This window comes from Equus asinus, chromosome 7 (genome assembly GCF_041296235.1).
Source record: "Equus asinus isolate D_3611 breed Donkey chromosome 7, EquAss-T2T_v2, whole genome shotgun sequence".
In the NCBI taxonomy this organism is placed as follows: Eukaryota; Metazoa; Chordata; class Mammalia; order Perissodactyla; family Equidae; genus Equus; species Equus asinus.
In genome coordinates this window covers 78,878,531-79,129,917 of record NC_091796.1, presented here as the reverse complement: position 1 = coordinate 79,129,917, position 251,387 = coordinate 78,878,531, and the positions used below count along the sequence as shown (strand labels likewise).

The window sequence follows — 251,387 nt, the reverse complement described above, 5'->3', positions numbered from 1 at the left end:
CTCTGAAAACTTGACGCACTCTGAAAACACTGACAAATACAGAGAATCACAGTACCTGAAGGAGAAACCACTGTTGGAGCCAGTATCAGGCAGGAATACTTAAAGGGTAATTGACTAATTACTGAAGACCAAGCACGACTAGAGAGTTAAAAACTCCTGGAGACCAGGCAGGGGTACACTTTTGTGAAGTTTACTTCCTCGAGCCCCGCCAGATTCTCACAGTGAATATCAGAGAAAAACTCTCTGCTTCCATCAGGAGGAGGAGAAAGCAAACACTTTGAAATATGCCCCCCAAATTCTGTTCTTAACAAAAGTGTGGCCTCAAAGGAAACTATTTTACTAGAGCCCAATGACATTGGGTCTTAACAGTCTAACCAACTGCAGTAAGGGAAATATCCAACTCCGGTTCCCTTTAGTCTTCCTGTTTCACTGAAATGGGGGAGGGGTGTGGAAGGAAGACAGAAGCAGTTGTGAAGGTCACTCCCAGGGGCCCATGATCACTAAAAGACTGAGACCTAATCAAAAAACTATAGGATGTTCCTCTCCCCCTCCATATTACCACCATATCACTAAAGGCCTATTCACTAGAGTTTTATGCAGTGCAACTGGGTATCATGTCCAACTTTCCACAACAACAAAAAAAACAAGGCATAGTCAAAGAGAAAAAGCCTAGTCTGAAGAGACAAAGCAAGCATCAGAATCAGATTCATATGTGCCAGCGATGTTGGAATTATCAGACTGAGAATTTAAAATAACTGATTAATATGCTAGGAACTCTAATGGAAAAAGTGTACAACATGCAGGAACAGATGGGTAATATAAGCAGAGAGATGGAAGTTCTAAGAATTAACAGGAAATTCTAGAAATAAAAAATTCTGTAACAGAAATGAACAGTGTCTTTGATGGGGTCAGCAATAGGGTAGATGTGACTGAAGAAGAAAACTGAAGAATAGAGAGGGAGGGAAAGGTACAAAGACATATACCATGCTAACACTAATCAGAACAAAGCTGGAGTAACTGTTTCAGGCAAAGCAGACTTCAGAGCAAGGAAAATTATCAGGGATAAAGAGGGAGCATTATGAAGTGATAAAGGGGCCAATTCTCCAAGAAGACATCATAATCTCTAGTGTGTTTGCACCTAATGACAGAGCAGCAAAATACATGAAGCAGAAACTGACAGACTATCAAAGAGAGAGAGATGTATCCACTATTATGGTTGGAAACTTCAACAGCTGTTTATCAGAAACAGACAGATCCAGCAGGGAGAAAATCAGTGAGTTGATTCAACATAGTTGAAATCAACAACACCATCAATCAACTGGTCTAATTGACATCTACAGAATACTTCGTCAAACAACAGCAGAATACACTCTTCTCCAACTCAGACAGAACATTTCCCAAGACAACATGAAACACACATTAACAAATTTAGAAGAATAGAAATCGTAAAGTATACTCTCAGACCACAATGGAATTAAACTAGAAATCAATAACAGGTAGTTGGAAAATCCCAAATACTTGGAGATTAATCAACACAATTCTAACACATGTGTCAAAGAAGTCTAAAAAGAAGTGAAAAATAATTTCAATGAAGTTGAAAGTACAACTTATCAAAATTTGTTAAATGCAGTGAAAGCAATTTTTTGAGGGAAATTTATAGCATTGAATGTGTATATTAGAAAAAGAAAATTCTAAAATTATTAATCTAAGCTTCTACTTTGGGAAAATAGAAAAAAGGACAAATTAAATCCAAAGTAAGCATAAGAAAGTAAATAATAAAAATTAGAGCAGAAATCTATAGGGAAAATCAAACAAAACCAAAAGCTGATTCTTTAAAAAAGATCAATAATATTGACAAACGTTTAGCCAGACTAAGAAAAAACGAGAGAAAAGACACAAATTACTAATATCAGAAATGAAAAGGAACATCACTACTGACCTCATAGACATTAAAAGGATAATACAGGAATATTATGAACAACTCTATGTGCACAGATTTGATAACCCAGGTGAAATGGATAAATTCCTTGAAAGATAATCTGCCAAAACTCACACAAGAAGAATTAGATAATCATTGAATAAGCTCGTCTATTAAAGAAAATGAATCACAATCAATAACCTTCCAAAACAGAAAGCACCAAGAACAGATGGGTTCACTGGTGAATTCTACCAAACATTTAAGGAAGAACTTACACCAATTCTCTACAATCTCTTTCAGAAAATAGAAGCAGAAGAAATACTTTCTAACTCATTCTGAGGCCAGCATTACCCTAATAGCAAAAGCAGACAAAGACATTACAAGAAAGGAAAACCATAGATCACTGTCTCGTTAAGATAGATATAAAAATCCTGAACGAAACATTAGCAAATCAAATCCAACAATGTATAAAAGGAATTATACACCACAACCAAGTGGGATTTATCCCAAGTATTCAAGGTTGGTTGAACATTCAAAAATCAATTAATGTAATCCATCACATCAAAAAGCTAAAGAAGAAAAATCATATGATCATATAAGTTCATACAGAAAAAGCATTTAGTGAAATCCAACACCCATTCATGATAAAAATCTCAACAAACTAGGAATGGAGGGAAACTTCCTCAACTTGATAAAGAACATCTACAAAAAATCTACAGCTGACATGCTTAATGGTGAGAAACTGGATACTTTCTCAGTAAGATCAGGAACAATACACAATGTCTCCTCTTAACCACTCCTATTTAACATCATTTGGAAAGTCCTAGCTAATGCAATAAGACAAGAAAGGTAAAGCCAGACTAGAAAGGAAGCAATAAATGTGTTTGTTCACATGTGACATAGAAAATCTTGAAGAATCAACACAAATACTCCTGGAACGAGTAAGTAATTATAGCAAGGTTGGAGGATACAAGGTTAATATACAAAAGTCAATTGCTTTCCTATATACCACAATGAATAACTGGAATTTGAAATTAAAAGCACAATTTAATTTATTAGCATAAAAAACCTTTTGGTATAAATCTAACAAAATATGTACAAGATCTAAATGAGGAAAACTACAAACCTCTGATGAAAGAAATCAAGGAAGATCTAAATAAATGGAGTGATATGCCATGTTCATGGATAGGAAGGCTCAATATTAAGATGCCAGTTCTTCCTAGTTTTGTCTATAGATTCAATGTAATCCCAATTAAAATCCTAGCAAGCTATTTTGTGAATGTCAACAAACTTATTCTAAAGTTTTATGGAAAGAATTAAAGGAAGATATGATAACAATGATTCATCAAATAGAGAACATTGATAAAGACGGAGAAATTACAAAAAAGAAACAAATGGAAATTCTGCAGTTGAAAAGCACAATGGCCCAAATGAAAAATTCACTAGAGAGGTACAACAGTAGTCTTCAGTACAGAAGGAAGACTTGAATAACATGAAGATGAATAGAGATTAAGCAATCTGAAACACAGAAAGAAAAAATAATGAAAAAGCTGAAAAGAGCCTCAGAGAAATGTCAGACACCATTAAGTGCACCAAATATGCTCACCAAGAGCAAGAGAAGGAAAGGAGAGACAGAAAGGAGTGTAAAGATATCCAAAGAAAGAATAAAAACTTCCAAAAATTGATGTAAAACATTAATCTAAATATCCAAGAAGCTCAACAAACTTGTAGCATAAATGCAAGGAGATTCACATTGAGACACATCATAGTCAAAATGTTGAAATTGAAAGAGAAAATCTCAAAAGCAGCAAGAGAAAATACACTAAGATTGACAGATAATTTCTCATCAGAAACAAGTCCAGAAGGCTGTAGGATGAAATATTCAGGTGCTGAAAGAAAAAAATAGTCAACCAAGAAACCTATATCCAGGAAAAGTATCTTTAAAAAATGAAGGTGAAATGGCTATTTCCAGATAAACAGAAGCTGAGAGAATTCTTTGCTAGCAGATCTGCCTTATAAGAAATATTGAAGAAATCTCTTCAGGCTAAAAGGAAGTAGTAAGATAGTAATTTCAATCCACAAGAAAAGACAAATAGTGCTGATAAAAGCAATTAAATAGGTAATTACTTTTTTTTAAGTATAATTACAATTTCTTTTCCTTTCTTCTCTTAATTCATTTAAGAGCAAATAAAACACTTTCTATAAAATGTACTTTGAAGTCTTAACATATAGAAATGTAATATATTAGACAATAATAGAACAAAAGGAGGAGGTGGAAAAGAAACTTTATTGGAGCAAGGAAATGACACTCAATGGAAATTAAATCCATAGGAAGCAATGAAGAGAACCAAACATGGTAAATAGGGTTAATATAAAAAGTTTATAAGTAAGTTTTTAAAAAACTTATCTTCTTTAAAACACATCAGATAGCATAAAGCAATAATTATAACACTTTTCTTGGGCTTGTGACATGCATAGATGTAATTTATATAAGAATAATACCACAAAAAAGAGGATCAAGCTAAATGTAAGGAAAATTTGTATATCTTATTGAAATTAAGTTAGTATAAATCTGAAGTAGATTCTGGTAAATTAATATATATTCTAAGCCCTAGAGTAACCCTTAAGAAAATCACTCGAAAATATAGTTGAAAATTATAAAAGGAATAAAATGTTATACTAGAAAATACCCTCTTGATACAAAAGAAGGCAGTTATGGAGGAATAGAGAGAGAAAAATATGTAAAACATATAGAAAACAAATAGTAAAAATGGCAGAAGGAAGTCCTACTTATCAGTTTCCATTAAACATAAAAGAATTAAACTCTCCAATTAAAAGGCAGAGATTGACAGAATGAATAAAAAACATGATCCAACTATATGCTGTTTACAAGAGGCTCACTTTAGATTCAAAGACACAATAAGTTGAAAATATAAAAATGGAAAAACGCACACCATGTAAATAGGGAACAGAGAGCTGCATTGGCTATCTAATATCAGGAAAAGTGTACTTTGAGGCAAAAATTATTACTAGAGACAAAGAGGAACATTCTATAATGATAAATGGTCAGATGTAACAATTATAAAACATATGTACAACTTAAACACAGCCCAATAATATAGGAAGAAAAAATTTAGAAAAAGACAATTCTATGATAATAGTTGGAGACTTCAATACCCACTTTCAAAAACTGATAGAACAACTAGGCAGAAGATCATCAAGTAAACAGAAGACTTAAAAACATTGTAAGCCAACTAGACCTGAAAAACATCTATGGATCGCTCAACCCAACAATAGCGAATACACAGTCTTCTCAAGGGCACATGGAATGTTCTCCAAGATAGACCCTATGCTAGGCCATAAAACAAGCCCTCAATAAATTCAGAAGGATTTCAGTCATACAACATGTTGTGGAATTAAATTAGAAGTCAACTATAGAGGGAAATTTTTGAAATTTACAAATATGTGAAAATTAAATGCAATTAACTGTCCAACTGGTCAGAGAAGAAATCACAAGGTAAATTAGATATACTTTGAAATGAATTAAAATGAAGACACAACATATCAAAACTATGGGAGGCATCTAAGTAGTACTTAGATGGAAATGTATATTAAAGAAAGAAAAGATCTCAAATTAGTAACCTGAAATTCTACCTTAATACACTTGAAAAAGAAGAGCAAACAAAAACCTAAAGTAAAGTAAGCAGAAGAAAGTAAACAATAAAGATAAGAACAGAAGTAAACAAAAGATAACAGAAAAATAGAGAAATCAATGAAACCAAACTTGATTTGTTTAAAAGATCGACAAAATTGACAAGGCTTTAGCTAGATTGACCAAGATAAAAAAAGAAAGAAGACTCAAATTATTAAAATCAGAAATGAAAGAGGGGACATTACCAGCAAACTTACAGAAATGAAAAAGAAAAAAAAGGACTATAAGGGAATGCTTTGAACAATTTTTTGCTGATAAATTAGATAATTTAGATTAAATAACAAATTCCTATAAAGACACAAACTATCAAAATTGATTAAAGAAGGAATATAAATCTGAATAGACCTGTAACAGGTAAAGAAATTAAATTAGTATTTTTTTGAAGTCCATGCCCAGATGGCTTTGTTCAAAAGACTTTATTCAAAAGACTTAATACCAATTCTTCATGAACTTTTCCAGAAAAACATAAGAGGGTAGAATACTTACTAACTCACTCTGTGAGGCTATTATTATCCTGATACAAAAACCAGACAAAGATATCACAAGAAATTTACAGACCATAACTTTTATGAATGTAGATGCAAAAATCCTCAACAAAATACTAGCAAACCAAATCCAGTAGTATATAGAAAGGATTATACATCATGATCAAGTGAGATTTATCTCAGGAATGCAGGATTGGTTTAACATTCAAAAATTATGTAATACACTATATCAGTAGAATTAAGGACCAAAACCATGTGATCATATCAAGATGCAGAGAAACATCTGACAAAATTCAACACCTCTTCATGATAAAAACACTCAGCAAACTAAGAATAGAAAGAAACATCTTCTACCTAATAAAAGGAATCTACCACAAACAAAAAAACCACTTCTCAATAGCTAACATCATATTTAATAGGCAAACAACGAGTGCTTTCCCCCTAAGATCAGAAAGACAAGAATGTCTGCTCTCACCATCGCTATTTAACGTTGAACTGGAGGTTTTAGCCAGGATGATTAGGAGGGGGAAAAAGGAAATAAGAAGCATCCAGATTAGAAAGGAAGAAGTAAAACTATGTCTCTTTGCAGATGACATAATCTTGTCTATAGAACATTCTAAGGAATCCACTAAAAGCTATTATAACTAATAAATGAATTCAGCACTCATAGGAGTTCTAGATACTTAAGAATTGGATGAGCCTCAAGGGCAGAGAATGTTTCTTTTAAGTATCCTGCCCCATCTCTTCTCCTCTCTCCTCTCTTCACCAGAACACCAAACACAATGCTTCTGAGCTGACCTGAAGTGAAGTAGGTCCTTTTCCTGGTCTTTCCAAGCTGCTAGTAAGGAGTGAATATATCAATTTAAGACATTGATATCTTTTGTCTTTGAGAATCCATGGGAGCGTTTCAATTTACAATGCAGTTGACTGGCTGTGTTCTATCATTGTCTTTGAGTTCCCCACCCTAAAGAAAACTCAGCTTTCTGACACAAAGTATTAATAATCAATGTAAAATTTACTGAAGATTCCATAGAGAAGAGAAGGTTTACACTGCACACCACACAACGAGTAACTCAGGAAATCCCCTTACTAAATTTCTCTTCCCCACAAAGCCCATCACGAGCACCCCATCCTCTCCTCACTTGGCCATTTCCCTATGTAGGGCCCAGCCTGGATGGCTCTTCTGTTGCTCCTAACCCATACCCTCCCAGCTCTTTCCCTCTCCCTCCCTCCCTCCCTCAAACTCATTACTTTTACACACAGCAAATTAACTTTTCCCCAGCTCCTGCAAACTGGCACGTCCCTCCCCAGATCCTCTGCAAATAAGTTCATTTCTGTCACAGGGAACTAGTGAGGAATATTACATTCCATAAATTAAATATACATGTATTGGGAAAATTATTTTGCTACTTCGTGCCTCAGTTTCCTGGGAATAATAACAACAGCAGTGACATCATAGAGTTGATGTGAATTAACTACATAAAGTTCTTAGAATGAGTGGTGCAGATGAAGCACTGGACAGATGTTAGTTGTTATTATCAAATAGAAAGGGATTATTAGTACCAACAAAAGTTCTTGTCAAAATGTCACATCTAAAATAATATTTTAATAACACTGCTCAGCCACCTATTAAATTAATAGCAGTTAATCTTTTTTTTAAGATTGGCACCTCAGCTAACATCTGTTGCCAAACTTCCCTTTTTTTCCTTCTTCTCTCCGAAGCTCCCCAGTACATAGTTATATATTCTAGTTGCGGGTCCCTCTGACTCTGCTATGTGGGACGCCACCTCAGCATGGCCTGATGAGCAGTGCCATGTCCGTACCCAGGGTCTGAACTGGCAAAACTCCAGGTCACTGAAGCAGAGCGCATCAACTTAACCACTCGGCCATGGGGCTGGCCCCACTTAGTAATTGATCTTGTGAGGAAAGATCTATCTAAATGATCTTATATGTCTGTTCTGCAATTAGCAAAATTCAGTGGGAAAACTTGCAAGCTGATAGAACTGAAGTGGAATCTTGGATCTGTCAGTTTGTCAGACTACAAACTGTGTAGTCTCACACAAATTACGTAGCCTACTTGAGTCTCGGTTACCTCATCTGTGAATTGGAGTTTTTCGTTCTCTGTGTCAATTATCCCAGGTGAGGTATGCAAGGAACTCAGCAAAGAAGATAGGTGATAAATGAATGGCGAGTATTATTACTGATTAGTGGATGAAAAAGAATCTGCTTACAGATGATAGACATTCTGTCCTAAATCATTTCTTCAAATAATTCAGTTAAAAATATTTCTGTGGTTTCTTTCCTGCTTTTTGACCCTTAAACAATGTTTAACCTGCTGGATGCATCACCAAATGATGGAAGGTAAGTGGACAAAAGATTTCTGAAATGGGATTTTCAATTTCCTCTAGATTGTGAGAGAGGAGACCAGACTCTGACGACAACAGGGTTGAGAGGCATAACTCTGGTGTGTGATGCTCCCAACGGAAATCATCCTGGTATGGGAAAGCCTTGGAGTCACTGCCTCACACCACCAGAGGGCAGGCTAAGACCACAGAACACTGAGTTTTGGGGCGCTGCCTCTTGGATGAAGTCCAGCTCTGGTATAGGGGTGCTCTCTCCCATAATCATGATTCCTGACTTCCCTCTCTGAGTTTTCATTTTAGATACTGTGAGGCCAGGAGATTCCAGGCTAGGTGACTGCATCCTCTTTGTGCAGAGCTGCCTTCCCAAGGAGTGTAGCTCTGTGGCCTGCCCTCAGTGTAAGCTGCCAGTCTATCATATCCTCAGGGAGCACGTTTACTACAGTGCACCGAAGGGACAACATCCTTGCATATTGCATTTCCCTTGACCTGGGGAGTCTCTTTTGGGCAAGTCAAAGTCTTCCTCAGGCATTGGGAGAACAAAGTAAGAAACTTCAAACCCTACAGTGGTGTGAGAAGATGCCCAGCTTTCAGAAGTCCCGGCACTTTGCCAGCAAAGATGCAGCAGTGAGGTTCTTCAAGGCTTGTTTGGTGATTTTTATGGGAGGGGGCCTGGGTGAGCAAACTAATTATATTGGAGTATGACCCTCTTTAAACACACAGGAAAAGAATCTTGACCAAACCCTTGTAAAGTTGTCTATGCCTAACCAGTTCATTGGACTTTACAGTATTGTGAAGGCCCCAAGGGCAGCCTTCTTTCCCCTACCTGCTGGCTTCCCCTTCTCTCCCCATCAAGGAAGGGCAAGAAGCCACCACAGTTGTCACCCCTTTTCCCTTCTTCCTTTGCTATGCTCTCTTAATTGCTTTTACCATGAGCTTTCTCTGAAATTCTGGTGTGTGAGACCAGAAAGGCCTATACAGATGGCTAAGTGCCATACCATCCCATGGGCCCAGGCAACAGTTCCTGATGCAGCCCCAGAAAATACTGTCTCCTACATACAATTCACTGGGGAAAAAAAAAAAAAAACTTAGGCTCTTCATCAATTTCCTCCAGCTAATAACCTCAGCTTTTCCTACAACTGATACAGGGCCTACATCTATTAACAGGGGCTTTTCCTACAGGGCCTACTTTATTAAAGCGTCAGAAAATTAGGGAATGTGAAATTAAGAAAGAAGCTTAAAGATCACCTACCTTCGACTAAGACCCTTATTTTACAGAAGGGGAAGATAAGGCCAGAGAAGAAAGGTGACTTGCCCAAGGTCACATAGCTGGTTAGTAAAAGATTCTAGACTGAAATCCAGTTACCCTGCCTACCAGTTGAAGACAGTCCTGTTCACCCTCAGTTTAAAGTGTTGGGTGGGAACCGTTATTTTTTCCCAAAGGTGATAAAGTCTGCATGTCCCTATTTGTGAATGTGGGGTGAGGAGACAAGCCCCTAGGAGCAAGTACAATGTTTTCAGCATTTAGAATGGTACTACATGAATACATACTAAAAAACATTTATTAAATGAATGGATGGACATGTGTGAACAGGAGGATGGAGAGTGGCCATGTGCACAATATTACCCATGGCTCAACAAAAGCAGACAAGTCAGGGGCACATGGGTGTTAGGGAGTGTGTTTGTCTCCTGGGTATGAAGCCTGCGTGAGGTAGAGTGTGTCTATGCATAAGCCGTGTCTCTAAGTACCAGGTATGCTGAGAGTCCAGTCTGTGAGCCCAGGATTGGACTTAACCTCTTTGGGCTCCATTCCTTTATCTTGCGTAACATTAAGTAACTAATGTAGATCTCCAGGAATTGTCCCAGACCTATGTCAGACCACAGGCCTCAAGGAGGGAATGAATTTCACAGGAAGGTTATTTTGTCTTGTGGTCTTATAACACTGCGCTCTTTTTTTGGGAGGGGAGAGGCGGGTGGGGAGGCGGTCTTCCTGGAACATGTAATGGGTAGAAACCCAGCATTCCCACCTCTTAGCCTCCAACACATCTGGCTCCACTCCAAAATCTCAAGTCCCACTTCTCCCTCTCCTCTGTTCATGAGAAATGAGAACTTGGAAAAGAGAGAATTTTGAACTGCTTGTAGATGGTGAAACAATCTTAAAATAACCAGTGGGCTGTCTAAATTTTTACTACCTAGCTGGCCACTGATTTCATTTTATATCCCTTCCATATCCAGTGAAATCAGTGTCCTGTAACCATTTATTCTTCTTTTATCTGTTATGGGAAAATGTTCCTAAAACACAAAGGAGCTGGTTTCTTAAATTACATTTCATACTGCCATCCCCAGACCACCCACCACTTATGAATATATCTGTCCCAAAGTTCTAGTCTTGCGACATCAGGTAGATGATGAGATGGGAGAGGAGACTGGAAGAAGAGGACCAACAGAGAGCAGCTCCTGTCTTTTGGAGACAAGGTTCCTGGCACTTGACAGATCAGGTAAAGGAGAGTTGTGGCTCTGAAGGTTTGCCGAGTGGGTTCTGCCACTGCCTCCAGTGTCTGGAGCAGGCTTGACCTCCCCAGCTGGGGCTGTGACCCCAGCACAAGCAGCTATATTACCATGGCTGGAGGTCGTCCTTGCTACTGAGTCAAATTGTAATATGTTTCTCTGGAAATGAAAATTAACCTGAGCTTAATTCCTATCTCTATAAAAATAAACACCAGATGAATGAAAAGGTGAGATACCCTAACTCACCATGATATACAGTCAATTTTGTGCAGGGAATGGGCTCATTTAAGTTCTCTTTGATCTCATCAACAAATGGATATCACATTTAAATTCAGGTTCCAGCCTCTTTGCTCTAATCAGTTTTATGATATGTTGCAATGCACAAAAATGTACCTGGGTGCTAGGGGTTAGGTTTCTGATAGGCTCAGCGGTTACAGTGGGAAAATAGGATCTATAAAGAAAAATATTAGGAATGGAAACATTTAGTCTGAGACTGGTCAGGATAAGGATGACATAAATATGCCCCCAAATATGGGAATTTTGCAAAGCAACCGCTGATCAGTTTTTGTTTGTTTGTATCACCTTGTAAGCCTAAGGAAAGACACAAAGTGCTTTACTGACAGCAAAACATGACAGATCCTGGACGGAATAAAATGTTAGGATGTCAGCAGTCAGGCAGCTCAGGGGGTTTCTATCATGGACAAATTCTAGCAGAGAAGAGATGGTAAGGATTAATGAATGTGACAGTTTTTTATTGAGTTACTACCATGAGCCAGGCAACAATTTCCCATTTGTAATACATCAATGTTAATAAAAGAAAAAGAGCCCTGCCCTCATGGACCTTATATTCTAGCATCTGGATATAGATATTATGTAATAAACATGTAAGTAGGTAAATTCTGTGGTATGTTATAGGAAAAAAAATAGAGAAAGATGATGGAATTTGGGAGTTTGTAGGGGAAGAGACAGCCGTTACAATTTTAAATAGTGTACTCCAGATAGGCCTCAAGGGGAGGTTGACATTTGAGTAAGCACCTGAAGGAAGTAAGGCAGTTAGCCACGTGCATATCTAGGGTAAGTGGGCTCCAGGCAGAGGAAACAGCCAGTGCAAAGACCCTGAGATAGGAGTGTGATTGGAGGAACATAGGAGGCAAGCAGGATTGAAGCCAAGTGATTCAGGGGGAGGGTAACAGGAGGAAAAGGGAGTGGGGAGGGGCAGACCATAGGCTTTCTGGGCCATTTTAAAGCCTTTGGATTTTCTCTGAAGGGCGTGGTGAGCTACTGGAAGGTTTGGGGCAGAAGAATGACATGATCTGATTTACACACAACAGTCTCTCCGGCTGCTGGGTTGAGGCATACATCTGACCTGAGCCAAAGCTTCCTTCAGAGGTTCTTACATCTCACAGCTAGAAAAACAAGCAGATGAAACACGGAGATGCAGCACAGGGCAGCAAAAGGTAGTTTAAGGCAGCTAGAGAGTTAGTTATGAAGAGGATTGTTTTGAACAATCCTGTGTTGAAATTCCAGAGATATTTCCCAAGATGTACTAAGCCTTTTAGCAGTGGCTGTCCATTTTTGTGCCCTAGAGAATGTGCTTACTCTAAGTGTGCCACTCCAAGACTTTGGAGTCATCATTCATTCAATGAACATTTATTAAGCACTTGCCATACACTAGGGACTTTTCTAGATGTCAGGTCAAACAGTAACACTCTCTCCTCTTTTCATGTTGCTTATATTCTTATATATAGACAAGGCACTGACTTTACACATAAAAAATAGTAGACTATGGGGCCAGCCCCATGGCGCAGCAGTTAAGTGTGCACGTTCCGCTTTGGCAGCTGGGGGTTCACTGGTTCAGATCCTGGGTGTGGACATAGCACTGCTGACAAGCCATGCTGTGGTAGGCGTCCCATATATAAAAAAGTAGAGGAAGATGGGGACGGGTGTGAGCTCGGGGCCAGTCTTCCTCAGCAAAAAGAGGAGGATTGGCAGCAGTTAGCTCAGGGCTGATCTTCCTCAAAAAAAAAACTAAAAAAAATTAAAAATAAATAATAGACCATGATAAGTGCTTTGTGATATATATGAGTCAAAGGTTCTGAGGCGGGATTAACTTTCATTGCCTGCAGAGTAAGGGGGCTTCATGAACCCCATTTCCTTGGAGCTGGCTTTTGAAGTTGTAGAAGTTCATGGAATACTCAGGGAATGGTGCCTCCTCCACAAAGGAATATGGAGTGAATAGGGGATGTGGCAGGAGCGCAGATGAAAGTTATGTTTCAAAAGGCATGAAATTCCTTGCTAAGAAAATCAGAATGAACACTGTAGGCAAAACCAGGAGAATCCCATCATCATTTGTATCTTTTAGGTAACTTTCAGCTGTTTCAAAGATAGGTTTGAAAATCACAGTGAAGTTTCTTTCCTTCTCTCCGCCAGCCCCCCACCACCCCATTTTTGACCCTGTAGTTCTGTAGACATGGGTGTTACTGGAGAAGCCTAAAGGCAAGAGACCAAGAGTTTCTTCTCTGGAGACCACCTAGGGACTACTTTAATAGGTGGATGATAAGAGTTTAAACCAGCAAGGTTTCCATGGCAATAGAGGGGCAAGGACAGATGGAAAGATTTCAGGGATATCATGGGAAAGGTTACTCTACGTCACCTGCACACTATACTATTATCTCATGTCAGATAGTGTGACAGGCGAGGCTTCTCTGACTCATCCTGGTAAATGGCACGTGCGGGGCTGTTTCCTAAGCTACCATGTAATCTAGGCGCACGTTTATTTGTGTGCCCATTAGGTTGCCAGCTTCTTTAAAGCAGGGTTATTTTTTCATCTCTGTGTTCCTCGAGCCTTCTAATGACCCGCCAAAAGGTGTGCCAGATGGTTGCTGAATGAGTGGAAAATAGACATTCATAAATTAAGATCACAGGCTATCTGGCAGTAAAAGCACTAGCATTAAAGGTTCAATGATAGCAAGACAGTACGCTGATTACCATTCCACTTTTCGCAGCACTTCTTTTTTTAAAAAAATTTTTATTAAGCTGGCAAACTCCCCATCCCACAAATAGCCATAGAGGCTGAAGTACTAGCTTCAAAATAACTTTTTTTCCTAGATCATTTTATCGGGCGGCAATGTGCAAGGGAGTGTTCTAAAAAGACGTTAGTCAAGATGTAGAACATGGGAAATCCCGTTTCCCCCATCAAATTGACGAGGAAGCGGAACCCAATTCAAGTCCCCAGATCCCAACTGCACGCCGGCGCGGCGGAACCAAACCGTTGACGCTGCGGTTTCTGGGCGCTCGCGCGAGTAAGCAAGCACGGACCGATTGCTTTTGCCTGGTGGAGGCCCTTTAGGAGAGGACCGTGAACTCGCAGGCTGCGGAAAGGCAGAGTCTAGGACGTCCTGGTCTGTCCCGGAGCTTGAACCGCTCAGGTCGGGGAGGCCGTACTGGGCGCGTTTGGCGACTCGTCCGAGCGGGTCGGAGAGTTCACTCATGTTTGCACACGCGGTGATGCGCGCCCTGCGCAAGGACAAGACCCTTCGCTGCGGAGTCGCCGTGTTAGTGCTGGATTGGTGAGAGGCAGGAGGCTTGAGGAAGCATCGGCGGCATTCCGGAAGGGGTGGGGCCTCCTGCTGGGCCGCAGAGAAGTAGCGGGAATGTGTAGTAGGGGAGGCCGGGGTCAGGGGCCGTGGCCCTGAGGGGGCAGTCGATGGCTGGGGAGTTATTAGACAGTCCTTCTGCTCACGGGTGAGAGACTTGCAGGCCTCACAAAGTTAACGTCCATCAGAGCCAGACTGTAACCCAAGTCTGGATGATTGCAAAGCCTGCATTCTGCTACTTAGTACAGCGTGACGCCTCTCGGGATCGCTGGGACTGAATGCAATTACTGCGTAATCATACCATTTGGGGCATCCCCATGCATCAGTTTCCTAGTTTGTGAAATGGGCTTAATCCGAATTTCACATGGTTGTGAGGATATACAAAGTGTTTAGCACAGTGTCTGCCATGTGGACTCCCAGAGTGGTAGCTGTGTTATCCTTTGTATTTTTCCAGCTCCTTGTATGTACCCTTAGTGTGTTACTACTCACATGATATTCGGTTGTTTCTTTATGTGCTTGTACCCCTTTCTACACTGAGTGCCCTGAGAATGCGGGTTGACATTGGTATAACCATGGAAGGATTAGGCCTTGGAATCAGACCCGACTTGAAATCCGGACAACTCCCTTTGTTTGCTCTGTGGCTTTGGGCCAGTTGTTTGCTTTTGTAATCCTCAGTCTTGTCCATAAACAGCATAATTTGGATAAGCTTTAGAACAGGCGGTAGGCCTTCCAATCTGAGTGAAGTCCAATGATACTAATGAGGCCAAGGACAAAGGCGACTTCGTTTTAAACACAAAACAGTTTGGGAAAGGTTATAAGGCTTATCTCTGGTGGCCTGTCAGACACACTAATTGACCTATTGGCACAGTTGGAGTCAGGCAGACAAAATATTGGATTCAATGCTCTTAAACTAACAGAACTGCTGGAATGAATGCAAGTAATAGGTCCTCTTTCCCATGTAAGAAGGTTATGTAAAGAATGTCATGTTTTTACATAGATTCCATAATTACTATGACACCTTCAAGGCAGATTATTTCCTCTGATAAATAGTAGGAATCTGTGTGGAACAACATACAGAAGAGGATTTTAAGGTACTGGGTATACACTAATAATTTTATCCTTTCCTTCCTTGATAAACCTCTTGAAAAAAATAATGAATTTGCTGTGTCAGCTTCTTCTCTACTATTCCCTCAATTGCCCCTGCTGATGGCAACAGTGACCCACTACTTTCTAAATCCAATGCTTTCTCATCTTTATCCGCCCTGACTGTTCTGTACTACTAGTGCTGACTTCCTGCTTTCCAAAAACCCTGTTGTCTTACCTAAAGCCAGTGTGCTTCCATTTTTTTTGCTAGCTTGCAGCTCATTCTCATTTTCCGTCATGGTTTTCTTTGGTCTGTCCATTAATCTGTATTTTTCAGCACTCCATTCTAGCACTGCTAATTCCACATGTCCAGAACCAAACTTGATTTCTTTTCCAAGCTTTGTTCTTCACTCTTCACCTCCTTCAGCCACCGGTACCAGAGTTCATCACGGTCTTATTCAGTCTGTCTCTCTGTCCTCTCATCTATTTATTTTCCCTACTACCTTGGTTTGGTCCTCAGTCATGCCTTATGTTTCTACTCACATTCTCATGTTTCCTACTCAATGGGCAGGAAATTTGAATGGCTGGGGACTAGGATTATCTTGAGGCTTCTTCGTGCACAGATTTACTCCCTAGGCTGGCATGATTTTTGTGGCACCTACTCATGGTCCCTCTCTGCTTCTCATAGCATGGTCCTGAGTCCCCAAAGGAGCATTCTGAAAGAGAGTATCTGGAGACTGAGTTCCAAGGGAACCAGGTGGGAACTTCTTTATTTTTAATCTAGACCTGGAAGTAACCAAGGTTCAGTTCTGCTGCATTCTGTTAGTTACATGCAAACCACTCAGGCCAGCTGAACCCAGATTCAAGGGGAGAGAAATTAAGACCCCATTGTTTGATGGCAGAATGACAAGGTCACCTAGCATAAGAGAAAATGGGATGAGAGAGACCTTCAGAAAATACTGTCAAATATATATAATATATGTGTACATAGATATTTGTGTGTGTACTTGTGTGTATACACAGAGAGAGAGAGTTGTTTTTTTCCCCCAGAGAACAATAATATTAGTCAATTAGTCTGACCTTTTTTTTTCCTGCTTTTTTGCAGGAATCAAGGTTTTGCCCCCATCGGTGCCACTTCCGTCTCCCCTCCCCATTATTTTTGTGGTAGCTGCACATGGCTACTATACGCAAAAACGTATCCTTAGACTAGGTAACCACTGTGCAGGCAAAAGGGCATTTGCCATAAATACTTGGAATGGCCATTCTACCCAGCTCTTCACCTGAGTAAGTGAAGCTTTATAAAGAGGAAGGTGGTCTGGCTTCTCAGCCTTCATCACTAATCAAAAATAAAGAACAGGTTTTCCTTCTCCCTGTAATTTGGATGATACATGTAATCTCAATTTATTGAGGTTTCCCTAGAGCCCTTTAGCAGATTACCAATCCTTTTCATAGTGCCCTCTTTCCTGAATTCCAACTAATAACTTTTTCACCACTCCCATGTTGCTTTTCGCCATTGGAGGAATGTTCCTATCACATACTTGAAATTATATTAATAGGTAGGTAGGTGCAATTTTGAATGTAACACAAGGACTTTGGAATTGCTGTCGTGGTCTCCTAATGTGACCTCTAGGACCAGAGAAGGTGCTTCGTATTCTAGTTAACCTCTGTTTGCTATGATGTAGTTAGGTTAAGAGAAAGTTTCCACAGAAGTGAAATTCCTAATTTTGTCCACCTCCAAGATAACCCCACTTTCCACTGGCAGTTATGGCGCTAGACATGCATGTGTCCCTCAGTATCCTCTCAGCACATAGTGCTTCCCAAACTCTGTGTTCTGCTTTCACATTTTTTGGTAATATCTGTGTACACCTTTACTATCTGTATCAGTTTCCTATCGCCATGGTGACAAATTACCACAAACCTAGTGGCTTAAAACAGTACAGATTTAGTATTTTGCAGTTATGGAGGTCAGAAATCTGACATGGGTCACAGGGCTAAAATCAGGGTGTTGTCGTGGCTGCATTCTTTTCTGGGGGCTCTTGGGGAGAATCCATTTTTTTGCCTTTTCTGGCTCCTAGAGGCCAACCATATTCATTGGCTTGTGGCCCCTTCCTCCATCTGCAAAGCCAGAAATAGAGGTTTAAGTCCTTTCGCATCACTCTGACCATTTCTTCTGCCTCCCTTTTCCACTTGTAAGGACCCTGGTGATTACATTGAGACCACTGGATAATCCAGGGTAATGTTCCTATTTTAAGGTCAGCTGTTAGCTACCATAATTCCATCTGCAACCATAATTCCTTTTTGCCACGTAAAATAACATATTCACAGTTTCCAGTGATTAGAACATGGACATCTTTGGCAGAGCCATTATCCTGCCTACCACAAGGAGATTTTTATTATTTTGGAGAAGTCCTATCTGAATATGATACCAAGATGATAGGGAAAAGGTGTAAATATCTCAAAAATAACAATCATCATCATAATCTTCCATTAAAACTGACATCTCTAATATGTTTGAAAAGTAAGTGATAAACTTGTACATATATATATCAACTCACTAAAATACTTAACGATATAAAACCATCTACAGGTTACCACTTAAAGTTTTTTCAACCTTAATAATATCCAAAGAAATATGAATCAGCGAGATCTTAAACAATATTCTCTACCTGTTGGATTGGCAAAGATTTAAACAGTTAATAAGGTAAAGAGTTAGTGAAAATGTGCAGAAATATGTATGCTGTTGGTGTTAATGAATTTCATAAATTTATCAAAATTTAAAATGGGTATCCCTTTGACCTAATATTTCTATGTCTGCAAAGTAAATATTCAGATGTTCTTTACAATATTATTTGTAATTTGGAAGAAAAGGAAAAAGGAGATAATCTATATGTCTAAAAGAAGCTTTGGTATATATAAATTATGATATATCTATATGGTAGGCTAACACCTGTCCCTTTAAAAATGTATGGATGGAGGACTTCTAGTTCTGGCCAAGATGGAGTATCCCCCCGCCCCCCCGCCCCTCCCCCCCCCCAGTCTTCCCTTACAACTAAAATACCCTGGGTATAACACAACAAACAAATATAGGAAGACTCTGAAAAGTGGAAGGAAGATTGCAGACGGCCTAGGGACCTCATAAAACTCCATTAAGAAATGAGACAAAGTAGTTACCTGGCTTCTGGATAATAGATATTTTCCTCATTTCTTAATGCATATGAATCTTTTGGTAAATAGCAAAGTGTATTTTTTTTTTTAAAAAAAGTCCTTAATGGCAAAGTCAGATCATCCTAAGCCTCTACAGGGTTACTCCTTACTTCTGGAGTTGATGCATTTGTCAACAGCTGAAAATGAGATAGTCCCTGGGGAGTCCCATGCTTCTGAAGAAACGTTCTTATTATAAAAACTGTACTTATGTAAGTAAGTGAGAAATGTAATCATTTTTATTAACAAGTCTCTAGTTATACTTGACAGAGGTTTGGGGATACTTGGCTCATATAGCAGCTACTGAAGGAATCCTTTTGAAAAGCAGTAGAATTTAAATAGATCGGAGGACGATGACAGGGAAGTAATATGGGGGTTTTGGAAAAGAAAAATATGTGGGATGGATCATAGTCCTGTCAAGCAGGGCATGCCAGGGCAAGGAAAGAAGGAAGTCACAGTAGACTCTGTCTTACTGGGTCATTTTAATCACTTGTGTCATCTGCTTAATCCTTGGAAATAGAATTATTCACTTCATTTTTTTTAGTCTTAGTTCTCTCTCCTCTGTCTGCATTTCAACATGTCTATCTTTGATTATGCTGATATGCTCCTCTGTGATGTCCACTCGAGCATTCAGGGAATCCATATTTTGCTTTATCTGTTCCATTGTGTCTTTCATCTCTAATATTCTGATTGATTCTTCTTTATAGTTTCAATCTCTTTTGTGAAGTAGCTCCTGAACTCATTGAATTGTTTCTCTATATTCTCTTTTACCTTGTTGAGTTTTCTATGATAGCTATTTTGAATTCATTGTCATTTAGATTACATATTTCTGTGTCCTCAGGACTGAGTTCTGGGTGCTTCTTGTCATCTCTCTGGTCTGGAGATTTGATGTAGTGTCTGATGTTGCTAGTGGTGGGTTGGGTCTTTTGCATTCTGATATTATTTGGTTGCAGTTACTGCCTACCGCCATTGGGAGGGGGTCAAGAGCCACGTATTCTGAGCCCTCTGCCTTTGGCTGACATCCCAGGCAGTGGAGCAGCCTTGGGGTGGGTGGGGGCAGGGGTGCTATCTCCTGCGTGCTCTCGGGGTTTTCTTGCTCTGCTCTCGCTATCTGGTCTCCTGGTTTGTTGGTTTGATGAGGTTACCCCCAGACAAAAGTTTTCACCCTGTTAGAGGGCCTCTCTCTAGACTGCAAGGGCCCTAGGGAGTCCTTGATGATCCCGCAAATGAACATCCCCTCCCCCCGTTCCTTCCCTCATGGTGCCACTGGGGTCATGGATCACAGTCTTTAGGGGAGGGAGTGAAGTTCTCACTTACCCCATTCCAGCTCCTCCAAGGGGGGCTCTAGCCTCTCTGCTCACCATCGTATGGTTTCATGTTTCTCTGCTATTTTTTTTTTTTTTTGAGGAAGATTAGCCCTGAGCTAACATCTGCTGCCAAGCCTTCTCTTTTTGCTGAGGAAGACTGGCCCTGAGCTAACGTCCCTGTCCATCTTCCTCTGTTTTATATGTGGGATGCCTACCACAGCATGGCTTGCCAAGCGGTTCCACGTCCACAACCAGGATCTGAACTGGTGAACCCCAGGCCACCTAAGCAGAACATGCGAACTTAACTGCTGTGCCACTGGGCTGGCCCCTCTCTGCCATTTTTGTGTGTGTTAGGATGTCCTCTGTTGGAGTATGGATGCCCCTTTTTGTTGTATGTTGGAGGGGAGAGAGTCCTGGGCAAGTTCACTCTGCCATGATGCTGACCGACTATGTAATTATTCACTTTTGAAATGACTCTGGGAATCAAGAAACCTCTTATAGTTCTACAGGATTTCTACTTCAATTTTTGAAATACTGAAAATAGACTGAATTCCTTTATCAATTCCTTCACATAAGCAGCTTTCTCTAAAATTTATCATAACTTTGTCCTGCCGTCCTTTCCTCAGCTTTCCCCACTCTTCTCTATTTCCACCCCTTTTCCTATTTGTCTTCCTGTTTAGCAGTACCAGTACCTCTGCTTTGTCAAGGAGCAGATCTAGCATCAGTGCCCAGGATCTAGCATTGGTGGTATCAGTGACACAAGCTGCAGTGTCTGGGCCTTTCAGCAGCAGTGATCATGTCTACTCTGAACCATGTGTGGAGCCAGGTCATAGTTACTATGGTTGGCTCACTGGCCTTCCCAGATTCTGTGAGCAACTTAAACTACTCAGAATCAGTTGTATACTTGAAAACAAGAGCCTAGACTGATATAACCGTTTATAAAGCATCTACTAGGTGAGAAGATCTGGTGCTGCAGAAATGAGCAGGATGCAGTTCTTTCCCTTAGTGAATTCACAGTGGAGTTGGGGAAAATGGTCAACTAAACAAGTAACTATAAGACTTCCACTATCAATAGCAATAAACTAGATAATTCAGATCAAACTCTGAGAAAAGTAGAAATCTAGACAAAATTTATTTATAATAAAAAATCTACTTGAAGGCATAAAAGATAGAGAATAATTGTCAGGTTGAGAACAGAGAGAAGAAAGGAATCCAGAGAGTTAAGCATGAAATTTGATGATGTTTTTCCCCTAGGAGTGTTTGTGTCTGCTATAGGCTGAATGTTTGTATCTCTCCAAAATTCAGGTTGAAACCTAATCCCCATTGTGGTGGTATTTGGAGGTGGGGCCTTTGGGAGATGATTAGGTAGGTCATGAGGGTGGAGCCCTCATGAATGGCATTAGTGCCCTTATAAAAGAGGCCCCAGAGTTCTTGCTCACCCCTTCTGCCATGTGAGGTTATAGCCAGAAGACTCTGAATCACGAAGCGGGCTCCCACCAAACACTGATTCTGTCGGCACCATCATCTTGGATTTCCCAGTCTCCAGAACTGTGAGAAATAAATTAGTGTTGTGTATAAGCCACCCAGTATATGGTATTCTGTTGTAGCAGCCCAAATGGAGTAAGTCAGTTTCCAATTTTGGAAGAGGTAGCTGAGATGCTGAGAGATCAAGCAGCATTTGTGACATTGTTGCAGGTATAAAGATAAAAACGTTAAAACCCAGGACCCACTGCAAAGAGAACCTCGTAAACTATCATGGCTTTGGATTGGAAGGCCAGAGATCTGCACTGACTGACATAGGAACTTCAGCCCAGAATCCATTCACCTTGAAAACAGGTTGACAGTTCCTTAAAACGTTAAACGTAGAATTGCCATATGACCCAGCAGTTCGTATACTCAAGAGAAATTAAAACATATATCCACACAAAAACTTGTACACCGATCTTCATAGCAGCATTGTTTATAATAACCAAAACTGGAAATAATCCAAATGTTTATCAACTGATGAAGAAACAGAAGTGGTATATCCATACATTGGAATATTATTCAGCAATAAAAAAGAATGAAGTACTGACACATGTTACAACATGGATGAACCTTGAAAATATTATGCTAAATGAAAGAGTCCAGTCACAAAAGATCACCTATTATATGATTGTTTTTGTGTGAAATGTCTAGAAAAAGCAAATCTATGGAGACCAAAGGTAGATTAGGGGTTACTTAGAATTGGGCAGGGAATGGGGAGTAAGTACTAATTGGTACAGGGTTTGTTTTTGGAGTGATGAAAATGTTCTAAACTTAGATTGTGGTGAAGGTCGCACAACTCTATGAATAAAAACTCTTAAATTGTACACTTTAAATGGGTGACTTTATAGTATATGAATCATGTCTCAGAAACACTTTTTAAAAATGATTATCTCAATCCCCAAATATGGATCAAGGTATTTTGGATTACTATTGCCTCTAGGCACTGCCAGAAAAAAAAAAAAGGAAATCCCCTCTGGAGAATGAAAACATCATCTCAGGCCACAAATTAATTCAAAAACTATTTTGCAAGTACAGTGTTCAGTTTTTAAAAAAAAAAAAAAATGACTAGACACACAACGAGACAAGGTGACATAAACAAAAACCAGCAGAAACAACAAACATTAGATCCACAAGGACTCCAGCTAATGGCATTATCAGGTAGAGACTTAGAAAACTATGCTTAAGAGATTTAAGGTGATAAAAGACAAGATTTTTAATTTTGGCAAAGGCTGGAAGCTGTAAAAGACATAGTAAATTTGAAGAAGAACCAAATAGATATTCTAATATGAAAAATATAATAACCAGTGTTTGAAACTCAGTAGCTAAGATGATAAGAAGTGAAACACAACTGAATAGAGAATTACTGAACTGAAAGAAAGGTCTGAAAAAAATATCCAGAATAAACCATGGAGACATGAAAGGATGAAAAATAGTGATGGGAGGGTAAAATACAAAGAGGATGCTGTGAGAAGATCTAACTTACCTATAATTAAAGTTCTAGAAAGCAAGTACAAAATGAATGAAACAGAGGCAACGTGTGAAAAAAATAACAGTTGAGAATTTGCCAAATCTCACAAAAGATATCAAGCTGCAAATTCAAGAAGTGTTACAAATACACGCAGAATAGTAATAGCAATAATAACAATAAGTGCACATCATAGAAAATCTGCTAAAAACCCACGACAAGGGAAATAACCATAAAAGCAGCCGCGGGGAAAATTTTAGGTTGTCTAGCGTACTAATAGTACTAAAAATGGAGGGGAAGTTTCTTATTCCGATGCAAGATAGTCCTTAAGAAAACTACAGCAAACATCAGGCTTAATGGTGAAATGTTGAAATCATTCTCTCTGAGATCAGATCAAGGATTCCCACAGTATTCCACTATTACCACTTATGTTCAACAATGTGGTGGATGTCCTAGCCAATCCAATATGGCAAGAAAATGAAAATCATTGGTGAAAGATGGGAAGAAAATTTAAAATGCTATTATTTGAATATGGTTGGGTGAAAAATCCAAAAAGCTCTACAGATGAGTTATTAGAATTAATAAATGAGTTTAACAAGTTTGCAAGATACAAGATCAATAGACAGAAATCAATGGTATTTCTATATACCGGGGTAAAAAGATTGAAAGAAAAGATACCATTTGTAATAGCATAAAAATACCCAATATTTTACATTGTATAAAAACTATTTAAGAACTCTTCACAGAATAATAAAAAATATTATTGAGGTTAAAAAGTGACCTAAAATAAATGTAATGATATACCATTTTATAGATTAGAGGATTCAAAATCATAAAGATATCATCTCACTCATTGATCTATAAATGTAATGCAATCTCAACAAAATTCCAGCAACTACTTTGTGGAATTTGAGGTTATTCTAAAGTTTATGTTGGAAATTCAAAGGGCCAAGATATGCCAGGACAGTAATTAAGACATATGTGCAGGACCGGCCCCATGACTGAGTGGTTAAGTTCATGTGCTCCACTTCGGCAGCCCAGGGTTTCGCTGGTTCAGATCCTGGGTGCAGACATGGCACCGCTCATCAGGCCACGGTGAGGCGGCGTTCCACATTCCACAACTAGAAGGACCCACAACTAAAATATTCAACTATATACTGGGGGGATCTGAGGAGTGAAAAAAAAAAAGCAGAAAAAAAAAAAAGATTGGCGACAGTTGTTAGCTCAGGTGCCAATCTTTAAAAGAAAAAAATGTATGTGCAAGGATAGACAAAATAAAAAATAATAAGAGATTCCAGGAAAAAAAGACTCATATATATCAATACTTGATTTATGAAAAATATTTAAAAGATATTAGAGAACACTAGATAAAAGATCTTTTAAATATATAGTGCTGGGACAGAGAAATATTTACCTGGCAAAAAACAGAATCTTGATTCCCATCCTGCACCACATAAAATCAATATTCCATTGGCTATACATCTACACATAAAAGATTTTTAAGTTTTAGATAATAAATTTTAGATAATATTAGATAATACATTCAGAGCAGAAAAATAATTTTTAGGTGGGACATAAAAATCATTAATTATAAAGGAAAATATTCATAAATTGGAGAACATTAAAATTAATCTTATGTTCATCAGAAGATAACATTAAGAAAGAGAAAAAACAAGCTTTAAACTGGAAGAAGATATTTGCCACATATAAAATCAATAAGGGGCTTGTGTCCAGAATATAAAATGAGCTTTTTATAAATCAGTAAGTAAAAGGACGAAACCTTCACAAAGGAGGATATCCAAATGTCCAATACAAGTGTGAAAACGTGCTCAGCCTCATTACTCAGAGAAGGAAATGCAAATTAAAACTACAATGAGATCCCACCACATGTCTAGCAAAATGGCTGAAATTTTTTTTTTTTTCAAAGATCGGCATGTGAGCTAACAACTGTTGCCAGTCTTCTTTTTTTTTTCTCTTCTGCTTTTTCTCCCCAAGTTCCTCCAGTATATAGTTGTATATGTTTTTTTTAGTTGTGGGTCCCTCTAGTTGTGGCATGTGGGACGTGCCTCAGCGTGGCCTGATGAGCAGTGCCATGTCCACACCCAGGATCCGAACTGGTGAAACCCTGGGCCGCTGAAGAGGAGTGCAGGAACTTAACCACTCGGCCACAGGCAGGCCTCAAGGGCTGAAATTTTTAAAAAAGCAGAAGAACAATAGCAGGAATTGGCAAGGATGTGGAACAACTAGAAATTTCACACACTGCTCGTGGGATATAAATTGATATAATTAATTTGAAAATAGAAATGTGTGTGTGTGCATCAAAATACACATATAAGATTGTTTGTAGCTGCATAATAGCATAATTCATAGCAGTAAAAAACTAAAATCAACCAAAATATCCACTATCAGTAGAATGAAAAGAATAAATTTATACAATGGAATAACTCTACAACAATGAAAATCAATAAACTACAGCTATATATAATAACATGGATGAATTTCACAAATGTATTATTGAGTGAAAGGAGTCAAATATAAAAAAATATATAGTGAACACTTCTATTTATATAAACGTCAAAAATAAACCACTGCGTTGAGGGATGCATGCTTAGATGGTAAAATTATGAAAAAAAGCAGTTACTGTGTAAGTCACAATAGTGTTTATCTTTTGGGGTAGGTGGGAGATAGTCATTAATTATGGGTTATATGGGAATTGATCTAGGTCACAGTTGGCATATTATGGCCCACAAGCCAAATCTAGCCTGCCTCCTGTTCTTGTCAATAAAGTTTTATTAGAACACATCCATATCCTTTTGTTTACTGTTATCTGTCACTGCTTTTGCTATGACAACTCTGTCGTAGTTGTAACAGACTCCATATGTCTGCAAAGCCTGAAACACTTACAGCTGGCCCTTTACAGAAAAATCTTGCCAATCCTTGCTCTGGGTGATGGTTCCATGAATGGGCTTTGTGATCATTCACTGAGCTTTACAGTTTTGACATGTGCACTTTTGTTTGTATTTAATATATCACACTTTTTTAAAGCTAAAAAGACAAACACTGGAGTGTAACAAGTGCTCTAATGCAAACATTTCCAAATCACTGTGGAAACACAGCAAGGGGCTCAGAACTCTTGAGGTATGAGTGTGAGAAAGAGCCCCAGAGGAAGTGATTTTGAAGCTGAGTCTGGAAGCAAGAATAAGTTGTCACAGTGGCCTGAAATGGGGAAAGACATTAGCAGCACAGGCATGAACATGTGTGAAGACAAGAAGTGTGAGAGAAAAGAGCACAGGTTGGAGAAGAGATGTGGTTGAGTAAGGTGTCGTTCAGGCAGAGTGCTAGGAAGTGAGGCTGAAGAGGCACCTTGACAACAAATGGTAGGGTCTGTCGTGATGACAGGGCTAGAATTGACTTTGTGGAGGTAGTAGTGACTAAAGGGCATCAAGCAGAGATGTGAAAAACTCAAACTCACATTTTATTAACATGATTTTGGCAACAGTATAGAGGGTGAGTAGGAAGAGGACAAGACTGCAGAGGGGAAAAAGTAGCTAGAAGACTGTTGTGTTGCCCAGAAAGAAGCAATTTTAATAGGCCTCTACCCCTGCCAAGGCCATTTAGAAGCCGTTTTTGTGTTCTGCTACGACTGTGTTCACTGGTGCTGTCTTGAACTGTTTATCTCAGTCTCTCCCTCACATCTTGCTCAGTTTGGATCTTAACTCATTCAGCAGCTAATCTTTTACCTTGCCTCGCAGATTTGATGTATGATCTTGTCTTCTCAAATATGACTTTGACTCTTCTCAACAACAAAGCTACCTTTGGGTAACACTCCTCCAGGATTAACCTGGTCACCCAGACCGTCCCATCACCCACCCTCCCTCAGGCAGTATTCCCACCTGGCTTTGGTGGCTAAAATAAGACTATGATACAACAGGTGAGAAATGGTCAGGATGCTAACTGAGGCAAATAGAGACAGAGCAGAATAGAGGTGAGGGAGTTGAGAAAGATTCCCTAGTGGAACTGACTAGATATGGTGACAGATTAGATGTGGCCATGAAGAAGAGGGAGAAACTGAGTGAGGTTCCAAGGTTTCTGAGTTGTGTTGGTCACCAGTATAGTAGAAACAGGAAATGGAGCAGGTTGATCTCATTTTGTTTGTTTAACAGACATCACTGAGCACCATCTGTGCCCTAGGCACTCTGCTAAGATCTGGAAATTCACATGTGAGTCAGAGTGCACAGTCAGCCGAGTCTTCATTTGTGCTTCTCAATAGCCCTTTTGAGTCCAGACAGTCATGGACATTTGACAGACACATGGGCTCCTGAGGCTCTGAAATGTCCTCATAGTAAGTTAATGGTGATTCTGAGCCTCAATTCAAGCCTCTTTGCCTCAGGGCTTTTTCTTCACCCAAGTGAGGTGAGATGGTGATGGGGACAGTGTGTGAGGCCTCAGAGAAGAACATTTCCCCACCCCAGGGGTACTAGCACCAGCCAGAGACTGAAAACACACAAACAAGCTTGTGTTCACTGTAGCTAAGCCGGGTTATAGGGTGGCCAGCAGGCAGCGCCCAGTGGCCAGCTCTCCCATTCCACAGTTGGCCATGCTCCTCCTGGCGTGGTTCATTCAAGCCTTCATTCATGTATTTCCTATGTATTGCTTAGATAGCAACTAAGTGGTGAACGCTAAGCTAGATATCAGAACCACAAAAAAATCAGACACATTCTGTGCCCTCAAGGAGCTCTCAGTTTTGTAGATAATGTCAGATATATAAGCTAGTGAGTGAAACGGAGAGTTAATGGGGCTTTGAAAGACCTAAGGACATGGCATAGGGAGCACAGAGGAGGAAGCAGTCAGTTCTCGGGATTCAATCTTGAAAAGAGACCACGTTACTTTTAGAAAGACAATTGAGCAGATACTTAGAAAAGGTAATGGCTTAGATTAAGCTACACAGCCAAAAAAGTCTGTTGTATTGGGAGAAACTTTCTGAGACCTTGCTATTTGCATGGTTGTATTAGTAAGCAGCTAGCCATGTTGATATATAAGGCAAAGTCAGTATCTATCCTGAAGAAGACATAAGACAAATGAGTATATGCTCCATAGGAGGCTAGGTAAAAATCAGATTAAAAACAAAAACTCACACAAACAGGTTTTATCAAGGAATGACATCATACTTGGGAGTCAAGGGAAGAAAATTTTTCAAGGAGAGAATGTTCATTTGTGTCAAATGCTTGAGACTTTATATGAGAAGAGAATAGAGAACTGATAATACTGAGTTTGGCAACCTGGAGGTCATCGGGGTTTATGAAAGTCATTTCAGAGGAGGAGTGTAGGGATAGAGCCAAATTGGAGTGGAATGAAGAGAGAATGGGAAGTAAGGAAGTGACAACAGCTCATCTGGAAAACTTCTGAAAAATATTTGCAGTTAAGAGAGATAGGGAAATGGGGTGGTACTTGAGAGAAAAGACTAAGTTGGTTAAGGTCATATGATGGAGAACCTTTTTCACATTGGCAGTGGGAACCCCTGAAGAGTTCTGAATCAGAAGATTCACTGAAAGTGTAACCGAAAGTTCGGTCTCTGAATCCGATGCCAATCCAAATAACGAGAACAGAGTCTTGAGTGGAAGAGGAAAGGTTTTTACTATGCCACGCACAGGGAGCAAAGCAAGGGCTCATGCCTCAAAAATTGCTAGCTCCCCGATGAGGAATGGGTAGGGATTTTTATTTGGAGTTTTGGGGAGGGGAGGGGCCGCATGTAGCTTGTGCAGCTCGGTGCTTTTCCACCAGCCTGCGTTTGGCCTTGAGAGGCTGCTTGCAGCCACGGGGGGTCGGGGGGGGGGGCGGGGGGCGGCGGGCCGGATGGTGAGATAGGAGGATGGCAGGTGGGTGGCCTTCGCTGTTGTCTCATCTTCCTGTTTGAGGTGGGTTCGAGCGTGGGGAGTCAAGGAGTTGAGGTCTGGGAAGCCCCTGCTCCTTGATATTCTTGAGACAGCGGCCTTCCTGGCAAACTTCAAGGACACATGATTAGCTAAACTTTAGTGTGCCTCCAACTCCAGGCCACCTGGGCTTTTAACAATTTGTAACTCCCATTTAGTTGTAAAGCTGAAGGAGTCCAAGTTTAAAGAAACAGGTATTTACATGTGAGTGGAGCTAGAGAAGCAGGAAAGGGGGTGGTGGGTTTTAGTTTTAACCCCATATACGCTGGGTTCACTGTGGGGGAACGGATATCAGGGCTGATGTTAAGAGCCTGTAACAAAAGTGTGGGGCTGAAAAGAAGGATGTGTTAGTAGTAACTTGAAGGAAAAGGTGAAGTTGAGAGGCCAGTGAGCAGCTAGTCCAGCAATAAGGGGATAAGGATATGAACCTGGGTGGTGGCCACCAGGATGGAAATTAACAAACAAATGAGGGCCATTGTAGAAGAATAGTGATCTTTGCTGAAAGATTTTCAGCAAAGTGCTCAGATCACTTAGAGTCAAAACTGGAGCTGAAAGGAATCTAGGTAGAATCTTGCTTTACAGAAGAGGAAACTGAGACCTGGAAAGGAAGGAGTTAAAGTACGTATCTTATGTGGAAAGAAGTTATGTTGTGTACACACATAAATTTATATATTTATGCTTTCAGAACGTAAATGTCTCTGAGAATGCCCCAGTTAGGGTCCTGGATAAGATCACCTGAGCAGTTCACTCCTTGGTCTTCAGTAGTCCCATCTGGCAATGGCAGGACCTTAGGCTTTCCTTGTTCATGTCTCTTAGGTGTTCCCAAAAGGGCAAGGCCATGGTACACGTTACCAGAACTTGCCCTCTCCTCTGGAGGACATCAGCTTAGACTGTGGGGCTCAATGGGGTGTCTGCCCTGCATTTCTGTACTATGGTCATCTTGAGTCTGTCGGCTGTCACTCTCTCCTCTGCACATCTACAGTCCTCAGTTGACCAACTCTCCCGACTTTCTTGGTGTGGTGGTGCTGGCTTGCTGTCAACCTCCAAATCTACTTAGAATTTGAGCACTTGCTGTCCATATTGCTGCTCCCCAGAGCTACTCAGCTCCAAATCAGCACTATTTGTAAAGGAACCCTTCCTTTTGTATTCAGCTCTCTTGGAAGGGGAGTTCCTTAGGTGCTTGTGGCACAGCACTTTAATGTTTCTCTCAATCCACTCTTCCCACCAGGTGTACAGATGCTGACTTACAGGAGTGGGGGTTGCTGGGTGAAGACACGTTCAAGGGAAAATTCATTTCCATTGCCGCTCAGGCATCACTGCTGACTCGAACACAGGATGTCTGGTTCTTTCATCACTTATGGAGACCTGCTTTCCCTCCCTATATTTTGGCTACCCCCACCATTGGGTAGGTATGGCTATATCCCATCTCTGAGTATAAACTCCCAATAAAGTTATTTCCCATAGATCTTTGAGCCACGCATAAAACCAAGAATGTGGTTAGGTCTGTGTTATGAATCCTCATTGATTCAATGACAGTTAAAGAAGCTTTGTTGGGAAGACTCCTCTAACTTGACATTAATCTACTGTCTAGGATAGGTTGCTAACCACTCTGGGTTTCATGTTCTTATCTGGTGAGGATGAAAAGAGTAAATATAGATAAAGCCCCTTCTAGGGGCTCATTCAGAGCTGGCATCTCAGCTCTGATCCAAGTAAGGATGTGTGTATGTGTGTAATCACACTTTTATGCCTCATATCAGACATTTACCTACATGCACAGCCACTTCAATTGAAAGATCCTTAAAGAAGTGAAATGGAAGTTTAAGTGAAAATGTTCCCAGAAACTGCCTCTCCTTTTTTCATTTAGTTTTTTCTTCCTGGAGGTCCAGAGTATGAGTGCTGCTTAAAGGAAGATTCTGTATACCTCTTAACCAGGAGAGAGAAAGCAGGGGACACAGGGGAGGGAAAGCTTGCTGAGGAGGAGAGGCCAGGAAACGTTGAGTGCTTATAGCCTAGGATTGATCTGTTTGAGATCTCCATCTGATTTTGGAACTTATCTGCAAGGTTGCTTTCTGCACATGGACACCATGTGGTGGGAGTAATGAGGCCTTTAAAAGGCAGGCTCACATCTGTGGCAGACAGCAAGAGACCCCTATGAGGCAGAGACTGAACAAAAAGCATCAGTATGTAACCAAGGAAACAGCACAAATAGATTCATCTGGGGCTTGTTTAGCAAGGGAAAGATGGATAGAGCCAGAGGTCTAGGTAGAAAGGAGATGTTTATAAAGTGCAGACACTCAGCTTTGTATTTCCTTATTAACTCTCAGAGAGATGAAAATCAAGAAACTCAAAATTGGAGCAATTTGTGTGTGTGTGTGTGTGTGTGTGTGTGTGTGTAGACTTCACTAAATATTGGGGAGATGGAGGAATTTGCATTTCATTTGTGCCAACAACTTACAATTTCAGAGTATACAGTTGTGTTTCTAGAAGTTCCTCAAAGGTTTCCAGTTTGCACTTAGCCTCCTCTCGTTCTCCACTCATCCCACATTTGTAATCTTCATGAATGTACGGTAGTTTAGTTGTTTCTTCAGCTTTAGCTCTACCAACCTGTGCTCTCAGGGTCTCATTTACCCCCAACCTGTTTAGTAAGAATTTTCATAGATACAGGTCCAAATGGTTCTCGTGAATTCTTTAATATTAAAATATATTGAAAGCAATCTGATTAATTATTTTATCATTTGAGCCATCAGTCAGCCTGTGGGTTTTCTGTAAATTCACATTTATACACTTCAGGCTGCAAAAGTAATACGAGAGACTGTGAGCCCCTAAAGAGCAGAGATTGCATCTTTTTCATCCTTCTATCTGCAGTGGTACCTAGTAGGTGGCTCAAAGGTTGATGTACACTTGTCATTCATTGTGTGTCTTTTCATTAGGAATGAAATACTTTCTTCTGGGAGAAGGCTTCAAGTGTGCTGTTGATGTGTAGTTAGTGGGTGTAAAGTTGCAGAATTTCTTTGCTAATTTGATGGTAAAGCAAATGATTCTTTTGGGCTCAGCTAGGTACCAAAGAGACCCAGATGATATTTATTCCACTGCATAACCCCAGGAACTTTTTAAACATCATGACTAATTCTCGTTCTTTTCACTCCACAGGACTTGATATCTAATTTTATGTTATTGTAATAATGTCTTTTGATATTTAGTTTCTTCTGTGAAATAGTAAATAATTTAAATTTTATATCAAATTTAACAAGTTGATCATGGTTATTCCTCTAGTGGGGTATTCCTGGGAGGAGAAAGAATGGGAGGAGTGGTCTCTAAAAGGGAGATGTGACATTCTTTTCTCTGCAGACACATTATTTCAGAAATGGCAGATATCCCTTGTGTTTCCTGTCCAGTTTTGTCTCAAATATTTTTGTAATAAAGAATGTGACTCTATTTTTTGATGTTTGACATCTTTTAAGCCTCATCTCTCCTTCTTCCCTCTCTGCTTCACATATGGACAAGCTGATAAGAAAGCCCACAGGATCTTTCCTTCGTGTCTGGAAGTTCAAACCATGCAGAGGGACTCTTGCTCCAGTCACCCTCCCTGGTTACCATAAAAACCCCAAGCCAGTCTTTTCCTGCTCCTTCAAGCCATTTTTGAGCCTGCCTGGGAGCCACCGTGCTCTCCCCGGAAAGCCTCATTATATGAGTAATAAATAAATCTTTTCATTCCTTCTTGGTATGTGTGTGTACATCCAAACCAGGTTTTGAATAGGGGTCCTTCCTGACCATATAGTGTGTCTGCAAAAATTTTATTAAGTATTTAATGCATACAAAGGAATATGTGTATGTCTTTATATGTTTAAAGTATAAAAGCAGCAATTTAAAAAATTGCTAGACCTATCACCCAACCTAAGAAATAGAACATTGTCAATGTATTTAAAGTGCTTTTCCCTGATTTTATGCCTCACCTTCCATAAACCAGGTCCTACCCCAACTTATCAGGGTGTTGGTTGGATATTGATTGATTGATTGCCACTCCCTTATTTTATTTTATTTTTACATTTTAACCACAGATTTAAGTATTCCTAAATTATATATGGTTTTGTTTCACATGTTTGCTAACTCAATATAGATGAAATCATACTGTATATAATATTTGGGTACTTTTTCTCAATATTATGTATGAAAGTTTTATTCATATTGATTTCTATAGCTGCATGCATTCATTTTCTCTGCTATATTGTATATCCATTGTATGAATATATTACGAGTAATTTATGGATTCTCCTTTCAGGGACTTTTGGATTTTTTCCCTATCTTTTGATCTTACATTAATATTGCTATGAACATTCTATTACATAAGCTCTGGTGAAAATGTGCAAGAGTCTCTCCAGCATGTATGCCTAGGAGTGGAATTTCTGGATTATACAATATTCACAATTTTAACTCAATTTGATGATAAATTGATTTCTGAAGTGGCTGTAAAAATTTACATTTCAATTTCATATCTATTTGGATAAACAGTTTTCCCAAAAAGTTCTTAACCCACTGATGTGTTTTATCACCTCTGTCATAAATCAAGTTTGCATATATATGTGGTCTGAGTTCTCTATTCTGATCCATTTATTAGTCTGTGTTTGTTTCTGTACAAGCACACTTTGGGCTTATGAATATAGCTTAGTTATAAGCCTTGATATCCAATGGAACAAGACTCCCACTGTATTCTTTTGCTCCAGGAAACATTCTGGAGAAATTCTTTTTCTTCAGTCCTAATTATTCCTGGTCATTTGTTCTTCCGTAGAAATTTTAGGAACAGCTTATTCAGCCACCAACCAAAAAAAACAAAACAAAGCAAAAAAGCAAAACTTGTTAGGTCTTTGATTGGAATTTAATTGACTCTATAAATCACTTTGAGGAGAATTGACGTCTTTGCAGTGTTGAGTCTGTTATATATAAACGTAGCATAACTCTCTGTAGAAGTCTTCTTCAGTGTCCTAAAGGACTTTCTTAAAAGAAAAGTATTACAGTTTTCCCCAGAAAGGGCTTGCACATTTTTCGTTAGGTTTATTCCTAGATAACTCATTTTTATATGGTATTGTAAATGTAGTCTTTTTCTAAATTAGGTTTTATATTTAACCTGTTTTGATGGTATATATTCAAGGAAACTGACATGTATATCTTGATTTTGATTCCAAATGCAGTCACCCTACAACACTCTCGTTCCAATAATTTATCTCTAAATTATTTTGACTTTTCTCTGCGTCTCTGAATAATAACAGTTTTGATTCTTTCTTTCCAGTCCTTGTAGCTTTTAACTCTTTTTCTTGCCTTTTACTGGCTAGAGGCTTCAATACAATGCATAGAAATGTCTTGTTCCTGGTTGTGAAAGAGAAGGTCTCACCGTTGCGTGTAGACTTTTTGGAAATACCCTATACTGACTGCTGGTGATCTGGGAGTGCCCCCTGGTCGCCTGACAGTGAAATAGCTGGGACTGGGCATACAGCCTTTCTGCAACTCAGCAGGAGTGGGTAAGCCTGAAGACTCACTTCACATAGGACTGGAGGCTCTCTTTCCTCAACATGCCTGAATCCCATTTCCCTGAGATCATCAGTAAAAACAAAAACATGACCATAGAAAGACTTGAACACAAATGTTCATGACACCATTTTTCACAATAGCCAAAAAATGGAAACAACCTAAATGTCCATCAACTGGTAAATTGAAAAACAAAATATGGTCTTGTCATACAAGGGAATATTATTTGGCAATAAAAAGGAATGGAGTATTGATAAATGCTACAACATGGATGAAGTACAAAACCATTATACTTAGTGAAAAAAGCTAGTCACTAAAGAACACATATTGTATGATTCCATTTATGTTAAATGTCCACAAAAGGCAAATCTACAGAGATGGAAAGTAAATTAGTGGGGCCAGCCCAGTGGAGTAGTGGTTCAATTCACACACTCCACTTTGGCAGCCCAGGGTTCGCAGGTTCAGAACCCTGGGCACAGACCTACACACTGCTCAGCAAGTCATGCTATGGCAGCGTCCCACGTATACAATAGAGGAAGATTGGCACAAATGTTAGCTCAAGGACAATCTTCCTCACCACCAAGAACAACAAAAAGAAAGTAGATTAGTGGTTACCTAGGGCTGGAAATGGAAGTGGTTGTAAATGGATATGAGATTTCTTTTTAGGGTGATGGAATTGTTCTAAAATTAGGTGGTGGTGATGATTGTAACTATAAATATAATAAAATTCTTTGAATTAGACAATTAACATGGGTAGATTTTATGGTATATAAATTATATCTCCGTGAGGCTGTTTTAAAAAAAAAGATCAATAAAAGCAGCTGATGTTCCATGACAATTATCTGACTGGCATCTTGATGTCTAGGTCCTGACTGATTATTCCCTGCATATGAGGCTGCTCTGATGCTTGCATGAAAGGTAGGATAGCAAAGGGGCAGGAGATCATCACAACAAATCACTGAGCAGCTGCTGTCTACCCAGATTGCTTGCTACCTATGTCCTAACTGTATTTTCTGCACTAAAGGCACTCCCACTCTTACACAAAAATAAGTCTTGTAGCAAGGCTACAGTGTACACACCTCCCTCACCCCCAGGACAGAGCCACACCTCCACCCAGCAATGCTCTGAGCCCTGCTCATCTCTGCATGGAATTATGAGAAAAAAGAGAAATTGGGCCTTTTCTTGCCAAAATATTTCAAGTTTCCCCCCTAAAACAAAACACAACAAAACAAAAACCTGTTCCGTATGCCCATATCACAGTCATTGTAGTGTTTGCCGTCACCTGCTTCTTCGAATCCTAGTTCGCTAACAGTTGTCACTGTGATGGGTATTGAATGAATTTTTCTTCCCATCTATTGAGGTGATTATCTGATATTTCTCCTTTAAGATGTTAATGTGGTGAATTACATAAATTAATTTTCCAATATTAATCCAATCCTCCATTCTTGAGACAAACTGAACTTGGTCAATGTAGCAGACACTGTTGGTGCCCGATCCAGATCCCCTAGGATCCTTTTTACCAGTTTGGTGTGCCTGTCCCGCTGCTGCTAACAGCTCACATCCATATCATCCTCAGGAGACCTGCCCGTGTTCAACTGAAATTGCCTCACTAGAAGGTAGTTACTTAGAAGTTATACCCCAGAGTGATCCTAGAGATATCTGGTTGAGACGCCATGTGGGGTCTCTAGAAAGCCCTGGTAGGAGAGTTGCAGTGCAGATATCAACCAGCCATAATCATTGGCCACCACAGTGCTGATGTAATGGGCTTGTGAATGGGGTAGGCATGATGGCAGCAATGAAGGCTGTGTAGGGCACAAAAGCATGGTATCCCTCACCAAAGCTGACCTTGCTGGTGCTGCCACCGTGCCTGTCCACAACAGAGACTGATGCTGAGTCCTTGATAGTGCAGGAATCTTCAAGGAGACCAACTAGCCACATAGTGGCACTTGATTACATAAGACCCCTTCCACCCTGGAAAGGGCAGCAATTCATTTTGACTGAGATTGACATGTTTTGTAAGTGTGGGTTTACCTTTCCTGCCTGCATCAACTTGGTCAGCACCTTGATTCAAGGGCTCACGGAGTATCTGATTCACTGACACGGGACCTCCCACATACTGTCACTTCAGATCATGGGACCCAATTTATGAAAAGAGAGTTTCAGCAGTGGGCACATACCTGTGTGATTCACTAATCCTGCTACGTCCCACATCATCCAAGAGCTGCTAGCCCAAGAGAGCAATGGAATGGCTCTAAGAGACACAGCTGAAGCAACAGCTTGTGGAGATGATACCCTACAAAGATGGAGCACTGTCCTTCCGGATGCAGGATATATATTAAAGCAGAGCTTGGCACACTATGATTCAAAGGCCAAACCTGGCTTGCTGCTGTTTTACAAACAAAATTTTGTGGGAACACAACCACACTCATCATTTATGTATTGTCCACTAACTTTTAAGATTTCCTAGAAATTGCAATCTACCAGAATCCTGGAGAAGATGTAAAAGGATGGAGCAAATCTAATGTGCAAAACAAGTGGATGTGAATGGCTTCCTTCATGGTACATCAGCAGAGCTGAGTAGTGGCAGAGACTGTATGGTCCACAAAGCCTAAAATAATTACCATCTGGCCCTTTACAGAAAAAAATTGTTACTCTTGCCTTAAACCGATAATCGTTGTATGGTTCTGGTTACCGCTGGGAACTGAGGAGTGGGAAGGAGGATGGCCCTGTTCTAGTAACCCACTTGGGAAATTTTTGCTTCCAGTTTCTGAAACTTTAGGCTCTTTAGTTTAAGAACTGGAAGTCCTGGTTTCTAGAAAGGGGACTCTTCTCCTAGTGGACACATCAATACTTCCACTGAACTTAAGGCTGTGGCTACCATTGATCATTTTAGGCTCACTACACCTGCAGACCAGCAAGACGAGAGTTAACATACTTGAAGAGGTAATTGACTTTGATAATCATGAGGAGATAGGGTTGCTGCTATGTAATAGAGGCAGGAAAGAATATATTTACCACTCGTGAGCCACTGAGCTATCTCTTGGTAATCTGAACCCCAGTTTTCATTGTAGATTGGCCAGCTGATTGGCCAGCATTGTAGATAGAGCTCAGCTGTGGTCAGACAACAGCATGCTATCCAAAATCTCAGACCCCTCAGGTGTCACCACCAGGCAAACCTCCTTGACCAGCAGAAGTGCTGGCTGAGCATGAGGGAATATAGAATGGATAGTAAAGAAATAATCAGTATCAGTCCCAACCTCAGGGCCAACTGCAGCCGTGGAGGCTATAGTTTCATCCCACTAACTTTTAAGTTTTCCTAGAAATTGCAGTCTACCAGAATCCGGGAGAAGTTGTAAAAGAATGGAGCGAACCCAATGTGCAAACCAAGTGGACATGAGTGGTACAAGGGGTGGAGCATAGCAGGCAATATTGGTGCTCTGTCTAGATCACCTGGGTTTCCTTTTATTGCTTTGGTGTGCCCACTGTCCTCCAGCTGCTGCATGTGATGCTGTTAATGGATCGCACCTGCAACATTTTCAAGAGGCTTGCCTTTGGTAGATAGGAACATCATCACCAGGAGGTGTCTGGAAGTTATGCACTACTCAGTCCTGTAACAGCCTGTAAAGAGTGACTGCCTAATGCCTGTTTTGGAGGTACTAAAGCCTCCCTCCTTTGCAGTAAGGTGGGAAAAGACTGTGGTGCAGTGTATGCGTCAGAGCTTCTGGAGATTTCAGGCTGAGGCTAGACTCAGCTGAAACCAGTATTTGCTCCTTCCCTTAGCCTCTGCTGTTCCCCCTCATTTCCTTACAGAATTTTTTTAATACGCTTATGAAAATAGACCTTAAAAATGCTGCTGATGTGCTGATCTAAAACCAGTAGCCCAGGGGTATGTTTGATCCAAGATTTCTCATGTAATTATATAATTTTTCCCTTAATAAACTTGATTATATTTTTCCTACTTTTGTAAAGTTTATTCTGTCTTTTTTTCCTAATGTCTAAAGTTGAAATGCTTAGTTCATTAATTTTGAGCCTCTTTTGTGCTTACTTAGGAATATGCAATTATCCATTTTCCTCAAGGTAAGACTTTAGCAGTATCTCACAAGGATTGAATATGACATTTTTTTATCATTCAGTTCTAAGAATTTTCTGATTTCCATTATCACTTTCTTTGACCTACAAATAAAATTTTAAATTTCCAAATGCATGGAAGTATTTCTGCTTGTCTTTTTGTTACTGATTTTTAACTTAATTTTATGGTTGTCAAGTAAGTGTTCTGCATGATATCAATTTTTTGAAATTTATTGAGACTTGTTTTAGGCACTATCATAAATATTTTGTGCTTGAAAAGAATGTATACCTGCAGCTTTTGAGGGCAGTGTTCTATATATATCCTTTCCATTAAGCTTGTTAATTGTGTTGTTCAGATTCTTTATATCCTTTTTGGTCTGTTTAATTTACTATGAGAAATTAGTTAAAATCTTCATCTATGGTGGAGAATTTGTCCATATATTTTGAGACTGTGTTAAAAGTCCAAAAAGTTTAGATTTGTTACATTTTCCTGATGAACTGAGGCTTTTTTCATTATGCAGTGACCGTCTTTATCTTTACAAATGCTTTTGCTTTAAGGTCCATTTTGCAGGATATTAGCATAGCTACAGCAGATTTCTCGGTTTAGTATTTTCCCATGCTTTGACTTTCACACTTTCTCTGTCCCTGTGTTTTAGGTAAGGCACTTATTAAGAGCATAGAGTTGGATTACTTTTAATCCAGTCTGACAATCTTTGACTTCTAATTGGATACTTTAGACAATTTCTATTTTGGGGGATCAGTTTTGTATTTGGTGTAGTAGATTATTTTATCGTCAAAATATTCACTGATCCTTCCTAACAGCTCCTCTTTACAAGGCCCCTTTTCCAGGCCTGTCCTTGTTGAAATATTATACTTCTAACCCCATTAACATCTAAACCCATTAACAGGTTTAGCCACATGATTGATTGATTGATTGATTGATTGATTTTACCAGTTAAAAGTGAGTAGAAGTAAATGTGCTGCTTCTGAGGAGAAGCTTTTAGAGTCACCTTGTTCTAAGTTATCCTCTGCCACAATACCTGCAGTGTTCCAGACTGAAGCTCTTCCTTTGGTCTGGGTCCCAGATTGAATAGCTAAAGCCGAGTGAAGACTGGCATGTATTGTGAGTGAGAAATACACCTTGGATTCTGTAAGTCACTGAGATTTGGGGATGACTTATCAATGCAGGATAACCTTATGAAATCTGATTAATACATTTAAATTTATTTCTACCATATTATTTGCTGCCCTCTATCACTCTTTCTCTGCATTTCTTTTCTTCTCTTGTTGTGCTTTCTTCTTGATTGATTTTTAAGTTTTTTCATTCTTTTTCTCCCTTAATACTTTACATTATATGTTCTTTTAAATTATTTCCCTATATATTTTAACTTCTATGCCAGTATCCAGTAGGATAGGCTATATTATGCACTGGGAATAAACAATTCCAAATTCTCAGTGACTTAGAACAGTAAAGGTTTCCATTCTGCCTCTGCAATGTAGGCTGATGGAGGATCCACCATTTGGGAATACCACCAGTTGTGTAGCAAGATGAGAGAATGGATAGTTTGCATTCGTGCTTAAATGCATCTGCCTTGGATCACTTCTCGTATTTCACTGGACAAAAGTCATACGACCACACTCAAACTCATGGGAGGAGGGAAATGCAATCATCCTGTGTGAGTAGAAGGAGAGGAAAACTTGAAATATTTGTGAGGAGATGTAATGTCTACCACAGTTTGCCCTTCTACTCACCAAATATTTGGGTCATTCTTTTTCTCCCATGCGTATTACACTTACTCTCACCTCAAAGGAAATAACCCAAAAGTCCCAGCTTGTTAGAAAGTTGAGCTCAGAGCTGGGTTTCCTCTACGTTGTGGGGTAGAGTTGTGGGATAGAGTGCACAGCAGTCTCTACAACAGATCTTGATGTGGTTACTTATGATATAAGCCCTTTGAGCTAAAAAGACAAATTGTGTTCATTACGTGCCCCCCATATACAGTGATGAAACAGGCACAGTATAACTAGCAAAGTGCTCCCATTTGGAAAAGAAAACCACTGTGGGGGGCCGGCCCTGTGGCCCAGTGGTAAGTTCACGTGCTCCATTTGGCGGCCAAGGGTTTCTCTGGTTCCGATCCTGGGCGCGGACATGGTACCGCTCATCAAGCCATGCTGAGGTGTCATCCCACATAGCACAACCAGAGGCACTCACGACTAGAATGTACAACTATGTTCTGGGTGGATTTGGGAAGAAGAAGCAGCAAAAGAAACAAAGAAGATTGGCAACAGATGTTAGATCAGGTGTCAATCTTGAAAAAAAGAAAAACGCTGTGATACATAGCAATCACTGGTCCATAGCAAATTCTAGTGTGCCAATGTTGTTAAGGCCCTCCATCTTTGGGGTCGGATGTCACTGGGAAAGATACATACGTTAGCTCTTTACCCTGAGTTATTTTATCAAAATGAAGCAATTTCTTGGATACCACACCCTTAATTGGCTTTTTGCCCTGAAGTCCTTAATCCGTCCGATGCTTTTCACAAAATTATAATGCGCACACCTTTAATTTGACCTCTTCCTTGAAGCTGAATTATAATTAGCATTGTTGCGCAGAGATTTCCTTACATTTGACTTTTACATTCTGGGGTGGTAAGGTAGGGTTTTTTTCCATCTCTGAACCCATGAATTTTTATATTCCCTCTACTCCCTTTTCTTACTGTTTGCAAACATACAAATTCTTTCCTGAACACAGTAAATGGTTAAATGCAGCCAACAATTACCATCACTCAGTAGGAAAGTTTTGTTTTCCAACTTCTTCCCCTAGAGTTGCATATAACTTTATTAGGTATATGATATGTCTCCCAACTTACGGCAGATGACATTTTACCCAATGTTTTGGCGTTACATCTTTCTCACCTTCAATATGCATTTCCCCACTGCTTCCAGTATCAGTGTTTGTTTCTGTTGGGATAAAGTAAGTTATACTGTTATATAAACAACCCCAAATTTTCAGAAAGAACCAAGGTTTCATCCTCGCTGTGGGTTACAGGTTGTTGAATGTTCAAGAGGAATAATACTAGTCACTGGTCACAGTGGCAAAGGAAAGTGAGAATGGATATTCAAACTAGCTCTTAAATACGTCCTCTTGAAAGTGACACATCCATTCATATTTCATTGATCAAAACTAGTTTCATGGACAAGGCTAACTTCCAGTAGGCAAGGAGGTCCCAACCCCCAACATTTCCAAAAGGAGAGGAGAACCATAAATACTGAGTAGTAGCATTAATGTCTGCAACAAAACACAAAGTTAATCAATATCTTTAGCCGCTTCTAAAATAATATAAGGACATCAGAAAACTTTAAATCTAAGTTTCTCCAACTTATATTTCCCAGGCTAGTCATTTAAAAAAAATTTTGTCTCCCAAATTAGATATTATTATTGTTTTCTACAGTCAGTATTTATTTAGATTTATTTATATGTTTACCACTTTATTCCTTCTCTCACATCACATCTTACTAGATTCAATTTCTTCTTTTGTTTTTGTGCGATGTATAGCCTTTAGAATCCTTCAATTGAGAGTTTATTGGTAGTAAATTCTTTATTTTTGTTTGTCTGAAAAGGTTTTATTTAATCCTTTTTCTTTTTAAGTGAGAGTTTATTTTCCTGGGTACTCAATTCTAGGTTTTCTTTTCAGATTTTGAAGGTATGATTCCACTGTCATATGGTCAGTACCATTGTTGTGTTGAATTCAGCTGTTTGTAAAGTTGCCATTACTTCATATCTAATCTGCCTTTCTTTCTAGCTTCTTTTACAATCTTCTTTTCTTTGCTCTTTTGTAATGCACTATATGTCTGGATGTGGAAGTCCTTTAATTTATCCATCTTGGGGCTTGGAAATCTTAAATCTAAAGATTCTTGTCTTTCATCAGTCTAGAAACTTCCAGCCTTCATCTCTAGGAATATTGCCTTTATCAATTCTATTAAAACCCTGATTAGATATACAATATGTCTTCTTACTCTAATGTCCAGGGATTTTCACCTATCTTAGAGTATTTATTCATCGTTTTGCCTCTTACTCTATTTTTGGTCTTTGAGAATTTCCCTGACTTTCTCGATAGCACAACTATATGCATATAAAGAAATTGGGAGGATTAAAAAATTATCTAGATGTTTAAATAATTTTGCAGTGTGAGCTTGGAACTGAACATATAGTCTATCACGCTGTCAAATAAGGAATCCAATTTTCCAATTTTTTTGCTTGCTTTCTTATCGTTTATTTTGCTACTTTTAAACACTGACTTGTATCCCATATATAGAATCTCCATCACTTTCAATTCGAGGCAATTGCCTTGACCTTTTCTTACCTTGTCCATTTTTTTGTTTTTACTCACTATTTGAATCCAGAGTGTGCTCAGATTTTGACCTTTGTCATTGTATCTCATTTTAAACCCAAAATTGACCACTTGGACTTGAACACAAATTTAACCTTCTGAGTTTTTGTATCTTGATATTGCCTAAGAATTTGCCTTTTGCTCACATTGTTGACCTTTCTGCTTTTTTACTGTCATAACTGAGTATTCCACTTGATCAGATCCTACACTGAGCATCCTACTCTGTTATTAGCCACTTGACTTGTGTCTTGGAAAAGCCTGTCCTCACTCAGAAAAGAAGAAAAATCAGGGGAAAAAAGATAACCTAAGTTCCACCTGTGACCACTCTTCTGACAATGATCAAATTTTGGTGTTTAAGCCCAATATACTCTAGGATTTTGTGTTTTACTATTAGCAGTGTTGGCATTAATATTTTGGCCTCTCTTATTATATACCAGGTATTGGTTTATTGACATCACCTTCAACAAGTGTGCTCTACTGCTCCTCATAGGTGGCTTCTTCATAGGTTATTTTTATTCACATAGATCTTCCAGGCTTTAGACTTGCAGTTCATTTCAGTGCTCCATAACGGCATCTGGTTCCTAGGAAACATCCTCCCTTTGTGTGCACATTTTCATCTCCAAATAAAATACTAGGGACAGAGGAATGCATTGCTCTCATTGCCCAGTCTTGTGCTCTATGACACCTCCTGAAGCCAGGAAAGAGTTGAGCTTCATGCAGGTCAAAAACCTCAGTGGAGGAAGTCATGGTGCTCTTATCAGAATATGAAAAAATGGATGCCGGGCAAATGAAAACAGATGTTTTTGTATTGTGGTTTGGACAAAGTCTTGCTACAAAAGTATTTGGTAGAAAGAGTCTTCTCACTCTAAAAGCCTCCACTCCTTGAGCTTTCTAGTCCTATGCCTTTAAATAACTGATTGTATCTTTATTAATCCCCTCCTCTCCTTTGTGGTTTCGACAGACAGCCTGGACCTTGAGTACCTGAAGGGTAGCTATGGCACCTGTTCCCTATAAACCTAGCAGAGTTTCCAAGTCTTTGCAAGCCCAATACCATTTCCTGGGTTCTTCCATTCTGTAGCTTACCACAAGGTACAGGAAGCCTAAGCAATGATGAGTATAAAGAAGAGAAACTAGGTGAAGCAGCAAGTTGATTAGTCCACGCTGACATTCATTCCATTTACATCCTATCGCATGGGGGCAATAGGGAGCAAGAAAGAGGGAGCTACACAGGTGACCTTTTAATATACAATGGGAGCCAATCAGTAACTGTGCCCCAGACCATATCCCAAAATTTGACAAAATGTCAGCAACTCCTCCTCGGGATTGGGATGAGTTGGGGAAGAGGTAGAAACGAGAGTGAAAGAAGGGGATGAAGATTTTCTTTGTATCTCAGTATACATCTTTCCAGTTATTTTTCTAAGCATAGTGTAGGGGATAATGTAATGTCGTTTAGTAATTTTTTTTTTACTGAAGAGTATATTTTCCATGTCCTTAAATATTTGATAGCACATAATTCTTCATCACTGGATAAATTTCCAGTCAGAGGATATACTATAATATATCTAATCAAACCACTATTTTTGGATAATTGAGGTATTTCCAGATATTCTATATTACAAATAATGCTGTAATTAACTTACATAAGGTAATTCTTTACCAAAAATTATAGTTATTTCCTCTGAACAAATTACTATAGATGGAAATTCTGGGTTAAAATTAATATAGACTTTTAAGGATAAATATTGCTAAATTCTCCTCCAAGAAGTGTGTACCAATTTATACTCCACAAACGACATGTTAGTTACTTATTTCTATGTCTTTATCTTGCCAACACTTGGTGACATTTAAATCTTTGCCGAGTCGATTCTCTGTTTATTCATATTTCTTAAATTATAATGAGATTGAATATTTTATTAGAATTATAATATTTAACATTTTATTCACATATTTATTGCTTTTTAAATTTCTTTTTTGAGTTTTCCATGAGTAGCCTTGAAACACTTTTTTTGAGTCATTTTGGTCCTGTTTGGATATGTAGCAGCCCTGTCAACTCCAAGGACAAGAAAGCATTGGTAAAAAAGAAATTTGCATCGTTGTGTCTTTGAAAAAGCACTTCCCTTCCTTACGGTGCATTTCGTTTAAGTTCTCTTTTCCTCCCTCACCTCTTAACCAACCCCCCATCACCTTCCCCCTTACATGGCTGCTCCTATAAAGAGTTTGTGGAAACGTCTACATCAGCTCCATGCAGAGTCTTCACAACAGGAAATTGAGCCCAGCTCTCTGCTACCAAAAGGTGACCACCTGATAAAGCATCCTTTTCTGACCTTCCCCCGTCCCCTGATTTTTTATGCACACCCTTTCATTCAGTTTCCTGTGCAACCCATTCTGATGAATTCACCCGAGAGTCACTTTCACTATCAGTGGATCCATCATATTAAAATAGCACTTCGGAGTTCAGTGAGGCAGTGAGGAGGAAGAGAAGAGAAAGAATAGCAGAAAGAAGAGAGGAGAGTGAGGCAGGACCCTGATGCTTAGGGGGAAAATCTAACTGGACTGCCCTGGAAGCAGACTCCACTTATTTTTGGATCAAACCCAGTGTTCTGTCTAGAGTATTTGACAGCTGGAGTAGATTGTTTTAAAACATCTCTTCCTTTATACAACAAAGTTATTTTTAGGAATAGTCATGAAATGAAATTAATAATAATGGCCAGAAAAAATTTAAGCAGTGAACATTTTCTTTTATTGAACCTCATAATATGTCAGTAAAAACAAATAAATGAAAATAAAAATTCCATTCCAAAAAAGGAAAAGAGAGTGAAAATTTTCTTTTATTGAGCTTTCCATATATAATCATATAATTGAAAAGTTTTAAAGATTGGCACCTGAGCTAACAACTATTGCCAATCTTTTTTTTCTGCTTTTTCTCCCCAAATCCCCCCAGTACGTAGTTGTATATTTTTAGTTGTGGGTCCTTCTAATTGTGGCATGTGGGATTCCGCCTCAGCATGGCCTGACGAGTGGTGCCATGTCCGCCCCCAAGATCCGAGCCAGCGAGACCCTGGGCCACTGAAGCGGAGCACGCGAACTTTAACCACTCGGCCACAAGGCCGGCCCCTGAAAAGTTTTAAAAATGAAAATTAAAAAAATAGGGCAGTACACAAGAGAGAAAAACTAGTAGATTAACACTTTTTAAATACATATATATGTAAAAATATAGTAAAATTTATACCTTCGTGGTGACCTATCATAGTAATGAATAACAACATGACACTTTCTGTTTGAGCCTTAACTTGTGCAGATTTGTCAATGACTTTGTTAAAATTGATCTTCACATAGTCATGTTCAATGAACCGTATAGTCAGATCTGTCAAATAACTTTTTATTAATTTTAACTTCATAAGTTTTGTTAACATGAAGCAAGATAATAAACTAGTTAAGAAAAATTTTGAACAAAAGGATAAGCAGAGATTCATAGGAATCCAATTTCACAGCCAAATCCAAAAATTGCAAAACTGTCCATGTCTTTATTTCTTCAGTATCATTCTAGCAACTTTCAAATATCTCTATAATGTAAAACTTTAAACATCTTATCACATAGAATGACACAATTGAAATTACTCAAGTTTTGTATCATTGGCTTTACAATCACTGTGCTATCATTGTTTATTTGAATCTTTTGTTTAAACACTGGAATATGTGGTATCATAAGAATTGGAGACACAAACAGCAGCCAAAGTTGCTTGAATGATTATGAATCTTAACAGACTGACTTACTCAAAATGAACACATGTGGCTTACTCTGCATGAGTCAGGGCTCTCATTATTAACCTCCATGTAGAATGCAATGTTTATTAAAGAATAAGCAACAAAAATGCTAATTTGAAGGTCACATACATATAACTGAAACTCCACACTAGCGATGGCAATTATTTGAAACCTAATCCAACAAAGAAAGTATTTGAGGAAGAGTACTCATCATTGACTTTGAAATTACCAGTTTATAGTAATAAAAATCAGGCAAACTTTTACTCAGTTGTTTTTTAATTCCCCAGAGATAATGTATCCCTTTATTTTCTGTAGTTGGGACACACCTGTAGCCCTGACGTTGGTACAAAAATTATAAAACATTCTCATAAGCTCAGCACAAAATAATAACACAAAAGAGCTACTATTTAGTGATTGGTCACTTACTATGTTTCAAAGACTATACTTTCCAAATATTATTTCATTAATCCCTACTCTAACCCTATGAGGTTAAGTATCTTGATTATATACATTTTACTAATGAGGCGACTGAAGCATAAAGAGGTTAAGTGACATAGCCAAAATTACACAGTAGCTGGAAAATAATTCAGTTAGTCAGGACTTGAACCCAGATCTGTCTGATGCCAAAGTCTATAGTCTTTTTTATTTTTTAAAGATTGGCACCTGACCTAACAACTGTGGCCAATCTTTTTTTTTTTATTGCTTTTTCTCCCCAGATACCCCCAGTAGATAGTTGTATATTTTCATACATATATATTTTATATATATATATTTGTATAGTTGTGGGTCTTTCTAGTTGTGGCATGTGGGACACCACCTCAACATGGCCTGATGAATGGTGCTATGTCTGTGCCCAGGATCCGAACCAGCAAAACCCTGGGCCACCATAGCAGAGCGCGTGAACTTAACCATTCGGCCTCGGCACTGGCCCCTGAAGTCTATAGTCTTAATAACTGCATGTCTACTAGAAAAGTAACCTATACTATCTGCCACAGCAGTTTCATGTTCATAATAATGAATAGGCTCTTTTGACAACTGGATGGGAGAAGGAGGAAGAAGAACCAGTATGGGGTCAGAAAGGTAGAACTGCAGTACAATGTGAGGAATACCAGACCAGGAGTCACAATACCCTCATCTGATGTGGTAATGATCTGTGAGACTAATAGTATCTGTTAGTATTTTTGCAGGACGTGGTCCACAGTAACAACTGAGTATTTCTTTAAAATATATGTTCCTAGAGCTTACTCCAGACCTTGTGAATTAGAATCTTTTGGGTTGGAGTTAGGAATATGAAATACAGCAAATTTAAGTTTAAAAAAACTGAGTACCTGGGAAAAAGATGTGACAAGATATGGCGAAGAAGGTTTATGTAATGAACTCTTACAAATCAATAAAATAGTCACTAACGTCCCAGTAAAAACAGGCAATTAGATAAATATGAGATACAAATAAGCAAGAAATATAAGAAAAGATGTTCAGACTCATGACTATCCAAGGTATGCCTAAAGTTGGTCAGAGTGTGGAGAAACAGGAACTCTCAAACTGATAGTTGCAGTATAAATTGATAAGTTGCAAACTGGAAAGCCAGTAATTCTACTTCAAAAAAAATAAGGAAGATTTCCATTTTGGACAGTTTGGCCAAATAGATACCTGAAATAACCCTCTTAGACTGAAGTAATTAAAATTATAAATAAAATATATTTTTAAAAATTGTCAACAGTAGATGTGAGGAGATAATTGAGAAGCCATAAAAAAAGAAAAGAAAGCCTTCTGGTTACTGGTCCAGCACGTAAAGAGCTTGGAAGTTGTCACTTTGTCCTTACCACAAGGAAAAAGCTGAACAAACTAAAAAATCAATAACTTTTCTTAGATCCATCAGAGAAGTAACATCACAGAGTAAACTAATGCCCCCAGCATTGAAGAGACAGACAGGTGGATACAGAGAGTCAGAAATTCCTGTGGGAACCAGTGCTTGGGTAGGAAAACCTGAACTGTAATTGATCAATTGCTCAAGGTCATTGTGGACAAGTGTGAGAATTAAAAAACACTCCAGCAAGGGCTAGAGATAGGGACCTCCCACACTTCTGTGAGTGTTACCTCCAGGAGCTCTATCAGATCTTCACAGGGAATATCAGAGAAAAGTCCTGTTGTGCTTTTAAGAGTTGGGGAAAGAAACATTTTCAAATACACCAGAGTATCCTATTCTTAGCAAAACCTTCCCTCAAGAGAAACTATTTTACCAGAGCCTTACCTACTGGGGTTTTATCTGAGCCTAACCAACCTGGAGGAAGGAAAATAGCCATGCTGTCTCATCTAAGTGGTGGGGGTGGGGAATTGAGAAGTGCTTGTAAAGCTCACAACTCAGGGGCCCAGGTTCACTAATCATAGGACTGTTGAACACTTCTCCTTTCCCCAAATCTTACCACTACATTGCTAAAGGCTTACTTACCAGAATTCCTTTTACCAAGTATATCATGTCTGGCTCTCAACAAAAACTACAAGGCATTCTACAAGGCAAAAAAACACAGTTTGAAGAGACAGAGAAAGCATCAGAACTAGATTCAGAGATGGCAGAGATGTTGGAATTATCAGATTAGGAATTTAAAACAACTATGATTAATATACTAAAGATGCCAACAGAAAAAGTAGACAACATGCAAGAACAGATGGATAATGTAGTTAGAAATATAGAGATTCTAATAAAGAATCAAAAAGAAATGTAAGAGATCAAAAACACTGTTACAGAAATGAACAGTGCCTTTAGTGGGCTCATGAGTAGACTGAATATGGTGGAGGAAAAAATCTCTGAGCTTGAGGATATGTCTATAGAAATTTCCAAAACAGAGAAGCAAAGAGAAAAAATGACTGAAAAGAATAGAACAGAATATCCAAGGACAGTGGGACAATTACAAAAGGTGTAACATACAAGTCATGGGAATACCAGGAGAAGAAAGAGAGAAAGGAACAGAAGAAATATTTGAAGTAATAATGACTGAGAATTGCCCAAAATTAATGTCAGACATCAAACTACAGATCCAGGGAGCTCAGAGAACATCAAGTAAAAAAATACACTTAGGCATATCATATTCAAACTGCAGAAAAGCAAAGATAAGAAAATATTTTTAAAAGTCAGAGGAAAAAAACACCTATAGAGGAGCAAAGATAATAATTACGTCAGACTTCTCCTGAGAAACCATGTAAGCAAGAAGAGAGTGGAATGAAATATTTGAAGTGTTGGGTGAGAAAACCACCAACCTAGAATTCTATAGCCTCCAAAATTATCCTTCAAAAGGGAAGAAGAAATAAACTTTGTCCAACAAACAAAAATTGACAGAAATTTGTTGCCAGTAGACTTGCCTTGCAAGAGATGTTAAAAGTTCTTCAGAGAGAAGGAAAATTGTAAAGGCCAGAAACTTTGCTCTACAAAAGGAAAGGAAGAGCATTAGAGAAGGAATAAGTGAAGGTAAAATAAAAACTTTTCTTTTTTCTATTCTTGATCAAACAGATAACCATTTCTTCAAAATAATCATGGCAACAATATATTCAATCATTACAGTTTATGTGTAAGTGAAAAGGATGACAGCAATGATACAAAGGACAGGAGGGAGGAATTAGGAATACTTTGTTCTTATAAGGTACTTACACTACCCATGAAGCAGTATAATGTTATCTGAAAGTGGACTTGTATTAATTGTAAATGTATATTGAAAACCCCAGGGCATCCACTAAAAAAAGTGTAATTAATATGCTAAAAAAGGTGAGAAAATGGAATCATATAAAATGTTCAAATAAAACCACAAATGGCAGAAAAAGAGTGGAACACAAAAATAGGAACAAATAACAAGGGCAATGAATAGAAAACAGTAACAAATGTGGTAGATATTGATACAATTGTATCGATAATAACTTTAAATGTGATTGGTCTAAATACACTAATTAAAAGATGAATCAAAGGCCATGATGACAATCAATCAAACAACGTGACTCAACTTTATGCTGTCTACAAGAAAACAACTTTAAATATAAAGACACATATAGATTAAAAGTAAAGGAATGGAGAAAGATATCCATGCTAACACTAATCAAAAGAAAGCTGGAGTAGCTATATTAATTTCAGACAGAGCAGACTTCAGAGAAAATTATTAGGGATAAAGAGAGTCATTGCATAATGATAAAAGTGTCAATTCTCCAAGAAGACAGAACAATCCCTTATAATGTATGCCCTAACAAAAATGTGTCAAAATATGTGAGGCAAAAACTGTTAAAACTCCAGGGAGAAATATATCAATCTACTATCACAGTTGGAGAATTCATCACCCTTCTATCAGAAGTGGACAGATCCCAGCAGGCAGAAAATCAATGAGGTCATAGTTGAATTCCACAATACCATCAATCAACTGGATATAATTGACATCTATAGACTACTTCATCCAACAACAGCAGAATACACATTCTTCTCAAGCTCACATGGAACCAAGATTGAACACATTGTGGGCCATAAAACACACATTAACAAATTTAAGGCAATAGAAGTCATACAACATCTGCTCTCAGACCACAATGGAATTAAAATAGAAATCAGTAATAGAAAGATAGCTGGAAAATCCCAAAATACTTGGAGATTAAACAACACACTTCTGAATGACACATGGGCCAAAGAAGGAATCCAAAGAGAAATTTAAAATTACTTTGAACCAAATGAAAATGAAAATGCTACTTACCAAAATTTGTGGGTTGCACCAAGGCAGTGCTTAGACATTTATGGCATTGAATGCATATATTAGAAAAGAAGAAAGATCTAATATCAATAATGTAAGCTTACACCTTATGAATCTAGAAAAAGGAGAGCAAATTAAATCCAAAGTAAGCAGAAGAAAAGAAATAATGAAAAGTAAAACAGAAATCAATGAAATTGAAAACAGGAAATAAATAGAGAAAAACAATAAAACCAAAAGTTGATTCTTTGAAAAGATCAGTAAGTTGATAAGCCTCTAGCAGGGCTAATTAAGAAAAAGTGAGAAGAAACCCAAGTTAACATCAGAAATGAAAGACAGGACATCACTGTAGAATTCATGGACATCAAAAGGATAGTAAAGAAATGCTATGAACAATTCTATGCCCATGATTCAATAATCTAGATGAAAAAGACCAATTCCTTGAAAGACACAATCTACCAAAATTCACACCAGAAGAAACAGACAATCTGAATAGGCCAATATCTTTAAAGAAGTTAAATCAATTATTAACCTTCCAAAACAGAAAGCACCAGGCACAGATGGGTTCACTGGTGAATTCTACCAAACATTTAAGGAAGAATTTACAAAAATTCTCTACAATCTCTTCCAGAAAATAGATTTAGAGGTAATACTTCCTAACTCATTCTATCAGACCAGCATTACCACAATACCAAAGCAGACAAAGACATTACAAGAAAGGAAAACTATAGACCAATATATCTCATAAAGATAGATATAAAAATTCTCAAAAAAATGTTAGCAAATTGAATCTAACAATGTATAAAAATAATTATATGCCCCAACCAAGCAGGCTTTATCCCAGGTATACAAGGCTGGTTCAACATTCAAAAATCAATTAGTGTAATCCATCACATCAACAGGCTAAAGAAAAAAATCACATGATCATATTAATAGATGCAAAAAAGCATTTGACAAAGTCCAACATCCATTCATGATAAAAACTCTCAGTGACCTAGGAATGGAGGGAAACATCCTCAACTTGATAAAGAACATCTACAAAAACCTCCAGGTAAGGGCTGGCCTAGTGGCACAGAGGTTAATTTCATGTGCTCTGCCTTGGCAGCCCAGGGTTCATAGATTAGGATCCCGGGCAAGGACCTACACATACCTCATCAAGCCATGCTGTGGCAGCATCCCACATACAAAATAGGGGAAGACTGGAACAGATGTTGTTAGCTCAGGGCAAATCTTCCTCACCAGAAAAAAAAATATTTTAGTTCTCTCTCCTCCTCCACTTGAAGCATTTCTATATTTCTATCCTCTAACTCACTAATTCTTTCCTGCATAACATCAGCTCTATTTTTTTAAGGATTCTAGATTATTTTTTATCTCATTAATTGTGTTCTTCATATCCAGAATTTCTGCTTGGGTTTTTTTTTTTAATAGTTTCAGTCTCCTTGGTGAAGTATTCCTTATTCTCATTAATTTTATTCATGAGCTCACTGAACTGTCTTTCTGAGTTTCTTATAACTTATTGAGTTTCATTATGACAGCTATTTTGAATTCTCTGTCATTTAGATTATAAATTTCTGTGACTTCAGGGTTGGTTTCTGGAGATTTGTCATTCTCCTTCTGCTCTGAATTGTTGCTGTAGTTTTTCGTAGTGTCTGATGAACTAATTTTTTGGTGGCACATTTGTGGTAGTATCAGGTCACAGATGCCACCTGCAACTGCTGGCGGGAAGCAGGATTTATGTTTCTAATCCCACTCCATCTGCTGGAAGTTATGCAGGTATGGTGGACGGTCCCACTGGACAGAAAAGCATTCACAGATGGGCTCAGGGCTCCTGCTGCACCGAGATGCACTCTCACTTATGGGGCCACAGTGGTACTATGGGCACTCATGCCAGCCAGAAAAGTGTTCTCATGTGCATATATCTGCTGCCGCCTCTTCTTACGGTCAAGCCAGCTGCTGTGTTTGGTGGGCTGGTCTTTGTGGGATCCGAGCTTGAGCCCCTCAGGACTGCAGCGGCAGGGAGTACTCTCCCACCAGCTGGGAAAGCGTTCACACCTAGGCCCAGGCTGCCACTGCCCCTTCCCATAGTTGCACCCCACTTTTGTGTTCCCACTTTTGGGGCTGCAGTGGTACTATGGGCAGTTGCACTGGACAGGAAAGCATTTGGGCACGCATACAAGGCTGCTGGGGAAGGGAGGGAAGTGCTCACCTATCTCTACCACTTCCTGGGGAACGAGGCCATCCAGCTGCAAGTGTATAGCTGCATGGGTCCCTCAGGTGTCTTGTGGTGTGTGGGTATTCTCCATTGGTTAATGAGTGTACATTTAGTTGTAGTTCAAAGGGGGAGAGTAAAGGGAACAGCTCACTCCATGTTTCTGATGTCACTCTCCTAAGCTTGACTTCTTTAAAATTAAAAACTTGTGCTCTGTAAAAGACACTGTCAAGAGAATGAGAAGACAAAGCATAGATAGGGAGACAATATTTGCAAAGGAACTATCTGATATCCAAAATATATAAAGAATTCTTAAAACTCAACAATAAGAAAATGAAGAACCCAATTAAAAATTTGACAAAAGACCTGAACAGGCACTTTACCAAAGATGATATAGAGATGATAAATAAGTATATGAACAAATGTTCCAACATCATTATTATTAGGGAATTGCAAATTAAAACAACAATGAGATACCACTACATACCTACTAGAATGGCCAAAACTCGAAACACTGACAACACCACATGCTAGCAAGGATGTGAGGCAACAGGAACTCTTATTCATTGTTGGTGGGAATGCAATATGGTATGGCCACTTTGGAAGACAGTTTCTCAGTTTCTTACAAAACTAAACATTGTCTTCCCATACGATCCAGCAGTCACACACCTTGGCATTTACCCAAAGGAGATGAAAACTTATGTCCACACAAAAGCCTGCACACAAATGTTTACAGCAGCTTTATACATAATTGCCAGAACTTGGAAGCAACCAAAATGTCCTTCAGTAGGTGAATGGATAAATAAACCATGGTACATCCAGACAATGGAATAACAAGTCAGTGCAGAAGTTAGCTGTTAAGTCATGAAAAGACATGGAGGAAACTTAAACACCTATTACTAAGTGAAAAGTCAATCTGAAAAGGCTACATACTGTTTGATTCTGACTATGTGACATCTGAGAAAAGCAAAACTGTGGAGACAGTAAAAAGATCAGTGGTTCCAGGGGCTAGGGAAGAGAGAGGGATGAATGGGTGGAGGGGTGAATGGGTGGAGGGCAGAGGATTTTTAGGGCAGTGAAACTATTCTATATGGTTCTGTAATGTGGATACATGTCATTTGTCAAAACTCATAGAATATACAGTACCAAGAGTGAACCCTAATGTAAACTATGGTCTTTGGATGATAATGATGTGTCAGTGTAGGGTCATTGAGGTAACAAGTATAGTACTCTGGTGCCAGATATTCATAGCGAGAGAGGTCGGAGGTGGGGGTTGGGGGGAGGCGAGGGTACGTAGGAACTCTCTGTACTTTATGCTCAGTTTTACTGTAAACCTAAAACTGCTCTAAAAATATTTTTAAATTTAAAAAGTCTATTTAAAAAAAATTTGGTTAAAGCTTTTCTGAGTTGACAAATGGAAGGATACACAGAGGCCAAAAACAATACTATAGAGGAACTCCAAGAAGTAACAGAGCACCCATGTCTGCTTTCTCTCTAATGGTTTCTCCTGATCCCTGGAGCCTTTGATCCTTAAGAGCTTGATTGCCTGTATTATGCAGGGGAAAAGGAGGTAAAGTCTTGGACCTCAGAAGTCTAACAGAAGACCTATTCTTAAAGCTGGGATGCCAAAGGGAAAATGAGAAACAAATCCACTACAAAAAACAGAAGAGCGGGGAACATTACTTGTTTCAAACGTTCACAAAGGGGAGATGGATAATCTCCCCTGAGAAGTTATCAAAACAGATGTGGCCAAAGTAGGCTTAGGCCAAATTCACACAATCTATGTGACCCCCTAGAAATCTCTAAAAACTTCAATAGAGGATTTAATGTAAAATCATCTAGGTTGGTAGTGCCCTTAGGCAACTGGTAGAAATAAAAGCAAATTTCTTTGCAGGAATGCAACTTCAACCAAATATCAAAGCATTCCCGAAGATTCTAAAGAAAATAAACATCTCCAGGAAAAACAAATTATAGGGCAGAAATAAGGCACCGTAAGTGAGAGCTAAAGAAACAACAGCAGTATCAGGCACAAAAACACTTAAAATATTCAAATTGTCAGACGCAGATTATACAATAAACATGCTTAATGTATTTAAAGAAATTTTTAAAAGCTTAAAATATGTTCAAAGAATTTGAACAGAGACCAAGATTTGGGAAACAATCAGCTAGAACTTCTAGAAATGAAAAATATAATTAGGCTGATAAAACTCAATGAAGCAAGTTACAACAGTTGAGAGAAAATTAGTGTACTGAAAGGTAGATTAAAAGAAATTATCCAGAATGCAAATTATCTCAAAAATGGAAAATGAAAGAAATTTTCAGACAAGGAGGATAGAGTGACAAGTTCTTACAAACATCTATTCAAAGTCTTATACAGAAATAACAGAGAAAATGAGGAAGAGGCAATCTTCAAAGAGATAATGGTAGAGAATTTTCCAGATTTGATGAGAAACGCAAAGCCCAACTCATCACAAACAGAACAAATAAGAGAAAATTTAGGTCCTGGCCCTGCAGCCAAGTGATCAAAGTTCCACGCACTCTGCTTCAGTGGCCTAGGTTCATGGGTTCAGATCCCAGGCACAGACCAACTCCACTCACTAGCCATGCTGTGACAGTGTCCCACATACAAAATAGAGGAAGATTAGCACAAATGTTAGCTCAGGGCCAATCTTCCTCAGGCAAAAAAAAAGAGAATTGGCAACAGATGTTCAGAGTGATTCTTCCTCAGCAAAAAAAGATAAAAGGAAAAGAAAATTTTTATCTTGACAACAAAGGAAAAAGAGAAAATCTTTGATACAAGCAGGGAGAAGCAACTCAAATAAAATATTTGAGCTCATGGGCATATATCAAACATTGCACTCTAAATTCAGAGATTTCAAATTCCTTTCAAGTTCACATGAAACTTGTGTGACAATTAACCATACTACCACATTCTCTAACCACAATATGATTTAGTTAGGTATTTTAAAATATAGTAAAAAGTCTATATATTTAGATATTTTAAAATATATATACATCTAAACAACTCATTAGACAAAGAAGGCATAGTGATGATAAAAATATTTATAAATAAACTAATGATAATATTATGTTCAATAAAGAGTCTGACTCCATATTTGATGTTTGCTGATAACTTTCAGGCCCCACCACTCCTCATTCGCCTTCTGTCCCACTGCTGGGCAAGCTGATAAGAAAGCCTTGATGCTCCCTCCTCTGGTGCTGGTGAAAAGTCCAAGCCACACACGTGTCAGCCTACACGAGGGAACCCTTACCTCAGCCTCACCCCTTAACTACCATAAAATCCCAAGCCAGTTGTCCCTTCCTGCTCTCTCAAGCCATCTTTGGAGCTTCTCGATGCTTGTCGTTCTCCCCTATAAGCCTGATTATGTGAGTAATAAACCTTTTCATACTCTCTTGGTGCATATGTGGTATCATCAGCCTCAACATCCAACCCAAATTTGCATCCCTCCTCTGTGGGGGACTGTACATTACATATCAAAACTTTCTATGTAAGTGCTGCTGGGCTTACAGGGATGTTTAAATATAGTTTTAAATAAGTTCATATACTGGAAAAGAAGAAAGACCAAAATTTAATAAGCTAAGTATCCAATTTAAGAAGTTAGGAAAAGAATTACAGAACAAATTCAAAGAAAGGCAGAATGGTGGAAATTAATAAATGAATATAAAATTGAGAGACTCATCTAAAGTAAAAATTATTCAAAAAGACATAAGATAGGGAACTCTGTAGCAAAAATTACCAAGGAAATAAAGAGAATAAACAAAATAAGAAATAAAAGGATAACTACAGAGATCAAAAAGACAATAAAATGAAAACTTTTTTTTAAAGATTGGCACCTGAGCTAACAACTGTTGCCAATCTTCTTTGTCTTTTTTCTGCCTTCTCTCCCCAAATCTGCCCCCCTCCCCGCCAGTACACAGTTGTACACTTTTTTAGTTGTGGGTCCTTCCAGCCACGGCACGCGAGACACCAACACAGCACGGCCCGACAAGTGGTGCTACATCCACGCCCAGGATCTGAACCAGCGAAACCCCGGGCTGCCCAAGCAGAACGCGCGAACCCAACCACTCAGCCATGGGGCCGGCCCAAAATGAAAACATTTTGACAGCAAATTTGAAAACTTAGATGAACTTAATAAATTCTAGAAAATTTAATTCACCAAAACTGACTGAAGAATAAATAGAAAACCTAAGTAATCCTACAATGATGATAAAACTGAATGAGTAGATAACTTCCAGTTCAGATAAGATGGTGTACACTTGTTTCTCCCTGCCCCTCCCCATTAAGTACAACTACATACCCTGGAAATAACAAAAGAGACAGCCAAAGGAGAGCTCTGAAAGGTTGTAAAAAGAAGGCAAACTGGTTTGGGATCCCAATGCACAGCAGCAGGGTGTTTTACATATACCTCACCTAACAAAAGAAGGCAACCCAGTGTTTCCCAACTCTCAACCTAACAAAAGAAGGTAGCCCAGGTAGGTTCATGGACCACTTCCCATCCACCCTCCTCCTGTATCAAATGGAAAACACCACCAAGCGAGTCTGGCACCACTGGCAAAGAGCCCTGCTAACAATTAGTGGCTAGGAATAGCACTTTTCTGAGCCTGAGATTCACTTCCCCTAGCAAGAGATACTGGGACAGCTGGGCAGTACTGGATCACTGACTCTCATCACAATAAGCATCCCAGGTGGGAAAGCCTCTTAGTCCTTGGAGGCCTGAGACTCCTCCCTCCTACTGAGAGACAGTAGGGTGGCCATGAGCAGGCGAGACACTACCACAACAGCAGCAAGGCATGGCAAGCCTCTTTGTTTCCATGGACCTGAGATTGCCTTTCCTCATCCAGAGACATGGGGTGGCCAGGGTGGAGGGTGCAGGAAGAAGAGATCAGCAAGATGGATCCCACCCCAGCAAGCTTCCCAGCCAGGGAAGCTTCTTTGTCCTTGCAGACCTAAGACTCCCCTCTTCTCAGTAGAGGGACTCTAGATGGCTCAGTTTGCAGAAAGCCATCTGCTCCATCAGGCAGCAACAGCAGGAACAAGTGGGAACCCCAGTGCCATCAGATAAACCAAGTGGACCAAAATAATACTACAAAGGCTCTGAAAATTAAACTGTCATTGGAACTATAGCCTACAAAAATCAGCTAGGACTTGAATGCTAAACCTAAACAAGGTAAATGTCTGCTAAAATAAAGTATTTAAATAGGGCCGAGGGGCCGGCCCAGTGGTGCAGTGGTTAAGTTCGTACATTCCAGTTCAGCAGCCCAGGGTTCACCAGTTTGGATCCCAGGTGCAGACATACACACCGCTTGTCAAGCTGTGCTGTGGCAAGCGTCCTACATATAAAGTGGAGGAAGATGGGCACAGATGTTAGCTCAGGGCTATCTTCCTTGGCAAAGAAGAGAAGGATTGGCAGCAAATGTTAGCTCAGGGCTAATCTTCCTCAAAAAAAAATTAATTAAAAAAAGTAATAAATAGGGCCCAAACTCTCCTAGCATAATAGACAAAATATCTGGGATGTAATAAAAAATCACCCTTCGTACCAAGAACCAAAAAAATCACAACTTGAGTGAGAAAAGACACTCATCTAACACCAACATGGAAATGAATCAGATGTTGGAATTATCTGACAAGGATTTTTAAAGAGGGCATCATAAAATGCTTTAACAATAATTACAAATTCTCTTCAAACAAAAGAAGAAACAGAAATTTTCAGCAAAGAAATAGAGGTTATAAAAAAGAACCAAATTGGGGCCAGCCTGGTGGTGTAGTGGCTGAGTTCGTGTGCTCTACTTCAGCAGCCCAGGGCTCATGGGTTCGGATGACTGGCACAGACCTGCACGCTGTTCATCAAGCCATGCTGTGGTGACATCCCACATGCAAAACAGAGGAAGATTGGCATGGATGTTAGCTCAGGGACAATCTTCCCCAATCAAAAAGAGGAAGATTGGCAACAAACATTAGCTCAGGGCCAACTTCCTCACCAAAAAAACAAGCAAACAGAAAAAAACCAAATTGAAATTATAGAACTGAAAAATGCAATAAGAGAATTATTTTAACTTGCTGGATGGATTCAATAGTGGACCAGAGATGACAGAGGATAGAATCAGTGAACTTTAGAATAAATCAATAGAATTTACCCGGTATGAACAGAGGTAAAATAGACTAAAGAAGAAAAAAAAAGGAATAGAGCCTCAGGGACTCAGGGAACTGTGGGACAGTGCAGACATCCGTATGATCAGTGTCCCAGAAGAATAGGAGAGAGAGTGGGACTGAAAGAGTACAGTCATACATCACTTGATGACGAGGATACATTCTTAGAAATGCATCATTAGGTGATTTTGTTGTTGTGTTAACATCATAGAGTGCACTTAACACCCACCTAGATGGTATAGCCTACTACACACCTAGGCTATATGGTACTAATCCCATGGGACCACCACTGTATGTGCAGTCTATTGTTGATCAAAACATTGTTATGTGGTGCATGACTGTATTCAAAGAAATAATAACTGAAAACATCCCAAATTTGGTGAAAGACACAAACTTACATATTAAGGAAGCTGGTCAAACCTCATACAAAACAAAGCCAAAGAAGTCTGCTCCAACATAATTAAACTTCTGGAAACTAAATAAAACGAAAAAAAAAATCTTGAAAACAGCCAGAGAGAAATGATGCATTACCTATAAAGAACACTAATTCTAATGACAGCAGATTTTTCATAGAAAACATGCAGGCCAGAAGGAAGTGGCACATTTTTCAAGTGGGGAAAGAAAACTGTCAACCATGAATTCTACATCCTCTAAAACTGCCCTTCGGGAATGAAGAGGAAATAAAGATTTTCTAAGGAAAATTGCAAAAATTTGTCTCCAGGAAACTTACCCTTAAAGATTGGCTAAAGCAAATTCTTCACAGAGAAAAGAAATGACTAAAGAAGGAATCTTGGAGCATCAAGAAGGAAGAAAGAACAATAGAAAGAGCAGAAATATGGGTATATGCAATAGTCTATCCTTCTCTTCATGAGTTCTAGAAATTATATTTGATGATTGAAACAAAAATTATAACACCATCTGATACTCAAGACAATGATATTTTAAAGTGTGGAAGGCAAAGGGACCTAAATAGACGTAATGTTTCCAAACTTTAAGTGCTAAAATGTTGATACCGGCAGAACCTAATAAGTCACATAATTTTTTTTTTTTGGAGGAAGATTAGCCCTGAGCTAACATCTGCTGCCAATCCTCCTCTTTTTGCTGAGGAAGACTGGCCCTAAGCTAACATCTGTGCCCATCTTCCTCTACTTTATATGTGGGACGCCTACCACAGCATGGCTTGCCAAGCGGTGCCGTGTCCACCTTGGGATTGGAACCAGCGAACCCCGGGCCGCCAAAGCAGAACTTGCAAACTTAACCGCTGCACCATGGAGCCAGCCCCTAAGTCACATAATTATATTGTAATACTTGGAGCAACCACTATGAAAAGAATACAAAGAGATATACTCAAAAATACTATAAGTAAGATAGAATCCTAAAATATGCTCAAATAACCCACAGAAAGACAAGAAAAGGAAACAAAGGGATGAGAACTAGAGGAAACAAACAGAAACAAATAATAAAGTGGCAGACTTAAGCATTAATAATCATCTTAAATGTAAATGGCCTAAATACACCAGTTAAAGGACAGAGATAAGCAGAGTTGATAAATAAAGATGACTCAAAAATATGCTGTTGACAAGAAACTCACTTCAAATTCAATGAAATAGGTAGGTTGAAAATAAAAAGATTGAAAAAGATGTACCATGCAAACATTGATCAAAAACCAGGAGTGATTACATTAGCATCTGATAAGGTCAATTTCAAAGCAAAGAATAGTACTAGAGACAAAGAGGAATATTACCAATCATAAAGGATCAATTTACTAAGAAGATGTATTAGTTTTCTAGGACTGCTGTAACAAGTACCCCAACTGGGTGGCTTAAAACAATATAAATTTATTATGGCACAGTTCTGGAGGGTAGAAGTCTGAAATTAAGGCAATGGCAAGGCCACGCTCCCTCTGAAACCTGGAGGAGAGAATTCTTCCTTTCCTCTTCTAGCTTCCGGTGTTTGCCAGCAGTCTTTGGAATTCCTTGGCTTGTAATCACATCACTCCAATCACATCACTCACTCCTCTGTATCACATGACTGTCTTCTCCCTGTGTCTGTCTGTGTCCAAATTTTTCTCCTCTTAAAAGGCCCATCCTAATCCAGTATAACCTAACTACATCTATTTCCAAATGAGGTCACATCAGCAGGTACCAGAGGTTAAAATTTCAACATACCTTTTTGGGGGATACAATTCAACCCTTAAGAGAAGATGTAATTATCCTAAATGTGTATGTCCTCAACAAAAGAGCCTTAAATTACATGAAGCAAACACTGATCTAGCTGAAAGGAGAAATAGACAAACCACAATTACAGCTGGGGACTTGGAAACCCGCCTCTCAGCAACTGATAGAACTACTTGACAAAAAAATCAACAAGATCTTATTGATTGGTTGTGTTGAACTCTACCTAGCAATCAAGAAAAGATAATCCCAAACTTAAACCAGTTCTTCCAGAAATTTACAAAAGAGAGAACACGCTCCATTTTATTTTAAGAGTCTGATATAATCATGATACTTAAACCTTAGAAGGAGGGTGCAAGAAAGAAAATTACAGATGATGCTCAATAATGAAAATGGATTTAGAAATCCTAAACAAAATATTAGCATTCTGAATTGAGCAACATATCAAAAAGATAGTACATTATGACCAAGTTGAATTTATTCCATTAATGCAACATTGGTTCAATTTTGAAAATCAATTGCTACAATTCAATACATTAGCAGATTAAAGAATAACTATAACCAGGTCAAATTATACAGTTACTTGGTAAAAATTCAACACCCATTCATGACTTCAAGAAAACACTTGTAGCAAGCTAAAAATAGAAGGAAATTTCCTTCTATAGCAAAAGTAAACCTACCACAAATGTCATACTTACCTCTGAGACAATGAAACATTCTCCTTAAGATTTATTACAAGACACAGATTATCTATTACCACTTCCATTAATCATTGTTCTGGAGTCCCAGGCAAGCACAGGAAGGCAGTGCAAGAAATAAATGCATAAGTATTGGAAAGAAGTAAATAAAACTGTCATAATTCATAAATGTCATGATTTTCTTTGTAGAAAATCCAAAATAATCTACAGACAAATTACCAGACTAAGAGCATTTAGCAAGTTTGTTAGAGAAAATGTAATTACACAATATAATTACATTTTTATTTAACAAGAAACAGTAAAAATAATAAAATAAAAAATAATATTTACAGAAACTTCACAAAATATAAATACCTAGGAAAAGCTAACAAAAGACACACAACACCTTCACTGAGGAAATTATAAACCTTTAATCAATTAAAGCTACCCAAATAAGAGATACATCACGTTCATGGAGGGAAGACAATACCATAAAGACATCAGTTCTCTCCCAAATTGCTGTGTTTATTCAATGCAATTCGAATCCAAATTCTAATAAATGTTTTGCTAATTCTAAAATGTTTATGGGAGACCAAAGGGACAAGAACAGCCAAGACCCTCTTGAAGAAAAGCTTCGAGTTGGGAAGACATACATACCAGATATGAATAGTCTTTATACAGCTCAATGAAGGATGGTGTGCTATTGGTGGAGATGTAGACAGGGTCTAGAAGAATAGAATGAAAGCCTGGAAAGAGACTCACACAACTATTGAAACTTGGTATATAATATTATGAGTTGGCATAGCAGATCCATAGTAGAAAAAGGATAAATTTTTCATTAAATGGGGCTGGGATAATTGGTTATATGGGGGAAAATGAAATTATACCCATACTTCACATTATACACAAAAATTAATATCATGTGGGTTAAGAATCTAAATATCAAAGACATCTCTGTAAAAGTTCTAAAAGACAAAACAGACGAGTACCATTACAAGATTTTCCTCTTACTCTAGGGCCTTTGTAACATGCTGCTCCTTCTGTCCTGAACGGTCTGCTCTGCCCTCTGCCTGCTTAACTGCACCTCACCCTTCAGATTCCAGCTCATGTTTCTTCCTCAGAAAAGCCTTCCTTAATTATCCAGGCTTAATAGGATCTCCCTGTTATAAATGTTCAAAGGTCACTCTACTTTTTTCTTAACTCTTTCTTTGAGGTATAATTTATATAAAATAAAGTGAACAAATCCTAAGTGTACAGGCTGATGGATTTTTACTGGGGTAAATACCTGTTAACCATTACCCAGATCAAGACACTCAACATGTTTCTCCCAAGTTTAAGCTTGTGGTTTGTCCCTATAGTTAAATAAAAGTGGAGGCAGTGAGGGCTGGATGGAAGTGTTGGCTAACGGATGATCTGTTGGCTAACAGATATGCTGGTAGTGTAGGATAGTTCCTTTTTCCTAGAATCCTTGCCAATTGAGAGCTGAATTTAGGTCTATTTAATTCCTTTTAATGTTATCATATGCAATGTGTCAGACCTGCTAGCTGCCTTCCGAATGTCCACCCCCAGAAGATTTGCAGCTCTTTGAGATAGGGGAAATGGGTGGAACCTGAACTGCCTCTAGGGCTGCATTTCCAGTCTTGCAAGGATTTTTTTTAAGGATAATTGCTCTTAATTTCTAAGAAACTGGGTTGTAACTTAAATGACATTATAGGATGACCTACCTGTCCAACTACATCATAAAGGCACAGAGAAATCACTCAAGTTTTCTCCAAGATGGAGTTTCTAGGGTATATTTGCCTTATCAGTTTTTAATGTTCCAGTATCCACAAGCATTTATGGCTTAACTATGGATGCAAGAGATGTCCCCACAAGAGAGTACAAAAGGAGCATCCCTCACAAGATCCAGAAAGTTCACTCCCAAAACAGTCCAAGAAAGCAAAGGCTCCTACTGCACAGGCAGTAGTGCACTAACAAGTGACAAAACTTGAGACAACATAGGCCCCTGATGGACTGGGACCCCTCGTGACCAAAGAGATCACAAAGGCAAGCTCTCAAGACACAGCACTAGACAAAAAGAAGAGAAACCCTCATCTTATGTGCACATTAGCAGTTTTAGCTATGCTTTGGGTCTCTCAGAGCCAGACTAATACCTAGGAAGGAGGTGCCATAGGGTTGGGAATTGTGTGTGCTTTACAGAGTACCTCCTTGTTGCACAGACATTTTCTTGAAGTTGGCAGGGGGACCTGTGTCATCTACCCCGTTCCATGACTAACTCATCCTTTCATGGGAGACTTCTTGAGGTTGTGGGAGCCCTAATGGCTCTTAACTGCCCAACCTGTGCCCACCAAGATTGCAGTACTTTGGCTTCCATGATGCCCTTAGCAACAGCTTCCACCTCATGTGCATAGTCCATAGGTGGGCCCTGCAGCAAAGCCTACTGCAGCCCTCACAGACAACAGGCTCATGGAGTGCCTGCATCGTGCTCTATGGTTTTTCCTTTTTATGACATGACACACACAAAAAAACAGAGACAAGAAAAAATAGTGGCTGTCTCTGGGAGGAGAAGGGTCAGTACAATGAGGACTCAGTAGCTCATACTACTTACTTGTGGCTAAAAGTCACCCAATTCAGGAGAATGCAGCCCAAGGGGCTACAGGTGGGGATCAAATTAGCATTTCCCATTGTTTCAGAATTTAGACATCACTGGTCAAAAGTATATTTATGCTGCAGCTAGAATCAGATCATGAAAATTTCAAGCATCCCTGAAATCAAGACCCTTACAATGAAGACCCAGCCAAGGCTTTCTTCTAATGGCCAATGTAGTTCCCCTGAGGCTGACAGCAGTTTGGTAGGACTCTTAGCAGCAAACAGGCATGCAACCTGAATTTCTGTCTGACTATCTCTTACCGCAAGATAAAGTACAACCATATTTTGGGACATCACCTCCCCTCCCCCCCGCGCCCCTGCAACCTGACAGTTATCAAGACAAGCCCTCAGGACGCAAAACAAGCTTGGTAAGATTGTACAGTTCTCTGTAAACATTTACAGCTTCTGGAAGCTTTTGGTCGAAAGGTGGAGCCCTTGACTCTTTAAAGATTAAAGATTTTTCCTTGTTCCTTGGTTTGCAGGCTCAAAAAGAGCCCAAAATGGCCACTGTAATTTTAAATTATCCCAGGTTATCTTGCCAGCTGTTTACAGTTATCCCCATTTCAGGGGGATTTTCCCAAGTTGGCCACAACAAACAAGGTAATTTCTAAAGAGAGTTTGTTATAATCACCGAGAAACTCAGTCCCCAAACAGTCAGTTTTAACAAATAGAACAGTCAGATATAGACAAACATGAACAGACACCAAAATCCAATACTTCTGGGACCCTAACCCAGGGTACTCTGGGACCCTAACCCAGAGCTCAGGACTCTAACCCAATCCTTTTGAGTGCCCTAGTGGCTGTAACCCCCAACACTTATATACTTTGATTTCAAAAATGGAGTTTCAAATCATCTTCTTGATTTCTACTAAGACTTTAATGGAACCACAGAAAATATAAGACAAAAGATTGCTGATATCTTATTCAAATACAAACCAGACTTTGTTGATCTAGCTACATATTTGGCAAACAGTACAGATTTAAATTTTGGCAAGTTCCATTCAGTGTATAAATGTCTTACCAAAGAAAATGAATATATTGTAACTCCTAAATATCCTGCAGATCTTTTACATAACATTGCCAACAAGAGGTGACTTGCTTACCTGTGAAAGTGAAGATTTCACAATGAAAAATTTTGGTCATTTTTAATTTTCTCAAAATGTACAAAAGCATTTAATGAGATTTTTTATTTTATGGAATGGAAGGAGATAGCCTTATTATACATGTGCCTAGAAGATGGCTATCATCATTGCCAGACATACAAAAGATGTTAAAATGTTGGCCTGCCATAAAATCAAATTTTCAAAGTATGGAATAAGAGGAATATCCTTCTCTAATTTGGAAATGCATTGAAGAGAAAAGGATTACAGTAAAATAGAAATTTATATGCTGTTTCTCTAAAGTTGTTTGATGGTCTTTGAAGAAGCCTAGAAAAGGGTGAACTGACTGCACCTGCATTGTTTGATGACGTTTGCAAGTTGTGACAAAAACTCATACAGTGAAAAAGGATTCAATTTTTGGGAATAAGAATGCATCAGAACTCAAAAAACAAGATGCTGCCAGAAAAATACAATCAACTTACAGGACTTCTTAATTTCTTTACTACATTGTAACTTACTTGGAATCCAACTTCAATTTCACAAGTTCAAATTTCCTCTGTGCTTTAAAACCATTTTCCCTGAGAGAGGTTAAACTTAGGATGGCATCCAACGTGTTTCAGAGTACTTAAAAAAGATGGACATTTAAGACATGGATAGCCTATATGATGAATTCATAGATGCAAAAGACCTGATTAGCAAAGAACTAATCTGTCAAAACAAGCCTATAGAAACAAAGTGAACAGACAGTTTTTTGAGAGTCAGAGACCAATTTCTCCAAGTCTAAAAATCTGCAGCTGGTAGGAAGTAAAATCCTAAATGTCCCACGTTTACATGCTTTGGTTGAGCTGATATTTAGCTTAATGTCATCACATTGATAAGAGCAGCAGGTTAAAGTGAATTTTATGTTCCACTGCTCAGTTTCATTTTATGAAAAAAACAAAGGGTTTTCTAAAGGCTGCAAGCAGTTCAGAGAAGTATCGTTGGAAAAGGAAATGGAGTAAAAATATGGGACAGGAAGAAAAATGTCATTATTTTAATTAAGTATAGGTAATATATGTTCAATTAGTCCTATTGATTTACATGCTCCTTTTAAAAAGTCTTACATGAGTACACCTTAGAATACACAATAAACCAATGCACCTATGGTCAACCAATTTTTGACAAGGATCCCAAGACCGTTCAATGGGGGAAAGAATAGTCTTTTCAACAAATGGTGCTGCGAAAGCTGGATAGCTGCGTGCAAAAGAATGGAGTTGGACCCTTGCTTCATACCATATACAAAAATGAACTCAAAATAGTTCAAGAAACTAAAAGTAAGGACAAAAACTATAAAAGTCTTAGGAGAAAACGTAGAGGTAAATCTTCATGATGTTTGCTTTGGCAAATGATTCATAGATATGACACCAAAAGCATGAGCAACAAAAAAACAATAAATTTGATTTCAACAAAATTAAAAGCTTTTGGGGGCCAGCCCAGTCATGCAGCGGTTAAGTTTGCATGCTCTGCTTTGGCGGCCCAGGGTTCACTGGTTCGAATTCCAGGTGTAGACCTACGTACCACTTATCAAGCCATGCTGCAGCAAGGCTCCCACATATAAAATAGAGGCAGATGGGCATAAATGTCAGCTCAGGGCCAGTCTTCCTCAGCAAAAAGAGGAGGATGGCAGCAGATGTTAGCTCAGGGCTAATCTTCCTCAAAAAAAAGATTTTTAAACTTTTGTGCTTCAAAAGACACCATAAAGAAAGTGAAAAAAGCAACCCACAGAATGATGTGAAATATTTGCAAATCACATATCTGATAAGGGACTTGTATTTAGAATATATAAAGAACTCTTACAACTCAATAATAAAAAGACAACAAAATTTTTAAATGGGCAAAGGATCTGAATAGACATTTTTTCTACAGAAACCATACAAATGGCAAATAGAGCGCTTGAAAAGATGCTCAATATCATGTCATCAAGGAAATGCAAACCAAAACCACAATGAGATACCAGTTCACACCCCTGGGATGGCTAGAATAAAAAAGTCAGATAATAACAAGTGTTGGCAAGGATGTGGAGAAATTAGAACCCTCGTATGTTGCTGGTGGGAATAAAATGGTCCAACTCCTTTGGAAAACAGTCTGGCAGTTCTTTAAAAGGTTAAACAGAGTTACCATATGATCCAGTAATTCCACTCCTAAGTATATCCCCAAGAGAAATTAAAATACATGTCCACACAGAAACTTGTACATGAATGTCTACAGCAGCATTATTTAATAGTCAAAGGTACAAATAACCCAAATGTCCATAAACAGACAAATGGGTGAACAAAATGTGGTCATACCCATACAATGGAATATTACTAATTCCATTAAAAAGGAATGAAATATTGATACATACTACAATATAGATGAACTTTAAAAACATTATACTAACACAAAAGGACAGGTATTATATGACTCTACTTACATGAAATATCTAGAACAGGCAAATTCATAAAGATAGATAGTAGGGGAGAGATTCCTCAGAGCTGTGGGGGATAGAGTTGGAGGTGATAACTAAATGATGTTCTAAGGTTGACTATGGTGATGATTGCACATATCTGTGAATATACTAAAAATCATTGAATCGTCGACCTTAAATGGGTGAATTGTGTAGTGTGTGAATTATATCTGAATAAGACTATTTTTAAAAGAATGCACAATGATGTACAAATTTTAAATAATCTAATACAAAGTTTTAAAAAGAGTTAAATTGCCTGTATCAGAGGACAGAAAGAAACATTGTAAAAATATTTTTATATTTTTCTTATACATATGATTTGTTTAATTGGTCCTACTATTATTACTGATTCTCACTGTCAGTTAGCTCTATTGTTGTTTTGTTTAAACAATAACATTTATGTAACAGAATAGTAAATAACACAAAATAATGTATCATTTCAAATAAATGCCTGTTTTTTCACAGTTTTGTTCAAGTAATAAAACATAATTATAATTATATATTGTATACAATAAATACATACTTATGACATATAATATATATTATATATGTTTATTTGTTTTAGTCTGCTATGGCTCTGTCCCAGGTTGGCACTCTAAAACGTTGGTTACCCCAGTTAACCCCCACATAAACCCTATGAGATAATACTATTGTCCTCATCAATTTATAAATGAGAAAACTGAGGTCCAGAGCCATTAATTAACTTGCTTGAAACCACAACATAATAAATGGTGGAGTTTTTTCCTCCCTCCCATCTAAGGTTCATCTGCTTAGTTATCTGCTCTTTTTAGGATGATTGAACATGAAAATGTCTTCTCTTTAATACGGGGTTCAGAAATTAGTACTCCATAGTAGTATGAGTGTGTGTGTGTGTGTACGTGTGTGTACGTGTGGGTGTTTATGTATGTGTTTTGGCCAGCAGTGTATTTTAAAGTTAGGAATTTCACATAAAAATCCAGATTTCCATTGTCTCTTGAAAATTCAAATGATCTGGAAACTGTGGGCCCACATTCCTCCATAGCAGCTGTTGCTGGCTGGTAGCTGTCTCTTTAGTCAGAACATTCATCTCCAACTTGCCCAGTTCCCCTTTCTCCCTTTCGCTTACATCCTGCCAGCTTCACTCAAGGACATGGCACTTACTTTAATGAGGTAGCAACCGTAATGGTTAAGAACCTGGACTCTGAAGCCAGACTGGGGTTCGAATCCCCTCTCTGCTACTTACTGGCTCTATGACCTTGGACGAGTTATTTAACCTCTCTGTAATAGGTTCCTTCAGTTTGTAAAACTGAGCTAATAATAGAGTCTTCTTTATAGGATTTTTTGAGGATTTAAAGTAACAATTCCAGTAAAACCCTTAGAATACTCTTTGGCATGTAGAAGTGTTTCCTATTATTGCCATTACTACCTGTCACAGTGTAAGCACTTCAGTTGGTATCCTTTGCTGTAGACAAAACTGCATCCCTCCACCCTCAGAGGTGTGGCTCCAGTAAGGCAATGAGATCAGATCACAATAGTCCCACAGCTGTGCTTTCTGGGTTATTCTGTCCTAAGTAATTCCACACTTGGGCATCAGTCATCCAGCCCATGTTGAGCTAAACCATGGCCATCCAATTACTTTTTATAGTCTCTATTCTAAGGGGAAGATCCTGCCTCACATCCTTCCAGCAGTTTTCAGTTTTCCAGCTCCAGATATCCTGCACATAATTAACCAAAAAGGGACAAGCAACACTTAGCAAGGCAGTATTCTCTAAATTCCCACAGGCAAGCCACAGCATTTTTTCCACCTTCACCTTGAACCCCACCCCAACGAAGTTACAGAGTCTCAGAGACGGCTCTGATTCAAACACACTTGAGAAGGCCCATTACCAAATAGAATACTAGCCACTCAATATAAATGATCTGAATTAGGCTAAGGGGGATTCCCCCCAAAAAAGTGAAATCAACTCTCTCTCTTTCAGGACTGAAAAAAAGTTGACAACTTATAAAAGATCCCAAAAGAATCTTAAAAGTCTGACACTAAATAATTATATCTAGATATAAATTTAGATTATAAATATAATATACATACAATTTTAGCAAAATAGATTTTATTCTTGACTATCGTAAAATCTGTTCTTTTCACTTAGCACTATATTACCAATATATTTGATGTCAATGCATTTACTTTTACAATATTATTTTTAGTGGCTTTATGGTATTCAGCTGTGTGAATGTTAACAATTCTCTATACTTGGACATCTGGATTGTTTCCTGATGCTCCCTAAGACAACAATGGTGTGACAGACATCTTTGTAAATTAAATTTGGAGAGCAGCTTTATTTGTTTAAACTGGGAATTTTTCCTGCCTACCTTTGGAAATAACCCAATTGTAAGACAAAAATGTTAAAATATCCTAATTTGAATATTGAATCTACTTCCTGTTAGATCCTAACTGACATGGAAGCTATTACTTATCCATATCTGCCATGTGCCCTGCACTTTATGTTCTTCCTTTAAATCAACCAACAGCCTTTTGTGATGGGTATTATTATTCTCATTTAAGAAATGAGGCTCAGAGAAGTAAAGTAATATGTCCAAGGTCACAGCTAGTTAATAGCAGAAAATTTGAATTCTTGTTGGTCTGACTTCAAAGTTCAGGAACTTTCCTTAACACCATATTCCTGAAGAGATTCCATAATTCAATTTTTGTGTATATCCAACAATATTTTAGATGCTGTGAGGGAGATGACCATTTAAAATTGCCGGTGAATGAATTTCCAAAATGGATAACCACTCACTAAAAATTGATGGAAATTAGAATGTTTAGTTATAAGGTAGCTGAAGTCAAGAGGTATTTCTAATTTCCGTTGGTCCTGAAAACACACAGTTTGTACCATCTGCTCTGAGATGGATGCATGCTCAAGCTAAACTCCATGCTCTTCCTCAGTGCCTGTCCAAAGCTCTTTGAGAGGTTTCTCTATTCATGAGTCCAACCCCCTGTTCTTATATTACTACATAGGTTAACTTTTCTCTGTTATGTGTGGTCAGAAACATAAGAACTAATACCAACATGTTTTAGTCTTAACAGAGAACACATTTAAAGGGTATGCTGCATTCTCTGTACTCAAGGTATTGTGGGATGTAGATTCTGATTGGTTCCTTTTTGCTCATTCTCTGATCTAAATCTGTCCATCTTTTGGGAAGATCAGCTTCCACCACATGGAAGACAAATGCATCCTGTTTGCCCAGCTGGTCAACTCCTGAAATTGAATTTGTTGGTTTGTAGTTTTACAGTTACTACAATGTTGTGGCTGCCCTCAGAAAAGTTGAACCTGTCACTCCTTGGCCACCCTTGCCCTGTACCAGTTAGGACAGGCTTGCTTGGAAGAAAGAGTGCCTTAAACCATAAGAAATTTTCTTGTTTCTTAAGAAGCATTCCCAAAGTAGGCAGTTCCAGAGTTGATTGGCAACTCAAAAATGTCATCAAGGATCCAGTCACTTTACATTCCTCAGCTTCAGCATCCTGAGCAGGCTGGTTTTTCATCCTCATGCTTGTCACCTCACTGTCACAAGATAGCTACCACAGCTCTAGGCGTTAGGTCTTCACGCTACATTCAAAGATGAGGAAAAGGGGGCAAAAGAAAAACACCTTTGCTGTTCATCGGGAAGGAAATACTTTCCAGATTTTCTCATATGCCCATGATGGGAACTGGATCACACAGCCATCTCTACCTGCAATACAGGCTGAAAAGTGAGGATCTATCAAATGGCTTTAAGATTCCCATGACTGGCTTAGACCAGTCACAATTTATGTTTATTCAGCCTTATTATTGCTGCCTTTTTAGTGCTTTTTCTGATCTTTCACTCTTATTGTGACCAAGGCTGAAGAGAGTAGAAATGACAACTGGACAGGCAGCTAACAGTGCCTGGTACTCACATGACGTGTATGTCATAGGATCCTCTGCACTCTGAGAAGGAAGAAGGGACAATGAGGTTACCTAACGTGCTGTGCTTAGGGCGGTCAAGAAGTGGGTTTTGTCTATGCTTGGCTCCTGCCTTAGCCTTGGCCACAATAAGCAAGAAAAAGATAACAAAGACACCAAAATTGTGGGAATACGAAGCTGATTAAATCTTCCAAAGGCTGACCTCATTACAAATACCATTAAGAGGCTCAGCTGGGCCAAAAATAAGGAGGAAACTGAAGTTGTGGTTCCAAGTCAGCAGAGCACAGTTAATCTCTGATAGTATCTTTGCTGCAGATAGCTCCTCTTACCTAAGAATCAGCCAATTTCCCTGGTTAGAAAGGCCCACTTATTAGGGCAAAAAGTCAGGATGTACGTGCCATGATGTGGGCAGTCAAAAGAAAATTTTTAACGCCATTTGTGTGGGTGTGTATGTATATGTTCCTCAGCAATGTATTATGCACTGAAGCAAGTCTGACTGACAGCTACACACCAAATAAAATAATCTGCTCTAAAAACCAGTTTTTAGGTCTCTGAATCTCCCCTCTCCTCTTTGTATGATATCTTACAAATTGGAGAGGAGAGCCAAGAAGCTGCCATGGTTGTAACACGATGGTGAAAACAACCACATGGGATGTAACTTTGGCTTTTGCCAATCCCAACCTCTCTCGGCACATTTCTCTTGGTACCACCAGAACCTAGAGCCCAGTTTGTGGAATGAAAAGGTAGTGTCAGTGGGGAAATGATTAGTAAATAATGCTAAATTTAAAATTAGGATATGAAATTGTAGCTACCAAATGACCTCAGGTATACCCAAATACATTTTGTGAGTAATTATATAAAATTAGAAACCTTAATAATAGTTATCTCCAGGTGGTGATATTTGGGTGGTTTTTCTTTATATTTTTCCGTATGTCTAATTTCCCAACAACAAATATGTATTGCTTTCATAATGAGGTAAATATCTTTTTTTTTCCTCTTTTTTTAATCAGCGTCACAGAGGAAGATGCTGTTACAACAGCTGATGCTGTTCACCATCTCGGGAAAGAGCAAACCTTTCAAGAGCTGTTTTCTTTTCATCAAGAAGTGCACCAGGGAAAGGGAGAATAATGAATAGATCAAGACCAGAAGTTGTGTGATGATTTCTCAGGGAAGAGACTGCCCAGGGTGCTTGGGGCCTGTTGTGTCTGGCTCCCCACTGCTCCTGGCTCTCTGCGGAATTCAGCAGATTAATCACTGTGCTTCATTGCAGACTTTGTTATTTTTAGCTCTGTTGACTTCTATACTATAGGCAAACATGCAAGAGACAAAGTCCCTTGCAGGTGGGCAATCAAGTCCCTGGGGAAGGAAAACAGCCCTCCATTAGGAAGAGGACTACTTACACCAAGAGGAAGGATGATATGGTATCTTAGGTAAAAGTGTTTAGAGAAGAAGAAATCAAGCTAAAGCCTCACGGATTCCAGGCTGCCTGGCTTCACCAGCAGCCAGAGCTGGAGGTCTTCCCTCATTGTCTCTGGCCACTCTCCCTCATCATTCACTGGCCTCTAGCCAAGACAGCTTCTTCTCATTCCTCAAACACAGCTGCTGCTCCTCTGTCCCCAAATCGGCACATGGCTCCCTCCTTCAATTCATTGAAGTCGCTGCTCAAATGTGACCTCTTCCGAGAGACCTCTGAGAATTCAATCTAAATTGCCACCAAGATATCACCACCACAGCCACTCTGTAACCTTTCACCTGGTCTGATATCTTTACCTCACTGATTTTCATCTGAAGTTTTATAAAAATGCATCCTAGTTTACTTGATTGCCCCCCTTCTCCTGCACAACAAGAGCAGGAACTGTCTTATTGACCCATGAATTGTGACACTGAGAACACTGCTGTATGTAGTCAGCTCTCAATAAATAATTATGTCATCAATGAACGAATGAACAAATCATCCCCGCGCCTCATTTTTGAAGAAGAGTTTGTGGCAGCTTCATGCCCCTCACTGAGGTGTGATGACTCTGAGTCTGGTGTTGAGTCTGTTTTCCTTTCGTCCCCCTCCCTCATCACCATGATCACATCCCAACAACACGTCCCTCTCACTCACCTCACTTTCTTTGACTTTTATTTGTGTTTAGTTCATTTCCTTCAGCCTTTCCTCTGGAGATCCCCTTACAGCCTCAGCCTTTTTCTGGGTGTCTCCCTGGTGCCTCCTTTTTTTTTTTTTTTGCCAGCTTTATTGAGATAGGATTGACGAATAAAAATGTATCTACTTAGGTTTACAGCATGATTTTTTTTAAGGTGTATAACATGATTTAATATATGTATACATATTTGTGTGGGCGAATACTTAAGATTTATTCTGTTTGAAAATTTCAAGTATACTATACAGTATTACTAACTATGGACACCATGCTGTATGTTAGATCCCCAGACTTACTCATCTTATAACTGGAAGTTTGTACCCTTTAACCAACAGCTCCCCATTTTCCCCACCCCTCAGCCCCTGGCAACCACTGTTCTACTCTCTGGTTCTATGACTTGGGCTTTTTTAGATTCCACATGTAAGTGAGATCACACAGTATTTGTCTTTCTGTGTCTGGCTTATTTCACTTAGCACAATGTCCTCCAGGTTCATTCACGTTGCCGCAAATGGCAGGACTTCCTTCCCTTGCACTCTTCATCATCACAGAAACCTGTTCTTTCCCATCTGGACCTAGCCTCTGAACCTCAGAAGGTGTAAGTGGTATCCAAGGGCAACAACCTGAAGAGCCTACCATGGCATTCTCATTGCTGCAGAAGCTCCTATGGGGCCTAATTCAATCCTGACACTTGATGCAGTGCTGTGACAACTTTTCCTCCCCCAAACAATGGAACTGGGAGTCCTACCTTAAAACTTCTTGCCAATTCTGGAGCTTTGGCCACCATTTCATGATCCTGAAGATACACGAATGAAGGGAAAAGTCAACATGCTAAGGACAGTTGAACAGAACTTACAGAAAGGTCTTGTATCCTTGATGACATTACTGAGCTGCTGAACCTGAGATCAATCTCCTTTGGACTTCTTCTCATAGTTAAACTGCCGTGGGTTGGACACTCTATTGCTTACAGAGGGAAGAAATCCTAACAGGGCCATGAGATTGAGCAAGGATTTCTTTAAGGATGGAAGATACTTGCACATGTAAATCCCTTTTTCTTTTGCTCTCTAATGATAATTATTATATCATTATTTGCAAACAGATAACTCTTTATCGAATTACCGGTATACGTTTGGGTTTACCTATAATTTCCATCTGTAACAGTTCTAGTAAAATCAGGAACAAAACAAAAATGCCTATTATTTCTTCTGTTATTAAACATTGTTTTACAAGTTTTAGCCAATACAATAAGAAAATAAAATGAAAGAATTACTATAAATCTTGGTAAATACAGGCATACCCCTTTTTGTTGTGCTTCACTTTATTGCACTTCACCGATATTGTGTTTTTCACATATTGAAGGTTTGTGGCAACCCTGCATTGGGCAAGTCTATAGGCAACATCTTTCCAACAACATTTGCTCACTTCTGTCTCTGCATCACGTTTTGGTAATTCTCGCAATATTTCAAACTTTTTCGTTATTATTATATTTGTTATGGGGATCTGTGATCAGTCATCTTTGATGTTACTATTTTAATTGTTTTGGGGCGTCATGAACTGTGCCCATATAAGATGGCAAACATAGTAAATGTTGTGTGCGTTCTGACTGCTCCACCGACTGGCTGTTACCCTTCTCCCTCCCTCTCCTCAGGCCTCCCTCTTCCCTTAGACACAACAATATTGAAATTAGGCCAATTAATAACCCTACAATGACCTCTAAGAGTTCAAGTGAAAGAAAGAGTCGCACATCTCTCACTTTAAATCCAGAGCTAGAAATGATTAAGCTCAGTGAGGAAGGCATGTTGAAAGCTGAGACAGGCTGAAAGCTAGGCCTCTTGCATCAAACAGTTAGTCAAGTTGTGAACACAAAGGAAAAGTTCTTGAAGGAAATTGAAAGTGCTACTCCAGTGAACACACGAATGATGAGAAAGTGAAACAGCCTTATTACTGATGTGGAGAAAGTCTTAGTGGTCTGGATAGAAGATCAAACGAGCCACAACATTCCCTTAAGCCAAAGCCTAATCCACAGCAAGGCCCTCACTCTCTTCAATTCTGTGAAGGCTGAGAGAGGTGAGGACACTGCAGAAGAAAAGTTTGAAGCCAGCAGAGGTTGGCTCATGAGGCTTAAGGAAAGAAGCTGTATCCATGACATAAAAGTGCAGGTGAAGCAGCAGATGCTGGTGTGGAAGCTGCAGCAAGTTCTCCAGAAGATTGAGCTAAGATCATTAAGGAAGGTGGCTACACTAAACAACAGGTTTTCAGGGTAGACGAAACAGCCTTATATTGGAAGAAGATGCCATCTAGGACTGTCATAGCTAGAGAGAAGTCAGCACCTGGCTTCAAAGCTTCAAAGGGCAGGCTGACTCTCTTGTTAGGGGCTAATGCAACTGGTGACTTTAAGTTGAAGCTAGTGCTCATTTACCATTCCAAAACTCCTAGGGCCCTTAATAATTATGCTAAATCTACTCTGCCTGTGCTCTATAAATGGAGCAACAAAGCCTGGATGGAGCATATCTGTTTACAACATGGTTTACTGAATACTTTAAGCCTGCTGGTGAGACCTACTGCTCAGGAAGATTCCTTTCAAAATATTACTGCTTGTTGATAATGCACCTGGTCACCCAAGAGCTTTGATGGAGACGTACAACGAGATTAATGTTGTTTTCATGCTTGTTAACACAACATCCGTTCTGCAGTGCATGGCTTAAGAAGTAACTTCCACTTTTAAGTCTTATTATTTAAGAAACATATTTTGTAAGACTACAGCTGCCATAGATAGTGATTCCTCTGATGGATCTGGCAAAGTAAATTGAAAACCTTCTGGAAGGGATTCACCATCCTAGCTGCCACCAAGAACATTCATGATTCATGGGAAGTGGTCAAAATATCAACATTTGGGGCCGGCCCAGTGGCACAGTGGTTAAGTGAGCACGTTCCACTTCCCAGCAGCCCGGGGTTCACTGGTTCAGATCCCGGGTGCGGACATGGCACTGGTTGGCACGACATGCTGTGATAGGCGTCCCACGTATAAAGTAGAGGAAGATGGACATGGATGTTAGCTCAGGGCCAGCCTTCCTCAGCAAAAAGAGGAGGATTAGCAGTAGTTAGCTCAGGGCTAATTTTCCTAAAAAAAAAACCAAAAAAACCAACATTAACAAGAGTTTGGAAAATGTTCATTCCACCCCTCATGTATGACTTTAAGGGGTTCAAGACTTCAGTGGAGGAAGTAACTGCAGATGTGGTAGAAATAGCAAGAGAACTAAAATTAGAAGTGGAGCTTGAGATGTGAGTGAATTGTTGCAATCTCATGATAAAACTAATACATGAGGAGTTGCTTCTTATGGATGAACAAAAAAAATGGTTTCCTGAGAAGGAATCTACTCCTGGTGAAGATGCTGTAAGGACTGTTGAAATGACAACAAAGGATTTAGAATATGACATAAACTTAGTTGATAAAGTAGTGGCAGGGTTTGAGAGGATTGACACCAATTTTGAAAGAAGTTCTACTGTGCATAAAATGCTGTCAAACAGCATCGAACGCTACAGAGAAATCGATCATGAAAGGAAGACTCAATCAATGCAGCAAACTTCATAGTTGTCTTATTTTTTTATTTTTATTTTTTGAGGAATATTAGCCCTGAGCTAACATCTGTGCCCATCTTCCTCTACTTTATATGCGGGACGCCTGCCACAGCATGTCTTGACAAGCTATCTGTAGGTCCACACCAGGGATCCCAACCAGCAAACCCTGGGCCACCAAGGCAGAGTGCACAAACCCAACCACCATGCCACCAGGCCGGCCCCCATTGTTGTCTTAAGAAATTGCCACAGTCACCTCAACCTTCAGCTACCGCCATCCTGATCAGTCAGCAGCCATCAACATGAAGAGAAGACTCCCCACCAGCAAAAAGATTACAACTCACTGAACGTTCAGATGATAGTATTTTTTTAGCAATAAGTATTTTTTAATTAACGCATGTACATTGTTTTATTTTATTTTATTTTTTTTGAGGAAGATTAGCTCTGAGCTAACTACTGCCAATCCTCCTCTCTTTGCTGAGGAAGATTGGCCCTGAGCTAACATCCATGCCCATCTTCCTCTACTTTATATGTGGGACGCCTACCACAGCATGGCATGCCAAGCAGTGCCATGTCTGCACCTGGGATCTGAACCGGCGAACCTCAGGCCACCGAGAAGCGGAACGTGTGCACTAAACCGCTGCACCACTGGGCTGACCCCACATTGTTTTTTTAGACATAATGCTGTTGCACACTTAGACTACAGTATAGTGTAAACATAACTTTTATATGCACTGGGAAACCAAAAAATTCGTGTAACTCACTTTATTGTGATATTTGTTTTATTGTGGTGGTCTGGAACTGAACCCACACTATCTCTGAGTTATGCCTACAGTAAAATTCTCCTTTTCAGATTAGAAGATTGTTTTCATAGAAAGACTACGAAATTCTACTTTGTCTCAGTTTCCTCATCTATAGCACTGATATAATAGAACCTACCTTATAGAGACATTATGAGGGTTAAATGAGCTAATACACATAAAAGACTTAAAACAATGTCTAGCCCATTATTAGTTCTCCATAAATGTTAGGTTATTGTTACTAAAGTAATTAAATAAGGTGACTGGCTACAAAATTAAAATACAAAAATTAATAGTTTTATTATTAATAAACACAAATTTAAATGTCGGGGAGAGGAAATCCCATTTTTAATAAAAATCCAAACTATAAAATAGCTAGAAATAAAATTCACAAGAAAGGCAAAAGACCTAAATAAAGTAAAGCTATAAAAATCTTATTAAAATGTGAAAAAAGATATCTAAATGGAGTGACAGCTTCCTAAGACAGAATGATATAATGTTATAAAAATATCTACCCTTCCAAAATGAATTTATATACTTAATGAAATTTCAACTAGAATCCTAATTTGGTATTTTTTACACTGGATATGATGATTTTAAAGATCAATGGAGGAATAGGTGAGGGTAGTCAAGTAAATTTTTACAGAAAGATGGAAGGGTTCTTTGGGTTTTCTGAGCACCCAATTTCCAACGTTGGGGGGGAGTTCCCCTGACACAACACCAAACAGTTCTCAGGATACCAGCTGGGTGTCCTACAATTTGACTCAATTCTGACACTACCTACCCTGATACAGGATCAGATCCCACAGGTTAGGGGTCAGTCCTATAAGACTGTCCTCCCTCACCCCACTTCAGACATTAGTCACAAGCCCAGCTTGTTACCTGTGCTTCGGACCAACGTGCTACAAATTGGAGGTTCCACAACCTCCTCCTTGGACTTCAGACGCCAGTCACTAGTCCAGTTTACCTGTTATTTTGATGGGCTCACTATAAAGCAGAGATTCCCACAACCCCTTCCTCGAATTTGATTAATTTGCTAGAGTGGCCCACAGGACTCAGAGAAACATTTTATTTACTATATCACTGGTTTATTGTAAAAGGATATAACCAGGAACAACCAGACGAAAGACACATATAGGGCAAAGTATGGGGAAATGGCACCAAGCTTCCATGCTCTCTCAGAGCATGAAACTCTCTCAGCAACTCTATGTGTTCACCAACCCAGAAGCTCTCTAATCCTGTCCTTTTGGGTTTTTAGGGGGCTTCATCACACAGACATGATTGATTAACCCATTGGCCATTGGCAACTGATTCAACCTCCAGCCCCTCTCCCCTCTCTGGAGTTTGAGGGGGTGGGACTGAAAGTTCCAACCCTCTAATCATGTAACTGGTTCTCCTGGCAACCAGTCCCCATCCTTAAGTGGGGTCCAAAAGTCACCTCATTAACATAACAAAAGACACGTTTATTGTTCTCATGCTTACGAAATTCCAAGGGTTTTAGAAGCTCTGTGTCAGCAATGGGGCCAAAGACCAAATATATATTTCTTATTATAAATCACACTCTCATAGGATGATATTACAATTCGCTACAAATCTAATGTAATAAAAAAAATACAGCATGTGGGGACAGAGGGTATACGAGAACTCTGTACTTTCTGCCCAATTTTGCTGTGAACCTAAAACTGCTCTGAAAAATAAAGCTTACTTATTTAACACAAGTAAATAAATAAGCCAAAAAGCTATGGACTTGCCACAATAATAGACAAATAAGTTGATGAAACAGAATCCAAAATTGGTTCAAGTAAATATGAGTCTTCATATTTGACCAAATGGGAAAGGGTAGTTTAGTAAATTATGCTGATGGTCTTGGCATCTGAAGGAAAATAAGTTAGATCCATGCATCATACCATGTACAAAAACCTAAATGTACAATATAAAATTTTAGAAAATCAGTTTCAGGGGAACATTTGCATAAGCTTCACGAAAAAGAAACAGTAAGCCCCAAAATGGAGTCACTTGTGCTAAGCCCCACCAAGACTTACTATCTAACCTAAACTGCAGTTTCAGCCTCTGCCAGGACTGGAATTTTCATCAGTCTGGAATTTCCTGACCAACACTAGTGAGGTAATCTGCCTGATAAGACCTTTAGCCCTCCCCTGAGGGAAGGTGATCTTGCCTGAAATAATCCACTCTTTTAACTTCCTTGTCCCACCCTACTTCTGCCTATAAAAACCTTCCATTTTGTACACCTCCTCAGAGCTCTTATCTATTTGCTGGGTGGGATGCTGCCCAATTCATGAATCATTGAATAAAACCAATTAGATCTTTTTTTTTTTTTTTTGAGGAAGATTAGCCCTGAGCTAAGATCTGCTGCCAATCCTCTTTTTGCTGAGGAAGGCTGGCCCTGAGCTAACATCCATGCCCATCTTCCTTTACTTTACATGTGGGACGCCTACCACAGCATGGCTTGCCAAGCAGAGCCATGTCCGCACCTGGGATCTGAACCAGCAAACCCCGGGCTGCCAAAGCAGACCATGCGAACTTAACCGCTGAGCCACTGGGCCAGCCCAAAAACCAATTAGATCTTTAAATTTACTCAGTTGAATTTTGTTCTTTAACAGCTTGAAGTGAGGAAGACCTTAGGCAAAACACAAAATCCAGAAGTCATTATGGAAAAAATAGGCATTTTATGCATAAAAGATACCATAAGCAACATTTTAAAAGGCAAATAAATTTTGGGGAAGTATTTGCAACACATGTGGCAAATGAAGGGTTCACATCATGAATTATATTGAGAACTCCTACAAACTGACAGCATTAGAAACAGTAGGAAAATAAGCAAAGGATATAAACAAGAATTTTCAGAGGAGTATACGCAAACAGCCAAAAAACATATTTTTAAAATTCGTTAAATACCTTGGGGTAAAATGAAACACCACATAGGCAAAAATGGAGAAAGTAGTAATATACTGCAATATTTATGTGGTTGGAAAAAATAGAAAAAATTTGAATGTCTATCAACAGGGAATGATTTCATAAATGTGACATATATATACTATAAAATATCATCTATTAAATGTATTTATAATACTACATTTAATAATAAATACATTTAATAATAAATGTATCATGTAATAAATGTATTTTTTAAAATACGTTTTTTATGCATTGATGTAGTTCTAAGTAAAAAGCAAATCACAGAATCACATGGATGTGTGATCCCATTTTTGTAAAGCAAACCCAAACTATTGTCTTCAACAACCTCTATATTTGTATATATGAGCATAAAGAAAGGAACGGAAAGATACTCAGATTTTTTTTTTTTAAGATTTTATTTTTCCTTTATCTCCCCAAAGCCCCCCAGTACATAGTTGTATATTCTTCGTTGTGGGTCCTTCTAGTTGTGGCATGTGGGACGCTGCCTCAGCGTGGTTTGATGAGCAGTGCCATGTCCCGCGCCCAGGATTCGAACCAACGAAACACTGGGCCGCCTGCAGCGGAGCGCGCGAACTTACCACTCGGCCACAGGGCCAGCCCCAAGATACTCAGATTTTAATGTTAGTTACTTCAATAAAGGAGACATAGTGGGGAAGGGGAATTATTAAACTTTTCCTTGTATAAAGCTGTATTATTCAATTTGATTGAGCAAGCATATATTTCTTTTGTATTTAAAAAAATAATTAACTGATTTCCACTTCTAGCTATGGTTTGAAGACAACAGAGAGCTACTAAGGCACTAAGGACCTGAAGGGTCAAAACCCTGAGGAAAGGGAGGCACTGAGAAGTCAGCTGAAAGTCTTGAATGCTTTTCTCCTTGAAGCATCTGTAAATCCACAAACTGTGGTCTACTGAAAAGCCAAACAGAACACAGCAACTAAGAGATTGAGAAATTAAGTAGAATTTTGAACAGTCTAATGCACATGGAGACAAAAAGTTGGAGTTCCTGGCTCACTATGGAAGTGAGCCTTGGGAAATAACAGTGATCATAAACAGACCCGTCCTGACACAGCATGGAAGACAGCCTCAAATAAACTCAAATAAAGACTGGATTAAGAGAATTCATCCTTATCCTAACAGCCTGCCCAAAGGAAAAGTAATTCCTCTGTAAAAAAGTTAACCTTATCCAGAGACTCAAATTAAGTCTACAATTTTTCACACACAGTGTTAGCATTCAGTCAAAAAATGCCAGGCATTCCAGAGACAAGAAAAACTGATATATCTATATAAATAAGACCTAGAAGTAGACCTGCAGGAGATCCAGATGTTGGAGATATCCTATACAGGCTGTAAAATAGCTGTGATTAATAAATAATAAGATGGCAATTTTCAGCAAAAACCTGGAATCTATTAAAAAAGAACAGATGGAAATGAATGAACTGAAAGATACGTCAGAGAGATTTTTAAAAGATAGAAAATCCAGAAAAGAGTATAAGAGAAATATGAGGCATACTGAAAAAGTTTAACATACCTGTAACTGGAGTTCCAAAAGAAGAGGAGAGAGACAATAGGACAGAAGCATTATTTAAAAAGATAATACCAAAAAATTTTCCAAAATTGTTTAAAGACATTAAAATGACACATTCAAGAAGTTATATAAAATCCAATTAAGATAAATCCAATGAGAGCCACACCCAGGCACATCATAGTAAAACTGATGAGAACAAAAGACAGAGAAAATTTAAGGAGCCAGCCCTGTGGCCTAGTGGTTAAGTTCGCGCGCTCTGCTTCGGCAGCCCAGGGTTTCACAGTTCGGATCCTGGGTGCAGACATGGCACTGCTCATCAGGCCATGCTGAGGCAGCATCCCACGTAGCACAACCAGAGGCACTCACAACTAGAATATACAACTATGTACTGGGGGGGAGGGGTTGGGGAAGAAGAAGAAAAAAAAAAAAGACTGGCAACAGTTGTTAGCTCAGGTGCCCATCTTTAAAAAAAAAAAAGAAAAATTTAAGAGCAACAGCGCAAGAAGACCAATTAAGTGCAAAAGAGTAGCGATAAACTGACAACTGACTTCTCAGCTGTCTAATTTATATTGAATTTAATAAAGCAAGGGTACATGTTGCAGTCTGTAGGACAAGGGTCAGCAACTTTTTCTGTAAAAGGCCAGACAGTAAGTATTTCCCACTTCATAGGTCAGAGTGTCTCTGTTGCAACCACTCAACTCTGCTGTTGTAGTGCAACGCAGTCAGACAACAGAGAAACAGGCGTGGCTACGCTCCAATAAAATTTTACTTACAAAAAAAGGATTTGGCCCACAAGCCAGATTTGCTAATCCCTGCTCTAGGATAATCACTAAACAAGGAGTAAAAGAGTATGTAACTATCTCTCCACACTCTCCCTGCGTGTTCTCATGTGTTCCTATGGCCTCAATGACCTCTTACACGCTGACGGTTCCCAAATCTGTGTCTCCAGCCAGACCTGCCTCCTGAGCTTCAGATGCACATCTCCAACTGCCCCTGAGATTTCCCATTGGAACATCGTGCAGGTTCATCATGTCCAAAATGACACCTACCTCCTTGCTCTCCAAACATGTTTTTTCTCTCACGTTTCCCAAGGCAGTGCTGTCAACCCTCTAGTTTCTCAAATCAGACACCTGCAAGTCATGCTGGACTCCTCCCTTTCCCTTGTCCTTTATTCAATCCAGCAAACAAGGTCTGCTTATTCTACCACAGAAATATCTTCTCTCAAATGACTCACAGTCTAGCAACAAAAACTTCATAAACAAATATAGAATTATGTAAAAGATTAAAGGATGTGTTGCTGCATGTTAGTTGAGGGTGCTTTTATCTTTTTAAGAATATCATTAAATATCAAATAAATTAATGTAACTTATGGCTAGAAAAGAAAGTGTATGTGGGTGTCCAGGGAGAGAGGGCTATAAGAGGATGCTATAATACTAACATGATGTTCCTTTTTACTCCGTGACAATCATCACCTACCTGCCTCTGGCAGAAACACAGATTCCAAGAGCAGTCCCTTCCACCAGCCCTTACTGGAGTCTCCCACAGACGTTTAGGGAGGCCCATTTGGGTGGAAGAACATAGCAGGGAGAGATTCTTCAAAGGCATGAATTCAGAGGCTCCTCCTAAAGGGAAACGTTCTCTTCCATAGAAGATGAACAAAGTTCCACCCCTTTGAGTATTCTCAAGATCAGAGTGTACTGGAAGGGAAGGGAGAGGATATGAGGGCTGAACTGAGACACAGGAACCAGGATGAATAGGGAAGCTAATGGCCAAGAATATTCTCTCTATATATATTTTCTGTGTGAAAAGATGAATCTGTGAGAAAGAATTTTGTGAAAAGATTTATGAAAATACAGATCTTTCCAAATCTGTTCCAAAATGGAGGCAAGCTGCTTCCTGATCTTGCACGATTTTTACTTAGAATGTATATAATAATTATTTGACGTTTATATAACACTTTATAATTTTTAATTATGTTCATAGATACGATCTCCTTAGAGACTAGTAATAAGTCTCAAAAGTAGAGATTCTCCAATTTGACAGGTAAGGAATAGAAGCCCATAATTGATTAAGCAATTTACATAGCAGCATATAGTTAGTGTGAGTGCTGGGACCAGAACCCATGACCTCTGACTTCCAGCTCAGGGTCATCTCCGTTACACACTCCTTTCTGTAGAGGAGTTCTTCAGTTTCTGCTATTCTTTATTGCTTGAAAAAAAGAATACCACAGTCTCATGAAAAAGGCCATAAAAATACTAACCAAAAGACGAGCGATATAGCTACGGTAATGTCAGACAAACACTTTAAAAGAAAGAAACGTTACTAGAGATAAAAGGGGAAGATAATAGAAATTCTAAATATGTATGCACCTAATAAGGTAGTTGCAAAAACACCTAAAGCACAAAGTGTCGCACCTAACCCACAAACACAGAGATTTGAACATGTCTCTTAGAAACTAATAGAGCATGCAGATAAAATATAAATAAAAAATAGATTTGAACAATACAAATAACAAACTTAACTGAAATATTGAACACTGTATCCAATAGTTGCAGAATACATATTTTTTCCCCAAAGACATATGGAACATATGACCATATGCTGGGCTATCAAGCAAGTTTCAACACATCTGAGACTTAAATCAAACAGAGAATGTCTTCTAAACACAGTGGAATTAAGTTAGATATCGATAACAAGAAGATAAAAATCTCCAAATGTTAGAAGTTTAGAAGTATACTCCTAAGAAACTCATGGGTTAAAGAAAAAAAAATCACTGGAAATTATAAAATGCTTTTAAGTGAATGATAAATAAAATTACAACCTATAAAATAAAGCTAAAATTGTGCATACAGTGAAATTTACAGCTCTAGAAGCATGAACTTGAAAAGAAGAAAGACTGAAAATCAATAGTAAAGTATCTATCTCAAGAAATTATGGAAAAAACAGTAAGTCAAACCAAAAGAAAAAATAACAACAAGTACTAGACATAATAACAAAAATTAATGAAATAAACGATCATACATTAGATCAAATCAGCAGAGCTAATAGTTGTTTCTTTGAAATGTCTTGAAAAGACTAATAAAATTATAAATCCTAGTAAGACTAATCAAGAAAAGAAAAAAGAAAGTGGTGTAAATTACATATATCAAAAATTTAAATAAAGAAAAATAAAAATTTAAAAATGCAGATCCTTATAGACATTAAAAACATTAAAAGAGTACATTATGAACAACATTATGCCAATAAATTCAACAATGTATATGAAATGGACAAATTCCCTGAAAAACACAACATACTGAAAGAAGAAGAAATAGAAAATCTGAATATATTTTAAATTTAATTTAAATATGTGTGTAGTAGACAGAATAATGGTCTCCCAAAGATGTCCATATTGTAATCCTTGGAGCCTGTGAAAAATGTTACCTTCTATGTCAAAAGGGACTTTGCAGTTAAGATTAAACTAAGGACCTTGATATGGGGAGATTGTTTCGAATTATCCAGGCAGCCCACTCTCATCATGTGGTTCCTTAAAAGCAGAGAACCTTTCCCACCTGTAGTCAGGGGAAGAGGTGACTAAAAGAGAATGGTCAGAAAGATGCAACATTGCTGGCTTTGAAGATGGAAGAAGGGGGCCATGAGCCAAGTGGGTGGCCTCAGGAAGCTAGAGAAGGCAAAGGAAAGAATTCTCCCCTACAGCCTCCAAAAAAACCACAGCCCTTCTTTCTAAGGTTTATTTTGGCTATTTGGGGTCTTTTGTTGTTCCATAGAAATTTGGGGATTCTGTGTTGTATTTCTGTGAAGAATGTCATTGGGATTCTGACTGGAATTGCATTGAGTCTGTGGGTTGTTTGGGTAATAAGGTCATTTTAACCATGTTTACTCTTTCAAACCATGTGCATGGAATATCTTTCCATTTCTTTATGTTTTCTTCAATTTCTTTCAATAATGACTTATAGTTTTCAGGATATAGGCCTTTCACTTCCTTGGTTAAATTTACTCCTAGGTATTTTTTCTTTTTTTTTTTTTGAGATTGTAAATGGGATTGTATTCTTGATTTCTCTTTCTGCTAGTTAGGTATTAGTATATAGAAATGCAACTGATTTTTGTATGTTGATTTTGTACCCTGCAACGTTACTGTATTTGTTATTCATTAAAAGAACAAAGTTGGAGGTATCACACTCCCTGAATTCAAAATATACTACAAAGCTATAGTAAGCAAAACAGCATGGTACTGGTAGAGAAACAGACACACGGATCAATGGAACATAACTGAAAGCCCAGAAATAAAACCACACATCTATGGACAGCTAATCTTCAACAAAGGAGCCAAGAACATACAAAGGAGAAAGGAAAGTCTCTTCAATAAACGGCGTTGGGAAAACTGAACAGCCACATGCAAAAGAATGAAAGTAGACCTTATCTTACACCATACACAAAAATAACTCAAAATGGATTAAAGATTTGAAGATAAAACTTGAAACCAGAAAATTCCTAGAAGAAAGCATAGGCAGTACGCTCTTTGACATCTTAGCAGTTTCTTTTCGAATACCATGCCTACTCAGGCAAGGGAAACAGAAGGAAAGATTAACAAATGGGACTACATCAGACTAAAAAGCTCCTGCATGGCAAAGGAAACCATGAACAAAACAAAAAGACAACCCACCAAATGGGAGAAAACGTTTGCAAATCATATATCCAACAAGGGGTTAATTTCCTAAATAGATAAAGAACTCATACAATTCAACAACAACAAAATGAAGAACCTGATCCAAAAATGAGCAAAGGATATGAACAGACATTTTTCCAAAGACGATATACAGATGGCCGACAGACACAAGAAAAGATGTTCAACAGCACTATTTATTAGGGAAATGCAAATCAAAACTACAATGAAATATTACCTCACGCCTGTCAGAATGGCTATAATTGACAAGATAAGAAACAATAACTGTTGAAGAGGATGTGGAGAAAAGGGAACATTCACACACTGCTGGTGGGAATGCAAACTGGTGCAGCCACGGTGAAAAACAGTATGGAGATTTCTCAAAAAGTTAAAAATAGAAACACTATATGATCCAGCTATTCAGCTACTGGGTATTTATCTAAAGAACATGAAATCAATAATTCAAAGAAGACATGTGCACCCCTATGCTAATCACAGCATATTCACAATAGCCAAGATGTGGAAGCAACCCAAGTGCCCATCAATGCATGAATGGATAAAGAAGATGTGGTATCTATCCACAATGGAATACTACTCAGCCATAAAAAAGGACAAAATCATGCCATTTGTGACAACATGGATGGACCTTGAGGGTATTATGCTAAGCAAAATAAGTCAGAGAAAGACAAATACTGCATGATTTCACTTATTTGTGGAATATAAACAAATACATATATAAGGAGAACAAATTGGTAGTTACCAGAGGGGAAGGGTGTAGCAGAAGGGCAAAAAGGGGTGAAGAAGCACATGTGTATGGTGATGAGTAACAACTAGACTATGGGTGGTGAACACGAGGCAGTCTATACAGAAACTGAAATTTACACAACGTTATAAGCCAATATGACCTAAATAAAATAATTTTCTTAAAAAAGAAAGAAATGCAGCCCTGCCAATACCATTGAGACCCATGTGGACTTCTACCCTACAGAACTACAAGATAATAAATTTGCTTTTAAGCCACAAACTTTGTTGTAATTTGTTACAGCAGCCATAAAAAACTAATACAATTTATTAAAGAAATTGAATACTCTATTGAAAAACCTTCTCACATAAAAAAACTCCAGATTGGCTTTGCCAATGTTACAGAAACTCTTCCAGAAAATAGAGAAAAAGTAATACTTCCCAACTCATTTGATGAGGCCAGAAAACCTTGACACCAAAATCTGACAAGGATATTACAAGCAGAAAATTATAGACCAATCTCTATCATGAATATATGTACAGAAATACTTAACAAATTATAAGTAATACACATAAAAGGATAATACATCACAAACAATAGAACTTGATTTCAGGAATGTAAACTTGGTTTAACTTTAGAAAATTAGTTCATATAATTTACCATTTTAACAGATTAAGAAAAATTTCATACAATCATCTCAAGGGATGCAAAGAAAGCATTTGATAATATTCAACACAGTTTGTGATTTTTAAAAAAATCTTAAGAAACTAGAAATCGAAGGGAACTTCCTTAATATCATATAGATTTTCTACAGAGAACATATAGCAAACATCATATTTAACAGGAAAATATTAAAACATTTCCATTAAGATCAAGAAAGAAAGACATTTCCACTGTGTCCACTTCTATTTATCATTGTATTTGAGATCTTAGCCAGTGCAAAATAAAAGATCTGAAAAGAAGATATTTGCAAACATGGTTATGTATGAGAAAAACAAACAAAATCTACAAATAAACTATTAGAATTAAAGGTAAATTTAGCAATGCCACTGTACACAAAGTCAGTATACAAAAATCAATTGTATTTTTATTTAGCATAAAAAACAATTTAACATAAAATTTATTTAATAACAAAAGGAAAACAATACCATTTACTTGGCATCACAAAGCCTTAATACCTATGAGTAAATCTAAAGAAACATGTGCAAGAGCTATACATTAAAAATTTTTTAATATTAGTGATAGAAATTAAAGATGATCTAAATAAATAAATAACCCACGTTCATGGGTCAAAGACTCAATACTGCAAAGATGTCAATTCTCTGCAAATTGATCTACAGATTCAGTGTAATCTTAATTAAAATCTCAGCAGGGTTTTTTCGTGAAAACTGATGAGCTAATTCTAAAATTTATGTGTAATTGCAAAGGGCCAAGAATAACCAAGATACTCAGGAAGAACAAAGCAAATACACTCATCTTACTAGATATCAAGATTTCTCATAAACTACAGTAATTAAGACAATGTGATGTGAATAAAATAATAGAAAAATAAGCCAATAAAACAGTGAGTCCATAAACAGACCCATACATACACAAACACTTGGTTTATATCAAAGGTGACATTTCAGGTGAAATGATCTCTTTTCAATAAATTGTACTGGGTTATTTACATATCCATAGGGGGAAAAAATGAAATTGTACCCCTACTTCACATTAAATACAAAAATGCGATTTCAGGAGAATTGCAGATCTAAATTTGAATGATTAAAAAAATAAGAAATATCCTGATGACCTTGGATAGACAAAGGAACAGGAATCATAAAGCACTTAGGATAAAGAAAAAAATGATAAATGTACTACATTAAAATTAGGAACTTTTATTCATCAAAAGACACAATTAAGGGGGCTGGCCCTGTGGCCAAGTGGTTAAGTTCGTGCACTCCGCTGCAGGCGGCCCAGTGTTTCGTTGGTTCGAATCCTGGGCACCCACATGGCACTGCTCATCAAACCAAGCTGAGGCAGCATCCCACATGCCACAACTAGAAGGACTCACAATGAAGAATATACAACTGTGTACCTGGGGGCTTTGGGGAGAAAAAGGAAAAAAATAAAATCTTTAAAAAAAGTCACAATTAAGAAAATGAAAAGGCAAGCCACAGATTGGCAGAAGATATTTGCAATGCATGTAACAGAGGACTCATATCCAGAATATGTAAAGAACCCCCATGGGTCAATAAGAAAAAGACAGACAAGCCCACAGAAAAATAAGCAACAAACTTGAACAGATACCTAACAAGAGAGGATATCCCAAAGCCAATACACGTATGAAAAAGTTCTCACTTTAATAGTCACTAGGAAAATGCAAATGAAAACCACAAATTAAAGTTAAATGCACACTCACCAGAATGGCTAAAGTTAAACAGATTAACAATACTAAGTGTTGACAAGAATGTGATGCAACAATGCTGGGGAGGGGGAGGTATAAATTGGGACAAACAACTGAAAACTGTCATTATCAATTAAAGCTGCATATTCACATACCTCATGAGCCAGGGAGTCCATTCCTGAGTATACCCCCAAGAGAAGTGAATACACATGTGAACCAAAGACATGTATGCAAATATCATAGCAGCACTATTCAAAATAATAAAAAGCTGGAAGCAACATGGACGGCAATCAAGAGCAGAAGGAAAAGTTAAATGGTGGCGTGTTCATTCAATGGAAACACTACAGCAGTGAAAAATAACAAAACCACTGGGACACACAATATGGATAAACCTTACACACATAATGTCGAGCAGACACAACAGTACATTTTATGCTTCCATTTATATAAAGTTCAAAGTCACATAAATCTCACACACGGTTTTAGAAATCAGGAGAGTATTTACCTTTGCAGAGGAGGAGTGTGACTGGGCGGGGCACCAGAGGAGTACCTGGGACACCGCTAATACTCATTGTTCTGGGTGCTGATTACACAACGTGTCTTCACTTTGTTAAAATTCTTTGAGCTTATATTTATGACTTGTACACTTGTTTGTATGTGTGTTTTACTTCAACAAATAATTTTATTAGTGAAAAAACAGAAAAATAATTAAGTGACAAATTTTGGAAATACAAGTTATAAGAGGGTTAAAAATTATATAATCCATAGGGAAGAATTATGTCTCACTAAACGATCCTATTATCAAATGTTGCTTATTAAACACTTATCTTCAACTTGATTGTCTGCTCTCACCTCTTCTTAACTGCTATCAGATTGCACAGTCCGGGGCTGTGGAAATGCTGGCACCTGGGGACAGGGGCGTCTGTGACAAGCAGCCCTGTGCCTTGTGTGGAACGCAGAGCTAATGGCAGCAAAGGCAGGCAGGGCTGCTCCTTGGGAAGTGCCCGAGGCCCCATCTTTGGTGAGGCACCGACTTGTGGAGTTCTGGGCATAATGGCAAATAATGGGGCATAACTGAGAAGACACGTGGCCCTTTCTCACTGTTCATCCCACTCGCCGCATCGTGCTGCCAGCCTCTGGAGAAAGAAAAGCATTACCTGCTTCTGTCTGTGTGACCTTAATGGGAGTCACTTCAGCCATCTGAGATCTCTTCTTCTCTAGATAAAGGGACAGTATGCACTCCTCTGGAGGCAGTTTAAAAAAATAATTTTTCCTGAACAGGTCTGACACACTTCTACTTCAGGGCCTTGACACTTGCTGTTCTGAGACTTTCTTCCCTCAGGCATCAGTATGGCTCTCTTCCTCCCTCCTTCGGGCTCTGGCTCAACTGTCACTTTCTCACTGAAGCTTCCAGGACAAATTCTCTGACTTTCTTTAATTAAAAACATCTGACAATTTCTCCTCCTCCCTCAGCAGTCCCCACCCCCTTTCCTTCTCCCCTGCGTTATATTTTCTCCATAGCGCTTATGATGTGCCATGCCCTGTGTATTTTGTTTGTTTATTTTCATCATCTGCTTCTTCCTTTAGAATGTAGGCTCCCTGAAGGCAGGGATTTTATCCTCAGTGTTCACAGCTGTATCCCCAGCACCACAGTATCTGGCGCACAGAATGTGTTCCACAAATATTTACTGAGTGAAATAACACGTGTAAAAGTACATCGCACAGGGTCACAGCAGGCATTCGATAAAAGCCCGTTTCCTTGCTTCCTTTTTGTTAGATTGTAAAGTCTAGGATGTTTCAAGCTTCCAAATAACCCCAGGTAACTCCTTGAAGTTGGAATATAAACAAGGCCTCATAGAAGCAGCCAGAAGACTTGGATTCTGTCTTAGATTGCTAGGGCTGCCAGAAAAAAAAATCCCACAGACTGGGTCGTTTAAACAGCAGAAATTATTTTCTCACAGTCTGGAGGCTAGAAGTCCAAGATCAAGTGTCGGCAGCTGTGGCTTCTTCGGAGGCCTCTCTCCTGGGCTTGCAGAAGGCTGCCTTCTCGCTGTGCCTTCGCGTGGTCTTCCCTCTGTCTACCTGTCTGTGTCCTCTTCTTATAAGGACACTGGTCATTCAATGAGGGCCCACCCTAACGAGCCCATTTTAACTTAATTACCTCTTTGCAGGCACATCCGAGCCTCAGTTTCCTCCCAACTTAAAAATGCAGTTTGTGGTTCTTGCTCCTAATGCTGATGATAAACAGCTCAGTTGCTGGCTTTCTTGTTGTGAAAATCCCCTTGAGTTCTGTCACAACCAGGAACAAAGGAACAGACAATAGCCGAAACTGAAGGCAGATTGTCATCAACTTTACTGTCTTCCAACCCTGTATGCATGCAGTAGAGAAAAAAGTGACACTCTGTCTAGTGCTGAAAGGACAAAGTTGGTTGTAGAACTCACAGTGGGAGAGAAGCAGGGTTAGGAGGGAGAAAGAGAGAGAATTAACATGTTTGGGGGAATTATTCTATACTGGAAACTGTAACCTCACTGAACCCTGACAACAACGCCATAAGATGGATATTACTGTTGTGATTATTATCACTTCCATTTTGCTGGTGAGGACAGGGAGGCTCAGAATGCAGAGTCGGGTTTGGTTATTTCAGTCCACCTGGAACTTAGAGAACCCACACGAGTCGCTCTGCCTGTAGCAATGGCTGAACAGGCTTCGACACCTCCCTCACCTCCCACCTTCCTACCTGGCAATGTCCTGCTGCAGGTGACAAGACGAAGTTGAGGCTCCCGTTGGTTTTTTGGCAGTTCTTCGAAGAAAATTCTGTTTTTACTGCTGCTGTTGTGGTTGTTTTAGCAAATAGGTATGTTCACTGAAAAAATATCAACAGATATAAACAGGCAAAAGAAGAAAATTCTAGAACAAGAAAAACTTACCTATGGGGATAGAAAATAGATCATTGGTTGCTTGAGGGGAGGGGGGTAACTGCAAAGGGGCCTGAGAGAACTTTTGAGGGAGATGAAAATGTTCTGTATCTTGATTGTGGTTGTCATACGTACTTTTGTCAAAACTCATCAACCTGTACGCTTAAAACAGGTGAATTTTATTGCATGTAAATTACACCTCGATGACATTGATTTCAAAAGAAAAATAAGGGGCTGGCCCCATGACCAAGTGGTTAAGTTCGCATGCTCCTCTGCAGGTGGCCCAGTGTTTCGTTGGTTCGAATCCTGGGAGCTGACATGGCACTGCTCATCAAACCACGCTGAGGCAGCGTCCCACATGCCACAACTAGAAGGACCCACAACGAAGAATATACAACTATGTACCGGGAGACTTTGGGGAGAAAAAGGAAAAAAATTAAATCTTTAAAAAAAGAATAAATAAAAAGAAAAATAAATCACCAGTAATCACACCACCCAAAGATAACCATTATTGCCATTTTGGTGTTTTTCTGCTGCCAGGGTGCACACGTGTGTGCTTGCACACACGCACACACAAACACACAGTATCACACTCTATTTTCTGTTTTTTTCTCTTTCTCAATAACATCATGAAAGCCTTTCCGCATCACAATACGGAATGCCGCATCAGCATTTGTATAATGGTAGAATACACCATCATGGCAATGTAACACGATCTTCTCTACCAATTCTCTCTGTTGGAAAATTAAGATGTTTCCAATTCTTCACTATTATAAACACTACCATGAATATCCTTGTAACTAAGTATTTGAGCACATCCTTAATTATTGCCATAGAATAAATTTCTACCAGTAAAGTTACTGGGTCAAAAGAGTTGCACATTTTTTAAAGAATTTGATACATCTTTCAAAATTGCCCTCCCAAAAGGCTACACCAACTTAGGCGCCCACCAGCCCATCTCTGAGTCTTGACTGTAGACTAATCAGCATCATGGATCTCCATGGAAACAAACACAAGGTAAATCTTACCAGTTGACATATCCTGAAATCCCACAACTTTAGAAGTTACTGAAATCTTGCAGGGTCAGTGTCTCAGCCCTAACTTTAGCTGAATTCAAGGCCCATAAGTGTTCACGGATCTGAGATCCCAGGGCTCAGTTAGGAGTACACCCAGGATTCAACCTTAGAACAGAAACCACCACGTGATTTGCTGAAGCCACATTGAGTCAAGGGACCAGGAAAGAACTTAGGCCATCCCAGGCTCAGATACTCTCTAACTTCCATGCCCACTTAATCTCTTCGGAACAAACCTTGTTCCAGAGCAGTTCTTCAACGGGCCTAGCGATCCAGGAAGTCGCACATACTGTTGTGTTTATCAGCAAAACTCCAGTTGGTTCCACCTTATTCCAGTCCTCGGTGTTGCTGCATGCGGCCTTGGAATGGTTATTTAACCTCTTTAAGCCTCAATTTCCTCAACAGAAAAATGGAGTTAGTAATTGTACCTATCTCAGAGAGTTTTATGAGGAATGATGTGAAGTAATACATTCAAGTTCATCAGCAGGGCGCCTGATCCTAGGAAGTGCTGATACTTGCTAAACATCATTCTCGTTTGTCGGCCCCTCATACTTGGCTTCAGGCAGCAGAGGCCTGAGAGGAACAACTTCCCACCTTCTATTCTGTCCCAGAAGCTGTACTGGTGTCTCTAGGAAAGACCAGCCACCATGCTCCTTTTAGATCTGCCTAATGCTATCCATAAACTAGGGAGTGAAACCCCCTTCTTGGGGAGGCCTGCCCACCCCTCATGCCTCCAGGACCAAGCCTGACAAATATAGCAGAAATTACAGGCATCTGATGTAAGGCTACGTGTGTACACTTCGCTTGAGCCAAGCCCCAAACCCTAGTCCTGCTGCTGCATCAAAGGACCATCTCTCTTCCAGGCTCCAGGCCCAGAGTAAGCAGCAATTTGGGAGACAGCCCCCTCTTATTTTTAGCCTTAAAAACCCAAAAGCCAACATACCAGCGCTCACCCAAGCGTCTCTCACAAGCTGTTGTTTGATTTGGGTTGAGAAAATGACAGACTGAGTTCTGCACCAAGAACAGAAGAAAAAAAGAGGGGGGGAAAAGGAGTTTTATTTTCCCTCCACTGCCAACCTCCATCCCCCTCAACTCCTCCCCTAGGCCTGGGTGGACCCTGCCTGGGTAATCGTCCCCTGCTATATTTAAAAACCACAGATGTGTTTGGTGGAGACTTAATTTCGGAATTGCAGGCGGCGTCTCCTGAGGACAAGGGGAAAGCCGGTGCTGCGCGCCCGCCCGCCACGCCGCCCTCCCCGCCTGCTGCCCGGAGCTCCGGACTGCGCGGAATCCAGGTCAGGACGCGCCGCCGTCTTGGAACTGCCGCTGGCCGGGAGGCGCCGGGCGCCAGGCTCCAACGATTGGGTGGGTGGCCGCGGGCTAGGGGTTCCGTCTGCATTCGGTCCTCGGGGGTTCTCTGGACGCGAGGTGCAGGCTTGACTTTCCGCTGCTGGTCGGGAAGCGATCTGAAAATTCCCCCTCGGCGCGCGAGGATAAATATGCGCGGCTTGTCATCCCGTGCAGCGCTCTCTCTCCCAGCTGATAGGGTGACGTTCGGCTGGGAGGCTTGGAGATTGGCTTTTTGATTTGGCTTCTTGCTGCAGCTTAATGGGCAAAGCTCTGGGCTCGCCCAGAAACCAGCCCCTCCGCGCGTCCCCTCCGCGCGCCGCGAGGCCGAGACGTCTCCCGCGGTGACGGCGTGCGAGGCGGAGAGCCGGCGCGCTCCCAGCCCCGGGAAAGCCCCGGCGACGCGACTGCAAGCCGCGGTCCCTCGGAGCCGCCAGGGCGCGCCAGGCTGCTCGCTTTTCTGCCCCTCCCGGCAGGGATCCCCTCGCTCTCCCGGGCTTCATCTCGAGCCTGCGCCCCGGGTCGGGGTTTTCCGGGGGTCTTGGGGGGGGGGTTGCTCTCCTTCTTAAATCGGCGCTGAGGGACCCCTCCCCAGGCCCCCTGCCCTGGCCCCAGCCCTCGCGCTCCAGATGCGCTGCCCCGCAGCTCCCTGAAAGCTGCGAGCCCACGCGCCCCGGCAGGCGGGCGGCGGCGGCCAACTGACATGCCCCGGACGCGGCTGCGGCCGGCGGGCAGCCCGCGGGGGCGATGAGGCGCTGCGGCCGGTGAGGAGCCGGGCGGCGGGGGCATCGCGCACCGTCCTCACCCCCCTCACTTGCCCACTCTGCTCTGGAGACCGAGAGGAAACGGTGAGTAATGGAGTGAGCCTCTTGCCCTTCCCCCTCAACGAGCGGCCGAGGCAGGGGAGGCACAGGTTGGGGGGCTTGGGATGTCCCCAAGAGGGTTCCTGGTTGTGAATAACGACGTTAATTATTTGTCTAGATCATTCATATGAACTGCCTTCCTGTCGGGGGGGGGGGGAGGTTAGTGCCTGAAGAGATTGGGGGAGGGTGCCCCGGAAAGTGCACATTTTGTATGCGGTGCTGGGGGGGTGCGTTCTGGCAGCGAGTGTCTACTGTGGGGCGGGGGCCGAGGGCACCGCGCAGAAAGAGATGCCTGGGCATGTGTGTGCAGTCCGGTCGCGGGTTTTCCGGGTGAGTGGCGGGTGCGCACTGGGAAGCCTGAATGTTGCGTTGCGTGCTGGATGCATGTGTGCATGTGTGTGCTGGCTGTGCCAGGGCGTGTTGTGCTCCTGGGTCTGTGAGTGCCGGCGGAGTTTGGGGCTAGGAGGGGAGCGCGTTACCCGCTCCGCGCGCGCCCGCGTGCACACACGCACGCGCGCACCCCAACCTTGGGACTCCGCCGCCGCCGCGGGTCGGGAACTGTAGCCCCAGAGCACCCGCCCGCGGCGGCCAAGCGGGCGGAGAGAAAGAGGGCTTCTCCCGGCCTGTGCCTTCCAGACTGCGGTGGTCTGGGCGGTCCAGGGCTAGGTAGAGAGAAGTCTGTAACTACTCCCCGCCGCTTGCCCACACCCCCCTCACCGACACCACCCACCCCCCCCTACACACGCACGCACGCACGCACATACACACGGCCGCAGGCCCTCCCTCATTCACAGGCTAGCGCTGCTCCTGCAGACCCTGCCTGACCTGCCCAGGGGACCTGAGCCACTGGGGGAGATGAAGAAAGCGATTTGCTCCGGGGGGAAAAAAACAGTTTTTCGTCTTTATTCATTGTGCTTTATTTTTAACCGTGGAGGGGTAGGGGAACGTTTAAATACAACAGACGCCTTTAATGCAGTGCCATAAATTTACCCGCTTGCTGCCCGCCTCTCTCTCTTCTGGCGATTAAAAAACAAACCCTGAACGTTTGGTGGTTCAGCGTCCTGGGCAGAAGGATGGGAATTGGGGGCAGTTTATCAGAAAGGAAGGCCGCAGTTGGGAGTAGGCTCAGAGCTCCTGGGTGGTCAAGAAGCACCCCAAGCGGAGGGAGTTGTGGATACGTGACAGGAACACATCCGGCCTGCTGGTGGGGCACCGAAAGGGAAGCCTCGGGGCCTCTGGCGACCTGGTGACTTGCAGCCGCGTGTGATTAATCTTCCACAGCTGTTGTGCCCCATCCACTTGAGCTGAGCTCTTGTTTACCTCCATTTTCAAATATAGCTGCTGCGCCACGCTCTTCCTGAAATAGGGGGATCAGTTCACTCTGTATGGGCGCCTGGCCTTCCGCCGCTCCTTTTTGCCGGCCTGGCTGGGTCCAAGTGTGAGGGGAACCTGCCCCTGCCTGCCTTGCGGTTCTGCACATGAGGATGGTTGACGGTCAGAGGTCGGAGTGACTGCTGTGGGCTCATTCCCCAGCCCCTCATTGCAATCTACAGTTGCTATCTGCAGCCGCCCCTGCTCCCCCCATAAGTCCACTCCATAGCCTCCTTTTTCTTTAAATAAAATATAGATTTTGGGTTGAGAAGCAGCAGATGGAACCTGCAGAACTGAACTTGGTTGAAGTGGTTCCTGAACTTCGTGGAGATGGGAAGGCTGTTCACGCAGTTTCCTCCACCTGGAACGCATTATTCCTCCGACACCCCTAAACTCTTGCCCATCCTTGCGCTCCTATCTACCCTTCAGCTCTTACTTCACTGGTCACTTCCTCAAGGAAGCCTTCCAGAACTTCCCTGACTAGGCCAGACCCCCTGATTTTATACAGCCATAACCTGAACCTATTATTTTGAAGTGATTGAAAGATGCACATTAAATTTATTTATGTGATTGAGTAATGCCAGTCACACCTCTAGACAGTAGCTCCATAAAGGGAGGAAAGAGAGCTGGTGTTTATTCACATGGTACCCCTGAGGCCCAGCACCGTGCCTGGCATAGAGTGGGTGTTCAGTAAATGTTGGCTGAATGAATGGATTTGGAGGGATAAGTTAGCCCCTTCTCTGCTCCTGCTCCTCTGATCTCCACTTTGGCATCACTTGCACTGCCCTCCACAGCCTCCTGGTCAGAGAAGGGAGAAGAGGGTCATCAAACTGACCCTGTAAAGAGCATTCCCTTCTCCAGGGCTCCTCCCTGGGCTGGGGCCCTGAAGCTGAGGGAGTGTCCTCTTGCCCCAGCCCTGCTCTGTCCCTGTGCAAGGCAGGCCCTTGTACCGTCTCTGGGCATAGTTGCTGGTATTGTCCACGGGTAGTCATTGTGGGCATTGTTCCTCAGCCTGCATGGGCCAGTCATTGCCCACAATCTGGATTTGGGGAATGTGTCACTCGTCCTGGCTGCTCCTCAGGCTGCCAAGGTTGAATAAGAAGAGAGGATAACTTCCTTTTTACTCAAGCCTGGTTGCTTTACCTAGAGGTTCAAGTATTTGGTGGGATTCAGAAATGCATTAGACTCCAAAAGAAAAAGCATTCATTTATTCGTTCAGTCAGTTATTTATTTGAGAAGTATTCAGCAACAACCTACTCTGCCAGGTATTTGCTAGGTACAGAGGCAAATAAAATAGAATGGTCTCTTTCCTCATAAATATACATTCATTCCAGCAAGGATAACCAACTAGTGAACCGGCAGGTATCATATATAGTGATCCTCTCAGTGGAAGGTACATCCTGGGTGCAATGGAAGCGTATAGGAAGATCTCCTCTCTATGGGGGCTTAAGGAGGACTCCTAGGGACAGCTAGTCCCAAAAAGAAGCGGTGGTGGGAATTGGCTTTAGTGAAAGCAGGGAGGGGAGGGGTGGGGTAGAAAGTCTTATGAGTGAAGGGGTCAGTATGCAAAGGCCTAAAGAGGATAAGAGCTCTTCCAATGACTGAAGACAGACGGAGAAATTTGGGGAGACAGAGGAGCTTGGAGAAGCCACAGGGGCAAACTTGGAAGGGCTTGTGCTTCATGCTAACGATTTCCACCGAGTTTCCCATGGGGGCTTAGGAAGGTATTAAGTACTGAAGTGTGTGGTCAGATTTGCATTTTCGATAGTATGTTGAAACTGGAATGCAGGGAGAGAGAGGGAGCCAGAGAGTGAATAAAAGCTAATTCCAGAATCAAGAGTATTTGGATATGGTATAGAGAGTCATGTCTACTAAGAAAACAGTTCTGTTTCATCCTGGATATAACACGGAGTGGGCCAAGTAGCATTTACTGCCTTGATATTTGGAATGACAAGTAGTGCTTTGCTGGTTTTATGTAGGAACTCTGGGTCATGTGGGGACTGCATGCGGAAGTGGGACTGGAAACTGTAATCCTGCGCTGGCCTCCATGTGGTAATTTCCAAATCATTTGAGAGGAGAGGACCTCAAAGTCATGCACTGCTATGTTCGTCCTAGAGAATGAGGCCAAATGGTGTGAGCTTGGTCACCATTTTTCCTTTGCACCGTCATCTTCCTACTTTGTTCCTCACCCTTACCTGTCACTAGTCACAGAGTAAAAAAGATCTTGCTTCCCCTGCTGCACAGTGCCCAGGAGCGACCCCTGCCCTGCCTTCATCAACTTGCTCTGGAGTCTTTCTCCTTCAGTGTTCAGTCCTCTCCCTCCAACTGTAAACATGCTCAACAAACCTCCTCCTAAAAAGAATATCACTTGTCCAGTTCCTTCCCCTGTCATTCTCTCTTCCCATCTTGCTTTCAACAAACTCTTGAAATTTTAGAGTAATCATGTCTCTCTCTTTCCTCATCACTCAGCCACCAAGAACTTCTCATTCTCCAAAATATAACAACTTATTCCTGATACCTATCCATCTCTTTCTCTCTCCCTCTCCACCCTAATCAGGTAAGACTGACCATTAGCTCCTTAAAACCTTCCCCTCTTGCCTTCTATCGCACTGAACTCTCCAGGTCCGGTAAATTCTATAGGTGGTCCCTCTTCCTCTTCCTCTCCAAGATTCTCTCTTGTTCCCAGTTTTCCCTTCTCTGCTGTCCCTCAGCAGTCTCCCTCAGTGGTTTGTGCTGTCACTCCAGGGTGTATGGTTCCAAGCATACAACCTTAGCTCTCGAAGCCCAGAGTCTCATTTCCAGCCACTTGTACAACATCTCCAACAGGAGTTCCATCAGCTCCTCAAATTGAATTTTTACTAAACTGACATCATCTTTGTCCTCAGGAGTGGCTCCTCCTGACTTGCCACTTTCTAGTGATGGCGACAGCCAACTTCTAGTCACCCTGGCTCAGAATCCCTGAGTTTATCTTTGACTTCTGTCTCTTGTTGCCCGAGTATTGCTGGTGTCTGTTAAATCCGTTACCCTTTTCTCTATCCCCACCACCCCTACCTAAGTACAGATTTGGTGACCTCTTATATAATAATAATTATTATTGTTATAACAGCCGACAGTTATGTGTTTACCATCTGTCATCTGCCCTGTTGCAGAGTGCTTTGCATTGATTTTCCCATGTCCTCAGCATACCTGTATAATGTGGTTACTATTATACTATAAAAAAGAGCTTCCTAACTTCTTCCCAACTTCAACTTCCCCCTCCTTCAGTTATTTTAATGAATATTACAAGATTTCCCTCCTGAAACACCCTTATAAGCTTGTCATTTTCCTACCCAAGAAACCTTGAGGAGCCTCCCGTTTTTTGCATCAGTCCAACTCCCTGTATTCCAGGCCCTCCGTGGCCTGGCTCACTGCTCCGTGTCTTGTCTTACTTTTTACAATTCCCATGAGGGCACCTGAGTAAACTTGTCCTTTCCTCTCCTGTGCCTTTGTTCACGGTTTACCTTTCACCGAGAATCCTACCTGTTCTTCAACATTCAGTTCAAATGCCTCTTCCTGATGAGAAGGCTTCGTGGAGAAGCAGACCCTTCCTCTGAATTTTGATAACACAGCATTGGTTTTTCATGAGCCCTTATACTTATTGAAATGCAGTGGGTTTTTTTTTTTTAATTTTTTGCATATGGCTTAGCTCCCCAACTGCTGGATCAAGTGCTTTTTCTCTCTCCCATGCCGTGTGGCATGATTCCTGAAACACAGTGGGTATTCAATGAAAGAAGAAGGAGTGAATAAGTGAATAACCTACTTCACTTTCGAGGCAGGTGAAACACAGTCAAGAAAGGGGGTCTGTACCATTTATCATAAAATAAGCCAGTGGTGGAGTCATAAAATCAAGCCAGGAGCAGCAACGTGGCATAACAGAAGAAGCATTGAATTGGTGGTAAGAGGTTATATTTTAGTTTTTATCATTTCTGGCAACCACAGGCAAGACCCACTTCTGCTCTCTCAGCCTCAGATTCCTTATCTATCAAAACAGGTTATGTTGGATGTGCTGGCTTTTAAGCTACCTCCTTCACCTGACAATTCTGTATTCTGTGAATCTTGTACCACAACCTATAGATTGCCTCCTGCTAAGAATGTGCTGATAGTATCTTTCATTTCGGAATGTTCCAGTGCAATTTGAAGCCCCCAGTTTGTCTGTTTTCACGTTGGGTCTGTAGAGGTCAACATGGCCAGCCAAGTTGGTTATCTGGATGTCTGGCCCACAAGGCACTCTCAGCTGATAAGTGCCCTGATGGCCCTAGGTTGGCACTCCTATGTGGAGTCACCACCCTTGAAACACTCCAGGGCATTCACTGAATCACTTGTAGCGCTCCAGGCCCCCCAGTGCTGCAGCCAGTCCTGTCTCAACTCCTGTGCTTCTGCCATTCCGCGTCCATCCAGGAAGGATGCGTTTAGAGCCATGTACACTCTGCTGAGAGTCTTGTGGAACCACTCTGCTCAGTGTGCTTTCCAGAGGTTCTGCCCACCCTCTCTACCATACCAGTGTACTCTCTCCCCCAGGAGACTGGAAGAATCATCTTGAGCCTGTGCCTTCCAGCCCCTCAGAAGGAACTAATGAGTGAGTCAACTTTGAGAGGAATTATTAGAGGAGTGGGGAGCGAGCACAGCTGCAAGGACTAGATCTTCTGGGAGTCCTAGGAGTCTGCTCCTGGGACTGTGTTGTGAAAGGAGGGCCCAGAGCACCCCTAGAGTTGATTGCCCAAGAGAATCCTCCAGCCATGTCTCAGAGAGATGACTTTGACTGCTTGCCAGAGTCCATTTGTTCTTCATTCAGCATTGATATGATTTAATTTCATATTTCAACATTTAAAAATTAAGAGAAATTAAATGGTATTAAAATAAATCAGGCTCCTAGAGAATGAGCTGAGGAGAAGGTACATAAAGACAGCTAATCGCCAGCTTCCCCTTGATGGGTAGGCAACAAGGCAGAGGGAGATCAGCCCTCTCTCCCTGGGTCACTCCTTCTTCACAACAAGAATTAAATGAGATCATGTGAGTGAGAAGGCCTTTGTAAACTGTTGTCCCATAGTATCATTTAGTATCTGTTGAATGAATGATGCACCAAAAATGTTGGTTATCATCATACCACACACTGTGGAGGAAAAGTAAGGTGCCGTGAGAGGGCTATGATGGAGAGAAGGAATTGGGTTTAGAAACAGCCTCACAACTCAACTGCCATCCAAATACTAGTGGTCCTGTTGGTTCTTTTGAGTGAACTAAATTGCCTGCTCTCTGAGGTCATTGGCTTTAGTCATTTGCCTCTCTACCCCTAGGCTTCCCAGGAAGCTTGAAGTCTCCCCTCACAGGGGCATCTTTCCAAAATCACTTAATCCTGCAGATTTGGAATTGATCTACTTAACAAATACCAACACTCACACGACCAGGCTCCAGTCAAGGCTCTGAGAACACCATGATGAACAAAAACGACAAGTTTCCTGCTGCCATGGAGTTTACGATAAACCAGTGAACAAACGAAAACAGTGACGATTTCAGCAAGTGATATGTATATGCTGTAAAAAAAAAGGAAAAGTGATGTGACAGAGAGTGCTTGGGGGCAGGCATAGGATCACCTTTAGATGAGGTGAGTGGGGAAGGCATCTGAGACCTGAATGAAATGAAAAGTGATCTATGGGGATCTTTAGGTTAAGGGTATTCCAAGAAGAGGGAACAGTAAATGCAAAGGTCCTAGGGCGGGTGCATCCTTGGTGTGTTCTAGAAACTTCAGAGAACTCCACCTTAGCTGGAGTGGAGGGCAGAGGCAGCAAAACAAAGTGGTGGGAGTTAAGGACAGTAAGTTAGAAGTCAGTAGGGGGAGAAGGGTTCCGCAGGAAGAGAAGGTTGCAAAGAATGGCATGATCTGTCTGATTTATATTTTTAAAAGACATTTTTGGCTATTTTTTGGAGATTAGACTGTAAGAGATGAGGAAAGATGGGCAGCTATTGCAGGAGGCCAAGCAAGAGATTCAGTATTGGATCTCCAGTAGCTAGAACAGAGTCTGACATGTATTTGGTGCTCAATGAATTTGAGAACACGTCCAGGCAGAAATGATCTTCAAAGAACCTACAGCTGTGATAGGCATATAGTAAGTGCTTGACAAATACTTTTTTCATGAATCAATGAGCAGAATCAGGCTTTCTCATAGTCTCTCTAGGCTTTGAGCTCATCTCAATATTTTGGATCTTTTAAGAATACTGTCTTTTTCCTGCTAGCACTATTTTGCGTAGGGGCAGTGCGTTCTATGAGTTTATTTTCTTCTATGTGAAACTGCATTTTCGTTTGAAATAGACATGAGAAATCCAACCCACCACCTTCATGATGCTCTCAGTCAGAGTTCATAATTCCCCAGAACTCTTTGCTCACATTTAGATACCGATCTTGTGTACTTTTCTATGTCCTCCTCCACAGCAGGGACCAGACCTGCTTCATCACTGCATCTCCAGAGCTTATCAGTCTGGACTATTGAATCGACAAATGGTTATTACCTTGACTAGACTGAGGAGCACTCTGCGGTGCTTTGGTTGAATTCCAGGACCTCCTGCTCCCTTCCTGGAGGGCACAGAACTCTCGTTGGCCTCATTTGTCTCACAGTTACAGGACGTCCCTAAAGCTAAACAGGTATCTAAGTTCGATGGTTTTGTGTTGATTCCTTCAGCTTCCAGTTCCTTGGGCCTGGAGATCCCTGAATCAGGAGGAACTTGGCAGGGCCAGTGGGATGAAGAATGTGCCTTATGTGGTTTGGTCCTTGCTACCCTTCTTTATTCCTCTTTCACCATCATCTTCTGTTTCTAAGTGGTCCCAACATGTATTGATTCTCCTTTTGAAAGAGCTCTTAAATCCACACCTTCCTCAGCAGGCCTCTTCTCACTGCCTCTGTTCAGGTTCTGATCATGTCTTAGCCAAATGCCGAGAGACTCTCCAAACTCATCTTTCTATCTCTAGTCTTGTCCTGATTTCGTTCACCAGTTTCCACATCGTCATCACTCTAGGTTTCCTATCCAAAGGAAAACCAGTGATCTTGTCCCTCCTATAATTAAAAAACTTTCAGTGGTCCCTTATTGCCTCCAATATCATGCCCCAGTTCCTTAGCTAGGTGTCCAAGGCCTTTTATAAATTATTCCTCACTTACCTCTGCAGCTTCTCTCAAGTGCCCTGTCCTTCAGCCACAGTGTTTACCCTTCTTTAAACAGACGCTGCTTATTCAGGCTGCCATGCTCTTCAGCACGGGCTTTGTCTTACGTTTGTGTGAGACACATTGGCTTCCACTCAGTTAACTCCTTTTCATTCCTCAAATCCTAGATCTGCAGTTGTCTGGTTCATGAAGCTGGCCCTGATGATCCCAGGCAGTATGAGACCTGCCTTCTTCTGTGCTCTCTTGGCACATCGCTCATGCTTCCAAATATAGTACTAATTTTGTTGTAATTGTTTGATTTTCTGTCACCGTTCTCCAGTGAAGTGTGTGCTTCTCAAGGGGGATTATATCTTGTTCATATGACTCAAATTTGAAAAAGCTTGCTCACAGCATCCCTGACAGATGGGATGCTCCATTTGAACACTGCCAAGAGTGGGAGAAATCACTCCATATTATGCCTTCTATTTTTGTACATTTATTTGTGTATCTATTCATTCAGTAAATATACGCTGAGCACCTACTCTTTGTCAGACACTGATATAGGTGCTAGGGACACGGAAAGACCAAACAGATAGAAATCCCTACCCTCTAAGAACTTTTATTCTGATATTTTTGAGTGGGAAAAAAAATGAGTTGGGTACAAACAGAGTAACTTTTTCACCATAATTCAGTGAAAGTCAATCTGTTACGCATGGATGGGGTTTCATACAAATGCACACATCATGAATGAATGAGTGAATGAATGCATGAACAAATGAACAAACAAACAAAGAGGCCATGAGGAAGAGTGTGGACAGGTCAGCCTAAGCTATCATCACTGAAAAGGAAAATAACTGGAAATATGTCTTGCTGCAAATGGATGAGTAGCGTCATTTTTCTGTGAAGATAAGGGAATCCTGGATCTTTTATATTTCCTTAGTAAAAGTGTAAAACCAAGCAGACAGCAGGTTTAGGGAGAGACAAAGGGAAAATCTACTTATGTGGAATAGGGAGTTGATGCTGACCATCCTTGGCAAGGTATGAAAGTAAGTGAGAGTCCAGGAGGGTGGGCTGTTTCTCCAGTGCATAGAAAGGCTTTGTGGTACCCATTTGTGAGTCAATTCATGATACACCAAGAGTCCTTCTCCTGGTCCAAAGAAAGTCCCTAATGAATGGAATCCCTGAGATGCAAGTATCATAGTCAGACTATGTTCTTTGTCTTCTATCCCAGGATTCTCAACCTTGGCTATACCTCAGAATCAACTAAGGAAATTTTAAAGATTTTATTTTTCCTTTTTCTCCCCAAAGCCCCTGGTACATAGTTGTATATTTTTAGTTCTGGGTCCTTCTAGTTGTAGCATATGGGATGCCACCCCAGCATGGCCTGATGAGTAGTGCCATGTCCGCGCTCAGGATTCGAACCAGCAAAACCCCAGGCCGCTGAAGCGGAGCACGCAAACTTAACCACTCGGCCATGGGGCCGGGCCCTCAACTAAGGAAATTTTAAAAACCTAAATATCTAGGCTCCACTTGCAGAGAATCCAAAACTTAGGTCTGGAGTAGGATCCAGGTGTCTGTTTTTTAGAGCTCCAAAGTTATTTTAATGCACAGCCCTCTCTAGTCCTAGTTCCATTACTGCCTCCAACTTAGGGGATGACTTAAATACGGATGTGGATCCAGCAGTGGGAGAAACAGAACTTAAATTGGCAAAGCCCTTCCTCTTCCTATCTCTCTGGCCCATTCTCATTGTTTGTGACTCCCCAGAGCCGTCAAGGACTTGCAGAGGGAAAAATCTGCTAGCTTCCACAGAGTCTGGTAAACCTTAGAATCACAGAATCAAGAAACCTTTGAATCATAGAATTTTAGAGGCAGAGAGGAGATCAGAGGTCAAGTCCAACCTCTTAGCCCTATCAATAGAGTTTCACTGAGTGTGACCACTCATTGTTCTAAAAAATAAAAGTAAACAAATAAAGTTTCCCTGTGTTGAATTGAAACCCCTCAGGGAGTTTCCATAAGAGTGTAGAAGATGGACATGTAAACAAATAAGCCCAGGTCAATGGGTCAAGTGCTTCAGTGGTGATGAAGGTGTTAGAGGAACACAGGGGAGGAGGTGACTCATTTTGAAGGGAGGAGAAGGCATTGTCACGTGAGGCTTCCTAGAGGAGGTGGAGATTTCTGGGGCTCTAGGTGCTGGACCTAAGGGCTCCATATTCCTCCCTACTCTTCCACCATCCCTTTCATCCCCTGGGGTTGAAAAGCAGATTTTGGCATTTGACATATCAAGTTTCATGGCCCAGCTGTGCCACATCCCTGGCTAGTGGACCTCGGGTGAATTACTAATCTTTCACCCCAAGTCCCCTCTTTTCTAAAACAGATAACAACACCTGTCTCATTGTGGGGTCCTTGGGTTTTAAAAAGCAGCTGTAAAAGTATCTAATGCAATGCTGGCCGTAGAGCAGGTACTCAATGAAGAGATATGATTGGTGGTGGTGTCATTTTTTTTATGTCCTTGGTTTATATAAAGCATGAGGAGAGTGAGTCCAGTGCCCTGAACTCTCCAGTGGGCTTCCAATTCTTGTGTGGTAGTGCCTGGGAGAATGTCAGCAGGGTTCCATGAAGTTGTATGGTTTGGATGTCATTAAGGGTTTGAGGGGCTTCAGGGAAGGCAAAATATGACAATTGCATGAGATTCGAGAAGCAAGAACAGTAAAATACCATATCACATACTCCTGCAAGATTCTCTATATCATGAAGCCACGCTGCATTGTAGCCACTGCCCACGTGGTTTGAGGCAGCTGTACAGGGACCAATCTGAGAGCTTAGAGCAGAACTCGAAAAAGATGTTACTTCCCATGACATCATTGTAGTCAACTATTCCCGTATTTACTTGTTTCTTTCTTCCCTCATCAGAAGACAAACTCGATAAGGTTGAGGATGTGGTGTGGCTTGTTCATGACTGTGCTCCCAATCACTAGCACAGTGCTTGGCCCAAAACGGGTATTCAAAGAGCAGTTCTTCAAAAAGTGGACTTGATCCAAGGTGCTTTTGGTAAATCCAGAAGGTAGGCTCTCCTTGACTTCTTCCTGGGCCTCCTTTTCCTACCACCTTCCCTTAGCTTACTCTGGTATCCTCTGAGGTCAACTTGGGAGCCTAGATTCCCTGCTAGGCTCTCAAACTGCTCTGGGCCAACCTAACTTAAATGTGTCCCTTTGCTTCTTTGCCTTTCGAGAGACAGAACTGCCTGTAATCAAGGCATCTTTGTCTCTCATAGACTATGGAGATCATCCAACCCAACGTGAATTTTCTGGATGGGGAAGCTAGTGCCCTGAAAGGTTCAACTGACTCTTCAAAATCTCACAGCTCACTGAGGTACAGCTGGGAAGAAAGTTCTTGCCTCTTGCTTTCAAATTGGGGGCTCTTGCCCTGATCCAGGCTGCCTTGGAGTACACAGAGCCTCCAAGCTTGTGGTGAAGGCTACACATCCAGAAACACTTACCTTGCCCTCCCTGGGCCCTTGTTCAGGAGTCCCCAAACCCAGGGTACACCCCAAGCACAGTGGTTAACACCGTGTGCTCTGGAGTCATGCTGCCAGAACTCAAATGCTTATTTTTCTTTTGACTAAATGTGATCTTTATGAGCTGAAATTTGCTTATCTGTAAAATGGGCACAATGATAATAGTACCTCCTTTACTATGAAGATTCAAAAAGATAATACTGCATGGAAAATAGCATCGTTATGTTTTCCCCCTTGGATCCAGTTCCACTTGTGACAATCAAACTACCTAAGCAGCGGAGGGCACATCTTTCCTACTCTTGAGAGTGCGGGGAATTGAGTTCCTGTGTTCTGGGGGAGCATTGCCACAGAGAGGACTCTGCCCTGGCTCTCACCCCCTGCAGGCAGAGGAAGCACAGGAGACGGTGCAGTGTTCTTGGACTCGGGCGACGTGTCGGATCCAGTGCAGCCTGGCTGCACCTGAAACTTTAATGTAAATTGGCTGTGATGCCTGTGCAGGGGCCCAGATTTAGAAGCAGAGCAGGACGACTCTACTCAGCCTGGTGACAGGCCTGGAGCAGTGTTCCCGTTGGAGAAAGTAGAGGGCGTAGCAGGAGGGAGAATTTGCTCAGTCTGGCCTGGTGGCACTGTTTTATTAATGATCTGGAAGAGCAGAGGAACAGTAACTTTAATTAAATTTGCCAGTGATATTAAAAGATGTCAGGAGCTACTGCTGAGGACACAGACACCTTGCAGATGGCCCTGGGGGCGTTAGGAAAATAATCCAGGAAAGAAATGAGAGGCTGTGGGCTAAGCCAGGGCATCAGTTCAGCTGAGGAAGAGGAATGGGACAGAGGGTCATCATATGCAGAATATACCCTAGGCCCACCTCTTTGTCTGTGGCTCTTCTGTTTCTAGTAGATTTCTAACTGATCGTCCTGCTCTCATCTTGTCCGTCTTACAGCCGTCCTAAACCTTTTAGCCAAATTGGTTTCTCTGAAATACAAATCAGACCGTGTCATTCTCCTGTTTGAAATCCTATCATTGGCTTTTCACTGCCCTTAGGATAAAATCCCGTCTTCTCAGCCTGGCATGTAAGACTTGCTGTGCATTGAGTCCTCCCTATGTGTCCAGGCTTCTGGACATTCGTCTTCTGCCCCTCCTGCCTCACACTGATCTCCTTGTAATCCCATGCAAACTGAGGGCTTTTCCATGTCTCCGTGTCTTTGCTGGGGCTGTTCTCTTTGACTTGAATGCCCTTCCCACTTTCTTTTCTTTTTTTTTTTTTTTTTGACTAAAGCTCACTCATGCTTAAAGACTCATTTCAGGGATCACCTCCTTTAGAATGCCTTCCTGAATCCCCAAGCTGGCTCATTGCCTTCCTCGTGTTCCCACAACCTTCTGCCCTCACCTTCACTTATTATAGTAAAAGTTCCTATATGTGCAGCTATTCACCTCTGCTAGATTGTACTTCTAGGGCAAACCCTGTGTTTTATTTTTCATTTTGCCCACCAGCATCTAGCACCAGGCCTGGCAACTCACAGGCTTTTGCTAATGTTTTTCAAACTGGACTGATGGGAAGGAGCATCTTTGAGAGGAGACTGCATCAGGCAGGACTCCCTCAGTAAGCCTGGGGACTAGGCAACTCTACCAAATGGCTAGTCTCTCCTGTGACGGTGTGTGGGGCAGTCATATTGCTTCTAAATCCACAGGAGACTGGAAGCTGACTGAGGGGCATGGGTGTTCTACCACAAAGTGGGACATCTTAGTAAAACAGAGTGGTTAAAACCATAAATTTTTTGTCTTCTTTGTGAATTCCGGCTCTGCTACTTCCTTGCTTTATACTTGGAGTGAATGACTTTAACTAAGACTCAGTTTCCCAAAATGTAAAATAGGGATAAAAATAGTACTAATCTCATGGGGTTGTTATGAAGATTAAATGTGGAAGTACTTAACATTATGCACACAGCAAGCACTTATAACTGTTAATTACTATTATTGATATCTTTATTATTTGGGGTGGTTCTGAGGGTCTCGGGCTGAGTCATGTTCCTCAGTATGCTTTAGGACTGATTAAGAGTCTTCTAGAATCACGTAAGATCATTTGGATCTCTAAGGGGCTGGAGTGGATCCCCAGGAGGTTGAACTCTGTCTCAGTTGGTGTCTAGGACTGGGGCAATGGCACAAAAAATGACCACTAGCTTGATCACCAGAGGTGTCCCCAGTCTCTAACATCTCAGGCAGAAACCATTTCCTGGCAGGGCTGGAAAGAACAACTGGGACTTCCCACTTCATTCTCCACCTTCAATTCCAAAAACTTGGTGCAGGCCTTTACTAGCCACCTTCTTGCCTTATTTTCTTTCATCTTTTCTTCAGTTCATTTGTTTTCTAAGGGAACAGTCTTTCTAAACTGGCCTCTGATTCTGACCATGTGGTAGCAGATTCCCCATAAAAACATGTTGCCACAAGTGTTGGCGAGACTGAGGAGAACAAAGACCATGATCCTCCTTGATTCTCCTGGTGGGTAAAATAAGTAGGAGTCCTTGTCCCCCATTAATCAGGATAACTCTGCTACCGCAATATTCCATGTTCTTTGACTGCACAAGGCCAGCTCTCTTCCCTAACCTGTGGATAGCTCACCCCTTTGGGGTTGGCTAGCCCACACAGCTGACACCTCTTGTCACCATGTTGGCTCTTGATCAAAGAGCTGCTCCAGCTGTGCCCACATTCTGTCTCCTCCTGCATGAGGCTTATCAGAATCCACAACGTGTCGAGTTTTCAGAGGTCAAGGCAAAATGCCAAGATCCTTCTCTGTCTGCATTTCTCCAGGGTGGGTGAGTGCCAAACCTGTGAATGGGGTCACTGTGTACATCACAGACTATGAGAGCTTTTCCAGGCTTTGCGTATAGATGCTGGACATCTGCACCACCCCGCTCTTCCACAGTCAGCCCTGTAACCGTTTCTCTTCCGAGGGAGGCCAAAGCCCCAAGCACTTGCTGTGATGACCCCCAGCAGTTGGATGAAAAAGGAGTGTGGACCTCAGCACTTGGCTGCCATTCTGGGGAATATGAAACCAAGTTAATCCACAGAACCCTTTGGGAGGAAGGTCTTCATGATTACAGTACACACCAGGGCATAACGTGTCCCAAAGGGAATTTCTCTTTGAGTACAAGCCTTGGGAATTTAAAGAGGTCCTACATAGCCTCTAAAAATCTAATCAGGATTTGTCTATGAGATCTATGTATTTTTTTTCCCAAAACAAAAGTCTATAATTCAGATCATAATATGGCTTTAAAGAAGGCCGATGTCTGAGTGTATTAGTCTGCTCAGGCTGCCGTAACAAAACACCAGAGACTGAGTGGCTTAAACAATAGAAATTTATTTCTCACAGTTCTGGAGGCTGGGATGTCTAAGATCAAGGTGCTGGCCAATTTGGTTTCCAGTGAGAGCTCTCTTCCTAGCTTGCAGATGGCTGTTTTTCTGCTGTGTCCTCACAGGTGGAGAGAGATCTCTCTTTCTCTTCCTCTTCTTATGAGGCCACCGATCCTATCAGATTAGGACACTACCCTTATGACTTCATTAAACCTTAATTACCTCCTAAGAGCCCTATCTCCCCATACAGTCACACTGGGGCTTCGAGCTTCAACAGCTTCAACATAAGAATTTTGGGGGCATGCAGTTCAGTCCATAGCACTGAGGAAGCTTCCTTATTCCAAAAACATACATTTAATGAGCACCTACTAACTGACTACTTAGGACGCCATGATAAACAGAATAGACATAGTCTGTGCCTGTATGTCATTCATAGTTTAATGGGTGGGTTAGACATTAATCATATAATCTTATAAATACACATGTAATTTCAAAGTTTTATAAATGCCATGAAGGAAAAGTAAAGAGTCTGTTAAGAGAACATAACAAAGGGAGTGGACCATTTTTAGGGGTGAGGGAAAGTTTTTCTGAGAAAGTGATACTTAAGCTGAGATCTAAAGCCTTGTTAACAGTGGGGATACAAAGAAGAAACAGGCATTTCAGGCATGCATGGATGATGTCATGCGCAAAGCTCCAGAGGTGGAAAATGACCTGGGGTCATCCAGGACCTGATATGAAGACCATTGTTGCTGAAATGTAGTAAGAGAGAGAGTGGTAGGAGATGAAGGGGGAAGAGGAGGATGAAGGCGAGGCTTTGTAGGTCATAGTAAGCATTCTCATCTTTATATTAAGAGCTTCAACTAGGGAAGTGATAGCGTAGGTTTGGGTTTTTAAAAAAAGATGACTGTGTCTCTGTGAGGAAATAGAAAAGAGAACAGCAAGAGTTGAAGGGGCAAGTTTAGTTAGGAGGTTACTGCAGTAGATTCATCAGGTGTGGAGTCGTGGTGGCTTGGGCTATGATGGAGGGAGAGTTGATAGGATTTAGGGCTGGCTTAGATAAGGAACAGGAGGGAGAGGAAGGCTGGCAGACTAACACCCATTTTCTAACTTGAGGAACTGTGTAGATGGAGTGCTGTTTTCTGAGATGGGAAATAGTGGAGAAGGAAGAACAGATATGGAGGACCAGGACTTTAAATCCTGTAACTCTTGTACGGATGCAAATCAGCATTCCTCTGTTACTAAAAGCACCTCACATGGTTGTAGCAGAGGTGGAAAAATGGGCAAGTAGCTTTTTTTTCCCCAGCTATTGCTTGGCTATTTACATTTTCATTTCATCTGAATGAGGCAATGAATAGAAAGATGAGTCTGTTAATTACAGTTGAGTTTCTTCCTATTCTTCTGAATTTGTGCTCACCTTTTAGTGGTTTGAGGCTAGCAGATGAGGCTGCATTTCACCCCCAAATCTTGTCTACAGTTTAAAAAAAATTCTGAGAACAACTTGCATGGTTATTAATAGTGATTTCTACCACTTGGCCCTTTCAGTGTTTGGGTTTGAAATTTGAGCAGCTGACGATCTTCATCTTCCTGTAACTGGATGCCTAAACTGTTTCATAAGCATGTTTTGCTGCAGCGCTAAGGGCTGCCATGGACTGGGTCTTGGGCACAGCTTACAGAGCCTCAGTTTAGCCACCCTGCAGGTAGCATTCACTGAAGAATCAACTCTCATGACTTCCCAAGCAATCTCAAAATTACAGCTTGCCTTCAGTGTTGCATTTTGGGAAGGAATTTTTCATAAGCGGGCTCAATTGCACACGAAGCAAGGTGTTCTATTTTGGGGGATTAGCCCATGATAAAAGTTCAATTCAGTATGCACTCTTGCAAACCTGTGTTATGCAAGATTCTTGAGTATGATGACAGTGGGGTAAAGAAGGCTGAAAACCCTAGGAACAGTATAAGTAGTGATGAAGATTCATGTCATACTTGGCCTATGTTAAGTTGATTCTTGAGAACTCTCACAGATAGTGGGATTAGGAGACAGGACTAGAAGGGTATCACTTATGTTTCCATTACCAATATTCCCAGCTATTTTAAGCTATGTTTCAACTCAGTCTCCACCAGATGGTCCTGAGGACAGAGCAGCTATTCATGCCTCCCATTGACATCTATTTTTCCAAGTGAGAGACCGCCCCATATGTTAGTATAATATGTCACTCGAGGTGAAACATCAGTTTGTATTGGTGGGAACCTGCCATTTGCTGTCCCCGTTTTCCTCATGCCTTTTCCTTCCTCTCTGGTCTTTTCTAGGTCTCTGGCCTGTCAGGAGGACCATTGGTGCTGCAGTGGAAGCCGGGGGCTAAGGCTCGTGCATGGCGTGGTTAAGGTTACAGCCTCTCACCTCTGCCTTCCTCCATTTTGGGCTGATTACTTTTGTGCTCTTCTTGAATGGTCTTCGGGCAGAGGCTGGTGGCTCAGGGGATGTGCCCAGCACAGGGCAGAACAATGAGTCCTGTTCAGGGTCATCGGACTGCAAAGAGGGTGTCATCCTACCAATCTGGTACCCAGAGAACCCTTCCCTTGGGGACAAGATTGCCAGGGTCATTGTCTACTTTGTGGCCCTGATATACATGTTCCTTGGGGTGTCCATCATTGCTGACCGCTTCATGGCATCTATTGAAGTCATCACTTCTCAAGAGAGAGAGGTGACTATCAAAAAACCCAATGGAGAGACCAGCACAACCACGATTCGGGTTTGGAACGAAACTGTCTCCAACCTGACCCTTATGGCCCTGGGTTCCTCTGCTCCTGAGATCCTCCTCTCTTTAATTGAGGTGTGTGGTCATGGGTTCATTGCTGGTGATCTGGGACCTTCCACCATTGTAGGTAGTGCAGCCTTCAACATGTTCATCATCATTGGCATCTGCGTCTATGTGATCCCCGATGGAGAGACTCGCAAGATCAAGCACCTACGAGTCTTCTTTGTCACTGCTGCTTGGAGCATCTTTGCCTACATCTGGCTCTATATGATCCTGGCAGTCTTCTCTCCTGGTGTGGTCCAGGTTTGGGAAGGCCTCCTCACTCTCTTCTTCTTTCCAGTGTGTGTCCTTCTGGCCTGGGTGGCAGATAAGCGACTGCTCTTCTACAAATACATGCACAAAAAGTACCGCACAGATAAACACCGAGGAATTATCATAGAGACAGAGGGTGACCACCCCAAGGGCATCGAGATGGATGGTAAAATGATGAATTCCCACTTCCTGGATGGGAACCTGGTGCCCATGGAAGGGAAGGAGGTGGATGAGTCCCGCAGGGAGATGATCCGGATTCTAAAGGATCTGAAGCAAAAATACCCAGAAAAGGACTTAGATCAGCTGGTAGAGATGGCCAATTACTATGCTCTTTCCCATCAACAGAAGAGCCGTGCCTTCTACCGGATCCAAGCCACCCGTATGATGACTGGCGCAGGCAACATCCTCAAGAAACATGCAGCAGAACAAGCCAAAAAGGCCTCCAGCATGAGCGAGGTGCACACCGATGAGCCTGAGGACTTTGTTTCCAAGGTCTTCTTTGATCCGTGCTCTTATCAGTGCCTGGAGAACTGTGGGGCTGTACTCCTGACAGTGGTGAGGAAAGGGGGGGACACGTCCAAGACCATGTATGTGGACTACAAAACAGAGGATGGTTCTGCCAATGCTGGGGCTGACTATGAGTTCACGGAGGGCACTGTGGTTCTGAAGCCAGGAGAGACCCAGAAGGAGTTCTCTGTGGGCATCATTGATGATGACATTTTTGAAGAGGATGAACACTTCTTTGTGAGGTTGAGCAATGTCCGCATAGAGGAGGAGCAGCCCGAGGAGGGGATGCCTCCAGCAGTACTCAATAGTCTTCCCTTGCCTCGGGCTGTCCTGGTGTCCCCTTGTGTGGCCACAGTCACTATCTTGGATGATGACCATGCAGGCATCTTCACTTTTGAATGTGACACTATTCATGTCAGTGAGAGCATTGGTGTCATGGAGGTCAAGGTTCTGCGGACATCAGGTGCCCGGGGCACAGTCATCGTCCCCTTTAGGACAGTAGAAGGGACAGCCAAGGGTGGTGGTGAGGATTTTGAAGACACATATGGGGACTTGGAGTTCAAGAATGATGAAACTGTGTAAGTAACCTTTCCACAGTCTATCCCCTCCATCCCTTCTATCCTTCGGTACCACTCTTTAAAACTTTTCCTTATGTTTGTGTTAATGTTAAACTTTGGTTCCATCACAGGTATGCAGGATCAGCAGACACTACTGGCAGATTCTGCTTCCAAACTCTCCTTCAATTTTCTCACTTTAAATTGTTTCTGGGCAAGGAATCCTGTGGCAGGATCTCAGGACCTAGAACATTTTGTCCACTGAGACTCAAAATGGTGGCTGGTGGAGGTGCAGGGTGACAGAAGTTTTGATATGAGATTTTGGAGAATTCTTGTGACTAAGCAAGAGCTTGGAGACTGCTTGAGTCACTCCTCCCTCCTCTCCTCATGCCCTGGGCTTATATGAGCTTTGAAGCCAATCCTTTCCATTCTGAGAGAGTGATAACCCAATCAGGACATCCTCGAGAAAGCAGGTGGCATTGGCTTTTGTTCCCAGTACCATATTGCAGTTGTATTGTATAACCAGATTTCAGGCACCTCTTTTTCAATTTGGAAATTGAAAAATTGATTGAAACTTGGCACTCTCTTTAAATGCCCATAGGCTATTTTATGGTTCAAGGCTTGCCCAGTTAAGGTGAGATATGTGACTATGGCTTGGGTACTGGAAGTATCTTGGAGAAGCAGAGCTCCCAGAGCAGCAGCCACCTCTCTTTAGTCACAGGTCTAATCTCCAAAATCTGGCTAAGCAGGGAAGGAGAAGCCTCTTAGGAATTGTGGGAGGAAATACATCTTCTGTATGGTCATCTCTTTTCACAGTCCAGAATTTTCCTGAAATACTTCTCAGGTCGCTGCCTCATTTAGTCCTTTAGACACTGTGGGTATTGCCTTTCTATTACCTTTATCATTCTAGGGACTCTCCCCATTGAGTCTTCTTGTACTGGATGTTCTGTCCTTTTCTCAGATGGATAGCTTTGGAGAAGAAAGCAGAAGGACTTTCCCCAGGATTTGCAGCTTATGAGAGGGCAGACTGTCCAGGGTGGCCAAGAAGGATGGGAATGAGAAAGGGGAGCCTTGTCTCTGAATTCCTGCTCATGTCCACAAGCAATAAGCAGTAGCAGGAGAAGGTGTGGAGAGCAACAGGGGTGTATAGGAATGGGGGTGGGGTGTCAAACTACTCCCAGGAACATGCTCAAAACACTTGCAGTGGGAAATGAAAACATACAACTTCTAGAAGAGTGAAGGAAGGAACTCATGGAAAAGGGGGTCCATAGAACTGAGGGAGAGTTGTGACAAGTGCTTCTTCCAAGATTAGCCATGGACAGAGCTCAAAAGGGGTTGGGTTCTGTTGACAACAGAGCTTAGTGAGTCATACACGGGACTCTGCTCTTGTCCTTCCTCAATCCCTTCCTAATAATGTGACTTTGGGCAAGTCATTTAGTCTTAGCTCAAGAACTAAACTGCCTCATTGGTAAAGTGGGAATAACAATATTTTCCTTGCCTAGAGGCAAGGTTGGATCTTTTTGCAGTTCCTCCAAGCTCTAGGATTTTCTGAATGATAGACATAGGCCCTCAATGTAGGTCATATTTGCACTAGCCAAAGATGGAACAGAGGATATTGTCTCCTGAAGTGTAATAGCCATTGACAAATTGATTTATTGGAGCTGTTTAGTCATTTTTCTGGGAAGGATAACCATTTGTTAGCATAAGTAAAAACCTGTGCCTTCCAGAGAATACTATCCATTTATATGTGCTCTGGGGAGAGTATCTGTACATATCAATGAAGGACAGGCCCTTACTGGGAAGACAAACTCTGTGAAATTTCACGTATGTTTGTGGTCGTGTTGGTTATTGTCAGGCATTAAATGGCATGCTAGTTTTTGCTTACCATGAAGATTTCTAGCCTAAACTCATAAAATGTTGGAGCCAGAAATGACCTTAGGATATCTGCTAGAGTAGCGTTTCTCAAATTTTAATGTGCTATGACATAACATTAATTTGACAGACTCATGGTTCCTCTGATTCAGTACCTGTCTCTCAGAGGCACTGAAGGGTAGTCTTTGAGAAATTAGAGGCTTTCGTCCCAATTTCTTCGTCCCATTAATAATCAGTTGTGCACCTAGGATCTCTGAATTTGACTAAACCTTTCTCAAACCCATTTGCATTTTCAACTTGTATATTATCTTGGTGTAAATGAGCCTCCTGAATTATCACTTGTGGGTGATATTGGTTCTAAACGTATATCAACTTCCACAAGTTTGAGATTATGGTCCAGGTATTCTAGGGTTTGCTGAACACGTATATATTTCCATCTATTCTTTTGCATTATTTTTTAGATTTCAGTGGACTTTAGACTACCCTTTTGTTCTTCTTCATCGGAGAAGAATGAGTCCAAAACCTGCTAGTCTCTCCTCGCATCCCAGCCCTACACTTGCTATTTTAATTGTGATTTCACCCCTGGAAGCAGTATGATGTAGCAGGGCTCTAAGTACTCTGGGTTAGGATTCTGGCTCGACTACTGATTTAACCATGTAGTTTGGGGAAATTTTATTGACTTAAGAGATTACTTCCTCATTGGTAAAATGGGGATAATAATATCTCTCTTGCAGGGCTATTATGATGATTCAAGATGTTGTGCACAATGTTCTTTGTACATGGTATGTGCTTAGTAAATGAGGCCATTAATAGGACTATCGAAGAATTAACAATATTCTTCCGAAGACATGGTTGAGGTGACCAGGTTACTGGAATTTCTATGGGACCCTAATTAATAAGGTTTTATTAATTTATTAATAACCAGCACGTTTTTTGCTTACCATGAAGACTTCTAGCCTAAACTCATAAAATATTGGAGAGAGAAATGACTTTAGGCTGTCTTCTAGAGTAGTGTGTCTCGAATTTTAGTGTGCTATAAACCATCCAGGGATTTTGATAAAATACAAATTATGATTCAGAAGGTCTAGAGTCGGGCTTGAGATTCTGCATTTTGAATAAGCTCCCGGTCCCAGGATCAGGTCCAACTTCAGGACCTGGTCCCAACCTAGAGTTGAAAGGCTCTCAAGCTCTTGACAAACCATGAGACCTGGGAAGGAAAGTGGCTTTTCAAATGACTTGCTTAAGTGAATCATGAATGCTGGCTTTCCAGTTCCAAATTTCAACTCCAACTTAGCTAGAACCCAGCTCTTACCCTAAGACCCTGCTAATTACCATACTAATCTGGAAACTGAAATCGAAACCTTGTGTGATGCCTAGAACAGTTCTGCTTTCTAATCCTTCTCTCTGAGTAGCTTCATTTACCTACCAAGCCTGGTGTGTTGTAAATTCTGCTCTCACCGTATTCCTCTAAATCAAATCAGGTTGAAGCCAGGCCTATGCTCTATCAATAATATTGGGTCCTTGAATTCGCTCTTTTGGATTTACGCTTGACTTCTTCAAAGGTGTGCTTAGCACTAAGGTAGTATAGAAAAGCATGAACTTCGGAGTCTGACAGACAGATGTGAATCCATCACTCACCAGCTGTGTAACTTTGAACAAAGTCACTTCTCCTGAGTCCCAGATGTTTTCTTAGAATGATAGGAATAATGATATCTATCCTGCAGGGATGTGATAAGTACCACATACAAATATGAAGCAAATGCACCTTTAACACAGTGCCTGCTCATAGAAGATGGTCAGTCATTCAACAAACATTTATTAAGTACCTGCTACCTACTAGGTACGTTACTAGGTACTGGAGATAAAGAAATGAGTGAGACAAGCTGTCATTTTAGCTCTCAAGGATCTTATTCTCCAGAGGAAAGAATACAACATATGCAGACAAATCAAAACACATAGGAGAAGTGGTATGGCTGAGATAAGTTCAATAAAAGAGGTTTGAAAGCTCTTTGCTGTGTCTGTGATGCCACTAAAGTTTTTTAAGTAACCTTTGGTAAGGATGTAGTAGTGAAGTAGATGAAGTGGGTGGGGGTAGGTACATGATTACTTTAAACCCACGTTACGATAAACTCTTTTGATGTTCGAGAGGGATGCTATTGACATCTTCATGCTCTAGGAGAATCCTCTGCTTTGTGACTACCACTTACAGGACACGATGAGAATTATGGCCTTTGAGCCTGCTGCAGATGTTAACAAAACCTCACAGAGATATGGGTGCTGCCAGCATGGTAATGTCAGTCACTAAACTCGTGACTGGCTCCTGTAACCCAGGCTCATGACACATCTCTGCAAAATAGCAGATTATTGCAGCCCATGGACCTTTGGGGTCTCTGGGAAGAGAAAGCTGCAGATGTCAAATATGCAGATGCCAAGATCTACTGTCATTAAATAGCAAAGGCCGCCTTCAAAGAAGAATGGAATATTGGCTGTGCCACACATTTTCCAGCAAAATTAGGACGTTAAAGCTGGAAGGAATCTGATCTCCCATTTTTACAAATTATGAAGCTGAGATTCAGAAAGGGAAAGTGACTTGTCCAAGATCACAGAGCTGGATATGATAGAAAGTTAGGCTTGGAAAAGACTTTTTAGAGGGTACTGATTTAATGCCCCCTTCCTGGTTTGGACATTTCCCTTTCATTTTTATCCAGCAGAAAAATGTTAACTTTGGAAAGAACATTGAAATTCTTGGGTGAAAGATGCTCCAGAAGTGCAACTCCGGGAATATTATGTGACTATAATGTCTTAATTAAGAATAGTAATAATAAATTGTGGACTATTTTTAATCTCTCAGTTCACTTTGAGACTGTTCAGGAAGGAAAATTTTGAGCCCATAGAAATTTTTTTAAAAAATCCTTTATCTTAATGATCTCTTGCTGACAAAAGGTGACAAGCATAGGCTGGGACATCTTTTAGGTAATGCTAGCACACTGCAGACTAGACCTTGTTCCATGAAATAATGAAATTTTTTCAAAATGATGCAGGCCATTCTCTTCCAGGGGTGCTTTCTCTGTAAAGTTTCAACCCCAAGGAATCTTTCCATCAAAATCTATAAAAATCTGGAGTGAGGGGCTGGCCCAGTGGCGTAGTGGTTAAGTTCATGCACTCTGCTTTGGCTGCCCAGGGTTCATCAGTTCAGATCCCAGGCGCAGACCTACACACTGCTCATCAAGCCATGCTGTGGCAGACATCCCACATGTTATAAAATAGCGGAAGATGAGCGCAGATGTTAGCTCAAGGCCAGTCTTCCTCAACAAAAAGTGGAGGATTGGCAGCAGATGTTAGCTCAGGGCTAATCTTCCTAAAAAATAGAAAAAAGAAAAAACTAAAACTAAAAAAAAAATCTGGAGTGATCCAGGACACAGTTTGCACGTTCTCTAATTTAAGTAAAACACAGTAGGCTTTTTTAGTTTTCCTTGGCTCAGCAAGGTGTTAGGATAGTCTCTTTCCAGCCACTAAGGGAGATTATTTGTCTTGAGAATGTCCTTTCTGTGATTGAGAAAACTCACAAGCTGCAAGCTTCTTGAGAGGGGGTGTGGGGTGGAGGGAGTGATAATTGCCCCTTAGCTGGCATCCCTCCCTTTCTTTTTTCTTCCACCTTCAGTGCCTGCCTCCAGTAACAAGATCTCTCCCCAGCTTTAGGTAAACAGTCAGTCACCAGGTCTATGGCTTCATGGACCACAGTGGAAGCTGTGCACTTGTCTCAGATTTGTCCCGAAGAAGGGAATCCATATTTAATTATTGAATGGGGGTACTTAGCAGTACAGTGGAACATTTCAAGTAGGATTGTTCCCTCTTCTGCATCCAAAGGAGTAATTAAAGCCTATGTGGCCTTTTTAGCAGAAGCTTTGGATACTGTGCCCAGAAAGGCCCCACGTCCTGAAAATTTTTTTCTTTTCTCCTTAATTAGTGAAATTGTCAAAGATTATGTCAAAGAAGGACATATTCCAACCCTAGGATCCGTAAAGCACCCCAAGTCTGCTTAAACCTTACATGTCTGCAAAAATCTCCAGGACAGCGAGAGCCATGCTGGTGAATTTGGTTCAGGGTCTAAGGGTGCAGTATCCTCTGGCCACACTGGATCAGGCAACACCCCTCTGCCTTACTTGGTCAAGGACCATTTGCGGCAGAGCATCCAGAGTGCCGGCCCTGGTCTTCTCACCTTGGTCTGCCCTCCGGTATGAGAAAGCTCAGTGGTGCAGGGTTGGAGATTCCCACCTGGGAGAATGTCAGGTTGGTTTGAGGAGAAAGGCATACTGTGATTGGAGATGATCACATGACTGGCCAAGTAGAAACAAAACAGTCTTATCCTCAAAGTAGGCTCTCCTGTGCACTGCTTGGAATGATGCTAGTTGGGGCTTCAGGTGATGATAATAAAAGGATGCCAATGGAGATCCTGCCAAGGACCTTGCTTATTTTATCTCAACTTTTCTGGCTTTTAAGGTCAAAGTTTCCTCATTCACTCACAAGAATGATGGAAAGGGATACTTGGGCAAAGCAAAGTGGGTAAGTGGGAACTCTTCCTTGTTGCCCAATCTTTCATGAACATCCCAGATGTATTTGGATGGTGCATGAGCACTCATTCCTTCTCTACCCTTTGGCTGTGCCCTGTCAACTCAGTGAGGAAGATAGTAGAGATTAGAGCTGTGGTCTTCAGTTATTCAAGGTGTTATTTTCTTGTTGTTTTTTACAATAGAAACTAAGTGGTGCTTGCAGGACCCATCGGAAATCCTGGGATAGAGTCAGTCGTGTATAATTGATTGTTGGAGAAAGGGAACTCCTTGATCTACAAATAGAGCAAAGTCCCCATATTTAAATTCTGCCCAGTCCAGGAGCATTTTTCAGGAATCAGATACTTTGAGGATTTTGCTAAATGACCATGAAGGAAAACACTAGGTAAATATTCTCAGGTGACATGAAAGTTATCATTCATAGAAATAATATTCACACCTGTGCTGCCTACCAGGTACTCAAGTAGGAGATTACCTGGATACGGAGAGAAGTTGAAGTTGAAAGTGAAACTTATTCATTACGGAAAAATTTGTTTTTCTGAAAACTGAGTCACCACTAGGTATGTGTATATATTTAAGCTCAGCCGTCAATGTGGCACCATCCTTACCTCTCGAGCTAAGGATCAGCATGCCTGGACACTGCCTGGTTAATCTGGCCTGCCTGAGCACAGTTCACTTATCACTGGATGGCTAGGGCTCATGAAGAATCGGTTATTTATGATACAGACAACACTCTGTTGTAGGTTCTTTAGTTGGTACTTTCAAAGTGAGTGACATCTTGATGGTAACTCAATACTCAGAATATGGCTGCAAAACAAATTGTGGATTATGGATGACTAATACTGCTGTTGCTTCCTGGTAGTCCATATTTTTCCAGAGCTCTAGGTCTTGATTTGTCTACCTTTTGGTTTTCTCCTTGTGTATCCCGTGTGCTTTCTCCTCGTGCCCTCCACTACCACCTGATCCTCTCTTTCCGAGCCGTGTGATGTAGGATATACTCTGCTACCATCACAGGGCTAGCCATGGCCCTGGCTGCAGTCTTCATATGTGTTCATTTTATTTCCCTGCTCATACCTTACTCCCTGCTTGTATACTCTTTTCTTACACTTGCTCTGTCTTCTAAACATCCTCTGCTGCAGCATTTCTTTCTCTACTGTGGATGCTCCAGGCACTGAAGATGCTAGTGCTGTGGTTTCCACTCCTGCTTGCCCTCAGTGCCTTCCTCCTCGTCTCCTCTAGTCCTGTCTCCTCTTTTATTCTTTTTTTTAAATTTTTTTCCTTTTTCTCCCCAAAGCCCCCCAGTACAAAGTTGTATATTCTTCGTTGTGGGTCCTTCTAGTTGTGGCATGTGGGATGCTGCCTCAGCGTGGTTTGATGAGCAGTGCCATGTCCGTGCCCGGGATTCGAACCAACGAAACGCTGGGCCGCCTGCAGCAGAGCGCACGAACTTAACCACTCGGCCACGGGGCCAGCCCCTCCTCTTTTATTCTTATCCTATTCCCTATATCCCCCTCCTTCACACTGTTGGCATCTGTACTTGGGTTGCCTTCTGTCTACTGTCTGATCTATGGTTTCTGTGAATGATCCAGAAGGAGCTGTGAGTATCCCTTAAGAAAGCCTGTCACTTGGACAGAAAGAACTAGCATCACTGTAATACCAAGAAGACTGATATCTCCCAGGAAACAAACCACTCACTGTGGTGCTCTTTTCTCCTTCACTACAAAATGTTTGCCTGACTGTGTGTTAAGACAAGAAGGTAGGATTGTAAGGATCCAGCATAGACTGGAACTGGTATCAGAAAGCCATCAGAGGCTGAGGGAGCCCTAGGGACCACCTTGTCTTTCTGATGCTTTCCCTCTGGGCCACGTGGTCTCTGTCTCCTGGCGCCTCTGCTTCTCTCTGTGGCCTCCTCCGGTATTGCTTCTAACAGTCCTATCTCACAGGTCTTTTCTCCATATGTGCTTTCAGCTCCTACCTAGAAAGATCTTTCTATTCTTCTAGCTTGAATTCTCAAGAGAGTGAATCTGATTGTTTCCTTCCCACCCGCCCCCCAACTTCACCATGTCAGAGGCCACTGGCCAGATATGGGTTGGTTGCCCTATGTTGAGCCAAGCTCCTTCCCACCCCCAACCCAACAGTAAATCTGCCATAACTGGATGGTGGTGTGGAAAAATGAAGTTGCCTTGGGGATTCCATGGTAAGCTACCTGCTTAGGTAAATGGTGGGCAATGTCATTTAGAAGGATGTCCCAGGTGAGACAGTCATCTGTCACCTCCAAACTGACACAGTATATAAGGTTTACAGGGCCTCAGAGAAAGCACTGATTTTATAGTAATCTGTGCTGGGGCGGTAGGCTGGAGAATGGGAAAAATAGCCACCTCTGGAGCCCCCAGCCCTTTCAAATTCATCAAGCTGACCACAGACTCAGTAGCCAAGATGAAACTGGCCTCTGCCCAGGTCCACAGAAAACATTCCTTGTGGGTGATACTCAGTGGCAAAAATCTCAAGGCTATCAGGGTCATTTCTCTCTCTTCACCCTCTTCTGGTCTGTCCTTTCCAAGAGACTAGCGTCAGAAGATAATCTGCTATCATTTTCCGGAGCACTATTTGGTTACTGAGTCACTTTCAAAACCTCCCTCTTGGATTGGGTTTCCAGAGCAGCCTGTGTTCCAGACCAAGACAGAAAGCTTTCCTGCCACTCATGCTTGCCAGGGACAGAAGGACAGCCTTTCCCACCCCACCTCTCCACTGCTGGACAGCTGGTCAGCTGTACTTAACCGGAGCCAGCAGGCACCCCTCTTTATCTTTGGAGCTGTGACTTGATGCCTTTCCAGGAAACTCCCCAGATGCCAGAGTATTCTCAACTCCAAGTGGCACAGTGTGTGACTCTGTCAGGTGCCCATGTCACAGGGCACAGGGCTGGGGTGTAAAATAGGACTCCTTTTGTGTCAGCTCCAGTCAGTTAGTAGTGGCCGTCCAGGGGACCATCTTGGAAAGGATTTTTGAGGCTATATCTGGGCTCAACTGTGAATGTGAGAATAGGCAAAATATCTACCACTCTAGTCCTGGGATGGAAAGAACTTCATAAGATAAAGAAACTAGGAGTCTCCGTTTCACTGAGGTACATTAGCATGAAGTTGCCACTATCCGCCCAATATGGGCCACCCTTAATGGAAAAAACCCTTGAATCACTCTCTCCTTCATCCTACATAACACAGAACCTTCTGCTATTCCCTGGATGACTCCACAGGGATATGAATTCTCATTGGACACAAGAAGCAGATAATTTCCTTATCAGACCAGAATCTTCCAGAACCCCTGCTAACCTAGTGGATTTCATAAACTAGACCAGTAGTTCCCAGACAGCTTCCTAACAGTCCATTTTAATGATCTGCCCCTCCTCATGGGACCCATGTTTTAGAAGATTATTAGCTGAAAATTAATTAAATCTCCATTTTTTCCATGAAATATAGCAAAAGATAACTACTGTTACTACAATGAGTTAATTCCAGCCAAAGGAGAGGGAAATGGCATTTTAATTAACCCATGTGGACTGTTGGAAGAATATGTACTTTCTATTTTGGGGGTTGGGAGAGAATAGAATAAACACAGCCAAGAGCCGACTTTAAAAGGAACTAATTGATGTAAAATGCTTTGAAAATATTAGGCACTAATTGTTTAAAGTTGTTTTGATGAGGGTGACCCCATGGAGAGATCAGAAGGCTCTGGAGAATATATCAGAATACAGGGCACAGCGTTCATTACCTGATCTTCACCGTTCCTCAGACCTCAGGGAAAGATTACTATTGTTGTTATTTTCCTTACATAATAAAACTTCTAATGTTTATGTGAAAACATTAAAAAAGTATAAGGATTTTGTCATACCTTTAGGGTTAATATCATCACTTCAGATCAGGCAACATAGTCTAAGAAATATTAAGTAATTTACCCTAGAACACAGGGCTTTTAAGGGTAAGTATCAAAATCTAGATGCTCTGATTCTAAATCACGTATTCTTTCTACTATGTTACATATTTTAGCATCAGAATAAGGTTATGAAGCTGAAAGCAGCAGACTTTCTTCTCCTCATATGGAAGAAGCTAAGAGCACGTCCCACATCTCTTACTTAATGGCAAGAGTTGGCTTCTTCCCTTTTCAGTCAGGGGTAACTGGGCCTAGGGAATCTGGCAAGGGCCACATAAATTCCTTAGTTCCCAGCTCAGAAATCTGGATCCGTCACCCTTGACTGCTGCCTCAGACCCACCCTTGCCCAAGCTGGTGCACAGATTCTTTTTTGTGTCACTTCACCATCAGGAACTACCAACAGATGATGCTCTGGCCTGCTGCCTGGAAAATAGGGCAAGGCTGGCTCAGGACCAAGTGTTCAGATGCAGGGGGCCTCCTTTGATGCTGTGTCCATGGTGTCTAAGGACATCCAGGACCAAGGGTTAGAGGGGTGATGATAAGAGAGAGCAGGTGGGTCTCCGCTGCATCCCTTGGAGGGCCTATGAGAGCCCTCCAAATCAATGAGGTCGGGAGCAGCAGGAGAGCAGGGGGCAGGGTGGAGGTGGGTATCGGTCACTCAGGGTACAGTCAGCAGACATTTGTTGAGCTCTTGCTGTGGGCTGAGCACAGCAAGAAAAGGCACAGTTCCTGTCCTCAGGGCGTTCCCAGTCTGGCGAGGAAGAGAAGTGTGTGTGTGAGAGTTGCTATAGAAGAGGGACCACTGAGGGCTGTGGCCACACAGAGGCACTGCCTCCTGCCTTTTGTGGGGATTCAGTTTGGAGTCATTAAAGGCGACTGGCACACCCCCTCCTCCAATCAACTCAGAAGGACTTGTTAAGAAGAGTGGCTAATTGGCTTTGGCTTGTGGGGTACACACAGATCTAAAAAGAAGTTGGCTTCAGGAGTAGATGGTCCCCGGGCAAGCCATGTCCTCAGACCAGAGGAGCACCTGAGTCTTCTTCCCCATGTCTATCAGAATGCCTCACAATCAAAGGGACATGAAAAATGTCTATTGAATGAATGAAGGAAGAAGCAGAATGAATTCCTGGTACGTCCTCTGGCAACCACCTCCAGCTTTCAGCAAGCCCAGGGGGACATGGGACTAGAACATGCCTCTCTGGCATGAGGACTAGGGAGCGCCCACTATCCCTCACTCTCCATGCCTTGCTCCTCTCCTCTCCCAGTTTCAGCAAGCTCCACAGAGTCCCAGGATGGGCTCGGGCATCCCTGAGCTCCTCCACAGCCTGACCCTTACCCAGCACCAGCTCCTCAAAGGGTCTGCCCCTGGGCTGCTCGGCTACCTCTGAGCATGGGCTGCCTTTGATGCTCAGGAGACACCCTGTAATTCAATTAGGAGCTCCCTCCTGGGAGCATGTAATTATGTCCTATCTGGGCCTTGTAATGACAGCCCCCTGCCACTGCGCAGGGAGCTGCCCTGCTCAGCTGCCCAGAACCTTTCACTGGGAGGGAACTAATCTGCTTAGCCCAGATTGGATGCAGTTCTGCACAGCGCTTCCCCAAAGGGCTCAGAAATCTATCCCCACTAGCAGAAAGGGCCACCTTGGAGGAACCTGAGGCTTCACTTTGTCCTGCTTTTCTCTTTGCTCTGAGCCCCTCTGCCCAGGATTGTTCTTGGCAGAGCGGGAAGCTGAGAGAGCTCCATTCTCATCTCATGGCCAGAGCCCTTGGGTGTCCCCAAGCCCTCCTGGGGGTTAGAAGGGAGATGAAAGGAGACTGAAGGCATTTGCCTGTTTCCATGTTAGCTTGTGGGGAGGGGGTGTAAGATGGATTGAGTTACCTGGCATTTTACCTGATGATTCAAATGTTGCATTTTGAGCAGAAGGGTGCCTGCTCTGTTTTGAGCCTTGGGGGACGTTGCCTTAGTTCTCTGCTTCACTCTCTTTGCTCCTTGGGCTTGATTTCTATGAGATGTCTTAGATGCTGGGGCGTGCCTCAGTTTGACTTGGACACTGCTCAGAGTGGCGTCTCTTCTCTGCCTCACCACCTGCATTGAGGTTTACTTGAGCCATCCTCTTGAGGAACCGAAATCCTTTCCTTCCTGTTAGGTTACGTGGAATCTGCCAAAAATGCTGTTGGCAAGCGGTACTGGGTTGAATATTGAACAGAGCACCCCCCCGCCACCACAAATTCATGTCCACCCAGAACCTCAGAATGTGACCTTATTTGGAAATAAAGACTTTACAGATATAATTAGTTATGGTAATTTTATACTCAGTTGAGGTGGGTGCTAGATCCTATGACTCTCATCCTTATAAGAAGGCCATATGAAGACACACAGAGAAGGCCATGTGATGACAGAGATGAAGATGCAGAATGATGCAGCTACAAGCCAAGGGATGACAAGTTTTGCCAGGAAACACCAGAAGCTAGGAGAGAAGCATGGAATAGATTCTCCCTCAGTACTTCTGACACCTTGACTTCAGACTACTAGCTTCCAGACCTGTGAAAGAATAAATTTCTATTGTTTGAAGCCACCAAGTTTGTGGTAATGTTACAATAGCTACAAGAAGTGAATACCCACGCCCTGCCTGATGCCTTCTCCAGACTTCAGTAAGTGAGGGAGGGACCTCACACTGACGGTCAATGGACTGGTGGAGAAAAGAGCGCTGCCTGTGGGGTTAACTGTCCTCAGGACGCTGACCCACAGCTCCCAAGGCAGAAGGAGGCTAGAGCTCATTTAATAGCTTGGTGATATTTGTACTGTAATCGTAAACCTTTCAATTCCTGTTTGCAAGTTAGATGAGGTCCAAAAAAATAAAATGGCTACTTTCTCTAAGCCACGTACCCAAATCAGTTTAGTTCCTTTGTTACAGCTATTATAATCGCCTCCTCTTCTATCTTCCAATCTCCCTAGCCCTGGTCCAGGGATGGTTCTTTTTTTTATTTTTTATTTTATTTATTTATTTTTAATTGCAGTAACATTGGATTATAACATTACATAGCTTTCAGATGTACATCATAATATATTTTGAATTCTGTGTAGATTACATCATGTTCACCACCCAAAAACTAATTATAGTCCATCCCCTCACATGTGAGCCTACTCACCCCTTTCATTGATGGTTCTTAAACAACGCCCAGAGGCTCCAGCTGATGCTCCTTGAACGGCATGCCCATTTCTCCTTTTTTACCCTTCCAATGGCTAAACTCTGGACCATTGAAAACAACGCTCAGAGTCTTTTGTCTTGTGACCAGAGAGGCAAAAGAAGGGCCCATTCTCCAGATCCTCTCTCCCTTTGGTATTCCATGGCGACTTGTACCTGATCCTGAGATGCAGGTAAGTTTTACCCGCTTCCCTCCTCAAAGCAAGGCAGGCCTGGCAACCTAAGGGCAAGCGAGCCATGGCTGTCTGTGATGGAAGAAGGGCGGCACTGATAAGTGAGTAGGGGGCACTGAGTGAGGGTTGGGAAGCTGGAAAACAGAATTTTGCTATATCACTTGCACAATGAAATCGCCAATAACAGAAGTGTGAGAGCAACATTGCAGGTAGAAGCGCAAATACGCATAGCGGGGTAACAGAGCAGGGTGATTGAATGAATGGACCAAGTGTCACACAGACCAAGTTGGAGTCCCAGCTCAGCTACTTATTGGGGATGTGATCTGGGGACAGTTACCTAACCTTCCACTTTACTCATCCCTATAATGTGGACAATAATAGTACCTACCTCGTGGGTTGTTGCGAGGATTGAATATGACTATAACACATTTAACATAGTGCCTAGTCTAAATTACTTATCAGGCAGATCGTGTGCTAGTTATAAGTTGAGTAATTAATTAATAGAATCTTGGCCATGTCGTAGACATTCTGACCTTTGTGGACCGGCATTTTGCTCACGTTCCCCCATGAGTAACTGTATTTCCTCCCTGAGCCCAAGGTGAGCTTTCAGAAAGAGACAGTTGACCTAAAGATAGAAAGTCAAAGAGTCTTGTCTGAAGGAAGGTGGAGGGAAATATTATTATCCAGGCTTTCTTTGACGATGTCAGGGAACATGACAGACTGCTCTCCAAGGAGAGAGCAGCCCCAGGCCAGGGCAGAAGGTGACCTTGGGGTTGAATCCTCTGCAGCCTGATGTGGACTTTATTGGACTAGATTGGGAGATGAAGGGAAAGAAAGAAGGCATATGGAGAGAGAAGGAGAGTAAAAGAAGAGAGAGGAAGAAAGGCTGGGAGGAGGATGGGCAAAGTCTGTCTTGTCTTGAGGATAATTACTTGTGAAGTCACTTGCAAGTGGGACTCCGGGGCTGGGACAACTACAATAATTATAGTACAGGCTCCCAAGGGCTCTTGGGCATGTCTCTGAGCAGCATGCAGGTAGTACTGAGGCCTCTCTCACTCCACGCGCCTCCCAGGCCCCATGATACACCCTCCACCCCAGAACCTGGTGCTGATCAGGAAGCTTGAACAGAACAATTCCTGTTTCAGAGTGGAGTCCCATCTTTGGGCTCCTGTGATGAAAACCAGAAGCCGGAACCCTGCTCTTTTTTTTTTTTTTCAAAGATTTTATTTTTCCTTTTTCTCCCCAAAGCCCCCCGGTACATAGTTGCATATTTTTTTTTAGTTGTGGGTCCTTCTAGCTGTGGCATGCCGGGCGCCACCCCAGCATGGCCAGATGAGCGATGCCATGTCCACAGTCAGGATCCAAACAGGCGAAACCCTGGGCCACCAAAGCGGAGCTTGAGAACTCAACCACTTGGCCACAGGGCTGGCCCCCGGAACTCTGCTCTTGATGTTCAAGAGATCCGGAGCAAGAGAAGAAACACTCCCATGGTGCTGTCCATGGTGTTAGCCATTCCCGCATGCCACCCAGAAGAGAAAGTTCAGAGATCAAAGAATTAAATATCTTCCAGCCTGACTCTGGTTTTCCCAATCAGGGCCACATACATTTTCTTTTTATCTTTGTATTTGAAGATGACTCACCCTTACCTTCATCTTATGTAAGCAAGGCAGTTTTCCGTCATCTAATGAAGTGCCAAGTGATAATATTGCCATTAATTTAGTACTTAGCATGTGCCAGGTACTATACCAGATGTATGGCATATATTATTTATTATCCTTATACTAATCCTGCAATGTTATAACCTCATCCCAGCCCTGACCTCTCTGCCTTGTGCTTCCCCTTTCACAACACAGGATATCACTAAATCCAAGTTAGAGATTTGAAGATTAGGCTTGGGTTTCATAGGTGTTCATCCTTCCCACAGTTGTGCAGAGCCCTTAACTAAAATTTCCTATGGGTGGCGCATGAATGTGATCACTGACATTACTCTTCCTGGCTCTGAGCACCTAGTTCTTTGATTCCTGCCTCGACAGTGTCCTCATTCACACGTCTCTCACTCAAGAAGTCCTTCCCTGCAGAACTGCTGGCTTTGTCCCTGCTTCTGGTCTCTTTCCTGGCACTTCCTAACCACTGGTTACACCCTGTGCTCACATATACTGGTTGAATCATATGTAATTACCATTTGTGTATGTCAAAAACAGTCAGGTTGGCAGTTTCATGTGGTTTATCCAGCACTAGGCACCCAGAGTTCTTAGCTTGTCCCTGTGTGAATGCTGCTGTCCCCAATTCCCACTACTTATTCCTGAGAAAGAGGAAATGAAATACCTGTCCCCTGCCATCCTTCATCTCCCAACACAGAGAGGGTCCCCACTTTGTAATGGTTATTACTACCACTTATGGCTAAAGAGACTCCCTTTGTGTTAGGGAGTGTTAGGGAGCCATTCTATCTGAGTGTCTTTCCCATCCCCTTCCGCCAACACCCTCCTCCCATGCCAAGCAATCAAGCAAGTGAACAAAAACCAAACCGAGTGTGGTATTATGTCATGTAAAGGACAAGAGCATCAGGTTTGGAGGCAAGTGGACCTGTGTTTGAAGTCTGACTCTGTCACTCCTTGGCTGTGTGTATTAGTTTTCTATTGCTGCATAACTCATTACCACAAACAACGCTGATTTATTCTCTCTCATTTTCCATGCATGAAGAGTCTGGGCACAGCTCAGCTACAGTCAAGGTGTCAGCTAGGGCTGCTGTCTTACCTGAGGCTTGGGGGTCCTTTTCCAAGTTCAGGTCACTGTCAGCAGAATTAATTTCCTTGCAGCTGTAGAGCTCACGGCTGGCTTCTTCAAGGCCAGCAGGAGGGAGATCCTCACCTCTTTCGGAGGGCTCACCTAATAAGGTCAGGCCCACCAAGCACAATTTTCCTTAAAGTCAAAGCTTAAAAGTCGACTGATTAGGGACCCTAATTATATCTGCGAAATCCCTTCACCTTTTCCATGTAACATAATCATGGCATACAACTATTACCGTGTTCACAGGTCTCACTCACACTTGAGGGAGGGGATGATACAGGGCATGCACAGGGTGAGGGGAAAGAATCTTGGAGCTACATCAAAATTCTGCCTACCATGCTATGTGACCTCAAGCCAATTGCCTAATATCTCTAGGATTCAATTTCCTTGCCTGGAAAAAAGGACAATAAAACCAGCCACATAGAGGTTTTTTGAAGACTAAATGAGATATAATATGTTGAAAAGAGCGGCAGATGGTAGACAAAGGTACGAAAAATTCTTACCTACCCTTCCTTCTGTTGTTCATCTATCCTGCAGCCTCTGTGATTTGAAATACTATAAAAACCATTCCAAGTAGTCCAAAGTATGCCAAAAATAGTCACTTCTCATTATTTGCAGTAATTATGTCCCATAAAATCACTGTAAACACTGAATTAGTGAATACTGAAGCATTGCTCATGGGCAAAATCCAGAGTTAGGCTCCTGTGAGCCTCTGGTCATATCATTTCCATCAACTGAAGAAACCTTGTACTAAGTGTGTTTCTATTTAGAAATGCCTTATTTAATACACACTGTTGATTCATTAATGTTAAACTCACGGGAAATAGCACTGAATAAAGCTCATCTCACACATGTATTTTCTCCCTAAGGTGCATCATGTCCTTCTTGCCCTTAGGAACACGAGCCCACACTTCAGCACTATGCTTGGGGACCATTTTAAACAGGAAACTCACCAACAAAAAGAAAACACCGAAATGTGAGAAACGTGGCACTCAATAGACAGCAGAAAGGCACTTGTTTACAGTATGAGATGAAATAAGAAGGCAGAGCGTCACCCTGGTCGACCTCAGCTGGGAACGTGTAGTCAGGTGACCCAAATTTTAAAAACATATAAAAATTTACATAAAACAGATGTTAATTTTTCCCTCAAATCTTTCTCTAGTGTTTTTTCAATGACCAGATCGAGGAGCTAGAGCCAAGGAGATCAAGGGTCAGGAGCAAGGGCCCTACCCCTTTGCCCTATCAAGGGCCTCTAGAGAGCATTCATCCCCTCAATACATTTCTCAGCTCTTCTAAGACACCATTAAAAGAGATAAACTGAGTCACTACTGATAAAAAATAATCCATTTGCCTGTCACTCTGTACTAAGAGGCAAAATCTGCTGGGGGAGCCTTTTGAAGACAAAGACTAGCCCGCCTGGCCTCATTGCAGACCCAGGTTCCTGCCGGAGGTCGTTTGGCTTGAACTTCCCAGCCATGGCATTGTGGACATTACAGATCTGCTGCCTGGAGTGGGGAGAGCTCCATAGCAGCCATTATACTTCTAAGAACAATGAAGGGGTGATGCCCAAGTGGGTAGAGCTGGGTCAGCCAGTGGGTCTGCCAAACAAGATGCCTTTTCCTTTCTCCTCTCTGGGATGAAATATCACAACCAGCCCTGGCTGGTGGTGACTTTGAGACACACTTATAGTGTTCCAAAGGATACCTTATACTGAGCCTCTGATTCCCATGCTGGGACACGCTGTCTTCCAGCTCTGCCTGCCTGCCTTCCTTTCTTTTACTCATCTGCTTTACAACCAGCTTTGCTGAGCACCTGTCTTTGAGCCTCCCTATTAGTGACATAGGGAATCTTTCCATTCTTCCTACTCTGCTTACTGCAGCTCATTAGAACTCAGTAACAATAGCTGTGTATGCTGAGCAGTAACAGCTATGGGGCCAGAAATAGAGCTGGAGATTCGGTTTTGGGTGACAGGGTGGTGGAACAGATTCCTGGGGCAGGTGAGCTCATTTCTTCCTTTTGTCCCCCTACTCTCCCCATACTTCACACTTTTACTGCACCAAAGGAAAGCAGAAAACAATGATGGTTTGGCAATGTGGCTTGCCCTGCTTTGGGTACCAAGACTGCCATTCACCGTGAACACTTCTGTGTCATTGATCGGCAAAAAAGAGGAGGACCCTGGTAGCTGATACAGCAGGGCAGCATCTCTACTGAGGGGGCCAGTGCATTGATTTTCTTCATTAAGAAATTAAATAGCAGACCTGATTCTGTATTTAGAAATCACACTTGGGTGCAAGTGTGGGTGTGCAAGCACCAACCAACCCAGCTGGCACCACTGTCTTTTCTCTGCAGTCACTTGTTGAATCTAATAATGGAGATGTATGAAATCCATGGTGATTTGAACGGAAGGTTTAGGCACTTTGTGTAAAATTGATATGTGAGGGATTTGGAGGTGGATGAGGGATTCTTCCCCAATACTTCCCACTTAATTTTGGAGCCAAATAATCAAGCATTTATAAAAAGCAAAAAAAGAAATTGAAATGGGGTTTAATCTGAGAATATCCATGCTTCAGATGAACCACATCTTATAAGAAGAATTATGCTTTTTCATTTCATGCCTGGTCAGCAAATATAATTCGTGGGTACCTAGTATGTTTGGGGTATGGGCCTAAAAGGGGTTACCAAGTGTCTTCATTTAACAGAGTCCTGCTGAGCTCCTGAACTGTGCCAGCGCTATGCCTGGTGCTGTCATGTGAAGAGTAATGTCAGAGAGGATCAGGTCTCAAAGAGCTTACAGTTTGTCAGGAGATGTTGAACAAATGAGCAACAAAATGATGTACTATCTTAGAGAAAGTCCCTAAATTCTTGGAGTTTACGGTCTTGTTAGGAGGGTAAAACATAAACCTAAGAACAATAAAAAAACAACCACTGAAGACAGTAACAGAAGAACACAATTGACAACTGAGTTATACAGACTGTAATGACCATAAAAACTCACTAAAAGAGATCATTATGAGCTGGAGACAATCCAGGAGACTTCTTTTTGGAGATAGGTTTCAAGCCAAATCTTAAAAGGTGAATTGCTTTTGTTTTTTGCTGCGTATAAAAACTCTTTGTGTCAAATGGAGGTGAATGGAAGGAGAGGCTGTGGCAACAGGAGAAAGATTTCTCTAAAGATTTTTCTGATATCAGAATCCAGCTCTTCAGATCTGAATGTATTCTTTCACCCAACGTTGTTTGAGACCATTCTCTGTGTCAAGTGCTTTGTCACATAGCAGGCATATGGGGATGATCCAGACACAGCCCCAGTCCCCGTGCAGCTCTCAGTCCGGTGGGGGAAACAGCTCTAGAAACACATGGTGACAATACAGTGAGATAAGTACTACATGAGGCGATGATCATGGTGTCACGGGAACTCACAAGAAGCAATGACTAACCCTCAAGGAGGGACAAGGAGGGAGGGTGTAGGTGCAGGGAGAGGCTTCTCCAAGGACAAGTAAGCAACTGGGTGCTGTGAGACGTGTACACAGAAAGCAGCCGTTTACATTTCAGAGCCCAGGTAGGAGGGGATAGAGCTGCTGGTTCTCTGTGAGGCAGAGGAGGCATGGGATTCTAGCACAGCAGCAGCAAAACCAACAATAATTGGAACTGTTAGAGTTCCAGTCAGCTCTGGGATCTAGAATCCAAACACTCTCCTAGGCGTGAGTTCAGTTCTTTCCCGTGGATGAGTGGTTTTGAGCCTGGCTTCTCATTAGAATTACCTAGGGAGCTTAAAAAGTACTGGGGCCTGGGTCCTACCTCTAGAGATTCTGATTCCAATGGGCTGAAGTGGGGCCTGGGCATCAGTATATTTTAAAAGCATCCCAGCTGATTCTAGTATGTAGCTAGGGTTGCAAACTACTGCTGTAGATTACCTGTCTGCACTCCAGAGGCGCTACCAGGCGCATCACTTCGTGAGTGGACAGGCTTTTTGCAGTAACAAATGGAGAGAGTTCTGTGCCAAAGCTCTGGAACCAAACACACCTGGGTTTAAGACTTGACACCTCCACTTAGTGATCTTGGACAAGTTACTAAACTGCCTGAACTTTCCAAATCCTCAATTTGTAAAATGGGTACTGATAGTACCTCCTCATAGGATTATTATGAGGTTTACATGGAGTAATTCATGGCTCATAAATAAGCACTCACACAGGTCCCTTGGGCTAGGCCCTCAAAATTTAATGTTTCAAACCACAGGGAACTGCCAAACATAAGGGTCCCACTTAATCAAAGATCTGGGACCACTGTTCAGAAGTAAGAACCTGTCTCCAACAGCTCTCATGTGGGTGCCCTGTGAGCTGCAGAGCCCTACGGGGTGACCGGGGTGGGGGATGCCTGGGAACAGAATGAGGCTCTGGAAAACACCTGGCTGTCCATTATATCCGTGCTCAATGATGAAATAATGAAATGAGTGCAGCCCCTAGACCAAAGCTGTGAGGCAAAGGCCATGGGTAAATTTTTCATCCATTGAGGAAAAAACTCTAGAACCGTGACTTCTTTTTTTAGGAGGGCAGAATAATTTAGATTATATTTAATCCAAGCCAATGCATAAGACATAGTCTTGCCCTCTAGACTTGATGGGAAAAAAATCAAATGAGAGAAAGAACAAAAGAACCCCTCACCAAAATACTAACATTCAGATAACTGCTTTTGAAAGAGGTCTCCTGGAGAGTAGGTCTCACTCAGATGAATAGATTTCTACCCAGTCCAGTCATCAGAAGGCAATACTGGACCTAAGTGGGATTCCCAAGAGAAGATCCCATGTCATTCCTGTGTTAGTCTTTGAGAGAAATCAACCAGCCTATACAAGACTAGTTGGGTCCAAGAATGCAGCCTTACACTAATTCTAGCAAAGAATTACCTGAATGTCTTATTTAATACAAATTTGTGAATAGTTGTTTGGAAGTGAAATTGTATTTCAGGGAATCCTGTGGTCAAATGAAGACTCTTTCAGATAAACTATTGATCATCTGCACTGCTGCCATCATCCATCCACCCTACTTTCTCACGAATCTGAATGATCACAGTCAGTCTGAGTTTCTGAAGGACTCTAGCTCCTTTTCTGGTCTCTGCAAGAACGGGGTCCAGAATCTCCCAAGAAAGCCCGGGGCTGATTGTCCAGGAGAGATTAGAAGGCTCTCTGCTCATAGCAGTAACATGAATCAGAAATGTCACCCTACACATCAGATCTGCCTCTTGAGTCGGGTTTTGACTTAGCCCAACTCGGGTTACTAGCCCTTCTGATTTCTCTCTCCAGGCTCACGTAGGGCTGTATTGACCATTAGGTGCTGGGCTGGGCTCTGTGGAGCTGGGTTCTATGGCAAGATTCTTGTCATTGGTGAGAGAGAGTTCACTGGGGACATTGAGATGGATCTACAAACCCTGGGGGTAGCAGCTGGGTGGGCACCTTTTCAGGGAGAAGAATGGATTACAAGGTGAAAGAAAGTCACACTGTGAGGTCAGCCAGGAGAAAGAGAGAGAACTGATCTAAGAAAGGTACTGAGTCCCTGGGGCTCTAAGAGATGGCTCTCTAGGACGGTAACATCCCTAAAATTATAGCATTTAACTTCTGGTGGCATCTGTTAATTGATTTATGATCAATTGAAATAAGGGAGTATTTCCTTGTGCATCATCTGAAGTCTCACCATTCTTCCCACTGAGTCTCAGGAGAGCTTGTTCTGTTGACAAGGGCAGGGGTTAGGGGAGGGCCTGGCGAACTCTTTTGTCCTGTTGAAGAGGTCCACAGATTGAAACAAACAAATGCTACATCTATGACCTGCTGCTTTGGAGTCCTGCTTCTGCTCCCAAACATGGGCCTGACTGAGCTCTAGAGCCCGAGGGTTCAAATCCCCAAACTGTCATTTATTAGCTCCATACACTTTGACAAGCCACTTAACCCATTAGTACTGGAGCACAGGGGTTAAGACTGTGCCATGGAGACAAATTTCAAGGATTTGAATCTTAGATCTTTCATTTTCTAGCCACGTGACTTTAAGTAATCTATTTAACATGTCTGCGGCTCTCTCTCTCTCTCTTTTCTTTTTTTTGAGGAAGATGATTGTCCCTGAGCTAACATCTTTTGCCAATCTTCCTCTTTTTGCTTGAGGAAGATTGTTGTTGAGCTAACATCTGTGCCATTCCTCCTGTATTTTGTATGTGGTATGCCACCACAGCATGGCTTGATGAGTGGTATAGACCCACATCCGGGATCTGAACCTACGTACCCCAGGTCACTGAAACAGAGTGCACGTACTTAACCACTACACCACCAGGTCAGCCCCATGCACCTCTCCTTTTCTGCCTATAAAATGGGCATACTAGATCTTTTGTACTTTGAAGTAAGGTCTAAAAGGGATAATAAATGTTGAATACACTTTGAACAGTGTTTGTGCGTAGGGGAAGCTCTTGATAAGTGTCACCTAAAGCCAACCAACTAACCCACCAACAAACAAAACCTTTTAGCCAGGGTTGATGGAAGGAGTCCATGAGAAAATGTGCTTAAAGCACCTAGTTCCATGCCTGACACAGAGTCAGTGCTCAGTAAATCAGTTACTGTTATTGTCATTACCGTCCTCTTTCTCTTCCACAGAGCTCAGGTTTTCCCAACTGTTTAGCAGAGCAGTATTTCAGCAGAAGCATGGATTTAACTGAGCCCATGCTGTGTGGGGGCTAGATGCTCTAGAGAATACAGAGGAGAGGGAATTTGGTCCCACCCTTAAGTAGCTTATAGTCTCATTAGGGAGAGATGTAGTCAGGTGGAAAGGAAACTGAACATAAGCAAAGCAGTTTGTAGGAAGTGCCAAGCGCTGCAGATAGAGAGTTCAGTGAGATCTTCCTGATGCTGTCGGAGATCAAGGGAGAGGGTGCACTTTGAGCTAGGCCTTCAAGAAAAGAGCTGAAAGAATTAGTAAGTAATGTACACCTACACCACCTGCCAGGCCCTATGCAAAATGGTAGGTACTGTGCCCATTTTATAGAGGTGGAAAGTGAGGCTCAGACTCACTAAATCATTTGCCCAGAATCCCAAGGTGTGAGGTGGCAGCATCATGACACAAATCCATTGCTGTCTTGCCCCTAATCCCTGCTCTAAGTCTCCCATAGCATCTGCCTGCAAGCATGTCTGGAGCTCAGGCCATGGGGAGGAATGGGGGAGGTGATGTCCTGCAAAAATCACAGGCACTGATACCTACTCCTGTGTGACTTTTGGCAGTTATTTTATGTTCTTAACCCTCAGTTTCCTCTCCATTCAGTGAGGATTGTGTATCGCACCTTATATGACTGCTTTAAGCATGCAGTGATATAACGTGTGTGTAACTAGTGCATTAAGCAGTCTGAACTCAGAAGGTGTAAAACGGGACAATTTTATTTTTCTCCACTCATTATCTCAAAAAGCCTTATGTTGAATTGTCCTCCCTCTCTGGGGCGTGTACCTTAAGCTCATACCTGATTGACATCTTGGACAGAATCCACGGTTTCCTGGCAACTTCTGTTGTTAGAATTATTCTGTCCATCTAGTTTAAAGCACCAATCTCGAATCTAATTTGGAACTCCCTCCTCCAATGTGAGCCAGGTTCATGACTCAAGGGGAACTCCAAGCGGGGTCCACTGCGTGACTCCTCCCCCCACCATGGTGGTTGGAGTAGCATTGGGGATGTGTGATCTGCCCCTGGGACACCTCCACCCGGACCCCTCCTAGGCTTCAACTCCTCTCATGTTTTGGGTCAGGAGAAATGTCCGGGATTGTCACTCACTCTGGCTTCCACCCTCTGTTGACATGTTGGTTATTTGAGGGTGGTATTCAGCTCCACCACAGCCCTGCAGTCACTGTGGACTCTCTATGAGAGGGGCAACTATACTTCCCTTGGGCCAGGCCCGTTCCTCCAACCCCTCTCCTGGGAAGCACCACCTTGCTTGATCCAGCAGCTGTCTGGGCAGCCTCACGGCTCCTTCCCACCGTCTAGCCTTTACTTTCTGCTTTGTGGAGCCATGGGAGCCTCTGAGGTCCTCTTTCATACCCTCTGAAACTCAGAGATGCTGGAGGAAGGGGAAGAACATAGAACATTACACTGCTGTCCTTCCTTATCTGGCTGGCTCCATGGGTCCAGCAGGCCTCCCACTGGGCAAGAAGCAGCATGAACCCCTGTGTTCTCATATGCCCCCAAACTCTTGGGATCTCACACTAGCTCTCTTAAGAACTCTCTCAATACTCTGCTCTTCCCATTTTAACCACAGCACCAAAGAGGGTATGCAAATTACTGTCCGGGAATGAAATACCAGTGTCCCCTTCTTGGAGGCACCCCTAATATTTCTGAACAATTTTCTTGGTGCCCCTTCACTTGGCTTGGCAGGGGTGAGAGGAAGCTCCTTTCCTTCATGAAAGGAGAGGGAGAAGCCGAAAATCTCCACACGAGTCAACAACTCCTCCTTCTCTGTTTTATAGACCAGGAAGGGAGTTGCTGGAGGGATGGCTCGGGGAGGGGATGGTTTGGAGATGGGGTGGTCAGAGTCAGTTCAGTTGCCTTTTGTGAAGTCCTGAGGGAGGCGTCTGGCCTCAACTATTGGCTCCTCCCTTTAAGTCTGGGGAGACTTAAGGACTCTTTGCCTCAGCTCTGCTCTCTGAATGCCAATGTTGGGACAGCAGGAAAAGTTCCATCCAACATCCTGTGAAGTATGTAGTGCATACTAGCACGGTGCCTGGCACTGGGCAGGTGTTTTCTAAGTGGTAGCCAGTGGGAAGCTTTTGTATTATTTTCCTCTTTGCTTAACCTCTGAAGTGGCTAAGATCATTTGTTTGTCCCCGCATAACAAGATCAACAGGGCACTGAGACTGCTGCTCTCTGCCCTGTGTCCTTATCCCACCTGGGAGACTGGAAGGCAAAGGCTAGACGTGCTCATTCCACACGTGTTTATTGGAGCCTGCTCTATGAAAAGCACTGCACCTGGCGACAGAGACCATCTTTTCTGAACTCGAAATCAGGCCACGTGGTTGGATAATTTCAAGTATGAGGACCAAAGAAAGAGATGGTGGTTATAAGCAGAGCTCCAAGTCTCCACCTTCCAGGAGCTTATGATCGGCGCAGTGATGGGAGAGTTTTGAACCCGATTCAATCTGCTTGATCTAGATGGTTGTACAGTGGCAGAGCTATGAGCTCAGAGCAGGAAGAAACCACAAAGAGGGGTCTGTCATGTTTGAGCTGCCTTATATGGCTGGTGGAAATCATGCACAATCATTTGTTCATTCTTTCTTTCCTTAAGTCAATAAAGATGTCTGGGTCTCTACTATTCTAGGACTGAAGGTGCAGTCGTGAACAAAGCAGGTAAAAATCCCTGTCCTGTGGGGCTTATACTATAGAGCTTGAAAGCCCCTTTCTCAGTGGCCGTTCTCTTTATTTAAGAAACCGCAGGCTATTCTCCCCCAGTCCTGAGGCCGACTGCTCCACAGTCACACAGGCCATCGGGAAGTTCTGCCAGGCACCCACCCCCTCAAGGGTGGGGGCTGCAGCCGCTGGCAGTGTGAACAGGGCCACCCCCTACCCTGCTGCCTCCCCTCTCCTGAAAGCAAGATATCTGGGAACATCCGCCATCCATTTCCCCTCCCTGAAGAGCAACAGGAAAAGTGCATGGGGGGATGGAGGGCGTGATGGATTGAGGCGCTGTGGAAGTGAATCATTGTCCAGCACAGAGGTGAACCAAAGATCGCATTTTTCCCAGAGAGTCAAATTAACAAGGTGCTGGGAGATTTCCAAATTGGCAGGGAGAAAAAAAAAAAGTTACCACCAGCTCTCAAATTGGACAGACTGGTGGGTGGTTTTGTGGAGCGATTCATTGTACTTGGCATCCAACCCTGGAAAAGGGGTGAAGGCAAGGAGTTTATATTGAAAATTCATCCACCTCTGAGCAGGCGGTACAAATAAGCATCATCATGTTTTCAGAGGCAGCAATCACGCTTGCTCCTGGATACCTACTGCCTCAATAACCACAAAGCTGAATTTCCACAAATTATGAGTTAGGAAATTGTCGCTCATTTTACAAATTGGTTTACCTCTGATTCCTTTTAAGTGGCCACCCACCTCAGTACTTTTAAAATATGACTTGAGTTATAAAATTTTTATAAAGGATTTTCCTGATATTCTCAGCATGAGACAGTAGAAAAAACGTGAGTTTTAAGTCTTAGAGGCCTGATTTCTAATTCTATTTCTGATTCCAACAAAGGCATGCTATCACCCGCATTGATTAGCACTCCGTGCTTCAGAGGGGGTGCTCCTTCCTTCAATAAAGGGAGATACAACAGGATGTGCCTTAAGTGTAGCATTCATTCATTCAAAATGTATTCACTGAGTACCTTTCATGTGTCAAGCACTGTGCGAAATGCCAAGGATGTGTTGGTCAACAAACTCCTTCCAGCCAGTGACCGTGAGCTCAGCCTGAAACAGCAATCCCATTTTAATGGTCCATGACCTTGTGCAGATTATATTCTGCTGGAAGAGTAAAGTAAACAAATAGCTTAAAAAATTAAACAATTTTAGGTTGAAATGGGTGCTGTGAAGAAAAGAAGCAGGTTGCTTTGAATCTGTGTAGGTTGGATGGTCCAGAAAGGCCTCTCTGAAGTGGTGACATTTAAAGCAAAACCAGAAAGATAAGAAGATGCCAATTATGTGAAGAGCATGAAGAACAGTGTTCTTCGGAAACGAACTAGTACAAGCAAAGGCCTTAAAGGCGATATGCACTTACTCTGTTCCAGAACTTGAAGGAAAAAACAGTGTGGATGGAGTAAGGGTGAGATGGCCTAGAAGGAGTTCAGTGAGGTAGGCAGAGACCTCATCCAGCAGGTTCTTGGAAGCCATGTGTATTAGTTCCTAGGGCTGCTGTAATAAAGAACCACAACCAGGTGGCTTTGAACAACCAAAATTTCTTGTCTCACAGTTGTGGAGGCTAGCAGTCTGAAATTAAGGGATCAGCAGAGCCATGATCCCACTGTAGGCGAATCCTTCTTTGCCTCTTGCCGGCTTCCGGTGGGCTGCAGGCATCTTTGGTATCCCTTGACCTGCAGCTGTGTCACTCCGACCTGCCTTCATCATTACAGGGTGTTCTCCCTGTTTGTCTGTCTTCAATTAGCCATCTTCTTATAAGGACACCAGTCATGTTGAATTAGGGGCCCATCCTACACCACTATAACCTCATCTCAACCTAACTAATTGCATCTGCACCAACCCTATTTCCAAATAAGATCACATTCTGAGGTACTGGGGGGTTAGGACTTCAAGATACAAGTTTTTAGTGGGAAACAATTCAACTAATAATACCATGGTAAGGAGTTTGAATTTTATTCTACGTGCAAGTCCTGAGTGGTCTTAAGTAGGTGGATGGCATGATGGTGTTTTAAAGGCTGCTGTATGAGGATGGCCTGATGGTGGTAGTGAAAGGGTGGTGAGGACAGAAGTGAGTGACTAATAAATGACTTGTAAGGGCTGCTGCATGTGAGAGGTGATGATGGCGTGGGCCAAGGCGATGGCAGTGGAGGTGGGAGAAGTGAATGGAGTTTAGGTATTGAAGAACAGGAAGAATGATAAGACATGCCTATGGATTGGATGTGGGATAAGGAAAAGGAAGGACTTGGGGATGGAGTCCAGGTTTTTTACTTTAATTGTGAGGGGATAATGGTACCATTTACTTTTTTCAGGCAAACTTGGAGAGGACCAAGTTTGGGACTGGATGTGGTTTGCACGGGGAATCAAGTAATGGGAAAAATGCAGGGATGAAAATTAGAAAGACCCACCCACTCCCAATCACCACCATCTTGCTTTTGTCTGATATATCATAAATAAAAAGGCATTCTTTTGTCAGAAAGCTCAACCTCCTGTTAAAATACAAACATCCCTGGGAGAGGAAACACAGTCAGCCAGATCACCTTTCCCAAAAGCAGCTGTTGACTGGGAGATGAGACAAAGCAGCAAACAAGACACCAGAGAGAACGTGTTCAGGAAAGAAAGAGCAATGAAGGTCCGAGACAGTGTCCCTGCACCACAGATTTTCCTTAGACTGGCTGCTGGTGTGTGTGCTTAATTTAATTCCATCTCAGTCCTAAAGCAGGACCAGAGCCCAAAAGCAAATAGCTAAAAATGCCAGCAAAATGGAATTAGGCTGTAGCAAGTTCCCTTCATAGGATCCAGCTGGAAGAAAGTAAGATAGAGGGGTGGGTTGGCTTGGGGGACAGTGAAAGAAGTACATAAAACCGAGGAATAGGGCTTAGAATAAAAAGTGGCCTAAAAGCCAGGCTTTTAAAAGAGAACTGTTCTCTGAGCTTGACCCATCATCACCATGGCTTTCTCTTGGCTCAGTCATTTTTGACACCCCATCTTCTTCTCCGTTCCTGGAAATAGTTCTTCTATTGGGAATTTTGCTTCTATCAGAGCTGGCTTTTCATCACAGCATCCCCTTACACGTGTATCTCCATTTCTCTTTTTTCTTTGAATTCCTGTCAGATCAGCTGAATTTGGCCATTTGGGATGAGCACCATCAAGAGCGGCATCTTGGCTTTGGTACCTGGCATAGTGTGACCCACTGGTTTCCACCGTTTGACGTGCCATTGCTCCATCTTGGGTTCTCCCTCCCATGCACGGACTTTGGCAAAAGGCCTGCTCAGTGTCAGCTCCTCTTCAGCCTCAATGCACCTTGCTCTGAATAAGACATTACCACCCAAGAGCATATTAGGGCATTTGCCTAGCCAGAAGGGATCCTTCATTCTCTTGTAGCTTTTTCTGGGTAACAGTGAAGGAAGGGGTGGCCACAGGGTCTACCATCTTTAGACAGACCTCCTCAGAGCCTGACATCAGGACCACTTCTCCAGCCTGTCAAGTGGAGGTTATTCTGCCTGAGCTGGGAGCACAAGAGTTTTAACCATCACTTAATCCTATTTTATTGTTTCTTTTCTCTTCTCCTTCAAGGCCTCATTTTTCTTTTTTTTTTTTTTTGGCTTGAACAAATGGCAAAGGCCATTTATTAATGGTACCAAGCCAACCTTGCCTTGGTTTTATTGCCACACCAGTGGCGAAGGAAGCTCCCTTCTCCTTTGTATAACTTCAAAAGACATCTGTTTGGTTTGGGAGATTGGAGGAGGGGGCTGTAGCTGGACGAAGGAAGGATTTCCTAACTCATATTTTCATGGCTTTTATTGAGTGTCACACTTGGCAGTAAATTAGAATCAGAAGATAGCGGTCAGTGATAAGCAGAGGGGCCAAGGGTGTTGCCAGGGGCAGGCAGCAGAGAGAGCTGAATTGCTGGCTGGCCCCACAAAAGGGGTTTGAAGGTCTCATTCTGTTTTGTGGTGAATCCCCAAATGCCAGAGGATAGGCTGTGATTACTTGAGCTCCTACGTCCACCGTCTCATCTCACCTCCGTTAGGACTGACAAACACCACACGTGTGCTCACAGAGGCCAGGTAGTATTAAGCCACAAAGCAAAGAGCTGAATTTATCTGGTCAGTCTAGATACTCCTCTCTCAATACCACGTTGCCAGGATCATTGCCTTAAAAGGCTGCCCTGAGATGCAACTGGAGAGGGAGACAAAGGGCGTCCTGTTTCCTCCATATTTACCTTCTGAGCTCCTGAGAGCAGCAAGTCAAAGCTGCCAGAGTTCCACTTGCTTGGCCACATTGCACACATACAAGGGTGTTCCTGTGGCTAGAAGTCTGAACAGCTCAATTCTAGTCTCAGCTTGGCGGCAGATTCCCTGTGTGCTTGGCAAACTGGTTTCTTCATCTGTAGAATGAGTTGGCTCTTCCGTAACTGGTTTGGTTTGGTTTTTTTTAGCACCAACGTATTACGATTCTCAATAAATTCAAATAGTATATAGTGCAAGGGGGTGAGACCTTAGATATAACAGCAGCATTTCCTGAATGTGCTACTTTCTCTGATGGAGGGTTTTAATTTCTTAGTTCAGTTTCCTCTTTCCTATTCCAATCCAGCAAGAAGTGATCACCAAAAGAGGAATTCGCCAACAGAAGATAAGCTAATTTTTTCAGTTTGAATTCATTTCAACCAAGCAGATGCTATGGGCAGAGCCAAGGGATCCAGGTTCTAGCTCCAGCTCTGCCATTAACTGTGGATGTGACCTCTGTAAATCAGCTGGGCTGGACTCTGGCTCTTCCTGTGCATCACAAATGGGCAACCTGGGTGATGGCTGATCACTCTTTTCCACCCAGATGAGAATTTGCTCACTTAGGAACTTTCTCATGAGGCTTAATGCCAGGGGACATTCATCCTCTTATTTAAAGACAGCCCTTGACCCCGCCCTCTCCTTCCTTCCCTGTGACCTTGTTTCATCTGCCATCTTGTTTCTATTTCTTCAGTTGTTCTCTTCCTGTGCTTAGCACTTCTGAGCTATCACCGTGATCTTTACTTTCTACTGTCCCTGAACTTCAGCCTGACTTACACACAGACACAGTGACTTCCTAAACAATTACAGACTCTGTCACAGTCTGTAACCAACAATATTCCCTTCATCAAGTGCAATGATCTAGGAAACCCATAATTTCTCCCAATTTCAGCAAGAAAAATCAGCAGCACATAAATGACACAACTTGACATTATTAGGACCAATGTCTGAATTTGTCTTATCTGTCTCTGTCACTTCTATTCTGCCTACTTTTTAGAAAATCTCTCCTATGACCCCCATGTCCTCCTCCAGTTCCATTTATTGAGCACCTACTGTATACCCTGTGGTCTAGCTTTTATTGTATTCACTTTACTGATGAAGAGACAGGCTTGGAGGTTAAGTTATCTACTCCAGGCCACACGGTTGTGTGGAAGCTGAGAGTCTAACTAAGCCCTTTCTGACTCTAAAGCATTGCAGAAGCGCCATCCCCTGCCTTCTCTCCTACGTCATATCAGTGCCTTCCCTCTCCCGCCTCAGAGCCCATCCAGACTTCTCAAACACGTTGCTGTCTCTATGTCCCTGTTTCCCTTCACTCCCTGGCCCTTGGTTGTCTGACTTCTCTGAGATCATCCAAGTCTTCTCTGCTGCATTTCACACTGCTGATCCTGGCCTTCCTGAAGCTCTTTACTCCCGTTCATTCCAGAACAGAGCATTCTCCCGGCTCTCTTCATTCTGTCTCTGTCTCTTTCGTTGGTAGCTTTTTCTCCATCACACTCCATAAATATTGGCATTCTTCAGGGTCTCACCTTTGCTTCCTTGCTGTACAGTCTCCTTGATCTGTTTCATCCACTCAGGTTTTGTTCACAACTTCTGTCCTGACAAGGCTCAAATCCATATCTTTAGCCATATATCCCATTGCCTGCTGGACATCACTACCTAAATGTCTCACAGACATTCCTCACAGTTACATTCCCCATGGAACTGCCTCTTCCTCAATTAGTAGCATCATCCTTCACCTCGTCGCTAGAGCTAGTAACCTGGGATTCTTCAAGCCACCATTGCTTTGCTCTGCATCCAATCAAACCCCACATCCTTCTTCCTAACAACTTTTCCTCATAGACATGTCTCAGGATGGCCTCCAATAATCCATCCACTTCTTTCCACCTGCTATCACTACCCCTACATCAGGGCTTCATCATCTGCATCCTTTTATATTTCAGTAGCTCCGTAAATAGCCTCTGTGTCTTCAGCCTGTCCTGCTCCATGTCCATTCTCCACATGGTCAATAAATTTTGCTCCTGAAACTCCTCAGTGGCTCCTCATCGCTGACAGAACAAGACACAAGCTCCTCATCCTGAAGAACAAGGCCATCTGTGACCTTGTCCATGTCTACTTCACCAACCTCATCTCTTTTCCCTCTGCTTCATGCTTTATGCTTTAGCAGCACACCACAGTCTCTGGTTCCCTGTCCATAACCTGGCAGTTTCTTGTCTCTGTGCCTTTGTGCTAGTCCATTTGCCTGGAAGGCCCTTCTCTCTTTTCTTGCCCAGAAACTCTTCATACCCTATAAAACTCAGCTGTAGGTCACCTCCTCTGGGAAGTCTTCACACACACACACACACACACCCCACCTGACTCAGATGCTTTGGGTATCCTTTCTTGGTCTTCCCTCAAGTACTTTGTACAAACCTCCATCCTCCCACTCACAATGTTCATATGTCTGTCGTCCCTATCAGAGTGTGAGGACAATGACTCATGCACGCTGGGGGCCTGACCCAATGCCTGGAACACCGCAGGCACTAAATAAATGTTTAGAGGATAAATGAGTGGAGGCACCAAGTGCAGAGCAAACCTTTAACTTGGATATCTCGACATAGTTTTCTTTTCTTCTCTCCTCTCCTAACCTTTATTGTCTCATTCTGATTAACAAAAACATGTAAGAAGAGTGGACCATACAATCTTGAGAGCCAGCCTAGAGATGAAGAGTGCTTTAAAACACATTAGAGCACGGGAAAATATGTCCCCTATTTTCCACTCTGTGTGAGTAACATTTCTGGATCTTAGGTTTTCTTAAATTCGAGTATACACAAATGAGACCCTCCTGGGAGACAGCTTTTTCAAAGTAAGATTAGCCAAGGGGCAGAGAATAATAATGATAATAATAATAATAATAATAATAATAATAGAATATAACCTTTATATGTAGTAGGTACATGTGCCAGGCACTGTATCGAGCATGTTACATAGTTAATATAATTTGTTTACTCCTTAGAACAACCAGACGAGTGTGAACCCTTTACTCCCCCATTTTGCAAATGAGGAAACTGAGGTACCAAGAGATTATAAGCTTACCCGAGAGAACATAACCAGTGAGTGACTCAGATAGCTACTCAAATGTTTAGATAGCATTAAGTGCTGATGAGACTGATTCTGCAGGCTGGGTTCTCATGGGCCAATTAGTCTCACTTCATTCAGAGCCACATTGCATCTTGAGAAGAAAGAAAGAGAAAGAGAAGGAAAGAATTGATATTTTTTGAGCACCTATTATGTGTCAAGAACTGCTTTAGGGGTCTTACAAAGATTACCTTACTTGTCACCACAGCCTGACAAAACAGATTTTGTTGGTTTACAGATGGAGAAACTGAGACTCAGAAAGGCCAGGAGACCTGTCTGAGATTGCCTAGTAAGTGGCAGAGCCAGAGGAGAAAGCAGGCCTGTCTGATTGCTGCACAGTCAGGCCTCAAGGCAGACAGGGCTAATACATGGCAACAGAACGGGGGATGCGCTACCCAGTACCGGGAAACACAATTCCGAGTACGAGCCCTGGAGATGGTGGTTAGATTGGCCAGGATAGGCTCGAGTGTACTGCACTATCAAAGAAACCTTCAAATCTCACTAGCTTAATACAGTACAGTTTATCTCTTGTTCTCTAGAATACAAAGCCCAATGTAGGACACATTGCCCTCCTTCACCTCATGGCTACTCCTTCTGGAACAAATGGCCTCCAAGATCATTATAGACAGGTAGAGAGAGAGGAGCCACACAGGCTCTTAACTGCCTTGACCTTGAAATGACACATTTCACTTTCAATTGTAGTCCTTTGGCCCAAACTGATCACGTGGCCCAATGTGACTGCAAGGGAGGCTGGGAAATTTAGTGAAGGGCGTGGGTACTGAGTGAGCACTAGCTCTGCCACTGTGCTTCAGTGGCATCTGCCTCTTAGCTGAAGGGCTGTTAAAGATGTTGCTTCATTAAAAGATGTTGATGATGTGAGCTTGGAGGTCTCCTGACGTGCCTCTTAATCTTTCCAACACAGTTCTCAGAGCTCCTTTCTCCTCTGTGAAAGTGAACCTGTGTGGAAGAGAGACCAGGAAGTTCTCAACAGGGCAAATTAGCAGATGCCCTTTGAACCCTTGTGCCCTCTGGCTCTGGGTCTTGTGAAACTCAACTTTATCCCTTTGCACTCACAGGAGAGAAAGTGAACTGCTATGAAACCCACCTGTGAAATGCACTGCCTTGTCTTCATTGCCCAAGAAGCAGGAAAGAGTAAGGCTGGAGATGGAGCAGGGAAGCGTTGGAAGAGGGTGGAAGTAAGGATGGGGAGACTCCAGTTGCCCTCACTCCACAGCTGAGTCCAGACTGCAGCAGAGAGCAATCCTCTTTTGATTAAGGCATAGTGCCTCTTTCAAAATAATTTACAGCACAAAACCAAGCCTGCTGTGCGGCATTACAATTTGTCATTAAAACTCCATTCCTCTAGCCAGAGTAAATGAGCCATTTACAGCCAGGGCGCCAAGATGGACTGTTGTTATTTTTTCTGCCTTTGTTATTATGAATGTTCCTAGCTCTTCTCAGACAAGCCCCTCGGGACTCCCAGAGGACTTTCCTTGCCATTCGGGTCAGTCAGCCAGGCTTGGAGGGGTTTCCTGGATAGAGGTGACACTCTTGCAGAGGACTGCTGGAGACCAGAGCTGGGTTCCCCCAACATGGATGGTAATCCTGAGAAGTATCCCTTATACCTCATGTGCTATCACACACACACACAGGAGGTTACATGTGCACACACATGTGCATACCCAGGACAAGAGCAAAGACAGGGAACCCAGCACCTCTGCGGTCCCAGCCGTCAGCACTGCTGCACCTCTATTAAGGGTGGGAACACGCAGCTCAGCAGGGGAACTTCAGGTGAGTTGAGTATCATTAAGGAAGGTTCTTAAATCTCCTCTGAATTATGTGCACAGACAGGCTCAGTAGTGACCTTCAAATGCTTTAGGGTGTGAAGCTCTTTCCCATGGCCTTTCAGGTCTTAGAATCCCAGACCCTGATGCTCTTCTGGGTTGTCTGACCCTGATGAAGCAGAGGACAGTCAAAGAAACAAGTTGGGAGCCGGCCGGGTGGCGCAGCGGTTAAGTGCGCACGTTCCGCTTCCCAGTGGCCCAGGGTTCACCGGTTCAAATCCTTGGTGCGGACATGGCACCGCTTGGCAAAAGCCATGCTGTGGTAGGCGTCCCGTGTATAAAGTGGAAGAAGATGGGCACGGATGTGAGCTCAGGGCCAGTCTTCCTCAGCAAAAAGAGGAGGATTGGCAGTAGTTAGCTCAGGGCTAATCTTCCTCAAAAAGAAAAAAAAAGAAAGAAACAAGTTGGTCAAGTATTCATTGAGGGAAAGAGAGTGAGGAGAGTCTGTGTGTGGCTAGAGGAGGAAATACTGCTAATGAGTAAGGAAGAAGTTTGCCCAGAGGTCTGAGGGCAACAGCTTTGTCTTATTTGTCTTTACACCCCACTCTCTCTTCATACAGATACTAACCTGGCAGGTACATAGAAGATGCTTTCTAAACATCTCTTGAGTTGAGTTATGCATAAAAGATTTGATTCTTCCCTCAAGGAGTTTACAGTTTAGTTTCCCAGAAAGCATATGCTCTCCTCTTGTTACCACACAAAGGGCACGATCTGCTCACCGTGAGATAAAAGTCAATCGTCAAGAGGCAAGATGGTGGCAGAGAAAGGGCATTTTATTACAGCTTGGCTGCAAAGGGGAAGATGGCCCAATAATGTCTGAAAGAACCATCTTAAGGGGGCACAGAATCTTGAAGCAGTTATATAGGCCAGTGGGTTACAAGGGAGGGGGTTAGGAATGTTGACCCTCTGGTGTTACAGACTGGAGTGGCCACACCAGATAGACTCTCTGTCTGGGAGTCATCGCATTCCTAAGGAACTCAAAAGAACAAAGTTATCATCTTACTGCAGCTGGGAGGTACCTGCACAAGCAGGGGTCATAAAATCTACAGAGTAGTTAGATCTCCTAGAGGGTGAGTACCCAGCTGGGTTAGTCAGAGGTCGTTCAAAGTTACAATATGATTTCTTTTCTACAATATGGCTTCCCTTAGGTCAACCTCGTGTTGAGCCAGTATCATCACTCTCGCTGCTTTGTGAAGTCTGGCCTATCTTGCAAGGCTGCTGGCCCCAGTTCTTTTCTCTAAGACAGACCACTGACTCAGTGCCAACCTCTCCTTCTCCCTAACAATCAGGTTTACCTGAGTACTTAACTGTCTCCTCTGCTGCCTGTGAACTTCTTGGGTCAGGGAGCTTATCTGATTTAGCCTGGTACCTCCCACAATGTCTAGCCCCGTAGATGGAATAAAACGCTCAATAAATGCATTAAAACATTCATGAAGCTTACTAAATGCTCTGTTTTGTGAGTCACAAAACCCAAAGTTCTCTAAACTTTGTTTTTCTTCTCTGTAAAATTAGGATAATAATAATAATGCCCACATAGGATTCCTGGGAGGATTAAGTGAGATGATATATATAAAGCACTTAGCTCAGGCACCTGACTCGCAGTGATAGTAGTTACAATGTAACGGTGGCTTTTCGGGGAAGTTTTCTCAGCATTATTTACTCCTCCTTTACATCCAGAAGTCCAGATCGGAAGGATCAGATTCCAGAACACGATGTTTTCTGTAGGTACTTCCCTAGTAGTATAAATAAGGTTACTCAGGTTCACCCTATGCTCTGTTGAACTCTCTTCCTCTACTCACGGGCACTGAGTGTGGCCTTTCTAAGCTTGAGAAGGGTCTGGTCTGAGTTGGGTTTGAGTGTAGAGGGGGATTGTATTCAGGTCTACCCTGTATAGGAAAATGTGCCTTCCCAAGGTCTGTCTGGCCTACTGTGGAGGAGTTATGCATGGGTATTTAGGCCCAGAGTCCAGGCCAATAAGAGGAGCCACTGCATCCAGGCAGCTGCCTTCTACTATCACCACCACCACGAGTGTTCCCAAAACTACAACAGAGGCTAAGTAACCTGGTGACAACATTGACAAGTGTCAAGGCACCCTATCTTCAGATTCCCTTGGTGCTCTACATGAGCTTTTAAACTGGTAGGGAAGGAAAACTGTTGTACTGACTCCTATTATGAAAGACAAAAGCTACAGTGGCGGTATAAGGTGTAATGGCAGGGTAGAGAGATTTTAACAGCCTGAGGCCTGGCTCATTGACTGGGAGAAAGAAAACATGTTAAATGAGGCTACCCTATAACCACCTTCTCCAGGTTTTTCATGGTTTTGCTTTTGTACTCCTTCTTCTAACATCTTCATATCACAGTCTTAATAACCAGCATGTCGTCAATTTAACTTTAAACCTTTGAAAGGCACCACTCTGGGAGCGTATGTGGGATGGGAGATGGCTTCATTAAAGAAATGAGTCTTAAAGAAGAAGTAGGCTTTCGTCAAGGTGATATGGAAGGAAGGACATTTCTGGTCAAGAGGAAGAATTGCAGGGTCTGTTGAGGAAGGAGTGAGTAGTGAAATGAGGCTGGTGCAGAGTGTAGAGTGAAAGAACTTCAGACTATGACTGAATTGTCATAGACAGCCTTGACGACAGGCTGAAGACTTTGGACTTTACTCTCTAGGCAGTAAAACACGCATAAAAGCTCATTCTGAGTAAGAGAATGACATGGTACATCTGTGTTCTGGAAGAGTTAGTCTGGCATCAATATGGACGATGGATAAGGGGCAGATGGGGAGAACCCAGAAGGAGGGCCACCGATTAAGGAACTATCACAGTAATGCAGGTGAAGGATGATTGGGGCCTGGGTTGTATCCATTGAAATTGATGGGAATAGATGCGTAAGAAGGCATTCTATGATGAGAACCAATAGATCTGAAAACTGAGTGGCACTATAGAGGGAAAATCAGAGGGTAGGGTTGAAGATGACTGCCCAGTTTCACTCTAGCATGACAAATGGATAGGATTGTCCTTAAATAAGATGGAGAATCCAAAAGTGCAGAACAAGTTTGTAAGGTATTTGGGGATCAGTGAAGAATTCCATTTGCGGCATGTTGTTTTTGAGACAGTAATGGGACACCATGTGAAATGTTTCAAACAAATGGAAATACGGACCTGGCATTCAGGATAGTTTCAAGGCGAGGAACACAGAGGGTCATGAGAGTGGAGGTGAGATTGAAGAAGTGGGGGTAGATAAGATCATCAAAGAGGAGATTTTAGAATGAAAAGACGAGGCCAAAGGCCAACCCTGTGGTGTCCTTTCTCCTCATTGTACCCTTCGGACCTAAGCATAAGCCCTCAGAGTGTCATAATGCCAACACCGCTCAGTGGGTGACCATGGGCAGTCACTTCTCTAGAAGGGCATGATTTCTTCATCTGTAAAATCAGAGGTTGGACAGGATGGTCCATGTTCTATGAAGCCATGTTTGGAGAGAGTGTAACAGAGCAGCTGCTATCAGAGAAGGCCGTATGGAGGCCGAACTAAGCAAAGAAAGTCTAGCACAGGGAAAACATTTTCTGTTGCTGGTCCCATGAAGGCAGGACTCAGCTTAACCCATCGCCGTCATGATCTACTTCAAGTACTACTGATCGCACTCACAGGAAGAGAAACAATTAAGTTTAGAGTTAACCCTTGGGAGATGACCAAAGAACACTTGCTCTGAAGACCTGTCAATAAAGCACTGCAATGCCTCAGTAGGTTCAAAAGTCTGCCTGCTCAGCACATAGTGCCCAGATGTCTAATCTTTACCAAGTCCACATTCACGACGTCCTCTGTGGACCTAGTCTCAGCACTACCTAGACTTTATTTTCAAGGAACAGAACATTTGGTTCTCAATTGTAGGTGTCTGGGATACTGTTCCCCCTCCTCCCCAATCCTGTCTGCCTCCTTCTGGTCTAATTTGCATGTAAATTACTTGGGAATGAATTTGGGAGCCATTATTAGGGGAATAGATGGCAGAAATAGGAGGGGTGGAAGATGTTTCTTGCTACTTCCTGCTGTACTCAGCAATTAGGAGGCATCCTGGGAGCCCCTCCCCATGATCAGGAATTGGTCATGATCTGAATAAACTTGATAGTAGGTTCAGCATGGTACCAGCACTCTAAGGTCAAAGAGACCCAGCTGGAAATGGTGGGAGGAACGTGGATCTTTCCCTTCCCTGGGTGCCACCTGAACACTTTTACTGTCAGGGGCCTGTATTTAGTTCTAAGTTGTTGTGTGTGTGTGTGTGTGTGTGTGTGTGTGTTGGTTTTCTTTCCTCAGTCATAGTCTAAATTCCTTAGGAGAAAATTTTGTTTCTTTGTATTATCCACATGGCCCTTTGCATAGTTCTAAACAGTAATAGGATTCATTAAGTCCTTGATTTTGGCAGCTCCAAATTATCTACAAAGGAGGAGCCTTAGAGGCAACAATCTGGTTGTGAGAAAAGTTTAGAACCTTTTCTTAAAGCGCATTTCACAAATATGAGAAAATGTCAATTGTGCATATCCAAGAATGGGCGGGGCTTAATGACCCCCCCCCAAGTTACCCCTTATCATCAATTGATTGATTGATTGGTTTGAGAAGCATTGTCTCCAATGGCTACAGCAGGCTCAAAAAAAGGGGGAAAAAAGAAACAGAGATACGTTAGACTTTCCATTCTTCTAATTCTGGGAGCATCTGATGAAGGCCTTTAGATCCCCCAGTATAAGGGCTGGATTCTGCTGATAGAGAAACTCTTTAGGAAACGGAAGAGAAAATTGTTGGAATTTGAATGCACCTTAGATATAATACAGTAAAACCACTTTATTTTCTAACAGGTGAAATGGAGACCCAGCAAAGTACAGTGATTTGTTCGTGATCGTACAGCTAAACCAGGACTTCTGAGATCCACTGCCCTTTCCTTAAACCAATGGTTCTCAACCTTGGGGAGCTTTAAAAAACTACTAGTGCTGGATCCTTCCCAGACTAATTAAATCAGAACCTGTGTGGATGAGACCCAGACACCAGTATCCCTAGGGTTGAGAGCCACTACTCTATCCTATGGGGCCTCTGCTTTATTGTAGTTCAAAATGAGTTTGCAAAAATTTGTGGATCAATTTAACAATATATACTAAGTTTTTACTGTGTGTAAGGCACTGTATGAAGTGGCTGTAGGGAAATTAGATTGGGGAAGAAAGGCAAGGTCATGGCCTAGATGAGCTTCATACTAAATGAACAGACAAGAGATAAGAACCAAATGCCACCTTCTTCCACCCCTCCTCCCATCATTTTGACAATGGCAGACATCGCTAACTGACTTGGCTCCCTTTTTCCCTGACCCAAATATGGTCTCATAAGGCTTCCAACCCAGAGCTTTAGGCAGACATCACCCTTTGATATCTTGGCACCTGGGAAGAAATACATTTACTGTTCTTGGACAGGTCATATATATGGCCAGAGTTGAATTACCAAGTAGGAGAATAATAAGAATAAAGACAAGGGTCTTGTCTGTCAGGTAGTGATTTTGAACTTTATTTTGTAGGTAATCAAGAGCTATTGAGTTTTTGGACAAGAGACTGTAAATAAGATTAACCTGGTCACTGTGAAGGTCAAAGAGATTGGAGTTAGTGAGACCACTTGAAAGGCTATTGCATAGTTGAGTCATTAGGATGTATATGAGGCAACCAGGGCCTGAATATGAGGGGTCACGGTGGAAATTGAGGAAAAAAAGAGACAATTTGAGAGACATTGAAAGAAAAGAGTTGACAGGATTTCATGATTGATAGAGTGTGGAGAAGAGAATGAGAGAAGTTAGATGACCACCAGGTTTGGGGACTGGGTTAGTGAGGAAATGGTGATGCTGTTACTGAAAAGAGAGACGCTGCAGGAGTCACTGGATTTAGTGGAGAGATAATCAACTTGGGGTGTCCAGACATTTTATCTTTGGGGAAATTTGTTCTGAAGTGGCTTTGGCATACCTGGGTTGGAATTCCCAGTTCCACCGTTTGTCTACTGACTGAAATAGAAATGGAGTAGGCAAGCCCTTTAATTTGCCTCAGTTGTTTCTTCTCTAAAATGGGAGTGAGCCTATTAATAGTCTTATCACAGGGTTATTTTGAGGATTAAATAAGACTAGTGTGGCAGGGCTTTGTAAATAGTAATAAACCATGAGAAATTGTTTAATGATGGGTTCTTCTGGCTCATTCACATGGATATATGCTGGCCCAGGGGGACCAGAGTCTGGGAGGGAGGCCAGGCCCAGAGACGGAGACTTGAAAATATTCTCTGTGGAAAAGATAATTAAAGTTAGGCAATGTTTAAGACCTCTTAAATAGATGTCAAAAAGAGAGTAGAGATCGCATAAAATGTTGAATAATACTACTCTTAAAATATTTTATTTGATATTTATTTAAATATTTATTTAAAATACCTTTATTTCCATTATTAAACAAAAACAGCTACATAGTCTCCTACCACCAAACACGTTGTTCACATTTTATTGTATTTCTTTCTCCTGTGTTCTTTGTTTTTAGCATAAACAGTTATTTATAAAAGAGAATAAGAAGAGATCGAATAAGACATTTTAAAAAATAGTTGAAATAATCCTAACCATGGAAGATGGTCATAATACATTTTTTTTTTAAGAAGTAGGGATAGAAATCACAGACTCTTACAATTGGGAAAACTATAAAGGTCATTTAGTCTAAACTTTTTTTTTAGGTATGCATTATGCTGCAGGTCCTTGGTTAAATGTTATCCATGCAGTATATCATATAATATTCCCAGTAATCCTATGGGGTAGATAGTATGACTATCCATTTTACAGATGAGGAAACTGAGACTCAAAGGCTTAGTATCCTGACTGAGATCGCAGAGCCAGGCCTGTCTCTGCTCATGCTTTCAATGCTATGCCATCAGAGTCCTCCCCTCTGTCCTTGGGCCAGTAAAGTGGGAGCTCTTCATAAGGGATGGGTGAAGGACAAGGCCCTTGGGGGTGTGTCTGAGTCAGAAACAGCTTGGAGTGGGCTGAGAAATGAGTCTTCTGTGAAACAAAGCAATAGAAGAAACAGGTCAGGAGACAATAATCATCATCAACCTCTGTGTGAATGTGTGGTGTGGGAGGGGAGCCATAAAGGATCCCAAAGTCACACAGAGGAGACTTATGGCTGCTCACTGTCTCGATTAACATACCTGCCTTCCCCCAGCAATCTTCTTTGATATGGCTCTCTTTCTGGTTATCTCTGGCTTCTTCGGACAAGGGGTTCCCAGTCATCCTGTCCTGGTGGGATGGGGATACAGCTGTACCAGTGGAGATGAGGAAACCTCGCCTCTTCAGCGAGTTTGAGTCTTTAAATAGAGAACCCTACTCCATAATCATTTGGAATGAGCCTTAAGCCATAGCCCCTTTTCTTGCCAGCTAGACAGCACTATGTAAAAAGGTGCCCTAGGGCCAGAGGCTGGGGAATCACTCCTAGCCCCTGCAGGAATCAGAAGAGCTGACAGGTTTGCTTTTTCACAAACAGCTTTCCTCTCTCTTTGGAAAGAAAGCCTTCTCCCCAGCTCTGCTGCAAGGCAGCCTCCTGCAGAGCATCTGTAGCATTGCTGAGCTGTTCCCATGGCAACAGAGGAAGGGGCTTTTTGTTTTCCTCAGAAGGTTGAATCCTTTCAACCAGAAGGTGGCTGTTGGCTCTTCTCCACATTCCCCACTCCACCCCCTACCCTTATTTGGCTGTATGGCTAGTTTTGCAGTTATGGAGTTTTAAACAAAATTGAAACAGGTATAATATGTGGAAATTGAGGCTGAAAGGCTTAAGGAGGCAAGTGGTCCAGAGTTTTCTCAGCAATTGCATGTCAAAGCAGTGAATGTTAGACTTGATTGGAGCAAGACTCATCAGAAGCTGTAGGAAAAACAAGAGGCTCCCAGTTACTTCAATAGCATCCACTAAAGAAATCCAGAGGTTTTCAAAGTAAGGCATTTGGGTGGCATTGCACTGGGAAACATTCACCTGGCCCCTCCATGGGTTGTGGAGTGAGGATGCTTTTTCCAATTTCCCTTCCTTTCTGAAGCCATGACTCAAGTGGCCTGGCCTAGAGAGACTGAACCTGATCTCATCTTCAGGTAAGTGACCTCAGATGAGCTATTTAATCTCTCTAGGCCTTAGTTTCACTTGTAAAATGAGGGATTATGAAATAATAGGATCCTTTTGGGGTCTAAAATGCAGCACTTTTGAGTTGCTCGGGGAAAAAAGGAGACTTTTCTGAATTGTTGCCATGTTGCAGAGTCTGGGATGTTCCAGAATGAACACTTTCCTCAGGGTACTTGCCTTGGGAAGTAGTCCTTACCCCTTTCCTCTTCTATTTTACATCAAGGTAAATGAAGCCTGTAAGCGATCATATAGGCAGAGAACTCCACGCGAAGACCTCCTCCATCATGCCTGACTCCTGGAAAGGCAAATCCCCTCTAGACTGTGAGTGTCTTGAAGCCAGAGACCATGCCATAAAGACCGTTGTACCTCCAGCACCCAGCACAGTGCTCAACAAATGTTTGTTGAATGAACGAATTTATAAAATCCCAAATCATTAGTGCTGAAAGGATCCTTTGAGGTCCTTCATTCCCTCATTTTATAGATGTATGGCTTGGCCAAGGTTATACAGCAAGCTAGAGGTGAAGGGGAGACCAGGCCCGGCTGTCTCAACCCCCACTGCTGCCACCCTTCCTGCTCCGTTTCTACTTTTACCATTCTTGCAAGGGATTTTGTAGGAGCGTGCTGCCAGGGCTGAAGTCATTTGGAATCCTCTTACCACTCATCAGGAAAGCTACGTCAGCCCCTAGGGAGGACAGAGCCAGCCTTGACTCTGCCTTTTTGCCCTCTGCTCTTTAATAACAGGATAATGTAGGCCTTCGAGTGTGAGGATTAGTGTAAGTAGACGTGTGGCAAATGCACACCTTTCCCACTTTCAAATGCAGAAGTTGTAGCTAAGAGTCATGCTGGCTAAATACTTCAATTTTCCCTCTCGTTTTCTCAGTATACATCCTACTTTAGTAATAATAGCAATAGCATATTAGTGAGGGTACTTCATGCCTGCTGCTATAACAACCCCCAAATCCCATTGGCTTACACCTTAAAAGTTTATTTCTTACTCATGAAAAGTCTGATGTCCTGGACGGGCAGTTCCCCTCTGAGCTACTACCAGGGATGCAGGCAGCTTCCATCTTGTGGCTCCACCATTTTGGGGCTGATGAGTTGCTCTGGCATAATCCAACCAATAGAGGAGGGCACAATTTGTACCTGTGACTTAACCATCTGGCCCAACAGTGGCACACATCACTTCCACTTTCACTCCTCTGGTGATCATTCAGTCATGTGGCCCTACCTAGATGCAAGGGGGACTGAGCAATGTAGGCCCTGGCCGGTCGGCCAGCTCCTAGCAACAACTCTACACTATGGAAGGGGAGCCTGGATCTTTATTGGTTTCCACCACCCATAGCTAGTATTTATACAACACATCATTTGTCAGGCAATGCGCTAAGTATTTCACTTAATCTTCAGAACAATCACACAAGGTTATTATTATCCTCAAAGTACAGATGAAAAAGCTGCTCATAGAGATGTAACGTAACTAATGCAAAGTTCTGTAAGTAGTTGGGGGCAAATCCAAAATTCAGGCTGTATCTCCAGAGCCCAGGCTCTTAACTGCTACCTTCCACTCTTTTGAGCTTCTGGCCTGAGAAACTACATCAGGCTGTGTGGTCTTCAGCAATTTATGTTTCCCCTCTGCACCTTGGTTTTATCCTCTTTATTGTGAGAACGTTAAACTGGATGAGATCTGAGGTAGCCTGCGAGCTGAGACATCATATACTTGGGATGAACAGATCAGATGTGTGTGTCTTAGTCAACTTGGGCTGCTCTAACAAAATACCACAGAATGGTGCTTAAACAACAGACATGTACTTCTCACGTTTCTGGAGACTGAGAAGTACAAGATCAAGGTGCCACCAGATTTGGTGTCTGGAAAGGATCTGCTTCCCGAGTTGCAGACAGCTGCCTTCTCGCTATTTCCTCATATGGTGGAGAGAGAAAGCTCTGGTGTCTCCTCCTTTTGTTATAAGGGCACTAATCCCATCGTGGGGGCTCTGCCTTCATGACATCATCTAAATCTAATTACCCTCCACTTCCTAATACCATTACATTGGGGGTTAGGGCTTCAACATATGAATTTTGAGGGGGAACATAGTTCGTTCCATAGCAATAGGATGTCCATGGTTGCTTGACCATAGCAAGGCCCTTCTAAAGATTTCATAAATCCCTATTGAAACCTGAAGCCTCACAGTGTCCATGTAGGGGAAAGCAGGTCAAAGTACTCCCATTTCTCTAATAAAGAAATCAATATACAGGAAAAAGGGGTGATTTCTCCCCAAAGACCTTAGAGTGACTTAGGAGTATCTTTGGAAATAGGACTTTTTATCCTGTGCTCTTGTCATTAGAGTGGGGGAAAAAACACTGCTTCCAGGGTCGGCCCAGTGGAGCAGCGGTTAAGTTTGCACGTTCTGCTTCAGGGCCCATGGTTTGCCGGTTCGGATCCCGGGTGCGGACATGGCACTGCTTGGCAAACCATGCTGTGGCAGGCATCCCATATATAAAGTAGAGGAAGATGGGCACGGATGTTAGCTCAGGGCCAGTCTTCCTCAGCAAAAAGAGGAGGATTGGCAGCGGTTAGCTCAGGGCTAATCTTCCTCAAAAAAAAAAAAAACCCCAAACCCTACTTTTGTGCCCAAAACACTGATTTCCTGAAAGCAAAATATGTCACATAGAAACAACTCATTCCCAACCAAAAAATACTTGCACTTAAATGAAAGAATGAAACTGCAGGACTTCAATGAGCAGTGTGTGTAGGGTCCCTGCACTGACACATTCTTGAAGAGCTCGAGATAGATGAATTACCCAGCATTACGTCTCCTTAGGGATTTCATGTGGTGATAGAGTGAGCTCCAAACTCATTCCAGGTCCAAATATCTAAGGAAAGGGTAATCTTTGAATGGCTGTAAACAACAAAGCTATATTTCACTGTGTACGGAGACCAGTTGTGTGTTTGTGTGTGTGTGTGTGCATCTGCATGTGTCTTTTCTACCTATGTCCTCCTGATCCTCTCACCCACAGCATCCTAAGCCCCGACCCAGGTTCATCTTGAGATTCTCAACATAGAGGTAGGAGAGGCTCCAAAGGCCCCTTATAATGTCTTTTGGAGGGTTTTTTGGTAACATGTTAGGCAGGTTGTCAAGGAGCAGAAAGAGCCTGACCTAAAGGATTTCCATTTTATGTGAGGATATATGTGTGCGTGCTCACAGGCATCCCTTCCTGGAATGAATTGTGCCTCTAGAAGCAGGATGATCCCACAAGAAACCATGGAGGAGAAATAAAGACTCCAGCTTAGAACATAGCAGTGGCCAGAGCTGAGAAGACTGAGTTCTAGGCAGAGAAGATTCAAGAGTAGCTTCAGAAGACCCAGAAGTTTACTTGAGTAGGTTCCTCTGGAGTAAATTGTTCCTGTCCATGCTTGTTCCAGAATAAGGTAAGAACGTGAGAAGTCAGAATGTGAATGTAAACAGGGTGGGAAATGTGGAACCTTTGGAGTCTGCCTGTTGTAGCCTGGCCTAGGGAGCATCAGGCAGCTGCTGTGGGAATGACTAACATGCCTTCCCCATGTCTCCTCCATCTCAAAGGGTATGATACTTGGAGAAGTATCTCTTTAATACCTTGTTTTAAAATGTACACAGGATTTGTTTTAATCAGATATGGTAAGACATGCAGATGTGGAAATGACTGTCAGGGAGGAAGAAGTTTTATACTCACAGATCCCTAGAGCCAGGAGGCTTGACAAGTCATACAGAGCTACATGGAAAGCACCAGGATTGGTAACAAGGCTGAGGGAAAACATGGGCAAGAGCCTTTATTGTGGTTTCTATAGGAAGAAATTGGCAAGGCAGAGTAAGCAGGCTTAGGATTGGTTAGTTTGAATAATTTCAGCAGTCCTTAGGGTATAGGGACAGTCTCTAGCTGTCTGATACCTAGTCCTGGGGTGGTTAGGGCAGGTGGATATTGGCCCTGAGTGTGAGAGCCTGATTAAGGAGGTGGTTGAGGGTATGGGCTTTGGACTGGTTGGTTTGTATATGAAAGGCTCACTTGCAGGTGAGTCCTTTACTATCTCGAGAAATTGGCTAGCCCTAGGAGGGGCAATCTCTCCAGGACAAGCAAAGCCCCAGATGTCAGAGAATCAGAAAATAAAGAAAATTTTAGAAAACATGATCCATGCATACCTGTAGGAGACCTAGTCTTTGTCTAATTAAGAACAACCTAAGGGAGTTAATAGGTCAGGTTCCCCAGAAATCAGACTCTGCGATGGAGATTGGCACGAAGGAAGTTTAATGTGGACAGTTCTAAGGCTCCAAACTTGTGGAGGAAGTGAAAGGAGCACAAATGGGTGGAAAAGAAGTTGGACTACGATGCCAGTCACACAAAGACCTCCGTGGAGCCTGGTCCATGGGGAGCTCTGGAGCATGAGGGGCTCTTTAGAGGAGTCTTGATTTGGGGCAAGAGGTCAGGTCAGGCACTGGATGCAGGCCCCCATCCAACCCCAGAAGGAGCATGATCTCTGATCACAGTGAGTGAACTCTCTGTACACAGGGTACTCTAGTGGGGAACCCAGCAGCTGGAGGAAGGGGTGTTTCAGTCCTGAAGAATCTGGTGGCATACCTGGCCAGCCGCTAGAATTGGGATAGAGAGTCAATCTCAGAAGTAGGCTAGGGACCACTGGGCAGGAATACCCTGGAGGACAGGTGTCATTTTTTATTTTAAATCAAGCTATGTGTCTGAAGCTATGTGGTGAGACATCTCAATTTGCTGCTAAGGCGAAGTCACCAAACCAAATTGGCTCATTCACGTTGAAAAGTCTGAGAATCATACTCAGATTTTGTTGATGATTCTGCTCAGATGAAATTTATCTATCAGTATGCTGGTGGTATAGTGGTGCCATTGCTAAAAATTCCATAAGGAGAATCCAACCCAAGGCATTTTCTTTCTCCTGGATTTGTCTTTAAAAGCAGAAGTTCATCTGGTGTACCTTCCGGATCCTACGTGGAAGTGCTACCTTCCTCTTTGAAATGGGGAAGAACCAGCCCAGCCAGTAAGGATGGCTAGAGTGTCCCTTTTGTGAGAGGAGGAAGACTTAGTGGAAATCATTTGTTTTGAGAGCTACCGGTAAAGCACACCATGGCTTTCTTTTACTTTCCAGCCCCCATAGACTACAGACTTACCAGCGTACCTGAGAATCGGGCATGAAGTGGATGATGTGTCTGTCCACCTATAAAGGCCTGGGCCAGCTGATCTTCAAAGAAAGATGACCCGCAATAGGGCTCATAGTCAGCATCCACTGCATTGGGAAGCATCGCACTTTCTAATGTCCACCTGTACTTCCTGCTGGGCTCCACAGCTCCTTTCCATGCATCCTGTATGCACACACACACACAGACACACACAGTGTTCTCAATGCTCACCATTTAGTTGGTATGCACCAAATGTGTGTGGCATCTGATTCTATTCCTGGTCTCTCATTTAAGCATCTCATTTCCTTCTCCTTTCAGGAGGGTCCAGAAGACCCAAATACCATATTTATAATCCCCCAGTTGCCAACACCCAGGCCATGTCAAAGTTCAAGATTCTATGATCCCCTCTCTGACATTTCAGAACTATGCCCCTTTGGGGGGACCCTGCTTTCCTTTCCTCCCATCACCCCCTGGTGCAAAGTGAACACAAGCCTAGGAATTCTTTTGAGAAACTTTCTCCTGACGGTGGAAGGTAACTGACATATGCTTTGTTAAAAGATTAGCAGGAAGGTGGGTCTGAGAAATGCTTTTTCAGATGGCATAGGACCTCTGCTTTTCCTCTTTTAGCCACGAGAAGGGAGATCTTTATAGAATTCTCCAGTGTTAGAGCTGGAATGTGCCTTAGACATCACCTGGTTCGGCTCCCTAATTTTACACATCTGAGGCCTAGAGAGGTTTGGTGACAGTTCAAGAGTTGTTAAGTGAAAGAGCCAGGAGTGAAATACTCAAGCCCATTTGGCCATCAGCCGTGCACACAGCAGTCAAGTCGCACTTACTCTTCATTTGCCACCACCTGTCATTTTCATCTTCCCCCATCGCACCCTGTGCCTCCTCCTGCTGGAGTCCCTAATTGCTGATCTCCCAGCCTCCCCTCTCCTCAGGCACAGGCATAGTAGTAACACTAGCAGCTTGAATTGATCAGTACTTACTTGTGTGCCAAGAATTGTGCCAAGTGCCTCACTTGAATTAATCCCTTTACTCCTTGAAAGAACTTTGTAAAGGAAGAGCCATTCTTGCACCTATTTCGCAGTTGGGAAAACTGAGGCATTGGGATTCAAACCAAAAGGATCCTGCTTTTACCCAGCTCACTTCCCAGGCAAGTAGCCAGCAATCAAAAGGCTGGTATCTGGAGTAATCTGCAAAAGATTGCTTTTTCAGTACTTTATCAGGGGAAGGGGCTCCTTTCTCAAACTTTGGAGAGGGAGATGTGGGGAAAAAGAGATCACACAACCTGAACTTGGTACAAGGAAAGCACATTGGATGCAGAGTTAAGTGCCTTGGTGTCAAGGCCTCACTCCTCTGTCTTGCTGGGTGTATCCTGTATGTCACTTTATTTCATGAGTTCTCGAGTTCTTCATCTGAGAAAAAAAGAGCGGGGGTCTACAAATAAGCAGATCTTTGAGTGACCTTACAGCACAAGCGTTTGCAGAATCTGTGACTCTATGTCCTTCATGTTATCTCCATGTAGGGGATTCCTGGTTATATCTCACAGGGAACCAGACACTCTTTCATCAACCCCGCCTGGAGTCTGCAAAGTCCACTTCGTATAGGCTCTGCCTGGCCATGACGCATAGGGAGAGGCTGAGATAAGGAAGCATCAGCTCTCAGACTCTTTGGAACATCCCCTCATCAACAAATACACACGCACACACGCACACACGCACACACTCCTGCTCAGGTGAGGAATCTGCAGGTCTGAGCTGTCAGTGCATCTGCAGATCCCAGCAAGGATATGGCTCTCCTCTCAGGCAGCACAGCCCCACTGTAGTCCTCTGGGTTTTGCTTGGCATGATAATACATGCAGTTGAGGGCTTATATAATTGCAGAGTCGATGATGATCTCCAGGCCAATTTTAAGTCACAGCTATTTTTAATGGAATTGCCAAAGGATGGTAGGGATGGGGGCAGGGAGAAGAGATGTTTAGAGAATGCTTTTTTAAGCCAATAAATCTCCCAAAATTTTAGCCTTTGCATTTCTGAACCTAGATTTTCAGGGGAGTTGGAGAATGCTAGTTAAATCATAGCAGATCTCTGGGAGAGCTGGGTTCATTTTCTTGCACCTGTGTCTTTCTTTCAGATGCTGTTGCGTACAGTAGAAAGATGACTGGGCTGAGAGTCAAGAGGCCTAAGTCTATTCCCAGCTCTGCTAAAGCCTTTAACATGTCCTTGAGCTAGTAACTTCCCCTATCAGTTTCCTCATCTGTAAAATGAGAAGGTTGAACTAAATGATCCTCATGTCCCTTCCAGCTCTAAAAGCCTGGATGATCCTCAGATGTCAGCGGTGCTAGAGCCCCAGAACTGTGAAATGGTGTGTGGTCCACAAAGGGTCAGGTTCTTCCTATTTAAATCCTTTCCTCCACCATTCTTTGCTTCTCAGTTACCTTTGTTGATACAATCTCACCTGTCCTCCTAGGTATCCAAGAACCGGGGGCTTTATTTTACAAACTTTCTTGGGGAAGAAGGTAAAAAGGCTTCTCTGACTTATGAACACCATCTAGGAAGGACAGAGCCTGAGTTATTGCAGTGCTGGGAGTTCATGAGGCTTGTTATCAAATCTCCAGAGAAGGAAAATTCACCACCACCCAGAAACATCAGAAAAAAAAATATCCCCTCTGCCACAGTCAGGTTAGGCTGTTCAATTCTGATTCGACCTTGAACCTGCTATAACTGAACAAGATAGACAAGTAACCTAATGGAATGCTTTAAAATATATTGCTTCCCTTTGCACAGAGGTGGATTTCTGAGCCGATTTTAAGCAATCCTGGTTCTCTGTGTGCATGTTGATTTAGACTGTGGTTATAGCGCTAACAATTTAGTAATTTGCCTTATTTTCAATCTCCCTTTCCCTTTAGCAGAATCATTTTCTCTGTGTTAAGGGATTAACATTGAGGTAAGAATGGCTAAATAATAGCCTTTTCTGGAATACAAATGACTTTATAGGTAAAGGAACATATAAAGAAGAACTAATTGCAGTTGGCAATACCATATGCCTTCTCTCGTGTGTGCTGGTCAGGCCAGTCATGGCTTTATGAGGTCAGTTCTAGACACTCTATTCCAAGACCATCCCCCTGCCTGAGTCTCCACTGGGCACAAAGGCCAGTGTACTGAGTTGAATCGTGTTCTCCAAAAATTCATGTCCACCTCACAATGTAACCTTATTTAGAAATAGGGTCTTTGCAAAGTTAAGATGAGATCATACTGGAGTAGAGTGGGCCCTAAATCTGATATGACTTATGTCCTTATAAGAAGAGGAGAAGGGACAGACACACACAGACAGACAGGGAAGAAGATCATTTGATGACAGAAGCAGAGATTGGAGTGATGCATCTACAAGCTAGGGAACCCCAAGGACTGTTGGCAGCCACCAGAAGCTGGGAAGGGTCAAGGGAAAATCCTCCCCTAGAGCCTCCAGAGGGAGCATGGCCTTGCCGGCACCTTGATTTCAAACTTCCAGCCTCCAGAACTGTGAGACAATAAATTTCCGTGGTTTCAAGCCACACGATGTGTGGTACTTTATTATGGAAGCCCTAGGAAACTAATACAGCCAGACTGGAGAGGTGTCTAGAAGCCACATGAGAACAAATTGAAAGAACCAGGAAACCCCAGCCTTGGGTTGTCCACTAGCCATTTTCTTCATTCCCACTCCCAGGCTTTGAAATGACATGAAGTTGTGAAACCTGCTGATGGTCTCACTGCAAATCTTTGTCCCTAGTCCCACTCAGTTTACCATGGCTGTGTAGCAAACCTTTCATTCCTTTCTTGTTGGCTGCCTGTCCCATCCCCTCAGTGGCCATTCCAAACCTTTCTCACCATTCTCAAGGCTCCAGACCCACCCACCTGCCTCTCTCTCAATATATGACTTCCTCTGAGACGTTGGTGAGAGCGCTCTTAACTTCTCTCCTCACCTCAGGACTCCTCTGTGCATCCTGTGTCTGAGGGAAGGTGTGCATCTCTTGCTGGCCAAGGAGACTCTCCACCTGTGCTCTTGACCTCAACCCTCTCTGGCAACCTCAGGGGCCTTGCTCCATCAGCTCTTCTCCCCAGCTGCTGGTCTCAAGCTCTCCCTCTCTAGTGGCTCCCTCCCTCCTCGTTCTCATTGCCTTTCTACAAGCAGGCCTAGGTCTCTCTTAATGAAACCAAACCAAACCAACGAGCAAACACACTCCTCAGACCACTAATTGATCTTTCCCTTGACCTTCAGATTTCTTTACTGAGTTGTTAATAGTCACTCTTTCTACTTCAGCAGACTCTTATCAACAGGCCACTGCCCTCACTCCCTAATGTGAAGCCACCAGGGACTTTCCAAGTCAACAAATCCAATGGTCTTTTTTCTATTAACATTAAAGACATCTCAAATATTAATTTTGAAGTATCACACATAGTCTCATACTTAAAAATTTTTTGAGTTTTTGCAACTTGTATTTCCCATGTGTAGTTTTACGTGGTTAACATAATTTGCATGCTCTCTGCAGCATTTATTACTGTTGACCACACTCTTCTTGAAACTCTCAACCTGCTTGGACTCTGGTTTTCCTCCTCTCTCTCCAACTGTTCCTTCTTAGTATCTTTTTCTGTCTTCGTCCTCCACCCGCTTTCTTTGGCCACTTTCTCTCCTCATTCTAAAGCTATCCATGGATAATATCATTACTCCTATAATTTCACTTAACACCTGCATGCCGATGGCTCACAATTTCCTATCCTCAGTCCAGACCTCCTCACTAATCTCCAGACTCTTTTCTCCAACTGCCTGCAAAGCAGCTCTGTCTTGATGTCCAACAGACTCCTCATTCAACATACCTAAAGTTGAACGAAAGCTCTTTCTCCCTGCACCTGGCATCTTCAACCACCCTGCCGTTCTCCTGAGTAACCTAGGAGCCACCATCTTAGGGTTCTCCCTCCTCCATCTTCCACCTCAATCCCACTCCTTCTGGGCCCCTGCTTCTGTCCATGGCATCACTACCTTCTTGGTCCCTCCAAAGTTTTTTTGAGTCTATATTTCATCTTTGTTGCTCCTCAGATCTAATCAGTGGTTGAGTCCTCTGGTTTCAAGCCCCATACTGTCTCTCAAAAGTTACCTTTTTTTACGGGGCCAGCCTGGTGGTGCAGCAGTTAAGTTTGCATGCTCCACTTTGGTGGTCCAGGGTTCGCCGGTTTGGATCCTGGGTGCGGACATGGCACCACTTGGCAAGCCATGCTGTGGCAGGCGTCCCACTTATAAAGTAGAGGAAGATGACCATGGATGTTAGCTCAGGGCCAGTCTTCTTCAGCAAAAAGAGGAGGATTGGCCGCAGATGTTAGCTCAGGGCTACTCTTCCTCAAAAAATAAAACAAAAGTTGCTTTTTTTAAATTCTTAATATCACCAATGAGGCTTTCATTACATTTCATCTGGACCATTGTGCTGTATTACTAACTAGTCCTTATGACTCAGGTTCCTCTTTGAGCCACTGCCAACTTAAATACTGATAGAAAAAAATTTTCCAAAGTACTGCTTGAGGCCTGAGTTGGAGGGAGAATGCCTCCATCCTATTAAAAAAAAAGTTCTTTGTGGCAGAAGATTCAAGCTGGCCTCCAAATCCCCCGCCATGGGATCCCGTGTGTCTGCTACTATTCTCCTGTGCTTACTCTCTGGCTCAGGATTCCCCCACACTCCTGGTGCTTTCCGCCTCTGTGGCTTGGCTCTGAGTGTGAGCCCCTCCATTGTAATGGCCCCATCCCACCCCATCCCTGCGCATCTAGCCCCACCTATCAAAATCCAGGACACACAGCAAAATTTATCCCAAGTCGTCATTGCCGTCATCACCACTGTCACCTTATCTTATGTCTGAATAGTGTTTCACAGTTTCCAAAATGTTTTCACATGCACTTCCTCCACTGAGCCCACAAAAACCTTATAGCTAGGAAGGGTAGATATTTATTATTCCTTTGACAAATGTGGAAACAGATCAGAAAAGGTAAACTGCTAGCTAATATGTCACTGTCTTCGGGCTCCTTTATATTTCTCTTGTTGCCCATCATATTCTGCCTCCTTTTATGATTATTTCTACACTGGTCACATCTTTCATTCTCTGTTGTGAATTACTTATGATAAAAAACAGTAGTAAGAATGATTTACCTTTGTATCACACTTGATGGTTTACAAAATGCTTTCGAGTTAAGCATGGCTCTTAATCCTCAAAATATTCATCAGTTAAGAATGAGTGTGTTAAAATGGGGGTAATCATTTGTCACTTGGGCTAGATTTCCTTATTATAGTTGGAAGAGGACCTCACCCATAGGATGAACACTGCGTTTGTGGATTGTCCCGGCAGCTTGAAAATCTGATCCATGGAAGAGCCAGAGTGACTTAGTCTGGGTGTCCTCATATTGTAAAACTAACACTGGTCAGTGGACTTTAGAAGAAGGGCATTGTGGACTTGATGAAAAAACAACTTTATAATTCTCAGAGCAGCCTCACACTGCAACTGTCACAAGACGTAGTAAGCTCTTTATTTCTGTGTCAGGCTTATTACAGAGACCATTTCTGCATTGAAAAGAAGGAGGGGAGGTGGACAGGTAGGGTAGATTCTTTATTTATTCCTTTATTAAAAAATACTTATTAAGAATCATCTATGTGCCAGTAATTGTGCTAGGTGACGAGAGTGCAGGGATCATGAAACAAAATCCCTCCCCTAGAGGAATTTTCAGCCCACTGAGAAAGACTGGCTTAAGTAATAAATAAATACATAAATTACAATTTGTGAAAAGTGTTATAAAGAGAGTAAAGGATGCTACGATGAAAATAGTGGATGCACTTTGTATTGAGAAGACCCCTTGAAAGCAGCGTTTGAGGTGCAGAAGTTAAACGGGTTGATATTGAGGACAGAACAGTCTAGGCAGGAAACTTCACATGCAGAGGCCCCAAGGTGGAAAACAAATGAAAGAGAAGGAAGGGCAGTGTGGCAGGACAATGGTTAAGGTACAGAGCCAGACAAGGCCTCATAGGCCACCGTAAGTACTTTAGGTTTTCTTCTCAATGCAGTAGGAAACCATGGGAGATTATAAGGTAGTTTTGCATTCTAAAATAATACAATTACCATTTAAAAGCTAATTTATCTAAGGATGGCCACTGCTTAAATAAACTCTGTATACTTGGACTACATCACCATGAGTGACAGCTATTCTAATTCAAAGTGGATCTTCCTGCCAAACACAGTGTAGACAGATATCTGATTCATAAAGGGGGCATTTTTCTCTGGGAGGAACCTGGCGATCTGTCTAGAGAAGTACCTAAGTCTCAGAGGAGACGAGGCAGCAGGGGAAGAAAACCTGTAGTGATAGGGATATTGTAAAGATGAAAAGAAGAAGAGGTTCTGAGTCCTTTTTCCTATTCCACAACCTTCCGCTGGGTCACACAGAGGAGCCCGTCTCCACTGCTTCCCTTCAACGGCTGGAGAGAACTTGGCAGAGAATCTCAGAAATAACTCGGGCTGCTCCTCTAGTTGTTCACTGAATCTTTATTGAGCCTCTGATATGTGCCAGGCTGTTCCAGGCACTGGGGATATGACAATGAACCAGACAGGCAAAGCCCTTGCCATCAGGAAGCATACATAGCAGTGGACATGAGGGGCTAGAAAGCAACCCTTTAGGAACTCGTTGTAAGCACGTGCAAGAGAAGAAAGGCTAAGGGCAAACACATCCATTGATGCCTAAGATCTATCAGAGGCAAGAGAGAGAGCAATTTTAAGACGTGACCTGAATGATGAAAGGAGGTTTTGGGAAAGGAAAATAGAGAGGAAGGACAAGGGAAATCATCTGGGTGGCAAAATTTGTCTGTAATGGTACCTCAATCTCTCTCTAATCCTTTTCCACCCCAGCCCCAAATTTGAAAGGATTGCAGGGAGCTCCTGCTGGAGTTATTTCTGGGATAAGTAAAGGTGCAGAAATGAAGACTTCTGTCTTGAGTTTGCAGACTTCTCCATCTTTCATCTCTTTTGTGTAAATAAGCTTATATAGAACGATGTGCTGTGGCCCTTTGAGCTGCTGTGATAATGTTAGGACTCCACTGAACGGTGTTGGCATGAATTAATCTACTGCAGTATCTCCACAAATCAAGAGGCTGACTTCTACTGGAAATGTCCCAAGGCTTTGTGCACAGGGCAAGCCAAATGTCGTCTCACACTGAGACTGAAAACGCCTTAGGTGCCCTTGCTGATAAGATCTGGTGTATAGATGCATGTCTACAAGCGCTCAGTGGCTGCTGGCCACATTTATTACAACCTCGATGTGAAACGTGCTAGTCTATTCAAGGATTCTGAGAGAATTTATCAGCCACAGTGGATGTGTAAGAAACCTGGCTTCACTGGGACTGACCAGAGATCTTTGCTATTTCTATTCCACCTTTAGTCTGAGGAGGAAGCAGGAAGTTGCTCACCAAGGACTGTCCCTTCTCAGTCATCGGGATGAGGTTATTTGCTTTTCTATAGGAAGAGATATAAAACAATCAGATTAAATCATATTCTGCTGATGTCAGAACAACTGTTCCTGACCTACCTTTTCAGCCTCAGCTCCTACCTACTCTCTGTCACTCTTGTTCCTCCAAACTAAGCTACTTGTGGGATCCTGAATTTGTCATCTTTATTCAATCTGGTCCTTTTATCAGGAATGTCCTTCACCACGGGAGTTTTCTCTCATCTTTTGTGACCCTGCTGATATCTCAATATTTCTGAAAATTCCTCCTGCCCTATTGGAGAGCTTTCTTCTTTGGGGTTCCGTAGGTCAGGTCCTGTGCTTGGCATTGGGGATACAAAGTCAAGTAACCTAGTGACTGTGTCCTCAAGTCCTCACAATCTGGTAGGGAGGCAGACACAAGTAGATATACCATGTGCAACTTCCTGTAACAAGGACATAAAAAGAGACATAGAATAAAGAATTAATTGAATCAAATCTAATCAAATCCAGCTGATCATGGGCCCCACACTGACATCTTCCATCATTGTAAAATTCCCAGTTGGCCCTAGCGATATCGCAAACCCATCCTGGCACTCTTCTAGTCACATTAGCCTCCTTCCTGTAAAGGCAATCACTATTCTCATTACAATCAGCAGCAACCTGACCACCATCATAATCATAACATTACTAAAACAGAGTTAATATGTGAACTTTCCAAATCAGCAATGTATGGGATGATTATTGATATTATAAAGATGATTCTTTGTTTTCTAAAAGCTTATCTAAATACTAAGATTCCTCCTACAATAAAACGAGTTCAATTTACAGATATTGAACATAGTCCTTTGTTTCAAGAATATTTATTTTGTAAAAGAAAATTAAAAATGCATGTGAGGGTATTAGCAGGAAGGAGTTGCAAAATAAATTTTATTTGTCAGATATGAAAGAAGATGCATATGCATTAAGAATGGGAATAGTGATGGTCACCGTCATATTCATAACATTACTATATCTCTTGCAATGTTCCTTCTATGTGGTATTGAGTCACAATTATTGCACAGAGTACCAACTGTTCACTTGCATCAGAGGTTTTCTTCTTGTACTCCAGGTAACCTAATTTTCCTAGAAAAAATTTAGGTATAATCTCTTATCTATCAATTTATACTCAATGGAAACTAGAAACTCACTATTCTGTTACATTGATGTCTATCCCTTTGTCAGTACCACACTGACTTAATTACTGTGGCGTTTTAGTAAGTAGCGTGCATTCCCCAGCTTTGTTCTTCTTATTCAAAGATGATTCTGTCTTTTGCATCTCCATATATATGTTAGAATCAGCTTATCAATTTTTATTTAAAAAACCAGCTGTGATTATAATTGGAAATGTGGTGTTGAATCTATAGGTCAATTCGGGGAGAATTGAAATCTTAATGATATTGAGGCTTCCCATCCATGAACATGATGTCTCTCTCTCCATATGTTTAGATCTTTAATTTCGCTGAGGAATGTTTATAGTTTTCAGTGTAGATGTCTTAAATATATTTTCTTAAATTTATTTCAAAGTATTTTTTGTTTTAAATGCTATGTTAAATATTTTTAAATATTTAAAAAATTTTTATTTTCCAATTGTTTGCTGCGAGGGTATAGAAATAAAATTGAGTTTTGTATATTGGCCTTGTGTTCTGTGACCTTGCTAAATTGACTTAATAGCAACTTATAGTTGCTTTATATTTTTCTGAGGATTTTTAATGTAAACTATCATGTCGTCTACAGATTGTTTTTCTTCTTTCCTATCTTTATGCCTTTTATTTCTTTTTTCTTGTTTTCTTGCACTGATTGGAACTTCTAGTATAATGTTGAAGTTGAACAGGAGTTCTAAGAATGGACACCCTTACTTTGTTCCCAGTCTTCCTCAATATAGTGTCTTCTGTAAGTTTTTCACAGATGCCTTTTATTAAATTGAAGAATTTCCCCTTTATTTCTACTTTCTGATCTTTTTTTTAACCACAAATGGGTTTTGAATTTTGTCAATTTTTTTCCTGTATCTATTCAGATGATAATACGGTTTTGCTTTTTAAAGCTGTTAATATGGCTTAATTACACTGATAAATTTTCAAATGTAAACCAACCTTGCATTACTGGCATAAATTTTACTTGGTCAGTGATGTCTTATCCCTTTTATACACTGATGGATTCAATCTAATAGTATTTCACTAAGGATTTTCTTGTGTCTATTTTCATGATGGATACCAGTCTGCAGTTTTCTTATAAATTTTTTGCAAGAGTTTAGAGTATCAGGGTTATGCAGGCCTCACCAAATCAGTTGAGAAGTACTCTCTCCTTCTTTATTTTCTGAAAGAATTTGTGTAGCATTTGAATTATTTCTTCCTCATATGGTCAATAGAACATACTAGTGAAACCATTTGGACTTACAGTTTCCTTGTGGGAAGGTTTTTGATAAAGAATGCGGTTTCTCTAACACATAGTACCCATATTTTCTATATCATCTTGTGACAGTTTGAAAATTTTATGGAGGTCATAATAATTGTGAAATTTCAGCTATAAAATATTATTTGTCAGTCACCATATATATGTGTCCCTTTACCCCTTATGCCCAGTCCCCAGCTCCCTTCCCCTCTGGTAACCACTAATCTGTTCTCTTTGTCCATGTTTATCTTCCACATACGAGTGAAATCATATGGTGTTTGTCTTTCTCTGTCTGGCTTATTTCGCTTAACCATACCTTCAAGTTCTATCCATGTCGTTGTGAATGGGATGATTTTGTCTTTTTTATGGCTGGGTATTATTCCATTGTATACATATACCACATCTTCTTTATCCATTCATCAGTCGATGGGCACTTGGGTTGCTTCCACGTCTTGACTATTGTGAATAATACTACAGTGAACATAGGGATGCATAAGTCTCTTTGAATTGCTTATTTCAAGTTCTTTGGATGGATACCCAGTAGTGGGATAGCTGGGTCATATGGTATTTCTATTTTCAATTTTTTGAGAAATCTCCATACTGTTTTCCACAGTGGCTGCACCAGTTTGCATTCCCACCAGCAGTGTATGAGTGTTCCCTTTTCTCCACATCTTCTCCAACATTTGCTGTTTTTTGTCTTGGTAGTCATAGCCATTCTAACAGGTGTAAGGTGATATCTCATTGTAGTTTTGATTTGCATTTCCCTAATGATTAGTGATGTTGAACATCTTTTCATGTGCCTCTTGGCCATCTGTATATCTTCATTGGAGAAGTGTCTGTGCATAACCTCTGCCCATTTTTTGATTGGGTTGCTTCTTTTTTTGCTGTTGAGTTGTATGAGTTCTTTATATTTTATGGAGACTAACTCCTTGTCGGATATATGATTGGAAAATATTTTCTCCCACTTGGTGGGCTGTCCTTTTGTTTTGTTCCTGATTTCCTTTGCCTTGCAGAAGCTCTTTAGTCCAATGACATCCCATTTGTTTATTTTTTCTTTTTTTTCCCTTGCCCAGGTAGACACGGTATTCAAAAAGATCCTTCCAAGACTAATGTTGTGACAGTTTTGATGTATTGTGGTTTTCAAGGAATTTGTCCATGTCATCTAAGTTGTTAAATTTATTAGCGTAAAATTGTTCATAATATTCCTATGTTATCCTTTGAATGTCTGTAGGATTTGTAGTGATGTCCCCTCAGTTTTTTCAAGAATTCTTGCTAGGTTTATCAATTTTGTTAATCTTTTTAAAGAACTACCTTTTGGCTTTGTTTATTTTTCCTATTATTTGTCTATTTTACATTATACTGATTTCTATTCTTATCTTTATTATTTTCTTCCTTCTGGTTACTTTGAGTTTAATTTGTTCATCCGTTTCTAGGTTCTTGAGATGGAAGCTTACATCACTGATTTTGAACCTTTCTTCTTTTCTAATAAGTGCATTTAAACTTATAAATTTCCCTTTAAGCATTGCTTTAGCTGTATCTCACAATTTTGATATTGTGTTTTCATTATCATTAAATTCAACATATTCTAATTTTCCTTAGGATTTCTTCTTTGACCAATGGGCTATTTAGAAGTATGCCATTAATTTACAACTGTTTGGGGGCTTTCACATATGTCTTCTTATTATTGATTTCTAATTTAATTCTGCTGTGGTCAGAATGCATACTCTATAAAGTTTCAGCCTTTTGAAATTTATTGAGGATTGATTTCTGGTCTAGAAGATGGTTTATCTTGGTGAGTATATCATACACACTTGAAAAGAAAGTGAATTCTGTAGTTGTTGGGTGTAGAATTCTATAAATGACAATGAGGTGATTCATAATGCTGTTTAGATCACATGTTCTTACTGAATTTTGTTTAATTGCTTCATTAATTACTAAGACAAGAGTGTTAAAAATCTACATCTATGATTGCGGATTTGGCCGTTTCTCTTATTAGTGCTGTCAGTTTTGTTTCAGGTAATTTGAAATTCTGGTATCAAATACATATACATTTATGATTATTGTATCTTCCTGATGAATTGGCTCTTCTGTCATTCATGAAATGTCCTTCTTTATCTCTGGTAATATTCCTTGCCTTGAAGTCTTTGCCTGATATTAATATGGCCACTTTATCCCTCTTATGCTTACTATTTGCATAGTTTATGTTTTTCTATTCTTTTACTGTCAACCTATTTCTGTCTTTGTATTCAAAGTGCATGTCTTGTAGACAGTCTATAGTCTATTGTGTCTTAAATATTTTTACTCCTATCTGACAATTTCTGCCTTTTCATTTAATATGCTTATTAACGTAGTTAGATTTAAGTCTACTATTTTGTTATTTGTCCTGTCTCCCATCTTTTTGTGTTGTTTTTCATTTATTACCTTCTTTTAAGTTAAGATTTTTCATTCTTTGATTTTAATTCCTCTGTTGCTTTTCAAGCTATAATTCTTTTCATTATTTTTTATTGGTTGCTCTAGGCATAACAATATGCATCTTTAACTTATTTTAGTCAACTTAGAGTTAACTTCTACTACTTCATATAAAATGTAAGAACTTTTCAGCAGTCTATGCCCTTTTACACTCTCGCATCCTTTGTGCTATTGTTGTCATATATATTATAGCTACATATATTGTAAAACCGACAATAGAATGTTAGAACTTTTGCTTTAAACACACATATGAGTTATAAAAATGTTATGAGTAGAAAAAAATATGTAGCATTTTGTCCTTGCCTGCATGTTTACCATTTCTGCTGTTTTCCATTCTTATCTGTAGACCTGTCTCCATTTGGTGTTATTTCTTTCAGTCTGAAAAACTTCCTTTAGAATTTCTGGTGCAGGACTGCTGGCAACATATTTGGTTTTCATTTATCTTAAAATGTCATTATTTTGCCTTCACTTTTAAAATATATTTTCATTGGATATAGAAATCTAAGTTGAAAGTTTTTTCCTTTCTCTTGCGTTTCATTGTCGTCTTGCTTTTGTTGTTTATGAAAAGAAGTTATCCATTATTTACTGTTTCTCTGTATATAATGTGTTATTTTTCTTTGGCTACTTTCAAGATTTTTCTCTTTATCTGTGTTATCAGCACTTTGAATATGATGTGCCTAAGTGGTGTTGGTTTTTGTTTTCATCCTACTTGGTGTTCACTGAGTCCACTTACAGAGTTCACTGAGCTCTGTAAGTTAATTTTTTCAGCAAATTTGAGAGATTTTAAACAATTATTTTATGTTTTTTATTTCCTATTCTCTATCTTCTCTTCCTGGGACTCCAGTTACACACAGGTTTTACTGCTTGATGTTGTCCCACAGGTCACTGATGTTCTGCTCTCTTTTTTCAATGTTTTCCTTTCTATTCTTCAGATTGGACAATTAATCTTGATCTATCTTGAAGTTCACTTTTCCTTTCTTGTGCCATTTCCAACCCTGCCATCCAGATCTGTAATTTCTATTAGGTTCTTTTTTTATAGTTTCCATTTCTCTGCTAAGATTCTTCATCTGTTCACTCATTATGATACATTTTCATTTAAGTTCTTAAACATATTTGTAATAACTATTTTCCAGTTCTTGTCAGCTAATTTCAACATCTGGGTTATCTTGGGGTCATTTTCTATTGAGTGACTTTTATCTGTTGGTCACATTTTCCTGTTTCTTCACATGTCTAGCACACATTTATTGTATGCTAGACATTGAGATGAAATATTGTAAACAGTCTCAACAATGTCATCTTCCTTTAAAGGGTATTGAGTTTTGTTCAGAAAACGGTTACATTATTGTAACTTTTGCTCCTGTCAAGCTTGGTCTTATTCTTTGTTAGGATGGGGCTTTTTTAGTTTTAAACTTAGTCCTAGGGCATGACCCTTGCTCTATGATATTGTCCTTACTTCTACCGTGCTTATTCCTAATGCCTGAGGTATTCAGTGAGGTCTCACAACTCTAGTTAGGCTGGAACTGCAGTGTTTCTCAGCATGGCCATATGTCTGTTTTCATCATTCAGCTCTCAGGCCTGTAGAAAGACATCTCTTCTGGGCCTTGTGGAATCTTTCCTGCATTTGTGCAGCCCAACTCTCAGCCAAAGATATTCAGGGAACCTCCATGCAGACTTCTGGGACATCCTCCTACACAATTTCCTCTTCTCAGGTACTCTATCCCGAAAATTTCAGCCACCTCAGCAATGCAGAATCGTAATCTCTGCCTCCTCAGCTCAGCTAAACTACCACTCTGGGCTCTATCTTCCTGCCCCAAGAAAATACAGCAAGAAAGTATCTTCAGGAAGAAAGACTGGACAACTGTAGAGTGATTGTGGATACACTTGAATCATGTTTTTTCTGTCTCTCAAGAATCACAGTCTTAATCTTGATCTCTCAATGATCACGCTGCCTGTTATTTAATACCTGAAGACAGTTTCTTCAAATATTCTTTTCAGTTTTAAGGTTGTTTTCAATGGGAGATCAAGTCTAGTACCAGTTACTCTGTCATGGCCAGAGGCACAAGTTCAACCTGAATCTTGTTTAAAATACACATTGGGCAATATCACTTCCTGCCCAAAACCCTTTGGTAGCTTTCTATTGCTCTTAGGCTATGTTTGTGATCTATAACATCAACTTCAAGGCCCTGAATGACATGGACTCTGCCTATTTCTCTAGTTTCTTTTTGCACCACCTTTCCCCCTTAGACACTACCCTCTTGTCAGTCTTCTCACTTTCCTTGAACTTCTACCCTAGGGTCTTCTCACATGTTGCTCCTTCTACCTTAAAAACACTGCACTCTCTCCTTGCCTTGTTCATTGCTACTTATCCTCAGGTTTCAACTGAAATGTCATTTCCGGAAGATGGCATTCCTGACCCAGCCAGTCTAGGTTACATCCCCTGTTATATGCTCCTGTCTCACCCTGTATTTTTCCTTCAAAGCATTTATTAAAATTGTAATTATGTGGTTATTTGTTTGATGTCTGTCTGCCCCTCTAGAATACACAATCCATCAGCACAGAGATCCTGTCTCTTTTGTTTATTCCATAACCTCAATATTTTTAGTTCCTGGTATCCAATAGGTACTTAATATATACTTGAATAAATGAATCCACCTCTGTGTTTTAGATCTTTTACTCATTTTATCATTGATAATACAGATAATACCTTACATTTGTATAGTCTTTTTACTTTTCAAAGAGGAATTTCCTGCATATCTCCTCTGAGCCTCGCAAAACACTGTAAGGAAGGTTTGTGACTATTATCAGATAAACATTTTGAAACCCAGGAAGCCAGATAATATGCCAAAGCTCATGCTACCAGAGACAGAAACATGGCAAGAACAGTCTCCTGGCCTCTAAGGAGAAATTCTTTCCATAGACCCCTTGGTCTCTTGTTATCTTGGGTGCTTTCTAACCTTATATGGAAACGTGTACAAACATAATCCTCTTTTTGAAACAAGTTTTTAGTTTTTCAGATTGGAATCATGTTGGCTTTTTAGGCCCTTAAAAAATGTCAGGAGCACAGAGGGAAATTCAACGTAGGTTTACAATCATTTTGCTCTTATCAGTGCCCACACTGAGCAGTTTCCCCATTTCCGTTTTTGGCCCCAGGGGCTCTTTGCCATCAGTTACGATTTAAAGTTGCATAGGCCTTTTTGTTGCAAAAATATATCTCAAACATTCTAATGTCCCTTTTTTTCTTTTAAGCCAGTAAAGATGGTGCCAAAAATCAACCATCCATCTGGAAAGACTCTAGTCCTTTGTGTGCTGTTGTCCCTAGGTAGAAGTGAATGTGCTGAGCTTTACACTCTCCATCTAGCTCCTTTCTGTGACCAGCATGGCTATTCACAGGATAACTGGCTGGGAGCACCATCTGAATTTTTAACCACACAAAACTGAATAGCTGATCCAGGTTTAACCTTGACCTCCTCAGCACTACCTTCTGAGCACCACTTTGGCTCAGCAGCTCAGTTATTTATTCCAAGAGATGATTGAATGCAGTGTTAATGTCTGTTTGGGGCTTTTGGACTCATTTATTGATTTAATCTTTTATAAAAGGTAAAGAGGAGAAAAAGGTAGGCCAGAGCAGTTTTGTACTAGTAAAGATTGTCTGATTTCTCACTGCATATTCTTTGCTACTTTTCTGCTGTTCCACAATTCTGAAGACTGTAGGTAAGTCAGCACAGGGTTCTTAGCATGATGACGTTGGCTTTAGTACGTCTTGTGCATACCGAACGGAACCAGTCTTAGAGCACAAGGCTGTAAGATAGTGATTTGGATGATCAGCAAATTCTGGCTTTAGGAGTTCATTGTCAGAGCTTTTGTCAAACTCCTTGTGGCCCAGGATCCTTGTACCCATGGAATGCCTTAGAACTCAGAATTCTAATTCCTGAACCAGCCATGAGGATGTACATCTGATGCTTCATCCAAACTAAGGAGCAGAATGCTTGCAATTGGGGTAATCCTGGAAAAAAATCTAGGTCATTCTTTTGCCATACTTCAAACGCACTTTCTCAATGGTAGTGCTCACTACCATTTATAGAGTATATACGTGACCAACACTGCTAAGCGGGCCATGGGAGGCATGAGCTTTCAGGAACCTCATGCCTCCAGTGGCCACAGAACCACAGGCAGGAGGGATGTGCCTGTCTTGGGAGAAGGAAGCCTGCAGGGCCAAACTGGTCTTCGGTCTGCCTGACCCTTCAAACCTTTCTCCTTCTCACTCTCTTGGTTATAATCAGAACACTATCAGGAACCCTAGAGTCAGCAGGTTTTTATTTTTATGTTTTAATTTATTTTTTTGTCAGCTACCAAGGGTTTGACTGTTTAAGGGACCCCCATGTAAATATTTGTCTCCTGCCTGGAAGAAGCTGAGGTTCCCTTTGTTGAGCTCACACAGTGTCGCTCTTAGAATGCTGCTGACCAGCACAGCTGACCATCCCTAGTAGCTACAGTCCCAGCTGTGGGCTGAACCCCTTCCAGAAAAGGCTGCTGGGCCAAGAAGCTTCCTATGACTCCCCAGTGCCCCCATCTAACCATCATCTCTGTCTCCTCACCACAAGCTTCCCTGCCCACCCCCTTCCCCTGGCACAGACACATTCTTCTGCCTGGCAAAAGGAACCTTGTTTCCATGGAAGCCTCATTAAATCTGCATCTTGCTCAGTTTGGGTTTGATCACGGCTGCCAGAAGTATTTTTAGCCCATGCAGTTGTATAATGAGATAGAGATTGGGGGACAAAAGGGGGGCAGTATGGACAGAAGATAAAAAAAAAAAAAAGAAGAGGCAGGAAGGGAAGGAAACCTCAGGAGGAGAGGGTTTCACCAAAGGGAGGAAGGTGGAACACTCCTCTGGGGCAGCTGGGGCTGCTGCTCCCAGCTAGCTCCATCCTGCTGAAAGCCTCTGCACACTCGCTGTGGCAACTATCCTGTTCACACGTCAGGGGAGCCTCTGATCTCCCTTTCCATGAGCTCAGTTGGCCCCAGTCAAGGTGTCAGTTAAATTTGGGATTGTGACTGACTGACAGTTCTGTTCATGGTTTTCCCCTCCCTGCGGGCGGAGGGGACCAGAAAGGAATAGAGGGCTAGTGCCCTCCGGGGCAGGTGCCCTTGGGGATCAGCAGTGTGTAATGGCCACAGGGTGATAGCAGGGGAGAGAGGGTGTCTTAACACATCGGAGGTTTACACCCATGGCGGTTAGAGAGGGTATACAGTGTGATTGGTGCTGGAACCTGATACCAAGTCCATCCCTTGGCGGCTAAGGTTCTCAGAACTTTCACTTCTACTCTTTGGCCAGACTGTGCCCTCATGCCACCCCTGCACGTAAGAGAACTCTCGATAACTGGGTTGGTTGTTTGCATTGGAGTCATTGGAGTGTGTGTGTGTGTGCATGCACATACATGCACCATGCACATGCCTGTGCATGTCCACGTATAACACCACATAAGGAGAGAAAAACTACAGGCAGAGATAATAGCTAATATTCATCGAGCCCTTACTGTGGCCACATGGTGTTTTAGGCATTGTGCATGTGTTAATTCATTTTTCCTTTCCCTAATTCTATGGACTAGACACTTACCGTCTCCATTCCACAGACAGGGAAACTGAGGCACAGAGAAGTTGAGAAACTTACTCAAGGTCACCCAGCTAATTAGTGGTGGAGCCAGGTTTTGTACCTAAGCTACCTGATTTGAGAATCTGCAGTCCTAAATCAGTAACGTGTCATTGGCCTGTTACACATTTTAAATAACTTTCTGTGCGCAGAACCATTTATAGTAACTCTGTATTGATGAGCTGAAAATAGTCTGCAGACGTGCTGCTGGGATTTCATTCATCCTCAAAGAGGTGGTTTTTTGAAAGGTTTTCTGAGGGTGGTATCCAAATTCATAAAAATCTTTATGATGAAGATTTTCATGAGCTTCATTCTGACTCTCCTGCACTGCCCTTCTTCCCACATTTCCAGCTGATTTTCTTACCTCGTCTCTCCTGAGCCCATTGCTCCCCAACTGCTGATGGGACTGTGCACCTTCAGGTTCTCAGGACAGCCTTTCATTTCCCACGTTTCCCTCCAGTTGCTTCCTGGAGGGGTAACTCTGAGGGCCTTCCTTGAGCTTGGTAAGCTGCTTCCCTTCTTCATCCGCCTGTCCCCTCAATGATTTCTTTTTCAATCCGCCCCTCTTCAAGGCCTTGGTTTTCTCTAACATTCCCAGCTTCCCTCCTCCTGCCTCACAAAACCAAAGTGGAGAAGATGAAACCAAAATCCATTCCGAGCCCCTCCTCCCACAGGCTCTACTCCACGTGCTTTCTGTGCTCTGGTTAGGACATAAAAACCATAGGGGATCTGGACTGAGGATTTATTTACTATACTGTACACCTCAATCTTTACAATATCCCTATGAGCTAAGTACCATAAATGCCCTCTATTTTACAGATGAGTAAACTGAGGCATAGAGAGAGACAGTAATTTTCTCAAGGTCGTATACTAGGAAGTAGTTGGAACGATGATGCAAAACTGGGCAGTCTAACTCCAGAACCTGTGTTCTTAATCACCGCTCTACATTATATCCCACTTGAGAACATCCAAGGAAAAATCTGAGATAGATCAGCTGCCATCTTCTTGTTCAATAAAGCAGAGGCCAACTGTCCAGGAGCCACATTGGCTGGATTGTCCCTTGCAACAGCTTGTGTTTGGTGATGGCCTCTAAAATCCAAGGTCTTGCCTGGGTTCTGTGACAACCGGGCACCACCAGGAACAACCAATGACTGTGATTCCATCAGCGATGTACCCCATCCAAGAGCAAGGTGGGAAGAGTACACATATATTATCCTCGTCACTCTCTTTTGGTTATGACAAGCAGGAACCCACTAAAGCCAGGTTACATTTAAAAAGAAAATTGAATGCAGAAGATATAAGGGTATCTTGCAGAACTGAAGTGAGAGCAAACAGGCCTTCTGAGGTGCTGAAAACAGGAACTGGGAAGTCGCCAGTGCCTCCCTGTCTGTTCCTCTGGAACCCAGTGGTTTCTCACCTGCCTCTCTCTCCATCTCTGCCTCATCTCTCTCCATCTCTTCAGACTATCTTTCATTGCTTCGTCACACTCATGGAAAAGCCTGCATCAGTATTCCCGAGTTTACATAGCCTCATTTCAGGCAGCCATAGTGTCCTCAAGACTCCACATTCCAGGGAGAAAGCTTGGGCCAGGGGACCAGCTGAAGGGCAGGGGAATGGAGAAAAAGACACAGCTGCTGGGCCCATGGGCAACAGGGAGGCCAGGCAGGAAGCTGTTGTCATGGTCCAAGGGACAGTTTAAAAGGTCAAGGCAGAAGTAAGTCACGTCTTTTTCACAGAAGGAGAAACTGAGGCACAGAACGAACCTGTCTGTGAATCCAGAGCTCTGGCCTCTGTGTTCATACTAGGTCCCCCAGACATGGTATCTGATCCCGATGGGACGTGTGGTTTCTCTACTTTGTCCCACAGCCCTCCACACAGCACTGGCTGGCCAGGGGGCCGTAGGACCCTCTTAGGATGCACTCAGTTCAAAAGCTCCAGGAAAAAAGCATCCAAAGTGAGGTTCTGGAAGATCTCAGGCTCTTAATAAGGACACCTGGGTCCTGGGAGCAGCCCTTTGCTAATCTGTTGTGTGGTGTCCTCATGGAGCTAACACCTAGTGCTCCTGGATTTGAATACAGGTCTCCAAAGCTTCCATTCTTTCTACCGTGTGGCAACGTTCATAAACCTCACAACCACCCTGTGAAAGGGGTGCTTTCAGACCCATAGTACAGATGAGCAAATTGGGGCCCAGAGGGTAAGCAGCTCAAGTAGTTCAAGGTCACACAGCTGAGCCGGGATGTGAACACAGCTCTGTCTGATTCCTGAGAGTCACTTGCCATACTCCGCTCTCTGCTTCATTTCCTCGTCTGTCAGATGGGGCGATAATACCCATCTCACATGATTTTGTAGGGGGAGAAACAGATAAAAGAAGAGAAAGTGCTCTGAAAACATAAGCAGCCCCTGCAGAAGGGAGTTATTTTTGTTGCTGTCATGCACTGCCAGCCCCCGGGGCTTTGCTGAACTGTACCCAGCGTGGAGCTCCTCCCGCTAACAACAGGGGGGACAGTCTGTCTTTATCCTGAGCCAGGCTGACAAAGTGAGCCCCACTCCCCCTTGCCACCTTCCCATCCCCGGAAGAAGGAAGAGCATAGCTCAGGCTGTACCTTCCCTTGTTGCCAGGGGAATGCAAAACGTAGAATCTGGTCTCAGCAGTTTGAGGAGATAAGAAGATAGATTCTTTTCCCCAAAAAAAAATATTTTTGAAATATTTTTATTTGTGGATTCAGGTTTGCATGCAAGTTTCTGCCAGAGATAGAAGATACTCCAGTGATGGGGATTGTTTTATAATTGAGGAATGGGAAAGGAAACAACAGTTACTGAGCACCTGCTGTATACTGGGCAGCTATGTGACTATTGGCCATTCTTGCAATATAATACAGGCTTTATTATTCCCATTTTATAGGCTAGGAATATGACCGAGGAAGGTTGTGTTCCATGTGCTAGTTCCCACAGTGGTGGCAGGGCTGGGATTAGAACCCAGGTCTCCAACGCCTCTGTCCTTCTCCCGTTGTCTCCCACTGGAGGGGAAGCCATGGAATGGGTGTCAGACATGTCCCTTCCCAGTCAAACAGACTAGGAACCTGCTGGAAGCTACTCATGCAAAGGTCAGCGAGAAAGAAAGCAGAGTCAGAGCTGGATGGGGCCCCCAGGCAGCTTGCCCATGTTGGCCCACACCGTCTGACCAGCTGTCATCACCAGGTTGTAGATAGGGCTGGCTGGGTTCTGCAGAGGCATCCTGAATGCTGCATAAGCTAGTGGGAACCTGTGAAGGGCCAGTCTGTCAGGTTTCACCAAGGTTCAGCCCAACTCATTGACTGCGGCAGGTACCTTGGGGTGTGTTCCAGGGGAGGGACCAGGTAGGCAGGAGACTCAGCATCTGTTTTCACGGCCAGAAGCTGAGCTGAGAGGCTTTCTGAGCAGTGGCAGGGTGGGAAGTGTCTGGAAGCTTTGTTTGACAATTGAGCCAGGAGGAAAAGAAGGAAAGAAATCAGATATAGGATGTGAGAGGGCTCACCTCAGCTCCTTAAGGAAGGTGCGTTGGGCCAGCTCTTGAAGCAGTGACCCTGCCTTAGGCCATGTGTTTGTCAAAGCAGACCTGTCAGCCCTGCAGCGGCCTCTGTGTTTAGAGAAGGACCTAACATGATTCCCCTAGAAAGCATTTGACAACAACAACGTGCCACCATATGCGTTTTCTCATCTTATCCTCTCAATAGTCCTGTGAGTTATGTGAGGCAAGTCCTTCCACTTGGCAAGTGGGGAAAGCAGGGCCCAGAGAAGTTAAGTTGCTTTTCCAGAACCACGCAGCTGGTCAACAGTGTCCATCTCAGCTGTCTTCTCTCCCACATCCAGTGGCCTGTTCACCATGCAAATAGAAAGCCAACTGGGAAGGGATATAGCTCATCACTGAGTATGTATGCGTGCTGCAGTCTCCCTCGTTTTGTCTTTTGGAGCTGTACCCTAGAAGAGCTAATTATTCTTGGTTAGACAAGAAGTAATTAGCCAACACTTCTGCAGGATGGTTGATCAAATACGGCAGAACAGACTCAGACCCAAATAGATGCTCGGAATGTGTGTTGAGTCACCACTTCAATGTACAGCTCTAAAGTGTGACCCTCATGCGTCTCCCATAGTGTGACATGTGTTCACTCTCACCTCAGTCCCTATTCCATGTCGCAACAACACGACGTCAGGCTTTCTACAGACAACGGCTAAGTTTATGGATCGTCTTTTGAATTCCAAACCCTGAGTGCGTGACTGGAGGTAGAGACATGAAGGGGGCAGTCAGTAGCACACTGCCTATGTTTTGTAAGAAACCCCACTCGTATTCACTTTGGAGAAAGGGGGATTCATTGGATCACATAAAAAACGCATGAGAAAGACAGTCCCAGGGATGCCCACAACCAGGAAGTCATATGCCTCCAAGAGTCTTTCTTTTTTCTCCTTTCATGCCAGCTTTCTTCTCTCAGGCTGGTTCCCTCTGCTGATCTGGGGACATGGCTGCAGGCAGCCGTCAGGTTCACATCTTTAGCTTAAACATTGGAGACAGACTGTCCCTCTTGTGTCAGAGACCTTAGACCATTCACTCTGCCAGCGAGGTAGGTAGGATATGTAAGAAGATGGCAGCTCCCATTTCAACTACGTGGGCGGAATTAGAGGAATGAACATAGCCCAAAGCTGAGGGTTGGAGGAAGGGAGGTGATGCTCAGGTGATAAACAGATACCCAGTCCCTGACCTTAAGGAGCTTTCAGTCTAGTGGAGGACGTGGGCACGGATAAGTAAGTCAGCAGCTGTAACACAGTGCCGTTGAGCCTATGACACAAGATTCCTGAGACCCAGAGGAGGGGCAGCCATGTGGGCCTGGATTAGGGTGAGGAGGGGTATCAGGAATGCATTACAGGGGAGCTGAGGGACACTTGATGACTGGGAATCATCCAGGTATACAAGGGAAGGAGAGCATTCCAGACCGAAACAATCACATTAGCAAAAATCCAGAAGGGTGTGAACTCCTGGGAAAGGCAAGTGGCTCCGCCTTGTTGGAGGCCAGGGTACAAAAGGAAGGGACAAGGCCTGATGGGAAGGGCAGAAGAATGAAAGTTCTTCAAAACTATTTGTGGAGTTCGGATCTCCAGAACCCTGAGAGGATTTGTTTAGAATAGTCAAAGAACAACCTGAACAAAGTGTGGGTGGGAAGTATTGGGTAGCACGTAACCTGGGGAGAAATGTTGGCTTGAAAACTGCATCTGTAACATGAGCGTGTTTTAGAGGATTTTCTTTGGGGATGACAGAAAAATCTCGAATTGTCACAGTAAGTAATGAGTCTCCTTCTCCCTATAAAATCCTAGTAAATGCAACTGTGAGGATGATGGTGAGATGGACAAAATAGATGACAGAGCGGTTTTTAATTCGTGGTTGCTAAGTTGGCGTACCCTCAGGTCATGCTTTTAAACATGATTTTCAAATATTAAAGGTCAGTGAAGTTTGGGGAAAGTGTTGAAGGAGGGAGATTACGTTGCCTCAGGTTAGAAAAGAACATAGGAGATGGTGAGTCAAATGCTCAGAAGCACCAAGCTGCCCCTTAGGGGTCCAGGGAATGTGTACGACTCAGAACTCAGGTCTGTGCAAAGCAATAGGGAACGAGGTAAACACCAGACATTCTGAAGGTTGGAACTGATAGAGGATTTTCAGGCACCAGCCTCAAGAAAATGAAATGAGATCTACTAAAGGCGAATAGAAGTCAAGGGAGTGTAAGATATGAGAGAAAGTGAGAAGCTAGGGTTTTGTGGGCAGGAAGAGAGGAGGGGCAAAAAGAGCAGCTCTTTTAACACAGGAAGCTCCTCCACCCCTCGCCCCCCTCTTGCTAAGAAGTGGGTTTGTTTTAGCTGAAATGACTGTAAGGTAAATTTTTGTTTAAAAGAAAGGAGCTATTTCGTACTGACTTCCATCATAAAATCAGAGCTCTGGTGCCATAAAATAAAACCTCATAATAGAATAAGTAGAAAACGTGGTATCCTACAGAAGGAAAGATGGCAGCCCACTGAATGCCATGCTGGGCATGATTGTACACAAGCCATGCATCTCCTGCTGGGGGGTGTAGCCACTGCCCAGCACTTCACATTTCCATTGTAGCTGTTGTCTGCACATTCAGAGGTTACTGAAATCCCCCCCTCACCAACAATTGATCTTTACTGTTTAGGCTAGGGGGTGTTAACCTGGAGCCCAGGAACCTGTAGAGAATCAATGGCTGATTTTTCATAGGGTCTTGTGATCCCCCTGAAATGATATACAAATATTACGTGTGAGTATGTACGTTTTTCTGGTCAAAGGCATCTGAATTATCAAAGCAGTTCATGACCCCCCCAAAGGCTCAGAAATATTCCCTAGAATAAAGTGGGGGTTTGCTACATTTAGAGACTTTAGAGTTGACCAGGGCAGCTCACACAACTGGGATGCAGTTTCACACTTCAACAGCTGGTCTGCTTTCAGCTGGACAAACTCATCAAAGTACATTGTAGTAATTCTATAAGGATCAGAAATGTAGTATATTCAATTTATTTAGAATAAGGACCACTCTATACAAGTTCTTCCAAAAGAACAAAGATTCTACCTTTGGCATGGAAGAACATTATCAGATTCACGAAGTGCCTTTGTATTTATATTTTTAACTCTGAAAAATAATTGTGATTTCACTAAATAAAATCTTTATACTTCAATTACGAAAATGTTGGCTGATTTAGGCTTTTAGGGGTAAAATGTAAGTGCCAGTGCACTGTATTTTCATCCACTAACAGGACTGAGCTTTTGAAATTCACAAGTAGAAATAAGGATATGCCCAAATTATGTGATATGTTTAAGGACTCAAATATTCACTTGAAATGGAGGAGAAGAAAATTCAGAATACAGAATTTCTTATGGAAAATCAGCTTAGAGGAGGCAGAAGGGAGAGCAAGCAAGAATATTTCTGGTAAATCATGGATGCATCAATAGCCAGCCAATGTGTTGATCAAAGAAATTATCTTTTGGGGGAAAACAGTAGAAGCCAATTGAAAAATAAGCATCACGCTGCATGAAAACAGCTAACAGAAGTCACAATGGCCTGATTGTGTGGTGAGGCAATTAACAGCTGGAGTTAGCAAAATATGCTCAAAAAAGAGAAAGAGTAGTTAAAAGAAGGGGGAAAAAAAACAAGAACACAGCAGATCTTCAAAATCAAAAACAATGGAGACAAGTATGCAGAAAATTAAGAAAAAAATCTCACTTAGACCTGAATTATCTGGATAATTGGTAAGACTTCCTGCATGTAGAAGCCTCAGTTCTCTGCTCTTCTCTCTGTAAATTCTATATGGAAGATATCATCTATGCTGATGGTTTCAAAAGATATTTTCTTAGTGAATAAATCCTAAATCTGTGTCTCCTGGGCTCTGTTCTTTTATGTCTAGCCATAATCTCTCAGTAAGCATGGCCAAATTGAAAGCATCATTTTCATTCATCAGAACAACTCCTTCTCATCTTCTGGAAGTCTCTCTTTCTGTCCATTGCTCCATCATCCCCACCTCCTTCCCCCAATATGAAACCTTAAATTTTATCTTTTACTTTGCCTTACCTTCCATTTCTGCTTTCAAAATGCTTTTCTCATACATCCCTTTTTCATTCCTTCATTCCTTTGTTCTTTTCACAAGGATTTACGAGCTCCTGCTACACTCTGGACAGTGTGCCTGGTGCAGAACATGTCTTGTAAAGAAGCAATTTCAATTGAGTGTGATAAGTGTCATCACAGAAGTGAACACGGAGTCCCATGGGAGGACATGAGAGACACCAAACCAGTGTGGGGAGGTTGGGAAAAGCTTCTCAGAGAAGGTGATGTCTGAGATCCAGAGGATGTGTGGGGACTGGGCAAGAAAGAGGTCAAATAACAGCATTCCAGAAAAGGGCCTTTCCTAGCATGCTAAGAAGCTTGGAGGACAGTGAAGAACCATTATAAAGGGAAGGAGGGGCCTAATGAGATTTGCAACTTGAACAAATGGCTACAGCTGTGTTAGGAGAATGAAATTGAGTGGGTATGAATCAAGTCAAGGAGATGAGTGAGGAGACCGTTACTGGAATCTGGGCCAGAGGTGATGGTAGCCAATGGATAAGAGTTTTTGGAGGAGAATGGAAAGAAGAAATTGTATTGATGAGCTATAAGTAGGTAGAAGCAACAGGATCTGATGATGCCTTATTGGAAGTAGGGTTGGGCTAGAGAGGGAGCCAGGAGGCAGGAATGAATGGATAGTGGTAGGTCTACTGACATAAGGATTAAAGAAGGAGAAAGAGCTTTGATAAAGATGATTAGTTCAGCTTTGAGATGTGTGAATCTGCTAACATATTTCAGAGGTAGAGCAGTTCTAGGTGATGATAAGGCTCAGGCTGTAGCCTTGAGAGTGGGTGGTTGAATGATGGTAAAGGTCATTAAAGACAGTGAGGCAAAGGTACCAAGGGGCAAGGATTTTGGATTAGTCATTTTGTGCCTAACTAACATCACCCAGGATGCTGGCAGGAAGACTGTGAGCCAGCTACCAAAGTCTTCAGTGTTGAGCCAAGTGACTCAGATGTCAGTAGACAGTGGCAGGAAGCAGCAGGAGAAGGGTTTATAGCTTGCTGGGGAAGAGACCATTACTTGAGGATAGTAGGGAAGACAGAATTATCCCTGGCTGATGCAGCTCTGAGCTAAGGTGCTTCTCAGCCAACCCTCGGGAAAGAAACAGCAGTATCAAGAGGCTTCCCCAGAAAACCTGCCTAGATGGATTCTGTTACCAAGGAACTCCTATCTAGATAAGGGACTTTGTTAGTTCTCAGAACATCACCAAACAGATGTATATGTCATTACTGACTTTCCCTCACAACCCTTCTGAAACGGCCACGTGGATCTACCCATGGTCTGCTGAATGTACTTCGTATTTTCTTATTTCAATGCTGCATTGTTCATAAGCTTCTTCTCCCCTCTTTTTTGCCTCATCTATCCAAACCTTATGTATTCTTAATGGCTAGCTCCAGCCTAGCTCTTCCAAGAACCTTTTAATACGTACCAAGTGATCATTCTCTCCACTGACTGCACACTTCCTGTAGCACCTGTTCTGTTACTATCAGATACCACTTATTAGGCAATCTCCTGGTGGACAGAGAATGCGACTTATAATTTGTCAGTTTATAGGACATTTCCTTGCATATGTAGGTGCACCATGAATGTTTGGAAGACTGGTTGGTTAATTTCCTACTTGGAAATTACATGGGCTGCAAAGTTCTGGCCTGTGTGTTTCTTTCATAAAGTAGGAGTGACAGACAGTACATGGAGCTCAAATTCCATGAAGCAAAACCAAATAAGAGATGGCGCTGATTTCTTTTTTCCTTTTAGGTCTTGTAGCAATTGTTCTGAATTTGTTGGATTTGCCTAAGAGCTGAAATTGTGAATGGCAGCTCAAGTGATTTTTCTGTACATCCAGAAAATGGAATTGACTGTTTGATAGAGTGTAACTGCTTAAGACAGGAAAAAGAGGAGATTGTAGTGCTCAAGACTTTTTTTATAGCAGAGCAGAGAGAAAAAAAAAAGTGAAGATAAATGAGATCGAGCGGCAAGTGTCTGAACCTGTTGGATAAAAGCCCCTGTGGCCGTTGAAGGACAGTGTTTATGTGACTGCCGGGCCATCGATAGAGAGATAATGTGCATCCGTGGCCAATGTTCCAGGAAGTTTAAGGAGATGGATGGAAGTTGCACAGCAACTCAAGAGCCTTCTTAGCAAGGCAAGCCTCCGTCAGAACGCCATCCGCCTGTCTGCCTGTTCTTTATTCTTCACACTGAACTGTCTTCCTTTCCTCATTTTTGTGATGGTTATCCTAATAATACTCTAGCCTGGACTTTGGCCAGGACATCTGGAAATAGGAAACATCCTGAATTATTTTTCCCTTTGGGTTGTTGTAATGACTTTTAAAACTTGTTAGGTGGCGAGAGATCCTGGAGAATATGTTTTCTTGAATAATCATCAAAGACGATGGGGCCTGTGCTTTGGATAGTAGTACCCGTGGAAGGGGACATCATCAGCGGCCCCCAGGCTCCAGTCAGTCAGGACCTTTGGGACTGCAAGGGGCTCATCTACTGATACCCCATCCCCCTCCCTCCAGCACTCCTAACTCGGCACTGGCTCCGTGTGGTAGGGGGTCGGGTTTGTGGAATCTGATTCAGTCTCAGCAGAAGGTGGATGCAAACGCATTCCCAGAGCAGAGGGCTTGGCATGGCTGGTCTTCAGCTGAGGGAACTAGAAAAACTTATCCTACTGTTCTTGAAACTCCAGAATTTTGGAAGGACGCAAACATTCAGTCCATGATGAGGTGTACCACTGGCACCTGTCTCCTCCAGTTGTGATGGGGGTTAAATGAGATCTGTTGAAAGCACTTAGCACAGTGTCAGGCACATGAAGAATACTCAATAAATGCTTGTTGTAAAGAAGCCAGAGAGACCCGAAGGTGACAGTGGACAACAGAGGCCACAATCTCCTCCTGTCTCACTGAAAAGCAATTTTTATTTTCTTGTTTGGAAGGCAGTATAGTATGGTGGTTAAAGGCAAAGATGATGGAGCTAGACTACCTCAGTTCAAATTCTACCTCTGTCGTTTATTAGCTGTGTGGCCTTAGGCAAGTGACGTAACCTGCCTGTGCCTCAGTTTTATCTTCTACAAGAGGATAATAAATAAAATAGTTTCTACCCATTAGGTTGTGGAGATTGATGAGTTAATATATGTAAAGTACTTGAAACAGTGCCTGGAACATATTAAATGATATTTAAGCATTAGCTGTTATTATTATTATTAAATGATGTGTAGCTTAGGATGGCTAGGAACTTAAAGTCTTTGAGGTCCTTCCCAGTTTTCATATATCAGACTGAGTTTGTAGTATAAATATCTGCTTACATGACTGTGACTTCTTCAGGGCAGGGACACTGTTTTATTCATCTCTGTGTAGCATAGCATCTTATTACAATGCCTGATATTTACTAGGTGCCAAGCACAGTACTGGGCGTATAGTGGGGATTCAGTCGATGTGGGTCAATGCAGTGGGACAGGTTAAAGGTGACAGAAGGGCCTCATGGGCATCACACTCAATAGTTAGCAATACAAGCTGCAAACATTGTTATCCAGAAGACATCAGGTCAATATTTCAGCTTTAGCATCAACACCAAAAAAGCCCAAGGAGAATGTGTGAAAGCAAAGAGAAAATTATGATCTGCTTGTGTGTGTTTTAACATTATCGTTCTTCTTATTACTACTACATGGTTTTGTGTGTGTGTCGTGTATTCATTTTGGTGTGCATGGAAAATGGGGTGCCAACCCACTCCCCTTCCCAAGACTAGAGCTCGGGAGAAATTGTCACAGACGGGAATCTGTAAGCTATGAATTTGGCCATGAGGGCTTCTAGATCTCTCTTTCCCAACATTTGTAATCTGTGTCGCACCAGGCTTCCTGAGGTAAAAAACGATGTCTTAACTCACGTTTGTAACTCCTTCAGCTCCTAACTCCTATCACATACTTTATGCATAGATGCTCAACAACGGTTTATAAACGGAATTGAATTTCTGGAGTCCAGGAAGCACCCACCATTTCCCGTCTCACTCCTGCCACACAGCTTGTCTAGCCAGAGCTCCCCTTCCATCATCCACCTTATAAACAGCGTGTCAGCATTTCCTGGGCATCTTCTTCCCCATCGTTGTTCTTCACAACGCCGCTGCTTTTTGTCTCTCATGTCAAAAATTTTAAGTGCCATTTGGGAAACAGAATTCTAGAAATCCGGAGATCTAGGGCTCTTCAGACCCTGCAGTCCAGTTTTCTGACCTGAGGCAGGTCCCTCATTTCTCCCCCCAACTCCATTTCTCCTCTTCCTCAGTGAATATTTTCTGAGTCCCCAGTAAGCGTATAGCAATTCCAGAAAATATTCCCTGTTCTCCTCTCTTAATGCCACGCTCCTGGACACCACATTCCCTCTGGAGACTTAGCAGACTGGAGAGATGGAAAAGTACTTTGTGTGTGAGGAAAATGCTAAGTGTTCTGTCTGATCGCTTCAATGACAAGTTTGCTTCTTTAGAAACTTGACTGGACAGAGTGTGAGGAAAAAATGAAAAGCCAGAAATGTGTTAAGCTTGGCTGAATAATGACCAGCAGGGTGAAAAGATAAGATAACCACCCACCCACAGGATTCCTATCCTCGAGCCCTGGAAAGTTGACAACAACAAGCATTGAAACTACTCCTAATGGAGGGTATGCTAAAAAAGCAAATTTACAGCCACTTTTAGGAAATGGGCTAGGGAAGTTTGTGAAATAGAGAAGATGCCTGTGGGATACGATCTTGGAAAATAACCAAGATGGTGCGATCTTATTCAGGATCATTTAATTAAAACAGACTCAGTGATTAATGACAGTGTTGTTAACAATCACAACAGCAGTGAGTGTATATTGAGCATTTTGTGTTAAGCAATTTGCAGGAGGATATCTCAGTCCTCACGTCATCCTTTCACAGATGAGAAAATTGAGGCTTAAAAGGTGATTTTCCCAACATTATCCAGGTATCAGTGGCAAAGCTGTGACTCAAAACTTAGGTCAGTTTAACTGCAAGATCTCTGCTCTTCTCTCCTATTTTGTCGTATACCTGGGTCCATTGAAATGGACTATCTTCCTGCACTGCTTCTGTGACCTTCAGAATGCCTGCGTATGGACTGGGTAAAGCTCATAGGCAGGGAGGAAGAAGAAAGTATCAAAAAGATTCCTGGCCTGAGCCAGCAGTACCATTTACTTTAACAAGGAGGTGTAAATGGGGGTCATTTACCAGCTACGTGATCTCGGGCAGATCCCATAACTCCTCCAGCCCTCAGCTGTCACACTCCTCAAATGGGAGTGATTGTAACTGCATGGGCTATCCTATCCTGAGGATAAAGTGAAATAAATCTGTAAATAGAAGTGCCCAGTACAGATGCAAAGGATTATTGGCACTCCCTACCCTTCAGGTATTAGAAGTTGTTACTAGGCAACTGGGAACATGAAACATGGTCAGTTGTCTGCTGACTGGTCCTATAGTTAATTTTGGTCCCTCTCTTTCTCTTCCCTCTCCAAAACTTAAGACATATGCCAGCTGCCTTTCCAATAGGTTTTGTTTTCCTTTGGGAGAGAGGAAATAGACAAAGATGCCCAAAACTAACCCATTACTTCTATTCTCAGCAATAAATAAAATGGAGTCCCTGGTAACTGCCCTGCCCACCCCACAGGGTAGTTGGGAAACTCTTGAATGGTTATGCATGGGAAAGCATTTCATAAACAGTAAAGGGCTATCCAGAGAGAAGAAATCTCAATCAGAGGGCTCCGTGCTTGAGGGATGGGTTCTTGGAAAACCAATTACTCTACTTACGGGGCCAGAATCTGAGGGCAATGCTGGGAAGGAAAGCCAGGTCAGTCTTCAAAATGGAACAGTAGAAACTAGTCATGTCAAATCTGAACTTATGAAAGCTTTAGAACCAGAATCAGCCAACTTCCTTTGGACGATGAACTTGGAATATGAATTGTGGCTAGGTCATATCTCCTTCCTGCCCCTGTTCCTCTCTCCCTTCATACTTATCCCCCCTTGACCCCAAAAGAAATGATAAATAGAGCAGATTATGATCCAAATGAATTGTATAAATGGGAAAGGAAGGAAGGTGTTCAAGAGCACTTCCACCTATACTGAAATTGCACAGGAAGCTGATGAATTCAGGCTGCCTGTTCTCACTTCCCTCTGTACACACGATTCCTTGGCCTCCTTCAATTCCAGTTTCCTTGTGGTTCAGCTTCCTCCTCCTGTATGAATGCTTCATGGCTCAAGTTAACCTCACTCTGCCAAGTGCTGGAGTAACAGAGAGGTGGACGACATGGCCATGTGCCCGTGAGGCTCACAGGCCAGTAAGGATGAGAGAAGACGGAGGTTGTGGGTGCTAGGTGCTACGTGGTTGCTACAAACTGGAAATGGGGCCAGGTTTGGAGGAGGGAGGGGCCCTGCAGGCCAAGTCGCTGGGAAGGTTTCTGGAGGAGATGGGACCTCGGCTCTGCCTTAGAGGCAGGACTTACATGTAAATGTGTTACAGTCTTTTGTTATTGATGTTTTTTGTAAATAAACTTTTTAGGATAATTTTAAAAAGGCAATCTGCTGAAAGAGCAAGAAGCAGCAAGGGAGAAAGTTGGGAGGAAAAGTCCTCTTGGGAACATTCCTTCACTTACCCAGTGCTGGATTACCCAAAAGCATCGGCTGGGTGGGGTCATCCCCCAAGGAATTAGAAAAAAATTGAAATAATCTGAGATTTAAAAAAAAATCTCATTATGGGAACTTAATTGGACTTCATACACTTACTTTATCGGTTAGTTTTGGGTCAGAGTATGCATAGGCCTGGGCATCAGACCACTGGGATCAAATCCTGGTTCTGTCACTTACTAGCTGGGTAACCTTGAGCAAAATTACTTAACTTTTAAAAGCCTCAGTTTCCTCAGTTGCAAACTGAAAAAGCTAATAGTACCTCAAAGGGTTCTGGGAAGGAGTGAATGAGTTATTTGTGTAAAGGGCAGTGTCTAGCCCAGAGGAAGCTATTACTTGTAGGGGAGGGGAGCATCATAAGGTCTTCAGAATGTAGGAGAGCTAGAAATCTTATTCTAACCCTGACTGCTCCCTTCAGTAGCATCATCAGAACCTCCTTCCTTTGTCCTATAGTTCTCTCAACCCTTCCATGAGTGAGAAATCAAGCATTCATGTCCCTGCATATTTTTCCGGACTTTGTACTTAGCCAATAAAACTGTATTCAGTCCAAACTTCACATACTCCTATGGGACTTTTCACCTGATAAACATCCCTTGTGAGCTCTTGAGGACGGTACCCCTCCTCCCTGCCCCCACCCAGCACTTCCTTGAATGTACATCTGCTCTGTTGGGCACAATGACAACCCCACCAAGGTCAGACAAGGGTTGTGGCCTCATCTGGACCCTGATGACCAGTTCATAGACAAGAGCCCAGGGCTCAGCAACTGGCTGAGGCCCAGAGAGCAGCTGGAAAACCAAAAGCCAGTCCAGATTGATTTCTTTGGGATTCCTGACCTCAGGCTGCTACAAATGAGCTTGAGGAATCAGATGGGAAAAGAGAAAGAGGTAATGCAATTGTGTCCCACCGCCCAATTTTATGACTCAAAAGATGCTAGTTTACCTCCAGTTAGATTAGTGTTTATCAGAATCTCCTGGGGTGTTTGTCCAAATGCAATTTCCTGGGCACCACCCCAGATCTACTGACCCAAGATCTGAGACGGGTACCTGGGAATCAGCACTCTGACAGTTCCCAGAGGTTTCTAACATGGGTGCTCCCAGGACCACTCTTTGACAGGGACTGCCTAGAACTCTCTCTCTCTGCAGGTGAGGTTGTCCAAGAGGGACACAGCGCCTCTGCTTTATCTGCTGTGCTTGGTTATAGTTCACTATAGGCTTCCTTCTTCACAAACATTTTCTTCAGCTTTAAAAAACTGTTGTGGTAGCCATTGGTGTACTGGCAAGAACACTGGATTTGGGGTCCAGGTGGACTGGGTTCAAATCCTTGCTCTGCCATTTCCAGCGGTGTGACATTGGGCAAGTTGCCAACCTCTCTCTGTCATTTCCTCCTGTAAAGATAATCCTGCTTCACCATTTTGAGGATACAAGGAAATGACGTGTGAGTAATAGCTTTAGGAACACTGGGTCATTCCACAGTGCAAGTTTTTATCATCAGCTTGGAGCCTGCCATGCCCCCACTCAAATCCAGTGAGTATAGGAAGTTCCGTGCGTGAATAAAGGAGGCTTCTCTTCCCTTCTGCCCTTGTGTGCCTTTGGTCTCCCCTGTGGACTGAATCCACAACAAGCTTGGGCCGTGATGTGGCTCCTCTGGACGCTGTTGTTTCTTCCTCCAAGCTCTCAGAGCTGAATGGGACAAGAGTTTCCCCACATTCAGCTGTGAGAAAAGGGACTTTCTTCCTGGGAAGGAGTCTGGTCTGAATATCTTCCACACTCCGACATCACTGGTCTTGTTCTGCCGCCCAACGCCCAACCTCATTTGCTGTCTCCTGACTCGATTGATAGAGAAACCATTTGAGAGAGGCTCCAGGAGCTAAGGCTGCGGCTAGGCCAGCAGAGGGAGCAGTTTTCAGCAGCCTGTCCTCTTTCTCTCCTCTTTTCTTAAGAGCCTTTACTAGGCAGCACGTCCTCCTATCTCCTGGGTGGCATCTCCTGATGGAATGCACAGGTAAGGGTCCTCAGAGAGCACCAGCTCACTGGGGACAGTCCCTGGGCAGATCCACCAATCTTCATGGCTGAGCTCCATCCTTCCTTCCAGGCTGTCCTCCCCGCTTCCCTACCCGCCATCACCATAGCAACACAGAGCTATAAAAAATAAAAGAGCTAAGGCATCTAAATATAGTTTGAGTCTCAACACTTCCAGCATGCAGCCTAAAACTGAGGGGTGACAGCTAGAAGCACCCAAAGGATAAGCAGCGGCCAGGAAGGAGGGTGAGTCAAGGAAAGGTCAAGGGTAGAAGGGAAGGGCAGGGAACAATCATTTACAGAGCCTGCTGCTTATATCTTCTCATTTAACCCCCACACCACTGATGTGGACGTTATCACGTCCATGGTACTACTGAAGACACAGAAGCTCGAAGAGCTTAGGAACTTGGCCAAGGACACACAGCTGTAAGCATTAGAGCTAAGAGTTTAACTCGAGTCTCTGGGCCCCCAGAGTTGATGTGTTTTTCCCACCATACCACATACACAGGTGCAGGCGGGAGAGTTTGCTGGGGACACTGAGCTTTCTGAGAAGGTCATATAAACAAGCTGAGGCTGGAGCTCCACTAAATTACTGGATGCTAGGCCTAGTCGGGTGGGGGACAGGGAGGAGAGGGGAAATATATGGCTTCTACCTAAGCAGCCCCTGTGTGTTCCTCGAGGGCCGGGGAGAATGAGGGGGAGAGTTGGTGAGACTGCATTTCCCAGGGTGGTGATGATATGGAGTGGGAGTGGAGGCTGTTACGACACCCTAAAATAAAACATAAACCAGTGCAAAGAAGGGCATTATTAGAAGCCCTAAACCAGAGAACGCTCACTGTGTGAGTCATACCATCGCTCATGCTCTCGCTCACTGATTCAACAAATATTTTTATTAAGCGTCTGTCATGTGCTCAACTCTGGAGATATGGAGACAATGAAAACAAACACAGTCCCAGCCCTCCTAGAGCTTAGGACGGAGGGGAAGACAAGGAAGGAAGTAATTACACACTTGATTGATTCTTATGACTGTGACATGTACGGTAAGTAGTAACAGAAGAACATCGCCTCCCTGATGGTAGCAGTGGAAGAGAAATACAGAGGCTCTTACAAATGAAGACAATCCACTTGATCAATTTTAAGGGGGGGTGTTTTTCAAGGTGAACAGAGAGGCTGTACTAGAAGCTTGGCTTTGACCGCCAGGCATGTGTGATCAGCGTACCCCACAGACTCATTCCCTGCCCTGTGTCTTCATAATAATCTTGAAGTCCATCTGATAGCCGTGCAAACGAGGCTTTCAAAACTCAGCAAACTAGACCCAAATGAAACCTGACAGTATGGAAATGTCTTAGGTCTTCTTCCTGCAGCCCTTGGTGTCACTGGCATGAAACTGAGTATGTGGCATGAAGACAGGTGAGTCAGCTATGGTATTGGCGCCTTAGGGTCGGCAGGAGCAGCACTGGGAAGTGTCTGTGAATTAAGCAGGAGGGGAGGGAGTAGGCATTAAAGTTGTAGATTTCTGTGGGTGCAAAGCTTTTCCAAACTACCTGCAAGGCAGCAAATATGGGGGCCGTTGTATGAATGAGTTAGAATTAGATAAGAGAATGGGTGTGGAGCCCTTTAGCTCTTTGGAGAAATGCCGTCTAAATACATAGTGTTGGCATCAGAGGTAATGATACAGTGCTCTATTTATAGTGCTCCACTACCTACCTGCCAGCTCTTTCCCAGGGATGTAGTGCAGATGAATGGGCAAGATCTGGGAATGTGCTTTGAAGTCTTTGATTAAAGTCCTTCCAGGCAGATGTAGAATTTTAAATGTATTACATTAGTGTCACTGTCATTATTTTTTCTTTTATCACCCGGGAGTGTCACCGCCTTCCATTTCAGGTGAACAACTCTGCCTGACTGTTGCATGCACTGAATGTCATCAGAAAGGCAGCGGCCCACAGATGTGCCGTATAAACAAACATGTTTTTAACTGAGGGCCCCAAAGGCATTTTGGGCTGCTCCCATCAGCTGGTCCTTGCCTCTCTGTGAACCAGGCTTTCCCAAGCTCATTTTCTTTCCACCACTCGGAAGATGAAAACGTAGTGCATGAAATGAGTATTGACTGCAAACGTTCTGGCCCTGAACAGGGTGGAGAGGTGGCGATTGGAGGAAGGGAAGATGTGCTATGGAAGAGAAGCAGACTCTCCTCCACTGCCTCTCCCAGCCTCGCCAACTGAGTAAGGGAGCACAGCTCTGAAGAAATCATTGAAGTGGGGCAGAGTGGGAAAGGAGCTTGACAAATTGGCACTGATTTGCACTACAAAATCAGAGTCTTGCATCTGTGGGAAAAGAAAAGTGTGGATGGGGGGCTTATCTGTCAAGAAGAGCAGCCAGGATCAGGCGAGAAGGAAGTGCATTCAAATGATGCCTCTGCCCACTTGACCTCTCTGGAGAACTTCTCCTCATCCAAGGTTGAGGCGCCTTCAGTAGGACGAATTGGTACCTTTACTTCCTCCACACACACCCTGATGAAGATCACACAGGACCTTGGAAGGGTAACCAATGGGATTAAAATATGCAGATGAGCTGCCCCTGCACCCACCCTCTGAGCTCCACCCTAGGAGAGAACAGAGCATGCTGGATAATAGGAAATGTCGCCCTCCGGAAGGCACGCAGCTGACATTGGGGAAGCAAGTGCAGGGGAAAGACGATCCCCATTTCCAGACAGACTTCCTAAGATAGGCTAAGGTCAACATGCAGTGACAGGAAAATGAGGAATGATGTTGAGGAAATGCAAGCCCTCACCAGGCATCACCCTTTGCCTGTCATTCTTCCTCAGGCCAGACCATGAGTTCGGAAAACACCCTGCCTGGTCCCAACCAGCACTTGCCAAACTCCCAGCTATCACGCCTTCTTCCAGTCCCATCCTGGAAACTAGGGAAAGAATAATTATTTTATTGGTTGCTCCAATTGTAACTTAAACAACAGACCATGGTCAAATTGTGACATTTATGACTGCTTATTTTTTTAATGTTTACATATTTTTATTGAGATATAGTTGACATATAGCAACACGTTAGTTTCAGGCGTACCACAGAATGATTCGATATTTGTATATATGGCAAAATTTTCACCACGGTAACTCTGGTTAACCCTCATCACCACACAGTTACAAATTTTTTTTCTCGTGATGAAAAGTTTTAAGATCTACTCTCTCAGCAACTTTGAAATATGCAATACACTATTATGAACTATACCCACCATGCTGTACATTACATCCCAGGACTTACTTATTTTATAACTGGAAGTTTGTAGCTTTTGAGCCCCCTCACCCATAGCCCCCCCCACCCCCCATCTCAGGCAACCACCAATCTGTTCTCTGCAGTATCTATGAGTTTGGGTTTTCTTTTTTTTCCACATATAAATGAGATCACACAGTGTTTATCCTTCTCTGTATGACTACTTATTGTATGTCAGTAATGAGTTTTACATGCATGGTCTCATTTAAGCTTCTCCAAACCCTACGAGGTAGGTTTTATTATGGCACCCATCTTCAGATAAGGAAACTGAGGCTCAGAGAAAGTAATTTGCCAAAAGTTTTAAAACACTTAAGAACTGAACCCAGATATCTCTGACCCTAGAGCCCATGCTCTTGACCCCTAACTGAGAGAACGGATAATTATTTTCATGGCCTTAGTTATGAGAAGGAACAATGGAGCGTACACTTCACTGCAGTCGTGACTGAGTAACTGAGGAACCGCAGAGCCAGGTTCTGGTCTAGGTGACGTCTTTGAAGGTCAAAGGAGTTTAGACTTGTTTGGGAAAGGGAAGCGATTACAGTGGTCTTTTCATAAGAGTAGCCCAATAACAGCACCTGAAGGGAATTATATGGACAAGAATGGAGTCAGGGAGACGAGGCGCGGGTCTGCCCCAGCACGCCTACCAGTATAATCACGTGCTAAGTGTTAAGTGTAGGTTCTGCTGTCAGTTCCCGGCTCAAATTCTGGCTCCATCACTTAGTAATATTCGTTAATCACTCATTCATTCATTGAACAAACATATACTGGGTACCGTCCATGTGCCAGAGACTATTCAAGTGCTGTTAAACGAGACGGTCATGGTTTCTGCTCTCGTGGAGCTTGTGTTCTGGTGGGGAGAACAGACTGTACCAAGATACACAAATAAATAAACAAGATGAAAATGAAACAGGGTGATTTGTTGGGGAGTAGCTGGAGAGCCAATCAGATTGGGTGGACAAGGAAGTAATATGTCAGCTGAGACATTTAAAAAGGACCCGGTGATAAGAATATCTGGAGGAGGGAAGTTCCAGGCAGAGGAAACAGATAGTGCAAAGGCCCTGAAGCAGGAATGAGGTTGAGCTTTGCAGTCTTGATCAGGTTCTCAGGGTGGTTCTGGAGCCAGCAGTATCAGCGTCACCTGGGAACCTGTTGGAAATGCAAGTTCTCAGGCCCCACCCAGACCTCATGAATGGGAAGCCCCGGGGATGGGGCCCAGCGTTCCATTTGATCAGGCCCTCTCGATGATTCGAGTATGCTGAAGTTTCAGAACTCCTGGACTGGATGACGCAGTTTTCATTTTATTCTAAGTGCAATGGGAACCTACTGAGTGTTTAAGTAGGAGAGTGACCGCTTATGATTTTCTTTAAAAAATTTTAAAAAGCACTCTGGCTGTTGAGAGGAGAATAGACGGTGACAGGGTCAGAGGAACGGAAGCAGGGAGCCAGGTTAGGCGGCTGTTGCAAAGTCCTGGCGAGAGTGACAATGCTTTGAGTCAGGTGGTGTGGCAGAGAGGAGAGGTGGGCCACGCCTGACAAGGGCAGGGAGGCAGAAGCCAGGGTCATAGAGAACTGGCCGCCAGCTGTCCAGCACACAGTTCAAAGGCGATGTTCTCTGAGAAGACATTCCACCCTCTCCGGTTCCCTCCTATCATTTAATAATAGGGAGCACAGCGGAGATCTGGCCTGTCACAGACGTTGGGCGGGAGCATGGGAGCTGAGGCTCCTAGAGGGTGGGGCAGGGGAAGGGGAGGGCAGTGATGAAGGGATGGGCTCCGAAAGGCTGAGAAAGTTTCCTGGCTTCCTGAAAGCCTGAAACGGTTAGCTCCGGAGGGGAAGTAGGAGCCCGCCTTACATCACACACGCGCACACACTCGCATGCACCACACACGCTCACTCAGTTGAGTGAGACCTACAGTTTCCCAAAAACAAGGGTTATGGTTTTTTGCTCATAGCATTATCTATAAAATCCCAAGTGAGAACAGAAGCCTCTTGTTCTCCTCGCACGGGCTCAGGGGGTCAATGGCTGAGGAGAAGGCGGCAGCAGCAGGGACTCAGACTCAGGTCCTTTGCCTGCTTGTCTGACATTCTCCCCATTATCCCACAAGGCACAGTGACCACGACAGTGGGTTGGGATTAGGGTGAGGTGAGTCATGCAACTGCAAGGCTGGGTCCTGTCTTTATTTAAAATTTAGATATTTTGTTCATCATGGAGTCATGGATTTTTCACGTTCATTCTGATTTTTTAAATTATTGCATTAAAATATTACTTATCTTGATTACTGCGTTATTTGGTGCCTCCTTACATTTTGCACCTGTGCCTCGCTTGCCTCACCCCAGTCCTGGCCCTGGATCTATTCTTCTCTATTCTATCTCAGCCTCTTCTGTTGACCATCAGCAGAACTTTAAACACAAAGCAAACAGGATTTCTGTTCCCCTCACCCTTGTGAAAATCTCAGCTTCTGCTTTTAGACTCTGTTCCCCAAGAAGTTTGCCTGCTATGTTCTTGCCAAGATCACTAAGATCTGTGAAACTAGCAGGAGGCTAGATTCTCACCGCAGAGCAGAGGATGCCGTGCTCAGCACTCCTGCTGCTGAGCTGGGGCTGGCTCAGGCCCTCCGGCTCCAATGCTTGACAGCGGGGACCCATTTGTCTCTATGTGGTGCCACACAAGAATTTACCATCTGTCTGTAGAAGAAAACAGATCACAGGTGGACATTTCTGACAACCCCTTTGGGACCCACAACACAATACACCCAAAATGGCATCCGTGATTGACATGCAACCCATACGCTGTTCTCTCATCCAGGGCCACTGCACTGCACAACTCCAGGGGGCACCATTCCCATTGACGTCCATGTGAATGGAGTGGACTGCAGTTGTGCAATGCTGCAGCTCTGCCTTAGTTTAGTCCATGACTGAATCAGTCAAGAAAATGTCTGTAGAATCAGATAATCTGTGTAGTTAAGTCTCCAATTGAAGGATTTCTCCGCCCAGCCCAGGGACGGTAGTCTTTTCTGGACTTGCTGTTCATTGGGATCTCTAGAAATTATCCACCAGAAATACGGGCTTTGTAAGTGCTCAAGTGGGCAGAGAATTAAGGTGGAAGGCAGGAGCTTTGACTGTGCTTGACTCCGGTCCTTAGGAGCCAGCTCCTCTTTCTTCCTAATTATTAGAAGGTTTTTCTTGGACCTGAAGTTTCATGTCTATATAATACAAACCTCTCTCCTTTCTGCTTGGATCAAAATCTTTCTTAAAAAATGTGATCCCCAGCAGAGAGAGAAAGCAAGACAGAGAGACCCAACATCTCCAAAGCCATGAATCAGATAACCAGCCACTTGTTCTTTTCAATGCTGGGAGCAGACACACTGTTAAATAAAATGATTTTATAGATTATTCTCACTGCCTTTCCAAGAAAGGGATTTATCAACTTCAGGGCACAGTAACCATTTATTCCTAGACCACTGGTGTTTTTTTTAACCTTCCTTCTTGACTTATAAGAAGAAAGAATTGGAGCTGTGAGTTGTCCTCCCTTTCCCAGACCCCACTCCCTTGCGGTGAGGCAAGAGAAAGTGGGGCCCCAGATAGGGCTGTAAATAACTAAGTCACATATACAGGTGGCACCTGCACAGGTCCACTGCTATGGGGACTGGAAATTTAATTCCCCTTTGAGAATAGCTGGGCAAGGCCCTTACAGAGACCACTTTTAAGAAGGCCAGATTCTCCCTCTAATGTACAGTAGAACGTTCCTAATCCTCCCCCCACTCCATCACATCCTCGCTCACGTGCGTATACACACAATCAGGAATGTGAAGCACTCTCCACCACAGGGCAGCAAAGAGCGAGAGAAATCATCGTAGTCTCAAGAGATGAGAGCACTCTTGTCCTAGCAAAGAAATTGTAGTTAGACAATGGATGAGCACATTAATTTTCCCACATGTGTGAGCACTCACATATACATATACACATACATATGCTCTTATCTCTGCATGGTAGCCATGGGAAATAGTCAAGCTTAGGAGCCCCCTTGAGGATTGTGGGACACTCAGACCAAGACTGATCAGAGCTGTTAATTCCCTCCAGAGGCACTAAATTTGCTAGAGCTTAATATTACTCCCTATCCCAGGGAAATTCCACACGAGCAAAGGGGATGCTTTCTGTACATGTTCACACCACTAGACTATGAGCTCCATGAGAGCAGGAACATGTTTCTGATCAATAATGAGTGAGTGGTGGATGGATCAATGGGTGAGTGGACAGATGGATGGATGGGCATTACAGAGAGCTTCCAATTACAGGGATAGAGGGTTTGGTCTTTATCCTCTATGAAAGAGTGGAGAGGATAAGCATTTGTGACTTAAAAGCTTTTCTACCCTGTAGAGCTACCCTGCCAAGCATGACAGCCTTCAAAAGGAAGGTGCCTACTTTAGATGACTGCTATTCTAAGAAATTTAAAAATTCCCTCACCCTGCCCTGATCTTTGGGAAATAGAGTGGCCCCTTTGAGGTTTTGGGCATCACTTTCCCTCTGACCACACCCTGAAGCCTAGGTCTGTAATCATGCAGTCATCTCAGATGCCCTTTTCCCTTTAGCCACAGGTAAGAAGCTCTTCAGCCCTTGGGAAAGTGGATATTTAGAAGAGCAAAGGAGTCAGTCATGAGCTACAGTGCCCGGTTATGAGCCCAGATGTTCCAGAATGAACAGAATGAGCATCAAGTCCTCAAACACATGGGTGTGCGCCCATGGACATGCCCAGCAGTCAAGTCTTAATTGTCAGTGGAGACAAAATGCTCTTACATTTCGCCTAAGGGAAGTCACATCCTTGTGGGTTTTCTCTGATGAGTCCAGCTAGTCATAGCTATGGAGAAGCTGCAAGCAGCAGAGAGCTCATCACAAGGATCCAGAATAGATGCCAAAGCAGCAAAGATCATGTGCACGCTCCTCTATAAACATGCAAACACACTCTTCCCTCCCACTTTGTACCTCCCTGCCTGTTCATCCTCCCACCCACCAGACCACCGCCCCCAAGTTGCAGAAAGTTCTTTTGTGAAATCCATCTCTTTGCCTCAGCCCTCCCCATATTCCTGTTGGTTCAGGCGTGTGTGTGGAACAGTGAATCCAGCAAGAGTCTGCCAAACAGTGCTTCTGCTTACAGTTGTGCAGGTTGTGCACCTTATAAAGACCCCTGAGTGGAAGCTAAAAAGCCAGCCAGGGCTCTCCACACCAAGCTCCGCCCTCTGACACATTCTTGTGCAAGCCAGAGGAAGGCACCCTATCCTTGCCAAGCTGTGTATCTCCTAGGCTGTATCTTTTCTCAACTTGGCACAAAGGCACTGTATAGTCTAGCAGTGGCCCTGCCATCAGGACAAAGTATTCTGATTACAAAAGAGAGAGTGCAAGACAGTTCCAAGAGATCATCTGGCTCAATTCTTGACTTCGTAAAATAAAAAAGCCTCCCATATTAGTTATCTATTGCCGTGTAACAAATTGTCGTAAACTTAGAGACTTAACACAGTACCCATTTACTCCCTCACAGTTCTGTAGCTCACAGGTCTAGGCATGGTGTGACTGGGTTCTCCGCTCAGGGTCTCACCAGACTGAAATCAAGGCGTTGGCCGGTGGGGCTCTTGTCTGGAAGCTTGAGGGGAGTGTCTGCTTCTGAGCTCATTCAGGTTGTTGGCAGAATCCAACCTCTTGTTGCCTTAGGTCTCAGGGCCCTGTTCCTTGCCATCTGTCATCCAGGGACCACTCTTCTCTTAGAGGCTGCCTACATTCCTGCTCATTCCTGACACCCTTCGTCTTCAAACCAGAAATGGCGTGTTGAGTCCTTCTCATGCTCCAAAGAGATTCATCCACGAATCTCTCTGGCTGCCCATTCTTCTTCAGATAGAAAAAGCTCTCTGCTTTGAAGGGCCCGTATGTTCAGATGAGGCTCCAGGGATGAGCGCAGAGCATCTTTGGTGGGACACTTTAGAAATTCAACCATCCACAGCCTCCTCACCCACCCAGATTCCTTTTAAAAGCCTTTTCCCCCCCAAATCTTTGAGCCTTTTTCCCCAAAGCCTTGTTTGAATCACACGTTCATACTTTACTGTATCAAATGTTACTCACTTTGAGCAAACGCTAGCATGTAGTAAAATAATTTGTGAATCAGTCAGAAATAGCTTTTCTCATCATAACCTCTCTGAAACATTTTGGTAGAATCTGACAGCTGTGCTGGAACTGGCTCCTACCAGTTCAACAAGAGCTGATTGTCAAATGTTTAGGAATTTTGCAAACTGGTTGTTAAAACTATTAGTAGCTTGAAGTGGACTATAGTGGGAGTATTTACGCCATGGAAGGCATACATTCCAAGTCAGGGTTCCTTTTTTTTCCGGCGATGTGGCTCACCAGCATACCACTGGGTATAGATTTTACAAGTCATCTACTTGACCTCCTGCAGCATGCAAGAATCCTTTCCACGGCCTTTTTCATACAGGGTCATCATTCTTACTTTTTAATACCACCAGGAATGGGGTGATCATCCCCTTGTAAGCCAGTTCATCTCACTGATGTAACGGTATGTCGCAGAATTGCAATCTATCTGCCTGCCTGCCAGTAGCCCCAGTCCTTTGGAAACAGCACTTGTGACGGTCCCAGAACCATTTGGAGTGGGTGCCATCTCTCCCAGGAGACATCTCTCCTCTGGATCCACATATCAGATTCCAGTTAGAAGCACAGCCTTTAGAGCCACGCCATCTGAGTTCAAATCCCTACTCTGCCACTCATTTAACTATGACCTCGAGGAAGTCTCTTAACTTTTCTGGGCCTCTGGTTCCTCATCGATAAAATGGGGACAAAAATAGTACTTACCTCCGTGGTTATGGGGAAGATTAAATGAGATGATATATGCGGAAAGAATAGCACCTGGCTTGGTGTGTACCTACTTCAAGGGTTTGTTGTGAAGATTAAATTACTTAATATAAGTAAAGTGCCAGAATAGAACAGTGTCTGGCACAAAGTAAGCATTATATTAATAAATTAATTTGAAACATGGTTTTCAGACCCTTCATCATCCTAGTCACCCTATTCTGCTGCACTCCAATGTCCCTCTCAAGATGTAGTGTCGGAATGGACCTAATTACTCCAGCCCCTGGCTGAAATACTGGATGTTGATTCCAACCGCCCCCTCCCTGATTGGCACTAGCATTTCAGCAGCTGCCTCTTTTTCCTTCAGTTTTTGATAGAGTCAGAGAGTCCTCCTAGGAGTCTTGAGCCCTAGTCTTGATCCCTAGACCAGCAGCCTGGGCATACCCGAAGGCTTGATAGAAACGCAGAATCTCAGCCGCACCCCAGACCTGCTGAATCCGGTCCCTCGAGGGATTCATACGCACATCAAAATTTGAGAAGCACTGTTTTCAGGGACCCTATGACACACCTGTTTTCAAGGAAAAATATCAGTTACCGCATCGTAAGCCTTCTTATGAGACAAGGAGCCTTTCCCTAGCCGTGGTAGGACGGGGAGTGCCGGTGCTGGGCTGTCAGGGTGTGGTTGGGAAGTGAGGGGCTATTCTGTCCCATTCACAGAGCCAGAACCCTGCCCTGGGAAGAGACGGGGGAGGCTGCGCCCAGATAGGGAGATAACAAAGACTAAAGGAGAACCCAACACAGAGATGTGAAGCTCTGAAAGCGCCCAGGGAAAGGCTGACAGCTTGGCCACCAGCTCTGTTCTGCAGCCCCAGGTCAAGGAAGCTTTGTGAGCATTCGCTGGCCTGGAGCAGCCAGGATAAATTTAGAAATGATGAAAAGAAACCCTTCTTGATATGGTGAAGAGTCATTTGGTAGGAATGCAGAGGGAAGAGGTCTCTGAGTCAGAGATTATTTAGAGATTATTTCTAGCAAGAGAGGGCCATAGGGCTAGGGAGCCACCTACTCACAAGGCAATGCAGAGGCTGATCCACTTATTACCCGCCTGTGCTGCCTGAATTTAAATGGGAGAATTCTGGGGTTCCTCACTGTGGCCGCAGCTTGGGAATGGCACTCAGAGTTTACCCACCTGCTTGTATGAAATAAGCTATAGGAATAATAGGGGACATATGCCGAAACCCCAGCTCTGCTGCTTACTAGCTATGTGACTCTGAGCATCTGTTTTCTCATCTTTAAAGTGGAAGTAAAGATACTTATGCTACATGGCTGAAGTAAGGATGAGCTGAGAAACTTCTTCTCAGGGCACTGAATACAATGTAAATGTTTGTGTCCTCTTAGATTCCTTCCTTGTATAAAGTGAAATTCACAGGGCCCTCCTCCAATGCAGTATTTATCCACCCAACAAATAAATGCTGCTTGCTCCCTCTTTCACCCTAAAGGAACTCGGCGGTCGGAGAGCACCTTTCCCTTTGCAGTACCCTGAGGACCAGAGGCCTGATATGGAGTTGGGTGTCCTCAGTGCAAAGGAATGTTCTGAGAGGCCAGCCAGGCAGCCCAGAAATGTGTTTCCTAATCCTTTCCGGGCCGTTGGTGGGAGATCTCCTGGGAGCATCTTTTCCAAGCGGCACTGCCAGGTCTTAGCTGGGACTGCTGCCTGCTTTGGCACCTCCCTCTGCAGAAGGCTCAGAAGAGAGGCAGGTGCAGGCCCTGGAGCCTCTGAAAGCATCACTGGCTCTAGGAGCAGCTGCTCGGGATAAGCTGACCCCATGACCATTCAGAACTGCCAGTGGGCCGGAAGGAGGAATTGGGAATAGGAGAGACGTAGGGTTCAAAAACACTAGCCCACGCCCGTGAGTTAGATCCCGCTGGTTGTTGGAAAGCTCTTCCGCAGACTGTGCAAACGGGGTAGATTACTAAGCTGAAGGTGTAGTTCAGTGACACTGGGCTTCCGGCCTCTTTGTCCCAGCAACAATCCTTAGGCATTCCATCAAAATTGCCCTCAAAATATTTTTTTGTCCCTAATGAGTTATATTTTTACTGTGAAAAGACAGAGTAGATTCATTTCATGAGGCCTCAGGTGTGTTAGAAATTCACCATTAGTCACTCAGCAAGTCATGACGGAGGGCCTCCTCCACACCAGGTACTAGGACTAACTGGCAAATAAGAGAGACAGGTTCCCTGTCCTCACGGAGCTTACACTCTAGGGTGGACAGACTATAAACAAGTTAATAAACCAACCAGCTCAGTTCAGGCTGTGATTAGTGCACTGAAGGGAACAGCAGATGGAACATGATGGAAAGTGACCCTTGGTGGAAAAGCGGAGATGGTGGGGAGGAAAGACACCCAGGGAGATAACGTGGCCATGGGAGGCCTTTCAGAGGAGGTGATTTTACATGGAGACCCAAAGGATGAGGATAATCAAGGACCCAGGCACAGGGAACAGCAGGGATGATGCCCTAGGTGGGAAGGGACTTGATTTTAACAACAGAAAGATCAGTCTGTCTGGGACTCTTGAGCAAGGGGAGAACATTATGAATGAAGTCAGAGAGGTCGGTGGCAGCTGGATCATATAAGACCCTATAGGCCACGGTAAGGACTTTGTATTTCTTCCAGTCATAGGGGGTATGATAGGACCTGGGTTGCACTCTTAATGAATAACCTGGTTGTCGTACAGGGAAGGGATTGAAGGAAGAAGGCAAAGACAGGAGCAGGAAGACCTCTTAGGAGGCTATTGCGAAGTCCGAGGGAGAGGTGATGGTGTTTTGATCCAGGTCTTGACAGCAGAGGGAGACATGGTGGTGAATTAAATGTATTGGGGTTGGAGGTGGGGAGGGGAGGAGGGGGGATGAGGGAAAGGAGGGAATCAGGGGTGATTCTAGGTTTGGGGCTTGAGCACTTTGTTAGATGATGGTGCCATGGGTTGAAAGGAGGAAGAGAACTCAAGACCAGGCTGGCCTCTTACTAAATTTATATGTTCTTGTGCCCTCACTGGTGGCTTGAGCAGACCTGAGAACTTTCTCAGTTTTCAGGAGCTGGAAGGGATTTCTCTAGCCTCCAGGCAAGGTAACACCTTAAGTCCAAACAGATGTGGCGCCTTCCCCATGAATGATCTCAGTGAGGGCATCGTACACCCTAGGGGCACTTGGTACACTAGGGGCTTCTGGTAGTTCACTAGAAATCACAACAAGCACAAGTCACACTGTATTTTATGATGTGTGGTCTGTCCAACCCAGAGCTTGTCACTGACAGAGGTACGAGGCCAGATTTGGGGAGACTGTGAGAGTTGCTCTGCATGCTACCACCCTAAACATTCCAAGCCCCTCTAATAACCCTTTTGGAGTCTATCATCCTGTTTCCTCCCATCCTTTCTTGACCTGACTTGTATTTCCAGCCGGTACCACCTCCTGAGTCACCGGTTCCATTTACTGATTTCCCCTTATTTTCTGACTTAATGACTGGAAATGATAAGAATCCCTTATGTATTACTCTCAAACTCCCAAACTGGGGTCATATTACTCTTAGTAATAATGGTTGCTATTTATTAAACACTTACGAGGCAGTGTACACCCACCAAGTACTTGACATACATTATCTCATTTAAGAACGCTATGAAGTAAGCATGAGAGTTGGAGAGCTTCAGCAAGTTGCCCAAAGTCACCTCGCTAGTGAGAGGTGGGGGCCGGATTTGATCCCAGGTCCTCAGTCTCCAGTGCCAGTGCCGCTGCTCTGGAGGAAGGCAGGCCGAAGTGTTTTGGCCTTTCAAAGGTTGAACACTCACTTTCTGTGGTGGCTAGCCAAGTTTCTCTGTGACTGGGGTAGCTGTGGCAGGTGATGAGGGTTTAGAGTCTTTGGTTTTGAAGCAGTGGGGTGGCAGTGGCCGGAGTGTGTCAGTAACTGCTATTACATTCACTGCAGGAGCAATGGACCCATATCTGGTTCTACAGGATCGACAGTGTGGGCAACGGAAGCTCTGTAGCTACCCAAAGCACTAACGGTGACTTGGGAGAACAGAGAGGTTGTCCCAAATCAGAATATTACAGATATTCCTACTTTATAAAAAGGAGTAACGGGAGGAGCTGAAGGTCTGAGTCTCCTCAACAAAGGTCTTGAAGCACCCGGCTCTGCCAGGGTGGTGTCCACGGGCAGCCGCACAGGGCTTCTGCCCGGATGACTTCTTTCTCACCACTGAGGCGAGACTTGGCTCCATGCCCACTCCCAGCCAGCAATGTCTCCCACCCTCTGGGAGAGGCCTAAATATCCTGGCTGCAGTCTGATCCCGAGATGTCCCCTCATTAATCCAGGGCTGGGAGAGGCCCAGGCTCACCTCTGTTTTTAAATCTCCTAGTAATACTTTAAAAAATGAAGAAATGCAGAACAGGGTCACTAAAAGTTGGCTTGTATTTTTCAATGTTTAAATTAACAAAATAACATCTTTTAACCTAAAAAAGATATATAATTGCACTGGTCACAAGATCATCGTAGGATTTACAAACTAGTCATAATTCAGAGCCCCCTGGAGTGGATGCGACCTGGTCAGTGTGCCCTGTGACCACTGCAAAGGTCCTTTGGAGATAGGGTTGGTAGCTTCTGATGCCTGCTGTGAGTTCCCAGGTTGTGTGACATGAGCAAATGGCCCTCCTGGCTTCCCTGTGACCCTCACTGCCACAGAGAAAGGGAGAACTTCTACTGTTTCTAGGCAAGACTCCCATAAGCCAACTTATCCTCCACGACTTTCTGCCCTTTCTATGAAATAAACCTTTCACATCAGTATCAACTGATTTCAAAAGTCAAAAAGGCAAGAGAGGTAGGGAAGCAAGCATTATGGGAGGAAGCAAATGCCTGAGCCATTAGAGATATGTTATTTCCTTGCTCTCACCCCTGCCCTGGGATGGTGTGAGTATCATTTAACCCATTTGTGTATCAGTTAAACTATTTGTCCAAGGTCACATGGCATATCCAGGATTAGAACCTTTGACTGTAAACCTGAGCTCCTTCCGGTCTTCGAGTCTGACCACACCACGAAGCCACATGAAGCCCAGGAGGAGCCCCGTGAGGCTGAAAGGGACCCTGACAGCCACTCTCCTCCATGCCCTGTGGTGTTGGGGCAAACTTTGACCTTTTTGGATCTTTTCACTGTTACCTTCACTTCCTGTTTCTTCTCCTGGCTGGTTTGCCCCCGACTCTGCTCCTTGCTTATGATACTTATTTTTCCATCCACAGCAAAACAATTCACATCAAGGTAATTGATGATGAGGCGTATGAGAAAAACAAGAATTTCTTCATTGAGATGATGGGCCCCCGCATGGTGGATATGAGTTTTCAGAAAGGTGTAGTACCCTGTCCTCCACACTAACGTTAACATTCTTCTCTCCTCTTCTCTTTCTTCCTTTCTCCAATCCATTTGTCTCCTTCTCCTCCCCTTTCTTCTACCTCTGTGGTTCACTTCACATTGCTTTCTTTCTTGTTCTCTCTTTTCACCTCTCCCTCTCCTCTCTCCTTTCTCTACTCCCAGCTCTGTCCTAACACCTGCCAGCCTGTCACATGGTATCCGTAAGAGGGATGCTCAAGAGCCAATAATAATCTTTGTGGGATGGGGAAATGAACATGGGCGAAAACAGAGAGATGGGGAGAGAAAGAGAGAATGAGAGAGAGAGAGAGAGAGCCAGGCAGTGTGCTGTGAGTATGGTATGTGAGGCTCTCTGCTTCTCCTGAATGGTTTAGTATACAGGAAAGAAAAAGACCGGGTAGCTGAACACCAGGCAGGAGGGCAGCACTGGCCAGGCTCTCACGTAGATTTCCACAGGGCAGCTATTCTCAGGGCTAATATTACAGTCCCTGGACATTGAGCATCAATGTATTTGGATTTGGGTTCTGTTTATAGTCCATTCTGTTCCCTAAAGCAGACCTTAGGAGCCATCTTGTCTGCCATATCCCTGCTATCAAGGTGTGTTTCTCTCGCAGGTTAGAATAGTGGGAGAGAGGATTCTGACCTGAGCAGAAGCTTCCACAAGAAGTCATAGGACTTCTCAGAGTGGATGGAGCCTTTGCCTTCAACTTAAATGACCCCATACACCCCAGGCCTCCAATAGGCAAGTCTGAATAAACGTCCTCTTCTGGAGAGAGCATGCTATAGAGGGGGGAGCTGCCAGTATCTGGGGCAATGTTCCCTCGCTGGCCAAGCCGTCAATCATATCCCTCCAGGCCATGCCCATGGTCTCAGAGCACCCCATTCCCACAGCAGAGTCCCTGCATGGAAACACAGGCCAGGTTCACCTCTCGTAGACAGCCCAGGGTCTAGGACCCAGAGAGAAATTCCCAGAAAATGCTTCTTGACAATCAGTGAGTTTTGTCTTTTGTCCACTGAGCAAGATGTGAAAAGGAGTCCAAGAAAGTGCCAGAAAGGTGACCAAAAATGTACTCGTAAAACACCACATGCACAACACAAATCCACAGCAAGTCTTGTGCCCGACAAACCACCTCAGGTCTGTCCACCCCTTTATAGACAGCAAAGCTGAGCCTGTCTAAGGAACGGAACAGGAACATCAGAGGCTCTGATGAGACATTTCAGCTATTGTTCTTTAGCACCTCTTTGCCCTTTGGAGAGCATTTAGGACTAAAAAAAAAAGGAGAAAATAATAATCAGGGCTCACTAGTGGGGCCACCGAGCCCACTGTGGTTCCATGAAGGACCGAGGGCAGCCACACAGGGAGATCCAGGCCCACGTAGAATCTTCTCCACTGACGGTGGCCCTGAGCCAGCCTCAGGCCAGGCTTCAGAGGGAGTGATTTTCGAGGAAACTTTGCTTCCCTGGATGATTTGTTTTTAAAAGACACTATGCTTCGTTGAGATACCCAGAAATGAACAGAAACCTCCATTGCCTTGTCTCCCAGCCCCTTGATAATCAGCATTTAAGGAAGCCAGCCTTGGGGCACATCACCCCTACATGATAGAAGTCCAAAGGTGATTTAGAATTGGATGATCTTTACTATTTAGTCCACACTTCCCCAGGAGTGCATCAGCTGTAGATGTTAAAGGAGTCCTGTGTGATATTGTGGTTAATACTTATTTATTTTAGTTCCTACCACTGAAGGCTTGTGAGATAAAGAATGAGAAAGAGAATAGAATCCTGGCTTTCTTGCTTTCTCTCTCTCTCTCTTATTTCCCTTCCTCGTAAATACTTTCCTTTTAAAGTTTTCTCATAAAAATTTAAGAAGTGGGTCTAGACACAAGGAAGGGAAACAAGCCCCTAGCTAGGTACTGTTGACATGTTTCCTGTTACAGAAGGGCCCTGGGTCATTCCCAGTGGGCCAGTGGTTTACCAGCTGCCCAAGGAAATGCCACTGTTACCATGTGACACCCAGTGGAATGTGCTGCCCAACTCACTTCGTACTAACCACCAGCAGGATCTAAAATGACTCCTCCCCACCATCACCCCTTCTGCCTTCCCAGTCCCCGCCTGTCCTTCTGGATCCCTTCCTTTGCCCACTTTTCCTTGCCTCCTGGCTCCCTTTCCCTCTCACCCATAAGGACAACTATGACCAAGGAGACCAGCAAAGCTAAGACCATTTCTATATAAGAACAATACAATCCACCGTAGTCCTGCCAAAAGGCACCATGGCGGGACTGGGCTGCATGTGCCAAGAGTGATGGGGAATGATTTTAAAGGCTGTGCTCCAAGTGACCAACCAATCAACCGACCCAGTCGACACACTCTCTCTCTTGTTGTCCCTACAGGAAAACCATAAGGGTTAAGATAGTAGATGAGGAGGAATACGAAAGGCAAGAGAATTTCTTCATTGCCCTTGGTGAACCGAAATGGATGGAACGTGGAATATCAGGTGTGAGATTCTTTAAAAAACAAACCGACAAACAAAATAAAACATCGAAAAGAAAGAAAAGTGTAAACAAACTGAAAAGCAACAACAAAAAGCAACTATGTTTTTTCTCCCTCCTTTTATTCCCTTTTCCTCCTCCTTTTGACCAGCAGACTTTTTATTCTCTTTCCTCCTGTACGCTCAATCTCACCCTGTTTCGGTTATCGTCTCTGCCTTCTTAGCCTTAGCTTCTTACAAGTCCTCCTTTCCCATCTTCTGGGCGCTGCAGCCTCGACTCCTCATCACCCTAATGAGTTCCACCCTGTGCTCCAACTATCCAATTACCACTGTCCCCTGCACTCTCCCCCACAGCCCACACACACATACACCACAACCTGTAAATGTGGAAATTCCTTGGTGGGTGGGGAGGAGAAGAAAAAGAAAGGAATGTGATGCAATGCATGCCTGTGCCCATCCCTGCCTCCTTCCCCTCCCCACCCCACACTCTCTAGCCTGGGTTGAATGGGGAGGGTCTGGGATGGGGGCTGGGGCCCATGTTGCAATGATGCTTTGACAGTTTTCTGCTGCATTCTCCAACCTCTTTTGAGTGCTTGGCAGGTTATACACTTGCAGAGTGGCCCCTAGGCCCCTCTGCCCTTCATGAAGGTAAGTGTTTTTATCTGGCTGTTCGGAGTTGGGTAGACTGTAGCATGGAAAGTCTTACCAATTGTCAGAGGCCACAGCTTCTGAGAGCTCTCTGAGAGAGAGTTGTCTTGTGAGGTAGTCATGCCGTCTGGAATCCTGAACTATTCTTCCTTCCCCTGGCATCCCACCCCATCCCATTCTACCTCTGTTCCTAGCCCAAGGTAGGGTACTTTATTCAGACGACTCTAAGATAATGCAATCTCTAACGCAGAAAATTAAGAGTCTGCCAAAGGAAGAAAGTAATCCAGGTATGGCAATCTCCCTAGCCAGAGGGCCCTGGAAAAGGACTGACACTGGGCATGAGTACTGACTTATGGGTTTTCCAACAGGAGAAGGGACTCTTAAGTGGTATAGCTGGTGTTGATTCCTGAGAAACAGGTGTTGAACGGTTCACAGAAACCTGCCTTTGCTTTGCATCTGCAAATGAGCCTATCACCCAGATCCTAAGACAACTCTCATCCCACATCAGAGAAGTGGCCTCATTTCCTCCTTTCCTCAGGACATGCATCTTGGAATACCTGCCAGGCTTCCATTCCTAAGGGACTGATTATGTTGCAACCCAAGGTGGATGTAAGGAAAGACTTCTTCCCTTGAAGAAAATAATTGGAAGCCACTACTTTGAAAGTGTTGGAGGAATATATGTGGGAATGGGTAACAGTGCTCTTGGGAAAGAGGAGCATATTCGCACTCCCCTTCAGGAGAGTTATGCTGCTGGGAGCCTCTTGGAGGAAGGGACAGTGAGGCTCATCTGTTTGTCAACACGGGGTGATTATTCTCCAACTACTTGATAGTCACATGACAATGAACAGTGTAAAGCCCTTCACTCAAGGACAGATCCAAGAGATTCAGCAGCTATACTCCCAAAGGCTCACCAACAGGTCTTCTTCTCAGACCCGTATGATCAGTTCTCATTATCTTCTGGGGACTTTCTCTGCACAGCTGACCAGTTCTGTGCGCACACTGATTTGGACACATGTGGTGTTCCAGAAGCAGAAGCCCTTTCCATCTTACGTTACTCATCCTCTCCTTAGCCACGTAATAAGATGCTGCCATGCACCTGACTGCCAAAGAGTGCCGGGAGAAAGAAAAAGTCTCTGGTTTCATTGCTTCCTAGATTGTGTTCCTGCCAATCCTCCAGTTTCAGCTACTGAGAATATTCTCAGAAATTGTCTCAACACCTGCCCTACCTCATTCCCAACTCCCTTGTGCGTTGACTCTACATCTTCACGAGTGGTTGGATGCAGCAGACACCTGAGGCCATTGTAAACCAGTTTCATCAGTTTCCACAGTCTCAGCTACTTAGGTGCAAATGAAAGGAGCACAAAGGATCATACAGGGTAGCTGGAAAGAAGGCAGTGGCTCCAGACAAGAAGAATGGGTTGGAAGTCCATCCATGACTTTATTCCATCAGTAAGGAGGCTCTCTTTTCTACCTCCCCAACAAACCCCTATAGCAGGACAGCAAGTGACCTGAGATAAACCTTGTGCTCTTCAACAGACTTAGCCAAACACAAACATCTATAGCTACTCTCCATTTGAGGACCCCTTTTTTCTGTACTAAATTCTCTGTCCAAGGGGATGTTAGGAAAGCCCTGGTAGAGCCTAGCCCGGGGGGAGGGAGTAGGTGAGAAAAACAGGATTTCATCAAGCTATCGGTGTGATATGCCCCCAAATCTTCCCATACCAAGATGCCAAGATAGAAGGTGACAACAGGAAATGTGTCATTTCCTGGCCTGCAGTTCTATTCACTATAGGGTAATTTTCAGTTTCTTCAGCTTGTCCCATATTTTGGCATCAGACCATAAGGTGAAAAGTCATAAAACTTGATTGTCTAGGCTCAAAATCAGAAGAAAATCTATCCAGATTTCCTGAATTCCCTGCTGCTCTTGGAGTGAGAAACTGCAGTGGAAATTGCTTTTCATTATTGTGGCTGCATGGGAGAGTCTTAGGCATTCAGGGCAGCATAGGCTCTGCATGGTCAAAATGGCAATGGCATTACAAAAAATAGTAAAGGACTGGATTTGAAGTAAGAGAGTCTATTCTTGGCAAACAAAACAGACCTCAGAGGTGAAATTAAAATCTCTGGACCCACTGGGGGAGGGAAAAAGAGAGGATGAATAGGCAACACGGTTGCTCTGGAGTAGAGTAAGCACTGGAGTCTAGAAGTGCACTTCTGAGAGCAAAACTGAGCAGCAGAGTCAAAGCTGCCTGGCCTGGGCCTGGATACTGGATGCCTCAGGTGGGAAGGGAAAGCACTTTCCCCCAACAATGGGGCCTGTTTGTGCCTTCTTTCCCACATCCGTGGGCTCACCCTGACAAGCTGCCCAGATCTTCCAATTACTCACTGGGCTGTGCTGTGTCCTGCTTGTCCCTGGAATATGTGAGCAGAGATGACTCTGACCTGATGCTGGGGATCAATAAAGGGGAAAGTTCAGCTCCAGCTTCTCTCTTCAGCAGCAGCAGGAAAAACACCCTGGACGTATTATGTCACTCAAAGTTGGCCTACCTGGCTCTTGCTGACCCATCTATAACTGCTAGATGGAAAGTCTCAGATTCACATAGACAATGACCAGAGATGGTGTGATTTCAGCTGACCGCAAGCCCTTTCGCTGCACTAGGGATGTCTGAGTGAAAACCACGGCAGCAAGGACCTTTTTGGAAGAGCTGCCTCTTATCTGGCCTACCTGTGTACACTGATGTGTTCCAGTCTCTGGTCTCCATTGGAACTTGGGGGCCAGGGATGGGGGCTTTTCCAGTGGGTGGAGATCCATAGAAGGAACAGAATGAGAAAACTCTCTTGCTGTCTCTCTGTCTGTCTATCTCTCTATCTCAATGTAGTAAAGAGATCACTGATCCATTATCCCTTGGAATTCAATATGGGAAAACCAAAAAAAGTCAACTGCTGTTCACCCCGCTTATATACCATAAGGATTCTGGATCTACATGTGCCTTCAGTGACTGTGAATAAGGAATGATGGGTCACAGGCCTGAGTTGCATTCCTAGGGATTCTTAGAAGAAACAGTTCACAGACACTCCCCCGCCACCAACACACTGTTTCCTCAACATCCTCCATCAGTCGCCCGCTACACCAGGGGTATGTGACAGGATGTTCCCAGACCTTTGTTTGACAAGAACCAGGGAGTGAGGGACTGTTGAGGTGAAAATGTGGTGTGTCACAAGAATTTTTAATTTTTGGATCTTGAAGTCTAAGAGAGTTAAGCATAAGTACAAATTTAGAGGGCTAGGGACAACCTGTGTTGGGCATATCTTTACCTCAGCTTCCCAGTCCATGTAGGACCTTGTATATGTCATCTTCCATCTGTGTATATCTTTTGATATGACAGTCTCTCCAGAATATCTGGACTCTGATTTAAACTTTCCTTTCTGGAACAAAAAGACTACCATCCAGAGATGCAGCACCACAGGATCTATGAGAAACACAAATGCCAAAATAAGGCAACAAACCTTTATCAAACACCTACTAGTTACCGTGACTTTACTAGGCACAGGTGATCCAAAACGGTAGGAGTCCATGGCCCCGACCTCCAGGCTGTGTCTATAAAAAGACAAACTGTTTCAAGGAAAACATTCTTCAGGACTTACCTTTTCACTAGGTCATTCTTTCAGGGGAACTCAAAGTTCTGGCCAGCATGGCAGCTAGCAGGCCATTTGTGGTCAAATGTTATGGGCACTGGGAAGCTGAGCATGATCTGATTAGGAGGTTAGGGATGAAGGACACAGAACTGCACACTGCTCCACTCTTGTGCACCATTACTAGCGCCCTGAGCTCCTATTCAAGTGCCAGGGTCCTATTCTCCACTGATAAGCCAGCCACTTTGGCAGGGTTGGAACCCATACAGTTTTCAGTGTAACTGGATTCTCACTCCATTACAGAATAGATGTGAGAACCCGGTCTCTTAGAAATTCGCAAATGACCAACTCTGTCTGCTCCACCCACTTGGTTCCCCCATCCTCATTCCTCTATCCTTAGCCCTCAGAGTTGCAGGGAAGCTGTGGGGAAAACTCTTATTTAACTGCAGGGCCCTGGTGCTCAGCAGCCTCTCAGCGGCTCACACCTCTTGCTGCTGCTGCTGCTGTGCATGCTCCATATGCTGCCTTTTGCATGTCGCTGCAGAGCTCTCACCTACTAAGCTCACTGCTTTCCTTATGCTGCCAGCAACCACAAAGCCTGGGGACACTTTCAAGATGGGACCTTAATGCTCTTTCCTTTTCTTTCTTCCCCTTGTCTGATATCTATTTGCAAACAGCGCTCCTGTTGTCTCCAGGTAAGAGGTGTCTTGCCCTCTCTTTTCTATGTCTTGCCAGTGCCATTACTTACTTTAAGATCAATGTCCTTTGATTTCTTAGTAGGAACCATGGGCTTGAGTTAACTTGACAAGTTCTCCCAAGGACTGGGAGATTTATTTCCCTAATCATAATTGAAGTAATCCTAAGGACGTAGACAATTCCTTGAGCACCATTTCTGCCAGTAGATGTGGGTAATGGCGTAGCTGGTTTTCTCTGGGACCAGGAAGAGAATTGAAATTTACCAAAGAGAGGGTGGGTCGCAGACTTCTCCTGCATCTTAACTCATTGGTCCTCTCATGTTGTGGGGCAAGGAGAGTGAGAGTCAGAACTGAATCTCCTAATAGGATCATGATGGGATTTGAAAGAAAATACTTTGATCTCAAAGAACCCAGGGAAAAATAATCAGGAGCTTCTATGAGAAAGTGGAAAACAATTTTTAAAGACTCTGGAATTTTACTGCTCCTGGAGATCTTCCATCTCATCGCAGCTGAGACCTAAATTGCTAGAACTTTGGTTCGTTTGTCATTGACCCTTGAATTCACATGTGCCATGGACGACAAGAAGAATTAGGATATTATATTGGATGGGGGCAATTTTCTGGCTGGAAATAGAAATTTTAGGGACTTTATTGTAGAGAGATCCTCATGCAGAATCTAGATCCTGTTGTAGGACGTACACCTGCTTTGAGAGTGTGCTTGAATTAGTGGAATCCAATCATAAACAGTGTCCAACTTTGTGAGCAGATAGGAAAACATTTCCATCATATCTGGCAATACTTCTGTTCTTGGTGCAGGCAGAGTGAGCTATACAAGACATCTCAATATATTTTAAAAGAACATTTTACATTTCATCAGCTCTTTGAACATATAAAAATTTTGAGGTCATTAAAGAAGCAAAGCACCTTATGGAATTCTTTGGCATTCAAAGTTACCTGTAGGCTGCACCTTGGGTTTGAGAATGGGCAGGATACACAGTAAGGACATTTGCCTCCTTGAAGCCTCAAACAAACAATGTAAACCCCTACATTTTCTCTTTTTGAAAAAAAATTACTCCAGTTTCCTTGGCCTCTTGCTTCCTCCTTATACCAATAGGATAAGGACTATCTCCAACCCCATATATCCTACTATTCTCACAGAGTATTGATGCTACAGCATCAGGTATTCCTTCTCCACTTCACTCATCCTCTTGCCTGAGAAGGTATTTGGGCTTCTTTGTTCCAACTCTTGACTCCACCCCCTCCCCCCCACCAACCACACATATATACACACAAGAAAGATTGTGATTTAATTTAAGCTTCATTGTACTTTTAACATATTTGCACGAATGCCAATAGAAGCTAAAAGAGGAAAAGAAGGTGTCGTTTCCTGGATCTTTCAATCTGTAAACCTTTAATTTAAGAGCCCTTGGTTAGATTTTAAATTCACTGAAAGTCCCAAATTCTTGTTTGAGTTTTCCTAGTTGGTCAGGCAAACATGATTAACAATGCCTGGTGGTGAAAGATGGAGAGTAAATATATTCATTCTGAGCTACACCACCAAGCTCAGGGACCTGGAAATGAGAGCACTGGCTGCATCTCTCCAATTCTTTCTGAGGATGTCTGTAGAGCATTCACGGCAATCTATTCTTGTCTGGCCTGGCAAGCTCTTTGTTCATCCAATATTTGTTCAATCTTCCATCCTATTCATATTCTCTCTCTGTCTCCCTGCTGTCTCCTCCTTTTCCTAAATCTGAGAGTTTGTTTAGTGAGTCTGAATATGAAGATCGCCTGTCCTTTATTCTCTTCCCTTGAAATTCTGAGGAGTTATGTAAATAAGTGATCAAAATCTATATGGTCTTTTTGGTTTGAGACTTATACTCTATCAAGAAATTAACTTAATTTGAATGCAAAGGAATTATCTTTACAAAAATAGAAAACGGCAGGAATTACTACCAAACCAAGACATTAAACCAGAGTTGATTTAAAGGCAAGTGAATCAATCAATTAATAGATAAATAGATAGATATGGAGTATCTCTCAGAGGCTGAGGCAGAGCCAAAGAGAGAAGATTGGTTATTTGTCAAAGAGATTTTTACAGAAAGCTAGATGGAAAGACTGACTGTCACCACAGGGGTGGACAGGTCAGTAGGTAGATCAATATCCTGCCAGATGGATATAGTGCTAGATTGATAGCTAGGCAAGGGGTTAGACAGGTACATTTATATGTCACTGGAGAACTCATTATAATGGTATAAAGTTCTTGTGGCACGTGTAAAGTATGACATGGGGGAATCGGGGAGGGAAGAGTGGAATAATACTGTCACTGCTGGATGGGCATTGTGAGTTGGTGCCAAAACCTGCAAGTAGGGGGAAAGAGTACCTGTGCTTTTAAGGAATCTATATGTCTTTTTCCAAGTGCTTTTTCTCAGATTGGCTTGCAGTCTGGCTTCTAGGATCACTGACTTCATAGCCAGATCCCTGGATATACCCAGATGTACCTTCAGAATTAACTAATAAGAGACTCAGAATCAATGGATTAAATGAAGTCAATCTGCTAGAGGGTATCTGCTTACTTAGAAATATACAGAAGGACACTGATCCTTGAGAAATCATTGTTTCCGAAAGCGGTGACCAACGCCTGCAGGAGGACAGCACCATGGACAGCTCCCAAGCATTTGGGGATTGCCTTCTGTGTTTTGTGCCAGAGCACCGAGTAAAACTGCCAGCTCAGGAATCCTCCGCACACTCTCTTCCTATCTTCATTCAGGCAAACTAAGAAAATCCTCGTATAAAATAGATTCTCTTCTTGGTAACTTACACCTTTGGTCTATAGTCTTCCAGTAAATTCCTTTCCTTGCAACCTCAAGAGCTCAAGTCTCCCCCCTCCCCATGCTTCACCAAGTCCCAAGATAGAGAGAAAAGAAGACCTCCTTGGCCTCTCGCCCATTTTGTCCTTGAGATTATCCAAGGACTAGAGAATTCCCCTAGGAGATTCACTGTGAATGAAACCAATTAAGGAGCCAAATAAAAGAATTAATTGCATGTAAGAATGAGAACTTGGATAGAGAGATGTTTAAATGAGCTCTGAAAGAAACAGGCTGCCAAGAGCAATTTTCTAATCAAAGGAGAATAAAAAGATTCAATCTCTATTTCACTCTAATGCAGAAAACATGTCTTCATGGTGAAGTAGTCTTAAAATGGACTCACCAGCTGAAATGGAAAAAATTTCTAACTGTTCAACAAGAGAACAGACCACTGGTACATGAGTCAAGACGCTGAGGGACACAGGGAATGCCTCAAAAGAAAGTAAAGGAAGAGCTTTATTTTGTTTTGTTTTTGAACAAGTATTTGTGTTCCAGAAGAAATGTGCCTGACTCCTGTAGAAATCCTGGGGATCTTTCATTGGAAAATCATGAAGTTTTTTGGGAAATCTTCCAAGTTTCTCATTGTGAGGATAATATTCACTTGTATGAAATGTAGATATTCCTGGAAACATCTCTCCTTTCTCCTTTATAGAGAAGATAGTCCGAACAGTGTTAGAAACAGATGTTAATGTGAACCAGTAGACATTCCCTTTGGATTAAAATGTTCTTCCGATCCCCAAGAACTCTTTCATGAAGTAGTTGAACAAACACTCAGGCCCAACAGTTCAGAATGGTTAAAGATCAAAAGATTTGGTTTTTGTTCCCAACTCACCAGTATCTCACCAAATGACTTGGGGACTTTACTTAGTGCTATTTCTCAGAAGGTCTTTGGGTCAGGTTCCTCACCCAGGTATAAACTGGAAAAAGGAATGCTTATCCCAGGCCTTCAAAAAGCCTCTCATGGTCTGATGGTCATAAAATGTCCAGCACTTTACAGAAAGAGGCACTAAAAAATACACAAAGTCTCCATTCTCAAGAGCTATGTGCCCACTGCATGTGCCTAATACTCCGAGCTTTAGACTTCTAGGGAACAGCGAATGTGCTAAAACTAGTCTGATTTTGTTTTGTTGCAGAGATGACAGACAGGAAGCTGACTGTGGAGGAAGAGGAGGCCAAGAGGATAGCAGAAATGGGAAAGCCAATATTGGGTGAACACCCCAAACTAGAGGTCATCATTGAAGAGTCCTATGAGTTCAAGGTCAGGCCATAAGTGAGATCTAACAGATAACAGAGTGATGGGGTGGGAAGTAGAAGACCTGGAGTTTTCTTCTAATTTCACCACTGAGTATGTGAAGTTGAAATGGAATGAATCATTTACCCACCCGACCTCAGTTTCCCCATTTGTAACATGGAACAAATAGTGCCGGTATCCTAGGAATATTGTGAGAAACATAACGTAGTATATGGACTAAATGGGTTATAAAGCCCCTAGATGTATCATCACTAGTGTTTAACTGTATTTTTAAAATGAAGATAGTAAAATTCACTCCTCCAGGGCGAGGTTTATTGACATTATTACCATTATTCTATATTGTATTGCTCTAAATATCCAATGTCAGCAGTCACAACCAAAGAAAAAGGAAATAGAAGGATTATCCCAGAAGACATCACCCAAAACCATTCCGTGCATAACTTTCAGAACCCTCGTGGAGTCCGCTGAAATGCAGGACACCTTTCATTCTCTTGAAGCACCAGATTCTTCAGTGGTTCTGCGCATTCTAACCTCATGATTCCAAGTTTTTATCTCCCTGACAGAGTACAGTGGACAAACTGATCAAGAAGACGAACCTGGCCTTGGTTGTGGGGACCCATTCCTGGAAGGACCAGTTCATGGAGGCCATCACTGTCAGTGCAGGTGAGAGTGTCTCAAGGGGGCACAGGCCTTGCTGGGTGAAGCAGACAACACCAGAAAAGGAAAAACACAACCACATCAACAGCCCACCAATTTCTGGGAAGGCGTCTGTGTCCAGTCTTCCCAGCTCTAGTCCTAGATGTTTGCATGTTTCACTGGGCTGCTTTGGAAAAGAATCACGGGGTAACTGAAAAAGTCTGGCTATCTCTGATTTCAAATCCTGGTTCTGTTGTGTAAACTGAGACAGGTTACCCTCTCTGCTTCTCAATTTCCTCAGGCCAAAAGTGAATTATTGCTACCTTCCTCAGCAAAAAAAGTAGAAAGGCACAGAATCTGGTACCAAACACTAACTCAATAAATTATGTTTTCCATCATTCCTTCCTCTCAGTAATTTGGTCCTCATTTTCTATAAAATGGGGAACTATTCTGACTTAGAGATGCGGGGCCCAGAGTTGGTAAAATCTTTGCATTGACTTTGACAAACCTCCACCCTGGATGATTCCAAACCTCTCCTTCAGCATTTGTTGACACGTTCCCTCTGTGATGACTCACAGCAAAGCCAGAGTCCCAGAGGCCTGCACACGTGTTGTAATGTGAATGGAAATGGTCTCACCAACACCACCAATATTGCCTCTCGGCACCACTGAGGCCTCCTTGTACAGCCGGCCCTGAGCACTACTGGCCTTGTCTCTTTTCATGAGACTTTGTTGTCATAGCAACCCACAGGGTCATATCCCCAGGGCCCCAGAGCCACAGCTAAAGTGCAACCAGGAAGAGAGAGCTGCTGCCATCACTGCCCCACTTTTCACATCGCCGGCTTCAGATATTCCCAGTTCCCCCTCTGATGACCTTATTTTGCCCCTAAAGAGACAATACACAGAATGTAGGCCACATAATCTAACCCCTTCCTTTATCAAATGAGGGAAATAAGGTTCAGAAACAAGAGGTGACTTATCCCAGGTTACAGATTGTCTTCATGGCAAAGCTGCAATGGAACCCAAGGATCCTGACTCCTGCTCTTTTGAAACACAGCGTCCACGGGTTCTATCAAAACATTACAGAGGTTGCCCTTGACAAGGGGCCAGCGTGCCTCAGCACATTCTCTCCTCCTGGACTGCTGAATGGGCAATTCTGCCCATCTTTCCTAGCAAGGACGAATAAGGCCCATGCCTGCTCTGTCCTGTGGGATATTTGGAGGATGGCACTGGCTCTTTGGTGTGTCCGCATGATCTGGAATGACAGCCGTCCCTCTGGGATGGATAATGAGCAGAACCACAAGGTTGTTGCAACAGTCACGTCAGGAAAATTAGAGAGGAGCCCCACTGGAATCCAGTAAAGAGTGGACACACAGCTGATTTCACTTTTCTTCGCCTAGGCGAGCAAATGCAGCCTCTCTACCTTCCTCTCTGGTTCCTCTACTGCCTTGGCCCTCTCATCTTCTCCCATTCTCTCTCTTAATCTCTTTCTTCTCTTCTTTATTCCCCGTCCTCTCTCTCTCACTCTCTCTGGGAGCCCTGCATTCAAATTGACCAATGAGGCACCCCTACTCAATTCTCATTTCCCAACTGTTTTCTGGTGCCCATGCCCTGGCCTACACCAGCTTCCCAGGAGGGAGCTGGAGCCTGCTTCCAGCTGATGAGGTTCGTGATGTGGTTCGAACTTGACCTCCTCATGAATGGGGATCTGACCTCGCTGCCCTTTCCTGGGCCTGTTTCTCTTGCCTCCAGCAGGGGACGAGGATGAGGATGAGTCAGGCGAGGAGAGGCTGCCATCCTGCTTCGACTATGTCATGCACTTCCTGACAGTCTTCTGGAAGGTGCTGTTTGCCTGCGTACCCCCCACAGAGTACTGCCACGGCTGGGCCTGCTTTGTCGTCTCCATTCTCATCATTGGCATGCTCACAGCCATAATCGGAGACCTGGCCTCCCACTTTGGCTGCACCATCGGCCTCAAGGACTCAGTGACAGCTGTTGTTTTTGTGGCGTTTGGCACCTCTGTGCCAGGTGAGAGTGAGGAGTGCTTGGATTTGCAGAGAGGATATTACCGGGTTCAAGTGACCCCTACAACTTTGCCTTGTTGTCTTCCTTCCCATCTCAGATCTGAGCTTAACAGAACCGCTGCCCCTAAGCTGCACAGTAGTCAATCAGAGAGATGAATGATAATATTAGTAATGATAGCCAACATTTCTTGAGCACTTTTGATGTGTCAAGCACTATGTATGCTAAGCAATTTACATGGGTTACCCCTATTCAAAACCCGATTCGATAGGGACAGTTATTATCCCTACCTGACAGATGAGGAAACTGAGGCCCACAGAGGTTAAGTTACCTGCCTGACTAAGTGGCCCAATTTCTTTTTTTTTTTTTATTTTTTTAAAGATTTTATTTTATTTATTTATTTGTTTGTTTTATTTTTCCTTCTTCTCCCCCAAGCCCCCCAGTACATAGTTGTATATTTTAGTTGTGGGTCCTTCTAATTGTGGTGTGTGGGACGCCGCCTCAGTGTGGCTTGAAGAGCAGTGCTAGGTCCCCACCCAGGATGGGAACCAGTGAAACCCTGGGCCACCGCGGAGTGTGCAAACTTAACCCCTTGGCCGTGAGGCAGGGTAATTCAAAGAATATAGAGACTGCTCTCCTTCCGCTTCCCTCTGGCAATCTCTGAGAGGCTAAAGATTAGCCTGCTTGAAGCTGTCACAATGGAAATGCCCACAAGCCTTCTTGGCCTCCTCTGCTTAGGACACCTGTCAGTACAGAATGTCACCCAGGGGGAGAGGCCAAGGAAGCTTAGCAAGTTCTTGTCCTTTCATATGATGTATTACGTATTCTTTTCTTCCTTATAAACACCTAGAGACAAACAGGAACGGGCATGCGTGTATTCATTCATTAGACAAGTATTTACCGAGCCTGGTACGGTATTTTGCTAGTTGCTGGGGCTATAGTGAGAGGCAAGACAGACATGCTTCCCTCTCCACGTGGAGTTTATCATCTAATGACGGAGACTGTACTCAACGACTATAATTAAAATCATCTCTGTAAGTTCTATGAAGAACAAGTGCATGTGCTGTGCAAGTATAAAACCGAGGACCTGGGCTGGTTCAGGGATGGCTTCCAAGGGAGGACATACGTAAGCCTGGCCAGGATGACAGAAGATAGCAGGCAGAGAGGGGCTGCATTAGCTCATGTTCCTTACTTAGTTCACTTAGGGTCTCCAGGGTATCTGAACCCTGAACTCCCGCCAAGGAGCTGACCTCGCAATTGCCATAGGAAGAAAGAGACAGCATCCTCCTACCAGAGGGTTAGGCTGAATCTCATCAGACAGGACTGTCCTGACTGGACCAAGGAAACGTATCCTGCTGGAAAGTAACTAAATCTACATCACACTCTTGGAAATCCTCTTCCAGAAACCCCAGCACAGACCAGTGGGATTATTTATCCATTGGTGTTGCAAGAGGTTTGGATCATGGAAATGCATCGGGTGGTAGGAAATTAGATAGATGATCCGGGGATGATCCAGGTGGAGGAGATGCTCTGTGATCTCTGTTCTCCAGGCCTCAAAGGACCAGAACTATCAGAGGGGAAGGAGCAGATGTGGAGAAAAGGAACAGACGTGGGGAGAAATTGCAGAGGATCAGAGGCAAAATAAAGCAGGATCATAGGCAAGAGATCTTCTCTGGGAGAGCTGAGCAAATTGGCAACAAAGAGACAAAGCAGGCTGAGCCAGGCAGGGAGAGAGCTTGGGGCACTTCCAAGTCCTTGCAATTGGTCCAGGGAATAGCTGGTGACGCTAGGGACTTGAAGAAGGTTATGCGATTGTCCACTCAGCTGACTGTGGTTTGGCTGAAGCTCTTTGGATGGAAGGTGATGGTTTGGAAAGAGCCCTTATATTAGAATTTTAGGGTCAAATCTCCCTAACTTCCCATGTGACCTTGGGCAGATTCCTTGACCCTTATTTTCCTTACCTGTGAAATAAAAAGTTGGGGTAGTTGTCCCCGACAGTCCTTTCAGTCCCTACAATCCGTGCCAACGGCTAACATCAAACCGCCAGCAGGGCCCTGTGCTCCACATACTAACTGCAGAGGCAGAGCTCCGCCTTCCTGGAGTCCACAGCTCCCCACGCACTTCCTCGTCATAGTTCCCCAGCGCGTTTTCTGTCCCCGTAAATCGAGCACCTCGCTCAGTGTTGAGCACACAGGCATCGTTCAATAACTATGTTAAGTGAGTACATGCCTCGTGTGACAGTTACAATCAGGCATCTACTCTAAGCAGCTTCCCAGGATGTCAAGGTTCCCTGGGAAGATATTATGGAACAGCAAACTCCCCTTACTGAAAAGTAGCCAAAGGGAACAATAAACCCACTCGGTAAAGACCAGGACCAGAAAGATCCTGTGAAATCTTTCAGACCTAGCAGATGAGGAATGGGAAGCCCAGAGAAGTGAGGTGACTTGTTCAAGGCCATGTAACTTGTTAATGGCAGAGCTTGGGGTAGCCCCCAAGCGCGTTTCTCGTTCCTGGGCTCAGCCAACTGTCGTCAGCTGCCTTTTGGACATACTCAAAGGTGGGCCCTCTACTTCTCAGCCTCCCATCAGCTCCCATTTGTCTCTGCCCTTTTCCAGATACGTTTGCCAGCAAAGCTGCAGCCATCCAGGACGTGTACGCAGACGCCTCCATTGGCAACGTCACAGGCAGCAATGCCGTCAATGTCTTCCTGGGCATTGGCCTGGCCTGGTCCGTGGCCGCCATCTACTGGGCCCTGCAGGGACAGGAGTTCCACGTGTCAGCCGGCACGCTGGCCTTCTCCGTCACCCTCTTCACCATCTTTGCGTTTGTATGCATCAGTGTGCTCCTGTACCGCCGGCGGCCCCACCTGGGTGGGGAGCTCGGTGGCCCTCGTGGCTGCAAGCTTGCCACGACTTGGCTCTTTGTGAGCCTGTGGCTCCTCTACATACTCTTTGCCACACTGGAGGCTTACTGCTACATCAAGGGGTTCTGAGCCACAGGACAAGGCCTCTAGCAGGACAAGCCTAGGACTTCTTCTAAAAGAAGGGCACCTCCCCACCAGTGACCTCTCCGGGATGAGCAGCCCTGGAGAGGCAGCATCAGGACCCGAGTCCCAGGAACTTCACCCGACCTAGGCCCTGGCAGTGAACTGAAAGGGCAGAGTCTTAATCAATCCAACAGAATGGAGGAAACACCCACTTTACAAAGTATTTAATTCAATACAAGCCAACAACAGCAACAAACCCACCTCCACCCCATCTTCCCATCCATGTCCCTGACCCATAGCAAAGGTCAGACCCTTTCACCATCTTCTATTCCACCTTCTTCTGATTATTCCTTTGCTTCTACTTTGCTTGGGGGCAGGGTTTCTCCTGTCTGTCCAGTTCAATACATCACCATTCTCTCACTCAGCTGGTGAAGTGTGAAAATGAGTCATATTCATGTGGCTGGTTTGGGGTTCTCTTTCCTTGTAATCATTGTTGTGGTTGCTTTAATTTTTCCATCAGGTTTTGCTCATTGTTTTTTTTGTTCATTTCGTCTTTTCTTTCTGAAGTTAGTGACAAAGGTGCTGGGAAGGATGTTCAAGATCTGAGCCGACGGATAGAGGGATGAATTTTCAGACACACACCTGCCAACTCTCGCTGGGTAACAGCTGTCTCTTGGCTCCATTGAGGTCTCGTCCCCCATCTCCTTTTTTTTTTCCTGAGTTCTTGAGAGGGCTGATGGCATTCGAGTGGAAGTAGGTTTGCACACCCACTCGGGGCGCTAAAGAAGGGGCGAGGCAGGGGGACTGTGGCTGTAGCAGGAGGAGCTTTGTATGCTTATGTCAACATCAAATTTAAACAAAAAGTCATTATTCTCTTCTCTGCCCAAGCCTTTCAAAGAGTGCCTGTCTCCTTGTGTCAATGTCTATATGTTTATCCTTCTGCAGGAAGACCCACCAAGCAGGAGATACAGGGCAAAACGAGAATGGTGTGTGATGACAGAGGACAGCTGGGGAAACAAAAGAGATGTATGCCTTCTTGACTGTCTTTGGCTTTGTATCTGAGGCAGGAGAGAAGAGATGCTCACCCAGTGAGATCTTCAAGGGAAAGATGATATTTAAAATGTCAGTGCTTCTGAGAAATGTCATCTTTACCAACCCCTCACCTTCTAATGTACCAGACTAAGAAGGCTGACTATATTTCTTGAGGCAATGCAAAAACTTAGAGGTTTATGGGAAAACAAGGGGCTCCTTCCACGTCTCCTGAGCCCTCAGGTCACTTTGAAAGCATTTTCACAAGATAGGAACTGGAATTGCTCATCTCTTCCACATTCCTGCTTGTTTTTAAACCTTATGAAGCTCTTTCTCCAGCCTGTGGGCTATTTCTTGCCCCAGTAAAATGAATCTTTGTTGCCATAATCCCATGGAGCCTAGGTTTGTAGAAAAACAGATTGCTGCGCCCTACAGACATTTTCTGAACAAATTTTGAAAGGACCTGGCTTTAAAACGTACACACACAATAAACACACATACAAAATCACCACCAAACTGCCCACAGATCTTTAGGCTTTCTGCATTGACATAAATACATTTTTTAAGGGGAAAAAAGAAATTAAAAAACACCTGTTTAATTTTAAACACATTTTTTAAGAAAAAATTACTAAAAAAGAAACAGTGCTCATGTCATAAGCTATGTTGACAGTTGCCAGTGGAAATGTTGGGTTGGTTTAAAAAAAAATAAAAGCTATACTTATATCTCTCTAAAAAAAGCTTGCTTCTCCCCATGTTTCTTCAGGAAAAGGTCCAGGGGGCCACTTGGGTTTCTTCTGGAGCAAATGTGGTTGAGGGAAAGGTGTTGTCTCCTATTTGTATCTGCTGTTTGCATCTGTCATCTCCTCAGATGCCAGTGTGCCAGACCCAGTATTTTTAAAGCAAAAATGCTTCAGGGAAATGCCACCTGTCAAAATGTGGACTTCAGGATGCTGGAAGACATAAGCAGTTGAGCTGGATGATTAAAGTGAAGGAGGTTTTTGTATTAGAAAGGCACAGTGGGGCAGAATTCCAGTGAGGCAAACAGTGCCCTGTATTTATTACCAATGGGCATACTCATTTACTCATCATTCATTCAACAAGTGTATTTGAATACCTTCTATGAACTGAGCTACATTCTGGTGATACAACAAAGAGTAGCATATAGTTCCAGACCTCAAGAAACTCACAGTCCAGAGGAGGAGGTAAAACTTCTTTTAATCAAGGCTCTTTTGGTTACAAGAAACAGAAACCCATTAAACTAGTTCAAGAAACTAGGGGGGCCATACTGCAAAGGCCTGGTGGGGGGCTCTTGTGGAACCCAAGGTAGGAGGCCAGAAGAGCCTGAAAGCCCTCAGGAACCGAGGCCACTCTCCATCTCCTCAAAACCTCATGGTCTTCCCCATCCTTGCTTCCTTCTCCCTGTCTGGCCTATCCACTTCCTCTCCCTCCCAAGGTGCTTCCTCTGCTTTGCTTGTCTTGCACATGGCCCAGCACGGCCACCAGCCCTGACACTATATCATGACCTCACAGCATCCTCCCCACAACTAACTGGGACGTACCTTTTTTTCTCTAAGTGAAAATTCTCAATGGAGAGAATGTGGCTAATTCACCATCCCCAAAGGGCCATTTCCAAAAGGCAGAATCCTTTGTAGAAAGCTGTGTCATGGGGGTTGGGGAGCCTGTGAATTGGTTGCTTTGTGTTAGGTGTCCACTCCTGGTCAAAACAACTCAGGTAAGGAGAAGAGAGTGGTGAGCACATTGTATGTACTGTTGCCCTTTCCAAAAGCTAGGTGTTAGGAAAGAGCCTGTGAAGCATATGAAGCACCAAGGTGAAAATAAAAATTACAGTTCTATGCCATGAGTGCTCTGAGAGTGGCACAGACAGACCACCATGGGAGTTCACTGGAAAGAAACACTAACTCAGCCTAGAAGAACCGAGGAGGACTTCAACAGAGAACGCAACATTTAGGTAGACTCTTGAAGGAAGAATCAATAATGTTTTACCTTGGTGAGGGGGCCTGGCATTGAAGGACAAAGAGAAACGGTGTGCTCAAAGGCACGGGTGAAACAAGATAGGGCACGGTCATGGAATAACAGTGGTTGGCATGGCTGGAGTAGAGCATTCAAGGAAACACAGAACAACCCAAAAAGCAAATAGGGAGAAGGGTTTGACTCAAAGGCTCATTCAGTTTTTTGCCAGCCACTAGACTGAAAACAAAAAATGCCCTTTAGCTTATTAAATGGTAGAGCAAAATTATGAAATCCATTTGTACCCATCTCTTCCCTTTTTTGAGTCATTTCTGGGTTATCCAGATGTTAGGCTTTATTAAGAGTGAAGCTGGGATGAACCACAGAGGATGGGGAAGAGGATTGAGGAGAGGAGTGTGGGAATCTGAAGACCTGGATTCTAGTCTAGATGCTACCACCAACTGGTTCTGTGGCCTTGAATCAGTCCATCTCTTCTCTGGACCAGTTTCCTGAACTACAAATAAGGTTTTAATAGACGGCCTCTGAAGCCCATTACTTCTGGGATTCTAAACATATGTATACAAAACTCTGTGTGTGTGTGTGTGTGTGTGTGTGTGTGTGTGTAATCAAACTGCCTGTCAACCATATATGACCGAGCGTTGCAGACATCTTTCTACAGTTCCTTGGCCCTGTGGCCTATGTATTAGTCAGTGTGAAAAAGGCATTGTAAGCCACTGTGCACATGTTCATTTTCAACACTTTTTACTGACTAAGCCACAACGTTCCCATCCCCTTGACTCATTTATTACTTAGCATAATGTTAGCTGCTGTAATAAATAAACCCCAATATTTCAGTGGCTTAGCAAAATGAAAGTTTATTTCTCACTCATATAATAATCCAGTGAGGATGTTCCTGGTCAGCAGGTGGCTTTCTTCCACATGATGATTCAGAACTTCCATTTACTTCTATTTTGTGATTCTGCCACTCTCTGAGGCCTTGGAGCAGCAGATGGGAAGGAAATTAGAGAAGGCACACAGACTTCTAACTGCCTACTCTGACGCGATAGCCATCACTTCTGCGCATATTCCATCAGTACAGGGTAGTGGCTTTCACCCACCCAAATGCAAAGGAGACTATGAAATATAGTCCTGGCTGGGCAGCCACTTTCCAGTGACCGCTCTATCCCACAAAAGGATGAAATTTTTATGAATGTCTGCCTCTGCTGCAATCCCTCTGTGATTAAAGATAGATATTTTTAGTATCGTTGGCCAAGAGCAATCTGATCTTTGTCTACGCGGAGTTTTATGGTTTACAAAAACCTTTCATCCACATGTGTTTGAGTTTGACAAGAACCACAGAGGTAGATATTATTCCCATTTGATCAATGAAGTTCCGAAAGGTTAAACATTAGCCCAGGAGTACACAGTAAGAGGCAGGACACAAACACAAGTTTTCTGGTTCCAAATCTAAGCTTTTCCAAGAATGGCATGGTCTCTTTTCACAAAACCAAAACAAAGAATGAGACTCCAGGAGTCTGATCTCGCCAGTGAGAGAGCCCCTCAGAGGCAGCCAGGGCCCAGGAGGGAAGGCAGAAGCCAGCTAGCCACTGGTCCTCTCATCCTCCTTCGGTTTCCTCTCCTCCCCTTTGTCTCCATCCTCACTGAGCAAGGAGCTTCCTCTAGGGGCAGCTGAGTGGACTGATGTTCCAGCAAGAGCCAAACTGCTGGAAATTTCCAAAAGGGAAATTTCACTGTGATGAAGTGATTTGTCCTGAGGAGTCTAGGTACAATTAATGTTGGAGAGTTACCTGGTCCCAGAGATTGGGTGATTCAAAACACTTCTTGGGAAAGGGTATCCAAAAATGATTCCTGGAAAACTGCCCTGAAGGCATGTCATGTGACATTTAGGACGTTTTCAGAAAAGGACAGGGAAGTCAAACTGTCTCTAAGAAATGAGATTAGGCTTTGCTCATAAACTCGAAGTAGATTCATCATTCTTCCTTAGAAATCTGGAAAGGAGGTGACCCTGGGTAAACTAGTTTGGTTCCTCAAAATCCTTAGATTCTGATTTATAATCTTAGTCCTTTCTGCCATGTCTCAGGTTCTTCCCAATTTCTGCATCAGTGGAAACAAAATAGGAGCTGGCTGTCACTCTGTTGCTCCCCAATCATCTTTATTGTAACTGCACAGCACATGAATGGGATTGCTTCCACAATGCTTGATAACAGTTCACTCTTCTGCTATGATCAGCGACTCTGGCTGGTCTTTGTTCAATCCATTTCTCTTTCCATGAGTGTGGGGCAGAAGTTAAAGCCTGGTGGCCTGCAGGCTTGATGTGTTTGACCAATGAAGTGTTTTAAAAAAAAAAAATAGAATAATTGTCAATGTTTTAAAACTGAATAATTTTGTATAAAAATATGGATTTCAGCTTCTCTGGCCACACTGGGTGGGCATTCCCATGTAGCAACAATCCAATGGAGTTGATGAGTGGCCACCCCGTGTAGACAGGGTTTATGCTTTCAGTTCACCAGAGTCCCTCCCTGGCCCACCTCTCTCACTCACATGACCCTCCTGGTCCCTGTAAACATTTGTGCCTGTGACGCCTGTAGGGGATCAAGGCTTGATGTTTTGCATTTTTGGCCTTTCACGTGTTGGTGCTAATCTCTAGTTTTCTGTGGGGTTTGAATCCCAGTTGCACCATTTTTACCTTTTGTGGGATTTTAAACAATTCACTTTAACCTCCCTGAGCTTCAGTTTCTCCAATTCAAACATACAGTTGTTGCAAAGGTTAAATGAAACATTTTCAAGGCAATTACCATAGTGCCATATACGTAGCAGGCATCCTGGAAATGTTCCTTTCACCTCACATTGAGGGCTTGTGGTAAAATCCCTTACAAGTTGTGCCATCAGAGTCTGAAATGTTTGAGAGGCCTGTCACTGTTCCAGTGGGGTAGACAGATGGCCTCAGGCCACCACATCAACATGCCATCCCTCCATATGTTGGACCAGGCAGGCTTCATAGAAGTGGAGAAAAGCTCTTCACAGTCTTGCTTCCATAGTAGGACCAAGCCTCGAGCCCCTGGGCCTGCATGGGGCACAGAGGTTAAGACTTGGAGGGATGGCCAATGAGCACCAGGACCCCCAAGTCAGGCAGGCCCCTTGGCACAGTCGAGAAGTGAGGCAGATACGTTTGGTATCAAAGAAGGGGTGACACAGGAAGAGGTGACAGGCCATATAGAGTCTTCCATGCTAATAAGTAAGGTGGGTTATGGTAGGCAGAAATCCCTGTGGGCTTGCAGAAGGAGGCGAAGCCTTGGGAGAAGCTATGTAGTCTGTCCAAGGTCATCCCACAAGTAAGTGGCAGAGCGGGAATTAACCTCCTAGGTCTACCAGATTTCAAAGTGACTGCTCAGTATCTTCATATGCACCCGTTGGGTATGTAAGACAGGCATTGTTTACTTTCATAGTATTGATGAAGAAAGTGCAGAGCACAAATAGCATGACTTATCTTCTTTCCCCAGAACTTTCCTGGTTTTAGCACTGAAATTCCCATGTCCTACGAGACCCCTCAGTCCTGGGAAACTAAGGTGGTTGATTGCCCTAGAATATTATGACTGTCTTACACAGTAATACTTACTACAGTGCCACTACTACTAGTAAATGGCAGTCTCTATACATGCACCTTCTGCTACGTCATGCTGTCATCTTTTACCAACCATTTCATGTCTCATTACTCTCATCCAGCACCTCAGCAGCTGGATGAGATTCTTCATCTGGTGGGGTGACCCAACTCTCATTCCCACAAAATTGGAATTCTTGCTGTGATGCTCCACTTTTTCATTGATCCCTTTCAGGCAAGGGAGTATGAAGAGGCATCCCTGATGAATCATCAGGTCCCAAACACAGTCCTTCTTACTCTCCTTGTGTAGCAGCCACCAATTCCCTCTAACTAATAGGATAATCACCCACTCAGTTCACTGATCTCCTCTTCTGCCTGCTGGTTTATTGGCATGAAGAACCCAAAATGGCTAGGAGTCAGACTCAGCTTCCAAGTCATCAGAACCATAACCATGTTCCTAGTGGAAGAATTTCTCCCTTGGGCATTAGGACTTCCAAACTTACTGAGCTCAGGGTTGTAGGGACAGAAAACAAAATTCTTCAAGAAGATTATTAGACATAATAATGAGAGGGATCACCCCACCACCATCCCTTGGTCCTCAGACCTATGCATTCTGTGTAGGGGCTGTCAGCACTATATATACTGGTCCCAATTTAAAGCATACAGTGCATTCAGTAGGATAGCATCCCAACCTCACAAGGTATTATCTCCTAACTGGTGCTGTAATTGGGCCTGCAACAGGTCATTCCAAGATTATGTCAAACCAACCACCTTTGAGTGATGGGAAATACGCTAAGATGAATGCCTCTGATTGGAGGCCATGTTAAAAAAGATACGATGGCAATGGATAAGGCACTCTGAAGTCCATGCATGGAAATGTTAGCAGAAACACTACAGACCAATCCAAACCCTGAATTTGTGTCCATCTCGTGTGAAGAATAACTGCTACCGCCTTCACGATGGGAACACTCCAATCTAATCAACCTAATACCAAGTAATAGCTGATCTTCCTGGGAGGAAGTACCATATTAAGGGTTCATCAGTTGCCTCTGCTATTAACAGGTTGTCCACTTACCAGATGAGCCTCGGTGAGAGGACCCATATTATTGAGCTCGAGCACAGCCTCCGTCCCTGTTGCCAGGGCCATTCTGTACATGGGTCCATTGAATAAGCATCAGAGTAGCTGGAGAAAGATGCCAACTAAGATCTACAGCATGAGTCATCATCTGATTATTAAGAGCCTCCACCATCATGATTACTGTCATGTAGGCATTTATATAGGACACTAATATTTTCACACTGGGGGCTTCATTCAAGAAGTCCATACATACATATCCTCCCCAAACTTCCTTGTCATCAATTAGCTTCCTTTCAAAGCCTCAATGAGCCAGTCACTCCTTATCCACTGCACATTACTCAGTGTAGATCCATAATTCAGGCCAAAGTGGACAAGCAGATGTACTTCCTGAAGTTCTGCCCCCGGGAGGATTTCCATCCAGTCTTTGAGGGCCACCCCCGTGGGGCCATAGCATGGCGCTGTCCACCTCTGGCTGGTGCTGGCACGCTGTGCAGATCCATCCCTGAATTAGGTTCGTGCTTTTTCCTCATTTACTAACTGGTCACGGAGAATTCTCTGTGAAGCCATAGTGTGGTTGAAGGAGAGGCAGCAAAGCTGTAGGTACAGTTACCACGGGAGTCTAAGTCGTCTGTACTGATGCCTTCTTGACCTGACTAGCCTGGATTTCATATCTATCTCTTTCACTTTACAATGGAATGCTGCTTTGCAAGTCCACTTTTATAGTTTTCTGGGTAAGGCACCCAGTTCTACATGAATAGTTTAAGTTGCATGTTCTTGGTTTCATTCCTTCCTGACCTGTGTGCTTAAGAGACATAATGGAGTTGAGTATTTAATTGATGCTGCATCTTGGGCTTGGTCCATATCCTCCCAGTGGCTACAGGAGAGAGGGACTCCTTTAAAGTTTCCTGGAAGGACTTCCAGTTGTCCACATGCATATTCACAGCTTTTAATTTGTCTTTTTCCCCATGTGTGGTCCCTAAGGCCATACGAAGAATCAGGTGACTCCACAATTTTTATAATCACTGTTTTAAGTGCTAGAACCACTTGATCTCCCAACACTTTGCCCTCTGCTTTATTCCACGCCACCTTCAGTAATGATTTGGGTAATTATGATGCGACCGTCTACCATGAACTACCTGTGTCCCATTTGCACTCATCAAGGAAGTTATTCTTAGGCCGCTCGAATACATGACCAACCCAAATTCAGAGTCCCATTTTATGAGTTGTTTCCTGGGACCACTTCCAGCATCAGTCCTGTATAGAATCTCAATAGAAACAAGTGGCACATTCAAATTTGGATAATCCAAAGGTGTGGACAGAGTGTTGGAAATCCAGGCTAGCAGTAGGGGAGCTGTTACCACCCCTTGGCCCAAGTTGCAGAGGAGAAGAGGTTTTTGGAACCGAGAAGGAGAGAGAGTCATGTAGGTAAGCCTCTTCAAGAGGAACAACTTCAGTGGAAAAACACAACCAGCCCAAGGCAACCTCACAGGAAGAACCAGGGAGTTAACTCCGTCTTCCCTCCCCTCCTACCCTCCTGTCTCCTGTTGGAACTCCTGTTATCCAGAGGGCACAGGAGCTCCATTGATGTAGTTCATACAAGTCAGCCTCCCATGGCAGAGCAGACAGCAGGTGGAAAAGGCAGAAGACTATATCTAGGGAGCCAGGCAAGAAGTTTTTGGCACAGCATGTAGAGTTGTTGCAATGATTTCATGAGATAACAGACTTAGCGAAGTGCCTGACGTATAGTAAGCACTCGCAGGTGAAAACACTGATGAGGCCCAGAGAGGTGAAGCTAACTGCTCAAGGACACATAGCCAGTTCCTAGCAAAGCCGGCTAGGGACTCCTGTAGCTGGTGCTCTCTCCACTGCCCCTCCTGCCCTGCTAGTCCACATGGCTTTTGTTACTAAGTTTTCCCTTCACTAAGAGATACTAAGTTTAGCTTCTCCTCAAGGAGTTATCTCCCCACAATACACCCCCATTACACCTTTTTGCAGTGGCTTGTGTATCTCATTACACTACCTCCACCTCATTTCACTGCCTCAGCAAGTTTATTTCATTACATCTTTCCTTAAACATCTCGCTTTTTAGACACTAACTTGATGTGCTATTCAGCAATGCAGGAGACACACTCCTTCCACATTTAATGGACTTTTCCACTCACATAGGTCAGACCCCTCTTCAGATGTACCAAATTAAGTGTCATTAAGAATGCTAAATTAAGGATTGAGAGAAGCAGACTCTAATTCTGGCTCTACCACAAGCTAGGTGTCTGATCTGGAGAAGGCCACTTAACCTATTGAGGTTTTGGAATCTTCATGTATAAACATCAGAGCAGGCGAATTTCCAGGTTCCTCCCAGCACTAAAGTTCATTGATGAAGCAGAGGAAGAGGAGGATGAACAGAGAGGGAGCCCAGCTTTGTAGCAGACACTGTGCTGGTACCCCACCCTCATTACGTCACTCAACCACCATGGCCTTCCTGTGAGAAAGGATCATATCCCCATTTTACAGATGAAGAAACAGACTCAGAGTGGGCAAGTGGTTTGTCCAGAGTCACACAACTACTTCTTAGCAGAACCAGAATGTGTACTTGGATTAATCTGAACTAGAAGCCAAACTCTAAACCAATGATTCTCAAAGGACTGTCCTTAGATAAGCAACATCACATCACCTGGGAATTTACTAGAAGTGTAAATTTTCAGGCCCCACTCCAGAAGCCAGACCACTGGAGATGGGGCCCAGCAAACTGTGTTTAACAAGCCCTCCAAGCGCATCTGAGGCACACTCAAGCATGAGATCCACTGTTCCAAACCATTGTACTTTACCACCTCTCTCTCAAGTCACATACATCTCATCACAGGCTCAAACACGCAGATACTGATACTGCTCTTTAAACACAGCTTCAGCGTCTTTCTATTTGTATATCCAGTTTTATCTTTAAATGTGCTACTCACATAATTCTTCCCATATAAACATCTCAGTATACCTCATACATCCTCTAAATGTTTTATTATCACTACCCTCATTCACATTTGGAAAGTTTTCTAATCTTAAGGTGGTGACTCCAGCCTGGTAGAAAGAACAGACATGCGAATTAATGATTACAATATGCGTAGGGATATGTGCTAGGATGGACGAACGGGCAGGCTGTTAGAGCCTGAAGCAGCAGCTTTAGATTCTAAAGCAGCACATAATGAACAAAGAAGTTAGGAATTCTTTCTAAAAGAAAGTTATGCTTGGGTAGAGTTTGAAACATTAGCCAGAAGGATAATTATTGCTATTGTGCTTTGTTTGTTTCGATCATAGTTCCTTTAAAAACAATCAAACAAAAAGATCTTTTCACAACTCAAAGATTTTAGTTGACTGCTCCCCCAATGATAAGAAAAGACCCTAAAATAAAGACTTCGGTTTTCACCACAGTCCTCCTGAAAGCTCAAGGCTGTAACTGAGGTAAGAACAGGTGGTTTGGGAGCATTCAGAAGGAAGTGTGTGAGATTGAGACTGGGCAAGTGATGTTTGAGCCAAATTTTGAAGGAGCAGGCAGGATATGAGGAAGATAGGTAGAATGCACATATTCCAGTCAGTTTAGCAATGCTGTATGAAGATTGAGAGCAGAGAGTGGCTTATTTGTGGAGACGTAGGTTCAAGTCCTGCTGTCATATTACTGACCTTGACTGTGTCACCTAAGCTCCTGAAGTCTTGTATTTTTCACTCATTTACATAATTAAGATAGTACTAGCTACTTTAGAGTTTTGGGGGGCTTAAAATATATAACTGATATAAGTTACGCATCACGCTGCCTAGTAGATTTGTGATTATTGAGACTGTTGTTCCAGGAGGAAGCGTGAAATGTGAAGGCACTGCACAGCATGTGGCACAGAGTGATGTAATTTATAAGGCATGAAGAGTGCACTGAATGCGCAAGTAGCAGAGTTTAACTGATGTGCACCAGTGTCACAGCGTGGTGTGCACAGCGTGTCAATATCACCACAACAAGACGTGTATATTTTGCAGGAAAGTGTGTATGGGAGGAGCGTTGAAGATCAAGACAAGATCAAGAAGTTTAGCTTTGCGGGCTAATTAAACCAAGGCCACTGTATTTATCCTGAAAGCTATATTATTAGTCTGCTCAGGCTGCCGTAACAAAATAACACAGACTGGGTGGCTTACACAACAGAAGCTTATTTTCTCACAGTTCTGGAGGCTGGAAGTTGAAGATCAAGGTGCTGTCAGGGTTTGTTTCTGGTTTGGCCTCTCTTCCTGGCTTGCAGATGGCCACCTTTTCACTGCGTCCTCAAATGGCCTCTTCTCTGTGCACAGAGAACGATCATGTCTGGTGCCTCTTCCTCTTTTGTAAGGACACCAGTTCTATTGGATCAGGGCCCCACCTTGTGACCTCATTTAACTTTAATTACCTCCTTAAAGGGCCCATCTCCAAATGCAGTCACATTGGGAGAGAGTGCTTCAACATGAGTTGGGGAGGGGACACAATGAAATGTCCCCCCACTGAGGGGCTTTAGGCAGGAGCATAACATAATCTGATTTGCCTTTTAGTTAGCTCAGTCTGAGCTGTCTACATTTTGGAGGATGGCTGAGCTGGGGAGTGGCTGGTGTAGAGACCAGAGGCCATTTACAACTATCGGCTATTGCAGGAGGCAGACGAAAGGGCGGCAGTCAGGCTGGAGAGGAGGGCCCAGGGGAGAGAGAATTAGAGGGGGAATTCACCGAGATGGTGACTGACTTGATGGACAGGGAGGGAAGGATATTGGAAGGAGGATGCAAGAAGAGCTCCAGGGCTCCGGGCTTGGGGGAGTGGCTGGCTGGTGTGCCCAGCACTGATGAGAGGTGGGTGGAGATAGTGTGTCCAGTTTTAGGCATATTGAGTTTTTCGGGGCTTGTGGGACACCCAAGTGGAAGTTTCCAGGAGTCTGGACTCGGCAGAGCCCTGGGCTGGAGTCTGAGACTGGGACAGTCTCAGTAGCAGGCTTCAAGTACAGTTGCCATTCTCCTGAGCATCTCTTCTGAACCGAAAATAGCCCACACACGCTGTCCTGCAAACCTTTCTAGTCACAAATATGAAAACCTCAACCACCAACAGCCTAGCGGAGACACCTCAGCCTATTTCTGGTTTGTTTTTCCAGTTGGAGGTGTCTCAGTCCTCCCAGCACCTCCCCCCACTCAATGCCTTTCATTCTGCTCCCCACTCTCCCCCTCCTCCTGCCCTGCTCTTTCCCCTGGAGCCAGCCCAACACGACTTTTCTTCATCAAACATGACCCTTCCTCAGGGCTCTCGCCCACCTCTCTGGTCACTTCTTGCCTTTCTTCTCCCTCCCCCTGCACAGCTCTTTATCTCTTGCTCTGTATCTTATTTCCTCTCTAAAACAGACACATCTCATCTCCTCATTTTTGCTTCCTTCACTGCTAATCACAGAGCCACGATGTGGATTCCCTCCAAGGAGGCTTTCTTCTGCCTGTCCCACTCCCCGAAGGTGTGTTTGCTGCATCTCCCCTTTCTGTACTGGCCCCTCTTCACTCTGTTGACCTCTGTTGACTCATGTCTGGGCCCCTTTTCCTCTCTGTGTCTCCCCCTCCCCTGAAACACACAAACCTCCCTCAATGCAAGATCTCCTTACCTGTGTGCAGTAGAGCAAAGAGCCCAGACAGAAAGGATCTGGGTCTGTGAAAGGCGAAGTTACCCAAAGCCAAATGCAGTTCAACGGCTGAACCAGGATGAGAAGCTGATCTTCTGACTCTAAGTCCAGGACTCTTCCTGAGACACCGGGGAAATTAACACCAGGTGGCTAGGTCCACTCAGACCCCTACTCTCACCTCAGCTGGGCTCTTGCTGCTCCCCAGGGGTCCTCCTCACCATCTCAGGCTGACTCCCCACCACACCCCCCAAGGAGAGTGCTGCAAAGCCTCCCTGACCCTCCTACCCCAAGCCAGTAGTCCTGCTCTGGTCTCCAGGCTCTGCAGCATCCAGGTCTCCACTGGGCCCATTCCACACAATCAAGGATTTTGAAGGGGCCTATGTTCAAGGAGGTCAGATCAAACACTCTGGAGTCAGCTCAGCCCAGCACAGCTCTATCTGCGTCTCCAGGTAGAGACGTGGAGTGATCCTTCAGAAATCAGAGTTCTCATCTTTGACAGGGAGGAGGTAAGCCTATAGGAAAGATTCGCTAAACACTGGGCGCAGGGGAGGATGGGAGAAGTGGAAAGACTGGGGTTTCTATTTGCAGTTACATGTCACCTTTCTAAAAGTACTCCCCTTAAAAAGACTCAACTCCTTCCATCGCCAGTATTGCAGGGGTTAAAGAATAAAGGAAATAAGTCACTCATGGGACTTGAGAAGATGTATTTGTACGGTACAGAGGTCTGTGTGAGCAGTGGAAATGAGTGGGTCCCAGGGGTCCTCCTGGCCCTGGGGTAGACAGGAGTCCGGGGCTCCAGGACAGAGTTTTCTAGGGCAGCAGGCCCATTAGGGTTCTGAGGTGGCAGGAGCCTGATGGTTCCCGGGCCTGGGTTTGGAGCTGCTGTGTGCTCAGGACACAGCGGGGCTCCTTCATGCTCCATGATAGGGCAGGGGGACTCCCTCTGGGATCAACTTCTCCTGCATCTATCACTAAACCCACCATAACAGGACTTTGAGAGGGACGTCTTCTACTTTGCCAGAATTGATGCTTAGGGACCAGAAATAAGAAAAAAGAGATGCTAAGTATCCCATATCCGACAGTAAAACAGGTGCAGCTTGACACCCTCCCCACAGAGAGCATGATACTTGAAGTAGCTCTGAAACAAGCTACCATTCCCCATCCCAGTCTATAAAAGAAGGCTGGGGAAGAGAGAAGAAGGCGAGAGCCAAGAATCATTGGATTGCTTCCTCTCCCTCTCTTGGAAGCTGAAAACGCAGGAGGCTCTGAGAGAATTGCTCCTAGGGATTTAGGCCAGCTGCAGGCCTGACATCTCGTTTCCCAGTTGGATATCTGCGATGTGGCAGACTGTTTTCAACTAGTGATTTCAACTGTTTTCACCCAGAGTTACCTGGGCCTCCCCACCCTCTCCAAATTCTCAAGCACCAGGGGAAGCTCAGTTACCTGAGACATAGCATCCATGTGGGTGGCTGGGAGCTCATAGGAGCGAAGGTGCATCTGCCTTTAGCTTAACCAAGGGGGAAAACGGTAATTGTCGTAAATGTGATAGATCTATCAGAAGTAATGTACATAAAATGCATCATGTAAACTGTGAAAAGCAAGACTTTTTGCTCTTAGACAATGTGAAAATTGCAGATTTTTAATCAATATAGAAAAGAAAACAGAGGTAATCCACGTTGTTATAGGCACCTGAGTCATTCACCAAGTAGTTCTAATTCTACTTCTGGGCACTTCCCAGCGGCCTTAGAGTTAGTTGAGACCATGTGATTTGCTTTAGTCATTGAAATGTGAGCAAAGTGACAGACATCACTTCCAGACGGAAGCTTTAAAGAACCAGGGTGCGATTTACCATGTTCCCCTTTTTTTGCCTCCACTATCATAGAGGATGGAGTCTCCCTCAGCCTGGGTCCCTGAGTGAACAACGAAGAGAAGCGCCCCCTGCTGACAGATGCTGGAGAGTTGCAGGAGTGAGAACACCTTTGTGATTTAAGCCACTGAGGTTGGGGCATATAGGTCTCTCCCAACTGATTCTCATGAATACCAGCAATATGCCCATCATCTTGTGGGGAGACCACATCCATGTATTCAGTGACCTTCCACCGTCAAGTGTGTGAATGATCAGGGTTGCCCCAGTCGGAGGTGGCGGGGGGGGGGGGGGCGCCACATAGAGCGTTGTGGACAATTAGGTAGCATCAAAACTGGCTAGGAAGACACCAGGCAAAGGGACTCTCACTTTGTAATAGGAAAAAGAGGCAGTGCAGACAGGGGAGGGCTGAGGCTGCATTGCCGAGGTGTTGGCTGGGAATAACATAGAAGAGTATAAGGAACTGGCCAGAGTGCTCACCGAGTTGACAAGAGATACCTGAGTCACACTGCTAGCACAGGTATTTAGTAGGCAGGCACATAGCCAAGGTCATGACCATCCACCATATCAATTCATGAAAGTCACACAAAAGGGAAGAGTGATCCAGGCCCTAGGATGGAGGGCTTGATTTGATGGCACCACATGATAAAGGACAGTTATGCCTGTCCCCACATGTACAACGGAAAAAGAGCAAAATGCCACAGACCAGAAGATCAGGGGGCCTGGGAAGTTCAGCCTCCTTGGTGGGCACACCTGTGTCCTTGTGGGTCATTCAGGAACTTGGGAGTAAATGGCCAGATGACCAGGCTGGCTCTCCCTGGGTTTTTTCTACAAAGGGGTTGGTGCTGCCAGCTTCCCATCCCACCCAGATCCCCCTGGACACCAAGGGTGTGTACCAGCCTGGAGGCTCCTCCTCTCATGGCATCACAGGGCCCTGACAAGATGCCTGGCCCCAGCAGCAGTCATCTCTCGACATCCCAACTGAAAATATCCCCAGTGTTCCCCTCCCTATAGAAGCTACGTGGCTCAGGAGCCTCTTGGTGAAGGAAGAAACAGGCTGGATCCTTTGCTTTTCCTTGACTCCTGGTGATGGCTCTCCTGCCCTTGGAGAAGGCAGAAAGCAGAATGGGGCTTCAGGCTGGCCCTGTGGCCAAGTGTGAGCCCAGACCTGCCCCAACCCACACCAGGCTGGGCTTCTATACTGGAGGCTAAGTCAACCCCAACTCTCCCAAGGAGTCCTGCATGGCAAATGCCTCCCTTATTTCTCTTCCCCAAATCCCTATGATAGGCCTCTGCAAATTAGTGACTTTTAATAAGACCCTAAATTGCTCCGAGAAGAAAATGCACTCTCAGGTGAATGCAAGCGCCCGGGTCTGACCTGGACAGGCTGGAGAAGGTTGCTGTTCCAGCCCCTCCAGGAAGGCAGCTGGGAGTGGGCAGAGCTGGACTCAGAAAATCTGAGGGTGGCTCCTGGCTCTGCCGTTCCCGACTGGGTGGTACCCAGCGAGTCACTGAACTCCTGAGTCTGAATCCACACCTGTGAAATGGGGACAACGATGCCTGTCTCACTGGGCTGTGGTATTAAACATGACAGGGCCTGTAGACGCTACACAGTGTCAGCCCTGGAGGAGGAGGGACCTGTGTGACCACATTCAGGGGCTTAGACCCTTTCCCAAGAAAGCTGTGCTGGACGAAGGGTTGGGGGAGACCTTCTCAAGGGGAAGTATCTTCTGTTCACCTACAAAGGACAAAGGGGCAGAGTGGGGCAAAAGGAATCTGGGCAAGGTTCTCCAAGAGCAGTGAGGAGGCCATTTCCAGGGGCAGCTGTGTGTGGAGAGAGGGGGCAAAAGGAAAAGATGCCAGTAACACTGGAAAAATCGAGAGCCCCCATCTCTGCTGCCCATCCCCAGCTGAAGTCCTCTGGCTCTTCACACCAGACCAGCAGCCTCAACCTGAATATGTGCCCCACAAAACTGGGGCACAGATGGCATGAACCCCATTGGAGTCGACTTCTTCTTTATAGCTGCTTCTGGCCGAGGGTCTTGTGATCTGGATTATGGCCAAAGTGCCCACTCCTACCAGCCTGGGCTTCCCCCAGTCCTGCTCCCAAAGCACAGCCAGCAACATTCCCTACATTCCAGTGATGGTTTCAGG

At 42.9% G+C, this 251,387-nt stretch overlaps 2 protein-coding genes and 1 long non-coding RNA gene across 18 annotated transcripts; 2 read left to right on the top strand and 1 right to left on the bottom strand.

Moving 5' to 3' along the window:
* The first annotated feature begins 8,438 nt into the window (after positions 1-8,438).
* Positions 8,439-38,492, top strand: LOC139045799 (uncharacterized). The gene is made up of 6 exons (XM_070514537.1): positions 8,439-8,476; positions 10,822-10,973; positions 14,291-14,552; positions 16,351-16,419; positions 30,321-30,497; positions 32,554-38,492. The coding sequence occupies exons 1-6, from the start codon at positions 8,439-8,441 to the stop codon at positions 32,792-32,794; spliced, it is 939 nt and encodes a 312-aa protein (XP_070370638.1). The 3' UTR covers positions 32,795-38,492.
* A 51,892-nt stretch (positions 38,493-90,384) lies between these two features.
* Positions 90,385-96,667, bottom strand: LOC106847745 (uncharacterized). Of its 4 annotated transcripts, none has more exons than XR_011504650.1 (3): positions 95,650-96,667; positions 94,444-95,033; positions 90,385-94,073 (listed from the first exon to the last, which is right to left on the bottom strand). It is a non-coding gene; the product is annotated as an uncharacterized lncRNA (long non-coding RNA). The 4 variants fall into 4 exon arrangements; XR_011504651.1 differs by having other exon boundaries at positions 94,444-94,569; XR_011504652.1 differs by having other exon boundaries at positions 94,444-95,802; positions 95,931-96,667.
* Positions 96,668-96,863: 196 nt separating this feature from the next.
* Positions 96,864-235,790, top strand: SLC8A3 (solute carrier family 8 member A3). 13 transcript variants are annotated; one of them, XM_070513886.1, is made up of 8 exons: positions 96,864-96,989; positions 115,611-117,456; positions 216,682-216,788; positions 224,249-224,266; positions 228,263-228,387; positions 228,945-229,044; positions 230,769-231,044; positions 233,654-235,790. In XM_070513886.1, the coding sequence occupies exons 2-8, from the start codon at positions 115,673-115,675 to the stop codon at positions 234,028-234,030; spliced, it is 2,787 nt and encodes a 928-aa protein (XP_070369987.1). In that variant the 5' UTR covers positions 96,864-96,989; positions 115,611-115,672; the 3' UTR covers positions 234,031-235,790. The 13 variants fall into 13 exon arrangements, with proteins under 13 accessions (XP_070369987.1, XP_070369989.1, XP_014722703.1 ...); XM_070513888.1 differs by lacking the exons at positions 96,864-96,989; positions 216,682-216,788 and adding exons at positions 97,292-97,889; positions 219,196-219,299; XM_014867217.3 differs by lacking the exon at positions 96,864-96,989 and adding an exon at positions 97,292-97,889 and having other exon boundaries at positions 230,772-231,044.
* Positions 235,791-251,387: the final 15,597 nt, after the last annotated feature.

Excerpts from the sequence above, each read along its gene's own strand:
- LOC139045799 (XM_070514537.1), top strand. The coding sequence starts at position 8,439 with ATGTTTAACCTGCTGGATGCATCACCAAATGATGGAAG. Across the intron at positions 8,477-10,821 it reads GCATCACCAAATGATGGAAG|ACCACCCACCACTTATGAAT; the intron begins GTAAGTGGACAA and ends TGCCATCCCCAG. Across the intron at positions 30,498-32,553 it reads TTGGCTACCCCCACCATTGG|CCTCATCTCTCCTTCTTCCC; the intron begins GTAGGTATGGCT and ends ACATCTTTTAAG.
- SLC8A3 (XM_070513886.1), top strand. The coding sequence starts at position 115,673 with ATGGCGTGGTTAAGGTTACAGCCTCTCACCTCTGCCTTCCTCCATTTT. Across the intron at positions 117,457-216,681 it reads TTCAAGAATGATGAAACTGT|CAAAACAATTCACATCAAGG; the intron begins GTAAGTAACCTT and ends TTCCATCCACAG. Across the intron at positions 228,388-228,944 it reads AAGAGTCCTATGAGTTCAAG|AGTACAGTGGACAAACTGAT; the intron begins GTCAGGCCATAA and ends TCTCCCTGACAG.